General features: G+C 35.3%; 1 protein-coding gene, 1 non-coding gene and 1 pseudogene across 3 annotated transcripts; all 3 read right to left on the bottom strand.

Moving 5' to 3' along the window:
• Positions 1-15,375: 15,375 nt before the first annotated feature.
• Positions 15,376-151,631, bottom strand: Homer1 (homer scaffold protein 1). 2 transcript variants are annotated; one of them, XM_047555341.1, is made up of 9 exons: positions 150,579-151,631; positions 92,636-92,792; positions 87,542-87,673; positions 83,754-83,846; positions 75,502-75,641; positions 35,140-35,296; positions 31,444-31,554; positions 30,746-30,826; positions 15,376-18,351 (listed from the first exon to the last, which is right to left on the bottom strand). In XM_047555341.1, the coding sequence occupies exons 1-9, from the start codon at positions 150,581-150,583 to the stop codon at positions 18,163-18,165; spliced, it is 1,065 nt and encodes a 354-aa protein (XP_047411297.1). In that variant the 5' UTR covers positions 150,584-151,631; the 3' UTR covers positions 15,376-18,162. The 2 variants fall into 2 exon arrangements, with proteins under 2 accessions (XP_047411297.1, XP_047411296.1); XM_047555340.1 differs by having other exon boundaries at positions 83,754-83,861.
• On the bottom strand, positions 98,710-98,786 carry Trnat-ugu (transfer RNA threonine (anticodon UGU)). Its single transcript has one exon. It is a non-coding gene; the product is annotated as a tRNA-Thr (tRNA).
• Positions 151,632-158,762: 7,131 nt separating the features above from the next.
• LOC124987717 (uncharacterized) lies at positions 158,763-158,895 on the bottom strand (annotated as a pseudogene).
• Positions 158,896-226,001: the final 67,106 nt, after the last annotated feature.

Consider the following 226,001-nt stretch of genomic DNA (forward strand, 5'->3'; position numbering starts at 1 on the left):
AGAGATGGTTGGGTTGCAACTAAGAAGGCCAGGTCTCTGCCTTCACGGTGCTCAGTAAAGTGCGAAGTGCTAGCACCCACATCAGACTCCCGCACAGTCCCACTGCATCCCCCGTCTAACACTAAAGGGCCTCACGAGCACAGCGAGGAGGCGGACGGCTGAGGAGAGGACAGCCCTGGGAAGGGGTGCAGCCTCGCCCTGCATATACCTCCCAGAAGAGCTGTCCCTCACTCCCTGGGGAACCTAGGAGTCCACTCGGTATCAGGAAACACTGGTGCTGCTTGTCCAGAGTGGTTTATTCCAGCGACCTGGAGCCTTCCTCTTGAGGGTCCTGTCCCAGTCATTCTGCCAAGGCTGAACTGATTTTCTAGGAAACCTGCAAGAAGTCACCACGACACCAGCACAGTGGGTGGAAAGGGCCGAGAACACTGCTAACTCACCCAACTGACATTGTCTCCCAAACCATCCCGGCACTGGCACCATGCCTGCTGCTGCACAGATGTCACTGGGACAGAATGCCATGACCTGCACGGGGGATGTCCTGCCAGGCTCCACAGTGCCAGGTGCGAGGGGAGGAGGTTAGGGGTGCGGCGAAGACCTCGGCCTGCCAAACCGTGGTTTGAAAATTAGAGCCACGATGGACTGAATGTTAGTTCAGTTTTCAGAAAGGCCTAATTTACTCCCTGGCAGTGGCTGGTTTGCTGGAAGAATGTGATTCGACTTCAATCAAGAAAGTTTTCTGATAAATGTTCTCTCTGGGTAAAATATCTGCTATTTCAATAGCCATCAAGAAAAAAAAATATACAAAGAAAAAAAGGAGCAGTAATGACCAAGAAGCATTTCACAGTCACAGAGAATGTTCCTAACAAGAAATAATTTTAATCTATTTTTACAAATGCAAATAAGAATGGAAATTTAACATGGTCATTTCCACCAACCAACAGGCTTTTATAACTGCTGCCAAGTTCTACTATAATCATAAATGCCTCTCATTCATTCACTTGCATGCCAAGGTTTGACCCTTAGGCTTCTCAAAGTAGTTCAGAACTGGGCATTTTCTATCTCTCATCTGGAACTCAACTTTTAAAAAATTTTTTTTTTTTTTTTTTAATATAGCTTTCGTTTAAAGAGTCCAGCCCACTGAACAGAAATTGAGAGTCTGGGTTTAGACAGCTAAAGATTGTGAGGAACCTGGGACCAGAGGAGATGGAGACACCTGCCAAAATCAGCTACAGAGTATGCTGAAGATTTTAGTAGGTCCCACGTGTGATGAACACCAGCAAACACGTGTGTGGAGTTCTTTATGGGAGTAGATTCCAAGGAATGCTGCATGGCTCACTGTTATAGTCATGGGCTGTTGCATTGGAAATACCCTTAGTCAGCATTTAAAATGGGACTGACATCACATCTTCTCTACCTACAACCTAGTTAAAACAGTTTTTAGCATGAGCTTTTGATAAAAGCTCTGAAGCCCCTGAGAGACCTCACCTCTCCCTAGGACCAGTACTGCTACCAGGCTTGGCCCTTAGAATTGGAGCAGCCCCTTCACGCTTTATGGAATGCAAAACTGCTAGTAATGGACTTGACTTGAATTCATAAGTGGAATTCAGTGGAAATATTTGTTCCCTTTTCATTCTCATTTGCAATAAAAATGGAATAAAATCACTGATCACATCTTTTTCTTAATTCAAAACAAAAATTCAAAATCCAAAGCCTAAAAATTCTAATTAAAAATCACATTTAATTAGGATAGAAATTCCAATTAAAATATCTACTCATATTTGCTCTCTATTGTGGATACTATGCATGATTCTTAGAGCAATATTTGTGAGATATTCTTAGCAATAGCAGCAAATCATATTTTATTTATTGATTAAATTTGTACTGGGTATTGAACCACTTAGATATATCCCCTCCATATTTAATTTTTACTTGAGACAGGGTCTCGCTAAGTTACTGAGGTTGACCTCAAACTTGGATCCTCCTGCCTCAGACTGAGTAACTGAGGGTACAGGCATGCACCCCCATGATTAGTAGCAAATCTTTTTTTAGATGAGATGCTACTTGATGTATGACATTTTAAGTATTGCAATCAGGTAAATCAGAAAATAAACATTTTGAGGAAACATGTCAACTAAAAGGACTTGACTATAACCTTAACATCAAATAAAATGACATTCATTCCTCTAAGAAAAAACATTGAGAAGAACATTTGTGATATGAATAGAATATATTGGTCAAGTCTTTCCCTATATAACTCTTTATTTTAACAAAGTGAGAAGAATTAAGAATGAAATCCAAAAATTCTTTGAACCAAAGAATGAAGGGGAAGAAATAACAACTTACTGAGAAACCAGAAGCTCCATGGTCCTCACACCTGCTTATGTGGCCTCAAGGTCAGGCTGAATTTCAAAGGCACTATTGTGGTTTCCATGCTGCTCCACGTGGCATGTTTTTAGGGAATCTCTGCATATTCTGGCTCCCCAAACACTGTCAGCTCCCAGTCTGCAACGAAAAACTCTCAGTTCCCAGGCCAAGTGCACCAGAATCTTCATGTTGAAATCTGCATTGAAGAGGGTTATTTGCTGGAGACAGTCTACGAAGAAAGGCTAAGAAGTTTCTCCACATGGAAAAATGTGGTGTGTTGCCCGTCTTTTTATCATACTGACTGACCTTTCTGTATTTGATCTCCACTCCAACAACCCTGAGTGGGGCTCTTTTCCAGAGGATGGAGAAATAGAAGCCAGGGCATCAATGCTGTCAGTACTGCTGCCAGACTCTTAGCACCCAGACCCCCAGGGCCTAGTTTTCTGAAAACCTGTTCCCAAGGCTCTGTTGAGGCTAGGTGCATTAGTCTATTCTGGTACAAGTAGAAAATTGTATTTGGAGTGTAAATGAATCCTTGCAGGCAATCTCTTGCATGAATTGCCCCACTATGTACTTAGTGTCATAGGAAGCAGGTATTGGATGGACAGTGTGAGCACTTCATGGACTCTTAACTCTGTTTATTCATTGTAAAGCTTACAGCACAGTCTTTGGATCAAATAACAAGTCAGGCAACACAAAGAAGAGATTGACTCACCGTCAGCAATTCAGGAGACAGACTAGAATCTTTACGTAACTGCCCTGGAGACTCCAGCCATAGCCTCGTAAGTGAACAGTCAGCTCTATTTCTTTCACTATTTTTCTTTCTCTTATTGTTGAGGTTGGCAAAGAAATATATGCCTCTTAGAGAAAGACAGGAGTGAAGCCCACCTGAGTTCAAATTGGATCCCATCCTTACTTGCTGGTATTCGATGACTGCTGCTCCCTGGGGTCTCTGCTGCTTCTCTGTGAAGCGGAGCCTCTACTCACTTCCTCAGGGTTTCAGGATGGACAGACAGCGTAACACCGAGTACCCAGCATGTGCTGCGTGTTCAACACAGATTCTAATTCTCCTTCCCTACAGCTATTTCCCTTTCAAATGGAATGGACCCTGTTGAAAACACAATTAAAACTAGAATTACAGGTTTGAGATGTCCTGGTTTCATGAACAAGTCACTAGCCAAGGGGAGAGTTCAGACCTTTCTTCTTTGTTGAGACCCACACTAATATTAGTAGGCACGGCTCAGAGCCATATAAAATGGGAGAATTAAAGCAATGGTGGGTTGGCAACTGTACTCTACCCTGGCTCACTTGGTTACTGATTAACAGCCCACGGATGCAAAGAGGGATCGAGTGGTATGTTCTTCACACAGAAGGGGGCAGCATTCAGCTCAGGGGACAGTCTTAGATGGACATCCTGGGGAAAATTGTGACAAAATGCCTTTCAATTATTCACTCTTTACCTTGAAGGGAAGGAAGCCTTGTGTTTTCTTGGCTGGTAAAAGTAAACGCAGAGCTGGGTGCAGTGTCACATGCCTGTAATCCTAGCATCTCAGCAGGCTGAGGTGGAGATTGCTACTTCAAAGCCTGCCTCAGTGACTTAATGAGACCCTATTTCAAAATAAAAAACAAAAAGGACTGGGGATGTGACTCAGTGTTTAAGTGTCCTTGGGTATACTCTCTGGCACCAACAAACAAAAAAGAAAAAAAGTATAAATATAAAGTAGATCCTGGCTGGCTACTAAAATGTGATTTGTTACTTATTTTTGTTGAATTATTATTATTATTATTATTATTATTATTATTATTATTATTATTTTATGGTGCTGGGGATTGAAACCAGGGCCTTGGGCATGCAGGGCAAGTACTCTACTAACTAAGCTATATCCCCAACCCTGAATTCTTTCTTATGATAGTTCAACAGTCAAAGCAAGAAGCTTATTGATGCTAGATTTGGAAAAGGAAAATTTTATACTAATGACTTAAAGATTAGTGATTATACTTCAAAATGGTCATGATGGAGAAACAAAGCAGCCTATTAAGTCTCAGGAGGAAAGTGTCTGCTAGCAGGGGTTACCTGGTTTCTTTAAATGCCCTCCACCATTATGCAACCAAGTGTTTAATTTCTGCTATTAATATACAGGTTGACTATTGGAAAAAAATCTCTGATTTTTTTTTATCAGAATAAGCTTTGTAACTAATAAAAGAACAGTAATTATAAGCCAGTGGTCAGCCTGAGAGAGACAGTTTTTAAAAACATATAAAATTATAATAACCTATTCTTCATTTCTTCTTAAGCTATTCTGTATCTTGCCAAATTCATAAAAGATTTGAAGTAGCTTATGATAAAAAAAAATAGGCATCATCAGAAAGTATAACAAGAACAAACTGATTAAAAAAAATAGGAGCAGGAAAAAAATAAGTGAGGGCCAAGAGGAAAAAAGAAAACTAGAACTATAAGAATTGAGGAACATTATAGCGATTAAGCCTAAAACCTGCTCTTGAGCTTCCCAGAAGCCAGGGTGATAAGGGAATGATGGATTTATGTGGTTCTCATTGCCTAGAGGAAGGAACACAGGGCAAAAAAAACAAATTTATCTAGTTCTCTCAGAAAGAAATTTGAAATAGAGATTTTTTTTTCTCAAAAGGGAAATTGAGTAACGTATGAAAAGTAATCCAATATAATAACAAAACTTGAAGTAGTATTCCCTGCATCTGTGAACTGTGATCTGCCTTAGGGTATGGCTATACCACATCACATCACCTCAAATGAGTCCCTTGTTATCAGAATCCCGGCATCCCCACTACAACCAGAATGTGGCCTCAAGTTTGAGTGTGAGGCCGATAACTTCCTGATCAATATTAAGAAGAGATGTTACTTTGTAATCTTGAACTACCCTTGGACTGGATGCTGTTGGGTTGAAATAAAATCAAACAACAGTTAACAAGTTGATTATCTGGTTTCACCTGTCTGTCCTTCTTTAGGTCATTTTGGATGTCACATTACAGGTTCCTTTCTACCTCCCTTTTCTCTGCACAACCTTTGAATGTCAGGGGTTGTAGGGCTCCCACTCTGTTCTCCTCACCCTCTATTTGATAACATTTAATCATGGCTTCATCCGCCACCTTTTCTGATAACTCCCAGTTTATCCTCTTTCCCAGGCTTCAGATTTGGAAAATCTCTGGAGCAGCATCTCAGTCTCCAAAGAGTCAAACAGACTCCAACCAAATTCCAATCAAATCCAGAAGACTAGAATCTTCTCCTCCACAGAGTTACCACGTCCTGCAAAGTCTACTGGTAATTTGGTCCATTTTCTCAGGCCATAGAGTATGCAAAGAACATAATTTTGTTCTACATTTTGTTTAAAAATATATTTTCTTGCCAGGCATAGTTGTGCAAACTTGTAATCCTGGTTGATTGGGGAGGCTGAGGAAGGGGGATCTTAAGTTCAAAGCCAGCTGCAGTAACTTTGTAGCAAAGCCTTTAGCAACTCAGTGAGAACCTCTCTCAAAATAAAAAGGATTGGGGATTTGGCTCAGTGGGTAAGGGTCCCTGGGGTCAAGGCCTGCTACTAAAACAAAAATACAATTTTTTTTTTCTTCAGGCAGATAAAAAGCAGCTTTTCTCAACTCAAGATAAATGCAGTCAATTTAAGGTTTCCCTTCTACTACCTCCCAGGGGTTACATCCCAGTTCCAAATCAAAGTTCTTGGGAGGCTGTGGAAGTGGCCAGTTCTGGTTCTCGATGCTGCCTCCAATCCACTCTGGTGTTTGCTTGGACAGTTGCTTCCCTCCCTGATCCCTGGGCCTTTCCACCCCAGCACCCACTGAGATGTCAATCTGGTCTGATCCCAGATCCACCCAGGTGACCAGATATAGCAGCTTTTTTGTCAGCTATTTCTTTCTACCCTAGCTGGAGAGGGTTGGGCAGGACTTTTCAGATGCTTTCCATATTGCTCCAAGGCTCAGAGGAACACTCGACTCGGCCTAGAAAGCATATCGCCATTTCTATGCAGTGGTGGCCACCTCAGCCTGGTCCCGGGGAACGCTTCTGTAGGGCAACCCTGTGCCCTTCCTGAGGTCTCTCTTGTTTATCCCCCAGCTCCAACCTGACGCTGCCTCCTGGGAGGCAGGGGGCAGTGCTCAGCCCCCTCCGTGGTGATCCTTGCCACCCCCTCATGTTATTTCCCTTAAACTCCTCATCACATGGGAGCATCCTTTCTTAAAATCTCCAGAAGTCCTCAGTGGGAAATTCAGAGGTAGAGAGCTGGCCCTGTCATTACTGCAGCCACACCCCCAATCCTGAGGCCAAGGTTCTAGAACATTTTTGTTGGTGCCCGGATTGGATTGGGGGTGATAGTGAGGTAGAGAAAGGAACAACAAAAGCCAGGAAACAGACACTAAGAATTCAAAAATATCTTCCTATCACAGTCTTCTGAGCATCTTTCCTATTTAGTTCAGCTATTTTTCATCATTTTTGGATTTCTTTCTTTACCTGGCTGCCACAATTTTAAAAAGTCTTCCTGACTCTGGTCTTACATATCTGTTCTTTAAGCCATTCTTGATTCTGTGGTTGGTGATTTGCTTTCTCTGAAGTGAAACCCGGTCATTCGCGTCATGTTACTTCTCACGGCTGCCAGTAGCTTTCTACTGCTGCAGGGACTTGGAACTGCTGAGGATGTGCGACACAGTCCACAGTCTGAAGCTGAGCCACTCAGGAGCCCAGACAGGGTCCTGTGACTGTGAATTTGAATGTGTAGCTTGCTTCCCCATCACTTGAAGTTTCAAAGTGAATCTGTTCATCTTACATCTCAGCTCAAATTCTACCTCCTTCATGACACTAGTTAATTCCTTCCTGTTTAGATTCTTTTTCATGAACAGAGCCAATGTCTGAAGGCGCCTCTCCGTTAATGGGTACACGTCCTTAACTAGACTATAGTTTTGGTTTGTTATTGTTTTGTTTTGTTTTTATAGCACCAGCAGATGAACCCAAGGGCACCCTGCCACTGAGCTATCACCCCAGCCCTTTTTTTAAATTTTATTTTAAGGCAGGGTCTCTCTAAGTTGCTCAGGCTGGCCTTGAACTTGCTATCCTCCTGCCTCACCCTCTTCAGTAGCTGGGATTACAGGCGTGCGCCACCGTGCCCAGCACAGACGGTGGGTCTCTTGAGGGTAGCACTGTGTCTTCTCATCCTGCATCCCAGTGTTTGGCACAACACCTTGAGCCATCATAGGGGCTCACAAAACACTTGACTGAATGAACAGCCCGCCAAGTGGCAAGAGATACTATGAGAAGCAGAGTCAGCAGTCATGTGACAAAGGCTCCTGATCTAAGAGGGTGATAAGATCTTGACATTCAAGTAACTCCCTATTCCTTCTTTCCTCTTTGTGCTGCCCTCTTCTTCCCCACTGAAAGTCTGTGAAGTGCAGCGGTTTGATTTTAAACTCTTCTATATTCCCTTAGGGTCCCCCAGGCATCCTCAGATGGTCAGATGGTGGCACTGCACAATAGCTGATGGGCCAAGTCACTGAGCTTAAGATTAAAAGAGACATCATGCTGTCCTCATTTTTTCTAAGGCAGGAAGCATGTTCCATCATTCAGAAGTACATTCATTGAGCAGTTATGATGTCTAAAGCATGTTGCTAGATGTTGTTTACAATAATTCAGAAATAGTTTCATCAAGGCTAGTTAAAACTTCTGAATTTTAGTTTTCAGGAATATTTATTCACCCAGAGTTCATGTGCCCTAATGGTGAGGGGGCCAGAGAGGTGATGTGGACAACAGGTAACTGGGTATTAAATAATCCTGGGTAGCATTTAACAAGTAATCTCAAGGTGGGGGAGAAGAGCATAGGATAGAAAAGGAAAGACAAAAACATGAAAATGCTTAAACTGTAAAATATCCACAAAATGGAACATTTTAGAGTTGAAAAGAATGAGGTATGCCTAAATGTGCCAACATGGACAGATCTTTCAAAGGGACTTAAAAAAGAACTGTGTAACAAAACATACCACATGATAAAATTTATGTACTTCCTCCCCTCAAAACTATTTAAATATACATGTTGTACATAAATGTATGTAAAATGCTAAAAAAGCAACACTAAGCAGATTATAATTTCAAGAGGTGGAACTAAGAGGTCAGGGGTGATTTATGCTTCATCTGTATTATTAAAAACATTTACAAAAACAAAAAGAAAACTAGTTGCATGTTTAAAATTTTTTTCTTAAAAAGGAGAAAGGTAGGGAAAGAGAAAGTCAAAGACAATACCATTATGAGATGGGAAACAAACCATTTGATTCTTTTCATTAAGTGACAGGTTGTTAAATATTGGAAATCAATAAACTTTGATACCTGCCTTCTTAAAAAATATCTGCAGGACACAGTTCAGGCACGCTGGCGCGGGAAAGGCACAGAGGAGGCAGAGGGCCTGCATGTAACTCCTGGTCTGCTTCTCACTTGGCCAATCACTTAATCTTGCTGAACCTCAGACTCCCCGTCTATAAAATGGGGATAACAATAATACTTAGGTCACAAAATCGTGCAAACTGTTGTGAGGTGGTGTAGTTGGCCATCCACCATAGGCCCTATAGTTCTTGTTCATACCCATATACGATGCTGGGATCTCAATGCACAGAACATACTGCAAAATAAAGACTGTGCTAAAGAGATCAAGATTAATCACTACATAGAAAAATATGAACAACAGTGGTTTAAAAGTTATCATTTATTTAACAATTCACAAGTAATTTCCAAATTTAATGGGTTATTTGGAGCCGATCATGAATATTGGTAGCTCCTTTTTTCTTCCTGGACTGTCAAACATGCTCAATTGGTTACTCAAGTAGCACAAATCATATCTACTCAAGGAATTCAGACTAATTTTAAATGTAACTTAAACCAGAAATAAAAATCAAATACCATGCAGCAGTCTAAAACCAAATACAAAGAACACTTTTTGCCATCAATTTGAGATAATTTCTACCCAAGATATGTACGTAGTTATCTATTTATGTATCAGTAAGAAAAAAGAGTAAAGATCATTTAAGATAACAGAAATGCAGACTATCTAAACTTTCTATAGCAATGCAAATGCAAAATCACCTGGTCCTATATGAATTATCAAAATAACACATTTAAACATACACATAATACACTGAAGCCTCTAGAACTTGACTCTGAGGAGAGGCAGATGAGCCACAAAAAGTGGTTCTAGTTAACTTCTTTTTGGCTGTCGTCTTCACATCCCTTTTGAAAATGACTACATTAAGTCCAACATGTTAACAGAAATATTGGTCCAACATTTAATCCAATCAATATGTCAATAAGAAAAATAAAGCTATTTCCATAAACATTTGAGACCGGGTCTACAGAAGACAGAAGTTAATCTTCTGTAGATACCATTTTACATTTTCATTCAGTTTGCATGCATTGACAAGGTCCTGATTCACACTGAGAAATAGCAGCAATTCTTTTCCAGCTCACCTTGAAATACCAGGGAAGCTCTTCAGTTCACCAAGGATGGCTTTATTCTGGCATCTGCACAAAAGCAGTTAACCTGGCACTGATCTTTGCTGGATTTCAAAGTTTTAAACTGTTATAAAAAGCATATTTGTTTGTTGGGCTTTACCTCCTTTAAAGCTAAAGTATATTTTAAAAATCAAGTATTAATGAAGAATCTCAAAAGAATACAGTTTGAATATTATTAGCCTGAGATATGAGTCTATGTGTTGATTTATTTGTGTGTGAAATCTGGCTGATTCTAGGCTTCCATGAGTCCTCACTCTTCTGGCTGTCTACTCACCCCACGTGGCCATTTGTCTTGCAAAGCTCTTGTCCCGCATCTGTGTAAAATTCATATTTTCAGCCAGTATGCTCTCCATTTTTCATGCTCTCAATTACATTACATGTAGTGACAGTTCCCAAATCTCTATCTTCAGTTCTTATTTCTCTCCTAAGCTCCATCTACACCCACAGCTGCACTCGGGCGTTCTATATGCATTCTAAATGCAAAATGAAGCTAATTTCCCACTCATCTTCTTTTCTCTCTGCCTCCTCATTACCACCAAAACCAGGCTTCTTCCTGCTCTTGAACTCACTACCATCTGATTGGCCAATTCAACAGCTCTAGGATTTGTCCTGCATCCTCTTCTTGCCATCCAAATTAATCAAAAAGTCTCATTCTACCTCCTAAACACTCTGAATCCTTCATTGCATCTTTTTGGTCCCCATTGCCACTGTCTGAACAATCTCAAAGGGATTGTTGGTGATTTGCCAACTGCCAGGTCTTACAAAGCACTTTTAAAAATTATGTCACTTCTTTGTCAAAAACCCAAATCTTTCATATGACTTATGATGTCTTTCCTGATTTGCCCTTTGCCTCTTTCTCCATACCCTTCCCTACATCCTGTGCTTCAGCTGTGCTGGCCTATTCCAATCTTCTAAATATCCTGGTGTTTCCTTCTGAGCCTCTGCACATGACATACTCTGCAGTTCTTCACTTTCTCTTCAATTAGCTAGCTCCTGCTCCTCCAGCAAGACTCAGGCAGGGATCATCTCTGGGAAAGACCACTCTTCCCTCAAGGCTGTCTCATGTTAGCATCTCTTTTACCATAGCACTTAAGCACTGGAAAATAACTGTGCCCTGCACTAAAGTGTGAACTTCTCTCTATAGCCTTTATTCCAAAATCAGGCCTGGGCCATGACAATTGCTCAATAAATCTTTTAGGAAAGAATGAATAAAAGGGATGAATCAGAGGCCAATGAATCACATGTAGGTCTATTAGGAAACCACTACCCCTGAGACAGTGACTTCTCAGGGAGCTGGCACCTTTTTCTATGAATCCTTTAAATTTACCCAATTCAACCCTTTTGGTGGATTCTCAAAAAGTGAAAAATAGCATTACCATATAAACCAGCCATTCCACTCTTGAGAATATAAAGAATATAAAGCAGGTACTCTGATTCTTATACATGAGTATTCATAGCAGCATTATTCACAATAGCCAAATGATGGACACTACCCAAGGATCTATCAGATGGATAAACAAATTTGGTTTCTATGCACATAATAGAATTTTAGCCTTAAAAAGGATTAAAATTCTGTGACATGGTATGACAAGAATGAACCTTGAAAACATTAAGCTAAATGAAACAAGCTAATTATGTCATGTGCATGCATGAATGTTAAAATGAAGCCCACTATTATGTATAATTATAATGTACCAATAAAAAAAAAACCAGACACAAAAAGACAAATATTGTATAATCCCATTTATGTGCGGTACCTAGAACAGGCAAATTCCTAGAAGCACAAAGTAGAATGGAGTTTATCAAGGATGATAAAAATTTGTAGAAATAGATAGTGGTGACACTGTGAATGTACTCAATGCCACTGAACTATACACCTAAAATGGTAATTTTGTTATATATATTTATCACAATAAAAAATTGACAATTTGACATATGAAAAAAGAAAAATCCTTGAGAGGTGTTCTACCCCTGTGCTTAGCATGATGCAGGTGCTTTGAACTTGTGACTCATCTAATTGTTTAATCAAGCTGGAGAAGCCCTAACTTCTCTAGAACTAGCACTGACCACAAGGTCACCTAGAACTGACTGCAAAGTCCATATCACAAGCTACTGTTTAGCACTGGGGTAAGTTTCTCAGGTTTACAAGTTTCACTAGGAAATTTAAGTGATGAATTGCCTTCCTAAGGCCTTTATTATAGTTTGCTACTTAAATTTTATAGACTAAAATTCTACATATGAAAAATTACTTACATTTGTTAGATTATCAGAAATCTGGAAGTTTTTTGCTTTTTTAATTTTTAAACTGGGACTAAAACACATGCTATAAGACACCTGTAAAGAAGGTGTGATTTATAACTTAATGACAACAAGCATTGTAAACATCAAAGAAAGATGGAAGTTCAAAAAGAGTGAACAAGAAATAGCTGAGCAATGCCCTGACAGATATTCTAGTAGAGGAAGGCAGATAAGCTACGGGAAAAAATGTACCAGAAATATGAGCAAGACCTCCACCTCTTAACTGGTGTACTAAATGACCAGATCAACAACTGTGGGGACACAGCAGATGCAATCATTGGAGCCTTTCCCCATTTTTGTCCCCTTCCCCTCCCAAAAGAAGACCCCTGGAAGGGCCACTATGTGTAGGAATAAGATGTCACTAGCAATTAGTATAGGGCCTGCCACATAGCAGATGTTCAAGAGATATTCTTTGCAGCTCTATTTCATACTGAAGTTGTAGGGAAAGCATCCACTTCAAACTCATCTGCTTTCTAACTGTGCTGAGATGGTCATTCCATGTGAAGGTAGAACAGTCAAATAAGTCACATCCACAAGTCATACAGATATAACTTAGTGTAAGAATACATAAGGCCAGGTACGGTGATGCATGCCTATAATCCCAGCAGCTTGGGAGGCTGAGGCAGGAGGATCTCGAGTTCAAAGCCAGCCTCAGCAACTTAGTGAGGCCCTAAGCAACTCAGCAAGATCTCAGCGAGATCCTGTTTCTAAATAAAATATAAAAAAGGTCTGGGGATGTGGTTCAGTGGTTAAGCACCCCTACCTCCCACAAATACATGTATATTCATTTTTTGTGCTACAGAAATGGTCTTAATTTTGCATTTATTAGGCACTTATTACCTTCATTTGGCGCTATTAGGGCAAAGTAGAGTAATATTTCCATCCCTCAGTATATATGATATGAATATACCTAACAAAAGTAGGTCAGAATTCCACAGAATGGTGATTTCCCAACATTGGGTGTCTGACATTAGTTATAAATACTGATAAGTGAAAGGGTCTTCTGAAAGTCTTTAAAATTCATTAGGGCAATTCCAATCCATTTAATTAAAAGCAGCAGTAGCTGGGGGAGTACTTTGTGTCTCTGGCTATCCTGACATACCTTAGATAAAAACTAAAGTCATTATGCCCCTATCCTTTTGGTTGGATCTACTTGCACATAAAATATTTTCTTCCCGTCTTCCCCCCACCCCCCAAGAAACAAGGTCTTAATCTGTTGCCTAGGCTGGCCTCTAACTCCTGAGCTCAAGTGACCCTCCTGCCTCAGCTTTCTGAGCCGCTAGATTACAGGCAGCTTCACCATTGCTAGTCTGAAACACATTCTTAAATCTAATGGGCAAAAAAGATATCACAGAGATCAGGAAATTGACTAAACGTCATTTGGATGTTTATGGTCACCTGTTCTAGTGCAATTTTCTTCCTGGTACATGTTTTTGATAAAAATGACTTGAAAAGTGTTTTTACTTTTCTTTTTGGTGCTGGGGATTTAACTCAGGACATTGCATATGCTAGGCACTTGCTCTACCATTGAACTATATACCCCTCCAGCCTGCTTAAATGTGTTTTTTAAAAAATCTAGTGCTCTAAGCAGAAATCATAGGTCAGTGTCCTTCTGACTAGAATTTTCTTTGAGGAGCTGAAGAAATAGCTCCTTTCGGAGAGCGCTCGCCTAGCATGTGCAAGGCCTAGCATGTGCAAGGACCGAAGTTCAAATCCCCGGCCGCTCAAACGGGGGGTAGGGTGGGGGGGGGACTAGAATCTTCTTTGATAAAATTATTAGTTATTTTACTAGGTAATACAATAAGATGCAAAATATTAATATCAAATACTATTAACATTTAATTTAATTCAATAACTATGTTTATACTTGTGTGATATCTATATATCAGTTTCCCATAAAGAAAAACTGTCAGGGGCTGGGGAGATAGCTCAGTTGGTAGAGTGCTTGCTTTGCAAGCACAAGGCCCTGGGTTCGATCCCCAGCACCCAAAAAAAAAAAAAAAAAAAAAAAAGAAAAACTGTCATAAAAAATTTAAGGTCCAATGATTTCTTTGAAATTTTACTCATTTCTCTTATGAGGTCAAATCATTGTTATTTTATTGCTTCCATTTTTGTATAGAGTAGTCTCAATTCTAAGTAGCCTAGACTGCCTCTATCAGGCTTTTTAAATTTGTTTTTTAAGACAGTGGAATGAGTGTGTTTAAAAAAAATTATGGTGCAATTTAACAGGAATATTAGGAAAAAAATACTTTTACAATTTAGAGTGACAAAGAAAGCATCTGTTTCTACTTCAAAATGATTCTTTCTAAAAATTTCTAAAATAATTCTCAACAAATATTTGTAATTACAGCCCAGTGTCCTACTTGAGAATATAAAAATATGCCAATCTCAACTACTTCTTACCTGAAAGTTTTAAAGTTTTATATAAATTGATTTACCTCATGAATATGATACATATTCAGGAGACAAAAACTCAAGACTACTTCATGTCGTTAAGCACAGAATTTTAGGATATTAAAATCATTTGATATCAAATAAATAAAAGGATTAAAATGACAACAAGGAACCCACAAACCTCCCTGGCTTGCCTCCCAATCTAGTACTGACAGAAAAAAGGACCACAAAGAGAGCAGTTGAAGTGCTATGCTAGAGTTAAATAAAAACATGGAAGACAGAGACACACATGGTAAAGAATAAATTTAATTTTAACAGGGCAAAGAAATGGGTCCTAAAAGTGGTAGTGGTGGCTTAAGTTTGAGTGTTCCTTTTAGTTCCACCTGAAAGAAAAAAAATACACATTTTTCCTCTAACTGCTTCCCAGCAGTTTTAATGACAGCAAAACATCAAATCTGTCATGGTGCTGGAATTCTTCTACAGGGACAAGGAGGGATGCAACTTGATGAATGCTTTTTAGTCTGAAGAGAGATGGAGAGAGAGGGGGAGAGAAAAAGAGAGGGAAGGAGAAAGAGAGGAGAGAAGAATAAAAACTAATTTTCCAGGCAGGGAAATACTTATAAAACCTTTTATGTCAAAGTTAGGATATCACAACATAACACACTAATGCAAAATCCAGTAGCACCTGTAAGATTTAAGTAAATGCTGTCATCACTTAAATGCCTTTAAATTTCTGTAAAAGTCTGAAGGAAATAAAAGATGAAGTACATTCTCCAGAGAACAACAAATGTATTTCAAAATAAAAACTGTATTTTTGTTTTTCTTTTTTTCCAGTTTTTTGTTTTTGTACAAGAATTCATAGTTATTATATAATAACTTATACACAATGGAATCAATCTCTGCTCTCTTCCTCTGTATCATTGCAAGTCCACATGTTCAGGCTATAGTCCCCAACACCATGTTCCAATAAATATATCACCACAGTTCAATCTAAATATAGATACATTATATAATACTTGTCTCTGGGAAAAATCAAATCTTAATATGCAAATATTTATATAATACAGAAATGGAAAAAACTACAGTAGGCACACAACCTAATTATGAGTTGTAGAGGATGATTTCTAAATACTCTCCTACTGTAAATGAATGCTTAAAATAGTCTTAGTAAGAAGGTTTTATTTATATGTGCACTTGTGTCCACCTTATCCCATATTTTGTACATGTTTACTGATAATCTGGGAATTTAAAGGTGCAGCCCTCAAGAAATTGTTAAATCACTTAAAAAAAAAGAAAGAAAGAAACAACTAGGTTCTATTGGACAAGGAAAACACTCACAAAATTTCCAATTTTAAATTTCATATCAGTAGGAAAATATTAAAAATAATTTTCTGTATATACATATGGGTATATGTATATGGTGAATTACACATATGCCTCACATTATCAATACAATTCAAGTGGAGACATTTTAGTGAGTTATTTTCCCATTAAATGACCACTATGTCAAAATTTAAAAATATTTTATTACATCATTAAAATAATTCACTTACCATTTCAAGGCTTACACTGTTTTTTTTTTAAAGATTTTTTTAACTCTTCATAACTAAATTCCCTGATCCCTAGTATTAGTCCCTTATTTAAGTTAAAACCTGGTGCTCTTTGTACTTGAAACTCATGGATAAAATCACATTGACTTCAAAATTCTATCCATCAAATAAATTTAATTACCTGATTTATCAGAGATATCTCAGCTCTGAGCATGTGTACCTAAATTATTCTCCCTATAATAAATAGGTGAGGAAAATACCCTAAAATAGATGGAGGTAACTTACATGATGTTACAGCACATATAATACATGATGATTAAGTGTCTGATATAAACTTTTCAGAGACACCTGAAAACTCACTTTAGAAACTAACTTTAGAAACAAATCATTTTTCACTCTAATATAAATTAATATGTATGTATTTACATACATACACAAATATAAATCAAAATTATCTAGAGTTGAGTAGCTATTTATGAGTGAAAAAATGGTTACAAATTGATTAATTAGCTTAATTTTGTACTTAACAATCTAATCATTTGGGGTACAAACAAAAAGTCAGTGCATTTATTGACTCCTAAGAGTCAAATACTCAAGCATACACTTTAAAAAAGAACCCTCCTCAACATGACAGGCATTGTACAGCAAGAATATATGTACTCTGATGCAATTCCTACTCCATAAGCAGACCAGACAGCACTTGGCTTACTTTTAAAATAGGCTCATAAAAGAAATATATAAAGAAATGCATGTTTGCTAGAAGTCTTTTAAAATTACATCAAAACAACATTAAAACCTGCTCACTGAGAAGAGCCTGTTGGATGTAATTCCTATTTTGAAATGCCTAGTTAACAGTTCAGAATATTGCCTTGTGAGGTTTGAATAAAGATGTGGTTGATGTGAAGACCCAGCCAGGGTACATGACTCCATCTCCATCTGCCATGATCACAATTTAGATACAGTCCTCTGATTGGCGTTTGATGTAAATGGATCCCCTTGAAAATAGCTATACACCTTAAAATTATCTATAATAAACAGTTTCCCAATAACCATTATTATTCATAAATTGAAATGCATTGATCTTTCAGAAAAGATTTCTTGCAAAATATATAAATAAATGTAACTGCATATTTTCTGTAAATATACTTAACATTGCTAGACCAGACCGTCAATGACGGACTGCTGTATTTCAGTTCTGTGTGTCAAATTTATTAGAAATTTAAAAAGAAAAATTTCTGAGGGACTCAGCTGCCTTTGTTAGTTGGCTTTAAAATGTATAATAAAATGGGAGACAATATCTTCTCATAAATACATGGAATCAATATGGAAAAGTAAACTATACAACAGACAAGATTAGAGAACACCAGAGTGTACCAGAGTAGTCACCAGAGTGAAAAATCTTCCAGTACAAAAAAGGGAAGAACTCTATACACCCAGTTGTAGTGTCTTTCAATTAAAGATGCAGCTCTCTCTCACTCCTGGCAAGAATTAATTGGTAATGGCACTGCTTTTCAACAATGCAAAAATATCCTGAGAAATTATTCAGATTACAACAAAAGACAGGGCTTTCATCACTAAGTTTTTGCACAAAACACAGCTCTAGATATCATAAATAAATTAATTTAAAAAGCAGATAACTTTCACTGTGTTGAACACAAAAAGGGGATGTGACCCAGACATTGTTAATTTTCCCATTGGCTAATATCAGAAAAAGGGAAAAAAAAAGAAAAAGAAAAAAGAAAAGATTGCATTAAGTGTCTATTTATAACTTTCTAGTTAACTATGGCCAATAATATACATGGAGGTAATTTGTAGTTCAAGTTTTTCATCTCTTTTTTTTTTCCCCAACTAGCTATAAGCTGGATTCTAAAATTTACACTGAGATATACAATTCCAATTTCCAAAAGATCCTCATCCTGGAGTTAAATTCAAAATTTTTTGTGCAATCTTGATGAAGGGCCCAAACACTTCTACGAAGAGAGACAGTGTATCTTTTAATCAATTGGCACTGAAATTTCACTTTCCTTAGCTGCATTCTAGTAGCTTGGCCAAGTTATCTCGTAATTCTGTTAGTTCAAATATTTTTCCATCCAGAATTTCTAAGAGTGTCTTCAGGTTATTGCGAAAAGCTTCTTGTTCGTTCTGACTCTTCTCCAGACGTTGCTCTAAGTCAGACAGTTGTCCCTCCAGATCTTTGTTCCGAATTTCTACTTCCTTCAGAAACAAAATTATAATACATATATATATGTCAATTCATGTCTTATAAAACAATACAACTCTCTGTTATTACTAATATTGTGTGATAATTCTGACAATGAGGATGAACTAGTGAAGCTCTATTCAACACAATTGAAGGAAATTTCAAGACTAGAAGGCCACCTCAAGAGAGCCTTGTAGTTTTACTGACCGCTGGTTTATGAATCCATCTAACTACCCAACAAAAGTTATTGACTTGACTGTGAGTCAGGCAACACTCTAGGTACTTTACATCTAGACAGGACTAAAGACACAATTGTGGATTATTTACCTTCCATTTTTACTGCTGTCTACCTAGTTTTTCCTAATGCATAATTGTTAACAATCTCAGGTAAAAATAGGCAGAGAAAAAGAAAGAAATTGAGTTTTTCTCCTGCAGCAACTCGAGAAAAAGATTTAGTGAAGAAAGCAACAATCTAAAATGAAACTTCAGGGTATATGTTAATTATTCTGTTTTGCTTCATTATTGAACAAATGCATGCATAAGAATACAGTTTAACTGCTAAAAATTGTAGTGAAGATAAACAGTAACTGCACATATTACAGAAATATAAAGCTAACCATTCCACTATGTTGCAAACCAAGGAAAGGAAAAAAGGGGAAACAAAAGGTCTTGACAACAAAATAACATTTTAAAAAGTTTGATAAGGAGTAAACTCTGGCATATCTAAAAATTATTCAGGATTACTACTGCTTTTAAAAATGCTTCTAAATACAACAAATAAAACAAAGTGAGCCTAAAAATAAAAATGACATAATTTGAGGTAGTGATTTTAATTTTAGTTAATAAATTGAAAATAGCCGAAAACCAACTATCACTATTTTTTTTTTCGTTGGTACTGAGGTCTGAACCCAGGGTTTTGGGCATGCTAGGGAAGCACTCTACCAACTGAGCTATATTTTTAGCCTCCTAACTGTCACTCTTTAATAAACGATTCAAATAAGCAATGAATTGAAAGCTATACATCCTTTCTGGAAAATCCACTCTTATATCAAAGAGGGATTAAGTGACTGACATGAATTATAATGAAATATGTAAATTATATTGGACAATGAAAACATTTTGGTGTTAGTTACACAATGGGAATCAGACAGAGAAAATAAGATGTTTCAAGTGTTAATACATCATTTCAATGCAAATCTCCAAAGAAATTCTATCAAGTATAAGGATAGTAGAAAAATTTCAAATTACATTATTGAAATACAATCTGGTAAACATTAAGTGAAAGGAACAGAATATGAAGCAGCATACTGCCACTGGGCCTGAAGACAAACACTGGGAATTAATGTGGAAAGAGGACAGAGTTCTGATGCTGGGATTACAGGTTTTTTTTTTTTTTTTTTCCTAAGATTTATTTTTCTCACAATTTCTTCAAAATCAAAGTTTTAAGAAAAACGATTGGGAAATTGACTTGAATATATCTAAGAAAGTAACAATTTATTTAGAATTCTGAAGATAATCACATACTTTGACAGAGATAACTATGAGCAAGGTTCAGCAAGGATGCCACAGATGAACTGCAAGAAAATTTAAGGAATAAAATAGCTATGATGATTCATAAATGAAGGGTTTAAGGATTCAATCTAATCTCAAAGTATTTACTGTCAGATGTTAACCATGTATGTTTCTAATCTCCTTTCTCTGAATAATCTGCAAGGTAAAGATAAATAAACTGAGAATAGAATCTGAAATTAGTAAAATATTTATAAATTCAGAACCCAAATCTGTGGAGGCTATAAACTATCTAGGAGGAAACAGATCCTATGATCAAATGTAAAAATTCCACTCATGATTGCACAGCATGCTCTCTTGCTGGCTTAAAAAATAAGCTTAAGGACAGAATGTTTCCAACTATAAAAATAGACCAAATGTCATTCACTAGCAAACACCCACTTCACCAGCCACCACCCACTGTGCCCTCTAAAGCCCTCCTTAAAAATGAAAAGGTCCTTTGTTCTCCCTGGCCATCAATGGGATGTCCAAATATTTTCAATGGAAGCAAGGAAAACACACAATTCCCTCAGCTATTAAAATTGCTTTGTTCTCTCTAGAATGAGTCTCCTACTCTTACTCTAAGTCATCTCTCTGTTTGTAGGAATTTTACTAGCTGAATAACAAAAGAGATCTAATATAATGCTGATGAAGCTAGGCTATTTTTAGGCTCACAGAACAGTTCCAAGAACAAGAACAGACAACCTAGTGAACAGGGGCCAGTCGGATGTTACTAAAGCCATGGTCAATGGCACTTCTTAATTATACACACTTTGTCCATGTTTTCCAATTCTTCCTTTCTTGCCTCATTCTCTCTCCAAACTCATTATCCTACTCATTATCATTTTTGCCTGTTTCTCTCTCTCTCTCTCTCTTTCTTTCTTTCTTTTTTTAACTGATGGAAGAGTAAAGGCACATGTCAGGGGCACCCAGAGGCATAGTTCAGACTTGCAAGAGCCCCATAGGCCAGAATCACTAACTCCCCTTTGAGTGCTTAAAAAAAGGTCACAACTGAAAATATAAGCTTCTACTGGGCAGAAAGTCATGTTGCTTACTTGTTAGACATGGAAACTAAAATGCAAGACTGATTAAAAGAAAATCACACAACTCTGACCACCACAAATGAGGACAGATCATTTAAATTTTCTCTAAATTTAAATCCTGCATCATTTAATCCAAATAAAAGCAACAGAAAAATTACTTTTATTGATACCTGATACGTAACTTAAGCTCTTATGGAGTAAGAGATATCACTGTCTTATTAGTTAACCTTCATATATAAATTAAGACATATAAATTCAAATATAAAGACATATAAAGACAAATATTAATAACTCATTTTTAACCCAGAAAACTGAGTAAAAAAAACACATTCTTCACAATGTGAAGAAAACATACTCAACTATTAGCTATTGAACATCTATTACTAGGCAGTAAGAATAAAGCTGTAAATAAAGATGGTTCCTGTTTCAATGGAACATGCATTCTAGAAGGAAGATACGGACAAAAAGGTAGTAAACAGGAGATTTCTGGTTAGCCAAGGTAATGTGAAATCTACCATCATCTCAAAACACCAACAAATGATAGAAATAAAATCACACAGATTCCATGACTTCAATGTAACTAGAAGAAAACAATACGTGTCAAATTACCTGTAATTAGAAAGTATAAGCACCAATTTCCACAGAGCTACTTCTCAAATTCTCACTCTAACCCTTTGCAGAGGGAAAGCAGGGCTTTCAGGGGCAGGAAAGAGTGAAGAGAAACAATGATAATCCTAAGGTCACTGTGAGAATCAAAATACTAAAAAAAAAAAAAAAAAAAAAAGAAAAAAAGAAAAAAAAGGATTTTGATAGAAGAGAGCAGATTATAAGAAAGGGACTTAAACAGTGTATAATGCAACTTGAAGAGGCAGTCTTGGAAAGGCAACAAACACTTCAGAAGAGAAAAGGATAAAAGAGAAAAAAACCTTCTGGAAATGGATGGTAAAGGGACAAATAAGCAAGTTAAGAAAATTAAAATCTTACAAGATAAAGAAAATTAGAATATTTAAAGACACACAACTTCTCCTTCTACTATTTCCCTAAAAGAGGGTGTTTTTGAACTACAAATTTATAAACTACCCAAAACTACCATTGTATACATAAAATGTAAAGATTTAAGCAAACCTGATCTAAAAAAAACTATTATAAAAATACTCAAAACACTTCAGTAGATGGAAATTAAAAATCCTCCCCAAATCAACTTGAAACAGAAAAAAACAGAATACCCCAACCTGAATTAAAATTCTGAAAAAAACATTCAAAAACAGGCATGATTGGATATTCAAAAATTAAGAAAAAAAGGCACATTGGTGCACAACTGTAATTCCAGGTGCCTTGAGGGCTGAGGGAGGAAGAGTGCAAGTTCAAGGCTAACCTCAGCAACTCAGCAAGACCTTATCTCAAAATAAATAAAAAAGGACTGGAGATATAGCTCAGTGCTTGCCAGTTAAGTGTGGGGCCTTGGGTTCAATTCCTCAGTTCAATCCTCAGTATTGCAACAAAAAAAAAACAACTAAGACTAACAATGGAGGAAAAAAAGCTCTGAAAAACAGGAGAGTTGATATAGCCCATGAAAAAAAAAAATAGAAGAGCAAAATCATATCAGAAATAAAGACTGAATTTAGGTCTCCAAAGAAAAATCGTTTTTAATAAAAAACTGTTAAAGTCCATTATTATTACTTATTTAACTGTTATTTTTTAAAATTCTAAAGAATAAAAGTGGGGGAAAGAGGTTGAACTAGACAATCCAGTTACATAAAACTGGAGCTCCTAAAGAAGAAAAGCAACAAAATAGATACTTAAAACTTTTATACAAGAAAATTTCTTGGAAATAAAGAAAGGACTGGATGCAAAAATGAAAAGGGCCTACAATGTACCTAAAAAACCTGACCCTCAACAATCAATTCTGAGAAATCTAAGTCAATCTAACATTACTTAAAAGAGGAGAAATCCTTAGAGTACGCAAGTAAAATGAGCCCCAAACTTAAAAGTCAATAGAATTACAATGGAATCAGACTTCTTAAAAATAATATATAAAACAAGGCAAAAATTGTCATTTCTATGTAACTCAAAGAACCTGGGAATAGTGATGCACGCTTTTAATTGCAGCTCGGGAGGCTAAGGCAGGAGGATGGCAAGTTCAAAGCCTGTTCGAAGCCTGCCTCAGCAACTTAGTGAGACCCAGTCTCAAAATAAAAAATAAAAAGGACTGGGGATGTGGCTTAGTGTTGAATGCCTCCTGGTTTCAATTTCTGGTATAAAAAAAAAAAAAAAAAAGTAACTCACAAAGAAAATTATGTACCAAGGACTTTGTATCTCCCCAAGCTGTTATCCATGTACTAATTCTGAGTCTTAAGTATACAACTCAGGATGTTTATAATATGTAATAATAATAATTATATTACTATTATTATTATTATTCCTGAGTTCTTTTGGAACTGTCCACTGAAGGATGAGCTTCCTCCAACCAAGATTAGTGTGAAAACTTCAGAAAAAGGACCAATGATAAGTGCTATGATTTGAATGTGCCCCCCCTAAAATTCAGGTGTTGCAATTTAATGATCAGTGTAATGATATTAAGATGTGAGGTCTTTAAGAGATAATTAGGTCCCTCCCTCCATGAATGGGATTAAGACCCTTTAAGAGACTTCCTGCTGCATTTGGCTCCACTGCCTTTCAACCATGTGAGGACACAGCACCAAGGTAGAATCTCAGAAGCAGAGAGTAGACTTTTACCAGACAATGGAACCAGTTGGTGTCTTTTTTTTTTTTTGGCGGGGGGTACTGGGATTGAACCCAGGGATGCTTAACCTCTGATCTACATCCTCAGTCTTTTCTATATTTTATTTTGAGGCAGGCCTTATACTTGAACTTCTGCCTCAGACTCTCAAGTCACTGGGATTACAGGTGGGCACCACCACCATCCCCACCTTCAGCTGGTGTCTTGATCTTGGACTTTGCAGCCTCCAGAACTATGAGAAATAAATTTCTATTCTTTATAAATTACCCAGTCTATAGTAGTTTGTTACAGCAACACCAATGAACTACGACTGTGAACTTTTAATATATTTAATGTATATCAAAGACTAAAACATATTAAAAAATATGTTAAGTATTAAAACAAGCAGAAATAATGCAACTAAAATACAGGAGGGGATAAAAAGAGAGGGGGAGCAGAATAAATTCATTATGGTTTAAACAGACCAGTATCCATAGAAGAAAGAGAATAATTAAGGAATGATCTCACAAAAATTCATGGTTTCAAGGTAGAGTGCTACTAAACCTTCAAAGACCAAATTATTCTAATATGACAAATTCTTCCAGGGCATAGAATGAAAATCCTCCAAATCATATTATGAATATGATACCTAAATCTTATAAACATTGCTGTACCCACTCAGAAAATATACGTTGTAGACCAATATCACATATGAACATCATGCAAAATCATAAGCAATAAGGAACAAGATTTAATGTCACAGTAAGAAAACAATATACCATAGTTTAGTAAGATTTATTCCAGAAATGCAAAAATAATTCAATATTAGGAACTCCAATAATACGATCTAGGAAGAAAAAAAGAATCTTGGAAGATTATGATTACCTTCATAGATACAAAGAGACATCAGCAAAATTCAACACTCATTCTTGGTAAAAACACTCAAGAAAATAAGAATGATGGACATTCTCATAACATGATAAAATACATATACTTTAGTGTTAAAACCAGCATTTCATTTAGTGGAAAAATACTAGAGCTGTTTCCACTAAGATGTCTGTTAACCCCACTACTGTTTAACATTGTACTGGTATTTTTAAATAATACAAACTTGACAAGAAAATATCAAAACAGGCATGAGAATTAGAGGAAAAAAATTACCTCTATTTTCAGATAATAAGTTAGTATACATAGAAAATCTTACATAATTACTAGAAAAAATAACAAAACTAATCTCTAACAATGAAACAATTCAGCAAGGTAGCAGGATATAAAATTAGTACAAAGAATCCAACAGTTTTCATGTATGCAAACAATATCCAATTAAAGTTTAGAGAAAATTCCATTTGCAAAAGCAAAAAAAGAGAAACACAAATAACTAGAAATATGCAAAACCTACATGAGGAAAACCCCCAAACACACCTGTAAAACATAAAAGTAGGTATGAACAAATGGAAAGATGATACCCTTTGTTCTCGGATAGGATGAAAACTTTATGAAGGTATCAGTTCTCTTAAAAGTTATATTCTTTTTCAGTTGACACTAAAAAGGTACTGCCACAAATATTAGTATTCACATGGTAAAATATGCAAAAATAATTTTAAAACCAATAAAAAAGAAAAGCTTTGAGGAAAGACTAGTCTGATTAGATATTAGAACAGACTGTGAAACCTCAATAGCTAAAGCACTATGGTATTGGTGCTTGAACAGATAAAGTGACCAAAGGAATTGAACAGGAAGTCCAGAAATAGAGTAAAATACATAGGAAGCTGAATATTTCAAATCACTGGGGAAAAAAACCATGAAATTTTAAACAAATAGCAATGAGATTACTGCACAGACATTTGGAAAAAAAAATAGATTGATATCTTATACTAAAGAGAATATTCAGAGACCTAAATGTAAAAAATGAAATCATATAAGTACTATAGGGAAATATGGATGGATTCCTAAATAACATGAATGTAAAAAAGAGCTTTTTAACTGTTTCACAAGCCAGAAACAATACAAGAAAAGAATAAAAATTTGCATAAAACAACATCTTATGCAGAGTCAAAAGATAATGGAACCCTGAGAGAAAAAAAATGTTATTGCATCAGTTGTATATATATTTAAAAAACTTGAAATTTTTGGAGAAAATGGCTAATAACCCTACAGAGAAAAGTACAGAAGATATGACTGACAATTTACACACATACAAACAGACACAGAAATTTCATTTAAGTTTATGAAAGATGTTCAACCTCACTCATAATAAGGGGAACAAATTAAAGCTATCATTTCTCACCTATCACATACTGCCAAAATTTAAAAGGATGACAATACATTTTTGCTGCTGAGGCTGTGGAAAAACAGGCACTCACAATGCTGGACAGGAGTAGGAATTGGTACAACCCATTCTGGTGGAGAATCTGGTTTATTTAATAAAGCCACATATGTGTTTACATTCTCAGAAATCTTGCTTCTAAGGATTTACTCAAAAGATATACAATAACAAAGTATTTATGCACAAAGTTATTCATTTTAATATTACTGCAGAATGCTAAATTTCTGGTAAATTTTCACATAATTGTGTTCAATAAACAATCATGTATACATAAATGAAGCACAATTCAGCTATAAAAGAGAATGAACAAGATCCCTATGAATTTGTGATTTTCAGGATATAGTTTTGGCAAAAAAAGGGTGAAGTACAGAAGAGTAATCTGGTTATCTGTATAACCAAAAAGAGGGAAATATAAACCTCACACATATATCTGTTTGCTTGTGTAAGAAAAAAACAGAGAAGAGACAAACCAGGAACTAAGGACATTGGTTACCTACAGTGGGTAGATGGGAATGGGGAGAGAAGAATAGGAGTGAAACCAGGGAACAGGATTGGAGGGGATGAAGATATCTGAAGACATCATTTTGAATGCTTCTAAAACTCTGGAATCATATTAATGTTTCATATATTCAGTAAATACAAATATACTTCAAGAAAGATGGAACATAATAATACAAATGAATTTAACTATTACAAATGAATAACTCAACCAACTGAAGGGAATGGAAAACTAACTCAACTAACTTTTCAGTTCAGGCTAAAGACAATTACACTGATCTCTAATTAGTAGGTTTTGTTTTGTTTTTACACTGGTGTTAAATAGCAATTCAGAAACTTTTCTGTGTTTTCTAGGATTGAACAAGTTTCATAGATAGTATTGTATACAGTGGAAGTCAGAGAAAGGAGTTATAAATATGGAAATGGTGAAAGCTAAAATGAACTGCATAGTATTCAATTACAATGGGAGATTATAAAAACAATTTGTTTTTTTTTTTTTTTTAAGTGTATACATAGCTACTGAAATAGACATAATGTAGTATGTATGTAATTCTAGTTGTTTACTAACAGGGCCTAGAATAATGAAACCTAAGCAAGCACACTTAGTGCCCAGATCTTGGTTTCTAAATATTAATCTTTGCTAAAGGAATTAGGAGAGCTCCTTGGAGAAATGGATTCCAGGGCTTTGGATAGGAAAATTGGAGTCATCTTATATTGCAGTCTGTGCTGCAACATGAAGTTTTTTAAAGAATAATACAGGCATATCAAAAGGATACAGATTCTAGATTGAAGAGGATCCCATTGGTCAAATCTGGGCTCACTTGAACACCAAAATAATGAACATGACAACCAAATGTAACATGTGATCCCAGAATGAATTCTGACCAGAATTTTTAAAAAATTTAAAACATTTTTAATATTTGTTATGGAGATTATTAGGACAACTATGGGAATTTGATTAATGTCTGTAGATAAATTTTATTTTATTTTGATGGTAATCTATAAGAATGTCTTTATTCTTAGAAAATACTGAACTATTTAGAGGTAAGAGTATGCTCAGTCTGGGCACAGTGGCACATGCCTATAATCCCAGTGACTCAGAAGGTTGAGGCAGGAGGATTCAAGGCCAGTCCCAGCAACTTTGCAAGGCCTTAAGTAACTTAGTGAGACTCTGTCTCAAAATAAAAAATAAAAAGAACTGGGGATGTGGCTCAATGGTAAAGCGCCCCTGGGTTAACTCTCTAGTACCACCCCACCCCCCCAAAAAAAGTGTGTTCATCTTTTTCTCAGAAAGAAATCATACATACATATATGGCGGAGAGTAAGGGAAGGAGAAAAAGAGAGATCCAGAATGATAAAACAAGTATGACAAAAAATAATATTTGAGGAATTATAAGAAAAAGGTATACAAGTAAACTTTGCATTGTTCTTGCAATTTTTCTGTAAGTCTAAAATTATTTCAAAATAAAAATTTAAAAATAAAGTAGAAGTAAACAAAGTCATTTCAGATAATGATAAGAACTAGTATACCAAGTGTAAAACATGGTGATATTATCAAGAAACTAAAACTGCAGAATAGTGCTTAAATTGGCAACTCAGAGAAATTACCATCTGAACCAAGATCTAAATTACAAGTAGAAGTTATGCATTTGAAGATCTGGGGCTTAGAATTCCAGGCAAGAACACTCCACATGCTCTAAGATGCAAATGTACTTGGGCGCCCAAAAGAAACAGAAAGATGATAAATGATCATAAACATACAGAAAATTATTTACTCTTACTCATAATGAAAAATTAATAATAATAAAAAAGTTAGCTTTGGCTGGAAGCATAATAGCTCAATGACAGAGTTCTTGACTAGCATGCACTATGTATAAGATCACTGGTTCAGTTCCCATCACTACAACCCGCCCCCCACCACACACACAAAGGTAGTCCTTTTCTATGAGATAGTAAAGATGAGGGGAGACCAATAACCAGTGGGTGTCTTGTTTTCCAGATGTACATTCACTTACTATCCATATTCATACTTCCCAATCCAATTCCACAATTCCTCTAACATCTAAGGAGTTCCTCTAACATCTAAGAAATTTCATGGTCCCAATTTTCTAGACTGAACTTATGAATAGACTAGGACTTTGGAGAGACAGGAGATGTTTACATGGGAGGTGACCAGGCTACAGAGGAAGCATTTTCTTCTAACTTGAAAAAATAAAGGTTATTCCTATGACTTGGTATTTTAGATTTTTATCTTCTAAATTTCTGAAAATTTCCCTGTCCTATTCCAGGTAGTTTGTGTTTGATAATAATTATTGATATTCAGTGTTTAAGAATAGGTAAGAACTGATACTCGTTTCAAGTGCCAGCTGTAAAATTCAATTACTGCTCAATCAATGATGAAACACATTTAGAATGATTAACATAAAAGGTTGATATGAAGGGCTGGAGTTGTGGCTCAGTGGTAGAGCACTTGCCTAGCATGTGTGAGGCACTTGGGTTTGATTCTCAGCACCACATAAAAATCAATGAATAAAATAAAGGTCTATCAACATCTAAAAATTTTTTTAAAAGAAAAGTAGATACAAACAAATCATCTCTTGGGTTTTCTTCATAAGTGGAACAATGTAAGTGTGACTAAAATTAACACTGACAAAATGTTAAAAAGAATCATTAGGCATGGCTTGGGCACTTGTTGCTTGATGTGTGGTTAAGTACAGAGAGAACAGAGATTTTGGAATAAAAAAAATCTATGCTTTGTTACTCTGTAATAATGAGTATAGTAAGAGTAACTTGATCAAACTTATTGACACCTTTGAACTGCTGTCTTCTCTTTGGAAATGGGGAAAACTCCTGCTAATGTGAGAATTAAAGGAAATGTGTTTAACTGCTCAGTATACAATTCAGTCATAACAAGTCCTTAAAACCCCAAACAAACAAAAGAAAAGGGCAGACCTAATTACAAACCCCTTTCTTTTTTTTTTTTTTTTTTTTTTTTGTGGTACTGGGGACAAACCCCTTTCTTCCAGCCCTGATTACATGCTTTATATTGGAATTCTCTACCAGGTTTTCTCGACCTTAGTACTGCTGTTCTGGACCAGATAATCTTATATTTAGCAGTAACCCTAGCTTTGCCTAATAGATGTCAGTAGTCGTCCCTTAGTTGTGAAAATAAAAAATGTCTCCACACATGGCTAAATGTCCCCTCGGATGCAGAAGTGCCCCAATTGAGAACCACTACTCTATATAGACAAGTAAAATATAGAAACAAGATTAATAGGGCGAGCCAAAACAAGTAATCTCATTTTCTCACGCTGCTGAAAGCCAGCGTTAGGAATGGCAGAGGGAAATATTTTATTTCATATAACAAATCTGTTGGGTGAGTTTGGTGGTAAAGGACACAGGCATTAGAATTTGACTACTACTGCCATTTATATATAGGTTGGATGAGTTAACCTCTCTAAGTTTCTTCATTTGGTTTTAATGGTTATATGGATTAAACATATAACATAAGTAAAGTGCTTGACATAGTGTCTGTTACCTAGCAAGACTCAGTAAGTGTTGTCCATTCTTATTAAAATGTGGTCCAACCCTGGGCTTTCAAGTCCCACTTATCACACCTTATTTGAAATTCCTAATTCTGTAAGTACACTTATTTCTACTCTAAAGTGATTCTAACCTTTCTTTGAGGCAGCTTACCAATGAGGTATAAGAAAAGTACCTGAGCTGGCAAGAGGAGACTTTAAAATTTAGAAGACTATAAAATTTTCCCTTACTGTGTCTGACTACCAGAGATACACAATGTATACATGTAAATTTGAATCAGGAAACATACTATGTATGCAGAAAATTTTAAATGAAATTGTGGACTGAAGAGGAAAAAGAACATCAACATATTCCATTAGGGCACAATTATTGTTGTTATTCACATATTATTAGCTCAGTGTAAATAGAATAAGCAGAGTTTTCAAAATGAATGAAATCCATTTGAGAATTTTTTTAAAAATTCATGGTAATCTTCAATATTAAAAGTAGAAATTTCCAACAACAATTTACTAAGAACATATAAATGGTCACCGTTGGTTATAAACTACCTAGATAATGTAATCAAGAAATTTTTGAAAAATCGAAGATTAGGCATGAATCAGAAGTCCTGGAAAAGAAAAATGACTGAAATCTACAAAATGAAGTCTTGAGATAAAATTCATTACTATATAAAAGAACGGCTGCTGATGCTCTCTTTGTGGAAAAAAATTTAAAATTTTATTATAGCTCACCTGTAGTTTCTGAGTCAAAGAGTCCCTCTGTTCTTGTAGTTCTCTGGCATTATCAATTTCTTGTTTTAATCTTTCTATTTCCTAGAAAAGGCAGAATAATGTCTTTAACAACATTTAAACTATCAAGGAAAGGAAGATCCTTATTTTTCCCTGAAATTATCATCCTGGTTCTTAGAAAACAATAATTTAAAAAGCATTCCTTTATACTTTTTTAGAGGGAGAATTCATCTTTATATATATGTTGTCTAAAATAGTATGATCTTAAGCAACAAGTCTGACTTGATAGCTTTGGTACACTAACGCTTAGAAATAACAATCTGGCATTTTAAGGTTGCTTTAAACTTTGAATTCTTTCCTAGAAAATTAAAGCTTTTGACTGAAAATCAGAGAACACAATGGCTTGTAAAATTTTATTTAATCAACTAGTTTTCAGTTGATTGTATGAATGCAATACTCATACAGAAGGCAATAGACAGTCTCTCAGTCTGAACTATCACAGTTCAACACACTTTATATCAACACAAACAAGAATGGGGGGAAATGATCAAGATTCATTCATAATGTCAAGAAAAATTTCATCCTGAGGAAAATGTCCACAATCTTACTTTAGTCCATAAAACATTTTTAAATTTGATACAGATTCTAATATTTAGAACACATGTTAGCTGGATTACAGTTGAGTGAAAGGTGGCAAATACCTCTTCCTTTACTTTCAATGTCTCTTCAAGTTCTTGTATTGTCTGGTTTAATTCTGTCTTATGGGTATGCACTGCATTTGCTTGGCTACTAACACATTCAAGCTCAGTCACCTAAAAGTAAATGAGAACACAGATTAAACTGACAATTTCAAATGATTTCTTGCTATAACACAGTAAACGTGAGAAAAGTAAATATAATGAATTTTGGATCAACACATGAAAATTAATTTTGAGAACTATTAAGATACTCAGCATATAATAAATATTCTTTAAAGATAAATTTAGGATAAGGAAAAAAACAAAGGGAACAATTATTTATGTGATTGGTTATATACAGGTTAGATAAACTTAAATTAGGTGATTTCTGACAGTAGAAAATCCCTATAATGAAAGTCTTCTTTAAAAATTTCTTCTCAAAGAACAAAATTAAGGAATTTGTTGGTAAATGGGTGGAACCAGACTCTCATGCTAATGAAATAAGTCAATCCCAAAAACCAAAGGCTGAATGTTCTCTTTGATATGCAGATGCTGACTCAATGGGGGCGGGGAGGTTCACTGGATTGGACAAATTTCTTATGAAAACATTCAAGATCAGTTATGGCCATCTGCCCTCCATCTGCAGCCTTCAAATAAAATATAGGTTCTGAAAACTGGCCTTGCAGAAGGGAGAATTTTTTTCAAATACATTTCTAAAAAGAGAATCTAAAAGAAAAGATATGCTTAAGATACAACTTAAATCACTCACTACTGAAATGACTTCATGTCAATAATGTCTATTATGGGAAAGATCAGTTCTTTAGTCAATAAGAATTTACTGACAGCCCAAAAAGCAATATGATTTTTAATGAGTATTGATATTTTTTAAGAAAAGAAAAGGGCAGTGTTCTTAAGAGTTATGCCATCTAAAACAGTCATATAAACAAAAATTAATGGTAAATGTAACTACATGCACATGCACACACACACACAAGTGCATGTGTGTACACATTTCCTATTACAGCTCCTTACACGCATCAGATTCTCATACACTTTTGTTGACTACAATATAATAAATTGTTAAGGAAACAGAGTAAATACCTCTCTCCTTTGAATTTCCAAACAGCTAATTACCCTTTACATTTTGTTACTCTACCTCTCAGATCACTTTCTTCCTTTCTATTCATGTATGGATATAATTATAGAAACATCGCCTAAGGCCTCAACCAAAGCATTGGCTCAATGGACTGAATTATAATCTTTGCCTATTTTTACCTATTCTGCAAACGTTAACAGATTCATCTTTCATTACATGACTACTCCATTCAAAGTCTTTCATCTCTTTTTTAGAATATCAAATCTAAACTTCTAAACTGGTCCCAACCTATGTAACCATCTACTTTGGTCAAGGTATATACTCCCAACTAATAACAGGCAAGTTGGCTTGTCCTGACAATAAACCATGTTCACACCCATCTTGATGACTTAACTAGAATGTCCTCTTACCTATGAAAAACATTGACTTTTTTTTTTCTTTTGGTACTAGGTGTTGAACTTAGGGGCACTTAACCACTGAGCCACATCCCCAGCCCTTTTTTCTATTTTATTTAGAGATGGGTCTCACTGAGTTGTGAGGCTGGCTTTGTACTCTTGATCCTCCTGCCTCAACCTCCCCAGCCGCTGGGATTACAGGCGGGAGCCACCACACCTGGCAACATCCTTCAGTCAATTCTCACCTTAATACATATTTCTCTAGAAGGTCAATTCTACCTGCCCAACCCCTCAAAGCTCTCCTGTTCTCTGGTTCACAAAAAAGAGCATTTGTTCACAAATCACAGAAATTATTTCCTCACTGTTTAATATATATTAGGTTTCTTTGTCTGATTAGATAATAAATTTCTTAAGTGAAATTCTAGTTCTGATAACAGAATAGGTTTTTTTGGAACAAATTTCCCATAGATAACAATGGCAAACTGTGGGCAAACTGTAAAAATCAACTGTTTTGAAGGCTCCAATAAATATCCAAATTGGGCAAATGCCTGAAAGAAACCAGTAATTTTGGGTAAAATACACATCTTTTTGCCTGAAGGCACTTGACCATCTGGCTGTGTTCCTTGAATGAACTCAAGCAGAAAACTGCAGTCTTATTTCCTTGAGAAAAATAAGCATTTGGGGATTCCTTAGAATGATCGAAACAGCTAGAAAGAGAGGGAATTTAATGATAGGAAGAACCCAAATAAGCACAAAGCCTTCCCACAAGTCTTTAGATGACCCTACAACTCAACTTGCACAGGTGAGAATCCAGGGAGTTCAGGACAGTGGGAGAAGAGCTGGGAGGCTGAAAGAAATACACTGTGTTTACCATCTTAATCATTTTAAAGTGTATAGTTCAGCAGTATTTTAAGTATATTCACACTGCTGTGAAACAGTAACATTTACATCTTGCAAATCTAAAAGTATATACCCATTAAACATCTTCCCTGCCTTTCTCCAACCTCGCTGTAAGTTAATGTTTATACACAGGAAAGGATGAGATCTACTCAGGTTTCTAACTCTCTCTCCTTGTCTCTATTCCATTTCTGCTTATTTCCTTGTTATTTTAGTCCTGTTATACTCCTTTTTTGTGCTATTACTAAGCCTGTTCCCTGTGGTCAAGGGAGTTTGCATGGCATCCTTTTAAAAAAGAGAAAATAGTGGCATTTGCTTCTTGTTGGATATATGCATTTCTATGCTTTAAATTCAAAAATTCTTTATGAGTAATTGTTTGGATTTCACATATTAATGGTATTGAGATTTCTGATTTTCTTTTTCTGCCTCAAATCTCTAACATGACCAGTTTTTATGAAGAATTTCCTACCTGTATTTTTGAAATTGTTCTTTCTTAGAAAACAATAGTAAGAAAGCAATAAAAGCAGTTCATTGACTTATTGCAAGTCAATGAAAAAAACTACATGTCACTTAAGTACCTCAATTTTCACAGGAACTGTATGAAATATGTTTTTTACAGTTGTTTTGGGGATAGGATCTTTTATGTTATCCCAGCTGGCCTTGAACTCCTGGGTAAGCTCCCTGCCTTAGCCTCTTGAGTAGCTTTGACTACAGTTACATACCATCATGCCCAACTAAAATATATATTTGACTTGGTGCAACTATATGCTGATTAAATGTCTTAATTAACCTTCACATGAATTACACAGAGTATTATTCCTATTTTACTAAAAAATACTGAGCTAATAAGAAAAATAACTTATCAAAATCACATAGCAAAACTGCAACTTGCAATCAGCTCATCTGACTTCAAAACTTGTATAACCTTCATTAAACTATGGAAAGTTTTTTTGTTTTGTTTTTTTGGGGCTACCAGGGATTGAATCCAGGGTGCTTAACTACCAAGGCACGTCCCCAGCTCTTTTTCAATATGTTTTATTAGAGACAGGGTCTCACTGAATTGCTCAGGACCTCGCTACATTGCTGAGGCTGCATTTGAACTTGCCATCCTCCTGCCTCAGCCACTTCGAGTCTCTGGGATTATAGGTGTGCACCACCATGCCCAGCGTAAAGTACTTTTTTAAACCAAACCTATAAAATACAACTCATAATGTTCTGACAACCAATGAATATTTACAGAATATGTCCCTATGCTGAATCTACATGCACATTTCCTCTGATCAAGGAAATCTGTTATTTCTAAATCCCTATGGATGGCAGCTCTGAACTTACTCGCTTGTGCAGACGTTCTGCTTCCTCTTGATATGCAGCAAGTTGCTGTTTCCATTGTTTCACATTGGCTGTGGACTCCAACAGGGCTGCAGTGAGTTTGGCGTTATTTCCTTTGAGGGTAGCCAGTTCAGCCTCCCAGTGTTTGCTGATCGCTGAACTAAAATAAAAGCAAAAGTCTGTTACACTGAATATTGTTTCTGAATGGACAGTAGTACTAGTTCTATCATTTGACTTAGAGTTTAATAATGTTTTTCAAAGACAATCCTAAAGCAATAAAAAAAAAACAAGTACTTCACTGACACATTTCTAGTGAAGAAAACCTGGCAAGTGAAGAAATATAAAAAATACCAATGTACTGGGCATAACATGAACTAGCTCTCCTTCATTATAGCAGACACAGGTATCTACCCCATTGTCCTTTGAGGTATAAACAGTATATCAAAACAAAAAACAACTAAAAACAAAATCTAATCATGTTTCTTAAAAGCATCAAAGCCTTAAGTAAATTTCATTTCTTAATTAAACATGAGGATGCTTAAATGTCAGAAAAGTTTGGAGTATGTAATGTACTATTTCTTATGAAATTGTTAAAGATCTGATTGATATCATTCTATTTGGAATTTTAAAATGTCAAAAATATTAAAAAATGTATTACAATAAAATGAATTCATATGATAAACTAGACCTAGTATTGAGTCTAATGATTGAATTTCTGATATAATTCCAGGGACACATATAGAAGACAAAAGCAATTCCCAGCTCTGTGCACAGGTATATGCCCGTAATTCTAGCCATTCAGCAGGCTGAGGCAGGAGGATCACAAATTCGAGGCCAGACTGAGCAACTTAGCAAGACCCTGTTGTAAAATTTTTAAAAATAGAAAAGGTCTGGGGATGTGACTCAGTGGTAGAGTGCCCTTGGATTCAAACCCCAGTACCACCAAGAGAAAAAACCAAAACCAAAACCAAAAACAAATGATTTCCTTTTCTTTATTCAATAGTCTACTTGATAAGTTACCTAGAATTAATTATCTCAACAAAGACCATTTTCTATTACAAAGACAATTCTATTAGTTGGGAAGACCCCTCTTTTGATAATTCCTTTCTTAACTTTCCAATGAAGAAAGAACTGCTTCATTGGACAGAAAAAGTTTGCTTCTTTTTCTCATTATTGAACAGTTCATTTCTGTTGGTGAAATTCGATTAACCTCATCCCATTAATAACTGTTGATGCTCAAAGCTTTCTTTAATCACTGTTTTTGTATTTGATAAATCATTTTCATCATGGGTATAAGTTTTGATGGACTGATACATGGACTGATATAGTAATTTTAATATGTATTATACAAAATAAAGCAACTTCCATCATCAAGATTTCTAAAGCTTATCACCAGTTTTAAGAAATATCAGCATCACCCTTTCACCCAGCAGAAAATTCAACTCAAAATAGATCAGACTTAGAAATTAGACAAGAAATCCTGCATATATTAGAAGAAAATACAGGCCCAATGCTCTAACATATTGGCTCAGGAACTGACTTTCTTAACATAAGACTCCTAAAGCACAAGAAGTAAAATTAAAAATCAATAAATAGGATTACATCAAATTAAAAACTTCCACACAGTAAAGGAAACAAGAGTGTGAAGAAAGAACCTACAGAATGAGAAAAAAACTTTGCCACCGGTTTCTCAGACAAGGCATTAAATTCAGGATATACAGAGTGTAAAGAACTTAACTCCAAAAAAACTAATTACCCAATCAATAAATGGGCAAAGGAACTAGACAGACACTTCTTAAAAAGAAAAAATACAAATGGTCAACAAATATTAGAGAAATACAAATTAAACTACACTGAGATTTCATCTCACTCCAGGCAGAATGGCAATTATCAAGAATAAAACTAATAGTATTCTTGTTATTTACTGAAGTAACAAAAAATGTTGGTGGATAAAAGGGTACACTCAGTTTGTTGGTGGGACTGCAAATTAGTACTCCTACTCTGGAAAACAGTATGGAGATTCCTCAAAAAACTAGGAATGGAACCACCATATGACTTAGTTATCCTACTCTTTGGTATATACACAAAGGATTTAAAATCAGTTACTACAGTGATGCCGCCATATCAACGGTTATAGCAGCTCAATGTATAATAGTTAAGCTATGGAGTCAACCTAGCTGCCCCTCAATAGATGAATAGATAAAGAAAACGGTATATATACACAATAGAATATTATTACTCAGTTACAAAGAAGAATTTATGACTTTTGCTATAAGTGGATGGACCTGAAGATCATCATGCTAAGTGAAATAAGTCAGTCCCTAAAAGACAAAGGTCAAATGTTTTCTCTGACATGCAGAAGCTAATCCAAAATAAGTTGTGTGGGGTGGGGAGAACAGAAGTAATATCAGAGGAGCAGACGAAAGGGAATGAAAGTAAGGGAGGAAGGATGGGATAGGGAAAGTCGGAATGAATCTGACCCATATATTTATATACCACAGTGAATCTCACCATCATGTACATCCACAGACACTAATTAAAAAACAAAACAAAACAAAACAAAAAACTGTAAGTAAATAGCAGAAAAATGAACAGAGCAGAAGAAAGAGCACTGGGGTTGGGAGGAAGGGAGGGGCAGGGGAAATACTGGGGACTGAATTAGAATAAAGTATATTTCATGCTTTTATGACCATTTTATAGTATATTCTATTGTCACATATAACCAAAAAGAGCCAATAAAAAAGATTAAAAATAAAATGGGGGACATTCACCCAATCCATCTATCTTCACAATTGTGATGAGAAATAAAAGTACATAAACAGCTCTTATGGTATGATTCTCAAGACTCTAGTAACAAAGGCTCTAAGGTTTAAAAAAAAAATAAATTTCCTGTATCTAAAAAAAAAAAAAAAGAAAAAAGAAATATCAACATCATAATCCTGATACTGATGCACAGTGAAGGATACAAAAGCATTTTCTGTGGTGTTCTGGAAAAGAATGCATAATTTCAGTCAAATAATATGAAAACATCAAATAAACCCATACTTAAGGATATTCTACAAAATAACTGATGTGGATCCTGGATAGGTTCCTAGACCAGAAAAAGGACATTGGTGAAGACTGAGGTTTACTTAGTAGTATTTCATCAATGGTAATTTCCTGAGTTTGACTATTACATTATGATCATGTAAAATGTTAACATTAAGGAAAGTTAAATGAAGGGTATATGAGGACTCTGCAGTTTTCGTTACTTTTTTAAGTCTAAAGTTAGTTCAAAATATTTTTAAAGTTTACAATGTGAGACAATCTCCTCAAAACATGAACAGAATAAAACAATAAACTTAGCTGTTAATGTAACAACCTATTTCTGTTCTTAAAAAGAAACACTTCCAATTATTCCTCTGTGGAATGATTTAGCATGTATCTATTCATTTGCTCTACATGAATTACAGATCCTTTTTTCTAAAAATCCCCGCCAGTTTTTTCCTTAAGATATGTGAAAAAAAAAAGAAAAAAAAAAAGATATGTGTTATTAAAATGGACTCTTCAATCTGATAATTGAAACCTTATTGAACTAATTTAAACACCTGCTACATGCAAATATCAAACTTCTTTTAAAATTAAAATGAAAAAATTATATGGCTTATTTATGAAATCCATTTGTCAAAATTACATAATTATAAGAAGTAAGATGGATCACCACATCTATATCAGGAGAAAGAACAAAATTGAGGGTTTTTTAATATCTTACTTCTCTAGGTTTTATTTTATGGTCTACAGTAGCAAAATCCACTAAGTATTTAAGAAAGCCTAGTAAAAATTATTTCAATAATTATCTGTGTGACCTTGGATTCATCTCTCAATCACTTTGATTCTCAGTTTTTCACGTCAAAGAAATTAATCAAAATCTGCATTTTCCCAAATTTTAGCTACTAGCCACATATGGCCATTTAAATTTAAATTGCTCAAAATTAAACGAAGTTAAAATTCAGCTTCTCAGTTTCATTAGGCACATTTCATGTACTCAGTAGCCACACATAATTACTGGCTAGATAATGGACAGCAAAGATACAGAACACTGACAGAAAGTTCTACTAGTCAGTGTTATCATAGAAAGTCTCTACTTCAAAAAAATATATATATATTTAGATGTTGACAGACCTTTATTTTATTCATTTATTTATAAATGGTGCTGAGAATTGAACCCAGTGCCTCACACATGCTAGGCAAACACTCTATCACTGAGCAAACCCCAGCCCCAGGAAATCTCTACATTTTTGCCTAATTTTATTATTCTCTGTGTTATGGACTGAAATGTGTTCTCTCCAAAATTTATATGTCCTAACCTCCAGGACCTCTGCATATGACTTTTTTGGAGACAGAGTCTTTAAAATGGTTCATCAGTGTTAAAGGAGGTCATTAGAGTAGGCTTAATCCAGTATGATTTATAAGAGAAGATTAGTCAGGCACAGTGATGCATGCCTGTAATCCCAGCGGCCCGGGAAGCTGAGGCAGGATAATTTGGAGTTCAAGGTCAGTCTCAGTTATTTAGTGAGGCTCCCAGCAAATTTGCGGGACCCTATCTCTAAATAAAATACAAAAAAAAAGACAGGGATGTGGCTCAGCAGTTGAGTGCCCCTGTGTTCAATTTCTGGTATCCAAAAAAAAAAGAGAGAGAGAGAGAGAGAAGAGATTAGGACACAGATACATATAATGGAAGCTTAGTCTTTGAATCAAGGAATGAGGTTGCAGAATAAATCTCATTAACCTCGATCTCTGAACTTCCAGTCTTCAGAACTGTGAAAAATAAATTTCTATTGTTTAGCCATCTGTGGTATCTATTTAGGATGACCCAAGCAAACTAATACATATGATATTTTTAAAATCCACACCATATATCCCATCAATTTAGTCCCTCTTCTTGGAGTAAATTAAATGGATTACATTTCCTGTTCTAGGAAAGTTGGCTCTTCTGTAACGGTTTCTTCTTCCCAGATTCTCCTTTTCTTTACTATGACTTTTTACCTAAACTTTTCTACATTCAGAACACATAATGGTCCTGCATTTAGAGGTATTTAACCTCTGGGAAAAGGGCAAGAAATTCCTACGCACATCCCTCAAATATACAGGACTGAATTTATCTGCTACTGGGAGGGGTGCAGGATCACTGAGAAAATCCTACCCCCAAAATCCTGCGACACAGACAAGGCTTCCTCAGGATGAATGGTGGATAAAGATATTGAGAACCTCACCTTTTCCTCTACCTCAAGTTGAGAGCATCTCTCTCTCCCCCCACCCCTCTCTCTCTCTCTCACTGAGGACTGAACCCAGGGGTGCTTTACCACTGCACTACATTCCCAATCCTTCTTACTTTTAGATTTCTTGCTAAGTTGCTGAGGGTATTGTTAAAACTGCTGAGGCCCGCCGGTCTTGAAACTTGCAATTCTCCTGCCTCAGCCTCCAGAGTTGCTGGGATTAGGGCCTGTGCCACTATGACCAGCTCTGACAACAGCTTTCCTTTATGGAAAGGTTAAGAGAGAGTGTAAAACACAGACCTCCTCTGAGGTACAAGCATATAAGAAAGACCAAAGCTGAACAGGGAACATCAACGAGGAAAAAAACTTTCCACAATTCAATTCTAACCACAGGCAAAAAGTAATGCTAGAGGTGTTTAAATGCTATGGATACTCATAACCACAGCAAAACCAAAATCCAAAACAAGTTCAGCCCTAAGTAGAATGACTTAACTCCCATACTAACACCCTAGGAGAAGAAAAGTCATCCTCCTTTGTAGGAGGAAATATAGTTGGCCTTCTAAATGCAGAGATCCACTCAACCAACAATGGATTGAATATATTGGGGAAAAAAAGATATCTGTACTGAACAGACTTTTTTGTCATTAATTCCTAAATAACAATTACTTACATAGCACATATATTGCATGAGATGTTATAAAGTCATCTAGAAATGATTTAAAGTACACTGGAGGATGTATATAGATTATATGCAAATATTACGTAATTTTATATAAGGGACTTGAGCATCCATAGATTTTTGTATCCACGGGGGGTCCTAGCACCAATCCCCCATGGATACTGTGGGTCTACTATACTACACACCACTACTAACCTATAAACACTTTTTGACATTCAGTAAAAACATTACAGTATATACCAAAAAAGCAAGAAAAACAAACTCTCACTGCCAAGAGAGATAGGAATCAAGAGAATCACACTCAGAGATGTTGGACAGATCAAATAAAGAAGCAAAATAGCCATGTTAGAGGCTTTTTTAAAAAAGGAGGACATCACACTTGATCAGATTGTGAATTTCAGCAGAGTAATGGAAACTATATGAGTCAAATGAAAATGTTAGGAATAAAGAATATGGTAACAGAGATGAACAATCCTTTGATAGTGTCAGTGAATTTGTTATAGCTGCATGAAAAGTCAATAAATTTGAAAATAGAACAACAAAAGTTAACCAAACTAAAACAAAGAGAAAATAAGAGGATAAAAGAACAAAGGAATAAAAAAGAATCCAAAACTTGGGGCCAATATCAAACTACCTAACAAATGTGTAATTGGAATACTAGAAGGAGAATAAAAGAGGGAGCAGAAATATTATAAAATATAAAGGCAGAAAATAATCAAAGACATCAAAACATAGATTCAAAAGCACACACAAAAAACATATAAACAGATGAACAAAAATAAAAGTTATTGTAGGCTTCTCATCACAAATTAGGCAATCCAGAAGACCATGGAGTGACGGTGCTGAAAGAAAACACTTCTCAAACCAGAAGTCTACACACAGGGAAAATATCATTCGATGAAGGCAAAATACAATTTTTGAGACAAACAAGAGGTCAGAGAATTAATTACCAGTATAAACACAATATCTGATAAAGTTCTTTAAGTGAAAGAATATACCAGAGAAAAACATGGATCTATACACAGAAATTAAAATATCTTAAAAAATCAAATCTCAATCCATATCATATCCTAAACAAAAATTAAACAAAATTACAAAACTTCTATAAAATTTCTAGTAGAAATGTTTGTGAACTTGAGTTAAGCAAAGATTTTTTAGGTACAATGATAAACGCATGGCCCATTAAAAATTTTGATAAAAGGAACTTCATAAATTAAAAACTCATCTTTGAAAGACACTATTAAAAATGAAAGAACATGGGAATGGTGGCACATACTGTAATCCCAGCAACTTGCAAGGCTGAGGCAGGAGGATTCCAAGTTTGAGGCCAGCCTCAGCAATATAGTGAGACCCTGTCTCAAAGTTTAAAAAAAAAAAAAAAAAAAAAAAGATTGGGGATATAGATCAGTGGTAAAACACCTCTGGGTGGAAACCCCACTAAGGTGGGGTGGTGGGGAGATATGCTGGAATGTAAAGATAATTCAACATATAAATCAATGCAATCACATTAAAAGAATGAAAGGAGAAAGAAACCACATTATCAGTTCAAAAATATTTGACAAAAATCCAACATACTCTCATGGTAAAAACATTCAATGTACTAGACATAGAAGGAAACTATTGAAACAAACAAACAAACAAAATATATGAAAAGTCCACGGCTAACATCAGATTCGACAACAAGGCTTTTCCTCTAATGTCAAGAAGGAAGTCACTGGACGTTCTAGCCAAATCAATTTGTCAAAGGAAAAAAAAAAAGGAAAAGAAATTAAAGACATCCAAATTGGAAAGGAAGAAGGAAAATAAACTGTATTTGTAGACATGATCTTATACACAGAAAACCCTGAAGGATGTACAAAACAACAAACAACAAAAAGTTAGAATAAATGAGTTCAGTAAAAAATATAGGAAAAAAAATTAACACAAAAATCAGTTGAATTTCTATATACTAACAATGAATAATCCAAAATGGAAGTTAAAAAAACAATTTCCTTTATAGTAGCATCAAACATAATAAAATGCTTAGAAATAAACTTAACCAGGGAAGTTAAAGACTTCTGCAATGAAAAATACAAAATGTTACTGATAGAAATTACAGAAGACACAAACATATGGAAAGACAAATCAAGCATATGGACTGGAAAACTAAATAGTGTTAAGATGTCAATACTGCTCCAAACAATCTACAGATTCAATGCCATCTCTATCAAATCACAATTTTTTTTTTTTTTTTTTTGCGGAAATAAAAATACCTATCCTGTAATTCATGCATCTGAAGAAACCCCAAATAGCCAAAATAATCTTAAAAAGGAATAAACTTGGAGATCTCACAATTTCTGGTTTCAAAACTTATTATAAAGCTACAATTATTAAAATAGTGTATTACTGGCATAAAGACAGACGTATAGATCAATGGAAATAAATGCTCACACAAGATCAACTGATTTTGAACAAGAGTGTCAAGACTACACTTTGGGGAAAGGATAGTCCTTTCAGTAAATACTGTTGGGAAAACTGGATACCCAAATGCAAAAAAATGAAGTTGGGTATTTACACCATAAATAAAATTAAGTCAAAACAGATCATAGACCTAAATATAAATTCTGAAACTATAAACCTCTAAAGAAATCAAGGGAACACATCACAACATTAATTTATGATTTCTTGAAAATGACACAGAAAGCACAGGAAACAATAGAAAAATAGACATACTGAATATACAAGAAATTAAAAACTAAACTATATTGAAGGACAAAATTAGCAGAGTAAAAGGTAATTCAGAGAGGGAAGAAAACATTTGCAAATCATATATCTAAAAAGGAGTCAATGTCCAGAATATATAAAGAACTCCTACAACTCAAAAATGACAAAAGAAACAATTTTAGAATGGGCAAAGGACTTAAATAGATATTATTTCAATGGTCAATAAATACATGAAAAAAATATTTTAATAAAAAAAAGAAAAAAAATATGCTTGCTATCCCCAATCATTAGGAAAATTCAAATCAAAACCATAATAAGGTACCACTTCACACCCATCCAGAGGGCTACCACCAAAAAAATAAAAAAAAAAACAAAAGAAACAGAAATGAACTCTGCAAGGATGTGGAGAAACTGGAACTCTTGTGCACTACTGGTAGGAATGTAAAATGATGCAGGTGCTGTGGAAAAAATTACAGTAGTTTCTCAAATAATCAGAAATAGAACTATCCTAAGATCCAGCATTTCTACTCCTGGGTATATGACCAAAAGAAGTGAAAGTATTTTGGGTCTCAAAGAGATTTTTATATACCCATGATCATAGCAGCACTATTCCCAAGAGCCAAAAGGTAGCCACAAGTGTCAATTAGCAGATGGTTGATAAACACAATGTGGTATAGACACACATGTAATGGCATATTATTCAGTCTGGATAAGGAAGGAAATCATGACACATGTTACAACACGGATGAACCTCAAGGACATTAAGGTAAGTACACAGTCACAAGAAGACAAATGCTGCAGAAAAAGTCAACTTAAGTGAGGTACTTGGAGTAGTCAAATCCATAGAGTTATAAAATAGAAGTGAGGATGGGGAGTTCTTCTTAATGGATATTCTACTTCAGTTTTACAAAATGAAAAAACTTCTAGAGATTTGTCCCATGACAATGTACTTAATACCACTGAACGATACACTTAAAAATGGTTAGGTGGCAAATTCTATGTGTATTTTGCCACAAGTAAAAAAAAAAAAATGGAGCTACACACTATATGATTCCATTTATTGACACTGTGTAAAAGCTAAAACTGCCAGGTCTGGTGCCACACATCTGTAATCCCAGTGACTTGGGAGGCTGAGGCAGGAGGATCACAAGTTTGAAGTCAGCCTCAGCAACTCAGTAAGATTCTCAGCAAGAATTAGGAAAAACATTCCATTCACAATAGCCTCAAAAAAACAAAACAAAACAAAACAAACTTGGGAATTAATCTAACAAAGGAAGTAAAGGACCTCTCTACAATGAAAACTACAGAACACTAAATAAAAAAACAAAGACCTTAGAAGATGGAAAGACCTCTTGTATCCTTGGATAGGCAGAATTAATATCAAAATGGCCATACGATCAAAATTGATATATATGTTCAATGCTATTCTCATCAAAAGTCCAATAACATTCTTCACAGAAATTGAAAAAGCAGTCATGAAATTCATCTGTTAAAATAAGGAGACCCAGAACAGTCAAAGCAATTCTCAGTGAGAAAAGCAAAGCAGAAAACACAAACCCAGACGTTAAATTATACTACAGAACTATAGTAACAAAAACAGCATGGCATTGGTCCCAAAACAGGCAAGAAGACCAATGGTACAGAATAGAAGACACAGAGACAAACCCACACAAATACAGTTACCTCATACTAGATAAAGGTGCCAAAAACATACACTGGACAAAAGATAGCCTCTTCAACAAATGGTGCTGGGAAAACTGGAAATCCATATATAGTAGAATAAAATTTAACCCCTATCTCTTACCCTGCACAAAACTCAAAGTGAATCAAAGACCTAGAAATTAGATCAGAAATGCTGCACACACTAGAAGAAAATGCAGGCCCAATACTCCAACTGGCTAAGGAAATGACTTCCTTAACAAGATTCCTAAAGTGCAATAAGTAAACTCAATAATCAATAAATGGAATGGCATCAAATTAAAAAGTTTCTTCACAGGAAAGGAAACAATAAGGAAGGCAAAGAGAGAGCTTACAGAATGAGAGACAATATTTGCCATCTGCACCTCAGATAGAGCATTAATTTCCAGGATCTATAAAGAATTCAAAAAACTTAACACCAAAAAAATTAATAACCCAATCAATAAATGGGAAAAGGAACTAAACAGAAAAAAATACAAATGGGCAACAAATATATGAAAAAATATTCAACATCTCTAGCAATTAAAGAAATGCAAATTAAAACTATACTGAGATTTCATCTCACTCCAGGCAGAATGACAATTATCAAGAATACAAGAAAGAATAAATGTTGGCAAAGATGTAGGAGAAAAGGTCCACTCATACACTGTTGGTGGGACTGCAAATTGGTACAACTACTATGGAAAGCAGTATAAAGATTCTTCAAAAAACTAGGAATGGAACAACCATTTGACCCAGCTATTGCACTCCTTGGTTTATATTCAAAGGATTTTAAATCAGCATACTATAGTGACTCAGTCACATTAACGCTGGTAGCAGCTCAATTCACAATAGTTAAGCTATAGAACCAGCCTTAGGTGCTCTTCAACATATGAATGAATAAAGAAATTGTAGCATATGTATACAATGGAGTACTGCTTAGACATAAAGAAGAATGACCTCATGACATTTGCAAGTAAACAGATGAACCGAGAGATTATTATGCTTAGTGAAATAAGCCAGTCTCAAAAAACCAAAGATCGAAAGTTTTCACTGATATGTGGAAGCTAATTACAATAAGAGGGGAGAGGTGAAGAACAGATATTCAGTAGATTAGACAAAGGGGAATGAAGGGAAGGGAGGAGGGATAGAAAAAGGAAAAAATGAATCCAAAATAATTTTCCTGTATACTTAGACAAATATACCACAGTAAATCCCACCATTATGTGCATCCATAAGAATGGGGTCCTAACTAGAATAAGATATATTCCATGCTTGTACAATTATACCAGAATGAATTCTACTGCCATGTATAACTAAAAAGAACCAATACAAAAAAATCACAACTCCCAAGAAAAATAATAATTAAATCTAATTAATAATTAAATCTAAAGAGAGAGAGAGAGAGAGAAAGACAGAGAGACCCTTAGCAACTTTGTTAGACCCTTTCTCACAATTAAAAAAAAAAAAAGGCTGGGGAATATAACTCAGAGGTAATGTTCCCCTGGGTTCAAAACTTAGTACCATAGATAAAGAGTAAAAACTACAGGGACAGAAAATAGATCAGTGGTTATATGAAGATGGGAGTAAGGAGAGGAGGTGACCACAAAAGAGCACAAGAGAATTTTTTAGGGTAAGAAAACTCTTCTTTACCTTGATATTTTGGTGTCTATACCTCTGTAAAAATGTGTCAAAACTCATAAAACCATTCACCAGAAAGGGTAAACATTACTATATATAAATTATACTTGAATTTTAAAAGTTACCATATGCCAAAAGAACAAAAAAGCTTTCTAAGCACTGTCAGATGCTCTTTCTGTGGCTATAGGGTCACAAAAAATGAGAACTGGAAAGACTGGAAAGACTGTTCTCTAGGCTGGGCTGAATGGTCTCTAAGCTGCTCCGTTCATGTTTGTATTTTTTGGCATGGGAAAAGATTGGGTGGGCAGGAAGTAGAAAGGCTGTGCTACATGATAAGAGTCAAAAATAAAAAGGAAGGAGGTGAGCTGCAGACAATTAAAGGTGTGATAATAAATAGATGGAGGAAGCAGGACTAAAGAGGCAGGGACATGCATAAAGGAAGAGGACACAGACAAGACAAAATGAAAAAGTGGTTTGGGTCAGTACGAGATTGAAGTAAAGACGTAGGAACAGAATAGAAAAAGATGAGGGCATCCAGTCATTTTTACTTAATTTTTAAAAAAATGTTGATAGACCTTTATTTTATTCATTGATTTACAGGTGGTGCTGAGAACTGAACCCAGTGCCTCACACATGCTAGGCAAGCGCTCTACTGCAACCCCGGCCCCTGAGGGCACCCAGTCTTGATATACCACAACTTATTTACTTCATTTCCATGAACATGCCTTGAGTCCACAATACATTAAGTAATAAGATCTGACCACAGATAAGCTATCTAATGGACTTTCATTAATCTTTTACTTCTTTACAGGCACCCAAAGCATGGCTGACTGCACTTAAATGAGAAAATAAATGTTCAAGAAAATTTTCATGTCAGATACTTTTATGCATAGTACACAAGACTACAATAAACCATAACAATATAAGGCTTAATAATCTTGAAATCAAGTACTACAGGAGTGTCGTTCAATACTGTTTTTATGTTCCTACATTTCCTTTTACTTGATTCCAACATAAACAAATTTATGCTCTTAAGGCTATTTTGCAATATTAATTAAAATTTTATCACTTGGTAAATCTGAGTCTTTCTGAGTACATTTCTTGCTTCCTTTACTTTATGAGCTGCTCTTTGAGTAATCCATCTTTCTGAAGCACAGACTGAAATACAATATTTTTGTCAATCTTCCCCATTTATTCTTTTCCTTTTTTTTGGTGCTGGAGATTAGACCCAGGGGCGCTTAGCCACCAAGCCACATTCCCAGCCCTTTTTTATATTTTATTTAGAGATAGGGTTTGGCTGAGTTGCTTAGAGCCTCACTAAAGTTTCTGAGGTTGGCTTTGAACTCACTACCCTGCCTCAGCCTCCCAAGATGACACTACTGCACCCAGTTTTTGCAGTTTTTTCTTTGTAGCTTTTCCTATTTCCTTTTACTATCAAGTATATGCTCCTATCAGGAAACATACAATATTAACCTAAAATAAGTTCCAAAAGTTATCATGAAAGAAGTTCTACATATGAGCTATCTCAGGTGTGTGGATTTTTTTCCCCTTCTGTTGCTGGGGATCAAACCCAGGGCTTTGCACTTGTGATGCAAGTACTCTACCACTAAACTACATCTCTAGGCCCTTAGATATGTGTTTCATCCTTAAAAACACATATGCATGCACATGTGTTAATATTCTGCACAATAATTTTGGAGAACAGTTCCTTTCTTTGATCTTTAACTTCAAGATATTGTATTCCTCCCCATTAGATTGAGATTTAATAGTAATTACTACATAAGGATTAATTCTGTATCAAAAATTTAAGGTGGCATCTTACATTTGGAGTATTAGTTAAAAAAAATTGAGATTCTCTGGGGAATAATTTAGTCCCTTCTTTATGATCTCATGTCTGAGTACTGGTATAAGAGAAAATAATTCTTTATTATTGTGATTGTTCAATTCAGTTTCCCTTCAGAAAAGACCGCTTGTTCCTTCTGATTTCAAATCTACAGGGAGTTGAAAACACTCCAAAAACATCACTGGAAAAGTTCCTTAAATGGAGTTTTACAATTTTCCTTCATGTAAAGTCAAAGCTCTGAGAAAGTACTAAATTTCATTAAATTAATTATATGAAACAAGAAGAAAAAGTACTTCAAGAGACTATGTATAAACAAAGTTATGAGTCGAATACATTAGCAATGTACTTATTTACCCTCTGCAGTGAACCCTATATGTGAATGGTCACTTACTGAGTCTTAGAAAGCTGCCTCTGTCCCATGCCTCCAGGGCCTAAGACCCATCAGGAGTTTCCAGAATGGTAACCCCTTGCATGTATTTTCTGAGAATGCTAACTATGCAGAACTGAGAAAAATATTCAGATACTTTAAAAAAGGGATTTAAAAAGGGATTGCAATAGGCTTTTTCTCAGTATGATTCTGTTTCAGTAGTGAGGTTAATCCCTAACTGTGAATGCACTTAAAAAACACTGCCTTGTTTCAGGATCTGCCTGTTGGTTGTCTCTTCACTTCCCACCCACCACTGTGAACATGGAAGCAACCAATATAGACCTAAACCTACTTGTGTGCAACTTTAGGGACTAGGTATTTACACATTAGACTCCAGGCTAATTCCACTTAAAACTTATTGATATCTTCAACGATTTAGGGTCTGGATTTTAGTTTCTTAATAAAATTTAAGTTGTTCTTTTAAAGAAATCCTTCTTAAATGAAAGAATAACCTTGTTTATGAACAATAGATATTATTAAAAGGACTTGAATGAGTAGGGATTCCAGGTCCTGCCTAGCTAGTCTAAGGGAATTTTCTACTAGATGTACTGAGTCCTAACTTGCCTAAATTCTTAACAAGATGTCTTAGTAATTTTAGCAACTCATTAATATACTCATCAGACACCCCTTCTAATCCACTAATCAGATGTTCACATTGTTCTGTTCTCTATACTCCTGTTGGCACCTGCTTCTAAATGCTGTGTCCTCTGACTCTTGCTCTTTTAATTGAAACCTTGATGATTCTCCAAATCTTTTTTTTCATCTCAGATTCCTTTCCTGCCTGACAATCCATCATCTTTGCACATAGCCTGGCGTGTCTGGATTAACATACAATAAAAAGGCTGATGGCCATGGTTAAAGAATTAAGATATATGCTTGCTGACAAAGCTTTAAAGGCAGTTCCTGTAGTGAACTGGGAATCTCTTGGTCCTATTCTGGGATGCATGCTGTTTAGAATTGAAATAAAATTTAAGTAGTAAAGCTTTTAATAAACGCTGGTTTGGAAAAAAAATCACAGAGATAAAGAAAGGAGTAGTATGTAAAGTAACACTATCAGCAATGTTACTGATAGCACAAAAAGATGATATAGGGTTGAAAAATATGGACATAAAGTATAGTCAAAAACGAATCAGAAGAGTGGAACTCTGAATATGATAAAATTACAGGAACTCCTTAAAACATTTATCTTACATATATGTGTACTAAAGTAACATACATATCCATATATACATCTGCATATATATATATGTGTGTGTGTGTGTGTGAAGTTTTTTTAGAGTTAGCATAGTTTGACATAGTTTGACAATATTTTTTCTTAGTGGGATGCAAAATAATGACGTCTTACAATCAAAGTCATCTTAGATAAAGTACACAATTTGCTTAGCTATTATAAAGAAAGTGAAATATTCTCTTTAGAAGAAGTTATAAAATCAAACTAAATTACTTCAAAACAAATTCAAAACGTCTAATGTATGCCTTTGTTAGCCTACAAATATTTAAGTTGTGGAAGAATTTTGATAAATATAAACTTTAAACAAGAACTAGCTGTTCAAACAGTGGTTAAAAGTTGAGGCTTAGGAGTTTGACAACTTGGTTCAAATCAGGACTTCAGCTATTGGCTAGTTATAGTCCTTGGGGAAGTTATTTAACCTTACTAGGTCTCAAGTTTCCTCAACTGTAAATTAGAATCAGGAACTACAATCTTCATAGGATAATTTTAAGGAATAAATATAAAACATATTAGATGCTTGAACATTACTACTTTTCCTAAATACAGAAACAATAATTTTCAAAAACAAAAAAGAAAAGGGAATTTTCAGTAAGCTAAGAAAAAGCTAAAAAGATTTAACATTTAATATTTTAAAGGCACTCTTTTTGATTAGGGGTAAAAATAACTGAATTAGATATAATTTAAATCAAGCCCTCATCAGGTACACACTTGGTGATTTATGCCATCTTCCTCAGGTACTATAGATATATTATTTATAACAAGTCTAAACCTTTCCTGTAAACCTCAATAAATTTAGCAAGTTAATGAAAGAGTAAGAAAAAAAAGTAAACAAATGATTCTCAAAAGATGTGTAGTTCTTTCTGATAGTGAAAGGGGAGAAGTTATGAACCTTGAATCTGAATTAGTTTTGTGTACTCATAAAACATTCTGCACTTCAATGCAATTGCCCGTTTGATTTTAGAGGGCACAACAAAGTCTACCTCCACCCCATTTTGCTAGATGGAAAGATCCATAAGTAGCCCTCAGAAATATCCTGTCTCCCTGCTGAGAAGTGGTTCTCACTGGAGGTAGTTCCATGCTGCACATGTGCTGCTCACATCTGCATACTGCTTGCCTGGCACAGTGACTCCTGTGGTCTTGCCATGTGCCCTGCTGTAGTTATAGCTAAGGAAAGGAACAAGGGTGAAGAGCCACTGATGGTCCCAATTTCAACTACTCTTTATATTCTCACTGTTGGCACCTACCACCAAGCTCTAAAACTCCAGAGATTCTCCTTGAAAATTTACAACAGTCTACTCTCTGTAAAGTTGGAGGTGTGAATACTAACTTCATGCTCAAAGATATTTATGAACAGCTCAAATTAGTTTTATAAGTATTTCAAATACTAAAATATGAATCATAGTTAATCTATATCAATGAATGTGGACAGTTGGAGCCAGATTTAATAAAAGGCAATAAAAAGCTGTTCAGTGGACCTACCGCCTAGTTTGTGAGAAGAAAAAAGAATCGACCCAAGGTAATACTGTGAATTTGCATCTACTTATATTCATATAAATTCAAATCAATATTTCTGTTGATTTTCCTTTTTAAAAATGACCACTAACTAAACACACTCTTTGGAAATTTATTCTCAGCATGATGTCAGATTATACTATGAGGGCAAGTCTTCAGAAAAAAGTCTTACATAGGAAGGAAAAAATTATGTTACTTTCGATTCTCCCTCTCCATGTCCCCATTCTTTCAACTCTTAAGAATACATATCTATGTTCTGCAAGAGTGAGATCAATTAATTTTAAGCCTGTCCTATTTATAAGGTAATAGCATTATAATCATTATAATCTGTTCAAGACAGAAATAAATATTTTCACTTATCTATAATCTGGCTTATTTTTTAAAAGAGGCTAAAATATTTCTGTTTCCTTGCAAAGTAGGTCACATAAAGAAAATTCCCCCTAAAAGTTGTTTGGCACAACATTTGGTATATAAATAATATATGTCACTCTGAGTACAGGCAGAATTGAAAAGATACTATTAACAGATTTTGCCAAAGCTATAATTGAGTGGACATAAATGGACATTTTATAGTAAAATATGTTTCCCAATATCTTGATATGGAAACTTTCCATCTTTTAGAAACTAGCAGCAATAGTTAACTATTACTGACAGAAACTTGACCACTATTTAGTACTCAGAATCAGAGAAAACTGCATTTCAGTTTAAATTTGAAGAGGAGACCAGAATCAAAGGATATAATATTAAATTACTTAAATGAGTAAATGAATAAAATTTTATTTGTTTCTACCACTGTCTTTTACTTTAAGCATAATCATCACTGACTTTGTTTATGCATATGTTATGTAAATAATATGCACAGGTAAAGGCCATGATCAAAATTAGTTTGTGAATGACTCTGAGGAAGGGCAGATGATGGAGCCCAGAATTAGTAACAGCACAGTCCACAAATGATGGCGTGGTTATTATCAAGAGAGGTTTTTTTGGTTTTATTTCTAAAGCCTTTCCTGATCTGCTTGCATGAAAGCCAAAGTCTCTTACATCCCTGAGAACCAACTTTACTGGCTGAGGCGATGTGGTCTGGCTGAACTCCAACTTCAGGTTATTTCACCAAGAGTCACCACTTTAGTTACAGGAAGATGACAGAACTGAAATCTGTCAGTGGGAAATCTGCTTTGTTGTTCTTCCAGTGACAGACTTGAGCAATATTCATAAGCAAAAATTCAGTTTTCCTTGATATAATTCTTTTAAAAAATATTTTGTTTTAGTTGAGGTGGACACAATACCTTTATTTTTATTTTTATGTGGTACTGAGGATTGAACCCATGGCCTTAAGCATGTTAGGTGAGCACTCTACCACTGAGCCACAACCCCAGCCCTGATCTAATATTCTTTATTGTAATCTGTGACTTTGAAGAAAATCTGTGGCTTTACATGAGAATGTCACAGATGATATGAAGACCAGTGATTTGTGTCTCAATTATACTGTTTCATTAAAAGCAATTAACTAACACAGACTACTAAACCCAAATGCTATAAAGGATGGGGACTGTCATTCATATAAGAGCAAAAGAGCTTAGGAATTGAATTAGTAATCCTTCTGCCAATGGTTTGGGAAAACATCTGCTCCCCTGTCTTATGGGCATTCTAAACTGGCTATATGCAGTCATAGATGATGTTGAGAGTGCCATACAAAGATCACTGGAAAGTAGATGACTACTTTTCAACTTGTTTGGAATATGGATTAATAAAAATTAGTATAATTATACTACTCAGAAAGAAAAATGATGAAGTTGGGATCAAATTTCTGTATAATTTTTTTTAATGGAAATGGAGGACTATATGCTTCCCTTAAATTTACATGGAAAGCAAATAATTTGATAACATTTAAATAAATGGAACTAACTACTTCAGGCCCTTCTATTATTATTTGCTAGCCTGTTTTGTACAGATGAATACAGATTTCACCAAAACTAGGCTTTTCCTACTAAAATGTGCTTATAGTTTTGATTTATGAACAGCTTTCTGAAAACCATTCAAAAGACTACAAATTCTGAGCTTGCAAAGAGCTTTTATCATCTACACTAATATTGTGTCCACCCAGATTAGTGAACTGTTTATGTAAATGCTTTATTTTGTGTGCTTATGAAGGTTGATGACTTTTTTCTCATATTTCAGTCAGTTAAATTATATTCCTCATTACTTCCTGCTTAATGGAAAAGAAACTAAAACTATAGAAGAAACTCTGTGTAAATAAAGATCTAGAAGAAGTCTAGTGGCCATTCTGAGTTTCATCAAGAGTTATATTAAAATGGCATGACCTGTGTCAATGAACTTTATAAACAACCTAAAAGAATGTAATCTTTTTTTCCTGGGGACTAAACCCAGAGCCTCATGCATGCTAGGCAAAAGCTCTGAACTACATTCCTATTTCCCCCCAAAAGTAAATTTTGGTGCTGGTGGGTATACCAGGAATTAAACCCAGGGGCACTTCGCTAGCTCTTTTTTTTTTTTTTTTTGGGTGCTGGGGATCGAACCCAGGGCCTTGTGCTTACAAGGCAAGCACTCTACTGACTGAGCTATCTCCCCAGCCCCTTGCTAGCTCTTTTTTATGAGACAATCTTCCTAAGTTGCTTAGGGTCTTGCTACATTGCTAAGGCTGGCTTTGAATTTGTGATCCCCCTGCCTCAGACTCCCAAGCTGGTGGGATTACAAGTGTGCCACCACATTACACCCAAAATGTCAATCTGTGAGAGTCGAGTTAGAGTCCTTTTTCAGATACATTTTTGTAAAAGTGAATGAAGAAGTTCAAGAAAAACTTATTTTAGATTCTAAAATCTTTGCTGATATTACTGAATACCATATTCACAGTGAATATAAAGTGTAGATGATAAAAGCTCTTTGCATACAACATTTAACAATGTTAAATGATATTCTGAATTTATAAGTCATAAGTGCCTCTTCAAAAATTTTTAGCAACTGAGAATAATAAGACAAATTCTATAAAACGTGGGCAATTATGTTTTGGCTCTTGTGTTTTACATGGAAAATAAAGATGTAAAATAAAGAAGCCTAATTCATTTTCTATCTGCATTAAGACTGCATTTTTAATATTTAATATGTAATGCTAGTATTTTGATGGTCACCAAATAGGCTATCAGTTTGTATAATTTCTGAATTTAATTCAAGCAATAAATGTATAAAATACAATGTATAAAATATAATAAATCGACAGTATTTATTATCTTTTATGTGTCCAATATTTTGGAGGAAATGGATGTACAAGGCATTTCTCTTCTATTTAAGGACTTTCTACCCTAAATGCAGAAAAATAAATCTAATAAAAAAAGGAACAATTATCCAGTTACCTGATTCAACAAATGTTTATTGCACATCTAGTGTGTATCGGGCACTTTATAGGACAACATGATTCAAGAATGAAAAAGCATGGCTTTTCTCAAAAAGTTAAGACTAGTGAACTAGAAATATCTTTTTCTTCCTGTTCCCTTAGTCTCAAAGCTAACTAGTGAATAATTTGCTTAATTCTCTTACCCCAGTGTTTTTCTAATCATTCTTCAGAATCTTCCAGGTCACTTGAGGTCACTACTATGACCTCAAAATGAGAATACAGAACACCTGAATGCTTCAAGGCCAAAGCAGAAGTCCCTCCCTCTGCTTAGAGTGCTCCACTCTCATTTTATTAGGCTACCTTCTACTCACTGGAAGGATGAGTGACACCACTCCACAAAGAGCTATTCCTACAGCCTCCACCACCTGCCCTCTTCCCCTCATAGTGGCCCCTTCTTTCATGGCATTTAAAAAATAATTTTATAATTGTAATTATAGTTATTTATATAATTATTTTTCTTATTCCTCTACTTAAGTTTAAACACTATAAAAACATACTTTTTTCTTGTTCACTGGTGTATCCACAGTGCCTAGTACTCAAATATTTGTCAAGAGAGTGCAAAGGGCAGTATGAGTGCTGAATTACCAAAGGAGAGAGCTTGGCAGGCTCTTTGGAACTGCCAAAGCACCCAATGCATCTCTGCATCATCCATACTGTTTACATGTCCTGCTGTTTCATGAATCTTGTTCATCTTTGTGCTGGCACAACGACATGCTCAATAAATGATTCTGAATAATAAACAAGTATTAAAAGGGACCTATGCATGGATAACTTTAAAAAGAGTTTGTCATGCTTAGTTTGACCACTGATAGCTTATGTGTGTGGGCTCATGGTGATTTTTACATTGAAATAACTTGTTAAATGATTTCAATTTCATGTTACTACAGATTTATATACACACATACATATAACATCTCCCCTACAAAGATAATTGTGCCTTTCAGGTACTCTCAGTTTCTGGATATGTTTCAGAATAACTGGTTTTCAGGAGAAATACTTTTGAACCATATTTTGCAGAATACCTTGAAACTATGTTGGAAGATTCAACTTAATGCTTCCAAGAAATGACTTGTTATAAGGGCTTTCTCTCCATAGATGCTGTAGGGTTGCTGTACCCTTACATACAAATCTGAAAACTCTTAGGACAAGTGTTCCAAATGTTTGCTATAAAGGTTTCAGAAAACATATATCTTAGCTCTAAGAATGGTTAGAGATTTCATTCTTAACAATATTACCTTATCACCAGACTAGAGAAAAGTAAGCATATAATGTATAAGAAAATTTTACTATGACCTATACTCATGTAAATTATTATATCTAAGATTTCCTAATAATTTTGCTTGCAAATAAACTACTAGTTACATAATAAAGATTACTATCGCTACATATTTACACACATAATCACATACACAAGCATACTCAAGAAAACTCTTATTAGGGTATTTGTCAGTAGAAGTACAATAATTATAAAATCAACATGACCACGTGCGTTGACTTAACCTAAATGTATGTTCTCAAATGAATCAATACTTATAGAATCAGCACGTATTAGTTAATTTCAACTACATATTGTAAATATTCATAACCTATTTGTGTGCCAAATAATAAATTATCATCTTTTTGATGTTTGGTTTCTATTTGGATACTTAATTTTTTTTTTTTTAAGCTGTAGATGGACGCAATACCTTTATTTATTTTTGTGGTGCTGGGGATGGAACCCAGTGCCTCACACATGCAAGGCAAGTGTTTTGACTGAGCTACAACCCCAACCCTCGATACTTAAAGTTTCTTCAAGATAGATTAGGGAAAGACTGAAGCAGAAAAGCAAAAGATTACAGTTTAATCCCAATTCTTATATCTAAAGATTTCAGAAAAACTCCATATGCTTTAAACTCCCTCTGCCCTCAAAAATGACAACTGTATCTGTTCTACTCACAATTCTGAAACAGTAAGATTATTAGAAGTTAAAATTTATAAAAGCATGAGATATATACACATATAAACAAGACATACATAAACCTGACTAGATCTTTATTTAATGAATAGACTTCCACGTAAACTACATAATCTAATCTTTAGAAGTGCTAAAGACAGTGTACATAGCTTAGCACTCAGAATTTTAAACTGATACTAGCATATAAATTGACTAACAGGATGACCTGTTCAGGAAGAATAAAGGAACAATAACAAATATGGTCTTTCCTTTGGCATCACTAAACCTTAGTGAATTAAATTGGAAGGGTATTCTATTCTGTAGTCTTGGGTATATTGCTTCCTTTCTATAAATTAGTCTAGACATTGTACTAAACTATAAGGTGTGACTACAGGTGAGATATCACCTGTGTTAAATGTCTATAGTATTTTTTCCAGATAAAGCAGTAGATCATTGAGTGAATGCTTACATCTTTCTTCCCAAAGAACAGCATATCTGATTTCATTTTCCACTGGTTGCTATCATGTCTCAAAGGGAGTAGTAGACAAGAGCAATTTTTTTTTTTCAATATGCTGCTTATGGTTTTATTTTTGTGCTGGGGACAGAAACCACCCAGGGCCTCATGTACATGTGCTCCAACACTGAACTACCCCCCACCAGCTCTGTTGGCTATGACTTAATAGTGCTAAAATTCATTCTCAACTGTAGAATATTCATACCTGTAAGTTCAGTTATTAAGCTAGTCTGCTTGAATCTGTAAGTCTAGTTATTGGATAGCATTATAGTTTGATAACTTATCAAACTATACTATCTCTTGTGTTAGTGATCTAATTTTAAATGAATATTGTTAAAAAGTAGTAAATGATGGATCACACATTTGAATCCACAATGCCATCTGGAAAAAATTTAAATAATTTTAATTATGTATGCACATAATACACAAGGATACTTTTTCCTAATATTCTATTTAAAGACAGAGATGGCTAATTTGCCTTATGTAATGGGTTATTTTATGTGCCACAGTAACATTACCAGTGTTTAAATGATTATAAAGTCAGTACTAAATCTCATGCTCATTCACAGAAGACCATAAGAAGACATCTTATTTATTTTCCCAGACTAAAGACAGTATCACATTAGGGTAATCAAGACAAAGGTGCTTTAAATCACATCCCATCCTTCCTCCTTTACTTAACAGATGAAAAACTGTTGCTCAGAGACATGAAGCCATTTGCCAAGTAACTACTACTACTGGCATAAACAGAAGAACGCAAGTACAATTTTTTTGTTTTTGTTTTTGAGATGGAGACATGCTAAGAATGTTTTGTATTTTAGAGACTAATAAAACACATTCTAGATTAAGTATTCCTTATCTGAAATGCCTAGGACCAGAAGTATTTCAGATTTTGGAAGATTGCATATTATATAAGATATCTTAGGGAATGATCTAAGTCTAAACATGAAATTTACACCTTATATATACAGTCTGAAGGTAATTTTCTACAGCATTTTTAGTTGGTTTGTGTTTTGACTGAAGACAAGTATGGAATTTTTCATTGGTGGCAACATGTTGGAACTCGACAAGTTTTGCATAGTTTTCAAATTTTTGGATCAAGGATGCTCAACCTGAATTCACATTCTTCCTAGGAAATTATTCCCTCTTGAACTAAATCAAGATGAAGTCTATAAATTGTTTCCATAATAAAATGGAAACTGATACAAGAAAGCTTTTCTAAGTTTTAAATACCATAAAAGTAATACTGTTAAAGTCATGACTGATACTGTTATATTTCTTCATTGTTGTTTGAGCTCATGTTCACCACCTTTAACATTTGCTTTCTATATTAGACTGGCTAGAAGAGCACATGTTGTATTAGATGCTATTGTATTATGGGGGCTAAGAACCCCTTCCATATGTTTCATTTTTGGTGTTTAAAGACAAGGTTCAGAATTATGTCTAATAAGCTTTAATTCTATTACTTCTTATACATAAAAGTTTATCAATACTTTCATGATTACCTTTAAACTGATTCTTTTAGGATTTTGAAAATATTGTAGTATTCAAACATAAGTGCATTAGAATGGATAAATAATAAATGACAAATTTATATCACTCATAGATGTAGCTCAGTGGTAGAGTGCTTGCCTAGCATGTGCCCGTGTTCAATCCTAGCCCTACCAAAAAAAAGTTGAAGATGTTATAATTTTTTTAGAATGTGAGGTATACAAAAATATAACATTTTGTTTTCAAATGTCTTCATCTCAACATTTACCCTAGAATGATGTCCATTTTATTTTTTTATAGCATACTGAATGAGTTATAAAACAAATACTTAAATGATATGGTAAGTTAGAAATTTTATTTATTTACAAATATCACCTTATAAGCTTGAATTCCTAAATTCACTTTGAATTGATTCATCTTTTGATACAAAGTAGGAACAAAATCTGGTAAGTATTTTTAAAGCTTGACTCTGAGAGCCCTTATTTGATAATTCATGTGCCCTATACAAGCTTTGACTTGAAAAAATTGGTGGGCTGAATGAACTGAAATAAAGAATACTTTCCAAAATATTTTATGAAACTAAAATCTGTACAAATAAAACCAAATTTTAGACTTAAGAATTTTCTATGCATTAATTTTAATTCACATTAAAATTTCCCCTATTTGATGAAATTTTCTATTTGATATTTTTGCTATTTTTATCAAATCTCTATTCTTAGAGTAACTATTTTTGTTTGTTTGTTTGTTTTTGGTGGTGCTAGGAACTGAACCCAGGGCCTTATTAAAAATATAACTTATTTTTAATAAAAATACAACTGAGATTTCACCTCTATTTAATAAGACACACTTTTACTCAGCTTTTTTTTTAAATGCTCTTTTTTACTTTTCATATTTAGTTGTCAGTGGACCTTTATTTTATTTATTTGTACATGGTGCTGAGAATCAAACCCAGTGCCCCACACATGCCAGGCAAATGTTCCACCACTGAGCCACAACCCCAATCCCCACTCAAGTTCCCCCTCCACCCTCGCCTCAGTACTGAGGATCGAACCCAGGGCCTCGTGTATGCCATGCAAGCAATCTACCACTGTGCCACATCCCAGGCCTCAAAGTCTAAACTCTGGACATCTCTAATATTGTTTAAACCTTGTTAAAAGATTTTCATTTTTCTAAAACATGTATTGTTTTGTTGTGTTTTTCATTTTCTATCATTAGAATTTCACCTAAGAGGCATGAACAATTAGATCCCAACTAAATAAAAGGGGAAACCAGACAATTTTAGTTAAGTTTTCTTTAATTATAATTGTATAAAAGTTCTTATTTGAAAAGAATCAATTTAACATTTCATGCAAATTATTCTTCATACAAGGATGCTCACTGATGATTCAAATACAACTTCATTATCTTCAATTTAAAAGTGTTACCCTAATATCCATTCATAACTACAGGACAGCACTTATAAATTTTAAAATAAACAAAACTGTATGATTATAGAAACTATCAACAAAGAGACAGTCAAGAGCTATTACTTCTAAACTTTTTAAAGGAACATTTAAATTTTGCCTCACAACATCCCTGTGAGGTAGGGAGTTAACTGTTTGTATATGACAACAGATCAAACTGACCAAGATGAGAGTATCAGATTTGATGTAGAAAAGTGGCTATATTTATGTCTTAAAAGAAATGACATCTATGAAACAGTTCTAATTAGAAATCCAGGAGAATTAGGTTGTTTATTTTTCACTATCTTCATCAGGGATAAAAGCTATTTTGATTTTGAACAAATTTTTCTCCATCAAGGGCTTTTAAAACTTCTGAAAATTAGTGGAACGAGTATTTTGGCATTTTGCCAAAGGGACAAAACATAAGATGCCATGCCTAGTCTATTGTTTTCTTCCTCTATGTGGAGATGGCTTAAATATCTAGACATACTGAGGAATCCAGGCAGCTAAGTCTTCTTTAAAAGTGCTACTTCTTTTGACTCTTCAAAGTTAAAACTGTGATACCTGGATCTTATTAAACTGTCATGTTTCTTCCATTTTAGCTCCTCTCAGTCAGGGGCTATTCGCATCTTTTCATTTAGAATAAACTTCAGATCCTCTTCTTCCAAGGGAAATGGTGACTCCACTCAGTCTCAAACTAAAAGTGGTCACAGAAGGCGTCCCCCAAGTAAAATTGGCTGTCTCCACAGTAGGGAAAAAAACTCCAACCTGAAGAATCATTTTGTCCTGACTTTCAGTTAAAAAAAAAAAAATTCAGTAGGTATCAGGATGTAAAGGAATAAAAGGAGTCCAGTTTTCCAAAAACAAAGAAAAAAAAATGTTCAAAGTAGAAATTTTATAAAAGCAGTAATGGGGGAAAGGGAAAGGAGTCTATTTAGGTATGTAATGTTTCTTCTTTATTTCTGTCCAAGATAATTCATTCTCTCCCCAGAGAAAAACAAAACAACAAGACCCAACTGTGATATGTCCACTACTAATTTAGAGCATGACATCTAGTAGTTCCTAATAAATAGGTTGTGAGACTTATAAGATAAAGAACCAGTAAAGATCATTCCTTTCCTTGCCAGGGAGCCAAGAACTTTCTGACCATATGTGATAATGACAGAACAGTTTATCTATACTTTTTAAAAGAATCTGAAAAGGTCAGACTATCATAAAGTAGCAGTGTTTATAGAATCAGATAACACCCCATGATATGATTCTTCACATACTTCAATAATTGGTTAATATTCACTTTCCATATCTGTATAGGTATTTTGTAGAGTCCAAGAGGCCTTAGGTATTCTCTTAAGAGTATCTTTGTAAGTGAAGTATACCCTAAGGTGATCCAATTACAATAAAATCATTAAGTCACAGGATCAAATATACTTTCTAAAGACATATTTGCTAACAAGCAGTTCCATTAACCTCATGTTATACATGCCAAAGCAGCTAAAAAAGAAATCATTCTCCCAAACTGTGTCTGAAGAAGTTGGGCATGATGGTATATGTCTGCGTAGGCTTTAGCCTACTCAGGAGGCTAAAGCAGAAGGATCACTTGAGCCCATGAATTTAGGATAAGCCTGGACAACATGGTGAGATATCCTCTCAAAAAAAAGAGAAAAATCCTTAGTGTCAAAGAACTTGGCTAACATTTGTGAGGCCCTGGGTTCAATCCCCAGGGTCACAACTAAAAACAGAGAAACCCCCAAAACTATGTCCAAGGTTTCATTCTAAGTGTCAATAAGATCATTTATTGTTGAAAAATTAAACAAAAAAAAAATCCTTTTCTGTAACTCCAGCAAATGAGACTTAAATTTCTGGATTAATTTACTAGGTGACTTAATTTTCTACTTAAAAAATTACTTTCCTTTGCCTTTCTCAAAGGCACAGGCAGCCTTTGATTATAACATTCCCATATTATTTAAAGGTTAATACACAAGTATGTCAAACACTATTAAACTACATGCATCCAGAAATATGACCCCTCTGAGGGGTCTGATATGAACCATCAGTGTTCTAGAGATAGAACACTGTTGACATAAAATAGATATTGATCACATAATTGATCATTTTAAAATCATCACCTCATATTTCTATAGTGCAATAAGAAAAAAGGTGAGTCTTTTCTGGACCAATAAATTATACTAGAAATCCACTATTTGAAGTGAATAACTTTTAGAATATGTTTTTATTCATGTTTAATAAGAATATGCTTTATATTCATTGTAATCATGATATATTTTATCCAGAGTATTTTTAAAAGAAATATTTATGTTCTTTTTTTTTTTTTTGGTGGTGCTGGGGATTGAACCCAGGGCCTTGTGCTTGCAAGGCAAGCTCTCTACCAGTGGAGCTATATCCCAGCCCTATATTCTTTTTTTTTCTTTAAAATGGCACATTTTCATTATGAACTTTCTTGCAATAAAAAAAAAAATCATGAAAAAAAATATCCAATGTCTCTTTAGTAAAACAGCAAGCAATCCAACTACTATGTGTGACTATTAAGTTCTACTAAAAAACAACAGAGTAAAAAAATCAGAAAGCAAACATACTCTATTCCTGAAAGATATGGAAAATAATATCCCCCAAGAAAAGAAAAATGACAGCCCCTGGGAGAAAAGGACAACAGTGGGATCTGGGAGGGGAGGAGGGGAAGGCAAACAATGAGTCCTGTGGCTTTCATCCCAGTATCAATGGGTTTCGAGCTTACAGCTGTTTTCCTGAGTTAGATTTTTAACCTGGCACAACTAGTTTCCTGCCTTCCCTGCTAGAATGTCCAAAGTTTCTAATGATTAAATCACACCAAACATTCTGCTATGACTTATTCTCATTAAGACTTATAAAACACAGACCCCTCCTGTAAGCACTTGCCATTTTCTCCTCTGAAAATCTGCCATTCCACCACTGCTTATTAAAGACAACTTGTTGATCTGAGGTCTGCTCCCATTTTCACTTATTTTTGCTTACGATTCCTACCCTCTGTGAGAGTTATATTACATATTTTGGAGAGACAAAAAGCTAGAAAGCTTAAAATTTTTAGACAGGAAAACTGAGACCCATTCTGACTGGAGTGAGATGAAATCTTAGAGCAGTTTTGATTTGCATTTCTGTAATTACTAGAGATGATGAACAGTTTTTCATGTTTGTTCATAGACTGTATTTCTTCTTCTGTGAAGTGTCTGTTCAGTTCCTTAGCCCATTTATTGATGATTATTTGGGGTTTTTTTTTTCATTGTTAAGTTTTTTGAGTTCTTTATAAATCCTGGAGATTAGGAATCTATCTAAAGAGCATGTGGTAAAGATTTACCCCATTCTGTAGGATCGCTCTTCACGTTGTTGACTGTTTCCTTTGCTGAGAAGAAGTTTTTTAATTTGAATCCTAAGATTTCATCTCACTCCAATCAGAATGGCAATTATAAAGAATACACAAGCAATAACAACTATTGGCAAGGATACAGGGGAAAAGGTACGCTCATATATTGCTGGTGGGACTCTAAATTGGTGCAACCACTTTGGAAAACAGTATGGAGATTCCTAAGAAAACTTTGAATAGAACCACCATTTGACCCCGCTATCCCACTCCTCAGTTTATACCCGAAGGACTTAAAATCAGCATACTACAATGGCGCAGTAACATCAGTGTTTGTAACAGTTCAATTCACAATAGCTACACTATGGAACCAACCTAGGTGTCCTTCAACAGATGAATGGTTTAAAAAAAAGAGTAGTACATATACACAATGGAATATTACTCATCCTTAAAGAAGAATGAAATTATGGCATTTGTCAGAAAATGGATGGAGCTGGAGAATATCATGCTAAGAGAAATAAACCAAACCCCCAAAACCAAAGGACGTATGTTTTCTCTGATAAGTGGATGCTGATACATAATGGCGGTGGGGGGATGTAGGGAAGAATGAAGGAACTTTGGATAGTGCAGAGGGGAGTGATGGGAGGAAAGAGGAGGGAGTGTGAGGATGGGAAGGACAGTGGAATGAGAGGGCCATTATGACCCTGTATACATATATGATTACACTACAGGTGTGACTGCACCATGTACAGTCAGAGAAAGAAGCTGTGCTCCATTTGTGTACAATGTGTCAAAATGCATTCTACTGTCATGTATAACTAATTAGAACAAATTAAAACTGAGACTCAGCAATAAGCTCTTTAAAAACTGGCATTTCTATAAGAATTCTTTCTCTCAGGCTGGGGAATGACTCAGTGGCAGAGGGCTTCCCTAGTACCTGTGAGACACTCGGTTAGGTCCTCAGCACAACGTAACAAATCAAATAAAGGCATTCTATCCACCTACAACTACAAAAAAATATTTACAAAAAAAAGGAATTCTTCCTCTCAATGTATTTTTGTATTTTAAAATAACCAATCAATTGCCTTTTCACAAGTAAGCATTAAGCAAGCACATTGCTATCTTTTGTCAATGCATAAAATTCTAAACCATACTGTAGGGCTATGAAAGAGGAAATACTAACCCACAGGTATAAATATTAATGGTACAATGCTAAAAAACTAGGCATACAGGGGAACTTACTCTCATAGAAAGTATCTATGAAAACTGCATAGCTAACATCACACTTAACTGTGAAAGTCTGTTTTCCACGTAAGATCAAAAACAAAACAAGGATGTCTACTTTTGACACTTCTACTCAACATTGTACTAGAGGTTCCAACCAGGGCAATTCAGCAAGAAAATGCAAAAAAATCCAGATTGGAAAGGAAATAAGTAAAAACATATCTATTTACCAATGCCTTAATTTTGTATACAGAAGATCCTAATAAACCAATTTCAGAACTATTAAAACTAGTAAATGAGTTCAGCAAGTTTACAGGCTGTAAAATCATTACACAAAAATCAACTGGGCTGGGGCTGTAGCTCAGTGGTAGAATGCCTGCCTTGCATGTGAGGCGCTGGGTTCAATTCTCCACAACACACAAAAATAAACAAATCAATAAAGATATTGTGTCCATCTACAACTAATAAAATTAACTGTACTTCTAAACACTAAACATGTATTATTGAAATTGGAATTGCACTTTTAATAAAAAAAAATGCCAATACATTTAACAAAAGAAGTGTAAATGTGTACTCTAAAAACTAAATAGCATGGTTGAAAATAATTCAAAAAGCTCTAAGTAAATCCCATGTTCATGAATTGTAAGAGTCTATATTATGATGGCCACATGTTCCTAACTAATCTGCACTCTTGTGAGAGGTATTCGACGTTATAGTGGAGGTTCCAATCAGGGCGATTGGACAATAAAATGCAGTAAAAAGCATCCAGATTGGAAATTAAGTCATTTTCGTATGATTTAATTTTGTGTATAGAAAATCCTAAAGAAGCTACTTTAAAAGCTATTAAATTAATAAACAAGTTCAGCAAGTTTAATAGTTTAAGTAAACAATCCTTATTAAAATCTCAAATGGTTTCTTTGTGGAAATTCATTTGAAATTTCTATAGACTAAAATTTGCATGGAAATTTTAAGAACCCAGGGGTCAAAATAATCTTGAAACGGAAAAACAAAGTAGGATAAATCACACTTCCCAATTTCAAAACTTACTACAAAGCTATAATTAAAACAGTGTAGTACTGGCATAGGCATATATCAGATCAATTAGATAGAAAGGAGAGTTCTGAAATAAACCCTCATATTTGTAGTCAACTTTGTTTTGTTTGTTTGTTTCCTTATGCATGCTAGGCAAGCACTTTACTACTGACCTATAACCCCAGTCCTTTTTATTTTTGAGCAAGGGTTCAACCCGGGCTTGCTCTGAACTTGGGATACTCCTGCCTTGGTTTCCAGAGTAGCTAGATTACAGGTGTGAGTCACAGAGCCCAACCAATGGTCAACTGATTTTTGGTAAGGATGCCAAGATACTTCAATGGATAAAGAACGTTTTTCCCCCCAACAAATAGTGCTGGGACAACAGATAATCACATGTAAAAGAATAAAGTGGGCCTCTGTCTCATATGACATACAAAAATGTATTATAATGGATCAAAGATCTAAGTATAAGAGCTAAAATTCAGAAGAAAACATGCAAAAATCTTGTGACTTTGGATTAGGCAAGGATTTTTTAATGTGACACAAAGAAAAAGCAACAAAAGAAAAAAATAAATTGGAATAAAATTTTTAAAATTTGGTATTATGAAACATAGCATCAGAAAAGTAAAGAGACACCTAGTAAAGAGAATTATAATATTTACAAACCATTTACCTGGTAAGAAGTTAATATCTAGAAAACATAAAGGACTACAAGTGAGCAACAGAGAGAAAAAAAAAAAAAAAATCAACCCAATTGTAAATGGGCAAGGATCAGAACAGCCATTTCTCCAAAGAAGATATATAAGTGGCCAATAAACACGTGAAAAGATGCTCAATATCAATTAGCTATCAGGAAAATAAAAAACAAAACCACACTAAGATACCACTTCACTCACTAGGATAAAACACAGAGGGTTGGAGTTATATCTCAGTTGTAGAGCGCTTGCTTAGCATGTGCAAGGCTCTGGGGATTGAACTCCTAGCGCCACAAAAAATAAAAAAAATGACAGTAAGAATTGTTGGTGCTGTGTGGAGAAACTGGAACTCCTATTGCCCACAGAAATGTAAAATGGTACAGTTGCTTTGAAAAACACTCTGATAGTTCCTCTAAAGGGTAAAGAGAGAATTACCCTATGACCCAGGGATTTCACTCCTTAGTAGCTACATCCAAGAGAAGTGAAAACACATCCAAATAAAAACTCAAATACTAATGTTCCTGGCAGTATTATTCATAGTAATGTAACTTTCAAAAAGTAGAAACAATCAAAATGTCTATCACTTGATAAATGGATTTTAGAAAACCAAGGTATAGCCACATACTAAGAATATTGTTCATCAATAAAAAGAACATGAAGTATTGGTAATATTATACTTTATGGATGAATTTTTAAAATACAAATTTTTGGGGGGTGGTGGTGGGGATCAAATTCAGAACTTCATGTGTGATAGGCAAGCACTTTATCATTGAGTTACATCCTCAGTCCAGCTACATGACTTCAATTATATGAAGTTCAGAACAGAAAAATCTGTTATGGAGACAAACTTATTAGTGGTTGTTTATGGTTGGAGGAGAGGAGAGTTTGTGCAACTCTGTGAATATATTAAAATTCCTGAATTGTACATTTTAAATATGCAGATTGTTCAGTACATAAATTTTATCTCCATAAAGCTGCTATTTAAAATAATAAAGGGAATATTAATAGCTAAGTGGATCCTGCTAGAATTAGGATATTCAGCTACTTATTCTTCAAATTGATATTGTTAGCTCTGTCCAATACGATACATATTTTTGATGCTAATAAACAAGTTGCACCAATTTATTTGCCACTTTCTCTCAGTTAACTGAAAAAAGCATATGCATTTATTTGTGCAATAAATTTTTTCATGATCTGTAAAGTATCTAAAATGGCTAGAAACTATAAGAAATGCAAGCCAATGAGGCTTAACTGAGAATCCAGTTGGGGAGTTTAACAAGTAATATTAAACACGCTGAATGATGATAAAAATCAGCAAACTAAGTATCTGAAAAATGTAAGTATATGAAAATGATACAGAAAACAAACTTATTTGGAGTTTAGTAGGGGGAAAACTGCCTCAACCAGGATAGATTCTAGTGATTAATATTTCTGGAGGTATCTCTGGTGTAACCTAACCATTAACAAATAATCTAAAATTTTCTTCTCTGAATTTGCTTCTGCTTCTGTAAAATGAAGTGGCTTAAATATGTAATAGTCAAAGTTTCTTCTGTCTCCAAAGTTCTAATATCAACTTTCAGGTTTCAATTTAGAACAGTTGTAAAAATTAACAATTTGGTAACACTAACCTGTAAACAAAGAATGGTAAATAAGAATGGCAAATAAGAAATACAAATAAAAACCAAAACACACAATAATTTCAACTGTTTAGCCATGTCTGCATTTTACATGTTCTGTAAGGAAAGTCGTCACTGCAGGATGACTACTTCGATATACTTCAGTGAATTGTCCCATAGGAAAAGTGAGTCTAATGTATTATCCCCATGAGGCAAGAGTTGGCCCCAATCTTTACAAAGATTTCTTTTGAAGATCTAACCTAGAAGCCAGAGGTGTCATCTAGTCTTCATTTCCCTGGCTTCATTCTTTAGATGAAGCCTACTCCATTATCACATAGAACTCACCATTCCTTGCTGCCATATATACCACAAATTTCACAAGTTTGTGGCATGCCTGGCCTCTGTCTAGGTTCACACCTTGATCTTGGCCCTTACTACTCTGCTAAGAGGAAAGACAGAAAGGCAAATTCAAAGGAAAAGTAGTTTTCCTTATGCCCTAGATCAGAACTATCCTCATCACACCTCCCCCTTCCAATGGAATCCAGCACTGTGGTCTACTAAGAAGGAAATCCTAAAAAACTTTTCACAGGGGGATAAATCATAACCATTCTAGAATCAATCTGATCCATGGCAAATGACTATACCTCCTAACTCCAGCTTAAAATGAGAAGTTGACAATTGTTAGGGATGGATTAATGGAACATTCTTTTCCATTAATAATAATTGTAAAGCAGAGGGAGAGAAGGGGAAGAAATTAATTCCCATTGGAAGTAGCTTAGCAATGTCTTTATTGTACATGAATAATAATCATTTTCTTCCTGTGAATAACCTATATCAAATGATAATGCCTAACAAAATGTCTCAGCAAATTTTAAAGTTTCCCTTAAAATATATAGTGCTTAACTGTCAAGCCACATCTCTATTCCTTTTTTATATTTTATTAGAGACAGGGTCTCACTGAGTTGCTCAGGGCCTCACTAAGTTGCTGAGGCTGGCTTTGAACTTGAGATCCTCCTGCCTCAGCCTCCCAAGGTGTGCGCCACTGTGCCCAGTCTCCTTACGGTCTTTAAAAAAGGTTATTTTTTTAAAACTTCAAAACAGAAAACAGAAATGTGTGTGTGTGTGTGTGTGCGCGCGTGTACACACACATATATATATTCAAAAAACTAATAAACTTAACTATTTTTATTGCATCTTATTTTAAAATATATAAATTGCGTCATTTCAAGGGAATGTATAACAGCATATGAATTACCAAATTACTATAGCACATCCTACAAAATTCCATCCATTCAAAATTATAGTGAAGAAAATACTGAGCCTTCATATTAATTTATTTTGAAAAACCTACTATAATTTTTTAGGTTTGATGGTGGAGCAATAATGATATTTAAGTCAATTATGACTATGGAACATCCTACAACTTTAGTTTTTTTACCTGTAATTATATCAATGATAAAGTCACTTTTTGTGAAATCAAGTCCCAGCTTTATATACAAAGTTTTACCAAAACAAAAGTTATCCACAGAAAATATTTACTTTAGTTCATAATTATACTCTAAGTTTTGTTTTCTTTCCATAAAGAGGGAGACAGATACCAAAGTGTGATGATTATAGTACTTCAGAGTTCTTCACCTTCATTTACTTTTCTCATTTGCATCATCTTCAAATAAGTACAAACTGTATTTAATTTAAGATAATGCACATTATTGTACATTTGATTTTGTTTTTGTTTCTGTTTGGTTTTGGTACCAGGGATTGAACCCAGGGGCGCTCAACCATTAACCAAATCCCCAGCCCATTTTTTATTTTATTTTGAGACAAGGTCTCACTAAGATGCTGAGGCTGACTTTGAACTTGTGATCCTCCTGACTTAGCCTCCCCAGCTGCTGGGATTTTAAGCGTGTACCACCCACCATGCCTGACTTCATTTTGTTAAATACAAATATTTTCAATTTATTTTGGTGAGTATGTTTTGTATTTTAGTTCAAATGGCATGTAACATTTTCAATGAAGTTTAGTTTTTGAAATGTTAAAACATCCCTAAGTTACAGTTTTAAAGTAGTAACTTTCTGAAACTTTAATAATAAATATAAATGGAATGAACCCACCCAGATGTCAAAACCTTTGGTAAAATTGTAGTTACACTGATTTAAAGTCAATATACTACAAAGTAACATTTCTGCATACATCCTTTAATGATTATCTGCTGGAAACAAACACATAAAATAGCAGAAAAATTTCTAACAGAAGATACATGCAGTACCTCCAAAATGCATAAAGTCTAACAGCACCAAGAGAAAACATCATCTAAACATTAGAAGAACCTAAATTAGTGCATAAAGGAACCTATTTTCCATTATGATAATAAACTATTATCAAAATTTACCAGTACAAAAATAACTTCACAAACTGCTTATATTTGTCTGTTGTGAATTCTCAAAAATAGGAGAGTAGTTGTTTATCAATACAGTACTAACTATCTAAGGGCCATAAAATTACAATGAACAAAATAAAAACTTAAGTTTTCATTATTACAGTTCAGTGTTAGATTCCAAAATCATTGGAATACTATAAACTTAACTCCATCAAAGAGAATTTTAGATATCTTTAAATCTTTTTAAAATACCTATTATTTATTATTTGTAAGAAAAAACAAATAAGTTCTAGAGTTCCACACAGTTGACACTATGAAGCAAACAATAATCCCTGGAACAAGAAAGTTAAACCTTCCTCAGCACCTTAGTCTACTAGAATATAGCTACTTTATAGCTAGCTAATCTAAGACTATGGTCTCAAGAATGAGCTGAAGACTTCAGTGGGTCAGTATATATTTATCAATCTCAAAAGGACATTATCATTTAGGTTAAAAGTTAATTCTTAAAAAAAGAAATAGCAATTTAGATGAAATTTAATAACATTTCCCTAAAGAAATTAGTGTTTTGTCCTTGTGATTTACCTATTTTACATATTCCTAAACTTTTAAAAACATTTAGAGAAGTACATTCAAAAAAATTCATTGAAACTTATTTGATGAAGGTATTTTTTCATAGTTTATGACACAAACATAAAATAATACCATAGCACTTGATTAAGGAGTATTGAGTAGTTCATCACATTTAAAATTTAGTTCAGTAGCAGTTAAAAATCAAAGAAAGTGGGGCTAGAAATATATCTCAGTGGTAGAATGCCTGCCTAGCATGCATGAGGCCCTGGGTTCAATCCCCAGGAAAAAACAACACACACACACACACACACACACACACACACACACACACACACAATCGAAGAAAGTAGTGAATGATTCGAGGTAACCTATAATGCCACTGAATAAGATAAACACAAAAAGTTGTAATACTTTAGTACATAAGTGTTTAAAAGTTCAAAACTAATTTTAAAAACTATGTAGATGAAATTATAAGTGTGGACATTGCTTTAAGAAAGATACAGTTATAGAGGAATAGATGGAGGCAGAGATGAAATGAGACTGGAACATGACTGTTAAGGCTGAGTGATGTGTTCATGAGAGTTCACTATTCTGTCTCATATGGTTAAAATTTTTATAATAAAGTTATAATGAAAATTAAAAGTAAAAAATCCTATTTATCTTTCTGAAGCTATATAGTAAATAAATAGAGCTTACAAAGAGTAAAGAACAAAAATAACCAAATTACCAAAAATTTTAGGGCTAAATGAAAATCAAAGTCTTCTTTTGGCTTGTTAATTAATTCATTAATGAGATTTAGGAATAAAATTTGAATTTTAAGAAGAGCACAAGTACCTACTATTACAGACATTAGTCAACTTGACAGACTACATCACTGTTCCATATGTTCCCATGTCCATTTTTTTTAAAAAACATAGGCATTCTAGTTATTTAGCTCCTTATTCTATAGCAAAATGGTATCAACCTAAAGAGAAATATTGGCAAAACCCTTTTTGATATTATTTTTTAAAACAAGTATTGAGGGGCTGTGGAGATAGCTCAGTTGGTAGAGTGCTTGCCAAGCAAGCATAAGGCCCTGGGTTCAATCCCAGCACCAAAAAAAAAAAAAAAAAAAAAAGTACTGAGGAAGCAATGAAAAATAGTGTAAGCCTTAAAAATATAAGGTTTTAATTTTCTTATTTTGCCATGGGGAGGGAAAAAAGAATATCCAATTTGGGAGTTTCAGATTAGAATAAAAACTTTTTCTTATATTCTTTGTCTCTAAGTTCATGAAACACATTTCTTTGCTGGGTATTTGACTTAAATATACTATTTACTAACTGACAGCACATATTAGGATCAAAAGAGGTAAGCTGTCAACTCTAAGGTTTTCTTAAATGACCTGTGTTATCTAGGACACTCACCTAAACACTGGGATTTAATCTTCTTGTAAGCCAAAGTCACATACTTTCAAACTTGGGACATTTTACACTGTAATCCAGCATACTCATGTATATATGCGTATTATTGAAATAGTTTCTATTCTTTTTTTGTGGTGCTGGGGATTGAACCCAGGGCCTTATACATGATAGGCAAGTGCTCTACCACTGAGCTACAACTCCAAGCCTTTTTTTTTTTTTTTTTTTTGAAATAAGGTCTAAGTTGTTGAGGTTGGTTTCAAACTTGCCATCTTGCTATCACAGCCTCCCCAGTAGCTGGGATTACAGGCATGAGTCATAGATCCCTGACCCAATTTTTACTCATAATGTTAGTTTTACTCTCATATTTTCTCCTTGGTTTCATTTTCAGAATCCCATAAGTAATGCATTAAATTGATTTCAAACTGCCAGTTTGGAAAATCCTGGATTGCATCATCTTTGAGGTCTCTTCTTTCTATCTCTGACAGTCTAGGATTCTAATATTAGCTGTAAAATGATCTACCTCAGGTGGAAATCTTGTTTTCGGTCAAGTAACTAGCTGAATATTGATTAATATAAAATCAAAACAAGTTCAGAAAATCAGTCTTCTAAAATTCTATAGTCAAGTATTCTTAATAAGGAAAACATTTATGATTATAATGCCTTTTCCATAATTAAAAGTTTAAATTGACCTGGTAAGCTTTATATTCAAAGGTCTGTCAAATATCTCCATGGCTAATCTATAAATCCCACTACCTAAAGAAGCTGCTGTATCTTCAAGTCAAAGTGATTCCTATCAGACTCCCAAGAACAGTCAATTAAATAAAGACCAATTCCACATAAGTAATGCAAATACTAAGGACTAACAAAATAAAAATTTAGAAAATTTTAGGTATATAAGTTTTTTTATTTCTAATTGTCACAGTATTCAATGCAGATGGCTCAATTTAAGTGTTAAAGAAATCAAGTATAGGGTTGGAGTTGTAGCTCAGTGGTAGAGTCCTTGCCTAACATGTGTGAGGCACTGGGTTTAATTCTCAGCACCACATATAAATAAATAAAATAAAGTTCTATTGATAACTAAAATAATATTTTTTGTTGTTTTTTTTTTTTTTTTTTTTTTTGCAGTATTGGGGATCGAACTCAGGGCCTTGTGCTTGCAAGGCAAGCACTCTACCAGCTGAGCTATCTCCCCAGCCCACTAAAATAATATTTTTTAAAAAAGAAATCAAGTATAATTATGTTTAGTGCAGTTAAGTCTACTAAATGGATACGGTAAATATTTTTATTAAAGGAAGGAAATGTAAAAAACTGTAGTTTTTGTTAAGACTATATATATGTATATATATGTTTTATATAAAATTATTAGCATTTTAGGCAACAAATGAGAATAGCCTCACAAATAGTTCTCCTCTACTCATTACTTAAAAAACTATCTCATTTTTCTTCTTTATCCTGATCATGAGTTCTCTTAGTCTCTATTATGCTTAATCCTATGTCCCTAATATTTAACAAATTTCAATCAAAATTAAAATTCTTCTAAGAGTTTGAAACACCTCACTTCACAATTCTTAAATATGCCAAAGAATGAGATTTTTAAAGTAATGGAACCTCCCCCCAAAAAAAGTGCAATAAAAGAAAACTATTTCCTTACTTTTAACCAAAATTGAGTGAAAAGCATTCAAGGAAGGATATAAATTAACTTTAAGACAGATTACTGAGAGATATTTGTCTTATATCTTCCATACTACATCATAGATTTCCTTACATTCTAAAAATACCACAGTATGAGCAATACTAATCAATGTAACTAGTTTGGAACACATTTAGGACAAACTTTTTTAGAGTACCAAATTCTTTTAAAATTCAGAAAGGCAAGAGAAGTCTTATCTCCTATTGGTGTCCAAAAATAAATCTACCATGCTAGAAGTTTCTCTTCTTTCCTTCTTTGACATCATGTGATGATATCACCTCTAAGACTAAGGTAAAGCTTAATTTCAGAGTGGAAGACCTATTAAAAAAATACAATTTAATAGAAACCAGGCAAACAAAGAGGGCCCTTAAGAGGCTATGTTTTAAAAATAGAAGGGATTAACAGTATTTTGTTTCACTGAAAGACAACTTCTCTGTAATTAGCTCAATACTCCTTTTTCTACACAGATAAAGGAAATGTTTACTCTGGCCCATCTAGGCAACTATAAACAATAAATTAATAAAAGAAGTCTGACCTGGAATTTTTCACTGGAAGGTTGTTAAGTTCTGAAAAACTTTAGAGTTTCTAAAACCAAATAAGCTTCCATATTTACACATTTTACTTAATCATGATTGGTGAATTGAATCTGTACCTATGTGAAAATGGCAATGCATTCTGAGTTGGTTCGGCCCTTGGCTCTGAGTTCTGTGTCACATCAGGTGTTCTTTCATCATCTGTCCCATTGATACTTTCAGGAGTTAAAGGAGACTGAAGATCTCCGCCTGCTGATTCCTTAAGGAAAGGGATGGAGGAGGGGGGAAAAAAAAGGAGTTATACTTTTGTTCAAGTACACACATCATATTAAAGTTAAAACTGACTGCTGTATCCTTTTTCATAAACCAAATTTCAACAGAAATTTCAAGTCTTAAAAGAATTTTTGAAGCAAAGCAACTCATAAGAAAACTCATTCAAACACAATACAATTTAGAAATGTAAACACAATTAGAAATGTAGTTTCAAAGAACTGAAAAACTTTTGATTTACTATAAGTAACTAGTCAGAAAATATGTAAAAATTACTTCAGGAAAATAATGACACAAAAATGCAAGATGTGATTTTATTTTGGATAAAGAAGCAGGCAATAGGAGAGATTCAGAAAAAGAAGAGAACAGGAGTGGAGGAGGGCAAAGAGGAGAAAGAAATTTGCAACAAGTTTACAATTTTTTTATTTTCCCTATTTTTCAATTCCTACAGAGCTATTTAGAAAAGCTACCAGAAATACCTTTATAATGTATCATTACATAATGATGCTAACACATTTCAGCTTTTTAAATTGTACTCATAAAAGAATTATTGTTCTTCACGCAATTTGTCTCTTTACTTTAATCAAGATTTGTCTGTCAAAATAAATTCATCACTTTAGAAAATAAATTAAATTTATTATGAAGCTGAAACTGATACTCATGTCTGCTACCATCTAATTAACCCAAATTTGTTACCAGAAACCAGAAAGAGGAATCATTTGATAAACCTTTAAACAGGAGTGGGGTCTTGCACCAGACTGTTAAAGAACGGCTTGGGAGACATCTAATGATCCCTGGGCAATAAAACTTCACATATGAAATATTCATCTATGGTGAGGTAAAAGATGACAACCTAAATGTCCAATAGAATGGCTAGGTATGGTCATAATCTGCCAACTAGAAAGAAATCAATAAAAATAAGATGGATATTAGCAATATAGGAAAATGCTTATAATCAGAAAAATGAGAATATAAAGCAGTACCTAGGTTATGATAACCCATATACTTAAAAATATATAAGAACTGCTAAAAACATGCAAAAAATATTAATGTGATAAAATTTTCTTTTATGGGACTTCAGGTTTAATATTACTATGTGATTTTGTTTCACATAAAAATAAACTATAAATTAAAGAAGCTATCAAAGATCAAAAAGGACTTTTTCTTTTTTTGAGACAGGGTCTCACTATGTGGTCAGGCTGGTGTTGAACTCCTAGGTTCAGGTCATACTCCCTGTCCTGAGACTCCTGAGTGCTGGGACTTCTGGTGAGCACCACCAGGCAATGCAAAAGGAAAGTTTCTGAATTTCATATTATCACTTAACCATTTTTCAATTATTAGTGGAATTTCTATTTAGCCTTTAATGTTATTCTTTAGTAGATCTTTCTCCTAAATTCTTTGTTTCCATTAACTAGTAACAAGAGAATAAAGTCTACAGTAAAATATGACAACATTAAATTGTTTTAAAACAAAGTCAAATCATTTTAAGTGAATAATGAGAACGATATTCAAAAAGTGACTTCACTTCTAGGTCAGTCATGGGCCATTTTAATTAGTCAGAGAAAGCTTAAGTAGCCAGTAAAAACCATGAAATTACCATCTTTGGTATTAATAAATCAGGCCTATTTTTTTTTTCCCCCAGACAGGTCAAACTAAATCAAGGTTGGCTGTCTAATCTACTCAATAATTAAGTTGGATAAGATTTTTTTTTTTTTTTTTTTTTGGTGCTGGGGATCGAACCCAGGGCCTTGTGCTTACAAGGCAAGCACTCTATCGACTGAGCTATCTCCCCATCCCCTAAGTTGGATAAGATTTTATTCAACAGAAATGATAATAGAAACAACCTTGTTAAACTGAAAAGGCATCACTAGGATGAGCAATTAAGGAATTTAAGAATTTTCTAGAAGCAATGGAGAAGAGTAGAGAGGACAAAGAGAGATTAAGATCAAAACAGAAAGAGGAGCAACCTTTTTACTTCCTTCTAGGGTAAATACTCCTGTTACTACAGGGATAAAATAAGCCGAATGGAATTGAAGTAGGGGTACTGGAAAGGTTATGAATGTTGATGCTGCTGATGTAGGAAAACCACTGTCAGAGGCAAATTAAAGTGAGAAGGAAGGGAAGAAGAAAGGGATAGAGATCACAACAATTTCAACATGTCAATGCAGCAGACTTTTCTTCAGAGAACTTGAATATTAACTATTGTTAACTAAGGGATATTTAGTTATCCTAGATAATTATGAAAAACAAAAAGCCTACTAAAAGCAAATTTTTTTTTAAAGTTAATATGTGCCTATGAGAACAAGAAAAGGCTCAATAAAAGCATAAATGGAAAACAAAATCCCCTTTCTTTCCAATTACACAAAAGTAGTCTATGAATAACCAAAAGTGTTCTATAAAAACTTGTAGACATTGTATATATGCTGAAAATAGCCCTGTGAAATGTTTTTTAATTTAACATATTCTAAATATCTAGTTCTTTTTCAATCTAAACTTTGTATTATTTTCCTAAATATTTGACTTTGGTTATTCTTTTAAAAATACTCTACTCCTTCTACAAATCAACATTTTATATCTTTAAGTCAAAAGTTAAAATAAAAAACTTTGGGGGTATACGTATTAGAGTACAAAATTCTGAAGAAAAAAGGATGATTGCTCTTTAGGAAGAAATTCTTAATATAGCTGACATTTCTACAGTAAATGTTTTATCAATTAACATCTTTGAGAGATACACACACACGCACACACACACACACACATACATGTCTGTGTGCATGTCTATACATAAATGTAAACCAATACTGATAACTGAAAAAAGCAAAAAAAAAAAAAAAAAGTAAATGTAAACAAAAAGAGATCTAATGAGTCCCTCTATTGCCTTTATATCCTATTTTGAGAAATAAAACCACTCATTTCTCACTTTGCTTCTCATTGTTTCTGGGAAAATCTCCCCATACTTCCCACCAAAACAAATACTCTATAATCAGAAAAAGAAAAATGACAGCCAAAGTAAAGAAAAATTATTTTTAGAAATTAAAATCTGAGTGAATATTGAGAGCAAAGACTAATATGAAAATATCATTTTAAAAAAAGTCCAAACAGAGATATAAGATTCAAGAAGTACTTGTTTAGAATTCTCTTTTCTTATTCATTTATGAAATGGCAAGAATGAAAAAAATAAAAAACTAAGAATATTCATGTGAAAAAGAAATTAATGTGGCCAGCACTCTGGGACCAGCCTTCAGGGTGTTATGACCACCTACTCTGGGAGAATGTGGGTGAGGACAAGGGGTATCATTGTCCTTCCCCACTAGACAGACCCAGTACCACTACCACCTTCTATTTAATTCAAATAAAGCCCAAAATTAAAATTCCTGTTAAAGTTTTCTCCTTTTTGGCTTAAGTAAAATAGGGCTGGTTGGGCATGATACCACATACCTGTAATCCCAGGAGGATCACAAGTTTGAGACCAGTCTGGGCAATTAGCAATTTAGTGTCTCAAAAAAACAAAAAAGAGGACTGCAGATGTCGCTAGTGGTAGAGCACTTGCCTAGCATGTATAAGGCCTTGGAATTCCATCCCCAGTACCACTAAAAAAGTAAAACAGGGTCCTTTATCATTTAACAAACATTAACAGAAGAACCATTCCACTCTGGTCTTTTATACTTGAAGGAAGATGAGAACCTCAGTCTTTCCTTATCAGAGGCTCTAACAGGAAAAATTGGAAGAGGAGCTAATAGTTTTGGTCCCATGCCAGTAGAGATGGAGGCAAGAGACCAGAAGAGCAAACAGACACATAAAGGAAAATGGGGCCAAGATCTCAAGACAAGTATTCCCTAATCCTCTGTTGTAAATTATTCCCTATACTTAGTCACCATCCAGAGTCACGATCTTTTAAATCCCATTTTCTGATATCGACAGAAGTATTGCAGTATTGCGGAGGTGGGGATCTCAGTGGTTGAGCACTTGGCTAGTATGTATAAGGAACTGTGTTTGATCCTCAGCACTACAAAAAAAAAAAAAATCTGACTCTCTAGATTAACCCATGCTCTTCCCTATGTATTACACACTAACTGAATGATGATAGTCAGGGCTAGAGGGTTAATTTCCACTGTTTATGAATTTTGTACCCACCTGTGTACTAAATGCTTAACAAAGAGCAAACTGTATTTGTTCCAAACCAGTTTATAGCAACTGCATTTATAAGCCATATTTAATAGCATGTGCTATATATTATTGTTTATTATATATTATTATCATATATAATAAACAACTATGTCAGAAAAATGACAAAAAACCCTAACATTTCTTTACATCAAAATACTGGTGAATAAAATATTATATTATTGAATTTCAATTTACAAATTTTAAAGTAAAAATCTTTTTTAAAACTTTTTCACATTAACTGACTTTTTAAATTAACAGATTAATAACTGATTTTGGTTCAAGCAGATATGAGAGCTTGTGCCCTACAGCCTTCTGTCCTCCCAGTCTATCCCATTCTTTCTACCTGCTCTTCAAGCTCATCAAAACATGTTACAGTCTCTTTACCCTCTGCTATTATGGTCCTTTTCCAGGCTCATCTCAGCTTTAATTCTCTAATAAGTTAAGTGTACAACCTTAGCTCAAGAGTCTAAGAATGGGGAATTGGCTAACTGCTCTAAATACCAGACTCCTTTCATCTCAAGGCTTTAGGGAGGTGAAATGATTACCTACAGCACCGTTTTTCTCAAAGATGGTCCCTAGACCAGGAGCATTAGCATCTTCTGTGAAAAGGTGTCAAAAAGGCAAATACTTGGACCCCATCTCAGACTTACTAAAGAGCAACTCTATGAATGGGACTCAGCAATTTGTATTTTAATAAGTATTCCAAGGAATTTTGATTCAGGATTTATACAATAAGGTAAATGTCTTTTCTAGATAATGGTTATGTGTCAGATACTGTTTTTCTCCTTTATATCATTATCCTCACCATTTCAACCACATCATCAAGAACAGTTGTTCGTATTAATTGAGCATTCATTTAATATCTGATAAGCATTTTCAGATCCCCATTTAATTCTCACAATAACTCTAGGAAGGACATGTTGTTCATATTTACATTTTATAGATAAAAAAATAATAGTAACTTGCCTAAGTTCATAAAGCTAGTAAGGGTTAGAGACAAGATTCACACCTAGAATGAATGGTCTACAGCCCATTATTAATCATGAACTGTCATTATCACATTCATTCCTCACAATAATTCTGCAAAATAATACTCATTTTACAAATGTATAAACACACGTAAGTTAAGCAACTTTTCCAAGATCACAGAGTGACAGAAAATGGATACATGTCTTTTTCTGACTCAAAAACTCATAGTCTTAACCAGTGTTTTAACTTCAAATAAAACAAAAGCTATGACCAATTGTATATTATTATCCATTTTTTCGCTTAAACAATTACTGATTACTCTATTTAATCTCCTCTTTGCTGAATTCCTAAGTCTATTTTTCAGGCAAAGCATTAATGAAAAAGATTGGGTAAAAACAGTAAATCAAGTTCTTTTTAGGTGAGTAGAACAAGAGTCACTGAGGGCCATATTATTCAAAGGAAACAAATATTACAAATTGTCACAAAAAGGGTAAAGGGAGTGTATGGTTTGAACCAGGCTAAATGCTTGGTTACCAGCATGTTGAGAGGGTGGTAGAACCTCTGGCAGGTGAGGCAGAGTGGAAAGAAGTTAGATCATTGGAGGCAGGCCTTGAAGGGGATATTGGAACTCCAATAACCACTTCTCTTTCTTTGCTTTCTGGCTACCATGAGGTGAACAGCTTGCTCCACTATGATGCACTGTGCTGACATAGGCCCAAAGCAACAGGGTCAAATGGGCATGCACCACTAACACCTCTGAAAACCTGAACCAAAATAAACCTATCCTACTTTCAAGTTGTTTATGTCAGATATTTTGCCACGGTGAAGGAAAACTGACTAACACAGAAAAATTAAATATTTTTTCTTACCATTACTCTGGCTTCTACATATTAAATCAATGATAAAACTTCAAATGTTTTATAAAGATAAATTAAGGTCTGTATATTTTGGTTCTCAAATGCTGATGAACTTAAGATGTTTCTTTATTCTTTGTATTTCACAGAATTTCCCAAATGTAAGCATCTTTGATACATTCCTTTGATAAAAGTAAAGACTTTTTAAAGACATTCTTTCCACCAAAGAGGAGTGGGTATCTTAACAACTTGTACTAGTTCATAACCAATTAAACAAAAAAATGTATGTTGTGATTAAAGAAATAGGAACTAAGTATAAGGGCAAAGTTTAATCCATACAATTTTATTGAAATTCTTTGAGTATTCTCTTATTGAATGTACTGTTTATTGCATCTTCTTGTAAAAGTAGAATCATTCACCTGAAGAATCAGAGCTTCCAACATGTACTACTACTTAATTTCAAACAGGCTTTTATGTTTATGTTTAAACATACCACACTACACTGTCAGAGCATTAGAGAAGACAGATCCAAAGGAAGTTTCAAAATAACGATTTAAGTTATTCCAGGTCACTACAGCTACAGAGGTATACTAGAGCTTTGGCTTCAATCCAGAGTAAACCTTCAGTCGCTGAGGAAATATGTATTTTACACATACTTAACAGAATCCTAGTTTTGTGTGTGTGTGTAAATAAATCAATTTAATATTAGTGGGGTTTATAGAGTTGGTGCCAGGGAGGGAGATGAAGAGCAAATAATTTTCTATACTGTTCAAACATTTGGCTATTTGCTAAATTGCAAGGTAATTTCTATTTACTTCTTCAGACAGTAGAGAAACATTTGTATCATCTGATTCTACCTTTTCATAAAAGCGAGAGTATACTTCAGAAGCAATTACTACAAAGGAAACAGCATGAAGCTGAATCTTACTCTTAAGAACAAAATTAAAATGAAAATTAACTTTAGAAAAGTCTATTATTAAGGAGCTGAATATAACTGGCATTTTATATATGAATCATAAAACCATTGTATAAGTACTGAAATGTAACTATTTAGTGAACTTTATTTGGAAATATAAATCATTTTTTAATTTTAAAAAAATTTTTAGGGGGCTGGGGATATAGCTCAGTTGGTAGAGTGTTTGCCTGCTGCTGGGTTTTGAAATTGCTAGGTCAGCATTCTACTACTGAGCTATATCCCCAGCACTCAACTGAAGACATCATTTCCAATTAAAAAAAATTCTGGGCTGAGGTTGTGGCTCGGTGATAGAGATCCTGCCTCACAAGCACTAGATTTGATTCTCAGCACAGCATATAAATAAATGAATAAAATAAAGGTCCATCAACAAGTAAAAAACTACATATATAAAGAAAATTGACAGACAATAATAGGCTATTTACAAAAGTCATACTTTTGTGCCTCAGTGCTAAGTATAAATAAGATGTTTCAATTATTGGACTTAAGTAGACTTTAAAACTAGGTAGGGCACAAAAAAAATATATAAAACAACCCAACAAATTATATTGTTTATATATTTTAAAAGTATCTGCATTTTTTTTTTTTTTTTTTTGACATTTTAAAAATACCTTCTAGCTGGGGAGAAATCACTTTTTCCTCCCAGGGTAGTTGATTCTTAAAGAGATACTGAGGGCCCAGCAGGGACCATCCTGACACCAATCTAGTCAATTCAGAGCCACACTCCTTCTATCCAGCCTATGCAAGGTATGCTGTGGCCACTTTTTAGAATATAATAATATTTTTATTCTCCTGAGCCTCTCCTATGTCTCCTCTGTGGCCAAATTTAACTAATCATCACCTAAAAGAACACAAAAGACAAACATAAGCAAATTCATGATCTTTATGTACTTTTAAGTTGTTATGCACATTTAAATAATCTGAGTTTTAATTAGTAAAATTAATTTTAAAATATTCTTGCAGACATTGACATACAAAGGAAAAAAATTTTTCTACCAGTAGATATAACTAAAAAGTGCATTTTTACATCCACTTTGGAAATTAATTTTGCTATTATTTCCACAAATTTAACTCTGGCATAAAGGGCACCATCTGAAATGAACAAGGCTCACAAACAAAAATAGAAATGAAATACTACCTGTGAAGGTGTACTGGTAAGTTCCATCTTCTCTTGTGATTTCTCCTTTGCCAGTCGAGCAGCTTCTTTAAACTCCTGAAACTTTTCTGCAAACTGAATGTATAAAGACTGTATACATTAGCCAAAAACCAGTAATTCACAGTGCCCATTTTTACCATATTTGTCTTTCATTTTCTGAAAAACAACAAATAACGTAGCCTTCAAAGCAATTATAGTTTATAACACGAAAATGACAAAAAAGAAGCCTACTGTGCATAAAGTACTTTGACAAATTTTCATTCAAAAGCATCACTATATATGAAGTTAGAATGTGGTGTCAGCCAGCTTATCCTTGGTTGCTCAGAAATAATTAAGACCAGTAAAAATAGCATACTATATTGTTTATCAATGAGAAAATTGAATTTCTTAAGTACCTACTTATAAATGTCACAGTACTGAAAAATGCTTTTAATTATTAATAAAATATTAACTCTCATATTATTCTAAGTCATTTTATTTTCAATATTATAAATAGTTAATAATTATTACATTAACTGACAAAACTAAACATTCATTTTCAAAAATTTCTAAGCAACTAAGGTACACCACCAGAAAAGGATAATACACTCCACCTGGTCTTTTAAGATTTGTAATTTCAAAACAAAAATTATTATTGTTCATGATATGCTAATTCTTAGAAACCTGTAAGAAACTATAAAACACCAAGCCCACGAATAGTATCAATTTAAAATGTTTGGGAAGTGAGGCTACTGTATTACTAATATCAGAGAATAACAAAAGAACTAAATTTAAAAACCTAAATTGTCTGTGTAACTTAAAATACCTGTTATAGTTGGCAATAAAAATACGAAATTATAGCTTCCTTATCAAGCCCACACAAGTCAGTCCTGATTTCAGTTCCATCTTGGGAAGGAAAGTTTAGGGAGGAAAGGCCTGTGATATTCTGATCTGCCTTGAGAGATGGAGGAGAGTCAAAATTTAATTTATTAAATGAAAAAGTGTTACTTTTATAAAATCTACCCTTTGTGACTGAGTGCTGAAGATAAACAAGATGTTTCTATTGTTAGATTTAAGTGACTTTAAAATCAGGGAGAGTAAATTGCACGTTTTTTTTTTTAAAGTTTCTGTATTTTATGATTTATCATCACAACTTTCCCTTCTTACCTTAAACCTTGTACCTCCACATACACGGAGATAGATCAGGGAACTGAATCTGTGCTACTACACTTCTCTAATGGAACAGAATACCCTCTTACATGAAAAATAAATTTTTTTAATAGAAAGCTAAAGTCTCACATTGGTGGAAATGAAAGAAAAACAAAACCATAATTTAATTAAATTCTCTTTATATAATTATGGTTTCTCTTCTGCTAATTCAGCATTCCAAAATATTTTATGTTTAAAAGCCTTTTCAACTTCATAAATACTACAGCTTATTTTTATATCCTTAGTTTTCAGCAGAAGAAAAACATGATGGCTTTGTCTCCTTAACAACAAATACAACTTAAGTAAACATGCTAATGATCCAAGTGCAGCTGGAATTTTGCTCACATCAGTCAACTTTAGGCAACTGTACATTTTTTCCAATCATGCTGCTTTCCTTTGTTTTGAGAAGCCTTATCTACCATTTCCTTCAGAGCTTTCTCCAAACCCTTGTAATGCTTTGACTCACTCATGTTTTTTTAATAAAACAAAACAGAATATTTATATGCTTGCTTCATTTATGTAAGTGATTATGAATTCCTCTGGGTTCCCTGCAGTTTGAAAAGCACCAAAATTAATCTTCGAGGTAGCTTGGAAAATAAATCATGATTTTTGTTACCTCTGCATCAACACATTCACAGGAGGCTGATCTTAACACTCTTGGAGCTACAAATCCAATGAACAGATGAATCAGACTTGACTCCAAGAGCTTTAGGGTTGTTTCTCAACATGTAATCTACCTTAAAATAATAGGGTTCACACTAGTAATATTGGGTTAAAAGTATAAGCTAACTTTAATGAAAAAAAAATCTTGAAAAATAAAAAGTCATTTCCAGATAAAAATTCCAAATAAGAGGAGACAGTGATTGACAGAATTTAATAAACTATTCCTTTACTACATTAGCTAGCTGCTCAGTAATTTGAAACATGTAACAAAGAATTTAATTTACAATCAAAATTACTTAGACCTAAAAATCATCTTGTGCAAGTTTGAGAAATTAATCTACAATTTAGTTCTTGTACTATAAAATCAAGAAATTCAATAAGTAGAATATTCTTTTTGCGGGGAGGCAGGGAGTAGAGTTCATATATTTGTTTTCAGATATAGGTTTTAATAAACTGTTCCAAAACAAAAGTTCTAAAAAATTTATGAGTAACAACAAATATATTAGAATAAACATGATTTTCCAAGGGGATTATTTATGGAAGGGTAATGCTCCTTGTTATGTTGAGATATATCTTTACCACAGTTCCAGAAATATAAGACATGTGTAAGAGAAACCAAATCAGATAATCCTTATTTGTTTTAATCGTCATACAGGGAATGACTTATAATCACAAAGGCAAAAGTTAAAATAGTCTTAAAATTGAGCTTTAAACTACATATTGAAAAGATAACAAAAAACCCTGAAAACATTAGTGTTAAGGAATGTTTATAATAAAGGAGAAGAAAACAAAGTAGATTATTTTAATTACTGAACTATCTATAATATTCACAAAAGTGTAAGGGTTCTTAAAAGATCATTTTTAAGAATCTGAATGATATCTGCAATAAATTCTTAACGTTTTATATAATTATTAACAGTGTCTATCTACAAGAGCCTGATCACTCTGCACTTGCATAATTTTAATTCTCAAGCCACCAGAATCTGTCTATACCAAATCACACACAAAATGTTTCAAATGTAGGGTTATCCTTTTAACAGAATACTTCAAACGGTACAGTTTTAGCATAAATCTTTAGGTCTAGTGGATGCACTGTGAAAAGCAGAGTAATATTTATCTTCCTGATCATCTTAATATCCTGAGATTGTTGCCTTTTCCTTATATATTCTTCCTGTGTAACATCCATATGAACTCTAGGTGCTACTGATATGATCACTGCATGGCTTCAGCATATAGCCAGGTCTGGTGATGTTCCATGTTTTACTGGCTCCTCTGGCCAAAATAATTCACTTGGTTAGTATTATCCAAGTCCTCATGTGCCTACTGGATCCCACTCAGTATTGCATCAGAGTTCAAAGTAATCTACACTAAGATAAAGCACAATTTTCCCTAAACACAAAAATTTATATGTGCCTGTCATCTAAAAACCTGAAAACTATATCACTATCAGCTTCAGTTTTCACAATTCAGAAGAGGCTGGTATCTACCCTATGTTTTGGATGATCTACATCTGAGGATGCTAATTTCTCAGCAAAATGCCTCTGAACTATTAATCTCCATATTTTATTTCCTATTGTACAGATAATTAAAATCCTTCAACAAATGTTAACTATTTCTAATATGTACAATAAATTTTCCAAGTGACAGAAGAATTCAATAATCTCTTTTTTTATTAGTTCTTTTTTAGATATACATGACAGTAGAGTGTATTTTGACATATTATACGTACATGGAGTATAACTTATTCTAATTAGGATCCCATTCTTGTGGCCAATGATCTCTTCTTACTCGAAAGTCACTAGAGTTGTTCTAAGAATATTAAACAAATTTCTCGTATATTTTATATGCTCCATTTTCTACTATATAGTGAAGACATAAATTGAAGATGATTTTCACTCAGATCTTATGATTTAACTTACTTTTGAAAGATGATGCTCAGAAGAGAACCCCAATCCATAAACAGTGTTTGCCCGGCTATCGGCCCACTGGCCAAACTTCTGAGATGTTTTAGTAAATGTCATGTTTGGAGTGATGGTGCTATTTATTATTGCCTGAAAAATAAAACAAGTATGAGTAACCAGCCAAAAATTGGCAAACAGGCATTTAAATACAGGATCATTTAATTACATAAAAATTTAGGATCACTTGTAAGTCTCAATGTTAAATATATAAACACAGTTGTAAAATTAATTTCCAGTATTGTAAATGACAATGTGGAAATATGGTACCTAATAGATCATAAATATAATGGCATCTGACCATCAAAAATTTCAACATCTGCCAGGTGTGTTGGTGCATGCCTGCAATCCCAGCAGCACAGGAGGCTGAGACAGGTGGACTGCAAGTTCAAAGCCAGCCTCAGCAACAGCAAGACACTAAGCAACTCAGTGAGACCCTGTTTCTAAATAAAATCCAAAAGTAGGGCTGGGAATGTGGTTCAGTGGTGGAGTACCCCTGAGTTCAATGCCCAGAAACCACCCTACAAAAAATTCAACTACTTATATTCAAAATAAATTTTCCTGTCATCTAAAAAAATCAGTTTCTTCCCTCCCTTTGAAAATTTAGGATCAACATTTATTAATTTGATGGTGATATTCATTGGAAACAGGACTTTAGACTTAGTAATAGTTAAATATTTAAAAGTAGGGTCCCACTCTCTAAAGAATTTTCAAAATAATAAATATATAAATTTTAAAAAAAAATAGCCCAGTGCAATGGTGCATGCCCATAATCCCAGCAATTTTCTGAAGCAGAAAGATGGCAAGTTCAAGATGATCTTCAGCAACTCTGCAAAGCCCTAAGCAACATAGCAAGACCCTGTCTCCAAATAAAAAATAAAAAGAACTAGGGATGTGGCTCAATGATTAAGCACCCTTAGATTCAAACACATGTACCAAAAAAGAAAAAGAAAATAGAAAAGAAAAAAATAATGCTAATTTTCTAAAATTCATAATCAAGAGTTTCTAAAAGTTGATTTACCTAAAACTTTGTGATACAAAAGAGACTTTCAATCGTTGAGTAGTTTTTCCTTTACTCAAGACAATAAACATATCCCTAAATAAAAACTTCTCCTCTTTTCTCACAGAGGAGCATAGATTCATGACAATATCATTCTGTTTAACACTTAATTTCTTGGAAAACTACCATTTTGTCATGTTATTAAACACTAACTTTGGTGATCATAATAATTTAACTATTACATTAATTCATGCTTTCTGTCAGTACCAGAAGGGCAATCATTTTTAGTTGGATAGTCTAATGACCTCCAAATTAAAATTGAAATGTGACCCCAATAATAAAGACATTATCAAATTCATAAGCAACCATCTCATGAACCATTAAAAAGTAGGATGAAAAATCGAACATTTTCAGAACAAAGTTAAATTTGTTTGCCACATGAACAATGGCATAAACCTAGAACATTTATGAGCTATGCTATGCAGGCATAACAACGTATAATATACAGATAACTGCCTTACTAAAGACAACAGAACAGAAACTGGCCCCTTCCATTTTCTCAGTCAGTAGATGTATTATCATTATTATATTAGAGCCCTTGTCCCCAGACAAAATTTATACATTCACACTTATATAGCTTCCTTACTCTCTGGTTCAAAACGTCTTCTGTCAGCATATTTTAGATCTGTAAAACTGTGGCAAACAACTACTCTAACTTGTGTAGCTCTCATAAAATGAAAAATTAAAAGGGGAAAAATTTATAAACAAATGGTAGGGAATCATTTAGTCAACATTTTTTCTTGAGTTATTAGAAATCTGAGATACAACAATATGAGAGGCAATTACGAATGTCATTCTATAATAAGAGGAGTCAGTCAATGCACAAGTAAATAAATAGCTGATAATATACATTTCAGAGAGTGCTTAGTGCTGTGAAACCAGGATGTAATGAAGAGTGCAAGGCAAACAGACACAGAATGGCAGGCACTGTTTTGGATTTGCTGGGCCTTCAGTATTCTCTAGAGAACATTTGAGCTGGGAGTGTTTTCAAAGAAATGCGACATTTTTACATTTCACATGTGACCCTAATATCTCTCAAAAGTAGGAGTAGCTAAAGATTTTACAGGTCTAAGAAAACTGACCAATATGTTATTGGTCACTGAACCCCATTTTAATTATTTCATATTAATTTCTTTCTGCTTTGTTAAAGTCTCACTTTAATCTCCACTGGACCTTCCTGCCTCAGTATTATATATTCTTTAATCACTAAAAAGAAACTTTAAAACAACAGATAATCCCATACTTAAAAAATGTATTTCTTGCCGGGCACAGTGGAGCACGCCTGTAATCCCAGCAGCTCAGGAGGCTTAGGCAGGAGGATGGAAAGTTCAAAGCCAGCCTCAGCTATGGTGAGGTGCTAAGTAACTCAGTGAGACCCTGTTTCTAAATGAAATACAAAATAGGGCTGGGGATATGGCTTAGTGGTCGAGTGCCCCCGAGTTTAATTCCCGTATCAAAAAAAAAAAAAAATATTTCTTGGATTCTTTGATTAGAACACTACCATTAATCCTTTAAAAGAAAAAAATTTAGTACTTAAAAATAAATATGTCTCTCAACCCTGGAGTTCTTGTTCTTTTAAGGGAAAGTAGAAATGCTGTGTCATTATAGATCATGTAGTACCCCAATCTTGGCCATCAGCCATGCTAATGTCTCTGCAGCACTGATCAGAAGACCTTAAAGCAAACTTCTCATGCACAGTGGAAGAACAAGAATAAATGACATTTTCTACTCAGGAGCACCTACAGGCTCTTCACCTTAATCAGGAAGAAGAGAAATGCAGGTGAGAGAGAGAAGGGAAAAAACACTCATTAGTCAAATCAACTACTAGTGCTCATCAAGAAACAACTCCTCCTGTAAGAATTGCTATAGTTAACAGCATCAGTTTAGAAAAATTAACTACAGAATGGAAAAATGTGATATAAAATATAACTCTGCTACAGAAGATTGATTTTGTTGAATGAAACAACACAAAAACCTTTTCAAAAAAGTTAAATTTAAGAGTAATAATTATAAGCAGCAAAGCATATTCGGAAATGGAAACACTAAAAAGAATAATTCATATTGCTTCAGAGGGAAGAACACATGAGAATTTTTTTTTTTAATCACCAATTTTCTTCCTTGAGAATAACTCACAGCATTTTAACCTGGTGAAGGTGAGCAAATGAAATCTACTTAATCACTTGCATGTAGTTTCTTTTCTTAGACATGGACTACATCAGTTGACCTTCATTTTTGTGTACCATTTAACCCTCCTTATCTAATAAAATTACTGTGGTTTGGGTCAAGAGACAAGAGATTACAGAAATTCAGATTCAAGTCAGAGAAAAGAAATAAAAATTCTAAACCCTGAGACAACAGCATTTAATATCTGTTGCATTTCATTAAATCAGTTTCAAAATAGGCAAAATAACTCATTAAATAACACCTCACAGAAATTAATTATTACTATTTCTTCAAGTCCTTTAAATACTCTAAGTAAAAATGAAAAGAGAACCAATTAGAAAAATAAATATGTTACCTATGCACAAGACACAAAATACAAATAGCCCCTGAGGTCCTATAATCTAGTTTAAAAATATTTATAGAGTGAATTTTAAACACACTTTGTGATTTGGTTTAAATTTATTTCCTCCTCACAACAATGCTAATTTAGGTATTTTTATTAGTTCCTTTTTATTGAATGAGAAAACAGACACACAGAAGTTAAAGACCATGTGAAAAGTCACATGGCTAGCAAACAGTGAAGCAAAAATTCAAAGAAACAGTATGGCTCTAGAGTCTCCGCTCTTAACTCCTACAGTGACTTGCTAAAAAATCTGGGGGCTTGAAAGTCCTCCATGGTTTCATCAAAGCTTGAAGGAGAGAATGAATTTCATCTTCCTACACACTTTATATCCACAATTTGATGCCTGGAATTTCTTTATCCAAGTCAGTTAGATAAAATTCACTGATGATAAAATGGCTTTTTCTCCCTTTGAAGGGTACACTATCTACCAAGCATTAGGTGTTTTGAAATAATTTGTTCAAAGTCAAAATATTTGGTAATTGGTGGAGCTGAAAGTTGAACCCAAGCTGTCCTTGCTCTTAAATTTTATTGTCGGCCTCTCTTAAAAATAAAATCTTAAGGTTTTCTGTCCATATACTTCTATTCAGATAAGGACTGTCAGCTTCAGTACTGTTATTGACAGACTTCATATGATTCAGGGATTTTTGAACTGCCTACTAGTCTACAGAAGTTACCATGATTTGGGTACGGTATGTGTTCTCCCAAAAGTTCCTATGACTGGAGGGAGGTGCTGAGAAACCTTCAAAGGATGGGACCTAGTGGAAGGTCCTCAGGTCACTGGGGGTGTGTTCTTGGAAGGTAGTTCTCATGAGACTACTTGAGTTCTCGTGTTATAAAAGGAGTTAGCCTAGCCCCACTCATCTCTCTCCGCTCCTGGTTCAAGATGTAATCACTTGTTCCCCAGCAGGTTCCCATCATAGCTACCCAGAAGCAGCCCCTGCAAATAAGGGGAGTGATTATCAAGCTGCACTGCACTGTTTGGACTTTCAACCTCCAAGACTGTGAGCTAAGTAAGCCTCTTTCTTCATAAGAAGCATGTGTCAGGTATCTTGTAGTAATAAAAAAAAAAAAAAAAAAAAAAAACTGACTAATATGGAAATGCATATGAAAAAAATTCTAGATCCTAGAATTCTCTATCATGTTTTCTGTTCACAGGACCTGGCATAGTGCCCGACACATAGGAGATAAGCAATGAATATGAAATAAAATGAATGATTGTAAAATATTATTGGCACATAATTCAATATAGTATGAGGGTTAATCCAAACAATAGAGTGGACAAAAAAATTGTTGCTACCCTAAGAATGTTTCCTTAAAGTTCTGAAAATTCAAAAAAGAAGGATTTTATTTTAATAAAGATAAAATCTGAATAAAACTGAAATGCTATACTATAAAATGCAAAACAGTAAGATTATTTAAAGTAACTTACCTTTGAACCATCTAAACTGATTATCCTATACACATTTCTTGTGCTGTCATAAAAATAAGACACAGTAACTGCATGCTTGCTGGTGGGTACCCAGTTCTTCTTTGTATTTGGGTCAATCTGGAAGACATGAGCTCGAGTGCTGAAGATAGGTTGTTCCCTGCATGGCAAAAAAGAAAACGACAAACTGAAAGCAGTCAGTTTTACTTCACAGGACAAGAGAATATGAAACTGTAAGGTGACTTTGTTTAGCCAACATCCATATACACCCCCTCCAAAAAGTAACTTTCTTTCAAATGTGAATATTCTAAGTATTCCAGGTTTTTAAAAAAAACATCGGAAAAACCTGAGTGTCCTGATATGCTTTTCCTCTGATGTGGAACAAGTTGATATTTCTACCTTCTTGTTTCAGCACTCACACTACATAACAAGTGTCCCTTTTACAGTCTGTTAGCACATTTTTTGCATTTTTATGCTCATTGTTGGTGCTTTCAGTTTAAAACAGCCCCTCAGGATAGCGCTCAAGAGTTCCTAAGTACGTTCTGTTTCTGGGTGCAATAAGGCTATAATAATGTACCTCGTGGAGAAAAATGTGTGTTAGATAAACTTCATTCAGGCATGAATTATAGTGTTGTTGACCATGAGTTCAATGGTAATGCAGCAACAATACACATTAAACGAGGTCTCTAATAAGATAGCTCAGTTGGTAGAGTGCTTGCCTTGCAAGCACAAGGCCCTGGGTTCAATTCCCAGCACCGCGCAAAAAAAAAAAAAAGAAATACACATAAAACAAAGTTCTGTGCTGACTGACAAAAATGCTATGACAAGAGGTTTGCAGGAACATGACACTGTATTTCCAAAGAAGCAATGGTCCATTATTTGTTAATTCAGTTTCCTGGCACTTTAAAGATCATAACTATTATGAATAATAAGAATGGACTGTACTCTGTTAAAATATCTTATATTTGACACTTATGAGGTTACCAGTTTTTACTCACTTAATGAGTACCTGTTTTAAGTATTAATAACTTAGAAAGTTTACATAAGAAGTTTAAATACTATACATTTACATACTATATTGAGGAGTATGTGGAAAAGTTGCTCAAAACCACAAATACTGCTTTCTTAGATCAAATAGAGACTTAAGGATTTCAAAAATCCTAATTTAATAAAAAATATAAATTCAGGATATTACAAAATTTGATACATTTTGGAAAACAAGCATGATATGACCTATGTATAACAATCGATATAATACAAAATTTTCTGAGTAAAAACTCTTTGGAAACAATATTTTTCAGGTAGTTATTGTTGCCTTTTTTCCCCAGTTCAAATAAATCTCATCTCTTACATTTTACTACACACCTTTTCTTTTCTGAAGCAGTTCAAAATCCTAAAGAGAATTTTAACTAGTAATGTTTAATATTAAACTAATTCATAAATTTTAATTTAAAATATTAAAGAAAAAGGAGAACATATAAACAGAAGTCAGAAGAACAGTCAAGGCAAATCTGATCCTTGGCAAATTAGCTCCTCAGGTTAATAATGATGGGTTAGCATCATATGACTCCCATCTCAACCGTAGCCCTGAGAGTGCAGTGTAAAAGGGAGGTGTCTTCGCCATAGGTAACCTAGCTCTTTCCCTAGGTTTTTCTGAAAATCTCCAATACACCTTTTCTTATTAAATAACTACTTTTGAAATGAAATTTTGTGGCACTCCCTAAAAAATGAAGCTGAGTCATCCCTTCTTGTTTACATACCATTACATATGAATTCATTTAATAAATAATTATTAATTAGCTAGGCAGATTCATTCATTCCCTTTCCCCCATCAATCTCTGATTTGCAGTGAGGCTGGTGCTAAAACTTGGGTTATTTTTCAAAAGTTTTACAATCCCTATTTTTCTTTTTTTCACCTTTTATAGTTTCAGGTAAAAGTATAGTTGATCAGACTGTTGCTAGTTCCAACACAGAGAAGTATAATCACATACAACTCTATCAAAGCATGTAAGGAAGGAGAAAGTGTAACACCCTATTCTTTACTGACTTGATAATTTTTTGTTGTTTTCATTTGATGTGGGAGTTAGATTTCTAAATAGTTCAGGATGGTAATTACACAAACGTGTTCTGATCAACATTTTATAAAAAATTAATTAGCTGTTAAAATAATTGCTTTTGCAAGCTTTCTATGAACAATCAACAAATTCAGTGGAAAAGTAATGTTTTGAGTCCAGTAAAGACTCTTCACATCATTAACTCACCCAATTTAATCACAGAATTTAATTCCTTTCAGAATAAAAATCTTTTAACTAGTTATAAGTAAACGACATTTGAATATTAACTAAGTACATGGCTTTCTTCAATTATTTTATGAATAGCTGGTTTTTAAAAAATTATAATTCAAGTTTTCTGGAATCAAAAGCTGACCTACTGAAGTCTGAATGTAAAAGCTTGAGGAATAATTGTCACTACTAATACAGGGAACAGAATTCCTAGCAGTAATGAGGATATATTGCATCTTACAGGGTATAATAGTAAATGATCCATACTTACTGAATATCTATTGTGCCAAGAACTGGGATGGAGGCTGGGGATATAGCTTAGTGGTGGAGCATTTGCCTAGCAAGTTCCTAGGCTTGATCCCTAGCATTACAAAAACAAAAAACAAAACAAACAACTAGGATGGAGATGGCCCGTTCTCAAAAAGTTCAATTTGGTGAAGGAAAATAAGTGTTAAAAGTAAAATGCTCTTCACTCTAATAGATTCTCTGAAAATAAGTGACTGATGGCTATGATGAAGAAACTGATACATAAGAAGATAAATTTCGCACAGTGGCAAGAGAGCATAGCACACTGATATCTGTTGCTGAACACTAGTAAGTATAAATGCCTTTGAAAAATGAGGCTAGAATGAAGAAATAAAGAAGAGAGTTTCTGAGGATTTCCACTGGAAGCAATGGAAATTATAAACAGGATAGTTTTACATTTTAGAAAGATAAATCTGGCAGCACTGAAGAAGTCACAGTCAGAACCTTACTAAACAATCTCAAATATTAAAGAGGATGGGAGGTTAGAGAGTAGGGTGAAGACAAGAGAAAGGATTAAAGGTAGATTTAGGAAGCAACAATAAATTGACAGACTGGATATAAAGTGGTGGTTCTTAAACTGGGGTGAGGGGACATTTCACAGTGTCTAGAGACACTGCGGTTGTCACAACTGAAGGAGCTACTGCTGGCGTCTAGTGGGTAGCAGCTGGAGATGTTGCTAAACATCTACAAAGCAAAGGACAGCTCCCCACAAAAAAAGAATCATCCCACCCAAAATGTATGCCAAGGCTGGGAAATCCTGATGTATGAGATGCAAGAGGAATCTGAGTCTCTGGGATTTGGGGTTACTAAAAAGAAGGACAATGGCGCCGTAAGACAGGATGGGAAACAGAAATTAAAGTTCGAGATTAGGGGAATAGAAAGAAAGGAAGCGCAAAAGCACAGTTCTGATTGGATTCAGATGCCTTGTAGAATTGTTGGGTCAGAAATTTAAAAACACTCAGAGCTCAAAGTTGTAGTGGAAAAACTGGGGGACTCACAAGGTCTTATGACCAGTCTGTTCAAAATGTATTTCAACAGTACATGTCAATACATTTCATTAAGAGAAAGCTATAGAAGTAGTAGTAGAGAAAGTATACCCACATTAAAAAGATCTCAAATGCATTTGAAGTTGATTGTCCCAAGTGTCCAAGTGTTAAGGTTAATACCTTTACAAATAAACTGGATGGCACTCATAAGTCTTTACAATAATTAGCACAACTACTAACTGAATCAAATACCAGTGTTTCTCACTGTTTTATAAAACAATTTGAGAAATAAGTGTTTCATATTTAAATTAGTTTTGCGAACACTGTTATATCCTATTCTGAAATAGTTATATTGTACATTAGAATATTAAAGGTTCTAGGGCTAGAGAGATAGCTCAGTTGGTAGAGTGCTTGCCTTGCAAGCACAAGGCCCTGGGTTCAATCCCCAGCACCACCAAAAAAAAAAAAAAAAAAAAAAAAAAAGAATATTAAAGGTTCTAAAGTTTTCTAGTAAAGAAACCCATTTAACCCCAAATAATCCAGCACATGGAAAATTATTTGATCTCAGAACTTTTTCATGTAACACAAAAACACTTGTAGAGCTTATATTTATAACCACAATATAATAATGAAGACAAATTTTGAGGTAAATATTACCTGACTGAAAGTTGGTCTTGGTTATTCTTTTTTTTTCATAGGGTAATGATGTTTATTTTTTTTCCCTTCCCCCCCACCCCTCCCACCCTTTTCCCTTTATACAGTCCTTCTTTCCTTCATTCTTACCGCTCTCCTTAGCCTAACTCTAAACCTAACCCTAAACCTAATGCTAACCCCTCCCACCCCCATTATATGTCCTCATCCGCTTATCAGCGAGATCATTCGTCCTTTAGTTTTTTGAGATTGGCTTATCTCACTTAGCATGATATTCTCCAATTTCGACCATTTGCCTACAAATGCCATAATTTTATCATTCTTCATTGCGGAGTAATATTCCATTGTATAAATATGCCACAGTTTCTTTATCCATTCATCAACTGAAGGGCATCTAGGTTGGTTCCACAATCTGGCTATGGTGAATTGAGCAGCAATGAACATTGATGTGGCTGTATCTCTGTAGTATGCTGATTTTAAGTCCTTTGGGTATAGACCAAGGAGTGGGATAGCTGGGTCTTGGTTATTCTAACATTACTAATGTTACTAATTATATTTATGTAGTAATGGTCACTAGAAAATATGCAAAAGAAATACAAAATTGAGGCCTTATTTAGTAGTGACTACAATATTATTTCTTAGATATTTGTTAAGCACAAAGTAACTTTTGTAATAAACTAAACAATCTAGAACTCAAATTTAAAAGTAAATCTATTTTGCATGAAATGCTTTAAACTAGCTTAAAAAAGGAAAACTATACATACACGTGAATTTTAATCCTGGATAATCTTCTACTTGGTAATTTCTTATACATCTACAACCAGAACAGTAAGTAGCTCTACTACATGATACAAGAAAAGCTTGAAGGTATTTTTGGTTGTTTGTTGTGATTCATTAAATAATTCCAAAAAATAGGTATAAGAATAATTTTGAAGTTCTTCATGTTGGGTTAAAATTTTATGAAAGTACTATATACAGTGATAGATCTAAAACTTCATATGGATATTGAAAATTGGAAGAATGTTACATATAACTTTGAGGAAAAAAAGGAGTAAAATCAGAATTTTATTTTTAAAAATAAGGCTTATGCAGCCAGGAATGGTGGCGCATGCCTGCGAGCCCTGTGGCTCAGGAGGCTAAGGCAGGAAGATCCCAAGTTCAAAGCCAGTATCAGCAACTTAGTGAGGCCCTAAGTATTAACTCAGTGAGACGCTGTCTCTAAATAAAATACATAAAAGGCTGGGGATGGGATTCAATGGTTAAGTGGCCCTGGGTTCAATCCCCAGTACAAAAATCTTAAAAATAAGACTTATACAAACTCATTAGAATTGACAAGAGAATTACATTTAGCCATCAGGCATCTGTACAGTAAGAAATGAGGATCATAAAAAACTGAAGCAAAACAAAAAGATTATTTGGCGTAAGATATCAAGCTCTAAGAAAAAAAAATGCAAAAAGTTAACATTTGTCATTTGGATAGCTTTGATTAAAATCAATGATAATACTGTTTAAAATTACTACTGAAGTCTATAATAGTAAATATTGTATGATTACTCAATAAATCTTTGTTCCAAGAAAGTACAAAGATATGGGTTCAATAAATAACAATGAAATTCAAGGAAGAAAGAGAAATGATACATTTCCTAGTCTAACTTTAATGCCTAACTTACAAATGTCCCTTTTCCAAATATATAAGTACAAATAGATATTGTAGCAAAAAAGATAAAGGTTATGGTTTCAAATAATTCCCAGACTTTCCACTTAATTTTTCAAAAGAAATTACATTGACAGAAGTGTTACAAATAAGGTTGGTAATATTTCCACTGAAGGTTTTTTTTTTTTTTTTTTTTTTTGGGGGGGGGTGCTGGGGATTGAACCCAGGGCCTTGTGCTTACAAGGCAAACACTCTACCAACTGAGTTATCTCCCCAGCCCCCCAACTGAAGGTTTTGATGCTGTTGCAGACATTCTTAGCTGACTATCAGCTATTATTCTTCTTCTCACATCCCTAACAAACCTTAGATACTCCACCCTCTTCTTCACCATGGAATAATTGTGACAATATCCTATTCTTTCCAGAAGTTTGTTTAGGAATGGACCTCTGAAGCAATTCTGGTCAATAAAATAACGAGGAAAGGTTTTCTGGACGCTTCTAGGAACATTCACAAAGAGATAATTATAGGTGTAAGAAGGAATATTCTCCTAAATAATATTTGCACATGACACCTGGACTGAAGAAGCAACCCTAGCACTGTAAGGAGAGCACACCTGAGAACAAGGTCAACATTCTTAGTAATAGTAGATGGGAAAAAACAAAGACATTTTAAGTATAAAAAATGTTCATTAAATGTTTGCTTATTTTTTTGACTATTGAATACACCTTCAGAAAATCAAAACAAGGCCAAGCAAAAGTGTATAAATCTGATAGTGATTTCTGTCCTCCATCTAGTTTTTTTTTTTTTTTTTTTTTTGGGGGGGGGGCATTATTTCCCATATTGTATTACACTTTATCTGAATTTTCAAAAAATTCCTACCTCTGTATTTACTGTGTCTCTCATTGATTTCTCTTACTCTGCTCTCTAAAGACAGACATTCTCTAGAATTCTCTTGTCTTTGTTTCCTGGGCAATCCTACCCACCCTTGTTTGGTGTTGGCCCCTAAACTGCACTTGACCTCTGGTGCAGGCCTTCCAGCTGAACTTGAACACAAGGTTTTAGAGAATACTCACATGCATTAGGATCTTATCAGAGACAGCACCCTTACTTTAGGGACATCATTTATCAAAATTCAACAACCCTCATAACAATTTTCAAGTGACATTTCATTATCACATTTTTATTTCCTATTTCATGTAGGAGAGAGAAGTCCCCCCTACCCACTAGTTCTTATGTGGACTCTTTAGCTTGGTCTAGGAAACCCAATTAATTCAAGTTCTGATTAATAAGAGAAAGCTAAAAGTTGTTTTTAATTTTACAAGCACATGGGGTTCTTTACAAGAGAATTAGGTCCAAGGAAATAATGAAGGAATGATCCTTTTATACGTGCTGGCAATTAAATTCAGGGACTCTTGCAGAAAATAGTTTGCATGCTAGTCAAGCGCTCTACTACTAAGCTACATACACCCTCAGCCCTAATAGTTTTTAGATAACTATAAATTTGTAAAGGGATGACAGGCAAAACAGGTATCTGGACCACAGTAGTAAGTTCTAGGACTGTTACTAAGCACGAGGTGAATACCAGGATGTAGAAATCAGGTTTTTTCAGATTTATTACAGCCCCAATTACTAGTGTAAAATAACTAGTGATCACAGTTATTTTACAACCTTGGAATGTAAAAGATCTCTCTCTCAAAAGGGTTTTATGATTTTCTGCCTATATGGAAAGACAAGGCCAAATGGGCTTTTCTTCCTGTTTTTTTTTTTTTTTTTTTTTTTTTTTTTTGCAGTGCTGGGGATTTGAACCCAGGGCCTTGTGCTTGTGAGGCAAGCACTCTACGGAGCTATATCCCCAATCCTTGTTTTTTTTTTTTAACACTTCTGATGTGGGTTTTTTTTTTTTTTTTTTAACTTTTTCTAATTAGTTATACATGACAATAGAATGCATTTTGACACTGTACACAAATGGAGCACAATTTCTTATTCCTCTGACTACACATGGTGCAGTCACACCAGTCATGTAATCATACATGCACATAGAGTAATAATGTCCATCACATTCCACCATCCTTCCCATCCCCACACTCCCTTCCCCTCCCCTCACTCCCCTCTACCCAATCCAAAGTTCCTTCATTCTTCCTACCCCCACCTCCATTATGGATTAGCATCTGCTTGGTTTCTTGACTATGTCACTGAAGTAATGAATCAGCCTACCTTTAGGTTTCTGAGGTTTCCTAATTGAAACAGTTCTTATTTTTAAAAATTTACAAAAAATTGAAGAGGTTTATATATAATAAACTCTATAAAATGCCTCCCAGTAAAATATGATAGGTGGTCCACCAGAACTCCTACCTGGCTAGCTGTAGATTGGTTATTCATTAACTTCATAACACAATGCCACAGTATGCACTAGAATTTGTGGTACCCATTTACAATTGTGGAGCGAGTCAGTTTGGAAAGGAAAAGATGGAAATGGCAAGAGTTCACTATCTGTTGACTTTCTGCAACAAGGATTTAATCTCCAGTTTTAACACAGCAGTGTTAGAGCTTATTAATGATATGGAGGCATCCAACAAAAGAAATAAGATGGGGCTAGAGATAATAGCTCCGTGGGTAGAATGCTTGCCTTGCGTGCACAAGGTCCTGGGTTCAATGCCCAGCACCAAACCGCCCCCCCCACCAAAAAAAAAAGAATGAATTTTTTTTTTAAAGTAGTTTCCTCTGGGGATTAGGCTAAATGAGGGAGAATATGGGATAGGGGGCTACTACTTCTCTTTATAATCCCTAAACATTTTTTTTTTAAACCTTGCACAGGTACTAAATCATTTAAAATATTGTCTAAAAATTATATTTATGTTAAAATTACCACTGAGCAAAAATGTCTTGGGGCCATTTTCAAAGACTGCCAAAGAACAAGAGAATGACAACTTTTAATAGCTTGGAAATGAACTGACTTAACAGCACATGGTATGAAAGTACTTCTATTTTTCATTAAGAAAAAATAAGGAGCCAGGCATGGTGGCGCACACCTATAATTCCCTGTGAGGAGGCTGAGGTAGGAGGTTTGCAGGTTCAAGGCCAGCCTCAGCAACTTAGGGAGGTCCTAAGCAACTTAGATCCCATCTCAAAATTAAAAATTAAAAAAGATCCCTCAACCAGATCCTGTGCACAACAATGAAGAAACATGACCACAGGCTAAAAACCAGATTAGAAGATAAAGGTGAACAGCTTGAGCAAGGTAACAGAAAAACTTGGCAAAATGTTCTTTACTACTAAGCATCATTGGACAGTATCACAGACATCATAAGAATCCGAATCTTCGAGAAGACACATGATATTGAGATTCTTGGAAGAATCAAAGAAAAATGTTATCTGGTGTCTCATTTGTCATTTGAGAAAATGCAATCTGGTGTATTCACTAATATGTCATAGAGTAAAATAATAATAAAATGTCTTTTCATATGTTAAAAAAAGAAAAAAAATTGTGGCTGTTTTGGGGGTATGAAATAACAAGAGAAACTGAAAAACATTTGGTAAGGTTAAAAGGATAACAGTAAGGATAACTCAAGGAATGGACAAACCATTTCCCTAATGTCAATTTAACTTCACTGGTAATGCTGAAGAATTCAGTTTCAGTGCCATTGTGAGGTGGCACAGCAAGGCTTCAGACAAGTAAGAGCTCAAGTATCAGAATTTCCTAAAAAGAACTATCTTGTACAAATTAATAATATACATTGTAATTCTAAAGAATTACAAAAGAAATAGTCATATTCCCCTCCTTTCTCTTACACACACCTTAGGAAAAATCTTATTGACTAAAATAGCTGTTGTGATGCACAAATAACTGAATAATCCAACAGCATCCTACAAACTGTATACTCTTATTATCATGTGATGTATTTAACAGTTGATCGTTTATATATAAAATGCTCCTTTTAAAAATCACACATGCATATTTTGAGGAAAGTAAAGATTATTCTATTAATGCCTACCCAACACATAGTTACACTGCAAGAACTCCATCTAGTGATGAACCAAAAACATAGCAGGTACATACTTTTTAAACCTTAGAAATTACTATACATGGCAAATGCAAAACTGTAGAGTAACACTGTTATAACAGAAGTACAGACTTAAAATGGGACACCAATAACTACAAAATGTTTTCTGGAAAGAATTTCAAAATTTTTATGATCTGAATTACTTGGTTTTTTAATTTTGTTTTGTTTTAGTTGTAGATGGACACAATACCTTTATTTTATTAATTTACGTGGTGCCGAGGATCAAACCCAGTGCCTCAGGCATGTGAGACAAGCACTCTACCACTGAGCTATAACCCCAACCCTCCTTGTTTTTTTTAACTGGTTAACTGCACATTCAAATGAAAAATTCTTGTTTAAAATCATTGATTGCATTACAATTATCAAAAGTACTATTATGATATCAATTATTTCTTTTAATTGACATATTTGAAGTAGACATCAAGAAATTAAAAATATCCTTTTGGAAATTAAAATTACAAAAAATACTAAAATAGTAACAAGTGTTTATATTCCTTACATATCATCTCTTTTACTTGAAGAGTAATTTTAATTAATCTCAATCTTTTCAGTAGGCCACAGAACTACCTTTGACAACAGATTTTAGTACATATGTACTCGAGTACTTTCTCTAGTAGCTGCATTTAAAGATTAAGGGATATGGTCAAAATCAGGGTAAACATCACGCAAATGACTTAACAGTATATATTTAGGAAACATCTTCAATGTTCAAAGAACCTGGTTTGCTATTTATTATAAATAACTACCAAATGACATCATCTGTCTTACCTATCAATTTAAAACCCTATCCATTTCACCCATTTAAAATACTGAGTGTTTTAAAACATATCAGGAAGTATGCTTGATATATATATATTACATATAGTTATATTTTATGATTACATTTAAAACTAGTATTGTATTTCCAGTTTTATTAGACTTTAAATAGTTTTCTCTTTCCAGGTGATTTCCACTTTAAATAAAGTTGAATCTGGAGAATTGACAGAATGTACTAGGGAAATCTAAGTAAAGTAGCCTCCTGATAACTGGACTTTAATTTTTGTCAATATAGGCAGCACATTAGTAAAAATCTAACATAAGTGATTTCTCAATAGACATTCCACTAGACTTTAAACATGAATTAAATATTAAAAGTTCATTTAAGTTCTATTATCACCTTCAGAGAACAATAATATCCTTGGGTATACTTTTACATATTCTACAAACTAAATGAGTGGATACTAAATCTATATAATATCTGAACAAAATAAATAATCTGAAACAAACCCAAGATCAAGGAGAAAGATATGAAGGTACTCTGGTAAAATGTTACATTAACATTTGCAAATTTTGATCAGTGGGTACATGGGTGTTATATTATTCCCTAAATCATTCTTATTTCTTAAAATTGATCAAAACAAACAAACTTTTACCATTTCTCCAGTTCTTATTGACACTGCAATTCTGAATTTTAAAAGCACTTTATTTTACACATCTACAGATTAATTTAATTACCATGTAGCAGTACATGCTAATAGAGGATGCTAGTAGCACATGATAGTAGAAATGTACTATAGCCATACTCAGTGCACACACCTCTAAACCTAGTGGCTCAGGAGGCTGAGGTAGGAGGACTGAGAGGTCAAAGTCAGCCTAAGGAACTTAGTGAGGCCCTAAGCATCTTATCAAGAACCTGTTTCAAAATAAAAAGGGCTGGGGATGTGGCTCAATGGTTGAGTGCTTCTGGATTCAACTCCTGTTACCAAAAATATAAAATAAAATTGCCATGGCAAGATTGCAATAAATCACTAAGTTGATCTTAAAGCAGGAGACGGAACCATCTTAATTCACCAGCTGGTGGGATGGAGGGGCAGGCTGCAAGTCTACGCGCCCTCCAGGGGTTAGAGAGCTCCTTTTATACCATAAGTAAAGCATGTCAGTACATTAATCATAAGTGGCTGTTGCTATGACAATCAGAGAATGGTTACTAACATTTAAACAAATGTTAACATTTTATGGTTAGGGTACACTACCCAAGAAAAATGGAACCTAGAAGGAGAACAATCTTACACTGTATAAGAATTGCCATTTTGTGTTGCCAAACAAGCCATGCTGAACAACTGTTGATGGGTAGAGGCGGGGTGTTCCCATGGGAGAAGCATTTCCTATATGGCATGGGAGTCTCGGGGTAAAGTGGAGTCTGTTTGGTCATTGCCCATATAGCTTGGCCCATAACAAAATAAAATAGAACTGTACTATGGTAGCTACTAGACACCATAGTACTGAGCAACTGAAATATGGTTTGTGAAATTAAGAAAGTGAATTAAGTTAAACTTTATATGGTATTTAATTGAGCTAATGAAGAACTTTTAAGAATGGACAACTTGGTTATATGAATTTTCTAACAGTAAATTTTATGAAATTTAAATTCAGATCAAGTAGTTCTCATGAAAATTTAACATTCAAATTGAGATGTGCTCTAAATGCAAAAAGTAAAAAATGAATTCCAAAGACTTGGTATGAAAAAAGAATGTAAAATATCTCACTGATTTTTACATTAATAACATGTTTTTAAAATGTCAAATGTATTAAAACTGATTTCATCTTTTTTGAGTTTAAAATTAATATTTTATACATTGTTCATGTTTCTAGTGGAGAATGTTGGGCAATATTTAAATGTAGCTGTTTCTTTACTGATAGACATATAAGTTGTTCCATTTTTGCATTCTTACAATGATGTTCCTGTATGTCTTGTGTACACATTTGATACACAAGAATTCCTGTTCATAGTGTATTCACCATAGCATACATCCAAATTGCTATTCACAGCACTTGTACCAATTTGCACTTTGTTTTGTTGTTTTTACCAATTTGCATTCTTATTAATTCTTATATTACATTCTACCAACACTTGGTAATGTCCAAGTAACATCTTTAATTTGTGCCAACTTGATGGGCATGAAAAAATATTCCATTGTTGTTTTAATTTGATATCCCTGTTTACTAGTGAGGCTTAAAAGTTTATCATGAGGGGCTGGGGAGATAGCTCAGTTGGTAGAGTGCTTTGGCATGCACAAGGCCCTGAGTTCGATCCCCAGCACCACAAAAAAAAAAAAAAAAAAAAAAAAAAAAAAAAAAGCTTATCATGATTTTTTGGGCCATTGAGCCCAGTGGATTTCTACATTCATATCTGAGCTTGTTGAAAATCTTAAATTCTAGCCCCAGATAGTAAAAAGACTAGAATCTAGAATTTAGCACTCAAACCACATGCATAGAAACATCTCATATATTTAATTCTAAACTCATGTCTAAACATAATTAAGGTGAACATTCACTATAGTGGGGTGGAATTGCTTATTTTTCTAAATTTGATCATATTTAAAATCAATATAGTAGAGATATATGTTAATTGCTCCTTTTTTCAAACATAAATTATATTTCTTCAGTATAAGATTTAGTTTTTATTTTTATATATCAAAAGTCTTTCTGACATTCCTCTAAATTTTTCCAGATGGAGGGGTGGGTTGTAGAGGGAGTGAAGGAGTGGTAAATGCCTCAAACTTTTATCTTCGCATCATTTCATTTAAAATGTTCTCCTTGTTCAGTTTCTAAACCCAATTTAAACACAGTTCTACTGCCAATTAGGTTAAACCCAGATTTTTTCAAGTGGTAAACACTACCATTCCATTTCCACTCTCTATGCTTTTTCATTCCAACATAACCCTCAAACTTTAAAATGACTCCCACTTTCATCTGATCAAGTTTTCTCTAGTTGCAGTTACAAATTACAACTAGCCAACTCTTTCCTGAGTCCTCATGTCATCTAGCTGTAAGTCTACTAATTGACAGCATCTGGTATTTTATGTGTGGGAAACACACATCCTCAATTTCCCATGACTATCCAGCTCTCATGCTATTTTATTTTTGAGGGGCTTTATTTAAAATAACTAAGTGTGATTTAAATTTTCCTTTTTTTGTCAAATTTTTAGGTAACAAAAATCAAACAAAACTCTTGTCAGATGATGTGTCCCAATTGGGGGGTTTGCAAATATAGTACATATAATAATGTGTTTTTTCAGCTAAAATACCTTAGAACTATTCCACAACAGTGGGGTTAAAAATTCAGTCATCATGGCATCATAGATTCCAAATAAGTATATTTTCTGACTGTGGAGGTATTTAACATTTAATTCAGAAATACAATAAGTTTGATGCAGATGACCCCCCCATCCAGAGGATTATGATCATTTTAATGGTTAACAACATTTTAAAAAATGAATGCGAGAGGAAGCAGCAAGATGGCAGAATAGAGGGGTTGCTTTCCTTGTGGCCCCTTTACATGAACCAAGAAAAGCAGGCTGGCAGCTTTTCAACAAAGTGGGTGAATGATCAAGAATTAGGGGGGACTTTACAGGAGCTTAATACTGGACACTCAAAACAGACTGGGGGCTCAGGAGATTTTGTATAATAAAATAAGGGGAAAAGATCCCAGCTGCACAGTGGCTGGAGGTGCAAACCAATACAGTCCTTATGTAAACATCATAAAGGAATAAAGAAATTAAAGGAACCCCGATTATGGAGAGCTTAGAGATCAGACACACTACTCGAAAAAACAAACTGTGCTGCACAGAATCTGTGTACAGGAGGAAGCTGCCATCTCTCTGGGTATGCACAGAGGACATGAGAAGGAACCATTCTGCAGTCATAGTGCAGAGGCCAGCAGCTGGGGGAGCCGATTACTGGCAGACCCAAGTCAGGCCCAATAAACAAGTGGGGCAAACCCACCCGGCATGACAGTGTGCCTAAGTGACCAGAAGAACATCAAGCATGGAGAGAGGTTTACACAGGGGAATATGGATGGAAGACACCCACCTGGCTTCCCCCTCCCATTCCATTCCAGCAGCTTGCAGGACCAGCTAGGAGAGAAGCACCTGACCAGGAATTCAAAAGGGCCAGACTGGAGTGAGCTAGCTCAGAAACTAAATCAGAGACCAAGAATCATGGGGTCCACAGTTGAAGTAGTGAGCTAAAAACAGGCTCCTATACCACAGGAGTATAACCCAAAGGAGATTCCTGGGGTGCAGTCTTCTAACGTGGACAGGCAATTGCTGGGCCTTAGAGACACACTAACTTAAAATCTCCAGCACAACTGGCACCCAGCAAAGAAACTGGAGCAAACCTAAGCCTACACACTGCTTCCAGGAGCTCCGCCTCTAGTACTAACCCACTCACCCTAGCAAACCCCACCCATCCTGAGGGTGGAGCTAGAATCAAACTCCAGACAACACAATTCCATCTAACTGCTGAGAAAGGAAGCTGAGAAACTTTTGAACTACAATGGAAACAATAGTTCAATTTTTGATTGAGATCCTTCTCCCCCCACCCCACCCCACCCCACCTTTTCTTTTCTTTCTCACATTTTTACCATTTTTGAAACCAAGTATTTATCATGCATCAGGTCATTGGGGTCTGGGATTTCTGAATAGTATATTACAGTTTTGCTGTGTGTTACTTTTATTTTTATTTTTCTATTTTTTAAAAAAATTTTTATTTAATATGTTTTCCTCTCACTTATCTGTTTCCCCAGATTCTCTTTCCCTCTTTTCTACTGCTAACAGTCAATTTATATTAATTCCTTTCACTCTTTAATTTTTTACTTCTCTCTTCTTCCTCATAAATGTCACATCCTCCACCACTTCAGTTCTTTGTTCACCATTTGAAATTGTAAACCCTTTTGCAAACCTATTGTTTATATTGTAGACAATAACTGAACATGTCATTTCTGTTTATTGTGACAAAACTATAGATGTCTGAAAGAGCTATTTGGTTTAAGGCTGCATGTTGTTTGCAATGGGTATTATTATTATTTGTCTCCCCCTTAAAGGCAAAGTGTTGGAAACCTTCAGAGACACTGTAAATCTACAGGGCAGAAACTATACTGCCACAGATCCAAACTGCTAGATGGACAGACACACAAACATGAAAAAACAAGGGAACAAATTGCCCCAAACAAACCAAGATGCTCTGATAATAAAATTAATTACACCATAGAAGAAATGTCAGAGAAGGAGTTTAGAATGTACAAAGGTAAGCTGCTCTGCAACATAAAGGACAGAGTAAGGAGTGAAATCAGAGATAAATTTCAGGAGATGAAAGATCACTTTAATAAAGAGATAGAGATTCTGAAAAGAAATGAAGTAGAAATTCTCCCAATAAAGGAAGCAATAAACCAAATTAAAAATTCAATGGAAAGTCTTACCAACAGCCTAGACCAAATGGAAGACAGAACCTCAGGAAGGAAGACGAAACATATACTCTTGAAAATAAAGTTGACCGCACAGTGACAATGGCAAGAAACCACAAATGGAACTTCCAAGAATTATTGGATAACATGAAAAGACCAAATTTAAGATTTATCAGGATAGAGGAAGGCACAGAGATACAAACCAAAGGAATGCACAATCTTCTCAATGAAATAATATCAGAAAATTTCCCACACCCGAAGAATGAAATATTAAATCAAATACAAGAGGCTTATTGGACACCAAATGTACAAAATTACAACAGACCCACACCAAGACACATTATCATGAAAATGCCTTGCAAACAAATTAAGAATAAAATTTTAAAGGCCACATGAGAGAAGTATCAGATTACATATAGGGGAAAACCAATCTGAGTCTCAGCAGATTTCTCAACCCAAACACTCAAAGATAAAATGTCCTGGAACAACATATACCAAGCTCTGAAAGAAAAATGGATGCCAACCAAGAATCCTATGTCCAGCAAAAATAAGCTTCAGATTTGAAGATGAAATAAAAATCTCCCATGATAAACAAAAGTTAAAAGAATTCACAACTAGAAAGCCTGCACTACAGAACATTCTCAGCAAAATATTTCATAAAGAGGAAACAGCTCAGTGGTAGAGTGACTGCTCTGCACACGCAAGGCACTGGGTTCAATCCTCAGCACCACAGAAAAACAATAAATAAAGATATTCTGTCCATCTATTACTAAAAAAAAAAAAAAAAAAAAAAAGTTAAAAAAAAAAAAGACCCAACAATATGAAACTCATAGGAAAAGACATCCACAGACTGAAGGTAAAAGGATGGGAAAAAACATATCACTCACATGGACTGCATGAACAAGCAGGGGTTTCTATTTTCATATCAGATAAAGTGGACTGCAGGCCAAAGTTAGAGGGATAAAGAAGAACATTCCATATTGCTTAAGGGAATCATACATCACTAAGACACAACAACTGTAAATATATATGCCCCAAACAATGGAGCATCTACATACATAAAACAAACCCTTCTCAATTTCAAGAATCAAACAGACCACAACACAATAATACTGGATGACTTTAACACACTTCTCTCACCACTGGATATATCTTCCAAGCAAAAACTAAACAAAGTAACTACAGAACTAAATAATACAATCAACAATTTAACTTAACAGACATATACAGACTATTTCATCCATTAATGAGCAAATAAATACATTTTTCTTCTCAGGAGCACCTGGATTCTTCTCTAAAATAGATCATATGTTATACCAAAAAGAAACTCTTAGCAAATACAAAAAACAGAGATACTACCCTGTATTCTATCAGATCATAATGGAATGAAATTAGAAATCAACAATTAAAAAAAAAAAAAAAAAAAGAAACAGAAGCTACTCCAACACCAGGAGACTAAATAATATGCTACTGGATAGTAGAAGAAATCAGGGTTGAAATTAAAAAATACTTAGAAGCAAAAGAGAACAGTGATACAACATATCAAAATCTCTGGGACACTATGAAGGCAGCACTAAGAGTAAAGTTCATTGCATTGAGCTCATTTGTTGCCGCCCGCAGCAACAATCTCCCGGTAATTGCAGCAACAATCTCGCGGTAATTTATCAGAGGTGGACTGGAACTGAACTACTTCTATTACTGAGCTGCTTCCTTGCTTGTTTGCTTGTTCGCTAGTTTATAGAGGAATAAAGGCTTTGCTTACTTTTAGTTTTAGAGGAAGAGAGGTTTTGAGAGGAAGAAAGACTTTGCTTAGAGGAAGAAAGACTTTGCTTAATTTTAGAGAATGCTACTCTTTCAGAGAGGCTATGCTTATCAAAGGTCTACTGCTTCTTAAAGGTGGGTCACTTCTTGGACATGCGGCATGCGGCCTACGTCCTACAACCTGCGACCCCTGCCCAGGTGAAGAGAATGTCCTATATACCTAAGGCAGTCAATCAGCTTAGGATCAGCACAATTGAAGCATGCCCCTCGGTACCAATCAAGAACGAATGAGGAATATCTGTTGACCACTAGCACAGAGGAGACATTAACTAATCAGGCAAAAGTAGATCACGCCATGTTAACACTAACTACGCGCCACCCCTTGGCTCAACGCCAGTCGCCATCTTAGGGTTACCCAAACATGTCTTCTGCACTCATTCATTAAAAGAATAAAAATTTCAACAAATAAATGACCTAACATTACAACCCAAAATCCCAGAAAAAAAAGAATAAATCAACACCAAAAGCAGTAGAAGACAGGAAATAATTAAAATCAGAGCTGAAAATGAAAGAAAAGAAACAATTCAAAACATTGACAAAACAAAAAGTTGATTCTTTGAAAAAATAAATAAAATTGATAAACACTTAGCCACACTAACAGAGAATGAGAAAGAAAACTCAAATTACTAAAATTCATGATGGAAAAGGAAATGTCACAACAAACACTACTGAAATATAGAAGATAATCAGAAACTATTTTGAAAATTTACACTCCAATAAAATAGAAAAACCTGAAGACATCGACACATTTCTAGAGACATCTGACCTACCCAAACTGAATCAGGAGAATATTCACAATTTAAACAGATCAGTTTCAAGCAATGAAATAGAAAATGCCATCAAAAGCCTACCAACTGGGACTGGGGATATAGCTCAGTTGGTAGAGTGCTTGCCTTGCAAGCACAAGGCCCTGAGTTCAAATCCCCAGCACCGCCAAAAAAAAAAAAAAAAAAAAAAAAAAGCCTACCAACCAAGAAAAGCCCAGGACCAGATTGATTCTCAGCTGAGTACTACAAGACCCATAAAGAAGAATCAACGCCAATACTCCTCAAATTATTCCATGAAATAGAAAAGGAGGGAACCCTTCCAAACTCACTCTATGAGGCTAGTATCGCCGTGATACCAAAACCTGACAAAGACACATCAAGTAAAGTTCAGACCAATATCCTTGATGAACACAGATACAAAAATTCTCAATAAAATTCTGGCAAATCACATACAAAAACATATTAAAAAGATAGTGCACCATGATCAAGTGGGGTTCATCTCAGGGATGCAGGATTGGTTCAATATTAGAAATTCATTAAACATAATACATCACATTGGTAGACTTAAAAACAATCATGATTATCGCAATAGATGCAGAAAAGTTATTTGACAAAATAGAGCACCTCTTCATGTTAAAAACACCAGAAAAACTAGGGATAATATGAACATATCTCAACATTGTAAAAGCTATCTATGCTATGCCCAAGGTCAACGTATTCTAAATGGAGAAAAATTGAAAGCATTTCCCCTAAAAACTGGAACAAGACAAGGATGCCCATATCACCACTCTAATACAACATCATTCTTGAAACTCTACCCAGAGCAATTAGACAGAAGAAAGAAATTAAAGGGATACAAATAGGAAAATAAAAACTCAAACTATCACTTTCTGCTGACAACATGATCCTATATTTAGAAGACCCAAAGAATTTAAAAAAAAAAAACTTAACACCAAAAATACAAATAACCCAATCAATAAATGGGCTAAGGAACTGAGCACACTTCACAGAAAAAGATACATAGTTAATCAACAAATACATGAAAAATGTTCAACATCTCTAATTACTAGAGAAATGCAAATCAAAACTACCCTAAGATTTCATCTCACTCCAATTAGAATGACAATTATCAAGAATACAAGCATCCTAGAAAATGGAAAGATCTCCCATGCTCTTGGATCAACAGAATTAACACTGTCAAAATGGCCATACTACCAAAAGCATTATACAGATCTAATGCAATTCCTATTAAAATCCCAAAGACATTCTTCATAGAACAAAAAAAAAAAAAAAAAAAAATCATGAAATTCAATTAGAAAAATAAGACCCAGAATAGCCAGAGCAATCCTTAGCAAGAAAAGTGAAGCAAGGAGGCATCACAATACCAGACCTTAAACTATACTACAGAGTTATAGTAACAAAAATGGCATGGTATTGGCACCAAAAAAGACACATAGACCAATGATACAGAATAGAAGACACAGACAAACCCACATAAATAGTTATTTCATACTAGACAAAGGTGCCAAAAACATACATTAGAGAAAAGATAGTCTCCTTAACAAATGGTGCTGGGAAAACTGGAAATCCGTATGTCTCAAAACAAAATTAAACCCCTATCTCTCACTCTGCACAAAACTTAACTCAAAAGTGGATCAAGGACTTAGGCACTAGAACAGAGACCCAGCACCTAAAAGAAAATGTAGGCCCAAATCTCCACCATGTCAGCTTAGAAACTGACTTCCTTAACAAGACTCCGAAAGTGAAGAAGTAAAATCAAGAACCAATAAATGGGCTAGGCACAGTGGCACACACCTGTAATCCCAGAGCCTCAGGAGGCTGAGGCAGGAAGATCACAAGTTCAAAGCCAGCCTCAGCAAAACTGAGGAGCTAAGCAACTCAGTGAGATCCTGTCTCTAAATAAAAAATACAAAACAGGGCTGGGGATATGGCTCAGAGGTTGAATGACCCTAAGTTCAATCTCCAGTACCAAAAAAATAAAAAATTAAAAATCAATAAATAAAATAGAATCAAACTAAAAAGTTTCTTCTCAGCAAAGGAAATCATCAAGATCATAAAGAGAAAGCCTGCAGCATGGGAGAAAATCTTTACCACCTGCACCTTAGATAGAGCATTAATCTCAAAAAACTTAACACCAAAAAAACAAATAACCCAATCAATAAATGGGCAAAGGAACTGAGCAGACATTTCATAGAAGAAATACAAGAAAATACAAGACATTTCATAGAAGAAAAATATATGAAAAAAATGTTCAACTCTAGTCACTAAGAGAATTACAAATCAAAACTACACTGAGATTTCATCTCACTCCAGTCAGAATGACAAGTATACAAACGACAATAAATGTTGGCAAGGATGTGGGAGAAGGGTATACTTGTATGTTGCTGGTGTGATTGCAAATCGGTGCAACCACTTTGGAAAGCAGTATGGAGATTCCTCAGAAAACTTGGAATGAAACCACCATTTGACCCAGCTATCCCATTTCTCCATTTATATCCAAAGGACTTAAAATCAGTATACTACAGTGACATAGTCACATCAGTGTTTCCAGTCACATCAATCCACAATAGCTAAACTATGGAATCAATTTAGGTGCTCTTCAACAGATGAATGGATAAAGAAAATGTGTTATGTATACACAATGAAATATTACTGAGCCTGAAAGAAGAAATTAAGGCATTTGCTGGTAAATAGATGGAGCTGGAGAATATCATGCTAAGTGAAATAAGTCAATACCAAAGAATCAAAGGCTGAATGTTTTCTCTGATATGTGGATGCTAATTCACAATAAGGGGGTGGGGCTAGGGAAGAATGGATTAGACAGAGGGGAGTAAAGAGTAGGGAGTGGGTATGGGGCTAAGAAGGAAAGCAGAATGAATTGGACATTATTACCTGATATACATATGATTACATGACCAGTGTGATTCTATATCAAGTACAACCAGAAGAATGAAAAGGTATACTCCATTTATGTACGATGTGTCAAAGTGCATTCTACTGTTATGTGTAACTAATTTGAACAAATTAAAAAATACACATCTCAAAGCTACATACTGGTTACTTCACAGTGAATTAGTACGGAAAATTAAATATGAATAAATTATTTACTGCTTTATTAGAATTCTTGTAACACTTGTTTGGTAAGAAATCTGCTTGTTATATCTTAAACCTTAGCTAATAAGAATATTTGCAACTCCTACAATTTTAGCTTCAGTTCTGTTTCAATGCATCATTGAGCTGGTTATAGTCTTTAATTGCTATCTTCCTTTTACAAAAATATGAATAATTATAGGTTATATTTAATATTTTACCTTGTTATAGATTATTGCTTATTCTTACAATGTACAGAGATGTATATATATTTTCAGAAACAGGACTTTTAAACTGTAAAATTTTATTAACTAGAATTGAATGCTATTGTTAAATTGGATGTATACAAAATTGTTTTTAAAATTCTTAACCAGTAAAACTTTATTGGTTAGATGTGAAAAAAAAATGAGAATATAAAATATTAAAGTGCATCACAGATAGTTAAGGGTATAAATGTTGTTCCATGAAACTTTCAGCTATGTGTTTACATATGCTTGTAATTATTGGCATAATGTAAGTTTCATTTTTCTTTCTTTTTTTAAATTGTAGATCAAGGTCACAAAGTTTTAAAACATGGACATTCAAAATGCTTACGTTAATGTTTATGAAAACCCACTGAAGCAGGTAAACATTATCATTTTATAAGTACAAAAAGGTAGGTCTAAGTGACTTAAAGTTACACAGTTAATCATATTTTTTTTAATGTAAAGGACAATGGACAATGGAATTCTATCTCACTGGAAATTGTAACTGCAAATTGAAATCATGTTATTTTATCACCTGTCAGAATTTTTTGTGTTATTTATGAGAAAATTCAACATTAGTGAGAAATTAAGGAAACCTGACACTTTCAGAAGCAGTCAGTGAGAACATAAATTAGTAAAGTCTTTCTGGAAAATATTTTAATGGTATACATCAAAACTTTAAATTTCTGTGCATATCTTTTGACACAATTCTGTTCTGGTAATTTACCTTAAGAGAAGAATCATAAGTATATATGGGTGAATGATGACATTGTTCATAACAAAAGGGTGTGAGTTTTAATGCCTAATAATATAAGATCAAATATATTATGGTATATACTATATACCCATGAAAAAACAAAGTTGTAGACTATCTGGTGACACAAGATATAAAATTATGAAAACAGTTCATAAATAAGTGGAAACAGTATAAACATGCATAGGAAAAAATACATAGAAGACATACTTCAGCCCTTGTCCTGACTTCCCTTTCTCAACACAGAAGCTAAAAAGATCCTTCTAAAACCCCAAGCTAGCTTTAAAATATTCTAGGGGAAAAAAATGGAAAGCGGAGAGCAGAATAAAGCAAGAATGGCAAAATGTAGACAGCTATAGAAGTGGGGGATGGTGGTTACTTTTCTACAAGTTTGGAAACTTTCCTAATGTATACTGGATAATTCCTCAATATCCTCCACTGGCTTCACATGGCACTCACAGTATAGGTCAGAGTCCTCAATATAGCCTACTGGTTTTTTTTTTTTTTTTTTTGGGGTGCTGGGGATCGAACCCAGGGCCTTAGTGCTCACAAGGCAAGCACTCTACCGCCTGAGCTATCTCCCCAGCCCCCAGCCTACTGGTCTTTTGACAATGTTTCTCAACTCTAGCTATACATTAGAAACCAGCCTCAGACACCAGAATCAGTTGTCTAGGTGGGGTGGCTTACATCAGTGGTTTCCTAAAGTTTCCAAGGTAATTATCACATGTAGCAAGGAGGAAGCACTGCGTAGGTTATGACCACCACCCGTCTCCAACTTCATTTGCCCCTTGCCTTCTTTTGCTCCAGCCATACTTGCTCTCCTGATATATCTCAAGCATGGAAGTGCCCCCACATAGATGCCTCAAGGCCTTTGCTTGAAGTAACCTTTTTCCCTTTAATGTGTCTTTGCTCAAATGTTAAGCTGAATTTTCAGAAAGGCCATACCTACCTGGTCACTCTAAAAATTGCAGCCCCTTCTGCTCTTCCAGGACTCCCTATTCTTTCTTATTTCTTCACTTTACTTCACAGCACCTATCTGACACATATTTTATAATTTATTATCCCTCCTCCCATTTAACATATAATCTCACCAAGGGAAAGAATTGTGTCTTCTCCAATTGCTATGTCCCCAGCAACTCAAATAACTGGAACATATTGGGCATTCAGAAAATAATAAATGAATGAAAGATGTTACAACAACATGCTTCTTCGTGGTAGGATTACAAGTGACTTCTTAATTTTCTATGTGAACATTACGTATGAGAAAAATTGTTAAGCAAACAATTTTAACCCAATTTACTTACTTGCTTTTAAAAGTACAGTTAGTGGAATATTGTCTTGGTGATCACACAAATACATATGTAAACCTTCATTAAGCTGTTAAAATTTATACACTTTACTGAATGTGGTATCTTAAAAAATTTTTTTTAAATAAGCCTTTTTTTACTTGTTTTGCATATAAAACTGACTGAGTTGGCTGCACTGGCAATTAGTCTAAGACGAAATTCCACATGCCTTAAAAAAAAATTTTAAAGCAAATTCCAGTTAAAAACATTACAGCATTAGGGATAATGAATTCATCCAGAAAATGCAGACTTGGGGATGCTCTTTCCTTTTTCTAAAAAAGAAATCAGCAACAAATTTCCACTGAGTCATGTTTTCTCATCAACTATGTCTGCTCAGAATTATCTCTGTGGTGTATGACAATACTCACAGTTATACAACAAGTAATCTGTAATTACTTGTGCGGCTTTAACTGTGTTCCAGCAAGATTGTCCTGCTGGAACCATAAAATATCAACTTGAATAAAGCACATTGTATGTGAACATAGTGGCACGCCCTTGTAACTCCAGCTACGCAGGAAACTGAGGCAGGAATATGGCAAGGCTGAGGCTAGCCCAATAATAAATACTGGAGAGGATGTGGAGGAAAAGAAACACCTTTACACTGTTGGTAAGACCATAAATTTGTACAATCACTATGGAAATCAGTAGGGAGGCCCCCAAAAGACTAGGCATGAACTCACTATATGACCCAGCTATACTACTCCTTGAGATATATCCTAAAGAATTAAAGTCATCATACTATAATGATACATGCATACCCATATTTATAGCAGCACAATTCACAACAGTCAAATTATGGAACCAGTCTAGGTGTCCATAAACAGATGAATAGATAACGAAAATGTAGCATATATATACAATTGAGTTTTATTTAGACATAAATAAAAATGAAATTATGTCATCTGCCAGAAAATGGATGGAGCTTGACAACATAATGCTGAGCAAAATAAGTCAAACTCTGAAGATAAAGGGTCATGTGTTTTCTCTCATATGTGGAAACTAGAGAGAAAAAAGGAAAAGAAAGGTGTGGGGGGATAGGATCTCATGAAAATTGAAGGGAGATCAGTAGAATAGAAGAAAGGGACCAGAGGAAGAAAAAGGTGGAGGGAAAGGGTAAATACTGGGAATGATATTGGTCAAATTGTTATATTGTTTGTGTATACCAATATGTAACAATAAAACCCACCAGTATGTACAACTATAATGCATCAATTTAAAAATGTGGGGGAAAATGTGAAGGATAAAATATGTATATAAAGGATTAATTGCAAAAAAAAAAAACAAAACAAAACCCACCAAACAAATAAAATGGTTGAGGATATAGCTTGATGGTAGAGCACATGCTTAGAATGCACAAGTTCCTGTGTTCTATCTGCAGTGCTGGGAGGTGAGGAGAGAAGAGAAGCAATCATCTACAGCTGAAGAGTTCCCTGATTCTCCAGCTTACAAAGTACAGACGAACATTAGCTTAATCAACTGATAAACAGAAAAAGTTTATATTATACTAAAGCCTTTGTATTTGACAGACATTCCGTAATATTTAAGTGGCTATTATCTCCACTAGTAACTATTATTAATTCCAATTAAAGTTGCCTCATTCAACCATTTAAGAACCAGTACTCTTCAGTTCTATAAAAGCCATATTCTGGAAGAACCAGTTCTCTTCAGTTCTATAAAAGCCATACTCTGGAGCCTTAGAAAAGTGGTAATACTCTTTCCTAGTCAAAAACATGAAAAAGAGCTCTAGAATCTTAATCAAATGTTCTTTTGAGACAGTTGAGAAAAACACATTGACCCTATTTCTCAAGAAAAGTGAGAAGTGATTCAACAATGAGCAGGGCATGTCATGCTACAATTTTACATCATGGTAATAAAACAATACTTTATATCACAAATAAGTATGGACAGTATGAAGAACACAAAGTTTATATGAATTTATAAGCTAAACCACAACACTTTAAAAGAATTAACACCATGCTGTTCAGTATTCTAAATGCATTCCCTCTACTCACTAGTAGTATTACATACAGTAAAGTCATCCCTTGGTATCCTCAGGTGATTGGTTCCATGATGCTTATGGATATCAAAATCTGTGGATGATCAAGTCTCTTACCTAAAATGGCATAGAATTTGTATATAATATACACACACCCTCCCAAATACTTTAAATCATCTCTGGATTATTTATATGTCTAAAACATCATCAATGCTATGCAAGTAGTTGTTATATTGGATTGTTTAGAGAATAATGACAAGGAAAAAAAAGTCTGTACATGTTCAATACACACTATTTTTCTAAAGTTTTCAATCTGCAGTTGATTGAATCCTTAGGTACATAAGCTGTGGATACAGAGGGCCAACAGTATTTTGGCAGGTTTATGAAAAATATATGGTTAAGGGCCTATAATCTATTCTAAATTTTCTAAGACTAAATTTTTCTCCATAATAGTAATATATATTTGGAAGGTAAATATCAGATTATCTCAATTCACTAAATTAAGATATAGTTTTCCTTGAGTCTTTTAACAGGTTGGTAAGAGAAATTCCCATTGGATCACTATCTTATCCGGTGTTTTACATGACAGTTTTAGGGGAAAAACTTGTCTGTCTGCTGTTATACCCAAACAACACTACAACTCAATATGCTTAATATGCTTCTCTTTCTTTTGCCAAGAAACTTAAACATGAGCTCATGTCAAGTGTCTAGTACATCTATTCATCTTCTTTTTTCAACACTGTAAGCTTTTTTCAACACTATTTTTAACTATCCTGTTTTATTTACATTGTTGTTGATTTTACAAAATACTGAAAACTCTGTAGAAACTAATTCTGTGGAAAAAAGGTTATACTCCTAATATTTAGAAAACAGAATGAATTAAATATCAGATATTCAATCTAGTAAGTGACAGAAAAAAGTTGATAGCATTTAAACTTTTGCAGTTGGAATTATGTGATATCTCAAAAGTATTCTTTTTATAAATTAACACAATACAATAAATCGTTAAACAACAATTATAAACATTTGTGCCAAAGGAAGGAAGTCACAGATTATTTAAATTAAAAAAAATAAATATGCTGCTCTTAAACGTGAAGACAAAGCCTAAATTTATCAAATGGGTATGTGGCAAAATTCTTTGGTTATAATTAACATTTTTTTTAGAGTTTCCCACATGGTAAGACATTTCAAAGCACTATGCCTGTTACTTAATCTTTTCAACCTTTGTGAGGTAGTTGTTATTATACTCCTTTTGAAGATGAGGAACCTAAGGCATAAAGAGGGCATATAATTAGCTCAACACAGTATACTGTCAGTGTACACACACGGTGTAGCTCTGGAGTCATATCTTCATCTTTCACTGACTTCAGTGAATGAAAGAATTCTTTTATCATATAAACCTGAAGTTCACTGCTGTCACCAACCACCAAATCTATACCTGGCCCATGAAAGATGTTTAATGCCAGCAGAATTAAATTCTAGATATTTGTGCCAGAAAGAAATCAAACTAAGATAGGAAAAACAGCAGAAGAAAAAGCAGAAAGTATTTTCACATATGTAAAGTTCATGTGTTATCAAAGTATGCATAATCTTCCTATCATGTCCTCCCATTTAGAAATACTATGTGATGAAATCTAGCCAATGTCTGAAGCACATATGAAATACTTTGGAATTAATAACCAACTTCTGGTCTCAAGAACCAATGTATCCATTGGTGGTATTATTACTAGTATTATTTTAATTATTTACTTTTATTCTGTTACATGAATTGAACCATTCTATCAAATAGAGGTCAGAAAAGGGGATGAAGTATGATTATTGACATGACTAAAAGTAAGCTTCTGGATTCTTCCAAACCATACAATCAATCCAACCAAGTATTCTAGTACAAACTCTTTAAAATACAGATAAAAGATAAGTGGTACCAGTGCATATGTACTCACTCATCTCATGAAAACACTTAACAACCCTTAAAAATCCTTATTGGGCACAGTCATTGAAGTTTTGCTGCTGTGCTATCTTACTTCTGTCAATAAAATTCTAGTAGAGAGGCAATTATGGAGATAAATCAATAGCTTATCATTACTTTGGATGCTAATATGCTCTTCACAGTCCTCTCAGCATTGTTGCTGAAATACTATACCTGACTATGGTAATAGCAAAAAGCTTCCAAATACCAAGTTCTCAAATATTACATGAATAAGAGTTTAATCATCAACATTGCTGAGGAATTCACTCCCTCCTATTGATGGCATTGCCTTATTTCTATATCTTCTCCAAATGAAATAATGAAAATGAAAAGATTCTAAGAAAGCAGTCTAATCCCACCTATAAGATTTTATATTTCCAGGAATTGTTCCAAGCTGGCTTTAATAATTAGGTACAATCCACAAACTGTTTATTAAGCAAGTTATTTTTACTGTGTAAAACACTAATATTATTCCTTTTAAATTTTAAGTGTCTTTGTGCTTGCTGTGGCAGAACATATACAAGACTTTAAGTATCTTTGAACTTACTTTTCTAATGTACCATTTACTTGCCAGCAAAAATTTTTCCCTTTCCATGGTGATCTGATCAGTATGGGCTGAGTTTTACTGTCTCAGAGGGTCTATTCTCCTCTATAACTTCTTCTATTAGTTGGATATCAGGTCACTGGATATAGATTTTTTTTTTTTAGATCTCAGACTTCAAGGGCAACAACATTCTGCTATAAAGCAAGCTGTTCAAATCAAGCTGAATAGGGAGGTTCTCAGACCATCCAGTGTTTAAAGAGTAATCAATATAACTAATCAACTGTCATTTAGATTTTTTAGGTGTTTGGATAAGGTTTTGGGGAAATTTCTGAAATGTTCTTGACAGGTAATGCACACAATTTGGTAGAGGACAATGACAGATTCTTGAGTATGGCCACCTTTTAACCATAATGAAAGATAACAGACAGAAGACAAACCCATAGTAAATCCTAAATCCAACTTTAAGCAGGAGTTGTAAGTATGCTTCACAAGATTGTTTCGTCAATCTCTATCTTTACATTGTTATTTTCTGTCCTTGATGGGATGTCAAGACAGTAGCTAGCAAAGTGATGAAGGCATACCTCTTTAGGTATACACCACACATTGGATAACAAATGCTAAGAATGACTGCATTGGTATAAGAAGCTGTATTTTCAGAGGACTGATGTGTTGTTTTTACTTTTTTGTTTTTAGCATGGACTATCTTGATTGATATTTATAATTAATCTTGTAGAATAGATATGGCAATCTTAAGGTCATTTTTACATTTAATCACATCTTCTGGTTCCTAATTTATACTACTGTCATGTACTGAATTTAATATGCTTTTGCATATTTTGAGCTCTAACAAATCTCACATGCATTGAGACAACTCACTGTACTACCATTTCTGGACTTTTGGACAATAACTATAACTTTATGTTTGATGTTCAGATTATAAATGGGTAAAGGTACCTTTTACATGTTAAAATGTAAAAAGCATAAGGCCAATGAAAATTTTACTGGATGGTTCAAACTACAATTTAGTTAGAAAGGAGTCAAATACTACAAGGAACTTTAGACTACAAAGCAATCCTCATAATGGAAACAAATTATCACTAAGTTGTGCCTGATGACAAAGCCAGTTACTGACATCCAGAATAGCTTCACTTTAAACTGCATTTATCAATTCACCTCAATTATTTTAAACTATGCTCTGTACAATGACCTCTAGGTGTAACTCAAAATTATAATTCCAATCTGTCAAAAACCAACAATAACATCACTATTTCAACATCTCAAAGTGAACTGTCAAGATAAAATGGCATAGCTAGTCCAGACTCTTTGGTCTCTGAAAGAAAGTTTTCCTGGAAAATGTCTTGCTTCATTGCAATTCTCTACTAGTTTATACTTGAAGAAGCTGTATGCATTTTCAGTAAAAAAAAAATAAAAATAAAAAATAAAAAATTCTAAATCATTACAGGATTTCAGTCAGAAAAGCTGTATGACATAAAAATAATCTATATTTATAAAATGGGTTGTATGGTTTAGTTTAGAAAGTATTTATTAGCTCTTTGAAAATTATGTGACTTTTAAGATAACCTTTTTCTTATGAATCATCAAAATCAAGTATTTGTGACGCTGGAGGAAAAACATTTCACTCGATAAAATAGTAAATAGATGGAAAAGGGATGATTGAAAGAAGTAGTTACATACACCTTCTTCAAGAACTGGGTAAACTGATCAACTTTTTAAGGCAGAACTGCATTAAAAAAAATCTAACAGTTGAAAAATAGGATGTGTTCATATTCCCTTTAAATACTGCTAGAAGAATAAATAATGATCCCCAAAGACATGTAGGTCTTAAATATCCAGAACCTGTGATTTCTTTTTTTTTTTTTTTTTTTTTTTTTTTTGGCAAAAAGTATTTCACAGATGCGATTGAGTTAAAGATTTTGAGACGGAGGGAGTATTCATGACCATTTAGGTGGACCCTAAATGTAAATCACAACTGTCCTTATAAAAGGGAGACAGAGGGAGACAACTACAGAGGAAGATGATATGATAAAGAAGAGGGGCAGAGAGTTTTGAAGATGCCATGCTGCTGACTTTGAAGATGGACGAGACCATGAACTTTAGAAAGTGGAAACTTTAGAAAGTGGAAAAGTAAGGAAACCATTCCCCCTCTAGAGCCCCATGAGGGAATACAGTTCTGCTGAATCCTTGACTTCAGCCCACTGAAACAGTTTTAAGCTTTTGACCTCTAGAACAATAAGAGAATAAATGTGTGTTGTTTTAAGCCACCAAGTTTGAGGTAATTTGTTATAAAAGACATAAGAAATTAATACAGAAGAGGCAAACCTTCATCCAGTTAAAATCTATTAACTCATCACCATTTACAGAATGAGTTCTACTAAAAATGTTCTAATATCTCAAATATTATGTTTCTTTAGTAGTAACAGAATTACTGGAAAAACAGTATAAAATTTTAACAAAAGCAACTTTATATTTATTAAAGCAATTTTAGGCACCAAGACAACTGGGTATTTTAAACTGCAGTGTAATTTGATGAAAATTAAAGCTCAAGAATAACAAATTATTGTCATGGAACAAGTTACAATAGTTCAAAAGTAACAAGAGTAGTTGAATGGGCCTATTTTTCTTCTCACATCAAACCAACATGTTATCCACAAGTAGTGTTGTTACAAAAATGAAACAGGTTTTAAGCTAAAAAGTGAAGGAACATTTTTTTGAATTTTTATTACATGTAAATGTGTGTATATGTGTATATTTGTGTGTGGGGGGGTCCTCCTTTATATCTCAAAACAACTCTAAGATATAAAAGAAGTTAGATTAAAAAAACAAAAACAAAAAAAGATTTGTTGGAAGGCAGGGGAGAGTTTATATAATGGCTAGTAGTGGTATTTCTGGGATTCAAATCCAAGATTCCAAAGACTTTTCACTATTCCCAAAGAAAAGAATGATGTCTAGTCATTAAAAAACTAACGTTGGTTCACTTTTTTCTTTACTTCTGAGTAACTCAGTGATCAACTCAAAAGTCTCAACATAAATCTTTGCTACTGTCATGCTAGCAAAAGATATTCTATTTCTTCACTCTCTCCCTGTGACAGGAATTATTACAATTCTATATAAGTATTAGAAAATATTCTATTTATTAAGCCTTTACACAAACTGAGAATTTTAATTTTCCTAATGTAAAAGAACTTTTAATAAGTCGTGACCCTCCAATATGAAGCACAATGTCATTATCTCATTCATTCCTTCCACACATATTTCTTGACTATCCACTCTTTGCCAGTACTGTTAGGCAAAATGGCAAGTAAAACAATCTTGTAAAATCAACAGTCTAGTGGGGAAGTGGAGCAGACAACTAAGTTATCAAAAGTTATAATTTGTGGTGTCATGAAAGAACAATGCAAAGAAACAGGAATACAAAAAGACTTAACCATCACACCATGTTCTACTTGCACCACACAAAGAAGGCAGTCTGTATAAATGATTACTAATCATTTATGGTGCATATCTATCTAAAATAAGCTTCACATTCTCCATCTTTTTAATGGCTTTTTCTGTCATCACTTAGGTATGGGATGACCTTTGGATAGCACTTTTAGACTCTCCAAGTAAACACTCAGCACCAGTTTTGTCTCCTTTGTGGCAATTGTCACAATACAACTTTATTTTTAACTGCACCATTACTTCAGGTCTATTCCCAGATCTTGATAGAGTGGCAGGGACTGGAACTATCTTCCCACCTTTAATAAAAGGACAAATACACAAAATAAGTTTTCAGATGGACAATAGACAGCACAGCACAGCAATCCCTGAGAGAAGGAAAGCAACTTTGCTTTATAAATACTTCCACTTACCAGAGAGGGTTTCCATACCCAGAACACAGGGAGGGAAACCCTAACAGAGCCTTGAGTTTAGGACAGGTTAGAAATGGGAGAGGCATAGCAGCTAGAAATCATAGGACAAGAGTATCAGAGAGGAGAGAGATGAAAAGCTACACAGAAAGAGCATTCTAGCAATCTATAGAGGGTCCTTCCTTCTCATGTCCTCAGCTGAATAGTGATCAGTACATCCCGTAAGAAAAAAATCCAAGGCCAAATAAGACCCAAAAGAAAGAGCAGGGGCTGGGGAGATAGCTCAGTTGGTAGAGTGCTTGCCTTGAAAGCACAAGATCCTGTGTTTGATCCCCAGCACCACAAAAAGAAAAAAGAAAAAAGAAAGAGCAGACAAAAAAAAAAAAAAAAAAAAAAAAAAAAAAAAAAAAACCTCAAGCCTTACAAAAGTAAAGAATGGTTCATGTTCCACCCATCAAGAAGAGAACATGTCACGATGGGTAAGGTATTCACAAAAGTATTTCCTCTGTAGTGAGCTAAAATTAGCCATAGAGTAAAAGGTTACTCTAAGAGTCCTGCACAACACTGCTTAAGAACAAGCCTTGAAAAGATCATATAGTTTCCAAGTAACTTAAGTCCCAGAACAAAACTCAAGAATATCTGCAAGCATGCAAAAACAATCAGCACTGAATAAAGAAAAATTCTAAATATCTAACATTCAATGGATTAGTAAAATACAATCCATAATAAAAAAATAGAAATATACTCAGAAATGATATATGATAAATGATATGACAGACTTGTAGACAAAGACATTAAGGTAGTTATTGTAACTACAATCCACTATTAAACAAGGTTGAAGAAAACACAAGCAGTTAAAAGACCTGAACCTATAAGACAGTCCCAGATCAATTTTCTAGAGATCTAAAAGTGAAAAATACAATGGACAACGTGTTTAACTGCAGAAGGAAAAGAAAAATTACTTAAAAGATATAGAAATGAAGCATTTCAAAAGCTGAAAAAAAAAAAAAGAGTATCAATGGGATTACTATGGAATAACTTTAAGCAGCTTAAACTTCAAAGGAGCGAATAGAAGAAAACAAGTGAAAAAACTGCAGTTAATTTTTACAAATTTGATGATATTGAAAAGCCAGACTCAAATCCTCAACAAGCAGTTGGACGTGGTGGTGCATGCCTATAATCCCAGAACTTGGGAGAATGAGGCAGGAGGATTGCAAGTTTGAGACCAGTCTCAGTAATTAAGTGAGACCCTGTCTCAAAAAACTAAATAAAAAGAGTTAGGGATACAGCCCAGAGGAAAAGCACCTCTGGGTTCAATTCCTAGTATGTAACAACAACAACAACAACACACACACACACACACATACATACACACACACACACACACACACACACATATATGTAAAAAGATCAACAAACCTCAAGCACAAAAAAACAAGAAGAAAATTATACCAAGGACATCATAATCAAATATAATGATAAAGTAAAAGTCTTGAACACAGTCTTGGGGTAGTAGAGCATATTACATAGAAAAATACAAATGATAGCATTGGAAACAAACGCAAGCCAGAAGATAGTGGAACAACATCTTCAAAGTACAGAAGGAACAAAACCCCACCAACCTAGTATTCTCTACTTAGCAAACTATCTTTCAGAAATTAAGATAGAATTAGATTATGGAAATGTCTTGGAACTAAACAGTGGAAATGATTATATAACTCTGTGACTATACTACCAAACACTGAATTAGACACTTTTTAAATGGTTAATGGTTAATTTTATGTTGCATGAATTTTAGGTTGCTATCTGGATCTATTCAAAGATATGAAGAGCAACAAAAATGGCAAATATGAGGATGAATGTAACTTATTTTAAAATTTCTTTAGAAAGATAATTAAGTAAAAAATAATAATGTATTGTGATTTATAACATTATAAGTAAAAATGAAAACAATAATAGCAAAGGTAGGGGAATGACACTCTACAGTAAACTTTCCATATCCATGAGTTGCCTATTCCTGGACTTAACCAACCACAAACTGAAAATACTTGGGGGAAAAAAATGCATTCGTACCAATTATTTTTTCTGTTCTTATTCCCCCAATGATATAGTACAAGAACTATCTACACATTATGTATATTGTAGTACTATAAGTAATCTAGAGATAATTCAGAGAGAGAGGGCTAGGGATGTAGCTCAGTGGTAGAGAGCTTACCTGGCATGCACAAGGCTCTGGGTTAAATTGTCAATACCAGAAAATAAAATATGTGGGAAGATGGATGTGGGTTATTTGCAAATACTATGCTATTTTATATAAGAGACCACAGCATCCATAGATTTTGGTATCCATGGGTGATCCTAGATCCAACAACCCGCACACCCCATGGATTATGGACAAATGTACTACTCTAAAATTCTTATTGTATTTAAAGTGGTATCATTTTGCTTTCAAGAACACTGAAATGAGTTAACAATGTTTATTATAAACCCTGAAAAATATTAGAAGACAAAAGAGAGAAAGAAAGGAGATAAAAGCAATCATAACAATATTATGTAAAATAAGGCAAATGAGCTGGGCACAAATGTGCATGCCTGTAATTCCAGTGACTTAGGAGACTTAAGGAAGAAGATTTTAGTTCAAGGCCAGCCTGGACAACTTAGCACAACTCTGTCTCAAAAAAAAAAAAAAAAAAAAAAAAAAAGAGGAGGGAGGTAAACAAAGAACAGAAGGGACAAAGAGAAAACCTAAGATGATAGGTTTAAACACCAACATATCAACTATCATATTAAATATGTATGATTTAAACACCCCCAATTAAAAGGCAGAGATGGTCAGGTTGGATATGGAGCAATAAACTACTATATGATACTACAATAAAACCATTTTAAATATAAAGATACATGTAGGTCAAAAGAAAAAGGATACAAAAAGATACATCCTGCAAACATTAATCATAAAGTCTGCCCCATTCCCAAACTGCAAGCTCTATGAGGGCAGAGGTCAAGTGCATTTTGTTCACCCTTATATCTCCAATAACCAGGAAGGATGCACACAGTATTAAGTGAACAAAATCCATTAAAAATTATGAGAATTTCTGCAAATTATTATGGTTCCCAAGCTACAATATCATCATTGCTCCAAGTTTTAAAAAACTATATTCATCAGAGGCGATCAACAGCTGTTCTTGCCGTTGCCTGCTACCTGGCCTCCCGAGAAATCTGATAACCTACCTTTTTTAGGACTGTGCCAAAGGTAAAACAATGGTTTTGAGTAAGGATCTATTAACTTTCCTTGAGCAAAGTTATATCTATTTGGTTATTGCCTGAGAGTACCGAGTATTTCTTAGCCATCAGGCCTTCTTCTCAACATAAATATTTTAAGGACCAGTTGAGAGTTCTCTTGCCGCTCTTGAAGAGGGTGCTAGAGGAACAGAAAATCAATTTCTGGTTTTGAGTTTTTAAAGTATGAGAAGGGTAAGCAGAAATTTAACTGTATGAACTGCCTTTTCCCACCTCATCCCCAACAAAATTTATACATACACATTTCTCCTCTCCACCCTTTCCTCACTTTAAACTAAGCAGGACATGAAATATGAGGAATTGAAGGACTGACTCCTGGTATTTTGAGTCTGTTCCCTTTTTCTCAAAAAGTCTGGAACATGCTTTTATTAGTGCAAATGTGGTATGAAGTGTTTATAATTGTTAATTACAAATATAAATTTTGCCCAGCCTGGTGGTGCACACCTATAATCCCAAGGACTCTGAGGCAGGAGAATTGCAAGTTCAAAGCCAGTCGCAGCAACTAAGTGAGGCACTAAGCAACTCAATGAGACTGTCTCTAAATAAAACACAAAAAGGGGCTGGGGATGTGGCTCAGTGGAATAAGAGCACCTGGGTTCAATCGCCAGTACCAAATAAAAAAGAAATAATAACAACACACTTTAATATTTAACAGGTACAATGCTAGGTATCAGGTATATACCAGAGCCTAACCCTCAGATTTAAAGAGATAATTACAAACTATGTAAGTGTTGCCAAGGAAAATAGAGCTGTGAGAAAGCACAGAATTAAAATGGAAGGGATAACTAACTTAGGTTGAAGAGTTAACTAAAGAACTAGAATCTGAAAGTGTGTTTCAAATTCAAGCAACGGCATGCATGTGGTAAAGTACCTTCTCCGAAGATGGCTGCAACTATATCTCTAGTCCTCTTCTAGAACCTAGCCATCTCCTTATAAAGAGGTGGAGTCTATGTGCTTTCCCTTTAAATCTGGGTGAGCCTTTAATAACTTCCTGGACCAAAATAAGGTGGTAAAATTGACTACATATTTGAATCTAGGCTGTAATAGGCCAATCAGCTTCAGCCTAGTTCTCTTAGGATACTCACTCTTAGCACCCAGCCACCATGCTGTAAAGAAAGCCAAGGGCTTATGGAGCAGAATCAAAACTCCCAATCCCAGCTGAGTGCCCTGACAAACATCAATACTAGCTTGCCAACCACATAAGTAAGCCAATTAAAAGAACTCAGAGCTCAACAAATGACACGTAGAGCAGAGTTGAATCATTCTTTCACAAGCTATGCCCAAACTGCATATTTGTGAGCTAAATAAATGGATGGGTATTGTTTTAAGATCTAAATTTTTGGAGAGCGTGTTATATAGCAGGAGATAATGAAAACAATGTGCCAAGATTTTGAGACTGGCAAGAGCCTGGCAGGTTCTAGAAATTGAAAAGTACAGTATGCTTAGAACAGAGATCAAAAACAACCCATCAACACAATATCAGCAGTAATCACAATAGCTAACATTTAGTATTTTCTGATATGCAGGCATTCTTGTAGGTGATTTATAAGTTATTCAAAATTACAAGCCTAATGGTAAATACTATTAGAACACTGTTTATACATGGGAAAAATGAGGCATGGAGCAGTTAAGTGACCTGCCCAGGACAAATTCAGTCTAGTTCAAAAGCCCAAGTTATTAAGAATGCCACACTGGCTCTCAAAGAATAGAATGACAAAAAGGGTTTAGAAAGGTAAATCAAGCCCAGATTCTTACAGATTATGGCAGAAAGTTTAGGTATTAGTTTATGAGCAACAGGACACTACTGAAGAGTTTTAAGCAGGGTAGTTTTTAATCCAATTCATTTTACAATAATATATATACAAACATATGTGTACATATATATGTATATGTATGTATATAAATATAAATATATAAAAATTAAAAATATATATAAATAAAAATCTAGTTGCAGGGGGAAAACAGATTAGATCAACTTTAAAAGAGAGAGAGAGAAAGAGAAACATTAAGACACTGTTATGACTCCTAGTGTAATACAACAGCTGGCAGGAAACAGACCACACCACATATGATGTATTATTGGGTGAAAAAAAAAAAAAATCAAATTTGAATTTGATCAAGCCTAATCTAACTACAGGTTTACCAGGAATAGAATAGAGGACCATGTTAAATGACACTATGCGGTTACAGTCTGCCAAATCCAGAATGTTCAAAATTCTACAGGACAAATTTGATAAGAAAAAGGCAGGGGAAAGGAGAAGGCATTTATAGTTTAAAAAATACTGAGGAACATACCCACCAATACAATGTATGGACCGTATCTGTAAACTAATTTGAACAATCTAATGATAAAAACAATTGATGAGGCAATTAAGGACTTCCAATCATGATTAGATATTAAGGAATTCTTACGGGTTCTTTTCATGGCATAATGGTGTTGTAAACTTTTTTAAAAGGCTTTGTGTCTTAGTGATACATATTCAAGTATTTATAAGTAAAATTTATGATATTTAGAATTTGCTTTAAAAAATCTATAGAGGGACAAGCAATATATAGATGAAACAATGTGAGTCATATGTTAATAACTGTTGAAGCTAGATGATGGATGCATTGGTGCTAAATCATACAATCTACTTTTGTATGCTTAAAATGTGTCATAATACAAAGCTTAAATTTTTAAAAATTCAGGAGTCTGTAGAAACTCCCAAAATTCAAAGTAAAGCTGTAAACTCAGGCAGAAATGACAGGCTAATGACTAAGTATAAAACCTCCTCCAGTATTTTGCATTTTCCTTCATGCAACCCAAAAGCATATAACTATGTAAATTATAACAGGTGAGTTATGAAAGGTGTTTAGGCAGTACCTCTAGCACTCTCAGTGGGCAATGAGGTCCTGACATACCCAAGTGTCAGGTACAGATAAATGCATAATATTAATGTAGCACTAGATATCCAATCAACTATCCTTATTCATCAGGCAAACTCCTGATTTGACTTCCAAAGAATTTGTCCCTGTGGGAAAGAATGTGTTGACTTACTAATAATTTATCATTCCAATTTATACATCAGTCTCTAACATTTCATACGGTAAATCAGTCCATAAAGCCCCAAACCACACACTTAAATAAACAACTGGTAAGCTAAAAAGCCCACCCTGTGCAATGTGATGACCATACCATAATGCTGTTAACTTTTCACTATGGAGCTTTCTCTTATTGTAAATTGTTCACATAGCAGTAGGGCTGTCTGGTATTACTAAAACATATACAGATAATAAACAGAAAATGTTAAATGTGGTAGGAATAGGAACCACTCACCAAGTGCTTATTAATATATCAAGCACTAGACCCTCTGAATACATTTCACCTAAACTGTAATGCTGGAAGGAGTATATGCTCCCACTTTATAGAGAGGAAAATTATGTTAAGATCAAGATCACACAGCAGGGCTCAGGGATGTGGCTCAGTGGTAGGGCACTCACCTAGCATCCATGAGGTCCTGGGTTTGATCCTCAGCACTACATAAAAATAAAAAGAAGGTATTGTGTTCACCTACAACTAAAACAAAATATTTTTAGAAAGATCACACAATCAATTTGAGGATTAAGCTAGTATTCAAACCTATACCTGATGCTAAGCCAAACAAACAGTCTCTTAAAATGTTGTAGACTAAATAAATTCTCATAGGGTTCCAATTACCAAATCCAAAATACAATCTCTATTGAGTATATGTGTAATAATTTGAATACCTAGTGTGTGCCAGACATTCTGCTAAGAATTGAGGGAAATATACAAACAGGAAACACATCAGACCCTATTCTCAAAGGGGTTTCATCTTCAAAAAATATTTTTAAATAGAAGATAATTACAATATAAATAAAAAGTGATAGGCTGGAGTTATAGCTCAGTGGTACAGCACTTGCCTAGCACGTGATGAAACACTGGGTTGGATCCTCAGCACCACATAAAAATAAATAAAATAAAGATACTATACTCATTTCCAAATATAGGCAAGGCAATATAAAGTGCTATAAGGATTCAGAAAAGTGATTTCAAAATACATTTGAAAAACATAAAAACTCATAGAGCAATCCTTAGTTTAGGCTGGCATTGTATTAATGGATTACTGTATTAACTATTTTACATTTCTCTTTGTAGAGTAAAGAACACAAGCCAGCAATAGAAAGACAGGCCCTACCATCAATTAGCAATGGGACTTTAGGCAAAAAACTGCTTTACTTTATTAAAAAAAAAAAAAAAAAAAAAATCACACAGGTACCACTTTACAAGAGACAATTCTATACACAAAAAAACAAAAGGGCATAATTTTTTTTAAAAACGCAAAATAAGTGATCTCTAAGGTTCTTTCCTCTATCTACATGAAACATCTACTTTAAAATTTATTACTATGACTTTATACTTCTACTCAAGTTGACCACAACATTTAAACTACCAAAAGAAAGTGTCAAACCAGTACATACATCTGATCTAGTACTGGTTTAGTACCAAACCAGTACATACATCTATTAATAGATGATAATAGATGATATATTTTTAAGTGAATTAAAATTTCACTCTAATGCTTAAAATCCTCCAGAAACTCCTAAGATCCCCATCAACTGACCCAAAGGGAACCTAAGAAGCCTACTAGCATAATTTGACTTATAGGACCTAGAAGTACCTGACTAGGCAAGAGGACTAGATTGCATTCCTATTCAAGTCTCTGATATATCTAAAGACTGTAGAGAGAAATATTTTTGAAAATGTGTCATGTGCCAAGCACTGAAGATACGATTCATATTAAAACACAATCCCTTGCCAGGTGCAGTGACACACACCTATAATCCCAGAGGCTGAGGATGAAGCAGGAGAATCACAAATTTGAGGCCATCCTCAGCAACCCTGTCTCAAAATAAATAAAAAAGGGTTGGGATGTGACTCAGTGGTTAAGTGCTCCTGGCTTCAATTTCCTGTAACACCCCCACTAAGGGTAGCCTTTTTCTTTTTGGTATATTATGTTCCCTACTGCCATATTCCCAACATTTATGAGTGCCCAGGCATATAAGTACCCAACAAACACTTGTTGAATGAATCTATAAATAAGGAAGTCCCTGCCCTCACAACACTTAAAAGAGTCCAAAGTAATGCTACCATAAGAATTTAGAAACAAATTTCTGGGTGATTAATATGAACAAGTTTTATTTCATTTTTTTATCTTCTTGTATATGAAACTCCAGTTTTAGTAATTTAACAATACTTGGCCTTAAAGCTTCCCACAATTGGATGACAGGTTTAATAAAGAAGACCAAATTCAAGTATTAAATGTTTTTTTCCTAGATGGACCAATAAGATGGCTTAACTATACAGGAAAGTTTTCATAAAAACAGTATTAAGTGTATCTTATAAAATTTCTTAAAAGTAGTATTAGTGATCATCCAGATAATATACAATATTTCAACCTCAACTTCCTTACTGGAAAGTAATACTTTCATGGTCCCCAGATCAGAATGAGAATCGGTAAAATCAGAACATTAAATAAATGAGTTATTAGAAAATAAAATACAGAGAGAGAAAAGGAAAACACACCTTTTTTGCATGCATATTTGATTGGAAGAGAACAGATAAACTAAGTTTGCCTTCTTTCCTCATTTCTTGCTTAATTAATGAACCTTATCAGTTCTGGAACTACTTTGTCAGTTGGCTATTTTCCTTATGTGCAAAATAAAGGAAAAGGTAGTAAAAAAAAAAAAAAAAAAAAAAAAAAAAAATCCAATAGTAGTAACAGCTGAATTTATGAAGTACTGACAATATGCCACATTCTTTTAACAAGTTTTTAGATATTTTATTCCTTTATTTTCACAATTCCGTTCCCATTTTACAGATGAGGAAACTGAGACACCCAAATAACTTGCCCAAGGTCACAGAGCTAATAAGAGGATCACTAATTTAAAACTTCCCACTGTCTGGCTGCAGAAACCTCACCAGATAGCTAAATGTGTCTGCCTGAACTGATGTTATGTTATGTTGTTATGTCAGTTATGCTATGTTATGTTATGCTATACCAAGGTTATAGCTTCTGTGGGCTAAATCTCTATGCCAGGATTTAAAAATAGAAAAAACAACTTACTTTATAAAAAGGAACATATGTGATTAATTTAGAGCTTGGAGATGAAATTACATTTTACAGAACAAAGGATAAAATGTATGTCATTTTTGAAACCTGTCTCAATTGATTCTTCTAATAAAAACTGCTCAATGAACTAGTTAAAATGGATTCCTTCAGCATCAAAGTCCATATTTTAAAAAAATACTATGTAAGCTATCATAAGATCAGAATCAGTACAGGGGTACAGGTGCTAGAGTGACTAGAAAGAACACAAAAGCTTACCTTATCCAGAAAGTTTGAAAATGTTTATCAAGAATAAGACAGGATAAGCTGCAAAACTGTTTCCAAAATAATAATATACAGAGTTCTCAGTAGGAATCAGTATAAGTACTTTTATCAACCAACTTTTCTGACTCTCTAGGCATGAAAGAAAAAAAGCCTATTAGAAGAATCCTTATACCTTTGTTTGCTTCACTGTAAGTGAATGTGTTCTGTGCATGGTGTTTGTATTAGGCAAAAATGGGAGATAGGAAGTTGAATATTAAATGTAGTCCCAGCCCTCCAAAAAGCTCCCAGACTTTTCACAGTACTTGGTTTCAGGATATTTTCCTCAGAAAAAGACATCAAATGTTAAAAAAATTGGTAGTATTCTGTCAGACTTATTAGACTGGTCTTCCAAGATAACAATGTTCTCTACAGAAATAAAAGGGCAACTAAAGGGGAGGGGAAGTATATGTTCAAATAATTTGAATAGAACATTAAAAATTTGGACATTCCTATTTCATGCTTCATTTTCAGAAAAGACAATGAAAATTCTTCTACGTACTCAAGTACAGCAGTAACTTAGACTACTTTCAAGAGCATAGACTTGTGGCTCCTCATCTGTATGGCCCTCTAAACTACTCAATGTTCAGGGTTGATGATCTCTCCCATTCTTCCCTCTCTTCCCAAGGATCTGACCGGTCTTATAGTCTCTACATTCAGCAGATGGCTGTCTTTTACATTTACTAGAATACAAGCTTCACAAAGGCAGGGCTCCTTGTTCACAGATGTATGTGATACACTTAGTGTCTGACTAGAGGAAATGTTGAACGAACAGAGGAAATGGAGTCCATCCAGCTCAGGAACTCCCTGTCTCCTGCCCTTAACCTCCAAACTCCATCTAGTCATATCCTTCCTTACAATAAGATATTTCCTCCAACTTAAAGTTAACTATTCCACCTGTGCTCCAGATCCCATTCTCTCCCATCGGTTTCCTCAATAATCATCCCTCTCTGTCGTAATCTTAAAATACACTAGCTATGGACTCCTTTCCCAGGGCCTAAAGAATGTTTAATCCCATTTTGGGAAAAAAAAAAAAAAAAAAAAAGTTTCCTGAATATTAGAGTTTACTGAAACTATACTCTATTTCAAAGATACTTGGTCTTAAGGAAGTATACATCCCTAATCTGCTTCCTCAACCTTCATCTGTAGCAATCTGGTTTCCATCACAATTTACCCAATTTCATTGCTACTGATTGCCTCATTTGATGATTCTATTACATTTGATCCTGGATACTCACTTTTTGAAACTCACTCCCTTTCCTGGTTTTTGAAATGATATTCTCTCAGCTACTTTGCCTATGTCCTAAATGACTATTCCCCTGAGATAACCTGATCTGTTCTTTTCTATAAATACACTGAATGAGCTCATCCACATTCATAATGTCAACCAATATACATTCTAATGATCCCCAAAATGCTATCCCCAGTACTTTTTTTCCTAAATATCAGACCTGGGCATATAACTATAAAATATTCCCATGTGGATGACCATAAACATATCAACTTTCAACCTGTCATCTCATCCTTGCTTCTCTTTTTCTGGTTCCCTATCTCAACTAATGGCTAACAAGCCAATCTCCTTATTTCCTACTCCACTATCCCACTTACCTAGTTCACTGTCAACCCTATAAACATTACTACTTAAATCTGTTGAATCCAGGCCCTAATCTGTTTTAACTCAAGCCATTATTCTTAAGTTGCTATAATTAACCTATTTTGCAATTCTATTTTGAGTGTCTGTAAGGTCCTCAAATATTTTGCGCACATCTACCTAGTCCTCCCTCAAGAACAACACTTTCTCCATTTTGCACTGTGTGGTTAATCTAGAATACAAGGATGGTAATAACTAACAGTCTAAAACTGTTTTATTATTCAACATTAAAACAACAGCTTCTAAAGAGGGTACAGGAAGTTTTCTTTCATTTCTATTTTTGTTTTATCTTACATATAAATTTATATATATACACCTATGATAAAGATAAACACATATACACACATATAGGGTATGTAATTTATAATATACACATATGAAGGAAGATGTTCAAAATCTTTTATGAATATGAGTACCATATCAAGACTACAGGAACACAACTAATCCAGAGGAAAAGTACAATCCTCTTAACATGACACAATCATGACCTGGCCATTAACTACCTTTCTAGTTACATCTTCCTTAACTACCTTAACTTTCCAATTAGCATACTTCATCTATGCCACCCTTCTGAAATGCCCTAACTTTCCCCACACATCTCCCTCCTCCACAACTTTTGTTTGTTCTTTAAGGCTCAAAACAAACATAAATGGTTGTATGAAATGCCTCTGACCTTCCAAAATAGAAGTGGGCTCTGCCTTCTCTGGGCTCCCAAACACAAAGTACATATCTTATTTCAGCACTTAAATCACAGTAATATAATTTCTTGTTTACATGTGTAACTACTCATCTTTATATTGCCAATGTCTAGCATGACTCATGACACAAATTGTTTGTCTTTTGTTTTTATTTTTTGGTACCAGGGATTGAACTCAGGGGCACTTAACCACTGAGTCACATCTTCAGCCCTTTTTTGTATTTTATTTAGAGACAGGGTCTCACTGAGTTGCTTAGTGCCTCACTAAATTGCTGAGGCTGGCTGTGAACCTGAGATCCTCCTACCTCAGCCTCTTGAGCTGCTGGGATTAGAGGCATGCACCAACTGACCCAGCTTAATTTATATATATATATAAAGTTCAATATATATTGAAGAGGCAAGATGTTAGAGGACAAACTGTAGCAACACCTTTGTTACCCAACACCACTGAGAGAAGTATATGATTTATTTTGCTGAGGTTTGGGTTGATGGTCAATTTTAAGTTTTTAATTTTAAAATGCTTACATCATGCATTGAGTTTCCATGTGTTGGTTACAGGGAGAGATTTTTTAGAAAGCAGACACTTTATCATTTACCAAATTCCAATCAATTAACCGTCAACATTGTCAAAACATTCTGAAAGATGTCTTATATAAATTCAAGAGCTAAGGGCTCAGTGATTCTGGTCAAACATGGCAAATTAATTGCACACATTTATCTTCCTTTTCTAAAATTCCATTAAAATGAAAGTAAAGGGAAGAAGAAGGTATAAACCGTCACAGTAAAGAACAGAAAAACTGGCAATTTTAGCACAAGTTTTCAAAGATGGAAAACAGGAGAAATAGTACCTGACTGGGTAAAACCAAGGAAACCACAAAGTACATACAAAGGGGAACTAAGTGCACAACTTGCTGCCCAGAATTTAGAGGAAAGAAATTACAGAGAAGGTGTGAGGTGTGCTTCTCAAGTTGTGGAGTAAATTCAAAGTTTAAAATAACACAGAAATGAGAACCCATAGCAGCTCCAATAATCATTCAACTAACCCTTCTCAACAGCAAAAAACAAGAGTGAGGCCTAAAATAAGAGCACTAAGAAAGACAGTGGAATGAATCTGATATAACTTTCCTATCAGAAAATCTCACCATCTACGAGACTGGGATACTAATTTTAAAAAGATACATTCCATGTTTGTATAAATATTTCAAAATAGATTTTACTGTCATGTATAACTAAAAAGAACAAATTAAAAAAATACATACTTCCAGAACTTTTCTGATTCTAGCATTAAAAGAGACAGAGTCTGTGAACAGAATCATGTTCTAAAACTCATCATGTTTTTCATATTACAGCAGATAATATGCCATGGAAAAATACACTTATCTTTCTCTTGGAATTCAAACAGGTGTCTATTTGTGTAGATGAAGATTCTTTTCTGAAGAAATTGAACAGTCTCAGAGAGAAAACCTACAATCTCAGAGAATAGGCCCTGCCATACTGACACTTTGCCCATGGAAAAGCCCAGTTCACTGCCTAAATTCCTAATATGGAGGCCACCAGTGGCAGACCCCAATAATTTACAAAGAACTTTTAATCAGTGTCTCACTCATACACAGCTGAGGATCACCAGATATTCTAGCAAAGTTTCCAAATGAAATAAGAAACTAAATCAACAAAAAACGAACATGAAAAAATTTAATAGAAAACAAATTTCAAAACACTGTATGTCCTCAACTAAATAAGATATTGAGAAGAGGACTTAGAAATTAAAAATTAGGTAGAGATTAAAAATTCAATCTTGGAGTTGGAAGATGAAGTCAAGGAAATTCTCTTAAAAAGCAAAATAAAAAGAAAACAAAAAGGCAGACAAAACAGAGGTCCACCATCCAATTAATAGGCAGTTCAAAAAGCACAGAGGGAACATGGGTTAAGAAAATATGTCTTGCCAAGCATGGTGACACACACCTGTAATCCCAGTGACTGAGGAGGCTGAGGCAGAAGGATTATAAGTTCAAAGTCAACCTTAGTAATTTAGTGAGGTCCTAAATAACTTAGAGGGACCCTGTCTCAAAAATAAAAAAGAGCTGGGGGTGTGGCTCACTGGTACAGCACTTGCCCAGCATGTGTGAGGCCCTGGATTCAATCTCCTGTATTGCAAAAACAATAATGAAATGAGTAGATATATTGATATTTGAGCATTTGGAAAACACCCACAAGTACATGTGGTATGCCAGGGAGAATTCTAAAATAAGCCAGGATTACCATCCCCTAGTAGGCATTTTCTGTATAATCCTCTCCTCTTGAGTATGGGTAGAATCAGGTTTTTCTTCCTCTCAGATCAAAGTTATATATATATATATATATATATATTTTTTTTTAATATTTCTTAGATGTTGATAGGCCTTTATTTTTTAACTCATTTATTTATATGTGGTGCTGAGAATTGAACCCAGTGCCTTACACATGCTAGGCAAGCGCTATACCACTGAGCCACAACTCCAGCCCCAAAGTTATATTTTTTGAAACTGGAAAGGAGGAGGGTCCCCACAATAGAATGATACACAAATGATTAGATCATGAATCAGATGATTTTGACTTAACCAAAAGAGAGCTTATCCTGAGTAGCCTGGATCTATTCAGGTGAATTCTGTAAAAGAAGATGAATCAGAGGTTTCTATTGCTGGCCTTGAAAATACAGTCTCTGAAAGCTGCAAGCAAGAAAATGAATTCTATTGACAACCACAGCTGAGTGAAAGAGGATGCCCATCCATGGATAAGAAATACCTATTCCCAGCTGACACCTTGATTGTTGCCTTATGAGACCCCAAGAGGAAGATCCAGCTAACCAGTGCCAGGACTCCTAATCCACAGATATGAGAAAACAAATGGATGTTGTTTTAAGTCACCGAAGTGTTAGCAATTTGCACACAGCAAAAGCTAATATTTATGTCATGTGGACAAACTTAAGGAAATTAAAGTAAAACAAACAACTTAGAAGGAAATCATATTTCCTTCCAAAGCAGAAAATTTCAGTCAATGCAGGATCAGATAGTTAAAAATAATAATAAAGATACATTTATAAGTACCAGAAAGTAGAAGAAATGTGAAGAAAGTAGAAGAAAAGTAGAAGAAAGTAGAAGAAAAGTAGAAGAAAGTAGAAGAAACTCTGTAGAAATGTGCATAAACAGGGCACAGTGGTGCAGGCCTGCAATCCAAGCTACTTAGGAGACAGAGACAGGAGGATCACAAATTCGAGGCAGGCCTGGGCAACTTAGAAAGACCCTGTCTCAGGAAAAAGTAGGGTGGAAAGAGGGACTGAGGATATAGTTCTGTGGTGTAGTGCCTGCCTATCATGTGCCAAGCCCTCAGTTCAATTCCCAGTACTATTTAAAAAAAAAAAAAAAAAAAGGAAAGAATGGGCATAACTGGTAATTACTGCTACAAACAATCGGATTTAAGGAGAAAGATCAGTTTCAAGTTATCCTTGATCTTTTAGCTTATAAAAACAGATATGCAGCAGCTAAATCAGGTTGTATGCCTCCTAGTTTCAAAATTATACCTTCTATACCTTGAAAGGAGACAAAGAACCTTTAGGAATCATTAAAGCTTCTCACATTTGTAGGGTTTGTTTATCAAATGCTATCTCTCTTCAACAGAGGGTCTCCAGAGCAGCAGTATCAGCATCACTTGGGAATTTGTTAGATCAGCACATTTGTGGGCTCCAGTCCTAGAACCATGGAATCAAAAACTCTAGAGGTGGGGGCTGGGGAGATAGCTCAGTTGGTAGAGTGCTTGCCTTGTAAGCACAAGGCCCTGGGTTCGATCCCCAGCACCCAAAAAAAAAAAAAAAAACACCTCTAGGGGTAAAGAAATCCTAGCAATCTGTTTTATTTTTAACAATTCCTCTAGGTGATTGTAATGGGACATCCAAAATTGAGAACCATTCATCCACTTAATTTCTGCCACTATCATACTATGTTCTGGTCTTCCAATTTCCACAAAGTTAAAACACTTCCAAACTTACTGTATCTGACCTAGACTGGAGCATCAACTGTTAGTTCACAGAAGCTTACAAAATGTTTGCTGGAATAAGGATGGGGCTTCAGATGTGTTTCTTTAACCAGAGTTTTTAAAAACAATGCTTTCAGGCCAGACATGTTCTCTTCACTTTGCTACAGTTCCTACTAATCTCTACTGTTTTCTGCCTTACAATTTCAGACATGTTTTTCTCCCCAGCCAATGACAACATTAGGTTGGGATCTCAGGGGAAAATAATTTCAAAAGAATAACAATTTTAAATCTGGGTACAATATGGTCTAATCTTCTCTTACAAATGAGAAAATGAAGTTAACTTCTAGTGACCTCATTATGATTCAGAAATTGTACAATATGCTACATCTGTCCCTTCCACTTATGGATCTCTACTTTTAAGCCTTAGGAAAAATGTTTCAGGATAACATGAACCTTTCTTTTTCTGATCTGAGACTTTCAGAGAACTAGATCTTAACTACTCAAATATTTCAGAGATTCATGTGCCCCATAACTACAAGGGCAGTTAGTAAGAGTCTGGCTGATAAAATTTACAATTTCAGATCAACTTTGCAAACTCTAATACAATAATGTAAAATCATTTATAAATAATTCAAAGTACTCAAAATACATTGAGCAGAGGTTTAATTTTGCTAAAATTAAAATGGAGATTTTTTTCACCATCTAGAATGAAAAGAGACATACATTTAAAGAATTCATCAAGATGTTAAGCTTGTACTAAATGTGAATGTTTCTTTAAAGAACTGTGAGGAATTAGAAACCCCTCTACAAACAAATCTCTTTGTGTAAGTATCCATTTAAGATCCCCTAAACTAATATTAACAGCCCTAAGGAGCCATAAGATTTAGTATATGCCATTTCACAACTGCATAACCTCCCACAAGACATTTTCCCTTCGAGTTTGGTCTCTTTCTCCATTAACATGTGCAGATTATCATTAATATTCTGGTAAGTGAAAATAGATATACTCCTCATACTCAAAACAAGAAACAATTTTTGCTGAGTAGTAACTATTTAGCCAATCTTGAAAAGACAAATGAAATAAAATTTGAGATAAAGAAGCTAAAGCTGATACAAACACCTATGTATCCATATGTAGGAATAGATGATCCTGATAAATTTTTACTGTAAATATTAACATTATTAAAACACTTTAACCTTAAATCCCAAGATAAGTCCTAAAACTTAAATGTACTCATTTTACAGACTCAAGCTGAAGAACTTAATACAGTTTCACAATCTTTCCTCCCAGATATAAACATGGCAGCACTTAAGTGAATATCATTTAAATCTTTTTATAAATACACAGCATATTTTATAGAGTTGAGGTCATAAAGAATATATAATTTGGGCTGGAGTTGTAGCTTAGTGGTACAGCGCATGCCTAGCACGTGAGGCACTTGGGTTCAATCCTCAGCACCACATAAAAATAAAGGTACTGTGCCCATCTACAACTAAAAAAATAAAAAATATATAATTTTACCTCCTAGTTTCTAAATGACCATTGTACCATCTTTGAAAACATTCTTTAGACTAGCTTCCTGCCATTTGAATAGCTATAATAAACTTGTACGTGATACTGATCTTAGAATACACTAATATGCTGCAAAATAAACAGCAATATTATCATTAATGTCTTATTATTTACCCCACCCTGATGTCAGAATAGTAACATTTACATTTAACATTAATAAAATACTAAAAGAAAGCAGCAATGAAAACAGAAAGATTATCAGTTGAGGAGAAAAAAGAGCAGCTAGCAAGATCAAGAATTTTTATTTTATTTATTTTTTTAATGAACAGAATCTCAAGAAAGGTGAATTTAAGAGTGACTTGGGACTTTTTTCATTCAACTTAAGTTATACAGATCCCTGGCCATACTGAGTAAACAAGAGTAGGTGGAATCCTCATTCTCTAAACATCTTAAGAACTGGCAGGGTGATTAGGCAAAGCATGTGAATTTTAATGCTAAAAGCTAAGAGACAGATTCACTAACAACAGAGTAAGACAGAAACAACACAAAAAGGAAGCAAGAAAAAGGTAAAGAGATAGGCTAAGCACATTTAAATATTATAAAAGGTTCAAAAAAACTATCCCATGTAAGTTTGAGGATGTACAGATTTACCTTCCATGAAGGAACACGGATAGAAATTTCTGAGTATTTTGAGATCTTTGACAGTCAATTCCATTTAAGATAATTATAATTTCCTAGAGATCCTTATTAAGAGCTTAATGGGAGAAAATGAAAGTAACTAGGGCAAAAAATTCTGAATCACAAAAAAGTGCCTTATAACCTGACTTCTTAAAAACACTTAAATGAAACAAAAGGCTGCTAATACCTACTTAAGACTGAGGCATATTGAAAGGTACAGGAGAACTGATTCAACAATTTACCTAGAAAAATAACTGGTACATTCGACTTTATGACCAATTACTAGAAATCAGGATTTTCTGAATACTAAAAATGGGCCCTAAATCCTCCAAATCTTTTCAGTTAATTGTTGTTTCCTAACAGACTACTAGTCTGTTAGTAAATAATGTCTAATGCCAGTAGAAATGCTTATCAGAGCTATGGCTCCCAACCACCCCGACTCCTGGGTCTGGAACCCAGGCCCTCCTAGCACCTTTCTATTAAGACTCTGTAACTAAAGACAAATGATAATCAGAGGAAAACCCTTCTACTGGGAATCGGGAAGGTGAAAGACACTCTTCTAAAGCTCTCTGGACTCTACGGCATGTGAACACAAGGATCCATATATGCCAATAGACATAACATGATAAACATGACTTTAAATTACCTTATAAACTGCGGTCCTCAGCAGTTTTTTGTATTGAATTTCCCTGTAACTCTTGTTAGGTAATTTCACAAAAGTACTCAATTCTAAACTGTTCTTCCTTGAGGACGTGGTGCCAATTCTTTTCAAAGATAACGTGGAAGCTCTTCATGTTTTACAGAATATTAAAATAAGGTATTCATAAAACAGATTTTTTTAAAGCTGATATTAGGTATTAAGAGATTAAGGTGATTTTTCAAAAGCTAGAAAACTGCAAAGGTAAACTGTACTATAAAGATAAAATATTGATTTCTAATTTTCTGGATTTTATTAACAATTTTTAAAATTTCTGATACAAGAAAACAATGACTTTTTGCCTTCCTTCAGTGGTCTACCTTAAAAGAAAAGACAGGTAAGTGTAAATGAAATTTGTTTCTAAACTACGTAAAAATTTAGTTCTATATATTTCAAATTATTTTAGCTACATAAGAGTCATATTGGCTTCATCAACCATTATTGAGGAAAAAACAAAAACTCATGAGGAATTACTTTTATTTTTCCATTACAAGGAAACTAAAAATATTCACTAAAAAGATCCCCTATAAAATTAATTCTAAATTATACTTACCAAAGAAGTGAAGAGATCTTTGGAAACTTTAAAAGCAAGATGGAAAATAAAAATTCAAGTAAAGGAAAAAGGCAAATCATAAAAATGATATATATATATGTCCTTTACTTTAGCCTCCCCCCATACACAAAATTGCTTTAAAAACAAGCAGCTTTGATTCTTAACAGTTTCAACTTTTTTTTCTTTCTCATACATTTTATTTAGGAACAAAGCAATGACTAACATGTTAGACGTACATCAGATAAGAAAGAGACTATTAAGGAGGTATAAAATGCTAAAAATAAGAACACAGTTGGGAACGATGGTACATGCTATAAATCTTAGCTGCATTGGGAGATTGAGGCAGGAGGATCACAAGTTCAAGGCCAGCTCCAGCAATTTAATAAGACCCCGTTTCAAAATAAAAATAAAAGGGGCTAGGGATGTAGCTCAGTGGTAAGGGCCCACATGTTCAATCCCTGGTAAAAAATAAAGAACAAGTTCATGAATAAATCTGTCTTTTAACAAGAATGATCATGGATGTCCTAAATTTTTAGTATGTGATAAATTTAAGAGCTTTTTGCCTCAAATTAAGATTCTAAATATACAATTTAATTCACACACTGAAGACCACTGAATGATTAGCTTTTGAAAAGTTTTACCTACTCCTGCAATACCATTCAATAAGATTTGAAAATTTTAGCTCAATTCTTGGTGAGATATCTATATAAATGGCCAAGTGTGGTGGTGAACGCCATTAATCCCGGTGACCCATGAGGCCAAGGCAGGACTGCAAGTTCAAGGCCAGTCTCAGCAACATCATGAGACCCTTTCTCAAAATTAAAAAAATAAATAAAAAGGACTAAGCATTTAGCTCAGTGTTTAAAACTCCCCTGAGTTCAATCCTCGATATGAAAAAATAAAATCTATTTAAATATTCCTTATTGTACATTCATTCTTTTGAAATGAAGATATTTAATGAACTTGAAACCTTACGATGCCTCAAAATTATGTCTTCATGATCTCTAGGAAAATCTTGCTCATTTCACAAAGAACCTCATAAACTTACAAAGGTCTACTGCATTAGCCATAGGTCTCAAAGTGTTACAAAAAAGCAACACAAACAAAATACTGCATACTTCATTCGACTAGATAGTTCCTAACTAGTAAAGACATACTAAAGCTATTTAATATGGTCATTTAAAAATTATACTGGAAAAAATTATCAGAAAATATTAAATATGTGGACTCATTTCCTTACTCTTCTGACCTGTTAGTTGGATAATCTTAAATAATAAATCAATTCAATAACTAAAAATAAATACTTTAAGTCCTTTGACTAAACACCAAAAGACTGGGGAAGGGAAAAAAAAAATGAATCACGTGCCAGTAGGGAGAATGAACATTTTGAGATGTTACCATCTTTCTTATTTGAGTCATTCAATCACTTCAAACCACAAACTATGTATAAAGGCAATTTCTTTCATCAATCCCTTAATTCTCAAATTCACTATTTCATGACCACCTGAAAGTGCTTCTGATAGGACGACGACACCATGCTGTTTCCAACATTTTTACCGCTATACTTGAAATGCCCGAATTCTAAAGAAGACCCATTCGGCCAACTACACATCTCTCAATCACCATCTCTTCCCTCTCCATTTTGGAACTTTCCAGAGTTAACCTAACCATTTCTTCTACCTAGTCAAGAGTTCACTGTTCTGGCTTCGTGTTTTACAGGACAACATACAATATTAAATTTTAAATGATCTTTAAAACTTTACTCACACTTCTTCACTGATCCTTCATGTTATCACTTTGCTTAAAACCCAGTATTGGTTCCCACCACTAAGTGCAATGCTTTTCAGTATGCCAGTTGTTAAATCAATTTCGTGCGTTCCTGCCCCCCCCCCTTTTTTTTTTTTTTTTTTTTTTTTTTTTGCGGTACTGGGGAATCGAACTCAGGGCCTTGTGCTTAGGAGGCAAGCACTCTACCAACTGAGCCATCTCCCCAGCCCCATTTCTTCTTAAAAATAAAATTGAATGAAATAGAACAGAAACTACCAGAGTGAATCACACGAAGAATGTTATTTTTTGCCATTTTATCAATTTTGTATGAGTATACTAGGTCACAATGTAAAAAAATGCATGTTAACCAATGGGTTATACCTTAAAGAAGCTTGAAATACACCAGCCTACAGTACAATCCAGTTTTTCATTTGGTCTACAAGACTAATTTGGCCCTGCATAAGGCTCTAAATCTCTCTCACTACCAGAGCAAGGTAAGTCAAGCAAATGAAGCTAGGTCCATGCCAAGCTTTATTGTAATTCCTCTTCTTGGTGGTATCACACTGTTCTGCCTTAAATGTCCTTTCATTTGTCTACAAGGCCCACCTGTTACTCAGCTTTCAGTATTTAATATCACCTACTTTGGAAAAACCTTTTTATCCTTTGCAGCAATAACCCCCATACACATTTTGTGCCTCTATAATCCTAACATTACAGTTTCCTCAACATTCCACTGTACTTTAAACTTAACTGTCTCCCCAGTTTCTGAAGTACAAACTCCTTGAGGGAAGGAGCACATATTATGAGTCTCTGCTGGGCAGTACTGAGCTCAGCACAGTACTTGTATGCTCACATAGTAGTTGTTTACAATTGGTAAAATGAACAAATACATAATTAAGGACTTGTATATAACTTTTCTGGTTTTAGGATTAATAGGGTGGTTGCCTTTGCCACAAAGCCTATTCATCCTGCAAAGGTAGATCAAGATATCTGCATTTTTACTACAACCCCCAGAGATCAGAATGTCTGATCTGGCAGGCAAGCCAAGCAAATGGTGTCAGTTTCCTGTCTTTCAACAAAGAGACTCAGTTCAGGTTGCAAAGTAGCAGCACCACTTCCATACTTCAGGAAGTTATGTGGGGATGGGGGGGAAAGGAGAGGCTCACAGTTGGGATAGGTAGGTGAGATTAAAAAAAAAAAAAACTCCATTATCAGGGAGAACCCCATTTAATACAACTAGCTCTTTATGGTGGGGGATGGGGGAATAAAACTAGGTTATTTGATTTCTATTGCCTACACCAATAGTTCTGAAATAGGTATTGACTCACCACTTTTATTATGAGATACTACTTGGGGTGGTGGAGAGGGAATGTCAAATCTAACAAGGGCTCCTCACTTCCAAGCTTTTCACCTCATCTTTCATATGTAAATGTCTTTATTTGGGGGGAGTCTGATGCATGTATTTTACAAGCCCGTATTTTACTGCCTTCACTGCAATTAAAAAGTTTACACAACATCCAAGATACTTTGACAGACTCTGCCAACTGTCAGTTTGAGCTGTTTAACTTTTCCACATAGTTCATAAACTATTACAGGAGTCAATGTTTTTCTGCCTAAGTTAATCACTCATTAAAAATAATTCCTTTGCTTAGACTTTGCCCCTAGATTTGCAATTATACACATAATTAAGGCAAAGAAATCCTATTTTAACCTAACATTAATCACAAATGTATTTGTAATATATCAAATTCTTCATTCACAATATTAAATTTTAGGGGGCTGGGGTTGTGGCTCAGTGGTAGAGCATTTGCCTAGCATGTATGAGGCACTGGGTTCCGATTCTCAGCACCATATATAAACAAATAAAGGTTCATCAACAACTAAAAACAATTTTTTAAAAAATTAGGTAACTGAGTAAGGTAATTTAGACTGCCTGGGTAAAACTCTTAAGGCTATTTAAAGTTGTTTCCTTTTGTTTTAAATAGGTCCAGATGACTGCTTATTCCACAAATATTTGTTAGGTGTACAAACCTACAAAGTGTAGAAATTCTGCAAATGCCTTTGCTGTATGTGGTCCTCTTCTATTTGCACCTACTTTTCATCTTTCAACAACTCAAATAAAAGAAGTTGCTCTTAAATGAGAAAAGGTCAAATTTCCAAATATAGAGAATGGAATAATACTACAAATGCTCACTCCTTTTTCTCTTAAGGCCACCTTTAAAATTTTATTTTAAAAAGGGCAAACTTGTTTATAAAAAAAAAAGTAATTATGCTAGTGTCTAAATGTGTGTTACGAATGTGAGTTTACTTTTATATTTTAAAAACCTAGTCCCCTTAGTATTAAGTTCATTCCTTGCTTTCCTTAGTAAAACAATGAGCAATCTTATCATTTAAAGGTGGTGGAAAACTGCTTTTTCTTCCATGGTACTACCATTCTACAGTCTGGAGGCAGCCTTCTCGGCTTGATTTTGTGTGTGTGTGTGCGCACAAACGTGCTCACACTCCACCACGTTTTTAACAGAGGATCTGCAGAAGCTCAAGGGAAGCCATATTTCAAAGGCTTTGAATATTAGTATTTTTCAGCATTTTCTCTCATTTAAAATTGGTGTGACTCATCCAAAACACTTTTCCAAATGCTATTATTCCCCAATTTAAGTGCTTAAGCAGATTAGACAAAAAAAATTTCTGCATCTGAAAGGTACACTTCAAGAAACCAACTAGTGATCATTAAAATGGGAGGAGGAATAAAGTAATTCATTTTTACAGGTTGGAAAAAAAATCTTTAAAAGTCACCTATCTCCTCCACTTTACAGATAAGAAAACAGTCCATACTGTTGAGGTAATTTGCCTCCGGTCAATAAGCCACTAACAGCAGCACTAAAAATAGAATAAGGCATTTGAATTACTCTTAGTAGGACCCCGAATTATGCAAAACATATTATATTCTTATAATTTATCATTTAAGTCTTAAAAATAATTATCACCTCATTAATTCCTGAGGAAGAACTTCTACAACATATATTCCAAATTTTTAAAGTTGTTTGGGTTTAATAAACTTCAGATTCTAACTCCCATAAAAAGGTACTATTGAAATACTCTAAATTAGTGTGTGTGCACACCCCTATATCCTCAAAACGAATCTGAGTCTATTTCAAACCTTGTCCCTCAACTACACTTTAGATGTGTTTGTTCAACCACGAAAATGAAAATTCTGGAAGTTCCTCTTTAAAGACAGCACTGACAATCTTAAAGAAAAGAGTGGGTCATTACTTCAATGATATATTATGGGTTTCCAGCTTAAATTGGGTAGTCACTAGCATTTTATCAAGATAGAGTGAGGAGCTAAAAGTTGGAAAAGTATACTCTTTTCTGGCTTTAGTTATGAAAGACAGTGCACAGCTGATACTGTTAACACAAACTAAAGGTCTCAACTTAAAAGCGAAAAAGAGCCTTTAACCAAAAGCTTTTCCTGTTCCAGCTCTGATCTACCCAGTGCCCTGGCACTGTGGAGACCGCATCAGTGAGACTTTGAGATTTTCGTTTTAATGCCCCAATAAATCAACTATACATTTTAGCTTTGGAGATTCAAGGGCAAAACAGAGGGCACTGTGAGGGCAACAATTTACAGTGGATCACTTTCAAGGACTGTAGTCTAACCACTGGTTACAATCGTTCCTTTGTTTAACTGATTATTTCCAAAGTACTGGAGGGAACGCAGTACATCTCCTTGAAAGATACCGTCAACAAAACCGAAGATGACATTGATTTTGGTAACAAACTGATCAATAAAGTGGTTATTTGACAGAATACGTTCTTCGTAAATATTACTAATAAAATTATAATTAAGTTACAAACAATATACATGTTCCTTAATTGTGACCTCTGTTGTCACGCTATAAAAATACAAAAAATAACTTGTTAAAAGGTTAGCACATCTCTATTTTAAAGTAGGACCAGCTTAGCCAAAGGGCAGATTTGCTTGAAAAACAACAAACAAAACAGTCACCACCACCGGTCAATAACACACATAAATAAACAGATTGCAAGCTGTGATAAGCACAAAAATCCTTACCCCATTTTGCCCAATGAAAACTTGTTCTGAAGTTTCTGCTCTTATGCTACGGAATAACTTCCAAAGGAATTTCTCCGTCTGCTATTTCGCAGTTGCTTTCCACCCCCCGAGATCCTTTTCCGGAGGTATTTCAATGATGCCGATAATTCAATTCGTTCTCTTAGGTAAAATGATTTCTCTCGTCTATACCAAAACGTTCAAACAGAGGAGGCATTTGCTCATTAAGAGTTAAAATGCTGCGTGGAGGAGATAGCGGTCAACTCTATTCCACAAAATGAGTGTACATGTAGGAAAACGCAGAAACCAGCTTCACCGAGTCCTATAAAAAATGAGTTCGCTGGTCATTTCGCTCATGTCCTCCACGACACTCAGGGAGAGCCTGGTAACTCGGCCTTTTCGGTGCTAAGGCTGTGGGTTCAAATTTCTCCACCACACCAGGTCCCTGGGGGTGAACTGTGCAACCCAACGCGACGTGCACTTTAATAAAAATCCTAAAAGCAGTAATACCACTGCTTCCCTGGGCTTACATTAAAAAAAAAAACTACATAGAAAAATCTCCTCGAAGTGCAAACCCGGCAGCTCGCGACGTGCACGGCACTCCACATTGGAATCTGTCTTTTTAATTTTCTCCTCCTAAGACTCGGAGCAGAAAGGAGGTGGGGAGGAGGAAGAGAAGGCTGGGCAGGATCGATTCATTCTCCCGAAGAGAATAAACGGAGCCATTTCCAGGCAGGCAGCAGGCTGGGGGCGCAGCACACGCCGGGGAGCAGGAGGAGGGGGCCCGATCCCACCTCCCTCAGCCCCTTCCCGCCCCCTGTCGCCGAGCACAATGGAGCCCGGTTCGCGCCCGGCTCTTCATTCGAGGCTGCCCCCTCTTCGCGCTTCTCTCCTGAGCACAGCGGGTCTGAAGCTCCCGTCGGTGGGGAATGAATGAATCAGAGCTAAGCTCCACGCTTTCCCCCTGCACCCTGCCCCCAGCTCCGGGGCGGCCGGGAGGCGGCGGTGGAGGGGGCTGAAGAGTCGACGGGCACCCGCCCGAGCTGAGGAGATAGGCTAACGCCGCGTTGAGGGCAAGGGAGCGGGGCTCGAAGCTGTAGGAGAGCCGCCGCTCCAGCGCCCCCACCTCTGCTCGTCTCTCACGCTCCGCGCCGCCGCCACGCGCCGCCTCACATTCCCCGGGCCCCGCCGCTGCCTCCTCACACTTCCATCACCGCCCGCCTCCACCGGGCTCCAGCTCCCGCTGGACAGAGCAGTGCCAGCCTCGGCGGCCCGAAGCCACCGCTGCCTCCGCCTCCACCGGCCCGCGTGCAGAGCGTAGGGCGCCGCTTCCCGGATCAGCGCCGCCGGCGTGAGGCGAGCGCGGCAGCACAGCGGGATGCGGGGGGGCGGAGGACGGAGAGGGGGCGGGGAGAACGAGGGGGGAGCTCGGTCCCTCCTCCTGCTCGTGGGAGGGGGCGAGAGCGGCTGCCGCCGCGGAGCCGCGGCGGAGGACTGGGCGCGGACCCGTCCCGAGGGCCGCCGGGCCCTCAGGGAAGCGGGAGCTAGCAGAGCCGCGAGGCGGCGTGGAAGGCTGATGGTCAGGGACCCAGCTGGCCCTCGTGGGGAGCTTGGCCGGCTGGCAGGTCCGTCAGTCCGTCCTTCCTTCCTTCCCCCCTCCCCTAGTGGCCGGCGGCGGGCGGGCCCTGCGCTCTGCTCCTCCGCTGTTTCCTGGCCCGGATCCCTGCCGCCACAGCCTCCTCCGCGCCCCACACCAGGTGCTCGCGCTGTGTCTCCATCCTCCCCGCAGGAGAACCTTTAAATAGCAACGTCAGCGCGCTCTTCTGCGCACACACGTCACCCGCCGCTCACGTCACCGGGGTGCGGGGGATGATGTCACGCGGCCGGAAGTACTGCTAAATTAGGGAAGAAGCAGGAGGAGGAGTACTCGGCGAGCTCCTCTGTGCCCACCTGCTCTCACTTCTCCTTAAAGGCCAAAGCACAGGAGACAGCCCGAGAAGAGCTCGAAGAAGGAAGCGGCAGGAGGAGATTTCCTTGCAACAAATGTGCCAAACGCGAGTGAATCATTCATAACAACAGTGCAGAAGTGTCAACCGGGTAATATCCTATCTCCCACTCCTACCCCTTGCTGCAGCATTCCCGGGCTTCTCTTGTCCCAACCAGCAGGGGAAGGTAGGAGGAAAAGCCTGATCGCTAGTGATAGATACATTGTCAATGAGGAGGAAAATCACCTTAATTTTCCAAAGGAGTTTTAAATATCATTCTGGCCATAGTCAACTTTTAAGCCCCATTACCACCTAAGTTATGGACAGAGTGGAACCACGAACAAACATTATAATGTTATAAAGGATAATAATTAGAGGAGAGGAAGACCATCAGATTTGGTATGGAATAATCAAATTCATTCAAATGAAATTTAGTTCACTCAGATAATTATCATCATATACACTGCAAATGCCAGTGAACCCTCTTAAGTTGTCCTTATTAAGAATATGAATTCCACAACAAATCCTTTTTTATTTACACACACATTTAGATTGTTTTTGTCTTTCTTAGTTTTAGCCGTAAAATAATTTACTGCCATATCTCAAGTATGTTCTTCTTTTCCTGTATGGCAAGAATGAATAGCCATTTATAGATTTACAGCTACGTGCGTGTCTGTGTCTATAAAAATCACATGAGTGCCTTTCAAATTGTAAATTGCTATAAGTTTTTAAATAACCTCAATGTTTCAAGACAGCTTATTAGATTCAAATAATGACCATTGATTTTATTTGATTAAACTTGATAATCATGACTCAAATAGAATTACTACATACTACCAAACTCCATTACTGTTTCAGAGTTGGTCTATAAATTTAGTGGCCATATTTTGCAAACCCAAATCCGGACACACCAATTAGCGTTAAGCAAAATATTCAAAATCTAAAGTGACCTGGAAAATCCAGGACATAGGATTACCAAACTATGCGTTAGAAGAGTTATAAATTAATATCAAGGCAATACCAAAACAAAACAAAACAAAACAAAACTCAATAGAATATATGCTGTGTGGTTTCTTAAAAAATGGTTTTTTATTTTTTGGTTTTTTTTTTTTTAGCGTTAAGTAACTCACATGATTCCTAGTTAAGGAACTTTGATTTTCAACTTTCTGCATTTACATTTCCTTGCTCAAGTTAGAAACCCAAGATTAAAGGACACCAACAAAAAGTTAGGGCCAATTTGCCACTGATTCAGGCTTTGTGGTTGTTGTCTTCACATAAAATCATAATCTTCCTTAAAGTTGAAAATAGTAAAGGTAGTGAGGTTTTGTTTTTTTTTTAAAGAGGGTTATAATGAAAAACAAATCCCTGCTTGCCAATTTGTCTATGTTATTATAATAATTGAAATTTATACTAACATATTTCAGACAAATTGAGCATCTTATGTATAAAATAACAGAACTGCCATTCTTCAGATAATGTCATTCCTTGGACCCCTGCAAATTAAAATGCAACTTGCGTTATTACTCTACAAAAATTTCTCTATGAACTATTTCCTTTCTGAACTGAACAATTTTCTTTTCAGCTCCTTCCCTCCATATTAATTAAAGCTTTCACTTTACCATTTTCAAACACTTCATTCTACCTTTCATCACAACTTCCTCTCACACCTTTTCCCCCTGATCTTTACCCAGCTGTCAAAAGTTTGTCAGCTGCCTTCAAGCTTTTGGAATGTTGACCCTTCATTAGTTTCTGTTTTCGACAGCCACATGATTACTTCTCAGCTGTCTTTTGTCAACAAAGTTGAGAGCATCTTTTTCCTACATAAATCTAAGAGTATACTAAAGTATAATTACCCAAAGTTTCTGTGATTAGTTCAACCTCTTAATCTAGAAAATTCTACCTTTAATTGGTCAATTTTTCTTTCTAGTTTGTGTGGGAGTAGTAAGTATATCAGGAAGCACATAGATGTCCATATACCCTAAGTAATAAATAAAACCTAGAAACATTTTATATAAGATAGGTATATCTTCTCAGAACATAAATACCTTGTCTTCCCCCTTGAAACAATTCCAATACAGTTTTGAGAGGATTCAGAGAACCTTTTTATGGTTTTCTGTCTATAACCAAGTACCTTTTCTTCCAAAATGAGCTGATGTAACCCAAATTCTAGTCATGAATTCTCAATACTAATTTCTTTGGTATTTTTTGTTTGTTTTGGATTTTTTTTTTTAATAGTGCACTTCCTAGAAAGTAATGTATTTTCTTTTACCGGAAGAGGAAGAAAATACTTTGGTAGCATTTCAAATTTTTTAACAGTTCCTGTTTCCCACTACACTCTGAAAATTTGTGGGGCGGTTTATGAATACCCTCTGATTTTAGAATCTGTGGGCGAAAGCATCTGTTTTAGTTACCGAGTTTACTTCCATGCCCTTAATAGGAGATGGCAATCTCCAATGGGGTGTTCATAGATTTGGTCATGAGATATCTCTTTTTCAATGAAAAGGCATTCATGAAATAGAAAAAAAAAAATTGCAGGAAAGAGAGTTAAAGCCAGATTTTATTTTTAATTGCCTAATATTAGATAATAGCACTCTCTTTCAAGCTCCCTCTTTTTAATTACCAAATAGTTGCTTCAAATAAAATCATAGAAATAGTAGGTAAAAAAGACTTCATTACAATAGAAGTCTCAAGATTCCTAGTCTATGACCATAATTATGAAGAAAATAACCAATAAAGATTAAAAGTATTGATAACAGAATCAAAGCATTATAGGGGAACAATTTATCCAGTGGACTCTCCAAAATCATTCTACATTTGGCAGACCTAGGGTACCATTAAATTGTATTTGTCCTGTGTAAAACCATTTTTTATTATTATCAATAATGTTCTCAATAGAAACAGGGTAACACAGTCTCAAGAGACTCTTTGTGCCATTTAAAAAAGAAATAGTCTTAAGGGTGGGAATACAAGTGGTCGGCATCTTCAAGTCAGTGTTTGAAGACAATTTTTCCCCTTCCAAGAGTTTCTGCACTTTTATCAGAGTGGCTTGGTGGTAGTAGAGGAAGGGAAATTGGAGAATTATCATAGAAAACTATGATATAGAATGTGGAAGATGAATTCAAACCTCTCTTACTCTTATGTTAACTATAAGTTCATCACTCATTTTTCAAATATGCTCAAAGAAATACAAATACAATCCTAGACTTGTGAAACAAAATGCCAAAAAGTTTTTAGTTAGGCACCGTCAGGTAGGACCTAAATAGAACAAAATTAGAGAAAATTGTGCAACTCCATATGTATTTTTTTTAATATTCAGAGGATAGAATGTCTTTGAAAAATTATCTAGCTTAACCATAGGTCGTTTGGTTGGTTGGTTGATTGTTTTAAGCTGCAGTTATAGAGAACAGGCTGGGAAAATATGCAGATCTGCAGAGAACCACCATAAAGAATGTGGAGTATAACTTGTGCTATACCTGTGCAGTTACTCAGAATGGAATGCTGTGGAAGCTGATTGCCATGGTAACCAATAATCTTTTTCCTGAATGGGAGAACAGAACAACCATGAGGAAAATATTTTAAATGAGCTACCTCATTTTGTGACTCTTTTGGTGCCAGCTAGGAGAAAAACAACACCCGAGGTATTCAGGACAGCCATGCTTTTGAAAGGAAATTGCCTTCTTTTCTAAAAGATGAAGCTGAGGCAGAAACTATTTCAAAGAGATGGAGCTTTACAGTGATAACTGCAAACTCTGAAGCAGAACATAATTAGTAAAGACTGACATTGTTAAAGCAGGCCGAAGTAATCCTTAGAACCTATGTAAAAGAGTCTCCCAAGCATAAGAGGTCAGAGCCTCAAGATTTGAGGGTTTCAGTCAGAATACTTCATGAGTTCTTTGTGAAACTTTTCTTTCTTTTAATCTGATTGTAAATAGTAAATTCTCAATATTAAAATGAAAATGGTAAATATATCTAAATTAGGATTCTCTAGAAAAGCAAAACCCATAGGATATATATAGAGAAAGACAGGAATGTATATGTATATATGAGGTATCTGGATTGATATAAAAGAGATTTATTGTAGAATTTGGCTCACATGATTTTGGAGACCCAGAAGTCCCACATCTGCAATCTGGAGATCCAGGGACACTGGTGCTATAGTTCATTTTCAGGCCAAAAGTTCTGAGAACCAGGGGAGCCATTGGTGTCACTATTAGTTCCAGTCCAAAGACCTGAGAACCTAGCGTTCTGATGTCCAGTGGAGAGAATATTTGTCCCAGCTCCAGAAAAGAGAATTCTCCTTTCCCCTACTTTTTCTCCTTGTGTCCTACACAGATTAAATGCCCAACATTGGTGAGGGTAAGTTCCTCATTCAGTCCACTGATTCAAATGCTAGCGTCGTTTAGAAATACCCTCACAGACACACCCGGAAATAATGCTTTATCAGCTATCAGGGTATCCCGTAACCCAATCAAGTTGACTCTTAAAATTAACCACCAAAAATTCATTATGTTAATCATGAATTATATTTTTCATATTTTATAATATAAATGATAGAAGTACAATTTGCCTATATCAAGTGAGTCATTACTACTTTCTCTTAGAACAAGATCCAAACTCCATTGCCCTAAGAGGAACAACTGCATAATGTGGCCTGTTTTCCTCTCTTGGTTCCATTTTCTTGTGTTTGGATTGCTGGGTTCTCAACTACAAGTAACAGAAACCCCAACTAATGGTGACTTCAACTAGAAGGTGTTTTATTTGCTTTACAAGAAGCCTGAAGCTTTAGGTGTTAATGATTTAGATATGGTGTCCCCCAAAATCTCATGTGAGACAATTCAAAAAGGTTCAAAGGAGAAATGATTGGGTTGTAAGTCTTAACCTAATCAGTGAATTGATCCCTGATGGGGTAACTGAGGTAACTAGAGGCAGGTGGGGTATGACTGGAGGAAGTGGCTCATTGTGGTCATGGCTATGGCATATATATTTTGTATCTGGAAAGTAGAGTCTCTCCCTACTTCCTAATCACCATGTAAGCCACTTTCCTCTGCCACATTCTTCTGTCATGATGTTCTGCCTCACCTTGAGCCCTGAGAAATGGAGCCAGCCTTCTACCGACTAAGACCTATGAAAATACTTTTTCTCCTTTACAGTTGTGCTGATTGAGTCTTTTAGTCACAGTTGCGAAAAAACTGACTAAAACACTAAATAGTCCTACATTTGGTTTGAAAGGTTCAAGGTATCAGTGGGGTCCTTTTTGTCCTTTCCCTTTGCCATCTTCAGTGTGTTGTTTTTTAAACCTGCCTTATTGTCTTGTGATTATTAGACTTAACTGTGTTCTCAAGCATCACATTCAGACAGCGAGTTTCCAAAGCAAGAAGGGAAGGAATGAGGATGAGGAGCCCCCTTTCCCTTTTTTTATTTTTTTGCAGTGCTTGGGATTGAACCTAGAGGCACTCTACAACTGAGTTACATCCCCAGCCCTTTTTATTTTCTATTTTGATATAGGTCTCACTAAGTTGCCCAGGATGGCCTTGAACTGCAATCCTGCAGCCTCCAAAGCAGATAGGGTTACAGACTTGTGCTACTATCTGCCTGGCTGCTTCTTGCCCAGGTTGGGCCCAGTGATTCTCCTGCCTCAGCCTCCCTGGTAGCTGGAATTATGCACAGAATTTTCTCCTTTGTGCTGGTTTCCTATCAGGGAGAAAAATCTCTTAAGAGCCCCCCCCCCCCCCCCCCCCCCCCCCCCCGTACCCTCCTTCGCACCCTGCCCCCTGCAAATTCTCTCCTATTCTCCTTGGTCAAAAATAGGTTATGTGCCCATCCCTAAATCAATCACTGACAGTTTAGAACAGGATTGTCCTGGTTGGCTCAAGCAAGTGGTTCCTCCCCTGCATCTGCATATCTTGGCTGAGCAAAATTAGATCTCTTGCAGCCAGGATGAAGGGTCCGTGGCTGTCCAGTAAGCAAACCACTGTATTTGCACACAGCCTGAAGTCACTCTGTATTACTCTTACTCTTCAAATTTGGCAAGCTTGTTGCAAACACAGAGCCTTTGTCCTCTTGTTCCTTCTGCCTGAAACATGTCCAAGACCTTCACAAAGTGTGTTATTCGTCATCATTTAGTTCTGTGCTCAAATTACATCTCTTCAGAGAGTGCTGAACATTCCTTTTTTTTTTTTTTTTTTTTTTTTTAAATTCAATTCCTGTACAGACTCAAAAATTGCCAATGCCAACTATATTGCAAGTCGTGGTGGGGTTTTGGGAAAAGTTTTCAATTAGCAATAATCACACCTCACATAACCTCATTGGCAACCATACTGCCACTGCACAAAGCTTCCTGAGCTTCATAAACTATCTGTACACCCATGGTCACTAAGCCTCCACTTAATTTGTTTTGTTTTCCTCATAATATATTCAACACTATCTTAAATAAGGTTACGTATTCATTACAGAACATAATCCCATGAAGAGCAACTTTGTCTATCTTGTTCACTTGCTCATCTACAATAGCAAGACAGTGTCTAAGCACATAGTGAGTGCTTAATAAGTAATTATTGGATGAATGACTTGCTAAGAGTTTCAGTTATCCTTAGGTAGAAGTTACCTGATTGAGTCAGGACTACCCACTGTATGCATGAATGGACAGGAGAAAACAGGGGCTTAGAACCTGGAGACAAAAGACTGTGAAGAAGACTGAAGAGCTGTGTTCTTTGCCTAAGGGTCACAGCCAGCCCAGAGACACCCCCACCCCAGAGAGGTAGCCAAGGAAACAAATACCTCAACCTTACCCGCTTTACCTCATCTCTTTCCAGTGTTCCTGTCCTAAAATTGACCTGCAGAAAGCACAAGAGCCCATGATGTGGTCTGTGCAGATGTCCTGGAGCTCCACCGATCCTGAGGCAATGAGCAGGGAAAAGAAAATCACAGGGTCGATCTAGAAGGAAAAGTAGACGATATCCAACCCAAATTATATTTTGACAGCTATTAGGTAGGAGTCATTTTAAAGTTTGGCACTTGAGAAAACAGGCACTACCACACAGTGGGAGTGGGAAGGGTGGGCCCTTAAAGATATATATAAATGTTGACACAGCAGATCTGCTTTAAGGAGTTTATCCTACAGATATATCTGCTCAAGTGTTCAAAGAAACATACAAGTTTTTTTGTAGTGCTTTAAAATGAAAAAAGAAACAAATCCTGTATGTCTAGAAATAGAAAACTAGCTAAATAAATGACAGTGTAAACACAATGAAATACAATGTAGCTGTTAAAAAGAATAAGGTATGTACATAGTACAGATATGAAAAGATCCCCAATACAGGAAAATGATCTGGATACACACAATAAAATTGTGGTTTCCTTTGGGAAGTACAATTATATTTCAGAGGGGGAATTTTTTTTTTAACTTTTTCCTAATAATATTTGTATTGTTTGCTTTTTTTTAACATAACCATATATTATTTTAGTAGTATAAGACCAAACCAACTTATTTTAAAATATTTAAAATACACAAATGTTTAAAATTCACTTGTAAAATGCCTCAAGAAATTAATATGCATTAATTTTGCCCTCATATTCTTTTTGAAAGATGATACTCTTATGTACACAAAATACATGTAAAATTTTGAAATAGGCCATTTTGTTGGAAGCAGTAATTTCATATACTCTCCACTAATGAAACTGGATCTGGATATTCTTTTTTAAGAGAAATACTGATGAGATAGCACAATAACTAAGGTAACGAGGACCAAGACAAGGCCATGTGAGTGTGGAGGAAGGCAGATGTTTAATTTGCTGGTCATAAAATCAAGGGGAGACATGATGGTTGACTTCACAGCAGATCTATCACAAAGTATAGATAATGGTCATGTGCTCCATGGACGGTAAAGAATCAATAGTTAGAATTATTAAAAGGAAGGTTTGAACTCAATATGAGAAAACACAAAGCAATTCAATCTATACTAGTAGAATTGGTTGCCTCAAGAAGAACTGGCTGAGTTTTCTTAACTAGATTCTACTGGAACAGAAACAATTGTATGATCAATTGTTGGGATGATGTAGAAAAGATGTTTATATCCCAGAAGAGGTGGGATGTAGGACCCTAAAATCATTTTTTATTCAGAGATTTTATGGCCACACAAGTCTGGGCTCACATCACAGTAGTCCTTCACCATTAACTTCTTTGCAGTCTCCTTCAGAGAACTTGTCCTCTCCTGTGGTGTCAGTCATCACTGCACAGCTCATTTTTGCTGCTTTCGTCCATGCTTGATTCTCACATCTAGCTTCCTGAAAAGTTCTATTTGCATGTTCTTGAAAGTCAAAATTGCTAGGGCAAATTGAATACTTTAATCCCCCTTACTTGTCACCTTGACATTTTTTAAAATTTCTCTGCATGATAGGTCGAACAAGACTTACAGATATGACCAGTAAAGAAAAACAAACCCTTCTAAAATTCAGGCAGTATATTACTTATATAACTAGCCAAAGAAGCACAGCGAAGGTGCCACTTCCTCCTTGTCCCCTATCCCATAGGACAACACAGAAACAAACGGGGATGGATGACATATGGAAGGCCCTCCTGGGTTGAATCCCCAGCACACATCCTGTACACACAAATACACACACACAGAGAAAGATTATTTCATATGGTAAGAGAAGGGGGTATCTCATAGTAAGGAATTTGGCTGGCCTTTGTTCCTGGTTCCTCCTGAGTAGTAACTGCTAAATCTTTGGAATTTCACAAGGGATAGGAATGTCTTTGTTATTTATAGTGTGCTTTTGGACCATACCTAAGCTTAGGCTAATGACTCAGGCCACACTAGAAAGATCAAGCATGTCATTAGAGAGTTGGGCCAAGTGATATCTGCCCAATCTCTAGGGAGGAGAGAGGGACTAAAGATTGATTTCATTCACATGCACAGAGTTAGTCAATCATGCCTACATAAAGCAGCCCCATTAAAAACTCGGGACACTTGAGGCACAAGTGAACTTCCTTGATTGATAATCACACATTAATTTTCCAGTACAGCAAAATATTACGAATTCATGGAAATTTCATGTTAGGGACTTTTGCAGATTTTGCCCTTTGTATATCTTCAGTTGGCTATACTTTTATCCTTTAAAATAAAATCATAGTTATTGACTTCCCTGAGTTCTGTGAATCATTCCAGTGAATTATAAAATGTGAAGGGATAATGGGAACTCTTGAATGTGTAGCCAGTTAGTCAGAAGTGTGTTGGTCTGGGAATTCCTGAACTTGGGGCCGGTATCTAAAGTGAGGGAAGTCTTGTGGGAGACTCTGCCCTTAGCCTGTGAAAATTGACCTAATTCTAGATAGTTTGCATGTAAATTGCTTTGCACAGGGAAAAGCAGAAAACCTCTTATCTTTTTAGAATCCAGATGTGAGCAACTGTCTCTTGACACCCTTGACAAGATAGGGAGGCAAATGAGAAATGGCCTTGAAGTGACTCCTCACAAGCTTCCTATGGTCTCATTTTTTAGGAGTATCACCAGGTATTCTGCCAAAACATAGGGAAGATTTGCATCAAAAAGGGTCTGTAAATATATTTACCACCATGATGGCAGCAGTTATCACTGGGTCCTGGAATTAGCAAACCTTGGCTTTCTTTTTGCTCCCTTTCTTCTTTGTACTTCATAGAGGCAATTTTGTGAAGTGATAAAGTATGGACTCTGGTGATACCCTGTCTGGGTTTGTATCTCAGTTCTGTCATTAAGCAACTCCATGTCCTTGATCCTGATCTACCAACTTGCTCTTTTAGTCCAAAGGCTCAACCTGATTCTTCTAGGTGTTCATTCAACTCTTTAACCTTCTTTAGCTACCAGAATAGTGGGTAGGATTATCATTTCCTTTCCTAAAATGAAGACATATTTCCATGTTAAGGCCCTAATTTATCATCTTTGTTTTCCCGTTAAAACAACCCAATGAACAAATAAAATCCATAATAGTTTGCCGTGATTGTTTTCTTGGTAAACTGAGACTTGAAGCAGATTACTTAGCAGGTCTAAGTTTTATTATTTGTAAAATGGAAAATAAATAATAATTCCTACCTTAAAAAGTTTTGGGGAGGATTTAGTGAGTTAATACAAGCAAATCCCTTAGAATAGTTTCTGGCACACAGAAAGCACTCAAAAAATATTAGCTATTTTTAAGACTTTTATATGGTATTTGCTTTGTTGTAAACAAAAAATCAAAATGTGCAAAAATATCAAAATTTTCATTTTATGTATTTCTCATATTTTTCAATTCCCTGAGGCAAATTACCCAATTCTTTGTTTATCATCATAACCCCTTATAATTACCATGAAGAGAAATGGGTTTAGAGAAAGCATTTGAAAATAGCATGACTATCTTAGATGAATGTGTATGTGTGTGTATAATTTTAAATTATGTGAAATTCTTATACCATCTCTTAAAATAAACCAGTTAACATTTTGATCTCATATATATTTAAAGGAAGTACATTAAAACATTTGTCATATTTTATTTCTAGATAATGGAATTTTGGATTTTTTTCCTTATCTCTTTATACATATTCTAAATTCTTTCAAATGATCATGTATTGCTTTTTTAACCAAAAAAATTATATCTTTAAAGATAAAAGTATTTTTATCATAATCTTTTTTGCACTGAACAAAGAAGAGAGTAGAAACAGAAAGGATTTGAGACTCCAGTGACATGAGAGATTGCTTTTAAAAAATTCTGAAATTATATTTTTATTGGTTTTTAACAAGATTTACAGCCTACTCAAAAATGCAATAGAGTGGGCACCACAAAACAAATTTATTTGAAAGCACCAGAACCACCACATGAATAGTCATGACATTCAGCAACATGTCCCTGTTGAAAAATAGTTTTTATAATCTATAATGGTGGATGTTGTACTAACAGGGCAGGCTGCATATAGAATAAGATGAAAATATTTTAAAAGTAAAGATAAAAGATGATTAAAGATAAAGATGAAAAGGTATTTTAATGACAGTGCCTTTTGTTATGTTAATACTAATCATAATCAAATACAAACACAACCTTTAAGCATATCACCAAGTCCTTATTTAAATAAGAAAGTTAAAAGCATAGGATATGGATTCAAACAGATTTTGAGTCTGAGAACTCTTAGTCCAGCCAAGTACCATTTGGTAAGTTATTTAGTATCTCTGAGCCTCAGTTTTCTAGACTCTAAAATGTAAATGATAATAGTAGCTGAAGGACTTCCTATGATAATTAAATGAAGTATAAAACCGTACTACATAGTAAATGCTTAGTAAATATTCTCTTTGTACGTGTAATACAAGAGACAGTTTTCTGCTTCTTTTACTGATGTGAAAATTGATACTACTCCTTATAGTATCACCTTGTAATCAGCTGCTTAAGAGGAACTATATAGGGTTAGGAATATAGCTCAATGGTAGAGTACTTGCCTACTATGTGTGAGGCCCTGGGTTTAAAGGATTCCTAATACCACAAAAACAAGAGTATGTAAATTGAAAAGAAACATTAGGCTATGTAAGAATTAGGGAAACAGACTAAAATGTATTATTTTAGTCTAAATGTATTATTTTCCTTTACAACATCTAAAAGCTGTGAACTTTTTACACAGAGGCAGATGATACCAACTCTGTGATCTTACCAAGTGCAAAAGGAAAACGGAACAGAGATCCTAGCACACAAATACAAAATTTTTTCTACTTCATGCTCAATGATCTCTGAATCCTTCTGAGCTACTACATTTTAGTCTTAAATCTATAAACTAAACTGCAGATTATTATTGACCTTGGGTTAATTACATAGGTTTTAGGGTATCACATAGGTGCTATGTCACCCTTCTAAGGCCTTTAGACATCTCAAAGTTGGCCTTAAACTTTGGCCATGAGTTAAATGCACACTTAAGAGTATATTAGGATGTCGGAGTCTTAAGCCCCTTGCTCTTCTCAGCCAGCGACAAGGGAAGGGGACTCTCCCCAACAAGGCCAGACTGGGATAGGTAGGGCCTACTGACCGCCCACACCCAGCCCTCCGGGTGGAGGACAATCAGACACATCAGGAAGACCAGTCACAGCAGGAACTCGTTTATTGAGGAAGTCACACAGCTTTTATGTAGAGTAGAAGCTAGGCGGGAACCAATCAGCTTAAAGGTCAGCAAGGGGAGTGGTGGGGGTTCACACAGGCGAGAGTCCCATAGGACTATATGGCAAGCATGAGCTGATCATGTTTGCAGAACTGTTGTTAACCAGTCCCTGATGGTGGTCCAATTTATCGTCATTAACTTTTGAAACCGCCTTTGAGGCCTTGATCTTGCTCACTCGCCAGGGCGTAAGGAGTCAGCCTGAGTTAGTTAACGTGTCATTTGTCCCGACATTAGGATACCTACAATTTTCAACCTAACCTCCACAAAATATTTATTCTTAAGGGAAAGACTGTCTTCGGAGTTCTGTTGCCCACCTAACTCCTTTAGGAAACTTCTTTAGAATGACAAAAATATTTCACTATTTAGACCCAGAGGGAAAATAGGCTGCCTTTATCATTGGCCCCCAGTACATACTTAATTTAGAATGAACACTGGGGCTTCATTTTACCAACACCTATTATGTGGCATGCTCTGAGCTTAGTGCTGCTGAACCAGAACTAGTAATATATGTTTCTTAAAGAAATTAATAGTTTATAAACTGGGAAGACAGTTTCTAAGGCACCCCTTAACTAGCAGTACCTCTATGAAGGGAGTATGTGAGTGTAAAGGAACGTGAGCTCCTACTTTTTTACCTAATTAACCAAACCAGATTTTCCCCATCCCCCACCTCATTGCTATTGTTGGTATTTTCTACTTGGAAGAGCTCAATATCATCTATGAACCTGGAGTTCTGTCTTCTAGACTACTTTACACAAATTTTATATATATATATGTGTGTGTGTGTATGTGTGTGTGTTCCAGCACTGAGGGATCTCTGAAACCCTGTTCTGGATGCTTTATGAAATTAGTGTGTGTTTATTGCTTTATATACTTTAAACTATTTCCCTATCTATATATTTTTAAAGTGCCATCAATCCAATGATGACCCAATATTAAAATTTCTGATTTAAGAGTAGGAAATATCTCTCTATATAGGACTTTTGGGGGGAGCCTTACATTTGTCAATTTTATCTACTAGTTTTCCCTTAGCACAAGAGTCATCATTTCCCTAAAGAACTCAGTTTCTGCATGAACTTCCCTTATAAGCTATGGTGCCTTTTCCCCTGAAGGTTGTTTCTATGTTTTTCAATGATCCTACCCCTCAATTACAGATTCAACTAGTTTCCTCAGTATGCTATGATACTATCTGTAACTTTCTGGCTGTGCCTATTGTTTTTTAGATAGAATTCAGATAGGCAATTTGTTAGTCTCTTGGAGAGTTTGCCATAACAGGGTATATAACTTTTCTAGCAATTACAGTTTTATCCTTGGTATTCTTTTTAAAAACCTATGTAGATTGAGCTCCATTGACTCATCTCTTTCTGGTATGTTTACTAGGTCCTGGGTACTCACTATTTATTCATAAGAAACATACCACCTTGTATCTATAAAGTGCTTTTTGCTTTTCAAATATTTTCAAATTTTCACTAGATTCAGTAGTATCAATTGCTGTGAATCAAAAGGTAGTTTTTTTCCCTCTAAACCTAAAACTGCTGTAAAAAATAAATTCTATTAATTTAAAAAGTTTTTGCAATGGAGTCTCTTCACAATGTTTCTGTAGTAAAGATGGAGGGAAAAAAATAAAATGAATTAATTTACTCTGTTAGGACTTTGCTTTCCTTTCCATCCCAGTTGCTTCCATCATCCTCTGCTTTACTTCTCATTTCTTTAAAGGTTCTCTTCTTGATTTAGTGTTCCCTGCATAGTGCTTCTCAAATTCTTTTTTGACCATCTTCTATTAATAAATTATCAAGTAATTTAAAAAAAAAACTTTTCATAATTACCATATAATTGCTTTTGTTTATTGGGCATTCCCTGTATGTCAAGAATTATGCTACCTATTTTATGTCTATTTACTCAGGCAACTGATAACAATCTTATCAGGGTAGGTATCTACACCCATCCATCAGTATTGTACTGTGTAGGGGAAGAAATATAGCCTCAATAGGAATTTGACATTTGCCTAAAATCCAGCTGGTAATTTGCTTAATTTCAAACCTTTGACTTTAACCCCTGTGCTCTTTTGCAATTGAACTGGAGCTAAATCAAGCATTTGTAGAAGTAGGGGTAACTGGATTAAGATGCAGACTATTTGTATTCTTTGGCTCTGCCACAAACAACTGTTAAATCAATGGCAGGTGACTCAATTTGTTGAAGTTTATTTATCTGTTAAATGAAAAGGTAGATTACAAGATCTTTAATATCTTCACATTCTATGACTCTAGTTCTGTAAATATTTTCTAACCCCTCTGAGGTTGTGAATAGAAATGAAACAAAAGTATAAATAAATTTTAAATATAAAGAGATCAGCTTGACATTATTCATAACAATTCCTCCCCAGAGGAAATACATATTTTTTTACTTCACTGAAAAAATCCAGAGATGCTCATTAAGCGGTATAGCCCCCACTTTTGGGTGTGATGTCTGTTATGTTGGTAAATAAATTTTTTTCATTGCCACAGTGACAGATATGTGTATTCATTCTCTGGTTCTACAATGCAAAAAATGAATACTTTGAGTATAACAGAGCATTTATTGTCTTTATTCAGATTATATTAAAAGGATTTTAATGAAGAAATTAACACCCTAAATTTGGCTAAGTTAGACTTAGTTTGTTTGTTTTTTTCTTTCAGATAATTGTGCTTCCAGTTAAATAGGGAATTAGCTGTTTTCTTGTCCCCATTTATAATGAAGACCTTCCGTGCTTGTTATTTGGCCAGTCTGTTCAGTGCCACCTTGATCCTCTTCATCTTCATTTTTCTTCCACCCTTTTCTACCCTGCTCTGTACCTCAGAAGGTTGAAGTTTTCTGACTCTATGTCTTTGACTCTTTTTAAGTTGAAACATGTAGGAGATCTGAGGGCAGATCTCTTACAGTAGCTGTCTCACTTCTCAGTCGCACTTTCTGCCTGGTTGACCTTCTTCCCCAGCTCCAGCTCTTACTGTTTCCTTCAGACTCTATTTTCTTGGGAGGAAAAATGGTTCTCCTTTTGGCCTCTGCATGAGGCACCATACTATGCCTCTTTTTTATGTTTTGGGTACAGGAGATTGAACCCACAGGGGCTTAACCATCCCACATCCTCAGCCCCTTTTTAATATTTTCTTTAGAAACAGGGTCTTGCTAAATTGTTTTAGGGCTTTCCTAAATTGTGGAGGCCGACTTTGAACTCACAATCCTCCTGCCTCAGACTTCTGAGCCACTGGGATTACAGGCATGCACCACTGCACCCAGTACAATGTCTTTTTTCTTAACCTTGCCTATATACATTTGAGTAGTCTTTTCATTAAAGTCTCTTCATTAGAACCATCTAGGATAATTTTTTTTTCTTCCCCTTGATCACTAATGATTCACCATCTCTTAACTAAAACTTTTGATTTGAAACTTAAACACCTCATTCTAAAAGTAACTTTAACTAAATTAAATCAGCAAATTCAAATTAACATCTTTTTTTTTAATACTTAGATATGGATGGACCTTTATTTTATTTATTTGTGCATGGTGCTGAGAATCAAACCCAGTGCCTCACACATGCTAGGAAAGCATTCTCCCACTGAGCCACAACCTCAGCTTCCATATTTAACATCTTAATATGCTCAGGATTATACTAAGAACTGTGAGAAGTACCAGAATCATTTGTGTTATGTTCTTGCCCTTGAGAAGTTTATACCTAGTTAGAAGGTCCATGATCAACACATTAAGCAATTAACATGTAACAGAGAACTTTAAATCTTTAATCATGTAGGTCATAGAACTAGCCAGGTGAAATTAAATTGTCATAGGAAATGCTCATTCTCCAGATATATTGTATTTTTTTAATTTCCTGAATTGGAAACATTTAAATTTTTTAGAATTGTAAAATAGATTATTCTAAACTAGAAAATATTGGTGAGATTTCAACTAGGTGTGAAATAGTCATGCTTGAAATATTCTGAGTCAGTGAAATGTATCCAAATGTGTCCATGCTTTATAAACATCATGAGAGCCAAGAGGTCATTCCTGTGTACAAAAGGAGAATTTTTTTCATCCAATAATGGTAGGGCATTTGCCATTGATCAGTATGAACTATCTACCATTCCCATATAATACTTGAGAATAAGAAACTGATCAACTGCTATTGACTCTTCAGCAGAATTCTAATCAACTCAGAGAAAAACCCAACTTTAGCCAAGGGTTTGGTGATACACGCCTATAATCCCAGAGACTCAACATGCTGAGATTGGAGGATTTTGAGGATCTCAAGTTCAAGGCAAGGGATGTAGTTCAGTGGCAGAATATCCCTAGTTTCATTTTCAGCACCACATGTGTGTGCATGCACACACACACACACACACACACATGCACATCAAAGAAAGAAAAGGAAAAGAAAAATCCAGCTTTGCTCATCAGTGTGTCTCTCCACTTGGGGAAGGCCCTAGGACTGGGAGAATGGGCAAGGCATATGCTATACTCTGGTGCCTACTATGACATACTATGATTACTACCACCTGATAGAGAGGTTACTGTTTTAAGAAACTTTGTTCTCAAGAGTACAAATTAGAAATTCAGCCATAGTTTGGAGAGCACAGGACATAAGAATATGTAGAAAGATATTGAGTTCTCTCTGCCTATGTACAGATGGCCATGGCACTGTCACAGCAGCAAAGGCTTTATTTGAGACTTGGGGTCCTGCTCTAAAAACTTGATTAGAATTCAGGTAGGCAAGACAGGAGAACTTGAAGGGGAAAGTGGTAATATAAAGGATGGCAGATAGTTGGGAATGAGCTAGGTGTTACACACAGGAAAAGGAAGAGATCAGCTTAAATTAATGGCCAAGTTCACTTTTTGACAGTACCAAGTAATATTGGACAGATGGAATAGGGGCGGATCACCTTTCTGTAACAGTGTTGATAGAAGAGAACAGAGTTTCAGAAAATAAAAATTTGTAAGTATTAATGTAGCCACTTTGCAGAATCATTTGTTTAGAAACTGCTGGCATATCTAACAAGCAGTGCTTGAATTGGACAGGATCTCAAAATTTCAGATCTGGGAGCTGAGTTTTGAGGTCCTGTGCATGTTACAGAAAATGCAGGAGAGAGGAAGTTCAGAAGTGCATTCTCAGCTAAATTGAGGGTGGGCTTAGATCTACTAATGAGGCAACATAAGTTTGCAGCTATGGTAACAATAAAGTCTTCAAGATTGCTTCCTTTCCCAAAGCAGAAGGCAACATAACAATGATTTCCTCTCTCTCTCTGCACAGGAGCCTGCTTCCTTTCAGGAGTGTGGGAAATGAAGGAAGCCTATCTGAATCATTATAAACATTGGAAAAAGGAGGTTCAGAGGGGGAGGTGTTGGGGATTTAGCTTAGGTGGCAGAGTGCTTACCTAGAACAAGCAAGGATCTGGGTGTGATCCTGGGAAGAGATGTGGGGAGGGTGTCATAGGCATATAGGCATACAGAAATAATGAGTAGGGATAGGAATTTCCAGGTTTTAGCCAGTACCGTTCCGTTGGTACTACATTCTATGGACTTTCTTTTACCACTTTACCCTCTGTTTCCAATTCCAAATGAGGAAAAGTGGTACTGAAGCTCACCAACCATTAACAGCTGCTGCACAAAATGTCTTTTAAATACTTGGTTCATGAGTGGCAATTACTGAGCACTTAGCTAATAAATGCCTGGTGAGCCTAATCTCTAGATATCAGAGAATTAAGTAAAAGTGCCTGAAAACTGGATAGCAAATTAGCAACATCAGTTATTGAAGTGTCATATAAGTGTTTTTTCTTACATTAAGGTAACAGTATGATATAACACTCCTTTCATGACGGTGGCCTTGACCCCTTAAATTAACAGAACAAAGGACTTATATTCCAAACAACTATTTCAGCCAGTAAAGATTTCCAATTCAGCACCATTTTTTTTTCTATAAACCTGTCCTACATATATCATATTGATGGGAGAGTCAGATGAGATAATTATGTGAAGGTGATTTGTAAACTGAAGAGTTCTATAATGGTCAAGGAATCATTATTACTATCATTGAATGAAATCATAAAAGAATGTGTTGGAAGGTCATTTGTAGGATAATATTGTGAAATTCTAGAAAAATGTACTCACCCTAAGAACTAAAGGTATTGAATAAGATTTTTGAAATATTATTTATTGTGAGATTGGTATAATTCATAATAATGATCTGAAGTGCTAACAAAAATGAAATGCATTCAGATAGTAATGTTCTATACTTTTAAAAATGCTTTAAAGAACTGGGTTCCAGGTGTATACAGATAAACTGTAACACTGATATGACCAAACAGAACAAACATGAAAACCCCTTATATATGCCCATCATTATTAATCTGTTCAAGTAAATTAAGATACATATATGGTGGAATACTATGTGACCAAAGAAAAGAATGAAGTGGACTTTATAAGCACTAAGATAGAAAGAGCAAAGAGATATTAAATGATAAACACAATGTGCAGAACATTATGTAATATGTGATTAGTGTGTTTCTAACCACTATCTAATGGTTAAGGAATTATTGAATTAAAAAAGGCTCCATATAGTCACATATGCTAATAAACAGCTAGTAAATTTTTAGGGACTATCTACTGTTCCTAGAATCATCTTAATGATGGCTCTCCATATAATATGAGTTTGTCTTTCCACATTTCTGTACTGTTTTTAACTTTTTATAATGAGTTTTTATTACCCTAATTACCCCAAGACTTGGGGATATTGGGGACTGAACCCAAGGGTACTCTACCACTGAGCAACATCCTCAGCCCTTTTGATTTTTATTTCGAGATAGAGTTTTACCAGATTGTCTAGGCTGGGCTCAAACTTTCCATCCTCCTGCTTCAGCCTCCTACTATGCTGAGAATTCAAGACTTTTACAAATGAGAGAGAGCACCAGTCCTAACCACTAGACTACCAAAGACTTTTACAAAGGAATAAAACACCTGTTCTTCAAACAAAATGTAAATACATTAAATGAGTAGACATGTTTGACTTTCAAATGAATGGAAAGAAATATTGAAAGTAATCATTAAAGCCAAATATAGAGTTCAGTTTGCTGAGGTTGATTTGGAATTATTTGACTTGACAAAATGCCTCAAAATATTAATCCCACTGCTCTGAAGCACCAGGCAATAAGTTCAAAATAAGGTTCATTGTCTCCATGGGACTGAAACAACTGTTCTTCCTAACATAAGGTGAGACAAAGATGAGTTTTATCCCCTTGTAAGATTTTTAGCTTTTGTTTGTGACCAATAAATCAAAAATCCACGTTTGTTGAATGCTTTCTAAACCCCAGAGAGAAATCAACTAAAATGGCTTGAACATAGGTTGAACAAGGTCAACTTGGACTTTCAAAAAAGGAAACACTGGTAATGATCAAAGTTAGCTTTGCTGTTTGCTGTTAGGAGCAAAGCATGAAGAGAATAGACTGTGAAGGAGGTATTAAAAATTTGGCCATTTCGGAGATGATTGTTACTGTTACTTTTTCTTTACCTATTTTCCTTCATTCATCCATTCCCTTACTTGTCAAAATGCCTGGTTCTCTCTCCCTCTCTCTTTTACACACACACACACACACACACACACACACACACATGCACATATGCAGCACTATCTAGCCACATGTGAAGAAATTATAGCCAAAAACATAATAATGAAATTTTATTTTGTGAGGATGATGAGGTTGTGGGTGATTTTTAAAAATAAAGCAAGCCACACATTTAGAATATTTATGTATTTGTTTTGTTACTGAGAATTGAATTCAGGGTGTTTTATCACTGAGCTACATTCCCAGTACTTTTCATTTTTTATTTTGAGACAGGGTCTTGCTAAGTTGCTGAGGGTCTTGCTCAGTTGCCGAGGCTGGTCTTGAGCTTGGGATCCTCCTGCCTCAGCCTTCTGAGTCACTGGGATTACAGGCATGCACCACTGCCTGGCTAATACAATCATTTTAAAAAACACATCAAGGGGCTGGGGAGATAGCTCAGTCGGTAGAGTGCTTGCCTTGTAAGCACAAGGCCCTGGGTTCGATCCCCAGCACCCAAAAAAAAAAAAAAAAAAAAAAAAAAAACACATCAAGATAAGCCATATGCAGTGGTGTATGCCTATAGTCCCAATTACTCAGAAGGCTGAGGCAGATTTGTTTTAGCTCAGGAGTTTAAGACCAGCCTGGGCAACATAGCAAGACCCTGTATCAAAAAAACAAAACAAAACAAACAATAAAGATGAAAAAGATGATTCCACAAAAATTTTCATACCTCAAAAGATGTACATGAAAGAAAAATCTAATGTATTTTCAGAAATAGTTTGATTCTAGATTACCAAATCTTCACAACTAGTCGTAAACATAGCAAAAGAAAGGAAACTGTTCTTTTGGCAGCCTGTGACTTTCCAATTGTTTTAGTTTGCTCATTGACTCTACAATTCCCCATTATAGACAAACATGCACAATAAAGAGCCTTTGGGAAATCGGAAGTTGCATTCCATAAGTCTACTGCATCCCCCGTGGCATTATCTTATGGGAATATAGAGTGAATATGGATGGATTAAATAATATCCCTTCTGGAAAAATAAAGATTAAAAAAGAAAGCTTGCATCCTCTATTAAATATTTATCACAAGTTCCTAAAAGCCCCCTAGGGAATCTGAGATTCAAGATCCATAATGCTTATAATAAAAACACTGTGAACACCAATATGTTTATAATATAAATATATGAAGTCATATTTAATCAGTTTAGAGAGGTAAAATAAATTCCAAATCTTAATTCAAAAATATTTTAAATGAAAAGAGCTTTTACAATAAACTAAAGAAACCAGTTAGAATAGTATAAGGTTAAGTTTTATTTTTATTCAAGCTAAGTAAATGTTTAATGGCAGGAATTACATAAGTTCAGAATTTTTAAAAATTGACTGATAATACTGACTATAGGTGAGTTACAGGATGTTAGAACTATATCATTTTTCAACTAATTTTAATGAAAGACTATGCAAAATAATTGCTTTTATTATTGTAAAAATGGTGTTTAAATGGTGATATTTTAGTTGTTATCTAAATGCATTTGCTTCTATATGTATAATTGAGCTATAGAGCAGTGCTCCTTCTTTTTTAAAAATTTTCTCTTTGTTTTGTTACTGGGAATTTAACCCAGGGGCACTTTACCACTGGGCTACATCCTCAGCCCTTTTTATTTATTTTTTTGAGACAGATTCTCACTAAGTTGCTTAAGGCCTTGCTAAGTTGCTGAGGCAGGCCTTGAACTTGCAATCCTCCTGTCTCAGGCTCCCAAGCTACTGGGATTACAGGTGTGCACCACAACATACAGATGTACTTCTTATTTCTTCAGCTAAAATCTAGCGTTTGTATATATGTTCATTTTATGCTATGAATAATATTTTTAAGGAAATTGTAATGAGATGTGACAGGACATAGAAAATCAGAAGCAAGTATACAGTTTTTAATTATAATACACAAGATACAGGGCCTGGGGATGTGGCTCAGTGGTAGAGCATTTGCCTGCCACCCATGAGACACCTGGGTTCTGGGTCCAATTCCAAACACTGCAAATAAATAAATAAATAAATAAATAAACATAAGCATAATTTCATATAACTCTTGAAAGCTTAAACCAAAAAAATTTAGGATAAATGATTGATTAATATAAGTACTCTCACATTTATTAATGTTAAAGAATGGATTATAAATACTTCATCCTGCAAAGACTACAGTTCTTTAGAATGAATACAGCTGTTATTCCATATTTTTTACATACTTAGTATTTCAAATAAACTTTCAGGTTAAGTCTGCCTGATCAACTATAGTAAAGACATTTTAAATTTTAAAAAATATATAAATGTAAGCATTTTCCCTTAAATACAATTGAATAAGCATTTGTTGTTGGTTGGCTTTATTGCCAAAAGGTATACATGAATAAAATATATATCCTGTCCTCAGGCATTCTTGTTTCATAGTAGGGGATCATAAAGGAGATACACAAATAATTACAACACAATGCAATTATAGACATATGTATAAGCTATAGCAGTAGCAAAAGAAGTAATTAACTCCAGAATAGATCAGGAAGACTTTATATGAGAAGAAATATGTACACACTGAGTTTTGAGGGAAGACTGCAATTCATCATGAAGATGAGGGCATGTAACAGTGCTCCTCATTATTCTCATTATTCATTTAAAAAAGTGTTATAATTCTATAAACATTTTTTCAAATAAGTAATATTTAAAGTCCTGAGGAGTCCACAATGCCTTTTGTGTTACTCAGTTTTCTATTACTGTGACAAAAAAACCTGAGATAAGCAACTTTTAAGGAGAAAAGACTTATTTGGCTTATAATTTCAGTCCACGATTGCTTGGCCCCACGGTTTTGGGCCTGCAGCTATATAGTTTATCATTGTTGAGAGTGAGTGACAGAAGAGGTGACTGGAAAGCAAAAGAGAGAGGAACAGAGTCCCAATATTCCCTTCCAGGGCATGCCCCCAATGATAGAACTTCCTTTCACTAGGCTCCAGTTCCTAAAAGGTTCCCCCAATAGTGCCATGGGCTGGAGACTGAGTCTTGAACAAATATATGAAAAAATGTTCAACATCTCTAGCAATTAAAGGAATGCAAATTACAACTACACTCTGATTTCATCACACTCTAGTGAGAATGGCAACAGTCTGCTGAGGCAGGAGGATCATGAGTTCCAAGCCAGCTTCACCAACTGAGTGAGGCCTTAAGCAACTCAGTGAGACCCTGCCTCTAATAAAATATAAAAAAGGGGCTGGGAATATGGCTGAGTGGTTAAGCACCCCTGGGTTCAATCCCTGGTACCAAAAAAATAAAATAAAAAAGAAAAAAGAATATAAGTAACAGGGCAGGAGTTGTAACTCAGTGGTAGAGCGCTTACCTAGCATGTATGAGGCAATGGGTTCAACTCTCAGCACCACATATTAATAAATAAATAAAATAAAGTTCCATCAAAATTAAAAATAAATTTAAAAAACTATAAGTAACAATAAATGTTGGTGAGGATATGGGGAAAAAGGTACATTCATACTTTCTGTTGGTATTGAAAAATGGTGCAACCACTTTATACTGGAAAGCAGTATGAAGATGCCTCAGAAAACTTGAAATGCAACCCCCATTTCACTCTGTTATCCCACTCCTCAATATATACCCATACAACTTAAAATCAGCAGACTACAGTGTTGCAGCCACATCGATATTTATAGCAATTAAGCTGTGGAACCAACCTAGGTGCCCTTCAACAGATGAATGGATAAAGAAATTGTGGTATATATACACAATGGAGTAGTACTCAGCCATAAAGAATGAAATAATAGCATATGCTGGTAAGTGGATGGAAATGGAGGCTATCATGCTAAGTGAAATAAGCCAATCCCCAAAAAACCAAAGGCCAAATGTTCTCTCTGATGTGTGGATGCTAACACACAATGGGGTGGTCGGGGGAGAATAGAACCTCATTGGATTAGAAGAAAGAGGAAATGAAGGGAAGGGAGGGGAGATGGGAATAGGAAAGAGAATGAATCAGACATAACTTTCCTATGTTCATATATGAATACACCACCAGTGAAACTCCACATCATGTACAACCACAAGAATGGGATCCTAATTAGAATAAGTTATACTCTGTGTATGTATAATATATCAAATACACTCTGCTTTCAGGTATATAAAAAAAGAATAAGTAAAAAAGATTAAATGAATTATAAAAGTAAAATAGAATAGTGGTGCCTAGTAAGTGCTGTATAAATGTTAGGTTTTATTATTATTGTATATTTCTTTCAAATATTGTTAAATTACGGAAAAAAATGTTTGTCTCATAGTTCAACTTTACCTGATATTTGGTTCAAAATAAACCTGATCTATCTAAGGCACTGAGTTTTCCTTTGAAAATGTTCCAGGAAGAACCTAAGGGCTGTTACTTTGGTCTCTGGCTAGTGAGTCCAAATATGGTGAGTTAGAGAACCCACCTGTGTTAGCCTGATCTGTGTTGCTATGCCAAAGTACCTAAGACTGGGTACTTTATGAAGAAAAGAAGATTATTTAGCTCACCGTATTGCAGGCTAAAAGTCGGAGATCGGCAGCCCCATCTGGTTGGACTTTGGTGAGGGCTTTCTGGCTGCACTGTAACATGGTAGATGGCATTAGGAAACAGGAGTATGTGCAAAGAGATCAAGGAGGAGCCAGGCATATTCTTTTATAACAAGAGTCTCTCATGGGAACTGACTCAGTCCCACAAGGTCTGACTCACTCCTGTGAAACAGCATTAGTCCATTCATGAAGGCAGAAATTCTATCACCTGTCATATTCTACACCTCATCACACTGTCTCATTGGGGACCAGACTTCCAGCTCATGAACCTTTGGGAGACAAACCATATCCAGGCCACACAGCACCACCTCTTCTCTGCCATCTGGACAAATGAAGAAGAATTGTTTGATAAAGTCCCTGGGTATTGGAAGGCAAGTTTCCTACATAGGATGTAAACCTGAAACCAGTTAAATTCTTTTTTTTTTTTTCTAGAAAGATGAAAGATAAACAAACCATCCTTAAGTCAACTAGAAATTCACAAGCTTATCAAATGAAATACTGCCATAAAGAAGCAAAACGTAGTTTTAGAATTCTGAAGAATGTACCAGCTAAGTAACAAACAAAAAATGTGTGACAGTATTCCCTAGGAAATTTTACCACCACGTCCAGCTGCTTTGCCACTGATCTTGAAGCATTAATAACACAAAGGATTTGGTGACATAGTTGGAATGCTTTAGAGTTGCACTAATTTACCTGCATACAATTTAATTTATATCACCAATATTTCCATAAACATGGCAGACCAGTTCTGAGGTACTCATAGCCAGCTGTGGGTATAGCACCCTGGCAATTTTTCTTCTTGAATGCTATCTTCAGAACAGGAATAAGGTTAATTCTAAGATTAATTCAAAACTTAATACGTGATACCCACTGTGCTAAGAATGTTTCCTATATTGCCTTATTTAATCTTTGTCACAAGTACTAAGTACTATTATCATGCACATTTCACAGAGGAGGAAACTAAGGCACAAACTTGGAGCCATGTAATTTTTATAGGAAGATGTGGGGCTCTTACCAAGGTCTAACTTCAGAGTTCATACCTTTCCCCTTGTACTACAATATTCTTCATTCCCTGAAGGAAAGCACCCTTTCTCAGTTATGAGGAAGCGGTGGGAAGTGAATGGGTTTGAGAATGAACACAATCAATCTTAGGCAAACTTTTTTTTAAAAGTGCATCTCTTTTAAAAGAGGCATCTCTTTGGGTGCCTGCCTACCCCCATTTCTATGCCTTTTTCCTTTATTGTTATGTTTCTTCTGTGATTTGAACTACAAATTTAATAAAGTTATTGATTCTATTACAACATTTTCTGTTTACAAAATAAAATTTGATTATCTAATCATGGTCACTGTTCCCTGTCTCCTAATTTCCCATAGGTATTATGCCAGTTCCATTTCTTCTCACTGCCCTGTCGTCCTGTTGCCAGTGACAGACCTTGGTGATGTTTAGCAGAGAGAGAGAGAGCCATTCTGCTGCCCCAGATGGACCCTAACACCAGCTCCTTCTTTGCTGTTTCACTGTTCATCAGTAGCCTTCACAGATCATCTCCAAAATCTCTTGGGAACAGAATAGTGATATTCTGGAAATTCTGTGCCAATTGTATCTGGCTTTAAGACTTAGTCCTGATCACTAAATACATATTTGAATGGATTGACTATCTGAGATTCTGACCTCTAAAAACCTTCCTCAAGTTATGATGACAGCCAACATGGTCTGGAATTCATATTTATGCATAGCTTCTTAGGACTAGAATTCTCAGGCAAAATAACTGCAGTGTGTCCTGGTTCACAAATCAACATGCTTTCATTTTAGAGGTGAGGAGATGAAATCCTGAAAAGTTAAGAAACATCCCAGAGTCACACTACTTATTCATGCTTATATAGATTTAGAAACCAGATCTTCTTATCATTCTCTTCTAGTGAAAAAAATCAGAAGACTGAAGGTAGTATGATGTGATAGAAGGAGAACTTGGCTAGTCATAAAGAACCTGATTCTTCCACTAACTGTGTGACTTTAGATTCAACTCATAACCTCTCTGGACCAATTTACTCAACTAGAATTGTCCATCAGATAACCACTAGCACACATGTAGTTATAGAGCACTTGAATTGTGCCTTGATGAAATTATCATGTCATGCTGGGGTAAAATATTCATTAGATTTCAGACTTCATACCACAAAAAGAATGTAAATTAGCTCATTACAGAATTTGTATATTAATTATACATTAGAATGATAACATTTTGTATGCATTGGGTTAAAACATATTACTAAAATAATTTTTATCGGTTTCTTTTCCTTTTTAAATGTGGCTACTAGCAAATCTTCAATAACCTATATGACTTGCATTATCTTTTTACTGGACATGTTTACTGAATTTTTTTGTGGGAGTGCTGGGGATCAAACCCAGGGGTGCTTTACCACTGAGTTATCTACCCCAATCCTTTTTGTTTTCTGTTTTTAGATGGGGTATTGCCAATTTGCCCAGGCTGACCTGAAACTTGGATTCCTCCTGCCTTAGCCTTGAAGTAGCTGGGATTACAGGCCTGCATCTGTAACTGCATCTGTGAGCCCAGCAACTGGATTCTTTTGGGTCAGGGATCAGCAAGCTTTTCTTGCAAAGGGTCAGTTAGTATTTTCACCTTTGTGTGCTACATAATCTCTGTTCCAACTACTGAGCTCTGCCTTTGTAGCGCTAAAGCAACCACAAACAGTCTACAAACAAATCAGTGTGGTAGTTTCAATAAACCTTTACTGACGAAAATGGGTGTTGTGCCAGAGGTGGGACTGCAAACTAGCTGTATTGGCCATCTACACTGTGGGTTTATTCACTCTTTGTTTCATTCAACATTTTCTGAGATGGTATTATCTATTTTAAGATATGCAAAACAAAGACCCAGCCTCTTCCCTGGCTCTAGAGGAGGAACCAGGAACAAGAGCACATAAGCCACCATGGTACAGCTGAGCAGCACTGTACTGTCATGAAGGTTTAGAGGAAACTTCTCAGGGAGAAACTGTTGTTGAGTTAGGGTCCTGAAGAAGAACAAGGAATCTTCCAGATTGGAAAAAGTCTTTATCAGGGAAATATGATATCTCACATAAAGGAGTTGTGTGTAGGGGTGTGTGTGTAACAGTGGGAAGTGAGGGGAGAAAGAGGAAAGGGACTAGATGACGAGTTTTCTTAAATGCTGGACCAATAGCATACTCAGGAGCCATGATAGTATGCATTAGACAGGAACTCCAAGGGTCATTCTGAGGGCCAAAGCAGGCTATCCTGGGGCTGACCCCAAGTATAGCACAAGCTATGGAGGGCAGCCACCTGGCAGGGTGTGGAGAGGCCCCAGAGAGCCACAGAAGCAGCTGCAGATGTGATGAGTGGACAGTCTATAGGTAACAAGATCTGTTTTGCATCAGAGGCTGAAAACCTAGCCCAAAGCTGGCCATCAATAGAGCCAAACAACCTTAGCAGGTACTGTCAGCAGGTCTCAGGCAGAAGCACAAGAGAAGGGATGAGAAGTAAAGGTAAAGCAGGAATGTGGGTGTAAGAATATAAGAGTAAGACCAAAGCTGTAGTCTACAGAGGTAATAAACCACTATTACCTCTATTAATTATTTTAGGAGACCTTCAGAAGGCTGGATAGGAGGTTGCTAGGGGCTGATAGGCTACGTTCAGAGGTTCCTAGCCCAAGCTGTGCATTGAGTGTCTTGTATAATTGGAACATTTAAAAAAATTATAATGTAGATTATGATGGATTATGTTTATTTAAAACTATAAGTATGTATGAGGCTTATGTGAACAAATGAATGATGGAAGTAGGAAAAAAGGAATGCAAGAAGAAAGAAGAAAATGAAGTATTACTACAGGAAAAAAACATACTAATGCAAGTGACCCCACCCTGGAGATTATTGGCTGCCTGGAATTAGGGCCCAGACATCAGTGATTTTAAAAGATGATGCCAGTGCATAGTTAGTGTTAAGTACCACTGGATTGGTTTACTAGAAGCTGAAGTGGTACCTGGTGACTAATTGCCTGGTGAGATGCTCAAGAGAAGTCAGGCAAAGCCACTCAAACAGAACCTAAACCCATTTTCATATGTGGAAAAGAATTTCACAAATATTTGTAGTTGGTTAGTATTGTTATCTATTGTATGTGCAAGAATTTTCTGCATTAGTCTGAATCTGATGGCTTTGGTCTGAGATATTCTAGGTACTTTCTTTGGTGGGATCATCAACTCCTGGGCACATGTCTTCTGAGGCCCAAGACTGTCAGTCAATTCAGAAAGTAGAATGCTGCTATAAAGTTGATGAGCTGATGCAGCAGCAGATATTCAGAAAGACTTAGACTCTGGTTTAGGATATATTTTTTTCCTGGTAAAAGACAGAACCATACAAAAATAGTCAAGAGTGTCGAAGAGTAAAAGTAATTAAAATAGTACTTCACCTTTTGTGGTGTGAAGATTACAAATGGACATTTCTTTGTTTTTAAAATGAAAAATAGAAACTATACAACCATTTCAAAAGACTCAACCTGCCTGGTCACCCTATCTAATATTGCAATCCTGACTCTTTATCTGTCTGCCTTCTCTTGTTTTTTCCCCACCTGTTAGCAGCTTTATTTTTTCCCATATTACATAATCGTTACTTTCCCCTCTAGAATATAAACTCCATGAGGGCAGGTTGTTGTCCATTTTAGTCACCTACATCCATAGTGCTTAGCAGTAGTAGGGGCTCAGTGTTTGTTAAAAATTGAATAAACTATTTGAAAACCTTCATGTTAGTTTAACATGTGAGTGCTTGCTTCGGCAGCACATATACTAGTTGAACATGTGACAAAAAATGTTTTAGAAGAAGGTGTCTGATATCACTTTAAAAGCACATTCAGATGCAAGTTTTTAACAAAGTATAATTCTTCAGCTGTCTGGAAAGTGGCAATAATATATGGAAAGCAAATGTAGATATGAAATTAATTATGAGGTTGAAAGAAATGGAACAAAGTTAGTCAAAAGTTGTAGAATTGCCTATTAACTAAAAGAGCATCATCCTAGGATTTTCATTCCGTCTAGATCATACATTTTCTTGTCCCCCCTATGCCTCTCCTCCACCCTTAACTCTTCTGAGACCCAAAGAATATAGTCAGAATGAGTAAGAAGAGTTAGAGTTAATAACTGAATACTTGCTTTCTGTACATTGTAGGCAAAAGCTAGATCCACTTAGTGTTTAAAAGCAGAGCTGGGTGCACAGGTCTGTAATCCCAGCGGCTTGGGAGGCTGAGGAAGGAGGATGGAGAGTTCAAAGTCGACCTCAGCAACTTAGCGAGACCCTAAGCAAATCAGCGAGATCCTATCTTTAATAGTTCAAAAAAAGGGGGCTGGGTAAGCAGCCCAGTGGTTAAGTGCCCCTGAGTACCCCCCCCCCAAAAAAAAAAACCCAGCAGAGTAAAAACTACCTACAATAATTACTTTATAAAATGTTATTCCATATTTCTAGAACCAGGCACTACTTCAGACTTCTGACTTTAGCAAATTTAATCTGTGTGAGCCCAAAGGAAACCTGAACTAGCTTAAACAAGATTTTAATTGTGGAGCAGGGTATTTGACTAATTATACTAAAGTTAACAAGCAAGATTCTTAACTGTAGAAGAGAATTGGATATTCTTGACATTGTTGTGCATTGTGATCACTTTCTAATAAAAAAAATCATGTGATCATCATTATGAATTTTATGTGTTTTAGTAACTAATTGAATTTTAAGTGAAAAGGCATGACTTGGTCATTATTTACTTCTGTAAGAAGTCTTCTAATTTGGGCCCATGGCTGAGCCATTACTTCTCACCTGTTAGCAGCAAACTGAATTTTAGACATAATACCAAAGAGATATCTAGTTATGGGATGCTCGTTTATAATCCCAACCAATGAAGCAGTGGCACCAGTAATGAAACATTAATTTCTGTTTCATGTCATAGTTAATTAAGGGAGATAAATAGACCTGGGTGCTGTGAGAAGAGGAGGGAGAACAAAATGGAGAGGTAGGAAGAAGAAAAAGATGAACAAAAATAGAGTGAGACAGAGCTATTAAAGGACAAGAGAATAAATATAGAATGTGTGTGCATGCACATGGAATGATTCCAGAAAGAAAGGTAGAATAAATTTTAGGGCTTGTTACTAAAGACTTCTAAAGTCATTTCTTTTTCCCAATTATAGCTATGTATGGGAATAATAACATCTCATGCTTGCAAAGTAAGCCGGTATAATTAAGTCAGGAGTAGATTATCCATCCTGCCTTGGGATATGTTCTTTAGGCATTAGGAAAGCATCCCAAATTCTAGATTTTTCTTAAGGTAAAGTCTTTCCAAATTACTTCCGAGATTACAAGATGTAAGAATGCATTCAAATATCATGGAGTCCTTGAATGAACCAAAGAAGGTAAGATTAAAAGAACATTTTAAAAACCATATGTAAAACATACAAGAAATAGGGAAAATAAAGGAAGGGACTATGAGTAATATAGAGAAAATTAAAATTAAAATTATTCTAAAGTTCCTCCAAGCCTGCCACCCTCCTTTTGGGGAACCTGCCCTGCTCACCTTTGTTGAGCAGGTGGCCATGTTCCCCACTACATGACTCTGACTTTCCACTCTCACTCACAGACAATGATGCCAAAAGGTGGCACCTGGTCTAAGTATTGCAGTTCAGGGAATTGCCTATGGTGAATTGTATGAAGATCCCTGATGGCAGAAAGCTTTACCTATGTCTCTTACACTTTTACCCCAGCATCTAGAAGAGCACCTGGCACATATTGGGCATTCTATCAATATTTGATGAATGAATGAACAAATGTGGCTTGGGTCAAATAGATGAGATGAGTTGATTAGAGTCCTCCTTTGTGGATCTGAAATTTGAGAAAGAAAAAGGAAGTAGTGGGGGCAAAGAGTGAAAGGATGTTAGAGACTTGTAGCCAAAACTCATGAAAACAGATGAAGCTGAGAGAAAAGGACTATAGCACATGCATACCAGGATACCAGGATATGACAAGACCAAATAGCTGCTTTGTACCAACCTCATTTCCCATGAGGCTTCCTGTGCTTGGATTTCTCACAATATCACTGCAGTATTTTAAAAATACCTCCACTTTACCCTTACCCTTTCTTGTGAGTTAGTTTGAGTAGTTCTCTGTTCTTTCCAATTATAAAAGTCCTGACTTAAGCAATAATGTATTTGATATGATAATGATGCCCCAAGATAAGGTTATTATAACTGCAGACACAGATACTGAAAGAAGTATGCTAAAATGTTAAAGAAATGACCATAACCTGTGAAAATAGAAAAATTAGGATATACAAAATAAAATAAATCCAGGGGTTAAGAATATTAGAAAATGTTGACCCACACTACACAGCATGTTAAGTGTTTAATAGATACAGGTGTTGTGCCACAGATCAGAGATAACAACATGAAAGACATGATTCACTCTCTTCAAGAATCTATAGTCTAAAAGGGATACAGCAAGCACAATGAAAAACTACAAAAAAAAAAAAAGTGGGAAGAAAACTTGTCAAAGGGAGACACTATGAGCTAATATATGAAGAGTAAGTTGAATTTTGCCTGCAACAAATGAGAAGATTCTGCAGGAAAAAAAAAAAAAAAGAGTGTGTTAGAGATGCTAAGTAGAAGACATTCTAGGCAGGAGGAGTAAGTGTATAAAATGCGTGAAGGCTGAGGGAAAAAAAGGTCTTGGAATTATGAGTCTGTGAAGTGCAAGAAAAAACAAACAAAAAAAAACCAAACCCTGCAGACAGTAGAGCTGAACAGGTAGGCCAATGCAGATAGTGAATGAGTTGGAATGTTATTTTGTAGGTGACAAGGTACCAAGAAGAATATGAAGAACTAGGAAAGACATGATTAATTTTGCATGGGAAAGATTTCACTCTGGTGGCAAGTGGTTTGATTGGAGCCCAGTGACACTTGGAGGAGTAGTAGGGGGAGGTGGGATAGTGAATGGCCATACTGCGTAGAATCTGGGGCAGAAGAGGTGAGACTATAAGATCTGAATATGAGAGTTTAGAACAAAAATCAGTAAGACTTGGTATTTGATAAGGCAAGACTGATAGGTTAGTATAGATAAAAGGGGATATGGTATAAAAAATTATCATTTACATTTGGCAATAACTTGATAGTTTCCAAAGAGAATGTATATATTTTCACTTAATCATCCCTGTAGGAGAGTTTCTGGTTCAAAATCCTCCATTTTATAGATAAATAAGTCTCAGAGGACTCAAATGGCCTGCTCAAGGTCACTTATCCTTCAAGATTCAGGGACAATGCTAAAATTTTGTTTCTGTCTGGAAGCCCATTCTTCTCCCTTCAACTGGGCTGTCTCCATGAAAATCAGGTAAACAGATGAAGAAACCCAGAAAATATTTCTCAAGGTATCTCTACTGTTGAAAGAGCAACAAAAACAAGGGAAAAGACAATTAAAAGGTATAAAATTCTGTCAGAATATATATATATATATATATATATATATATATATATGTATATGATATAATTAGCCTTTTAAAATTTATTCATTAAAATGATGAAAGAACTAAAACATTAAAGACTCAACACTTGATTCTATTATATATTGATTTTGTGTTTCAATTCAAAGGTAAGAATCTTCATTTTTATTTTCCTCTCTCTGAATAAAAATGATATTTTGTAGCTTCGTGAGTAGGGTTATTTTTCTTGTTGCAATTTTATAATCTATTTCAAAAATGGCACATGTAGACAGTCCCTGACTTGTGGTGGTTTTACCTAAGATTTTCAACTTTATAATAGTGCTAAAGTGATACACATTCAGTAGAAATGGTACTTTGAATTTTGATCTTTTTCTGGGCTAGCAATTTATGGTACTGATATTCTCTGTGGTATTGGGCTGCAGTAGTGACCCACAGTTTCAGGTCAGCTCTGCAATTCCAAGGGGAAACAACTAACCCTTTATGGTACACTATGTTACCAGACTATGTTCAGTAGCCTCTGGGTATGAAATGCATTTGCATGGGCTGGGGACATAACTCAGCAATGGAGAACATGCTTAGCATGTGCAAAGCCCTGGGTTCAATTCCCAGCACCACAAAAATAAAATTTTAAAAAGGCATTTTCAACCTATGTTGGGTTTATTAGGATATAACTACATCCTAAGTCAAGGAACATTTGTAATGAATTTCACAGAGTCCATGCACTGAGCCTCTGATGATACTTTACTGAGTATTTATGTAATACTGCCCTTCTAGGAAATGTGATAGACTTAAGCACCATGCAACTCATTCATCTTTGTGATGTCTCTGGCATTTCAACAGTCATCAGGAATTTTTGCTCCCTCCTTGCAAATAGAGAAACTCACTCTTAAAAAGAGATTAAGTCTGTTTCCAAGAGCCATTCTCTTTTACTTTTAATGTAGTAGAATAGTCAAATCCCAAATTTAAAAAAAAAAAAAGTTTTTCAGATTCACATCTACATTCGTTAAATCCATATTGGATGCCTACTGCTCTGGCTACTATTTGTTATTTCTTTCAATGCTCAGAAATCCTCTAGTCTTTTATTTACTTACATAATGATCAGTGGCATTAGTTTAGTAGGAAGAGATGGGTTAATTGAATTTTTAAATTTGGGGGGCAAGAGCAGGGCATGGTGGTGCATGCCTGTAATCCCATTGATTTAGGAAGCTGAGGCAGCTTGGGCAATTTAGCAAGATCCTTTCTCAAAAAATAAAATAAAATAAAACAAAAAGGGCTGTGGCTCAGTGGTAGAGAGCCTTTGGACTAAATTCCCAATACTGAAAACAAAAAATTCTTCCAGGCAGGAGTTCTGAATATTTTTCCCCCTCACATCTTACTGAACATAAGTTGCAAAGACAATCTTTTCAGTAAATGATGTTGGGAAGATTGGATATCCAGATGTGAAATAACTACCTCTTACTAGTTAAAAAAAGTCACTCAAAGTGGGTTAAAGACTTAAATGTAAGACCTGAAGTCATGAAACTACTAGAAGAAAATCAAGGGGAAACACTTCAGGGCAGTGGAATAGGCTAGGGCAATTTTGGACAAGCCCCCCAAAGCACAGGAAACAAAAGAGAAAATAGACAAATGGGATTACATCAGATTAAAACCTGTGCAGCAAATTAAATAATCAACAGAATCAAGAGACAACCTACAGAATGGGAGAAGACATATGCAAACTATACATCTGACAAGGGGTTAATATCCCCAATATGTAGGGAGGTAAAAAACTCAATAGCAAAAAGAAAAACAAAATAAAACACCACCTCCTAAAAAAACAATTAAAAATGGATAATATGTTTAAATACATATTTTTCAAAAGAAGACATACAAATGGCCAACAAGTGTATAAAAAAATGTTCAACATGCACTGGGAGAAACAAATCAAAACCACAATGAAACATCACCTCACTGTAGTAAGAATGGTTATTCTTTTTAAAAAAGTCTTTTTAGTTATTGATGGACATTTATTTATTTATATGTAGTGCTGAGAATCCAACCAGTGTCTCACACATACTAGGCAAGCACTATACCACTGAGTCACATCCTCAGCCCAAGAATGGCTATTCTTTTTTTTTTTTTTAATTTATTTTTATTGTAAACAAATGGGATACATGTTGTTTCTGTTTGTACATGGAGTAACAGCATACCATTTGCATATTCATACATTTACATAGAGTAATGCTGTTTGATTCATTCCGTTATTTTTTCCTTCCCCCCCACCCCTCCCACCTCTCTTTTCCCTCTATACAGTCCCTCCTTCCTCCATTCTTGCCCCCCTCCCACCCCCATTACGTGTCATCATCAAGAATGGCTATTCTTTTTTTTTTTTTTTAAGAATGGCTATTCTTAAAAAGACAAAAAATAACAAGCCCTGGGGAGGTATAAAGAAAAGGGAACCGACACACTGTTAGTAAGAATGTAGGGGCTGGGGAGATAGCTCAGTTGGTAGAGCGCTTGCCTTGCAAGCACAAGGCCCTGGGTTCAATCCCCAGCACCCAAAAAAAAAAAAAAAAAAAAAAGAAAGAAAAGAAGAATGTAAATTAATATAGCCATTATGGCAAACGGGATGGAGCTTTCTCAAAGAAGAAAAATAGAACTATCACATTATTTAGAAATCCCACTACTGACTATGTATCCAAGGGAGGTGACAGAGATATCTGCATTCCCATGTTTATTGGCCATTAAATGAAGACATCCTTAGTGTCCATCAACGAATTGATTAATGGAAAAAAAAAATGCAGTACCTAGGCACAATGAAATACTATTCTGCCATGAAGAAGTCATTTGCAACTACATGAATGGAACTGGAAGTCATTTTATTAAATGAAATAAGTCAGGCACAAAAAGACAAATAACACATGATCTCACTCATATGTGGAATCTAAAAAAGTTGATCTCATAGAAAGAAAGAGTAGAATGGTGGTTACCAGAGACTAGATAGAGTAGAGAGAGGGAGAAATGGAGAGAGGTTTACCAGTGGGTATAAAATTACAGTTACATAGGAGTAAGAAGTAAGAAGTTCTGTTGAGCTATTGCATAGTAGGGTATATAGATAATGTTAATTTACTATATATTTCAAAAAGCCATAATAAGGGATTTTGAAAGTTTGTGCCATAAAAATGATGACTCTTGAAGAGATAGATATGTTTAACCTTATATAAGCATGTCACAATGTATACATGCATTAAAATATCACATATAAATATGTGAAACTTATGTTTTTTGTATGAGTTAAAATAAATTTAATTAAAAAAGGAAAAGAAGTTGCATTTACAGAAAATGTAAAGGCAAAAATTTTAAGTGTATGGCTAAAAAACATGAACTGTTAGAAACAAATATTAATTCTTATGTGAGAAAAAGAATTTTCATTTTGAATGTGTTTCAAAAAGTGATAATGACTTTGAATGATCTTTCTTTAATTTTCATGTTATTTAATTATTATGCCTAAAATGTATCACCCAGGGAAACTTTGAGAGGCAATACCACCATTTTAAAGCTGATTTCTCTAGTTGCGATGCTAGAGGAAGCCACTAGGGGGCATGCAAAACTGTCGTTTCCAAAAGGATTCTGAAATCGCTGTATCAGAATTTGAGAGATGGAAGTGACCCAGAGGTCATATAGTCCACCCTCCTCAGGTTTTTGGACATGAAATCTGAGACCCTGTGAGATTACTCGGTTTGCCCCAAATCACACAACCATCTGTAAATAGAAGTGGTGCTGGAGACAGCTCAGTAGTTAGAGCACAGAGGCGCTTAGTTCAATCCCCAAACACACACACACTCCAAACCATAATTGAAGGCAGCTTAGAAGTCAAGCTTTCTTGTTCCGGTACAGTCCGTATTCTTACTACTGGAAGTCAGGTGTCAGTTCTTCCTATAGCACCACTTACCAAAGATGGATCATCTTCAGTGAATTTTGCACCCTCCTAACAAAATTCCTGTGCCAAAACTGGAGACTTATGTTACGTTTCTTAAATGTCTTCCTGTTGGATTGGTGATATTAAGAAATATTTTGAAGCCAAAATAGTAAGCACAGAATGGGCTCTTCCCGTTTTATTAGGATGCAGCAAGAAAATCTTCTTCATTACCATCATCATCATCAAATATATGTTCTGAGAATACTGTAGTTTGGCATTGCCTTTGCTTTTTAAATTATTTCTCCAGACATTACCATTTATTTATTTATAATTGATAAGTAAAAATTGTGTATATTTGTGATGTACAACATGACATTTTGACATATGTATATACATTGTGGAATGACTTAGTCAAGCTATGTAACATATACATTACTTCACACTAATCTTTTGTGTGTTTGTGAGTGTGTGGTAAGAACACTTAAAATATACTGTTTCAGCAGTTTTCAAATATACGATATGTTATGTTATTACCTGTAGTCCCCGTAATGTATAATAGATCTTGTACTTGTACTTATTCCTCTGGTCTAACTGAAATTAATCTATTCTGGTGAATAGTAAAACTCTCCACTTCTAGGTTTCTACTGTACAAAATCTTGTGCACATATACTGTAAGAAACTTGAATAAAAATGTTTATGGCAGTATAAAGAGACAAAAAACTGGAAACCATCCAAATGTTCATCAGCAATAGAATAGATAACTAAATCGTGGTCTATTTATACAATGGAATACTACTACAGAATAGCAAAACTGAATGAATTACAGCTTTTTGTTGAGGAATCTCAAAGACATGTCAAACAAACAAAAATCAAATGTGATTCCATTTATATAAATTTCAAAACCAGGCAAAATTAGGTAACATATTGCTTAGGGACACAAATATATAATAAAACAATTAATAGATGCAAAGAATTATTAAGAAATTTTCAACAAATGGTTACCTAGGGTTGGGGAAGAAGGGGGACATCATCAGGGAGAGGTATAAAAGAAACTTGTAAAGTACTGGTAATACTGTATTCTAGTTCTAAAGATACATGACAGGAACATAGCTATTTAAAAAAAATCTTCATTATTCTTCTTTAAATTGCATATGTGCATACATAACACTGTTATAGAGGTATGATATATATCACAAGAAGAAAGTCTAAAAATAAAAGCTAATATTTTCTGAGTTAACTTGGAAATTATTGTATTTACAAAGAAATACATTTTAAGTAACTATTTTCTTTTTCATTTATAAAGTGTGGTTTTAACTTTTATCTCTGAACATACTGAGAATTAAACAGTGCAAAATATTGCAATAAGACCATGTTTTTAAAAACATACTTATACTAAGGATGGGTAGGCTAAATATGGCCGGGTCTGATATTGTTGGATATAGCTATATTTATATTGGGTCAACATATTTGAAAACCCAGACATCCTCTTTTCTTTGATGTTTTAGGAAATAAGATGTTGTATCTGGTAAGCTTTACACTGAAAACTGAATCAATTCAGTAATTTTTTTTCCCTTGCTTAAAGTGTGATACTATAAAAGCTGAAGTTGTCAAAAAGAACAGTAGATATATTCTATTATCCAATGTAATATATCCTCAGCCATATGGTAACTGAAATTTGCCTTTGCTGAAATTAGCATAGCCTTAAAATAAACAGGTGCATTTAAAAACTTTATAAAGAAATTATTCCCTATTGCTGTGTTTGTACTTATTGTCATTGATTATCATATTATATCAATATCTAATCACACTGATAAGATCAGTAAAGGTGAAGCAAAGACCTTTTGGCTGAAGAGTGGAGCAATTCTTAGTGTCAGTTCCTAGGGGAAGAGGTAGGGCCTGAGACATTAAATGGGAGCTGAGACGGTGGGCTCTAGCTATCAGGTCATAGATGAGGGGGCTGAATCTCTCTTTCTCTGACTCTAGACTGAATATTCTAGAAGTTCAGTCAGGACGTACTTGACCCACATGATCCATGTGTACAGACTGGGAAAAGGCACCACTTTCTCATGCCTTCAAGGCATTCTACTTCCAATAATTGAAAAAGTATTGTAATGTAATGAATATGTAATAGCACTTAATTGCCACTTACTAGGAAATTATCTTGGTAAGTATAGAAATCTATGGTGTCTACAATGTGAAAGTGCCTTCATAGACATAATATCTTTGTGCAGTGTCCATTCTGCATAACTGTGTATTATTAGCTCCATGTCTGTGATTGTGCACCTGTGGTGAATACTTATCTATGGTGTTTATTGTGATGGTGAAGTTTGAAAGCTAGGAGGAATCCTGGTAATCTTTCTTTTCCTAAGATCTCATATAGAATGAGGGCATATCTGTGAGAAAACATTCTCTCCCTTAAATACACTTTGTTTTGATTCGTTCTTTTAAAAACTATCTCATAGTTTGGTCAATTTCTTTCTCACATTCTGGTCTACTTTGTTCTCAGAGTGTTTAAGGAGGATCAACTCCTCACTAACCGCAGGGTGGGGAACCCTAGTTGGGAAATTTAGGGATCTAGTTGTGCAATTCTCCAAGCTACCAGACTCAGCGATCCTGGATTTTATTTCATTATGAAAATGGCATTTCCCTGCAGATGCTCCCTGGAATTCTTTGTTGTCAGGAACAAAGGATCTGCAAGTTTGAATAGGTAAACACAGGAACAGAATTCAGACACTTCAGATTTTCATACTAGCTAACAGTGAACACATATCAAGTCTCAATTATGGAATATTCTAAATGTTTTACATACTTACATATTTTAATCTTTACAACTATCATATGAAGTAGAGTCTCCTAACAGGAATTGGGGCTTGCAGAATTTAAGTAACTTTTACTAAAATACATGGGAAGAGTGTAAGTAGAATAAGGTCTGTCTATCTGATTTTAGAACCCCAATTTACCATTATACAAACTGGCATCCCCTTGCAACAACTGATAATTTTATAAATGGATTGAGTACTGAGACAAATTTACTGTGTAGGCATGAGAATTAAGCCTCACAGTACCTCACTTACATGGGTCCCTTCCAAAACCTTGGAAAGGGCCTAGCAATGTTCTCAGATGGTCTTGTGATTTTGTAAAATTTAAACAAGACGTGGTGGCACATGCCTGTAATCCCAGTGGCTCTGGAGGCTGAGACGGGAGGATCACAAGTTTGAAGCCAGCCTGAGCAATGGGGAGGCACTAAGCAACCCAGTGAGACCCTGTTTCTAAGTAAAATACAAAATAGGGCTGAGGATGTGGTTCAGTGGTCAAGTGCCCCTGAGTTCAATCCCCAGTACCAAAAATAAAAATAAAAAATAAAAGCATATTTTAATTATTATGTTTTAAAAGTAGGCTCCCTAATTGTGCAAGCTTCTGACCTTACAGAACTTAATCAATTCCTGGCTGCCTAAGACTCAGGGGTATAAGCAGTATATCATTTAGTATTATCCTAATGAGTCTAACTTTTTTTTGGTATTGGGGATTGAACTCAAGGGTACTTTACTACTGAGTTATATTCCCCAGCCATTTTTTATTTTTTATTTTGAAACAGCATCATACTAAGCTGCTTAGGGCTCACTAAATTGCTAAGGCTGGTTTTGAACTTGGAATGCTCCCACCCCAGCCTCTCAAGCCATTAAGATTACAGGTCTGCCCCACTGTGCCCAGTTATGTAAGGGTTTTTGCAGAGTAATCTTTACCAGTTGGAATTCATGTTCAATCTCCATAGAATACTTATAGTATCATCATCTATGTTACCTACCAGAATGTGACTCCTCCTTAAAGGCAGGTAGTTTGGTTTTTAGCCTGCAACTCTCCAGCATTGAACGCACTAACTTCTTCTTTTTTTTTTTTTTTTTTTGTGTGTGTGTGTGTGTGTGTGTGTGGTACTGGGGATTGAACCCAGGGCCTTGTGCATGCAAGGCAAGCACTCTACCAACTGAGCTATATCCCCAGCCCGCACTAACTTCTTAGTAAATATTTGTTGAGTGGATAAATGAACAAACATGAGATTCATAAAGAATAAAAAAGTTTCTTCCCATAGCATTGATAAAAAATAAAAATTTGAATATGGAGAGATAGACGTTATTAAGAGAAGTAGATCTGAACTGTTTTCAAGCTACCCATATGACTGGGTTTAGATTTGAATTTAAAGCATTCTATTCCTGGTGGTAGTCTCTCTCTCTCCCCACTCTGCCCCCACACAGAGTTTGTCCTCCATTTTTGTGGGTTCTACAGCCACAGATTCAACCATTTACAGATCAAAAATATTTTTTTAAATTGCATTTGTACTGAACATGTACAGAGTATTTTTCTTGTCATTATTCCCTAAATAACACAGTCTAACAAATATTTACATAACATTTACATTTATTATATATAATCTTATAAGGTATTGTAAGTAATCTAGAGGTGATTTAAAGTATACTGGAGGACGTGTGTAAATTATATGCAAGTATTATACCTTATATAAAGAACTTGAGCATCCATGGATTTGGTATAAGGCGGTGGGTGTCCTGGAACCACTTCCCCATGAATACCGAGAGATAACTGTACATATGTCACATTGGTTCTATTTCTTTGGAGAACCCTAACATATTTAGGAATAAGTGTCTAGAGACAAAGATACAGGTTTTCTATAGGATGCATGTGGATTACCATAAATTTTAGAATTGGATTTTGGTTATCATAAAAGTGACTTCAAAACTGTCTTTCTAACAGGCAGAGGCAGGCCATCTAAAGCTGCAAGCTGAGATGAAGTGGTAGGAATGGGAAGCAGTGGTGAAAGCAGGGGTCAGTGTGAAAACATTTTCTATGACAGGAAACTAGAGGTAGAAGGTCTTCAGATAGGAGAGCTGAGAAACTCCACCGTATCAGCCTCAGAACACTATCCTTGTTATCTTGTCGGAGGAGGTCCACCTCCTCCACTGATAGGATATAGAAGAACTGCAAATAGCAACTAGAAAGTGTAAAAGGGAGTGGAGCTGGGAAGAAAGAACACCCGCTGTTTGTCCCCCATGCCACACACCCACACTGGCATTTCCCACTTTTAGGTTTGCATTTTTGATTCAGATATGACGATGGAAGGAAGAGAAGCAAGAGCTTGAAGAGAAACTTTGAATCAAATGAGGGCATACTTTTTAAATATTAGATGGTATTAAGCTTTTTAATACCTGACCATGACCAGAAAAGCTGGGATCTCATATACAATCATATAATGTGGTTATGAAACTGACAGAGATGGAGGACCAACTGTGTGCATGCATGTGTGTATGCACACGTGTGTGTTCATGTGTGTGTGGAGAGAAAGAGGGAGATTATAAGGAATTGGCTCATGTGATTATATATGAGATCTCTTGTACAATTTTATCCAAGTATAGAGAAGAATACTCTGACAGAGAAGGTTTGAAATTGCACTTAAGAGGAGTAAAGTTGCTTCTTTTGTTCATGACTGAGTGAAGCTCCTTCAATGAACCAGTTACATGCAGTCAGCAAAATATGCCCTGGTGATGCTCCCGTTTTTGAAGTGTCAATTTGAAAAACCCACTTATATCTACCATGACTATTTTAATCCTAAAATTATGACGGAGAACTAAGTGTTCTTTTGAGATTTAAGACCAAGGGGATTCATATTCATTCTCGTTCTCCCCCTCCTTCCCTCCTTCCCTCCTTCCTCTCTCTCTCTCTCTCTCTCTCTCTCTCTCTCTCTCTCTCTCTCTCTCTCTCTCTCTCTCTCTCTCTCCAGTCACTGCAGTAGGCCAGCCAACTCACTTCCAATCAATTGGATGATTCAAAGATCTGCAAAGTATAGCCTTAAAATTCATTAAGCAGAGATTGAATATTGTAGTTTTGTATGTGTCACTGGAATAATATATGCATCAAAAGACACCAACACTTAATGAACTAACAAGTTACATGATTAATTCAGGGTGGTGAGAGTCTGTAGAAAAGGAAGAAGATGCTTTGGCAGGAATCTACATGCTTTTTATCAAGCAAAAGAAACTTTCTCATGAAATGCAGAATCACTTGTCCATAAGAAAGGTGAAAGATGTAGAACTGTAAAATTTGAACGCTGCTCTTATTTCCAGGAACAATACCTTTGTCCTTAAGTATTCTCAACAGTCTCTCAGCATTTAGCAACTCATTGCTTTTTGCCAGTCAGCAAAGTTCTCTGATAAAATGTTGTCAGACCATCAACCCACAAGCTATAAACCACCTACCCACCAGCTCTGTTCTTCAACACTAATTTTCTTTTAATGTTTGGCAGGGAGGGGGAACAGGGAGCTATTTTGATGATTTATAGCATCTGCTTGATCCCCAAGATTTGGTTTGTTTAAATATTGAGTCTGGTATTCAGAAAGCACTGGAAAAGTTTTGCAAATAACTGAATACCTTTTTCTTCAAATAGAACTGAAGGCTTGATTTATTCCCAGGTTTCTTCTTCTTTGCCTGAAAGTGGAGAAATTAGAAAATGTCAAATGGGGGACACCTGTTGTGCCAGTTTTGCTATGAGCACTCAAAATAAGGATAAAACCTCCTCAATTGAGAAGCAAGGTTTGACATTCCCAAGCAACTTCTTCATTCTCAGAACCTAATGACTGGGTAGACTTTCAAGACCAACAGTTTCATCTTCTTGAATTTTCCATATGATGCTACTTTCAGATTTCCACATGATAAATCGCTACCCTTTAAATCTTCCTTCAGTCTCTATTCTCATTTCCCTCAGGGCAACTCAGGGCAACTTCTCTCTACAACTTCTCACTTGTAGATAAAACACTAACGTCTTCCCATTTACTCAGAGTGGAAACAGGAGAACCTCACAAAGCTCTCAGTGGGGGACTTTCCCTTGCATTTGAGAAGTTGAAATCATGGTTATTGTATGTGACTTCTCTCTGGGTCACTTATTGTACTGCAACATCATTATACCTTGTTGCAATTCTAACCCAGGGGAGTTGAAAGAAGCCTTTATATTTGTTTTACTTTCACTTTAGTTTAGACAAGGGGTCAGTAAACTTTTGGGACTCAAAGGCAACAATGAAAGTGTTGATGGGTTTAAGAGACAGTAGAAAGAAAAGGAAAAGGCAGAAAGTAATCCGAGTGAGTGAGAATACTGGGAAAAGAGCAAAGAGGAAAAGAACAAGAAAAGAAAAGGAAGAGAGAAAGTGATGGAAGAGTTTATGTAGAAGACTGGCATGCTACAAGTCTCATGCATACCAGAGATGAACCTGGGCTATTTTAACTAATGAAAAGCAAATGTTTTGTACAAGCCTTTTGCACTTTCTCATAATATGGAAAGCACCAGAACATTCTTTTTTTCTTTTTCTTTTTGGTACATTTATTTATTTTGGCCTGTCATTTTATTTCTGGAAGGGGATTTTGGTTTGGAAGAAAATTACATGAAATAGGATAAAGTAGATAAAACATTTAGTTTAATGCCTGCTATATCATAAGTGTTCAATAGAATTTTAGACTTACTTCCCTTTGGAATAATAAGTGCAAGTTTTTCCATAGAAGAAGAACAGCATGAAAAAACATTATAATAGCAAATGGATGAAATCTGTAATTGATTACGTATTCTTTCTTATATGTAGATTTTAAACTGTTTTTTGCTTTTCTCGTAGGGATGGGTAATATTGTTGGGGATAGAACCCAGGGCCTTGTGCATGCTAAACACATGATCTACCACTGAGCTACACCCTCAGCCTCCTCCAATTACTCCTTTTACCAGTACTCCCAGTAACAGTATTAGCTGGTTGACTTTTTCCTCCCCTGCCTGCTACCTCAAATAGAAGAGATAGTGTCAACACAAAGCAATGAAAGTGATTTATTATGGGCCAAATATAAGCAACCATGGGTAAAAACATGGACTCGAGTTACTATGAATGACATGTTACACTGTGGAAGAGGTTACATGAACTTTTATAGTCACAGGACAGAAGAAAATCAGAAGTCAATACATTTACCAGTTACATTGGTGGCAGCGTCAGGTAGGCAGGCTACAGCAAGGGAGGGACATCTTTTCTTTCAGATTCTTAACTTTAGCATTGGTGGAGCTTACAGGTCAGCTGAACTTAGCAATATATTCTGAGAAGTTTTTCTATTAGTCACAAGAATGTTAAGTCAGATACAAAAGTTAAGATAATTAGCTATTTAAGTGCTTAAGATAGTCCAAGATAATTTTGACTCTTGACCCACAATATTCCATTTCTCCATAATCACAATGCTCTAGATAGCCAAGGTCAATCAGTCTGCAAGGTCTTTAATACAGATGCAGCTTCTTCAGAGAGCTTCAGTTCACAGTGGTGAGCATGGGGAGAAAGCTGTTTTCTCAGAACCACTCTGTTGTGCGAAGGAGAGTGGACTTTACTCTGCAGGTCAAGGAGCCAATGGCACTTTCCAAGTAGGGGAGGGTGCAAAAGGCTTTTAATTTTGAAATATCCATCTGGTGTAGGAGCATAGAAAAGTCAAGTTCTAGAGGCCATATTCTGTGTTAGGCACTAGAGAGACAAGGTCTCTGATCCCTTGCAGTTGACTGCATAGATGAGAGGCAGACCCACAGATAAGTGTATAAATGTATACTGTGAATAAAAGGAAGTGATGTTTAGGTTTGAGAATGAGTAAGAGAAGTCGGAGAGCAGCAGGGACTCCAAAGAAGGCCTTTCTCAAGGAAGGAGAGACTCAAAAACAAGGGAAGGATGAGGTAAAGAGCAATGAAAGTGAACTTACAGCTAGAAGCAAAAGAAGGAACCATTTATGAAGTGAGAGCCCTCAGAAGATGGGAGGAAGTAGACTTCAGTGCAGGGGTAGAAGAATTAGCCTTGGGTGGGAACAAGGTTATCACTTGATCTGGGACACGATGTAGGTTATATTAGTCCATTTTCTGTTGCTATAATTCAATACCACCGACTCAGTATTTATAAAGAATAAAGGTTCATTCAGCTCATGTTTATGGAGGTCCAAGTTCAAGGAGTAACATTTGGTTAGATCCTTCTTGCTGAAGAGAGCGCTTTGTAGAATCCTGGGATGGTATGGGGCAGGGCATCATATGGGGAGGCAGAGCAGGCTTGCTAGCTCAGTTCTCTCTTATAAAGCCATCTTTATAAGATGGCTAACGCAATCATGGAGGTACAGGCCTCATGACCTCCTCTCGTCCTAATCACCTCCCAAAGTCCCTGCCTCCAAATACCATTAACATATGACTTTGGGGATTAAGTTTCCACCACATGAATTCCAAGAGCTATCTTCAAACTACAGCAGAAGAAGAGGGGGATGCAGCTGTAGGTAAATTTGTAGATCAAGGATGGATTTGGCAGAGTTTTCAGATGATGGTCTCATTTTCTTGGTGGTGGGAGAATAAGTAGTTGCTGAATATTAGGGAAAGCTAGGAGAGGAGAAAGTCTGAGGAAAGTGATGAATGTTTTGAAGTGACTCTCTTGGTAGACCAGAGGAGCCTGGCAGATTACTCTGACTTTGTTATAGAGATGCCTATGAATTCTCTGAGGGAAGCCCCTGTACTGTATTCTTTCTCTCTTTAATTATTACAATTTCCAAGGGACTCAGTAATGACACAGCAGCCATGAGGACACACATAGAAGAGAATTTTCCCATTATACTTGTGCCTCCTACACAAAAGAAATAATACATTTACGGAGGCCTGCTTTCATCCAACCCTTAAATGAGACCCAATAATGAGATTGGCAAAAATGAAAAATCTGACAATATTGAATGTGGGTGTCAATATGGGCAAAAGGAACTCTCATCCTTGCTGGCAGTGGGGAGGTGGTGTGTAAATTGATACAACTACTATGAAGAACAATTTTGCAATATTTTGTCAAATTTAAACTGCCATAACTTATATATGCCATAATGGCTAGATATAGATCTTAGATGATTATTTTTCAAACTATAGGTATACATGCCAATGATGGAGACTACAAAAATGTGTCTAAAAATTAAATTAGCAATTTAAAATGACATAGATTTTAGAAAAGGTAACATTAGCCAAGCACAGTGGCACATGCCTATAATCCCAGCAACTTGGGAGGCTGAGACAAGAGGATCACAAGTTCAAGGCCACCCTCAGCAACTTAATGAGACCCTAAGAAATTTAGTGAGAACCTGTGTCAAAATAAAAAATAAAAAGGGTTGTAGATGTGGCTCAGTGGTTAAGTGCCTCTGGGTTCAATCCCCAGTACATCCCCTCTCCTCCAATAGGTAACATCAGGGGGCATTATAGAAAGGATAAGTGCTTTTCTCAAGAAACTGGTTTAGTTACACAAATAGAATTGGTCAGAATGAGACAAGGGCTGGTCATAGTGAGGAATTTCTTACTGTGGGCTGGGGTCAAATATCTAAAATATTGCTCTAGAAAAACTCTTGAATATATTCACAAGGAATTGTGATTAACACTAATTATTGGATGTTTGATTATAATACTGATTTTTAAATTAGGAAACAATCTCCACCAATAGATGAATTAAAAGTGGCTTATTTATATAATGGAATATTGAACTACGTTTAGATATTAGCACACATAAATCTCGAAAGCAACTTTGAGTGGAAAAACCAAGATATACAATATGCAAATATGATACCATTTATGAAATGTCTTAAGTAAGTATATACAAGACAATACTATGAATCATTTTCAGTATACTTAAGGGTATATAATTTTTTTAAAAGACTGAAAAGATAAATCATAAAATTTGATAGTTGCTATCTTTGGAAGGCAGGAAAGAGATGAGGATTGAGCACAGGAATAAATAATTTATTTTTAATGTGCTCTTTTTAAAAATTATTGAAAATGTTCTTTTGAGCCAAGTGCAACAGTGCACTCCTGTAATCCCAGTGACTCCAGAGGACAAAGTGGGAAGATCCCAAATTCAAGATCAACCTTGCCAACTTAATGAGATCCTGCCTCAAAATAAAATGAAAGGACTGGGGCTGTAACTCAGTGGTCCAGCACCACTGGGTTCAATTCCCAGTACTGAAAAAAAAATCTTCTTTTGATTGGTTAAAGGGCACTAAGTTGTGTTAGAAAAATCAAGTTCTGGTGCTCTATTGCACAGTAGAGTGACCATATATTAGGTACTGTATATTTAAAAAAAAGCTGGAAGAAAGGATTTTAAATGTTTTTACTACAAAGAAATGACAAATATTTGAGGCGATAAACATGTTTATTCTGATTTGAACACTGTACAATGTATACATATATTCAAACATCACACGGAACCCCATAAATATGTACAATTTTATGCATCATTTTTAAAAGTAAATTTTAAAAAATTGAAGATAACAAAATATTAAAACTGAAATGTTACTGAGAAAAATATGATAAGGTAATGACTGGCAATTTGGGACAGTGAGTATATGACTGTTATTTATTATACTTATTGTGGTTTTAAAGATATATTAATAATTTTTTTATATTCCTCCAAACAGCAATAGAACTTAACTTTCCTCCCCTAGAATTTGGGGTGGACATGGTGACTTGCTTCTAGGGAAGACAATATGGAATAAAGGATGGAATGTTGCCTCTAGGGTTATGAGAGTGGATATACCTGTAAGATCAGGAAGACAAAAGTTTCTATCTTTGATTCTCTCTCATTCTTTCTCTTCTTCATGCTCCTTTCCTCTATCTTTTTCAAATTTCTCACATGGGGGAGATTAGCCTCCAGTTGTATTAGCAGCCTTATGGAGATGCTCAGGTGAGTAATTAAATTCTCCTACCAACAATCACATGAGTGAGCTCAGAAGGTTCTCAGTCAGATGCTATGGCACAGGACTACAAGCCCAGCTATTCTGGAGGCTGAGAGCAGCTGGGCAATTTAATGAGACCCAGTCTCAAAATAAAATGAAGAGAAAAAGGGCTGGAGATGTAGCTCAGTGGTAGTTTGTCTAGCATGTGTGAGGCCCTGGGTTCAATCCTCAGTACTATAAAAAGAAAAGAAAAAAAGTAGAGTCACCAGTCCCTCAGACAACTGCAGCCCTGGCCAACAATCTAATCATAATCTCATGAGACACCCTGAGGCCAAACCACCCCAGCCAAGGCACTCTCAGGTTCTGACCCTCTGAAGTCACATGAGATTATAAACACTAATTATTTAAGTACACTGTTTTTGTTAAAAATATATTTTAATTGTAGATGGACATATATCTTTATTTTGTTTCTTTATTTTTATGTGGTGCTGAGGATCAAACTGGGCCTCACACATGCCAGGCAAGTGCTCTACCACTCAGCCACATCTCCAGCCACAAGGACAGTAAGTATTGAGGTAACTTGTTATGCAGAATTATATACCAAACATAACTTCTTCTATGCATTAATTTTTTTTCTCAAAAAGACAAAGTAGCTCTAAACAAACTTGTAAATTCCATAAAGCCTTAAAATAAAACAAAGTTAAAAAGAATTTAGAAAATAAGTCTTTCTCAAATATTTACAGAAAGCAAAACCTGCCTCACAGTGATACTGTGAAGCTTAAATGAATCCTTAAATATAAAGCAATTAGAACAGTGCCTGGCACATAGTAAGCACTTCGTATATGTAGCTGTTGTTTTGTTGTTGTCTGAGTAAAAGGGAACTTAAGGATCTAATTCAATGTGTTCATTTTGTAGGACAGGAAAGTGGAGGTTCAGAGAAGTGTAATTCTTGGTTCAAGGTCTTACAACTCTTTCTTCCTTGAAATGATCTTCCATAAGAGTTTTCTCTTTGCCTTGATTATATCTATTGAGCATCACAATTTGTAAGAGTCTCTATTGGGTTTCTTCATATACAGTGACTTGCATAATCCCTAAAATTTTTATTATTTCTAGCAGGTACATTAATACAAGCCTGTCATCCCAGTTACTCAGGAGGCTGAGGCAGGGGGACCACAAGTTTGAGGCCAGTCCCTGCAACTTAGTGAGACCCTAACTCAAAGAAAAAATAAGTAAATAAAAAGAATTGGAGATGTAGCTCAGTGGTAGAGCATCCCTGGGTTTCCATCCTATTATTAAAAAAAAAAAAAAAAATCAGAAAGCTTACCACTTGCTCACAGAACTGGTTAGTACTAAGGCCAGAATCCACACTCAGGTCTTTTGGTAATAAGATTCATGGTAAAAGTACTTAACAGTTGAAAGTATTTTATAATTGATTTCTTTGATTAAAAAGGTTTTGTAGACTTTTCTGCCTGTGGTCTTACAGGGTTCCAGGGAAGACTTTTTTTTTTTTTTTTTTTTTGTATTTGCTGTAGTTTTTATGTTGAATGCTCTCCAAGATCTTGCTCAGCAGGGCGGCATTATTGAGAGGTGGTGGAACTTTGAGGAGGTAGACCTTTTAGGAGGTCCTTAGTTTATTGGGGACATATCCTTAAGGGGCATCGTGGGACCCTGGCCCATCCTCTTTCTCTTTGCTTCCTAGCTCATGATTTGAGTGGTTTGTTCTACCATTTATGCCTGATGTCCTGCCCTTACCAGAGCCCCAAAGAAAGGAGCCACCCAATCTTGAACTGGAACCTCCAGAACCATAAGCCAAAGTAAACCTTTACTCTTTATAATTGTCTCAAGTATTTCGTTATACTAATAAAAAGTTAACTACCAGTATTCTTTTTTCTTTCATTCTTTTCTTTTTCCAAGGTGCTTGGATTGAGAATATTCTTTCTTATAGTTTATAATGACCTCTTGCATGTTTTTCTGTAGAAAATCAAATATGAAATCCCGTTTTTATTCTTCCAAAGATTAGGAGGTATTTCCCTACAATGCATTGGTCTATTTGCTTTCAATACTATCCTTCTAGTTGGTTTCCTACTGTATATTCAAAAGAGAAACATTCCAGTCAACCACTCAAATTTTGCATGCCATCTAATAAGATTCAACAGAGTATGAAGAAGCTAAGGAAATACTCTTATTAAAACTAAACTGAAGGCCAGAGATATAGTGCAGACCTTCCTTGTATGAGTGAGGCCCTGAGTTTGATATCCAGCACTATAAACACAAAAGAAACCAAAACTTAAAGCTCATGTGAATCAACCGTGATGCTTTAGCTTTGTCATTTTATTTTCATAGCATTATGAATCATTATGAGATGCTTTTTTCTCTTATAGATGAAATAAAAGAATTTCAAAGAATTGATTTGCTTAGAATTGCACAGAAGTGGCAAGGTTAATACTAGAATTCCTGTTTTTCTGAGTGTCCTCTGAAAAGTGTTACTTTTCCCAATAATTCCAATCTGGATCTCTAACCTACAAAAATACCCACAATGTGTGCAAGAATATATGTATAAGGGTGTTCATTGTAGCGTCATTCATAATGTCATAATGGTGAAAACTTGGAGGCCACTTAAATATTCAACCATATGAAATCATTTAAATAAACTGTGACACTAAGTAGCAATCTAAGGATTATATATATATATGTACAGCAACATGGAAGACTAGTCAGATATATTATTGAATTTAAAAAAATAAGTAAAACCAATATGTTTAGTGTACATTCCATTGTTGTGTGTTAAACAGAAATTATGGGACACCATAATGGACTGAGCTCGTGCACTAGTCCCCAACATACCAAACCAAACAAAAACGGAGTCACTCAAGCAAAAGGTCATGTAATCAAACTGAAACTTTAAGGAAACAAATCCCATAACCTACTAGGTTTTCCTGAAAATGGGAGATTCCAGTCTACCTGAGTTGGTATAAGAAAGTTCCCTCTGCTTTAACACTTACAAATAAAGCAACCTGCTGCAATCTGATGTTAACCAATCAGCTTTTTCCCCCAATTACTGTTCCCTTTATAAAACCCTATGTTCTGCCATTGTCCAGTGGGAGCTATCATTCCATTTTGTAGAATGGAGGTCACCCTGATTCATGAATCTCAAATAAAAGCCAATTTAGATCTGCAGCTATATTTGTTATAATTTTGTCTTTTGACATATGTATTAAAAAAAAAACACCCTTACAGATTGGTATGTCTGTGTATTTAAAAAAGTCTGAGAAAACCTACAATAAACATTAACAAAGATAATCTTGTACAGAATAGTGGAGAGTAGAAGAGAAAAAGGCACATGGTTCCTATCGTATTATTCATATTTTTATAATTTTATACATTACTTTATACTTGAATAAAACATTTAAGTTGAATTAGCCTTTAAATGAGACTTAAAAACTTGGAACTGCTTCTCTAATATTTGTTGAAAAACTGTTATGTGTGTGCTCAGCACTCTGCCAGGGGTTAAAAAACCCATAAGGAAGTTCTCTTGAGGAACTTAGAAACAGCTTGGAAAGAGGAGCAGAACTTGGAGGATACAACAGCTGGGAAGAAATGACCAGTCAGGTGCCTTTAAAATGAGGTCACATTTTCTGTTGGGGCTTCTGTACAGGAAAATTGCCTCAGGTCTCAGATTGCCTTACACTGGGACCTAGGGTAACTTCCATTATCACTAAAAGTCATAAATGGCAACATGAATTGGACCAGATAAACTGATCTATCCTCTCTTAATTCAAAGATAGAATTTGATTAACTTGTTTGATGATACTTGACCACAACAGGAATGGGGCTACTGGATAGAAATTCAGTGAAGTCATCCCCAAAGTACCTGATATCTCTTAAATTTTAACTACATAAGGTCATTTCTGGCTTGTGTACCTGTTCCCATTCAATCTAAGTCACCTCAAACTCTTGTGGCTGGGACATTTGGATTAGTTTTAATGACAAAGCATGATGTTTTGTTGAGCTATAGAATTATAGATGGAAGAACTAATTAATCCTGCTTTTCTTCATGGCAAATAGTATGAATTGTACTGCAAAAGAAAAAAAAAAGTTTATGTACAAAAAAGTCAAGAAATAGAGTGATATATGATCCCTCACATGGGCAAGTTTTCAATCTTTCTGAACTTTCATAATTCACTTAACTGGTCTTCCACTAGATCCCCACCAATAAGCTACTCTTTCTTTACCTAGGATAAAGGTTCCCCTCCTTTATGTGACTTATGTTGCTCTGATTTATCTATGAGCTTTATTTCACAAACCACTCTTTCTTTTACTAAAAAAGTTCCTGCTAAGCTGGCCTTATTTTAGTTCCACAAATGTTCCATCTTCTCAGCTTTGGGGCCTTCAATGTGCCATTTCCACTTCCTGAAATGCTCCTTTTCTGTCTCTTCTCCCTGGACTTACTCATATCTCCAGTTAACACACCACTCTTTGCTCATCTTACCTGCTCTCTCAGCACTCCACACGTATCTGGCTCAATTTTTCCCTCTTATCACACATGGTGAGAAAGTGGTATTTTAGCGAATAAACACAAATTGTATTGTGAGAGGAGAGCAACATTTGCAGGGAAAAAATGTCTCATTTTTGGAAAAAGTGTGTGTTTGTTTTGTAGTTGAGTCTGAAGACTCAACTGGACTAAAGGAGGTCTCCCCATTACCCCTCTTATGACTAAGAGGCTATGCTCAGGGGCAAAAATCCCCACAAACCTGACCAAACGAGGCAATAATTGGATGGAGAGGATTCTAGGGATAGGGTATAGGGGAAGAAAAGAAAAGAAAGAAAAAGGACAGGAAGGAGTGAAAAGGGATCTAATCCTGGCACCTATCAGATGCTGTCTCATGGAAAAAGTAATGGTGTTCAATGTCCTCTTAGACTCTGCTTGTGATTGATTAGTTGAGGACTGATCTTTCTGAGGAGAGATGTATATTATTACTATTTCAGATTTTCTGGGAGCAGAACAGGGATCATAGGTCAGATATTTTGAAGACCCTAGGGCCTGAAGATGTGAGAAGGAGCAATTTCTAGAACCCAGAGAGCTATGTGAAAGACTGTCTGAGGACCTCAGTCATGGACACTGCCAGACTACAGTGATGCCACAGGGAGAAGCCTGGAAAATAAACAACCCAACCTCTCTTTACTCCCTTTACTCTGATTTTCTGAGGCTTTGCATTGGCCCAATTTAACAGGAAACTCAGTGGGCAAGGGAGCTGGGTGGTAGAGTCCATATGTATCAGTCTTTCAGTCATAAAGTAGAATAGGCCAGGTAAAGTTATTAAGGACAAATGCAAAATATTCAGTACATTGCTGGTAGATATGTCCATCTTCTCTTGGTAGGAAAACAATACAGGAAGTCAAATTACAACTGGAAGATTGTTCAGGGAGTACAGAATCAAAGAAAAGAAAATCAGTCAGTTAGGGTGGTGCACATCTGTAATTTAGCTATTCAGGAGACTGATGCAGGAGGATTGCAAATTTGAAGTCAATATGGGCAAGTTTAGCAATACCCTCCCTCAAACTAAAATAAATAAATAAATAAAAAGGGATAGGGATATAGCTCAGTGATAGAGCATCCCTGAGTTCAATACCCAGTAATACAAAAAAAATTAGTTGGCTAACATCATTAAGTCTGATGTTCTAATAAATACAATTCTTAGAAAAGGATCTTTTGCTGAGGTACTAGAAGTATGAGCTGGTATGTCAATAAACTTATGGCTTCTTAGTACTGTCATGCAAATAATATTTTTTTAAAAATTTATTTTCTTTTCATTCATAGAGCACCTATTTTGTCATTTGCAGATTACAAATTTCATCATATATATAGATATATATATATATGCACACAAATATAGGTACTTTTATGAAATTTCTAGTTAAGACCCGCATATCAATTAGACTTTTTTCTACAGTTCCAACAACAGCCAATAAAGTTAGATTTCTAATGAAGATAATTTTTGCAAAGAAATAATAATTAAAAAATATTAATTCATAAGTGTCTTCATGTATATAAAGATAAGAAGACAACAGTAAAGTCAAATGTATACAAGTAGTCAGATTCATTTGGTAGCCAGTAATTCTGTAAAAACTAGAATTTATATATATGAATTAAAGGTCTAATCCCAAAAGAATTACAAATTACTCTACCAAGGTTATACAGTAAAACTGATAATGTTCACAATATTTCAATACATTCAGGTTTCCCTGAGGTTATGTCAGATTACTTTGGATTTTGGATGTTTGTAAAACTTAATTACACACTAACTGAAAAACTCTTAGGATTTGTAAATTCTGAATTAAAAAAAATATTTTATCATTGTTTAGAACATGTACAAGAATAATAATAAATGAACACCAAGGTATCCACCATTCAGTTTAAGAACTAGACTATTATCACTCTGTTCCTTCCTATACTATCTCATCTTTTCCTTTTCTCCCTTTCCCATATGTATATACTACCCTGAATTTTGCATTTATCATGCATTTGCTCTTCATAGTTTTATTGCCAATGGATGTAACCCTGAAACAACAAATCATATAGTTTTTCATGTTTTTTAAAACCCTATATAATGATGATCATGTAGTTATTTTCTCCTAAAATTGCCCCTTTTCCTTTTTAATGTACAGGTTTAGGAAATTCATCCATGTTGGTATATATAGTTGCAATTTATTTTCACTGTGATATTATATTCTATTTTATGAATAAAACACAATTTATTCATTCAGTTTCTTGTCAGTGAGCATTTGAGTTACCATATTTTCCCTTTTATTAATGCATTATAGTTGTATGTGATAGTTGGGCTCATTTTGACAAAATCATTCATGCATAAAAATTGATTTACTCCATTTCAGTCCTTGGTTTCCCTCCTTTCCCATCCCTCCTCCCTCCCCCTATTCTCTTTCCTTTCTCTTGTTTATTTATTTTTTTATTGGTGCTTTATATACACAAAGGTAGGACTTGTTGTGGGTGTATCTATAGATGCACAAATGATGCTTTTGTTAAATTCATTCCACATCTTCCCCTTTCCTGTCCCTTCTCCCTCCCTCTCAATCTCCTTCTACTCCACTGATCTTTCCTATATCTTTATGATATCTGATCCCTGCCCTTTTCCCCCTCATTTTCCTCTAGCTTCCACATATGAGAGAAAACATTTCACTCTTGATTTTCTGAGTCTGGTTTATTTCATTTAGCATGATGTTCTCCATTTCCATCCATTTACCTGTAAATACCATACTTTCATTCTTCTTTATGATAAGAGTATGTGTATTTTCTTTATCCATTCATCTATCGATAGGCATCTGGTTGTGGTTCCATGATCTGGTTATTGTGAATTGTGCTGCTAGAAACATTGATGTGGCTACATCTTTATTGTATGTATGGTGATTTTAGTTCTTTTGGATAAATGCTAAAGGGTGGGATAGTTGAGTAATATGGTGGTTCCATTCTCAATCTTTTGAGGAATCTCCATACTGCTTTCCAGAATGGTTGTACTAATTTGCAGTCCCACCAACAATGTATCAGTGTGCCTTTTCCTCAGTGGCAACTATTATTATTTATATTCTTGGTAATTGCCAATCTGACTGTGGTAAGATGAAATCTTAGTGTAATTTTGATCTGCATTTCTCTGATTGCTAGAAATATTGAACATATTTTTCATATATTTATTGACCATTTATATTTCTTCTTTTGAGAAATGTCTATTCTCAAAAGAACAGATGTTTTTGTTTTTTTGGCATTTGCCCATTTTTGGTTTTTTGGTATTAAACTTTTTGAGTTCTTTATATACTTTAGATATTAATCCCTCTGCAGAGGAGTAGCTGGCAAAGATTTTCTCCCATTTTGTAGGTTTGAAATATCTCTATTGATTTTATGTTTGGATGACCTATTCTGTTGGTGATAAGGATGTGTTGAAATCACCAGTTGTTGTTGTTTTACTATTTGGAATAATTTTTGACATTAACATAATAATACATGTCTCCTAGGTAAGAATTTCTTTAGGGTATATACTTAGGAATGGAATTACTGTATTACATATTCAACTTTATTTGAAGTGCTGTAGTATTTTCCAAAGTGGTTTCAAACAACTTATACTTTCACAGAAGTATTTAAGGGTTCTCATTATTCTACATCTTTATCAATACTCCATATTGACTAATTTAAACTTTTTGCCAGTGACACCATTCTACAGATGGCTGAACATATCTTTATCATTTTATCTTTCCCAATTTCACTTTTGGGTTCAACTTTAACCTCAATTTAAAAGTATCTTTTTATCACCTCCTTGCATCACCCATGCTTTCCTATCAATCATTTAAAAATAAATCTACTTCCCAGATGCCGAGTAAAGTGCTGGATGATGTTTAGGTTGATTGAAGAGCAATAATGATTTATCAGCATGGAACCATCTGAGTTGTGCATTGGCAAACGTTTATTTACGTAGCATTCTTTCATCTTGTTTCCCTTAGTTATATCTATCCACATTCCAAAAATGTAAAGTTGTTTCCTGGGGATCAAGCTCCTGAGATTTGCATCCTGCCATATTTAAAAGCAGCATATGATCCTATGCATATTCACAATTTCACCTGGAAAAAAAAGGCCTGATAACCTTTTTTAGGACATTGTGGTGAGAATGTCTCCTTCCAGGAGAGAAGGAGTCCTGGTTATTAGTAGTGGTTAAGGGTAAACATGGTAATAGGAAATGAAATAGAAATGTATCTGAATTAAAGTTCAGCCATTCTTTTTTTTTTTTTTTTTTTTGTGGTGCTGGGGATTGAACTCAGGGCCATGTGCTTGTGAGGCAGGCACTCTACCAACTGAGCCAAATCCCCAGCCCCAGCCATTCTTAATAAATGCTAAATTCTTAACAATAACATTATAATTTAAGTATTAATGATATTAATAATATTATTAAATTCTTAGAATACTAAGAATTGATTCATCACAGCAAGGAGGTAGGGGCTGTTACTATCCCCATGCACCTAGGGGACACTGAGATGTAGAGATACTAATTTGCCTAAGGACCCAGGAAATGACTGGAACAAAATAGCTAATATAGAGATAAAAAATATAGGCAAATAGACTTTATGTTTTTGAATGATGCCAAGACTTTGAAGTTCTTTTACTTTTCTTATTTTATTTTAATCACATTTCTATTTTCTGTAAACCAGAAGCCCCACTCCAAAGCCCTATTCTTAGATTTCTGGCAGCTTGAACATCTACCCAGATGACTGGTATTCCAATCTTTTTTTCTTTTCAAAGTACTCAGTTGTAGGTGGCAGTGTTAGTTTCAAATCCTACTTTGCATTTTTCTGGGGAAGATTAGAAAAAGCCATCTGCTTAGCATTACCCTGAAAAATTTTTCTTTGAGTGGAACTTCCTTAAGAAAAAATTGTAAGAGTAGAGTGGTATAAAGCTAGGCAGAATACAGATTGAAACATTTAGAAACTAAAGCATTAGATTCTAATCCCTAGGAAAATTATCTTTCTGTATAATAAACTGACTTTTTTTTCCAGCCTTTTTTTCTCTTCTTCTTCTTCTTTTTTTTTTTTTTTTTTTTTTTTTTTTTTTTTTTTGAGGAGATATTCTTTCAAATGAAATCCTTGTCCTTGATAATAATTTTCTAGGTTCTATTGAGGTTTAGCCCTGTTCACATATGACTTCTTTGGTCTTGAATTTTGAGCTTCTTTTTAATGTAGCTGTCTCTTCTATTCATGTTTTCTTTATTGCTACCACCACCTCTCAAATGGTGACATTCTTTTTCAAGTGTTTGCCTAGAACAGAACCTGGAAAATAATAGGTACTCAATACTAATTATTTGCTGATTGATTGACTGACTAATTAAATGAATGAACAAATAAGTGTATAAAAAGCTTATCAGGAGGGCTGGGGATATAGCTCAGTTGGTAGACTGCTTGCCTAGAAAGCACAAGTCCCTGGGTTCAAGGCCCTGGGTTCAATCCCCAGTACCCTCCCCCCAAAAAACAAAACAAAACAAAAAAAACCCACCTTACCAGACATGGTGGTACAGGCTTGTAATCCCAGTGACTTGAGAGGTTGAGGCAGAAGAATCACAAGTTTGATGCCAACTTGCACAACTTTGAGACCCTGTCTTAAAGATTTTAAAAATGGGCTGGTTATAACTCAGTGGTAGGGCACCCCTGCCTTCAATCCCTAATACCAAAAAACAACACAACCACAAAACAAGCTTACCAGAAAGTAAAGAAACAAGATTGAGGGAGTAAATGTGAAAATATGCTTATTGATTAAATATTGAAAAGTGTTTATGATATTAATTGAATATTTTAACATATCCCTAGAATTTATTAACCTTTATAAAACTATGAGAAGCTCACCTATCTATATAATTTCAGGATTTGGCTTAAAAAAATCAAATACCAATCTAAAAAATAACTATTGGTTCAAACCAATAGTTTGTCAAATTAATATTGTCAAATTAATTCATTTAATTGCAGATATTCCATCCAATTATTTGTAAACTACCACTAGGAAAGGTATTTTAGATCCTCATTGCCTTGTCAATTGTTCGTCCATTTGCACAATTTATCTTTTACTTTGAGCTCCTTAGAATCCTATTTTACATTGGTTTTCTATAGTTTTCAAAGTAATAAAAGTTAAGAACTGGGATATTAATTTTGGTCATATTGAATCATACATGTTAGGCAAACATTTCCTGATGACAAATAAGAAAGGAAAATTGAGATGACTTGAATTTAATTCTGATTTTTGCTTTCAAAAATTAACATTTTAAAAAGCAACTTCCAGACCTATAAACTTTAGTTATATTGTACCCTATAAATTTTAATTTTTAATTTCCTTCTTAATGTTTCTGTATTTTTCAAATTTTCTCCAATAAGCCTTCATTCCTTTTATAATCTTAGAAAGCAATACATTCTATTTTTTCCAATCTTTATTGTTGCATTATAATGATGCAGAATAATGGAATTAGTTGTTAGGTATTTGTATATGCACACAATAGAACAATATAATTTGGTTGGTTTCATCCCCAATACCTCCCTTAATGCATTCTATTTTATAAAAAACTCACATAATCAAGGAATTGCTATTCAAATTTATACTTTCTCTAGGCAACTCCTGAGAGCATGGAGACTCTAAGGCAGTAATTTCAATGTGAAATTTCCCAAAGGTGAATGAATACAGACTATATTCACAGTGTTTTTATCTAAAATTTGTAATTACTTTCTTTGATCAAGGCAATTGCTTTCTATTTCAAAGAAATGTCTAAGATGAAATCACATGCTGATATACTTAAATAACACTTAGTATGTGTTAATTTATTTCTTTTTCTATTTTTTATACTTCCATTGTTTTCTTATATGTAAAATGAGGGATAATTGCTAAACTGTATTTAGTTTTTATACTTTATTATGATTAGTTGAAATTATCCTAAAATAAAGTGAGTAGAGATAGCCTGCTGTGTAAGGTACATATTTTGAATTCCTGTGAATACTGTTCAACTCAATAGCCAATAAATATTCTCAAACTACACACAGAAGTGTTTCAGGGAAACCAGGTGTCTTGGTGCCCCTGTAATTCCAGTTACGTGAGGCTAAGGCCAAGAATCACAAATTCAAGGCCAAACTGGGCAACGTAGGGCAACAAAAATTTATCAGAGACATGTAGGGCATCACACTAGATAGTGAGAAGTTGACAAGTTGAATTTTAATATTAAAGTCATCTAGCTTATCCATACAAACCTTTCATCTTGAAAATCTACCTCTGGTTTACTTACTCCTTCCTTATTAGAAAGGTATCTGTGTTTCTCCCAGTGGCATTACTTTAAAAAGAGAAATTTCCTAAGATTTCTGTCAACTTTCTGTTTGTCTAACTGTAGAGAATGTGGCTTTATCCTGGTGGAGCATGCCTGTAATCCTAGCAGCTCAGAAGCCTGAGGCAGTATCACAAGTTCAAAGCCAGCCTCAGCAGCAATTTAGTGAGGCCCTAAACCAACTCAGTGAGACCCTGTCTAAAAAAAAAAAAAAAAAAAAAAAAAAAAAAAAAAAAAAGAAAAAAGAAAAGAAAAGGAAGAAGAAAACATGGACCTCAATAATGAAACCCTATTCAGTTACTTCATGACTTTCATATATATCACCAGAGTAATTTAGAATCTTTTTGTTTGAGAAGAGGCAGTGGCTTTTGGTACCAGGGATTGAACCCAGGGGTACTTAACTACTAAGTCACATTCCCAGTTCTTTTTTTTTTTTTTTAATTTTAAAACTTTTTTTGAGACAGAGTCTTGCTAAATTGCTGAGGCTGGCTTTGAACTTATGATCCTCCTGCCTCAGCCTATAAAGTTGCTGGGATTATGGGCATTTCCTACCATGCCCATATTCAGTTGTTTTGAACGGATCCAGTTTAACTCAATAGTTAAGCAGTTAAAAATAATAGACTTAGAAACCAATGATCCTAACTTTGTATTCTCACTGTACTTTTAAACTACCGCTTGACCCTGGGCAACTACATTACAGTTCTGGTCTTCAGTTTTATCACTTATAAAACAGGGATAATAGTAGAACTCCTGTAGTAAAATTGTTTATGAGGATTAGTTGTGTGTCATATGTTCATATGTATAGCCAACTTGCCATCGCTGTGGCAAAATATCTGGTATATATCAACTTAGAAGGAGGAAATATTTATTTAGGTTCACAATTTCAGAAGTTTCAGTCCATGGTCACTTGTCTCCATTGTTTCTGGGCCTGTGGTGAGGCTGAATGTTTTGGTGGAAGGATCTGTGGGAGGAAAACTGATCACCTCATGGCAGCTGGAAGAAGAGAGAGGAGAGAAAAAGAAGGGGCTGGGGACAACATATACCCTTGAAAGATATACTTCCCCATGACTGACTTTCTCCAACCAGGCCCCACCTCCTGAAGTTTCCAACACCTCACAATAGTTCTACCACTGGGAACCAAGACTTTGACACATGAGCCTTTGGGGGACATTCCAGATCAAAACTATAACACCAAACATGAAGCATGTAGCATTCCCTTTAGTCAGTCTATGTATTGAGCACTAATATGTGCCAGGCACTGTGCCAAGCACTTATCTCAGGATCATTCCCTTTCTTACCTCAAATTTCACCTCATTTTTACACCTTCTTCAGGGAGAGCTTCCTCTGTGCCATCTGAATTTATTCAGGTCCTCCAAGAGTGAATGACAAGATAGAATAAGACATTCAAGAGATTTATTGGGGGAGACCTCTGTGTAGGAAAAAGGGAAGGAAGCAGGAGTGGGTAGGGAAATCCTCAGATGCCAATGTTAGTTAGATATCTGTTAAAGGAGAGGAAGAAACAAGTATAATTAAATAGAAAAAGATTGCAGCCCTGTTTTAGTCAGCTTTTTTGCTGCTGTGACTTAAAGACCCAAGCAGAACAATTTTAGGGGAGGAAAAGTTTATTTGAGGGTTCATGATTTCAGAGTCTTAGTCCATAGAAGGCCGGCTCCATTCTTCAGGCCTTCAAGGTGAGCCTGAACATCAGGGCAAAAGAGTGGCAAAGGGAAGCAGCTCACACAATGATCAGAAAGCAGAGAGAGAGACTCCAATCTTCTTATGTAAAATATATACCCAGTAGCCATGCACCAAGTTAACCACTTCTTCCAGCCACACCTTTCCTGGCTACAGTTACCACTTAGTTAATCCCATCAGGGATTAATTCACTGATTAGGTTAAGATTCTCACAACCCAATCATTTCTTCTCTGAACCTTCTTGCATTGTTTCATATGTGAGCTTTTGGGGGACACCTCATATCCAAACCATAACAAGTCCTGTTCTAAGAAAGTTCTGGCTAGGCTAAAGGAAAGTTCACTACTCACAACTGCACATGAGAGGAGGTCCAAATTGTGCAGGAATGGACTAGTACTAGCACCCCCACTGTGCTCAGTAATTGGCTGGTTGCAGTTGAGGAGAACCATGGCCTCAGCCCCAAATATGGTGGTAGATCCTGAGAGACAGTAGTAGCTAGGTTGTCAATCAACTGTGCTCTTTACTCATATGAGTAAATACCCTTGATCATCATATCCTTCATAATTGGTTAGATTCCCCCAGTTATTTGCTCATATAAGTAACATATATTTTCGTTCCATTATCATCATTAAAATTAAAGTTTTGTTTTCTAAATTTTAAAATCTCTCTCTCTCTCACTGAATGACAACCTAGGTGAGGTTAGTGGCTAGGTCACTTTTGTTTATCACAGCATTCACAAGATGAACTAGATGAGATGGCACATAATAAGTAGAAGATATAATAGTAGTTATTATTTTTATCTATTCTGTTCTACAAATTACTGCATTCGTTTGAACTAGTCTTATACCACAGTAAAAATTACAGATTCCAGCTTAATGTTAATTTCTCTGGAACATCTTTACTTTTGATATATCAGTGAAACTTAACCAAAAGTGATAAAGCTTTGAAGATATACTTATTAATGCACTAAGATACACTTATGATCTCAGAAGGAACCCCCAGGTTCTATTGTAAATTCTTTCCAGTTTATTCAGTGGATATGTTTTGGTACCTTTTCTCTTCTGGGTCAAGAGACTCTGGTAGGCTGGTAATTGTTAAGATCTCTCTCCACTTGCATCTTCTTTCTAGGAAGCAAAACTTGCGGCAGATACAGCATGAAGTGTTAGGGAGAAGAGTATGAACCAATCTACGATGAAGGAATCTAGAAAGGGTTGTAGATGATTCCAAATCACAGAAGAGCTCAAGACACCAAATAGAAAATTTTAATCCACAAAAACCACATCAAAAGCCCCCAGGTGCCTCTCTGCTGCCCTTCTTTGCTCTTTCTGCCCCAAGGTTGTGGTTGAGTGTAGAAAGGAGCTAAACTATACTGGGGAGAAATACATATAGAGTGCCAGAGTCAAAGCTCAACTGTGGCATTATTTGTGGGACATTGAGTTGCTTGGCCTGGGACTCAGTTCCCACCTGTAAAGTAGAGATAATGATAGTGGGTATGCTAGAGGGCTGTTGATCAGACTGTATGAGATAATTTATGTAAAGTGCTTAGCAAGTTGCTTAGCATCAATAAGCTCCCAATAAATCTCTCTACTATCAATTTTATAAAGGCTTCTGCAATTCCCTACTTTAACCATTTTCAAAATGTGATCCACAGGCCTTTCAGGGGTCACAAGGTCAAAACTTTTCATAATAATACTAAGAATTTCTTTTTTGTTTTCATGTGTTAACCTTGGTTTTGATGGTTCAAAGGCAAACCATTGATGAACACAATGGGATACTGTTTCACACCAAGATGGATATAATAAAAAATAATAAAAAGTGGCAAGGATACAGAGAAGTTGAAACACTCATATCCTGCTAATGGGAATGTAAAATGGTACATCTACTTTGGAAAACAGTTTGGTAGTTCCTCAACAAAACAAAAAGAATTACCATATGACTCACTAATTTAGGTATAACTCATAAGTATACTCCTAAGTAGACACTCAAGATAATTGAAAACATGTTTAAGCTGTAATGTTCATAGCAGTATTATTCATAATAGCCCCAAAGTGAAAGCAACCCTAATGTCTATGACCCGATGAAGGGTTAAAAAACATGTGGTATATCCAAACAATGGAATATTGGGATGAATAGTACGTTGGGGGATGTCTGTGCATTGTTTGGATGTTTACCAGAATCCCTGACTTCTCAGTTCATTAGATGCCAGTAGCAACTCTCCCCTCCAAATTATGATTACCCCAAATATCTCCAGACATTGCCAAAAGCCCCCTGGGGGCAAAGCCACTGTCCATTGAGCACTACTGGCACAAATTAATTTTCCTTACAATCTTCACAGCCATTCACTTGCAATTTACAAAAATTCCAGTTTTACTTAGATATGTTCTTAAAGCAGTGAAAATTAGGAATTTTATTAAATCTTGACCTTTAAATGTGCATCTTTTAAAATATTCTAAGTGAAAAAATATGAAGTATTCATAAAACATTTTGCTGCATACCAAATCATTAAGTGGTTGCAAGCTGAATTCCTTTGTTTTTATAATGGAATACTCTTTCATTAAATGATATATTAACATACAAATAGCTTAATTCAAACTTGGGTATTTGGCAAACACTTTCTTGAAAATAAAGTGAAATTGTCAGTTCAAGGAAAATACCTACCTGTTATCATTGATGCAACTTCAAAAATAAGAATTTTGTAAAAGATAACTGTGATCTTGACAACACCTAAATATTTAAAGATCTTCAGTGAGATTGGAGTAATACCAATAAATGTGATTTTTTGATAATGTAGGATGAAATGTGTCAACATTTGTAAGATCTTCATAACTCAGTGAACCAATATTTGCAAATGACCAGTGTAGCATATTACAAAATCATGCATGTTTTAAGGGATTTATTCAAAGTGCAACATGAACCAAGAGCTTTTTTCACTTTAACAGATTTTTTGAGATACAATTGAGACATAAGGTGTGCATGTTTTTACATATGAATACATGCATAAAACTACAACAGTCAAGAGAATGAACATGAGAATCACTCCCAAAAGTTTCCTGTACTCCTTGGCAATCTCTCCCTCCTGCCCTTCTCAGTCCCCCACCAGGCTACTATTGACCTGCCTTTTTTCATTCAAGTTTTGTTTGGACTTTTTAGAAATCAATATAAATGGGACCATATATTTTGTACTCTTTTGGGTCTGATTTCTTTCATCCATCATAATTATTTTGAGATTCATTCATGTTGTTGCATGTATCAGGAGTTTGTTTCTTTTTATTCTGTATAGTATTCCATTATATAGATATACCATTAATTATTTATTCATTTATCTATTGATGGACTTTTTTGCTGTTATAATTTTTGGCTGTTGCAAACATGGTTGTAAATATTTGTATATAAATCTTTGTGTAGATATATACTTTAATTAGTTTTGTGTAAATACCTAGGATTCAAACAATATTCTTACTTTTTAAAAAAAATATTTTTTTAGATGTTGATAGACCTTTATTGTATTCATTTTTTAAATATGTGGTGCTGAGAATCAAACCCAGTGCCGTGTACATGCTAGGCAAGTGCTCTACCAATGAGCCACAACCCCAGCTCTCCTCCACATTTTTTAAAAAAGAAACTGCCAAATTGTTTTCCAAAGAAGTTGTACCAATTTACATTTCCACTAGTAGTGTATGTGAATTTTAGTCACTCCATGTTCTCACCAACACTTGGTCTGGTTAGTCTTTTTGGTTTACCATTAAATAGGTAGGCAGTGGTATTTCATTGTCATTTTAATATATATTTTCACTGATGATGTGTCTTTTTATGAGTTTATTTCCCATTTATAAGGTTTTTTTTTTTTTTTTTGGTGAAGTGCCTACTTAACTCTGCTCATTTGTTTATTGGGTTTTTAAAAATTACTGAAGTATTAAAAAAATGTACAATCTGGGTACAAATTCTTTATCCAATATATGATTTGGCTTGACTTTTTATTTCATCTTCTTAATGGTGTCTTTTGAAAAGAAGTACCTAATTTTGAGGAAGTCCAATTTATCCTGTTTTCTTTAATGACTAGTGCTTTGGGTATCATATCCAAGAAATTTTTGCCTAACAGAAGACCACAAATACGTTTCATGCTGTTGTAAATGGCATTTTAAATTTCAATTTCAGATTTTTCATTGCTAGCATAATACAAATGCAATTTATTTTTGTTTATTGGTTTTATAACCTGCATCCTTGCTCATCTATTAATCTGACAGCTTTTTAAGGATTCTCAGAAAAGAATTTTACAGAATTTTCAATGTGGTTATCTATAATTTAAGCCAGTTCTACTTCTTCCTTCCTTATTTGAATGACTCCTGTTTTTTTTTCTTGACTTATTACCCAGACAAAAATCCCCAGTACAATGTTAAACAGAAGTGGCAAAGGTACAAATTTTTCTTTTTTCCAACTCTTAGGGTGAAAGCATTTAGTTCTTCTCCATCAGGGATGATGATTTTTATAGATGCTCTCTATTAAGTTGAGGAAGTTTTCTTGTAATTCTAGAAGTGGATATTGGATTTTGTCCAGTGTTTTTCCTGCCTCTATTGAAATGATCAATTTTTTTTTGTTTTTTAATCTCAGTTAACCTGGTGAATTACATTGATCTTTACAATGCTAATTCTACTTTGCATTCCTTAGAAAAGCCCCCATTTGGTCATGATACATTATCTTTTTTTGTATTATGATATTTATTTATTATTTTTTGACAGTACTGGGGATTGAACTCAAAAATGCTCTACCACAGAGCTATAACCTCAGTCCTTTTTATTTTTCATTTTTATTTTTTAAAAGTTCTTTAAAAAAATTTTTTTTAGTTGTAGGTGAATACAATTTTATTTTACTTATTTATTTTTATGTGGTGCCAAGGATTAAATCTAGTGCCTCACACATGCTAGATATGTGTTCTACCACTGAGCTACAACTCCAGCCACCACCAGCCCACCCTTTTATTTTTTATTTTGGTAGAGGATCTCACCAAGTTGCAGAGGTGGGACCTGTGATCATCAGCTTCCCAAGTAATCAGGATTACAGGCATGCATCACCACACTTGACTATATTGTGGAATATAAATAGTTAGAATTTTGTTAAGAATTTTTGCATCTATGCTTATGAGGAATATTAGTCTGGAGTTTTCTTGATTAATATTTAGAATTTGGGTATTAGAGTATCGCTTCAGAATGAATTGGGAAATCTTTCTCTTCAATTTTCTGGAGGACTTGAACTATAATTAACATGTTGTTACCCTTGAAAATATACCATGTTAATACCATACAACAGAAAGCTGGAGTGACTCTATTACTATCAAATAAAGTACACTTTGAAGCAAAGAATATTATGAGGGAAGAAGAGGATCATTTATAAATTAGTTCATTTCATAGTGATAAAAAGGCCCTGAGTTTGCACCATACACACAAAAAAATTATCTAAACAACAACAATTATTTTTATAGACAAAATGGTGGAACCTCAAAATAACATTTAGTAAAAATGGATAGAACTACAAGAAATAGAAGATTCACAATCACAAATTTCAGTTATATATATAATACATATATATTATATATACATATATATACATACATATTTTTTTTTCCCTGTGGTATGGGGGTTGAATCCAGGGCCTTGGGCATGAGAGGCAAGCACTGTACCAGCTAAGCTTTGCTCCCAGCCCAATATCTTCTTACTACTAGAATAAACAGATGAAAAATCAGGAAGGATATAGAGGATTTGAATAATAATATCAACCAACTTGATTTTTTATTTATTGTACTGGGGATTGAACCAGTAACCAGACTGCCAAGTAAAAGCTCTGCCCTGAGATACAACCCCAGTCTTTTTTTTTTTTTTTTGAGACAGGGACCTCACTAAGTTGCCCAGGCTGGCCTCCAACTTTGGGTCCTCCTGCCTCAGCCTCTCCAGTCTCTGGAATTTATAGGCCAGCACCACTGCTAGGCTTCAACCCACTTGACTTGATTGACATTTGTAGAATACTTCAGCCAATAATTGCGGAATACACTTTCACTTTAAATATACACTAAAGATTTACTAACATAGACCATACTCTGTTCCATAGAACAAATGTTATAAATTTTAAATAATTCAAATGATGGAAAGTATATTCCCTGATCACGGTGACATGAAATTGGAAATCAACCATGAAAGATAATCATAATATCCCTTTGTTTCAGACCAAATAACACACTTAAAAAAATCTATGAGTTAAAGAAGGAATCCATGAGTCAACAGAGAAATTAGAAAGTATTTTGAGGCTAAGGAAAATAAAAATACAATGTATTAAGATACATGGGATACAGCTAAAGGAGTGCGTAGAGGACACTTATCCAACCCCACAGAAGAGACATCTTACATCGAGGACCTATTTCTGTGTTAAGAAGCCAGAAAGATAAAATTAAAACTTTAGAAAGGAAATAATAAACGGAAGAAATTAATTAACTAGAACAACAGAAAAACAATAGAATAAACCTACTATGAGGGTAAAAGGAGGCTTTGAGATCTGAGAACCGCTTTGAGATTTGAGATCTGTAAATCTGATAAACCTCTCGCCAGATTGGCCAGGAAAATGACAGAGATAAGGAATTTCAGGAGTGAGAGGAGTCAGATTTTTATAGGTATTACAAGGGCAAAAAATTAATATTAACAGGTTCACATGAACAAATTAAAACAATTTGGAGGCCGTTCAAGGCTAGTTTCTCAGAGCTGACCGCCCAGTGAGAGACTTTCTACATAGAACCAGCCACAAGCCCCCGAACCAACGGAGAGCCTTGATCCGCGATCCGCAAGCAGCCTCTGGGATCAGGGCAGGGCAGCCAGAGACCTCTTCAGGCGGCTCTGCCCACTCCGGCTGCAGGCTCTCTTCACGGGGCGATCCAAGATGGCAGCCTAGAGGGAGACTGCACCCCCTCTCGCTCCAGAACCCAGGAGTTAAGAAGGGGAGGCATTGAGAGACTCGGACTGAAATAGAGCCACGGGTGAGTCTGCCCACTGGGTAAAGCGCGGCCCGGGTGGCAGGCCCAGATAGAGGTGGCTTATCGGAGCCGGGCAGGGCAGCTAGAGTCATCCACAGGCAGCCCTGCGTACTCCGGCCGTGGGCCCCGCCCACACAGCCAGCTTCTCCAGGTTCTCGGAACGGAACTGGTCTGCTAGTGAGAGCCTTTCTGACCAGAACAAGCTCCGAGTCCTGGAGCCAGCGCATCGCAGCGTACTCCGGCACGCAAGCAGATTCAGGGACCAGATAGGGCAGCCAGAGACTTCCCCAAGTAGTCTGGACCCCTGCGGTGGGAGGTGCCGTTCAAGGCTAGTTTCTCGGAGCTGACCGCCCAGTGAGAGACTTTCTACATAGAACCAGCCACAAGCCCCCGAACCAACGGAGAGCCTCGATCCGCAAGCAGCCTCTGGGATCAGGGCAGGGCAGCCAGAGACCTCTTCAGGCGGCTCTGCCCACTCCGGCCGCAGGCTCTCTTCACGGGGCGATCCAAGATGGCGGCCTAGAGGGAGACTGCACCCCCTCTCGCTCCAGAACCCAGGAGTTAAGAAGGGGAGGCATTGAGAGACTCGGACTGAAATAGAGCCACGGGTGAGTCTGCCCACTGGGTAAAGCGCGGCCCGGGTGGCAGGCCCAGATAGAGGTGGCTTATTGGAGCCAGGCAGGGCAGCTAGAATCTTCCCAAGGTAGCCTTCCACACTCCGGCAGTGGGCTCCTCCCACACGGCCAGCTGCACGGTGCAGGCCCACAGTGAGAGCATTTCAGCACAGAGCCAGTTTCAAATCGTGGAACCAGTAGGGGGCTAGGGGCAGTTTTCTTCGGATGCGCTGCTTTATCAGATTCCTCCAAGACATCAGGCTACTGAAGGCTGGGAGGTGATACACTGGAAATCTACCGGGACACTATAAGCCAACAGCGGAAAACTGCAATATCTCAGGGTCCCACTGACAACTGACCAATATGAGAAAACAAGGGAAGAAAATGTCCCAAACAAACCTAGATACTACATCAATAAAACCCAATGACAGCACAGCAGAAGAAATGTCAGAAAGGGAGTTCAGAATGTACGTAATTAAAACGATCAGGGAAGCTAATGAGGAGATGAAAGAGCAAATGCAGGCATTGAAGGAGGAGATGAAAGAGCAAATGCAGGCATTACATGATCGCACCAATCAACAGTTAAAAGACCAAATACGGGACGCAAGAGATCATTTCAATAAAGAGTTAGAGATACTGAAAAAAAAAACAAACTGAAATACTTGAAATGAAGGAAACAATAAACCAAGTTAAAAACTCCATAGAAAGCATAACCAATAGGATAGAACACCTGGAAGACAGAACCTCAGACATTGAAGACAAAATATTTAACCTTGAAAACAAAGTTGAACAAACAGAGAAGATGGTAAGAAATCATGAACAGAATCTACAAGAATTATGGGATATCATGAAAAGGCCAAATTTAAGAATTATTGGAATTGAGGAAGGCTTAGAGAAACAAACCAAAGGAATGAACAATCTATTCAATGAAATAATAACAGAAAATTTCCCAAATCTGAAGAATGAAATGGAAAACCAAGTACAAGAGGCTTATAGAACTCCAAACATACAAAATTACAACAGACCCACACCAAGGCACATTATTATGAAAATACCTAACATACAAAATAAAGACAGAATTTTAAAGGCTGCAAGAGAAAAGAATCAAATTACATTCAGAGGGAAACCCATAAGAATATCAGCAGATTTTTCAATCCAGACCCTAAAAGCCAGAAGGGCCTGGAACATAATATACCAAGCCCTGAAAGAAAACGGATGCCAACCAAGAATCTTATACCCAGCAAAACTTACCTTCAAATTTGACGATGAAATAAGATCCTTCCATGATAAACAAAAGCTAAAGGAATTTACAAAAAGAAAGCCAGCATTACAGAACATTCTCAGCAAAATATTCCATGAGGAAGAGATGAAAAACAACGATGCAAATCAGCAACAGGAGGCGCTAGCCTAAAGGAATAGCCAAATAAAGGAGAAACCGCATCATGTCAAAAACAAATATGAGTCAATTGACTGGGAATACAAATCATATCACAATAATAACCCTGAATGTTAATGGCCTGAATTCATCAATCAAAAGACACAGACTGGCAGATTGGATTAAAAAGAAAAATCCAACAATATGCTGCCTGCAAGAGACTCATCTCATAGAAAGAGACACCCATAGACTAAAGGTGAAAGGATGGGGAAAAACATACCATGCACACGGACACAGCAAAAAAGCTGGAGTATTCATCCTCATTTCAGATAATGTGGACTTCAAACCAAAACTAGTCAGAAGGGATAAAGAAGGACATTACATGCTGCTTAAGGGAAGCATAAATCAGCAAGACATAACAATCATAAATATCTATGCCCCGAACATTGGCTCATCCACGTACGTCAAACAAATCCTTCTCAATTCCAGAAATCAAATAGACCACAACACAATAATACTAGGCAATTGTAACTCACCTCTCTCACCACTGGATAGATTGTCCAAACAAAAATTGAATAAAGAAACTATAGATCTCAACAACACAATCAGCAATTTAGACTTAACAGACATATATAGAATATACCATCCAACAAAGAACGAATACACTTTCTTCTCAGCAGCACATGGATCCTTCTCTAAAATAGACCATATTTTATGCCACAAAGCTACTGTTAGCAAATACAAGAAGATAGAGATACTACCTTGTACTCTATCAGATCATAATGGATTGAAATTAGAAATAAATGACAGAATAAAAAACAGAAACTTCTCTAACACCTGGAGACTAAATAATACACTATTATATGATGAATGGATAACAGAAGACATCAGGAGGGAAATAAAAAAATTCTTAGAAGTAAACGAGAACAAAGACACATCATATCAAAATCTCTGGGACACTATGAAAGCAGTACTTAGAGGAAGATTTATTTCATGGGGTGCATTCAAAAAAAGAAGTAGAAATCAACAAATAAATGACTTAACACTACAGCTCAAAGCGCTAGAAAAAGAAGAGCAGACCAATACCAAAAGTAGTAGAAGACAGGAAATAGTTAAAATCAGAGCCGAAATCAACGAAATCGAAACAAAAGAAACAATTGGAAAAATTAACAAAATAAATAGTTGGTTCTTTGAAAAAATAAATAAAATTGATAAACCCTTAGCCACACTAACAAAGAGAAAGAGGGAGAAAACTCAAATTACTAAAATTCAGAATGAACAAGGAAACATCACAACAGACACGAGTGAAATACAAAACATAATTAGAAGCTATTTCGAAAATCTATACTCCAACAAAAAAGAAAACCTCGAAGACATCAACAAATTTCTAGAGACATATGAATTACCTAAACTGAACGAGGAGGACATACACAATTTAAATAAACCAATTTCAAGCAATGAAATAGAAGAGGTCATCAAAAGCCTACCAACAAAGAAAAGTCCAGGACCAGATGGGTTCTCAGCCGAGTTCTACAAAACCTTTAAAGAAGAGCTCATTCCAATACTCCTCAAAGTACCCTATGAAATAGAAGAGGAGGGAACCCTCCCAAACTCGTTCTATGAAGCCAATATCACCAGAGACACATCGAGGAAAGAAAATTTCAGACCAATATCCTTAATGAACATCAACGCAAAAATTCTCAACAAAATTTTAGCAAATCGCATACAAATATATATTAAAAAGATAGTGCACCATGATCAAGTGGGTTTTATCCCAGGGATGCAAGGTTGGTTCAACATTCGGAAATCAATAAATGTCATTCACCATATCAACAGACTTAAAGTTAAGAATCACATGATTATTTCAATAGATGCAGAAAAAGCATTTGATAAAATACAGCATCCCTTCATGCTCAAAACACTAGAAAAAATTGGGGTAGTGGGAACATTCCTAAACATTATAAAGGCAATCTACGCTAAGCCCATGGCTAATATCATTCTAAATGGTGAAAAACTGAAAGCGTTCCCCCTAAAAACTGGAACAAGGCAGGGATGCCCTCTTTCACCGCTTCTATTCAACATCGTCCTTGAGACTCTAGCCAGAGCAATCAGACAAACCAAAGAAATTAAAGGGATACCAATAGGAAAAGAAGAACTCAAACTATCCCTGTTCGCCGATGACATGATTATATATTTAGAGGAACCTGGAAATTCCACCAGAAAACTTTTAGAACTCATAAGTGAATTCAGTAAAGTAGCAGGTTACAAGATCAATGCTCATAAATCCAATACATTTTTATACATAAGTGATGAATCTTCAGAAAGAGAAATTAGGAAAACTACCCCATTCACAATAGCATCGAAAAAAATAAAATACTTAGGAATCAATCTCACAAAAGAGGTGAAAGACCTCTACAATTAGAACTACAGAACACTAAAGAAAGAAATTAAAGAAAACCTTAGAAGATGGAAAGA

This window comes from Sciurus carolinensis, chromosome 6, assembly GCF_902686445.1.
Source record: "Sciurus carolinensis chromosome 6, mSciCar1.2, whole genome shotgun sequence".
Lineage (NCBI taxonomy): Eukaryota > Metazoa > Chordata > Mammalia > Rodentia > Sciuridae > Sciurus > Sciurus carolinensis.

What these genes read in the sequence shown, in the direction of transcription:
- Homer1 (XM_047555340.1), bottom strand. An exon ending in TCAGTTTAGATGGTTCAAAG is followed by an intron (nt 87,674 to 92,635) that starts GTAAGTTACTTT and finishes TTTATTTTTCAG; the next exon opens with GCAATAATAAATAGCACCAT. An exon ending in TTACCAGTACACCTTCACAG is followed by an intron (nt 75,642 to 83,753) that starts GTAGTATTTCAT and finishes CCTTTCCTTAAG; the next exon opens with GAATCAGCAGGCGGAGATCT.